We start from the raw sequence: 283487 nt of genomic DNA on the forward strand, positions 1-283487 counted from the left end.
AGCTAGCACTCTTAATTTGCTTGTAGAAATGTGTCAGAAAATAAATTTGCATATATATTACAAAAGCTTCAAGATATAAGTAGCTTGGGCAGAATTCAAACCAGTTTGGCTGCAAAATTGAATTTCTTACTAATTGATTCCATCACTTGTTTTTATTTTTTAATACATGAGAGATTGGATTTGTGTTTCTCAATGGCCAACAAATTTATCAAAGAGCCATTTTTAGACCTTTTGTGGTGGTGCTTTGGCCACTGAGGCTTCCAAAGACATCTCATATGTTATCATTGTTATTACAGTAGTTTATAGTGATATGTGTTTTCTGTTAAGGAGATTCCTGTGTCGTTTTGACAGAAACTATCAGTATCTCTCCCCTCGTTGACTTCATCTCTCACTCTCTTTCCATGTTTTCTTAACATACTCTCCACCACATACTGTAATGTTCAGCTGATGATAAATGACCATGTTGCTGGAAGCCAAAATGAGCTCTGGCCATGACCACACGAATGCCACACTTTCAATACCTCTCCAAAAAGATTCATTACAGTAATTAAAGTTCTGTTTTCTCACATTCTTCCACAGAAGTGACTTCTTGCAATCAGTCCAGCCTCTCAGCAGAAGCAGAGCCGGCTGTAGTTCTGTTGGCATTAGGAGTGGGTGGCTCGACTGGTTTTCTATTTTTATCGAGGTGGACATCACCAGCTTGGATAATCAACTCCAACAGATTGCACTCTGCGAAACAAATTGCTTCATTTAAGCATGAAAATGATTGAGCAAAAGGATGACAAACAGAATGGAGTGCATTCATCAAAGCTGTTTACATGAGACACAAATCACGGCTGCTGGATCCACTTGAAAAATTGCTTTGTTATAGTTACAATTTATCATTGACATGTTGTATTTCCCGAAAAACAAATCTGTCAGATGGTAGTCAAGATAGATTCAATATGACAATTATCACAACTGAATGAAATTACAGAGAAATCTTACGTCTGTGCTGCACATTCAGAAGTATTTCACATCAATGCATAATCGCGCTCCACATTATCAGCAAAAATTTGAGGAAGAAAACTTTTAAGAGTCAGCCGGATTGTACCTGTACCTTGTACAGTTTTATATCAGTTTAATTTTATTTGTTCTGGATTTGCATCCAGACGAGTGACAAATTAAAGGAAGAACCTGTATAAATAAGTGGAGAAACACATGAATGCAGATGCATCAGTGCAGTGAGTGGGAGTTCACTGAATGGTTTCTTAAGTGTAAAAAATATGGGAATCGTTTGTTGCGGCTTCAGCAGAGCTCTTATGGACAATTCAGTGTACCTGTACATCACTGAGGCTAGGTGAGAAGTTTAACCAGTGGTGAATATAGTAGTGGCCAAAAGTAAAACAATTCAATTATTAAATCTGTTTCTGAGGAATCATTTTTGCTTCCCTTTCCTGTGCTCTCTGTCAGTGACTGCTGTCACGAGGGTCGAGCTGAGCTCCTTGCACGCTGTTTGTTATTCTAATAGCACATGAATGAGCAGAAAAACAAACTTGAATCAGTGATGTCTATCCAGTAAAGATCAGCAACAGAGTGCGGAGGTTAGAGGAGAGGATGGATAATGACACAGAGTGGTTAGCCAGTATAATGTAAAATACATTTTGCCCTGTCTATGCAGTGCAGCTTTAGGTAGTAATTAATTAGTCCAAGAGTATGTAAAGTTATTCTAACACATTGATATGTATTTGTAGCCTTTAAATTCTTGTCATGAAGGAGATACGTGTTGTTGTTGATCAGTCTACATGTCAAAAAGCTGAACTAAATACACAAAGGTTATTTAGTCAATGTACACTCTATTCTAGGCATGGTGATGACTCTTAATATTGTTGTCATCTTTGAAACATAGCCTTCTCAAACATGTACATTTTCCTCCTCACATTTTTTTTTAAATTTTACAGTTACCATATCAGCATTAGCCACAATAAACAATAATGAGAATGATTAATTTGGCCCTGATATTATTGGTGCATTTCTACTTAAATCCCACACATTTGCATTTTTCTGCAAAGATCTTCTGTGTAGTGCTCATCCTTTTCAGCAAACCAGCAACTGTGGATTATTGAAATGTGTTTACATTCAATAACAAAAGCAGAAGTGGTGACATGAGTGTACCGCCACAAATCTCAGGGGAATGATTTTAGGGTTGCTGGTTTGGTCAGCACTGCATAAGAATTTGATCCCATTTCCTACCAACAGTCAACAAGTGGCATTTCTAACTATGTGGATATTTTCCCAACTTTAACCACATTGATTTATGAATCACCAAACTATTTGTCTGAACATTGTCTAAACATAACTATGGATCTAACAAATTAGAATCTGCTGTTTTCAGTGAGCCTTTTTTGGAAGGATCATGCACTCCAGGTCCGTTTGGAAGGTACTTATATTGAGTCTATTTGAGGACTTGTTAAATTTAAAACACACTATACAAATATCAGAGGGCACAGTTCCACAGCCCTTACACCATAAAACAACAGTGACTGAGACAAATTCTTGAACATACAAACAAAAAGCCGAACAGATCACTGATCTATCCCCCAGCTTTAAAAACAGATTTAACACCATGACAATGTGACAATGTGATCGTTTTTCCCATTATGCCTTCAAAAAGTGTCATTAACCACACAGCACTCTCCTCTCACAGTATACAGTAACCATAACAATCGCTCTGGGGCAGCTCAAATCAGAGATGATGGTTTAATCAGAGGAGTTTAGCATGCTGCTCCCCGTTTGTCTTCGACCTGATCTTCACACTCCACAAATTATCTATCCACACTTGGAACACTTGAGAAGGGATTGTTAAAATGTGTAAGAGGTCTCAGTTTCTTCTACCTGCCTTTGTCCTTGAGTTTTTCCACAAGCTTTAACAGCAGCCCGCACAGGGAGACACCCCAAAGCCTGAATCCATCAGAATTTACATGGTAAGCTGAGGCAACTTTACAGACACTGATGAAAAGAGACTGAAGGACAAATGAGAACTTTTCTGCAGAGAATCTGATTTAAGGGCCAACTATCCAGATAACTCTGAACATTTTGACCAAAGATGAGACTTGCACTCCCAATACACATTACTGAGTGTGGTAATATCACACAAAGACTCTTAAGACCCTTCTGTCTAATGATTAGTACTTCCATTAGGTGTGTCTCAGTCATAAAAATCAACACAAAAAATGCACTTGGTCATTGCAACTTTACATGCCAAAGTGTGTAATACACTCATCAGTCCACTACACAATACCGTGTCAGTGTCACGTCCTGCCTCGCCAAGGTGTAAAAACTAAGGTGTCTTAGGTCACGGCCGGCACCAAAACCCACATGGTAAGACTAACTACATCGTTAGGGTTAGAAACAAATCCAGGTTTGGGTAAAAAAAAAAAAAAGAAAAAAAAAGTTAAAAAAATAATACTACATACATCAAGTTCCTGGATGTATTTCACATAAATATGTTATGTATTTACGTAACTAACTTTGATTACACAAAATAAATCCATGTCGACTTTGATGCTGGTCTGTGTTTGTTCCATCCAAACACCCTGAACCTAGCCTGGTGTTCCCAGACTCAAATCTGCTCTTTGCAGAGGATGAGCAAATGTTAACGTGAACAGGGTTTCCAGACCATAATCACAGCAAAGAAAACCAAAACTGTGAGAAATTGTCTGGTTACACAAAGTTGCCCCTGTCCTCCTTTTCATTCTTGGCACTTTGTCACATGACTTTCTTCTTTGACCCTCGTCATACGTGTGTGAACTTTTCACATCTAGACAAGGCAAAGTGTGACATTGACACGGTATCAAGTGGACTGATGGGTGTACAACATTTGGTTTGACACTGAGCAGATTTTTCTGTCTTCATCAAGAGCACCATATTAGCAGGGGTCCACTTGCTTGAAAACCAACACGATTCTGAAGCAGTGAACCTTCTTGTTTTATCAGAGCTTTCTTGAGAGTTTACTACCATCTTCTGCTCAAGCGAGATTTCATACAACATTGTCTGTTTTCACAACAAAAGCTTTAGAAATTGGCAGGGCGATCAAAGAATGAAGTCTGTGATTCTGAGAGTGGTGTGTATGCTAAAGAGATTTCCGCACAAGTCTCTTCATTTCCCTGGAAGCAACTATAAATCCTATTCAGCCAGGCCAGCCATATTTTTTGGATTTTCATCCAAACAAGAACTTGGAAAGAGCCCAGTTGGTACCCGCATCAGAATTTATTGGCTCACAGCTCGACGGTTTTAAGGTGCGAGATGATAATCTTCTCATCAAAATTAGATTCGTCGTTGCAGCCATTCCAGATGGCACTAAATGCATACAGTGCTAGTTTCTTACATTAATAAATGCATAGTATTTTTTCCACAGCCTGTTTTTCCTTTTGGGTTTCAAGTCTTTTGGGCTCAGTTCGGGAAAGGATTAGTTCATGAGATATTCATACTTTTTGGCACTCTGGTTTTAATAACTTTCTTGTTAAGTTTCAGCAACTATAGAGCAAAGCAGTAATACTATATGCCACTGTGTGATTAATGTGGTATTTAAAATGATGCTCATGGAAAAGAGTGATTAATGGAGCCTGTGGATAGACTGACTGATACAGCAATGTCTTGACATCTGCTGACCTGCTATGGATCTTCAAAAAAACTCACTTCTCATGAAAACAGCGTGTTTACATCAGAGTATTATGGGCCTCAGGTTGAAATGTACAGGCCTGACACAGCACAATTTGTTTTAGAAAATATTAGACACTCTGTGAGATTCTGCATCTCACAGACCCCAGTTGGCTTTGCTATAAATTGCTTTTTGTGAGACAAGCCCCAAGCTCCATTACCCTCGGTGGAAAACCATCTCATGGAAGGAGTTGTCACCTTGAGGGCCTATCTGTTCTCACGACTGACTGACTGACAGCGTTCTCTCTCTCTCTCCCTGTCTCCCTGCCTCTCTGTGTTTGTCTCTATTCCTTTATCTCCATTTTTTATCTGTCCAACCCCCAGCTCTCCTGTCTGTTTGGATCAAACTGCTCCTGCAAGCATTTCTGATTTTCAATCAATTTCAGAAACAGCACTTCTTATTGTTGTCTGCCTGTCTGTCAGTCTTCAGAGCACCGACTGCTAGAGGGAGTGGAAGCTGAATCCAACAGGGACACGCCAACTGATAGGATTCACCATTTACATATAAGTCTGAATAACACCGCATGACTGCTGCAGTCCTTCCTCCCCCTCAGTACTATTTTAAGTATACTGTATATCCAACTTGGTGGTAAGCTTGACAAATCAACTACACGAAGTAAGTAATAACAGACTGTTCATAGTTTATATAGGTTCATCTTAGTGTGTCTTCAGCACAATATCCTTGATTGTATGTGATATGAAGTTGCAGCGGTGTCCAGCTCTGTGTGCTCAGTGATCAAATATCTCCTGCACTGTGATTCGAGGCCATGTGAGCAGCACAGTGGGGCTTGATGCATTAGCTAGGCCTATTCGCTCTGACCACTTATATTGGACAGCCTGCTGTAATCACTTAGGCAGCAATGTCAAACCATTGTTTTTGAAACAACAAAGCCCTGATGAGATCCAAAAAACATTGGTAATTTAAAAGGAAAAGCAATTTGTGATGAGCACGTTAATAGGTTGTTCATGCCTGTATTGATGATTACGGCTTTCTCAAATTAACTGTATATACTTTCAACAATGGTTATACTACCAAGGATGAGGATGACGAATACTCTTGTGCGCTGTGTCCTCACAATGACAATGCTAACATGCAGTTGTTAAGCAGCTATAATGTGTTCACGATGCTCAGCTTCTTGGGTGCTTTCACACTTACCTTGTTTGGTCCGGACCTGCGGATGGAGTGGAGGAGAGATTTAATAATAATTTGATCAGATGAAGAAATCAAAACAGCTTGAAAAACACCTAAAAATTTGTAAACTTATGAGTGTTGGTCATGATAATCATAATATTATGACAATTCAATGAATCGTTTCGTTCATTTTTCTTTGTTCAGACGCATGCTCGTCTACAAACCAATCAATGTCAAGTACAGATATGTCATGCAAACTTCTTAACTGAACTTGTTTTTTTTTTTATTATTGCTGTGTGAAACCAAAACAAACCAGATCAAATGTGTAGAATGTAACACAACTATGAATCTTAGTTTGGACCTTGGTCCAGACCTTTAGGTGTGAAGACACTAGCCGCCAATTTTCACCTTTTTCGGACATTTTAAAAACTGAACATCTCACTGATTAATCGAGAAATGAATCAATAATGAACATAATTATTGTTTGCAGCCCATCTGTGCTCATGTGGCCAGGCCAGTTTTTACATGTTGTTCTTAGGTAATGTCAGAGTAGTTAGCTATTAGTCAGTCAGATTCTGTGTCACATTAATAAAGCCCCAGAGAAGTAAACAAATATGTTTTCCACTCTCATTAGGACCGTTTCCGCACTGGTAGAGCACGAGGAAGCTGCTGGGTAATGACGTGTAGATCACGGGTAATAAATTAGACACAAGCTAACAAACCATGACATTTCATGGACAGAATATTATGACTTAAGGGTGACGCATATCGCAGTCTCATCAGAGTACTCGAGCAAAAGCACCTTATATGCTGAGAGTAATGAATAATATTTAGTAATAAGGGCTGAGGGTAATAAATGAATAATCACTAGTAAACATAAATGCTGTCTGTGGTTGGAAAAAGCAACATAAAATAGAACAAATGATATTTTGTGGTTCATTAGTTTCTGATCAAAGCCAATTAAAGCATTATAAATTCAGTGGGAAATTTGCTGAAATAATGTGATGCCACATTCAGTGCACTCGTTAAGTTGGTGCACAGTAGCTAAAGATATTCAGTTTTTATTAGAGGCTTATAACTAGAGGAAAGGGATTATGAACTGAATCCTTTGTAATTAGGTCCACTGGGTGAATGTCTTAGAAACAGGAAACTTCAGAGGACGCAAAAGTCAAGGTGATTGGCCATAGAGGTAAGGTGAGGAAGAAAACATGTTTACATGATGGAGAGATGTGTCTGCATTTCACATGTTGCACAAACTGTATTTCTGTCTTTGTTACAGTAATTCCACAGAGTATTACAGGCTTATCTTTTATAGAATCTTGTATTGGGGAGGAAAATCAGTCATCCACGTCCACCTTTGCTCTAACTGTCAGCTATCTCCCCTAGTGTCTACCATGAATGAGACATCGTCCTCGCTGTGTGCAGTCTCCGTCTACTTGAACCTTTGTGCCTCCTCGAAGGTTCTGCTTCTGGTACCTGGCTTTGGCTTGAATATCCTCATCCTGGTCTCCCTTGTGTCCTGTCTGCTCAGCCAGCGAAGCAAGATACGAAGCAATGTGGCAGTGTTCATCCTCGGGAGCACCAGCTGCAACCTTGTCAACCTTAGCCTGTGGCCAATGACCATTCACTGGAGGCAGCATGGCCGCTGGATGCTGGGCTCACACTTGTGCGAATTCATGGTGACCGCCAAACACCTGACAAGCTCCGCTTCCTTCCACTACGTGTCCTTCATTACCTTCTCCATTTACCTGACGGTGGTGTGGAGCTGCGGGCACCTGGTAGACAGCAGGGTGTTCCTGGCCCTGCAGCTTCTCTTCCCTCTGCTTCCTGTGGGGCTGAAGGAGCTGACCCTGGGGCTCTTGGAGAGCCATGTGGATCACCTGGATCCTGTCAACCTCACTTGCTTCTCCTTCATTAACGATAAAAGCCTGAGGATCCTCTTGCTGGTGAAGACGGTTGTGTTTTTGCCGTTAAGCCTGTACTTCTACATTCACGTTCTACACACCATCGTCCAGAGTGCAAAGCTGATACACAGGAGCCAGAAAGTCAACGTTCAGCTGGCAAAGGTCTTCAGCCTGATATCTCTCATTACCTTCACAGCACATGTGCCTGGTAAGTAAATGTTACTTTACTGGTTTTAAGCATTCCATGGACTCACTAGTTAAACATAAAGGACAGATATACATTTTTTTAAGTCTGTCTTACAGTAAAGCGACACTCACATGGCCTTATGTATGTTAAAATAACTATTAGTCGCTGTAACTCTTCCTCATATTTCCCTTCCTAATGTGATTTCAAACTGATAGGGGACAAATTCACATTCCTTTTAGATTAGTTTGAGGCTCCAGCTGTCAGTTTTATTAGAACAGGTATGTTTGAAAGTTAAAATCGTTATCATTTCCTCTTTGTGTTAGAATCCCCCACATCAGCACACCAAAGAAGTAGAGTCCCAGAAAGTATAAGTAAGGAGTAGCTTTGGAATATTCAATTTTACAAACTCTTCTCTTCTGAAGCCTCCTATTATCTTCAGTAAACCTTTGAATGTATCTTTGCGGAGATTAAGAACTGTATATTTTGTCCTCCATCGCTTACACTAAAATCACTTTAGTGTTATTTTGTTTTAAGATCGATTTGAATCAATATTTTCTAATTTGCTTTAAATTTATTAACCTATTACATATTTAATGATCATGCTGTGAAGTTACATTTGCAGAATACATTTATATGTACTTAGCAGGTACTTTTTACAGTGCATACAAATACTGTACTATATACATTGCAGTGCCCATTTTGTAGCAACACAATTCTACAAAAAGACAGATTTATAGACAGCGTAGCTTGTTAAACTGAACGGTCTTGGAGGGAGTAACTAAACTGTATGTCTAGTAATGAACGTCAGAGCTTTGTGTGCAGAGTGTAGTGTCATTTCAAAACTATGTTCTCAGAAACAAGCTTGTTATTTAGAGCTGTGGACTCAAAACTGCAGAGCTGAGTTAAGAGTGTTATTTCCTCTGCCAGGACTTTTTTAACACTCACACAAGGTCAGTCTTATTATTTGCCAAATTGAATTACTTAAGAATGTCTGAAAGCATTTCTCATTCAAAGTGTGAATTCATTGAAATACTAGGCTACATGTTAGTTCCTGCCTCCTTTTGCTGGCTGGGTAAAGCTATTTTTGTAATCATTAAGGCTCTGGCTAAATAAGAAAGTTGATCCAGGCCTTTACAGTGTATGCATTTGAACATTAAAATGTGGTTCATTTAAAGACATTACAATAATAACTAACTGTTCTTAAACCATTCTTTATGTACTAAAGGTGGTGCGTTTGCACTGATGGAGCACCTCTCTGTGTGTCAGGAGATGGCCAGAGATTTTCTGCTGGACCTGCCTTTAATCTCCAGCCCCATAATCCTGCTGTGTATGAATAAAGAGCTGAGGAACCAGTGTCAGTTACTGCTACAGCGCTACCCCACCAACCACAAAAAAAAATCCATGGGCAAGACAGACAAGCATGACAAGAACCTGACTACCGAAGAAATCGACACAATTGATCTTTAAATCATAAGGTTCTGGTTTATACGCTTATAGAGTCAAACATTTCATGATATGCTTAGAATGTGTGTTTACTGTATATGTGCAACCTCAAAGAAGTTTTAGACATATATATTTTAGACAGGGATACAGACATGGACTGGAGCTGATTAAGAAACGATTGAGGTTTTATGCTTTCCATTAACTTTAAATTTGTCATTGAAGTGGATAAATGTTAAGCAGAAAATGACAAACGGCAAATTAATATATCAAAGAGCAAGTAAACACACGGTTTTGTTTTGGGCTGCCATTTTGTGTGTGTGCACGCCTTTGCGTGTTTGCTTTGGGGTGAAGGTAGGTCAGACTGTAAATTCATGGACTTCAAAGTCTCAGTGAAAATAAAAATTCTTCCCACGTGTCTGGGATCAATAGAGTTGTACTGTATCATATTCCGCAGTGCAACCTTATTTTTTTATTCATGATTCACATTCACTGTGTTTATAACTGAGCTGCTGCTTATGCTCCACTAGTGGTTATGCAGTGACCCCTCGTGGTGAAGCCGTAGACTGCATATACTTCAACACAAGATTCATGATTACGCTGTAGATATTAGGTGAAACAATTCATCAAATCCACTTTGTTCTCATATTATTGACTATATCATCATCAATTTATTATTCATTGTATAATTCTTTTCTCTGGTATCTATAGTGGATTTGACTTAAAAACTATATTTTCAGCCTGTGAACAGAATGGACCCTAATGCTTTGAAGCTATAGAACTTGTGAATATAATATAGAAATTGCAGCTCAAACTAATACCACAACAGCAGTAAATGGGGCTTTAAACAATTCAAAAAAATAGCCTGTGTGCTGGATAAAATTGAGATTCCTACAGTAAACCCATTCTTGTGCTGCTCAGAGTCAGTTGGTGGTGCTGTCTGCCTACATTTGAAACTGATGATTACAGTAAATCATGAATGACTGAATAATATTCATTAATCTTCATGATAGATTCAGTGAGAGGGATGCAGCACTGGATAATGAATCTGCATATTTATGAGCTTCTTCACTCATGACTTAGATAATCCAGGCACATATAAGTTACGTATTTCGCTGCAGCCAGTTTGCCTTCATTTCCAGGAAGCTTCTCTAGGTCACCCACAGCATGGAGCTCCCACCGCCAGACCTTTAACCCCGGTAATTTCCCGTGGGTCTCGGCAGCACGGAGAACCATATAGAAAATGGTAATTACTGGTGTCTCAGACTACCCACATATTATATTAACTAGATGAACCACAATTAACACATTACTGAAATAGTCTTGTGCTTTGCACAGTGGATAGCTGGTGCTGTGCAGTATGGGAGCGTTTGTTAATACAAAAAGTGATGGCCTGTATCAATATATACACATATAGAAAATATATATTTAACTGGATGTAAATGTTTTGCAATAGAGGGCCAATTAAAAAAAAACACATTTAATAACAGCACTTGGGTGATGCCTTCTAATTGCTCTGATTTTTTTCTGACCTTAATGGCACCATCATCACATGAACACATTCCTATGGTGTTGTTTTTCCTTCTATTAACATACCAATCAGTATTTAAGTCAGTCGTTAATTGATCTTCAAGTTATTGCATAATTCAGTGAACCACTATCATTAAGTCTGTGGGGTTTTTTTTACCTCACATTCGTAAAAGCAAAGCTACTTCATGTAAAGTGTCTTACTTGGAAGGAAATACATTTCAGTCACTTCACTGTTTCATGTGGAGTAATTTCACGCTCTTATTTTGTATGTTGTGCCAACTAACATAACACTACATTTATTCTAATACAAAGACCATTTTTATGCAATTATATGAAATTTCTCGCCTGTAAAGCATTATATAAGATCTTTCCTTGAATCAAAGAATCATTTCAGTCTGCAGCAAGTATCTTCAGTTGCCTAGCAACTCCAGCCCTGGTGCGGACTAATGCTGTCTGGTGTGTGGAGGTAAATGGGGGGGGGGGGGCAATCTGATTTCAAAATAGGTTGAATGTAGGCGGGGGTCAAACTTTGCTGTTGCTCCTGGACAGTTTTACCAATCACTGCTGGATCCTTGTTGGAAAAAACAGAAGGAATTTAGCTCACAAGGGAAAGTTTGCCGCAATTAAAATAAGATTAAGAGACAAGAGTCCAAGGGCAGCAAATCAGATAGTATCTAGTGATGGGAAAGTAACATTTAGCTGCTGACCATGTAGGCTAAAGCTTACAAGTTCTCCCAAATGGTGAAATTAACCGTGCTTGCCACCTGAGCTGCCAAGTCCCCAGGCAAGCTGTGGCTCTGTTCAAAGCATGGAAATTTGCTTTGTGGATTGCTGCCATGTCCTCACTCAATGGTATGTATAATTGCAGCGGTGGCTCTTACACTCGCATGTGAAATGCAAATGCCTATAGCAATTGTTCTTCTTCTCCCAGGTTTCCTGCTTCTTGTCCGTTACGCTTCACTAAAACAGTTCCACATTGCCTTCAGCAAATCAGCTTCTCTTTTGCACCGCTCCTTCTATTTCTCTGTTCATTAAAGTTTCATGCCAGATTTTTACTTTGATAACATATGCATATTGTATGCCATGCTGCTGGATGCAGGTAGCATCACGGGCTGAAAAAGTCTGAAAGATGTCCACATCCTTTATACCGAGGCTTTGTGTATGCATCTGCTGTTTCTTTCATATCTTTACAGATGTGTCACTACAACTTATGAAACACTTTGACAGCAAGGAGAGGCATTTTATCTTGCAAAAATCTATCCATCCATCCAGCCGATCACACCACTGTGAAAGAGCTGTCACACGTTATTGGATATGCTTTTTGAATTTCCATAGGTTGTCATGCCTTCTATCCTATCCACCGGTGACAGGCTGCATTTCCAATGCACATGCAATCTGTGATATGCCATCTCTGAGTTTTGATGAGGAGAATATAAAGTATGAGGAATTCTACATTCAGACAGATGCAAAATGCAATTTCCACACTTGCTGGCCGTATGGTCAGCATTTCTGTATTGATTTCTAATCACAGACTTCACTGAATCTTTAGTTAAAATTAACTGGTTGCATCTCCAAGATCATTTTGAGGATGATAGTGCAGGAGAGTATTTTATTGTATGGTCACCCATGACGACACAAAGTTATATACTTATAAACAAATCAAATACATTACAAGAAGTTAAAACAGAACAAAACAAATGTATATACGTGTCGTCTCAGTGGACATCAAGCTGTTTGAATGAATTGCAGTTGTGCAGAGCTGTAGCTTCCCAGTGTAAAGGAGAGATAGAGCAGTATAGAAACTATTCATACTGTAGCACCCCACATGTTTAACAATTAGATGAAATGTATTGGTGTTTACGTTGAGGCCTGTCAAGGGCTACGTGATTTGATGTTGTCAAACTAAATGGAAAAGTCCCTGCGTCTATCTTTCATTTTCTCTTCACTCAATTTCACCTTTTTAAAATATTTTTTATAAAGCTTTCTGATGCATTTGCGCTACTCTCCTCCTGCCCTGAAAAATCACTTTGTCACATAGCGACGCATCATTTCACATGCTAAATTTTTAAAAACTGGAACTGGAAATCCTTTCTCAGCATGCAGTAGCCATTAGGGAGAAAATTATTCATACGATTCCCCTGCATTATTTATCACTTAATGAAGAGAAATATGTGCCCCTCACACTCTCACCATTGTTACCCGCCAATACTGTATCTCTCAGGATTTCAGGTTTGTCTTTACAGGATCCCACTGTGCCTGGATAATGTAGAGAGGAAAAAAACACTTTTTGATCGCATAGTAAGATGTAAAGTGCCCTCATTCCTCTGTCACCTTTCCAGGTTGCATAATCTGCATTGTTACTTTTTACCTCACATGTGTTTTGTTGTGGGATTGTGGAGAAGGTTCGCTGGTCTTTGGGGCAGACACGCATGAATAACTAATACCGAGCCAAAACCTACCCTCACCATCTTTCCTCTCCAGCTCTGTGTACCGCACCATCTCTCACTGATGCACTGCAGACGATCAGTTTAAAGAGTTGAGATACAATATAAAGCACAGAGTGTAATTTGGGAAGACAGAAAAATATCTTGGAGCACCATCAAATGCATTTATTCTGGAGACAATTGTAGCCGCTGAAAATAACTGCAAAAGCATCAAGCAGATATGCGTGTGTCAAATACAAACTGTCATAGGGTATTACAGTCAAGGTTGGCTTGACTGTGTATTGGGTTATGGAGGTTTTGTTATTGTGCTGTGCAGGGGGAGCAGATGGAGACTTTGCAGGTGGGAGATTCGGGCTTCTGTTCTCAGTAGAAGCAGGGAGAGGAGGAGCTGGATGTCTGCTGCCTATATCCCGGCCTCTCTGGGGTTCCTAATATCACAGCATTGAGGGTGATAAATGGACCTGCAAAGGTGATGCTAACCAAGTTCACGGTTCAGTAATTTGGTCACTCGCTTTTTCTTCTCTTGAGAACATTTAAAAAGACTAGATAGTGAAGGGATCCTTATCAAACCTGGACTCTACACATTATAGTGTGTAGTGTTTGTTTACACACTGTACATGACATTAGTACCTGTGTTAAAAGCATCTACATTCAATTTATGGATGCAATTTATGTGCTCTATGTGTTTATAATACATGTGTGTTTACAACACAGTACAGTAAATGCAATCAAGTTTGACTACTTGTGTGCTTAATGCATACATGTTTGCAAATTGATGTAAATACCAAAGACATTGTAAATGTACAGACGCTGACCTTTTACCACACATAAACAGTAGCTACTGATGCTGCTGGTGCTCTATACCCTGCAGCTTTTATGGGTCACAAAGAACACTTAAATCTGTATACACATGTAGAAACGGTAATGCTTTTGGCAACAGTGTGTGGTTAAACAAACAAAATGAAGAGGAATTATTTGAACTTGAATCACTTGAAAGTTTAATTCTGTCAGGTTATTTCTATATATGTTTTGCCTTGTGTGATTGTGAGTGCTGGACTTTTCTTTTGAGCTGGCCTCTTTCCTCTTTACAGCGCTATCCTGTAGACCTTACCTTTGTTTACGCATCTGCACTTGTGGTTCTTCCACACTTTGATAAATAATTGACATGCTCTTCTCCTTTGATATGTACTTTAATGCTTTTTTCACCAAACTTGTAAAAGTCTGCTCTCATAGTGCTCCTTTTCTGCTGAGTTCAGAGTGCACCTCAGCACAGTCACTGATTTCATGGTGACAGCCTCTTTAATTCAATATTTATACAGAGTTCAATCCATTTTATTTAGTTTCCCAAAGAAAATAAATAAATACAAAAACATAAATTGTGTGCCTGATGTGACAAGAGTATTGTTAATATACAGAAGACAATGCTGCCTTTCTCTTCCTCCTTCTGAACTTAGAACATTCTATTATTTTTAGTACAAAGGCTTTTAATGTGCTTGTTTTGTCGGATGTTGTTGAACTACATACTGCACATCTATAGCTCATAACATTTAGTGGATTGTTGACAAAAGTTGCTGCCTGCTCACCGGAGCCTCATTTATTGTATGCTGCAGGCAAGAAGCATTTCAAAGTGAGAGGTTGTCTTTGAGAAAAAAAAAACTGTTTCTCTGGCGAGTGCTGTATTTTTAATAGAATTGCTTGACATACACACTGCATATACTCACAACAATTTCAAAATGGTGAGTGCAGCTTCTGAAATGTTTAGATCTTCTCATTTTAACATCACATGAAGGTTTGAAAGTCTGGGGAAGAAGAATGTATATTTGTATTTATTTAATTTCTCACTTCAGAATTAGTCAGCATTACACTCAAGATTGATCTACGGTATATACACAAGCATTAGTATGTTTGCACAGGTTAGTTGTGCTCATAATTATTAGTATTTTTTTTTAACTGAGCAGGTTGTTTAAAAGACTGACATAAAAAAAAATTAAACGTGTGAGAGACCAATAAAGATAAATCACATTTATTGCTTTCTTTTCCACCTTGCTTACGCTCATCTAGTGGCAGCACTGACAGGAGGAAACCTGCTAATTAGTTCCTTCAGTAAAGGGGCGGGACAGCAAGAGGCCCCAGCTGTCATCACTACCGATAATAAAGGCGGGAAACACCGCATGGAGCTCAGGGGACATATGACTGAGCTTTACAGATATTTCTTGCTACAGGGCGATGAGGACTGCTGTACATTTAAATCAGGACAGCAGTGAATGCTGCCTATTAGCTCCTGTTATCTTGTGTTTAATCAGGATTGCAATGAATAAAAGAAATCCACTTCATACACTCAAGAAAATCCCCACAAGAAACACCAATTCTCATGAATACTCTGGGGAGGAAGATGGGGGGGGGGGGGACGACTGTTCTCCACTGCCATCTTTTTCTGCTTATTACAACTCAATGAAGACAATTTGACACAAAAGTGATTATGCATCCAGGCTAGGAAATTTGAAATTGGAGCACCGACAGGACACAGATTCATAAACAGCCAGTGAAAAGTGATATTCTGTTGAAATGCAAATTCGTTGAAGGTTTTGTTCCAGACGCATGCAGGGTGAAATTGGCCTTTAAACACATTGGCATACTAATGTCTTGAGGTGCCTCCACCTTTGGAGCCCTTTCAGAATAAGCATAGCATTATAATTGGCTCGTAGTTCACAGTGACAATGCATACATTTGCATCAGATAGAATTAGTCGTTTCCATGCTCTAAGGTGTATCTGAGCGTGTGTGTCTAATGTGTGCACGTGTGTCTGCGTGTGCAGGTATGGAGACAGAATAGAGGCTTGATTCATCCTTTATGCAAGTTTGCTTTGAGGGTGGAGGTATGATGGCACTGCTAACCTTGGAAGGTTCAGCAGGTCTGTTAGTTTGCTTTGTCCCGCGGTTGTTTGATTTGCTCCGCATCCAGGTTTGTTCCCCTTATCTCTCTGTTCCTTTGAATTTTGTTTTATATATCTATACTGTATATACACACACAAATAATATTGACACAGAAGCATCTCTAGTGAAGGACAGACACTCCTTGTGGTAGTTTAGTTTTTCAGTGGGTTCCAATTTTTTTTGCCTTGTAGCGCCATAAAACAAACAGTAAAATGATCATCACAAGAGCAAAACCAGAGATTTTAGATAGTAAAAAAACCATTTGGTGAGCATAAATATTATTATTATTAATTGGAGAAGTGGGGCAGGTCAATTCAGTACAGTTAATCCTGATTTTACTTAAATCATTGTATTTACTTCAATGAAAAACATTGTACCTGCTTTTTTAAATGCAATCTAATAAAATCAGTTTTCCTCTATAAATAAATAAATAAATAAATATTATTATTATTACTATTGAATTGTTTTCCCACCATAGGAGAACAGCAGCCAGTGAGCTTCAGTACTGATGCAGTGAGTTACTTATTCTATAATATTTAGCCTGAAAAAGTAGATTTTAATCAATCAAGTGTCATACAGTACAGGGTGTGTTGTGGGGTACGGGCTGCAGATGCATATTTGTCTCAGTGAGTCAGCTCTACGATTGGCATTCAGTTGAACTCCCTGCAGGATTTCAAGCAATAAATATGGAAATCCGAGCATGAGAGCCAAGCTCTTGTCTAGCTGCTTTTTGCCTATTGCACAGTTTAGTCAAGTATCACTTCAGCATAAACAGACTAATAGCAAACAGTGAGATTGGAGTTTTCACAACTCGCAACTATTTACTTCAACACGATCACTTTGAAAACCGTTTAGACATAAAAAAAAAACACACAAAAAAACATTTCCAATTCACACAATCCCAGTTACCTCCACTACTTTGTTTTTAATAATTATACATGGCGGATTTTGTAATTGCTTCAGTTAAATCATGTGTTCACAATAGATTTTGCATGTTAGATTTAGCTTTTTTTTAAAGACTTGTATAAGAAACAGATCAGCAGAGCCCTCAGCGCTTGGCACAAAAATATCCCTAAATCCCCTCTCCCACCCTGGGCAGTGACACATGCTGTGACTAAACCTTTTCCATGATAATGCCGTTAAGATTATTGTACAGAAAAGCGTGTCCTAATAAATACAGTGTGGTAGTAAACATTAGACCAGTGGAAAGTGTGGCTGATGAAAACATTAGTATTAAGAGCATGCTTCAACAGCTTGATTAAAACTCTTTATTTCCTCCACTATTGGAGTCCCAGGGAGATCTCCTGATTTCTGAGACTACCTGGGAAAGTGCCTGATGTGGGATGCTGTAATCAGCCTCTACCTGAGACCCAATCACCACAAGAGGAGAGTGTCTCAAAATACCATACATGTGTTCTGAAACCACAAAAGGCAGTTCAGCCAAGCTGAAAATGGATGTTTACGAGGAGAAATGATGAAAGGGTATGCACATTTTACAGAGGGATTAACGTGAATTGACTGCGGACACGAACTGTGAGTAAAGCTATGAAAGTATTACAACACTGTCAAGATTCCCTGGAAGTCGGAGGACTGAGAAACTCTGTGCAATTTGAAAGAGGGGAGAGCAGCCACCTCTGCATGAGATTTTAGTCGTTAAGCCAGTGTTTATTCTGTTTCTTTTTTTGACCTTGCTATCTTTTAGATAATTTGTGGTTTTGTCACCTTGCGAGCAGCTGCTGCACCAACATGTTTTGAATAATGCGCTCATCCTGGTGGATCCCCAGTATTTCGACAAAATGTGGGACTCTGTGTGTCTGACTGCGTGTGTACACTGGGCTGTTTGATGAGGCAAAATAAATAGGAAAACAATGAACTAAATGGGGAAGTTACAAATTACAAGGTTATTATTGCATGACATTTTCAGGCCTAAGCAGGAGATCGTCGTCCCGGCTCCCCCCGTCTATTGCTCATTGTTTTCACTGTGATTACAGTCTGGAAATCCTGTGAAGGCTCCATGAAGGTTTACTCAGCCAGTCTGAAGGGCTGACCAGTGGGGGTGGCTTTGTGCAATGATTTTGATGTTGAGTGTTAGTTTCTGAATTTCATTCCATCAATGGCAGCAGTGGTAGAAATAGAGGAAGCGGTTGTTACAATCCTAGCAAAGAAGAAATTGAAGCCGGACCAAGATGTCCAAAATGAAACAAAACAAACAAAAAAAATTCCACATGATGTTGCATGTGCTCACATTGGAGGATGGTCCCTGTTGTTTACAGCTTGGTGAGTTTCGGCAAAAAACACATGGTGCTCAATACGGATTGGTTAAAGGCTGCTCCAATAGTTTCAAAATTAACATCAGATGGCCATGTCCCACTGGTGATTCTTTCCAGTTGTGGAAATCGAGGCATTCTATCTATTCACCAGGTGAATTTGGTTCTAGTAATGCTGGGCTAGAAGATTGTGTGTTAAAGTGGAAATCTTACATTTTATTAGTTGTCCTTATATACAGCGAGCATCTTTTCACGGTGAGCTTAGGATGTGATATTTCCTCAGTTGTACAGGTTCAAATTCTTGCCATGGTTACGTCGGCCCGACCATCACTTCCAAGTCTTACTATTCCATCTGCAAGCCAAAGGGTAAAGTGCATGAAAGGTGCTGAGAAAGCTTTGACAGAGATTACTGTGCAGGTCTCTGGAGTGATGCTACATTAAGAGAAATAAACAGGCTGCAAATTACTCAAACTAAAGCAGGAAATATTTGATAGTGCCCATATGAGAACTGGGTAATGCTCTGTGCCGGACATCTGTTACACATAGTACTGACAGAAGCACTTAATTTATCCAAGCGTAAACAACAGAAGATCTTGATTAATCTATAAAAGGTTCTGTTAAAATACATCATGTCAACTTTAAACTGTCAACATGAGTTAAATTTCTCTTGGGGGTAGATTCAATGCTTTATTTTAATTTTTTAATTTTAGTGCAATTCTTTTATCCTCAGAGAAAACATACACTACATAAATTGGTATTATTTTTTTTTTCATCAGTGTGTGTAATTCTGTCGTTTTGGTAGATTTGTTTTTATAACTATCTGATATTCATCAATTTTGGATTTTATGGTGTGGAATAGAGCATGTTGGTGTGTAATCTTTGTTGTTCTCTCGTAGCAGATAAGTTATTATAATAATTCAATCTGGAATCACTGCATCCAGGTGCTATTGAGTGAAAATATGTGTGCAGCAGGTATTGTTTGTGAACAGACATCTGGTATATGAGTGTGCTGGCAAAGAGCAGGCTACAGACATACTAACTGGTCCAAATGTCAAACTTGACTGTGTTACCTGAATCAATCAAATATCAAAGACATGTTTAATTTCATTTATAGACATTCATAGCATGTAAATAGGAAAGCATGCCGTAGGTCTATGTTCACAGTCTCTCTCACATTACATACTGTAGGTGAACTGCCAATTAGACACCTTGTTCTTTAGCGCAGGGTTAAATTGTCGTATGTTCTTACACAGGAAAACATTAGTCAAAGATTTCTCTTCCTGACATTTTGCCCTACAGACTCTTAAGTGGGCTGTTTGCGTGAGACTCAGCTGGTTTTTGTGTATGACTGTCATCAGATCGTTTTGGTTACACATCTGTGATCAAAGAATTGATCTTTGTTGATAAAATGAGGCCGTCTGACTGGGACTGTACGCGCCTAAAGAAGTACTTGAATGGGGATCCATTTTATTTATAGACTGCTGGCTGCAAGTGACAACATGTCAACATAACATTCATCATAAAGCGCTCCGGTTCAGTCACCATCCCTTGTTTTACTGTTAGAACTAATGTTGTATATGTGTCTTTTCTCAGTGCTTTTATCCATGCACAAGGCCTCCTCTCATCTTTGGCAACCAAATATATTAGTGTTTTTGAGAAACCATTAGTCCAAGTCCTATGAGGGCACCTGACCACACAACAGCACGAACCATGGACTTTATCACTAGCAATTTGAAGCTGTATTATCTTTCTCATTATGTGGCCACCTGTCAAACATATTAATCATTTCACACAAGACATTGATTTTTATGATTTCAGTAAATTACCAGCTTTTGAGAAAAATAAATTCCACAGAAGTGAAACAACAGGAACTAACATCCACTTTTTACCGATTTAATAAACTGATTTTTTTTCAAATTCTTTGTTGTTGTTGTGCGTGAAAATTGATAGTCAGGCCGGCATGTCATTATTAACAATTCAAATAAATGTCAGGAGTGTGGAGCGCGGACACCGGCACGGAGAGACACAGTTGCAGATAAATAAAAAAGGTTTATTCAAAGCCACAGGCGTCACAAGACCCAGGCACAAGGCCGAGTCTACAACAATATACTCTATTGCTAAATTAACACGTTAAACTTTGCGTAAAGTCCCTCCAGGCCTATGAATACCACACATTGACACAAGCATAGTTTCAACCCTATCAGTGATTATATGACCAAAATAGACAAACAAAGGAGGTAAAAAAAGGATGAAAAAAGGTAGAAAATAACTATCGAAAAGGTAAACTGGATTGTGTTTTTTTAAACTGAGATTAGTCAGCCATATAATGTTGGGTTAATCTCAAATTTGATTTTGATGTCATTTAAAAAAGTTCACTTTTAACAGGATATCAGTAGTAACTCGTGCTGCCTATCTAACTTGCCTCAGAGATTAAAAAAAAAAAAAAAAAAAAAGGAAGGCTGCTTTCCAACCAATCAGTTCCTTAAAAGAACATCATAGGACTCCTGCAGGATTCTGACGTCGATAAAGTCACTGCGTTCATGTTAAAGTGAAAAGACGCCGAGAGCACTGTGCATTGTCAAATATAGCAATGGAATCACTTTGTCTTCCATGATAATTCACCGGGGATATAATAAATGTCAGATGATCAGGCCCACTCTTTCTATGAAACATGCTTCTAGCAAAAAGGGGATATTTGACCACAGCCTGTTATAGTTGTACTTTCGTTTTTCAGTTTCCTCATTAGGCATTGATTAACTGCTGCTGTTGTCCAGTTATTCCATTATTGTGCAATTTCAGGCAAGGTTGATAAAGATGCTCCTATAGGCCCATGCCTAATGATGAGCAGGAATTATGGATGTGAATGCATCTGAATTTATTGACACCGATGCCATTATAAGTTCTGCTTATCGGTCAGATTCTTTATCAATTCTATTATTGATTCGGGATTCCTGGTTTCCTGTGTGGCTCGACGCTGTTTTGCTGCTGTTTTATTATCCCTGAGTGTGAAGACAATGTGGAATGTCCATTACAAGTAATACAAGTTGTCATCTTCCTTTGTGAAATGAAGCCACACCTTCCTCTTTACCACCACTCCTCTTTGTTGCAGGTTTTCAGAAACACAGAGGCAGAATGTTGCACTAGTTTTTGCTACTGTCAGAAAAAAACATGTCAGCATTGATAAAAGGAATTCATAACCTCAGAGGCATATAATTGCAATGGATTACGCAATGTGCCACTGGTTCACAACTAAAACTGGTTCTCAATTCCCATCCTTAACAGGAACACATGCAATAATAACCTGCAGAATGATAACTGACTGCAAAGTGTTTTGGTTGCATAGATGAAGACGGTTCTGTCGATTAGAAATGTCACAGTTAGTTTGATCATGTGTCCATGTTAAATTATTTTCATTTTTACTCAATGTCTTCAATAGTGTTTTCCCTTCTAGGTACAAATTAGTCAGGCTCTCTTTGAGTTATCTGGCTTCATTAAGCCCAGCAGTGCAAACCCAAAGCTGGTTAACAGCTATCTATGTTAATCACTTCCATCACCAACAAATCAGGACTGAATGAAATACGAGAAACTATTGATCTTCCTCAGGAAATGATGTTGTTCATGCAGATAAAGAAATTATGTGATTAAGCTGGGTTAGAGATGAATACATTGTAATATAGTATTATGATAGCAATATTGCGGCAGAAGCAGATGATTAAAGCAGAACAATTAAAAATAGACTAAACGTGTGTAAATAAAAAGGCTTAAAACTGCAATAACAGTTATATCACATTTAGATATTATCTATAGAAGTATCCATAACTTCCTCTAATCTGATAGTCAGAAGCATTAAAGACTTCTGTTCTGTCTGATAATATATCACTAACTACAAGATGAAGCTGGTTCAGAGAAAACTTTAAACGAAGAGGTGACTCGAGGGACATTAATACTATTATTGGATATCAAAGTGTTACTCAGGTATTTCTTTCTATATATTTTTTTTTTATTGTATCTTTTTTTCAGAGTCTTTAGAAGACACTATCAGTGTAGCACAAATTGTAATTCATTGTTTTACTAGAAGAACAACAAATGTATTCTAATTCCTTTACTGTGCTGCTAAAAAGATCCTTTATTGATAAACAGTCGTGGTCATCAGAATGCCAGTTGCCCTCTTCTCTGTTCTGCTGACTCTCCCGTCCTGTTGGCCTGTCTTGTTTATTTGTCGTTTCCTTCCCGCATCTCCTGCTTGACATATTTTTCTAAAACCTGACTGTACAGTATTTGACAGATATGAGCTTTCTTGTTCCATGTATGGTTTGTCTCAGAGCTCTGCTTTGCCACCGAATTCTGTAGTCTGTATTTACCGTTATGTTTCATGATGTGTTAAAACTGATACAGACCGTTTTAAATCATCATTTTATTTTATATTACAACATCTGGCCAGAAACAACTGTTGGAAATGGATTTGATTTAGAATTTTTATACTTCCAACTCTGGCCATGCCTGTTTTGTGCACACGTTTTAAATCATGGGGTTTCACTTTAAGAGATGTTCCACGTCAGTCCACCAAAAAACTAAATCATTTTCAAATAGTCAGAATTGCACACTAAGACGCAGTTTGCAAGTGTTCTTCCAAAGCAGTTCCTCCTATTTGAAATGTTCTACTCTCGCATGGCTGTTGTGTCTTATGATATCAACTCTGACCCAACTCAGTGTTTCCAAGCTGGTTTGAAATAGATTTGAGACTTTGTTAGAGGAATGCTGTGGGACAGTGAATAGAGACATGCCTGCATTGTGACTCTCCCACTGACTCCTAAGGCATAAATATTATTCCCGCGCATGCTTTTGAAGTAACCCATCCAGTTGCCTTAGGCACAACATTCATCTGTGCGCTAGCTGAATCTCTCCATGAGAAGAAAATTGTCCTTGTGACTATGAATGACTCGGCTGCAAACACCTGTAAAACTCAACATGCCCCACATGTTGCGTTTACACCACTTGTAAGATTTTCTTTTTAACATTTTACTCTTTTTTTTTATGCTGTAATTTTTTTTTATCTGGCATGTTCATCAAAGTGTGTCATGGTGGGGCGTCTTGCTCAAACACAACATGTCTTACGGATGCATTGCACTCTGGTCTGTCTGTGTGGGTATCTCTGCCTCTTTTATGTTTTTCCTCATTGTTAGTGTTGAATGTCAGTAAGAAAAGAATGGCAGCCATAGCATCAATCACCTGCTGTTCTATGATTAAAAGGTCTCTGCACACAAGAGTGCCATTAACAGTATGGATGTTGCGTTCTGTTTCAAACAGCAAAGTTGATTTCAGTGATTACCACCTTTAACTTAAAAAATGTAGCGGTTGCTTTAATTACTAACCCTGCCACTATTTACACCTGCACTGCTCACTTATTAAAGGTATATTTTTAATTGTGTGTTTTCATGGCCTAAAGTAATTATATTATTTTAAATAGCTTTACTTCCTTCTAATGCTGCAACTAATTTAAAAGGCTGCTACTTAGATTCCATAGCAAAAGTAATGTTAGCGTTATTTATAGGATATTTAAGAACAATTAGTCTTTACCAAATTGTTGAACAACTTCAGTAAACAGATAAGAAAAAACAAACATATAACAATACACATAACAGAACAAACACAAGGACAAAGGAGGAACAACACAGAGGATACGGTATTGATCTCAATTGGATTTAAAGGCCAATGAGAAGAGGTGGTTTTTCAACCAAGATTTCAAAATGTCAATAGAGGGAGCAGACTTAGGTGGAGGGATAATCATGATGCTACGACAGGACTGAAATAATGTAGTATTACGTTCTACAATTTGTTAGTGTAGTCCCTCATGATAATGCATTATATTAAGTAGATATATGTTCACAAATACTTGAGAGCTGGTTGTTTGAAAATCATATAAATGTTTTTTTTTACTATATGCCATCTATTTGGCATCTATTGCATGCTTGTCTGCTCCAGAAGATGCATTATGTATCATGCTCTTTACTTGTGTATATATTTCTATTTTTTTACCACACATTTTTTGGTCTTTTCCATATCCGAATCAAGGGTCAAAATGCCAGAGGGCCCTCCATTTGTAAAAGTATGTGAAGGCATTGTTTAAACTAGAATTAGGTGGATTGGAGAGGTCTAACTGACCTTTTCACACATTGTCACCCACCAAATTAAAGGATAAAACCATTTACTCATCTTGAATAGACACTACATAATGATTTATTCTACATGCTGAGACTGTTCCAATAACATATGAAGGTGGTAATGTAATGATTTCAACAACATGTTTGGAAATCAACCATCAGGCTGATGTGTAATCTATTCATCACACATAATTGTATTTGTGTATACATTTTAGTAAAGTAGATGATGATTTACTGGTCATTTACTTGTCATTGTTTGGAAACAATTATATAATGACTTTTCTGGAGGAGCTTTGCCAAGGCTAAAAAAAAAAAATAGCTCTGATGTTGTCATAATGGTGTATAGTGGTATGATTTAGAACAGAAAGCCTGCATTGCAAAGAGCAGAGGCTGTAATAATAAAGATGTGGGCATTTACAATGATTAGAGAGTCCAACAAAAACAGTAGCATTATAGGTCAATGCAGGATCCAGTGTGTTTTTTTTAAGCTTACTGATGACCATGACCATTCTTTCTCTAATCTGCCTCTCACACGAAGCCCAACTTCATGCAGAGGCCCTGATGGTGATGAAAATGCCTCTGGATTAAGACTCATTTCTACTTCTCTCACCTTTTGTAACCTTATCCTCTGATTGACTCAGGGAAAGCAAATACATGTTGTGAAGCTGTAATACCCAGTTCATTTATCATGTGTGAAATGCTGATAAATATATTGTTTAATCCTTATTAGGCTTCTAAATAGCCTATTCAGGATCTAGGAACTTGCTTCTTCTTTAATGAATGTTCTCCTCTTGCCTGCTCTTTACAGTTTATCATTGCAATCTGTATTTAGCTAAAAGTGTCATTTGTTGGCAACACTACAACAATTAAAGAACATGTACAGGGCCAACTTGCCCAGGAGGAATGATGCCACATATGATTATGTTTTTGTGAGGCCCACAAAAAGAGTGGTCCATCAGTAAAACAAAAAAAAAAAGGTTGTTTTTGATGAGCTGTCAAGGCAGAGCAGAAGGGCAGAGGGTAGTTGGGAGGCACAACTCGTCTTCTCCTTTTCATGTATGATGCGTGTGCCCTTGGTTACCTAGTAACTCTCCTCTCCATCTCCATCCGGCGCTCCCGAATATTCACTCGGGATCACGCCGCGCGCCCCCGCGAAGCTCGTGTTGAGCCCAAGAGTCAAGGCAAAAGCATCCGAACGCGCCGTCCAGGACCGGGAGGAGAGCTTCCCGCTGAACAAATCAAAAATAACAATGTGGGAGAAATCGGTGCAAATGACAGCGGAGTGAGGATAATGAGAGCCGTTACCGTTATCGCTTCACAGGAAGGTCATTCCCGAAAAGCAGACAAGCAGTGCGCAGACTATACGGATATTTGGAGTACATACAGACCCGACTGCAAGTGAAGACCCCGAAACAGTGAAACACTGTCCCGGCTTTTTATTTTCAGAAAGGCATGGGGGGATTTACATCTCGACAAGGCAGGTGAGTCATGTCATGGTACTTGATGAGCTGCTGGGGGGGAATCTTAAGGCTGTCTGCGTTGTGAGTGATTTGGGAAGATGAAGGCAAATGAGCACATCGGGCTACTTGGATTAAAATGACTTGATTTACGCCTTTGTTTTTTTCAGAAAAAGATAAAGAGTGCTATTTTGTCACGCAACATCGACGCAGCGCTGTAACCTGGCACGGAGCACGTATACTTCTAAAACGCATTTTGATTTTTTTTTTTTTTTTTTTGTGATTTTTTTTTATTCTGACTTGAACGGACTACCCCGAGTCTTATCAGAGATGTTGATAACTGTGTGTATCTGTATCATGTTACAAAACCGCTGTGAACGAAAATGAAATGCTTGTGATAAATGTCCGGAGCACTTGTTACTTGGCCATAAAGACATCTTGTGCGCGTGATGGAGCAATGACGCGCAAGCTCTCTGTAATTGCTCTCCCTGGTACAACAAAAAATTAAAAAGGCTGATGACTTGCTTGTGTGCGTTAGGGAAATACAACGCTCCAAGTTAAAGGATTCACCGAATCAATTTGCCCAGGGTGAAATCAGATCTTCGATTTTTTTTTTTTGCATGCAAGTGAGATCTCCCACCAGTTTGTAGCAAGCTATACCTCCATCTGTTACGAGGAGGAGCAGGATAATCTGCCACAGGCATACGTGGGGATCCCCATTTTCCTATTCCTTTTTAAGTTTTCCTCATGAATTTATTTCCTGGGAAGTTTTATGTGTGAACGATTGCTCGCCCAATTTAAATTCCCAATGAAAATACAAGGTTCAGTGTGAGTTTGCCTGCATATTTAACGCTATTTGTTGTCATTTAGAGTGACACAGTCAACTCAGAAGAACATCTTTTATTACTGTGGTGCATGGAGCTGTTATTTTCTGCCCATTCATCACTGAAATCCATTCGTTTTATAAATCTACCTCTTTTCATTTCATGATACTGATATTCTTATATAAATATAATTTTTTGTTGCCTCACTTTTCAACCCTACATTCCTATTAAAGGTAAAAAACCACATGCTCAATTTGCTTGTTAAGACGAGAGCATAGTTTAAAGCCCTATAAAGATCCTTTCAGCCTCATATGTCTACTTTCTTACAATTTGAGATTCCAGGACACACGGCGCATGCTTGGAAATAAATGGTGTCATTGTAGTCAATGGTAGAAAGAATAATTAACTGAGAGTTGAATTCCAAAGAGGGAAGAGGGAGTGAAAATGTCAAGCAAGAGTTGTCATGGTGATTAGTTGGGAAAAAAAGCAATGTGTCCCTGAAACTTAAGCATTTAGGAACTGATCCAGCCGTATATTTGGCATGCATACCACACACTATTGATGAAAGAAGGCCTTAATGGGTAATGATAACACAGACACGCGGAACTCCTTTAAAAAAAACAACAACAACAAAAAAACACTATGAAATTTGATTAGAACTCTTAGGATTTTGTTTTGAATTGCAAGAAAATTGTGTTCACTTATATTGTATGTGGCTCCTCAGTATTATGTGAAGGATTATGCATGCTGCTGCTGCTGCTGCTGCCGCCACCGCTGCTGCTGCTGCTGCTGCTTGTGAATTCTCTCTCTGGGCCTTCAGTGTTTGTATTCTAGTCCAGCAAAGGGCTATTTTTCAAGTTCCCTGCTGTTTTAATATCCATTCTTCACCCCTTTTCTGAATTTTTCTGGGATGCACTTGAGCTGCGTAACAATCATGGCGGTTTAATTTGCAACAAAAACCGAGCTTTGGGTTTCAGCTGTTGGGGAGTAATTACAGAGAACTCTGCCTGCCGAACGTGTTCAATTTGCTAGACTGATGACACTCGAAGGGTTGGGCCATCAAGAAGTGGTCAACATGTGATCAGTGATGGGCGCAAGCACCAACACACTCTTAAAGTGCACACACAGAGTTCAAAGTGCAGCAGTGAGTCTGTTGTTTACCCTGTGAGTCAGGACTGCTCAAGAAAAGCTCCACGAGACTCTCTGTCCGCTGCAAAGGTCAGCGAGGCTTCGTCCTGGCCCAACGTGAATACACCTGAGTACGTCTTGGCCTGACTTAACATGGCTGAGCCACTCATTGGTCTCTGGCCCGGGAGGCCTCTTGTTATTTAGCCTTCGGTTTCTCTTTCAGCGTGCTCTCGTTATTGCTCTCACACCCAGACACGTAGACAGAGGTATGCGAGCGCGCCTGCTCTGCTGTGTATACACAGAGGTGTGTCGTTGCACATATGAAGAAGGCTGTGGAAGGTTATTTGTGTTTTCTAATATTCTTCATTGTGTTTGACATGTTGTCCTGAAGCTGCGGGAGCATGGGCTGAATAATTTCCCAAATGGATACCTCTGACCTTCTAAAAATATGTCCTATCGCTGCCTATCCCGCAGCCCAGGAGAAGCCTGTCATTGTTGCAGCACTTTTCACAACTTTGCAACATCATAGGCACCAAAAAAAAAAAAAAAAAAGGGAATTGGGAAGTTTTTAAAATTGTTTTTAAAGCATATTGGTTTTTACCGCAGTACCACGCAAACAAGACAATTGGCTTGGTTTGGCTGACAGTTTTAAAATGTCTACCCAAGAATAAAGTTTACAGACTTGTGTTAAACTGTCGCTTTTCTTTTTTTGGTACAAGAGAAGAGATTAATTTTGAGAGAGTTCTGTCTGTTTCTACCACTTACATGATTCAGAGTCCTGCAGGTTTTTAATTGCCCTACGCAATGGCTGTAGTGCAGAGAGCTCTGACAACAAGTAAGACAAAATGCAGCAAAATCTTTTAAACCCAAATCAAACTGTGACACATGACGTGTCAACAGAGCTCTTTCATTGCCCTTCACAGTGTACAGTGACTAAAGAAGGAGGATCAACTTGTCTTCTCATATTTGCTCTGGAGGATGCGCTTTCATCATCATTAAATCACACCTTGTGTGACAGAATTGCTGAAAAATACCCCGATTGTTATTTTTTTATATAACCCGAAACGAGCTGTAATTCTCCAGATACACTTGTGTCACATTCATTTTAATAATGAATAAGACATATTTGTTAAATCTGTAGAAAGATGAAAGAGTCTTTGTTTGACTAACAAATTGCTTTTGGCCTGAGGCACAAAGATACGCCTCAAGTCTAGTGCACATAACATATTTAACAGAGATATTACATTGTTCATGGCCCAAAAACATCTCCCCTGACTAACAGGTTTCCCTGCCAAAGACCAATGTCTGCTTAGTAAACAAGATTCTTTTGGACATCGCCATTCTAACTACAAAGCAGATGTCACGCAGTATGTCTCCACTCACTGTCTGCCAGAAGTTATCTACTTATTAATTATTTATTAATTAGACAATTTACACTCAGGCACACACTGAGGACGAAGCTGGCTGAGTTAAAATCAGGGACATAACCAAACATGTGGCACATGTGGAGCTATTTTTTGGATTGTTTTTCTTTTTTTAATGGAGACTTTTTAAAAATGCATCACATGGAGAGAGATGGCGAAAGGAGGGGGTCGGAGATAGTCATGATAGGGGGAGAGTCTCTCAGATGCAAAGCTGTACTTTGGACTTACATAAGCTTAGTCTGGGATAAAGCACAGTTCATTTCATTCATGTGCAACATGCAAACCACATAAAGGACCTTTTTTTGCTGTGGCATAGCGGAATCAATCCACTGAAGCAGTGTGTGCATGTTTATTTCACATTCCAGTGACTTTACTTTGAGAAACCGTTGCACTTATTTGCAGACTGTGACTGTGATTTACATATTTGCATTATCATTTGCCTTCCCACTTGCATATACAGTATATGACATGAGAAACAACTACATCTCAGATTTATGTATGGATTGCTGTGGCTTCGTCTGAGTTGTGCACTTTCTGTCCTTTAAAGTTCCACGTATGATTGTTGCCAGCTCATTTAAATTTTAAAATATCTGACAACTGTCCAAAGTCTGAAATGAACAAAGAAGCAGTCATTCTCTCCTCACTTTGTGGCTCACGGTGGTGAAGCCCTGCCTGTTTGTTTTCCAAAAGTTCACTTTAATCCTTATGATTTAAATTGCTTCTTTTTTTTTCTCTCCACTTAATCCACCCCTGAAAATATAGAGACAAGTGACGGGAAGTCAACACTTTTTAATCCCGGGGATGAACGTTACTGTCCAGGTAAAGTTGATGTGGCAGAGTGTGCCTTTCCCCTGTCAATTCCCTGGCTTCTTGTCCAACTAAGCAATCGCTAAGCCCCTTTCTCTCCTCATTTTCATAACATGGAATGAGTATTGTGTGGGTCTGGCAGGACACAGAAACGAGGGGCCGTCTAATTCATGGGGTAAATTAGTGGAGATAAGGCCTGAGTCAGTACCTCCAGCCTACCATAGATCCCCTGGGGCAGGCTCTTAAGGAGCTTAGTAAAAGCCTGTCGTATGAAGACATGACATGGAGCTGGTTAAATGGGCTACGTTGGAGTGTCTTCCATCAACCTAATATTCATATATGGGTCAGTGTCGTTCAAACTCTAATCCCATTCAATTTATTCATTCTTGGTTATTAATTCTGTGTTTTAGGAAAATAGAGCACGTTGTTTAAGAAAGGTGGAAGAGACTGTATTAGTGAGGCTCTAATGCAGTTGTGCACCAACACGACATAACACTTAGGCCCACTCATAAGACCATGTTGTGTAAGACTATGAGTCTGTGCCACCAAATCAATAATGAATGCCAGTTTACCCGTAGTAAAAGAACAAGGAAGAACTCCTCCAGAGTCACTGGGTCACATTCACTGGGGAAACAATTAAAGGCTTCTTTGTGCTTCACAGTGCCACAGCTTCTTCTTTTTTTTTCCTTTTCTTTCAGCTGCGCGCATTTCCCTTAATTTTTCTCGAGGGTCCAGCAGCATGTTTGTTCTGCTGTTGAGAAATTACAGACACTGGCCGCAAAGTCTTTTCCAGCCAGAATTACAAAAGGCCATGTCAGGTCCTCATGATATATGTGGGGCCATGTGAAGTGGAAAGCACAGTGACGGATAGGACACCAGTCTTGCGGGTGTGTGTTAACCTCATAATGCTGACAGATTACAGATTTAAATATTTTAAATCTCACAGAGCACATGCTGCTAGTGATGAAGAGAGTGGAAATGACTGCAGTAATGCAAGAGATTAATAGAGATCCTTCCGCTCTCTCCCACACACACATACAGAAACACACAAACTTCCACTGCTACTGGCCGGGTATCGCACACTCACAGACCTCTGCTCCACAAGTAGGCCCTTGTCTTGAATTACAGTTGCTTTATATCCTTTCGTATAGTATTCCATCTTTCCTTTATCTTCTTTTCTCTTTGTCCTCACCTGTTTCAAACACACATCTGTTACCCTGCTAAACAATTATTTAAGATTTGTATCAGGTTTTAGATTTAACTTGATCAGTTTTGACATTGAGAGCAGCATCAGCAGGATTCTACCCCACCTTTTTTTCTTTCTTTCTTTTTTCTTTCTCAAGGCGAGTTGTGAATGATATAGATGCATTTATCTATATCATTTTTAAAGTGTGTTTTCAGGCAGACTGGGCACCGCACTTTTCATCTGGATTTCTGGCAGTACTCGGAGAGAGCATCAGGAATAGATGTGAGTTGTTCAAAGGTCTAGCTGACTAAATTGTTGCCTATTTGGATTTTATTTTTCATTATACTATTTGGGCCACTGGAGAGTCAGACCAGTTGAATATACTGTGTGGGCTTTTGGTTTGTCCCTGTGTAGATTGCATTGTGGTTTGCAGTCAAAATTTTAGAAATACTGCAATCATATATCCCCATGAGGAATTTTGGTCAAGCCCTAACAGGCAATAAAAATTATTTCTGTTTTGTTTTGCATTATCTTTATTTATATTTATATAAAATCTATTTATTTGAATATTGTTTCAAACCTTCTCTCTAATAGTTGGTATTTAATTGTTAAAAAAGAGGAGAAATGCTCATATATCGTTCTGTTTAGAAACATTTAAAAAAAAAAGACTAGAATAGGTCTTAAAAGCTTGAATGTAATTTATGTTTAATTGTAGAATATGAGCTCCTCCTTAGGTCATTAAAACTCCCAAAATCCCCAAAACAATCCTGAGCACATGCCCTCGCTGTCTTCAGGTGTACAGCTGTGTCTCTGCCTGTACTCATATGCTCACACTTCCTCCCACATTTTACATCCGAATCAGGTACTGAATTGCCTCTAGGTATGAATGTGAGTGAGTGGCTGTCTGTGTGTTAGCCCTTTGATGGGTGTCCACTGTGTCCTGATCAAGTCGTAGTGCTCAGTAACCTTTGTAAGAGCAAAGGAATAAAGCAGTATAGGAATATGTAACCAAATCTAATCAGCTGCTCTTGCTAGTGCAGTGCTTTACAGTGTGAAAGCTTTTTAAATTTTGCCTTAATGACATTGTAAACCCTCCACCTTAATAGGATAGTACCTACTTTGGGACTGTTTTATTTTGGTGCTTACACATAGACCTGCTCCTGACTGTTGTCTATTTATATCTCTTGCCAGCTTGGCAATGCTTCCTGATAGCCTTTGAGGACAGAGAAATTCCTCCATCAAGCTCAGGGCCCATCTGTGCCACATTCCTCCGAAAAGGACCCATCCTCCACAATTATAGCTTTCTTCCAATGATACCATCATCATGCCATCACTCTGTGTAAGAACAGGCTCCAGGAAATTGACTTGATATTAATTTGACAAAATTATCACGAAAGGAAATTAGACTGGGGAATTTTCTCTGGCATTGATTGTGTTTTAAAGGCAAGATGCACATTTTTCACTTTGGCTGTGGAATTTGAATAATACAGCATTTAGCTTGATTTATTATTTGTAATATTCTGACAGTAAATGAATAAAAAAATAATGTCTGAATAGAGAAAAAAAAATGAAGAAAGAAAATCGTTTACTTGACCTAATATGTTCTCTTTGATTTGCTGCAACTCATTACAATGATAGGGATCCACATTCACCTGAAAATCTAGGTCATTACCGAAATAGCTGTGACTTACTCTCCCAAGATGGCAGCGCTGATGAATCGATGGCTGTGGGTCACTATGACAATAGTGTGAGAGAATAAGTGAAGTTGAGGGGAGCAACTTTAGATTTTGATGGTTTTGTGCTTTTTAATCAAGAGAAAAGTTTTGTTTCTGGGGAGTTTTTGTGATGTGGGCGAACACATGGGACGAGAAGGATCCTCTAGGCACTTTTTCTGATCCTTTAAGTAGCACAGATTTGAGGGTTTTGCTAAAATGTCCCAAATTATGTCGTCCAAAAGCTCATAATCGCATATTATTTGCAGAATGCTATAACTCTGTGGGATGCTATTTGAACCTTGACTATACAGTGTTTTCATTAACTAAATGTGCTTGTGTGACATCGAAATGCAGCCTCATGGCTCCCTTGTCTGGTGAAAACCTGGAAAGTCACTTGTGTCATTACAACAGGAAGGTAGATTTGGGACAAGAGACTCAACACTTGTAGTTTGTCTCGTAGTTTCTTCACTCACAGGCCCTTCTGTGAAATGCAGGCCGGTTTAAGTACAGGTGTTGAATGACATAATAATGGTGGGCAGTTCAGTCCTGAAGCTGAAGAGTGAAATGATACTGTTGGATAGAAATGGTTCTGTGAGAGTAGCAGGAATGGAGAGGGGATCAGATAGGATAAGAGCAAGGACAGAAGGAAGAGGTGAGATTGAAAAGAAACAAGAGGAAAATGGCTAGGGTGGAGAAAGGTAAGCCTGGATAAGCCTTTTGACAAGTGAGCTCTGGGCTGGAGAAAGCCAGTGAAACAAAAAAAACAAAAAAAGAATTCTGCCAAATTAGTTTTATTCATGCAGCGAACAACTACAGATTTACTATCTTATTTTTGTATACCAGCACACAAACAAGCAGAATACAAATGCATGTGAATTGTATCGTCCTGCACTCGTCCTGCTTTTATGTGAAGAATTTTGATTGAGGCAGATCTCCACGCCACGTTGGAAATTACTAAATGATTCAACGCTTTCTGACACCCCAGAATTTACTGCCATTCTCATCTCTTATTCTCTTTAATCACGTCCTCTTTGAATCCAAACCTGCCTCACAAATTTCATGCATTTAAAATTCCACAGAAGCCCCAACTCCAAAGCAAACAGTGACAATAAGCATTTATTGTCAAAGCTTTTTGGTAGCCTTGGCACCCAGTAATATGTTAACTAATGGGATATCGAATGGAGTCATTTGCCATTTCGGCTGAAGAATAACAATTCACCAAACAGGATATTGAATTCACATCCTTTGAGCCTCTTCTTGATTTGTATGACCAAGCTATCTCCTTAGTCTACTTGTGAAATAAATTATTTAAATGAAGAAGTTTTACGTTATTCATAGCGTGAAAAGGCATCACAACTCGACAATAGTACATTTCAGTCGGACTGGCAAATTTCTACACGTCATTTTACATGATTGGATGTTTATAAAAAATAAAAATAAAAAAATAAAAATGGGGAAAGTCAGGAGCCAGCTGACACACACTCACATGTACACACTGACTCCTCAGGGTTGATTCTAATGATACCCATGTGATTTATCCAGCAGATCAATGATCAGTGTGTTATAAAATAAAAGGGGAGGAATCCAGAACTGACCTAATAAACTATATATTTGCCTTTGTTTCCCACTGTGCTATTTGAAAGAACCACGAATGAGGAATACCTTATCACAAATGATAAAGAAATGTGACATATTTCCTGGGGGATAATTGTGCTTTGTGTGTCTGTGGCCCACTTCTCCTTCATATTGATGCTTTGCTGCACACAAACGACAAACAGCTGCATCACATGTGAAGGTCTTTCTAGTCAAATGTATTAGCAAAGGTCCGGAGAGGAGAACTTGAGAGCACGACCATCCTCACTGAGGAAACTCTTTATTTTGTTAATTTTTTCAGCACAGTGTGAAAGGACTTGTCGAATTGGGTTAAATAAGGATCCTCAGTTTCCCTTTTAATCTGAAACTTGCACCCCATCCCCACACACAAAAAAAATACTGCTAAAGATAATTAAAAAAAAAAAAAAAAAAAAAGTAACCAAAACAGTAGAGTGTGAATGGAGGATATTTATGTAATCTGGGGGCACCAGGGCTGACTCAAACCCGACTCAGAGCTGCTGTTGCAGAGAGAGGCCCAAGGACAGTAGCAAATGTTCTAAATCCCTCGTAGACACAGAAAGTTAAGACAAGCAGTGTTGCAATAAAACAAAGCCCAACCCATTTATCTGAGCATCCCACACAACCCCTGGCCCAGATTTACAGCCCCGGGCATCCGGAGCTACCAAATCTTCTGGCAGCCACTGCCTCAGATATTGATAGGAAGAGCGAGAATCCCACCAAGGAATTCTGAGCTAGAGGAGCCAACTTCTCCAAAACATGAGCTGTCCCTTACTGGTGTGGAAACACACACCATAAGAGTATGATATAAAACCTTAAGTGCTATAATCACATTGTAAATTGGGATGAATTGTTTCTCATTGATTTCTGCGCTTTCTCTGAACTTGTCTAGCAAGTATCTCGTGCAATGTGGCATTAAGAGTTCATGGATTGTTTGACAAGGCCAGGTCCTTGATGAGCATTTGTAACCTCCGGAGACACAACACAACCCGCTGTTCCATTAAGTGCAAAATGCCTGTTTGAAAACAAATAAAAACAGGCCCTCTCTCATCATTAGATCTAAAGCGCTTAATCCCGCACAGAGGCAGCCCTCCTCTTCCACTGAACACACTTTTGTTTTTTTATCCATCACATATGGATTTCCTCCTGGAGAATGGCTGCATTGCCATTGCTGATGGTAACCTCTGGAAGTAGAGGGCAATCTTCGGCTTCACGCTGCTGCTGGAGTGAAGATACAGATATTTTTTTCAATAATTTAAAAGTAACACAGTACACACACACATTTGTGAAAAAAAATGTCCAGCCCTGAGATATATTGGTTGTAATAACGAATGCTGTTGTTCATGAAATCATAAAGCAAGCTTTAAATAAAAAGATGGATTTTATTCCTTGCCGAGTGAAAATTTCGTCTTGATTTATCACCATTTTTTTCCACTGCCAACTCATAAAACATAAAAAGGACAACACAAATCACTCATATACACAAAAAAACAGAGTGAGACGCACACAGTATTTGTGCTAGTTGCTGTTCACCACGGGGGTAAATATTGGTAATAGGTGACGTGCCATTTTGGCTCTAAGGGCTTTGCTTGTAGTATGCATGAACATTTGCGGAAAGGCCTTGTAGTCACATGAATTTTTACAGCAGGCATGCAGGCACTTTGATTGTTGGGTTTGCTCCTCGCAGAAGCGCCGAGGCCCTTCAGCTAGAGAACAACAATGGCCTCGTTGTTCTGTCTCCTCTACATTCATGCCTGGCATAAAGGAACATAAAACTCTCCTTCCTCTGCGAGCCCCTGCTAGCTGCACTCATATCAGCACAGAGAAATAGTTTTCAAAGTGTCACCGTTTAGGGCATGGTTTGGATGTCAGCAGTGAAATGAATAAATAATGTGCCCTCAAGTCTGATTTGATGTAGCGCGGTCTGATTTGATGTGACTTTTCACTCAGGCTAGCTGACATCCAGATGTTAGCTAACTCTCTCTTTCTATTTTTTTTTTTTTTTTTTTTTTTTTTTTTGTATCCTTCAGGTTGCTAATGAAACACGGAACAGCAGGGATGTTTCTAGTTGCTCTGACAAAAACATTATAAGAAGAAGCCTGAAATGAGGCAGATAGTGCGAGACAGATTATTTCATAGGAGAAAAATTAATTTGGAAATTGTAAGTGGAGACGCACGATCACAGTCTCACAATCGCTAGTATGAGTGCGCATAGAGTATCTACAGTATGTGTAGTCATTGCTCCGGGCGTCTTTGGTGCAAAGTAGGCACAGAATAGGAAGAGATATTCAGTAGTGGCTTGTGTGCAGTTTTTGAGGAAGTGCAGACAACCCGAGGCCAAATTTGCCTGCAGTGTTTGGACGTGGCCTACTTCTAAGCGTGCAGTCATTAATGTGGTCTTCGACTCTGCTTAAAGTACACAAATGGGATTTTAATTCATACCCAGAGTTCCATATGCAAAATGTCTGTTCTGTGTCTTTCCGTTCCATTAAATTTAGTGCTGCAGTATACTGTAGTATACTGTTTATCTGCATGATGTGGAGGAAAACGGCATGGATTTCAGCAGCATCCTGCATGTGTGGCTCCTTGCTACCCAACCTTGAGTACCCTCGGTAAGCTGCAGTGTCTGAGGACGCATGTGTTTGAGACCGTAGTGGCCCGCTCTTGTCTCACGGACTTGTGTAGCGGCTGTGTGTGTTTGAATAATGTCCTGCAGGAGACACTCTAAGTGCAACGTCTAGGACTCAGGCGTCAGCAGTAATATCAGGGCAACCTCTCCTCTCCTCTCCTCTGTGTGCAATGGCATGGGGATATTACAGCATTAGAACGCATGAATTATAGCCATATTGTTAGCTCAATGTCAGGGGACACAGACGTGTTCGTGGTACCACCATGGGCATCAGTCAAGAGCTGGAAAAAGAGCGATGGGGATTATGAAATGTGTTTTAAGTATATCCCTGTGCGCACTGTTTTGGACTCTGGTGATAAATTTAAGCCAATTTCACCGAATAATGCTGATATTGAATTAGGATGCAACATTTGTCACAAACTGTTGTGAGCTTAAAGCGGCTCTCCTATTTGATCTGAAGGCCGTGCTGTCGTGGTGTCAGGTACGGCCGAGTGCTCCGTATCATAGTAAATGGATCTGTGGGTGTTTTTGAAGACGTTGGATGCCGGGGGGTGGAGGTTGTGCTGGTGGGGGGATGGTGGGTGGGGTGTGGGGGGGTGGGGACCAACCAGTACTATAACAAAGGATGCATTACCTAATAGATCTGGCAGAAATACAGAGTTCAGGGTGGTCCTGATAAAGCTGGGTTACAGTACTTTAATCAATCACTGAGAACACGAGCCAATTTAGGAAGAAGCCTGACATTCAAGATAGGCTTTCAGACAGGATTAGAAATAGTGAATGGAGAGTAAACGTATCTGCCAGGGTGAGCCGGAAGGACTGTTGTCAGGGGACAGCGTTGCCTCCTCCATGTGTGATATTGAGGCATGTCTCTGGCTCCCCTCCCTTCCTCCCTCCCGTCTTCAACCAACCTCGCCCCTCTCCCTGTTTGAAAAGTAACAATCTGTCTTCCCGGCAGTGCTCCTCAGATACACTTATTTTTGCTTTGTTTTGTCCCGGTCTATGCAGATGAGTATTAGTAACAAAACAGCCATGGTCGTCTCTGTTGTTTAGTCTCTGCCTTCAAGAAAGGGCACTGTCATTAAATATGTCCCTCTCTGGACTGGCTAATAATATCTTGACTATCAATGTGAACATGTAATGAGCAGAGTAAGACAGCTGCTTGTCTAAATAGACAACTGGGAGACAAACAGGTGAAAAAAAACAAAAAAACAAAAAACACGCCAGCATGTCTTAGTGTGTCTCTTTTGCCTAAAGCCACACCACGTCCACTCTATTTATCACCGAAATGAGCAATGTGATCATGATTGAATTAGAAGTATTTCAGAATTTGAGGATAAGCTTTAAAGTTTTGAAATGAAATCAACTTTATGGGGAAATACAGCCCTTACTGTAGCCCCAGCTCCAGACCTGCAGCCTGCACGGGATCAATGGGGGAAAGCAGCCAGGGACTGTGATGGTGTTGGATAAGGGGATGGTTCAACTGTGTTGACTGATATCACCTCGCTAATCCCTCTACATCTCCTCTAAATCCACCTGGCTGTAGCTCTGAATGAGCCTGTAATGTGATGAATTAATATGTAAACGCTCCAGCCATATTTACATTTCTAAATACAGATTATTTGTTATTGGACTCAAGTGGAAGCTGTCAGGAATTATATATTTTTTGGAGGTTTTAATTTACATTCATCTGTATTCTGCATTCCCCTGCAAACCTGGCTTTCTCTGAAATATCACAGATTGTATGTTAAATATTCCTTCTGAATAAAGCACTATTCATTTCTTAAACACCTCTTATTAATGGCCATGCAGTGCAGTATGTGTTTGTTTGGTCTTTGTTTACATTGAAGATGAAGGTCACCTCCTCATTAGTGCAGCAGCATCTTTTTTGATGTTGCGATATACATAGTAATCAAGTGTGGCGCACATTGCTGTTTACTGCTGACCTTTAGTTAAAAGCACATCACTGTTGGGTTGTTTCGAAACTTAATTATGCTCCCATAAAACTCCTGGCATCATGTACAGTGGACAGACCTCATTTAATCTGCAGTCTTTAGGCCACAGTAACCCTGTGCTCCCTCTGTGCTCCCCCATGATGCCCACACCATCACATCCATGGATCCATTTGGTCTTTTTTATATGTATGAGTAAAGATGCTGTGGGTTTTTCTGTGTCAAGCGCTCGTGTGCGTGCTTTCAGCTTTGTATTCAGAAATCCTGCTTGTCACACAAGAATACACTTTGGCACCTCTCACTTCTCTGGAACTACCAGGCATTTGCATGTCAATAACATCATTCTACCACTGTGCCTTTGGCATTTGTGAACGCTCAGCGAGGAAGCCAAGTATTCGAGGTCTTTGAAAGAAAACATCAGAATAATGTGTTGTGTGTTACTGCGTTCATTATTTTCTCAAAATTCATCTCTGCTTAATTGATCGGCGATCACAATTAAGACCTCTTCGACGTATGATTCAGGACTGTTTTAAAAGACCATCTAACATTGAAGCACATGTCTCAAGGGAAGAGGTGAAGCTACTGATAAACTGCCCTATGTGATGCAATGTTACTGAAAAGACGCATGATGATGATGATACTTTTAGATCAGAGCGGTTTAATTAATTTGTGCTCTGCCAGTAAGTCAAGAGCCTAACACCATTTTTTTTTCCTGAATGTGGAATAGCTCTCAGTTTGCACATTACTGCTGCAAATGCTCAGGCACCTAATGCATTATTAGCTCATTAATTTTACAGGCAGCATCTGGGTCATGTCGTTGCTTTGTATATGTATGTTTCTGTGAGCCCTTTCACACTGAATGATAAAGCTGATCTTTCAATTTTCACTGAGGACTGCAGCCTACTTACCTTAAATTAAAGCTCTATTTAGCTTATTAGGCCACTGAAAGGTTCATTTTCTCAGCATGTTTGCAGTACACTGTACGTTGGATGCGCGCACACCCACATGCACAAAGCTATTACGTTTCACAGTGGAGCCCCAAAAGGCTTCAATTTAATGTAAAAAAATAAATAAATGTAACATTCTTCTTGGACAAGTTTATCTGAATTTTTAATATCTGTCTGCAGAAAACATAATTCAAAATGCAGTGGATGAAAGTGGTGAATTACATGCACTCAGTGCAAGGCTCCACTGCTTTTTTTTTAATTGTGCACAGCTAAGTGTTTTCCTCAGGATGATCAGATCTTCAAAGGCCTGGCATTATATGGTTTATGAAGATTCTGTTTGTTTTTTTTGTCTCTTTAATGAGGGGCGGTGGGTGGCAGAGACATCTGAAAGAATTTGTTTTTTTCTATTCCTACCAGGAAATGTCCACCAAATTGTAGACTTTACTGCATTGTAAATTACCCATGTCATCCCATTTTTAGATGTGTATTGTATGGAGTTTATTGCAAATCACCTTATCATGAGAACGGTTCTTCCTCTTCACCCAGCAGAGCTCTTTTGTTCTTTTTAAATCACTGCTCATCAATGTAAGTTCCTCTAAATGTGTCTGTATTTGATACTGTTCTCTGCAAATGTTTTTCTCGGGCCAACAAATGCATTGTTGCTTTAACTCGGAGTAGAAGAGTCAATACTAGCCATAGGAGCCGATCCATTTAATATTTTATAATGTAGTGCCAATGAACTTGGAAACCTGATTGTGAGAGATCAACTCCCTGTTGTAATTACCAGCCAGACCTCAATTAACTCAAAGCAAACCCTCACTTCAGCTCTATATGTTTTTTAAGTGTTAATAGCTGCCTTAAGAAAAATTCTACCACGCTCCCATCCCATCCACTGAGCCCCCCTGCTGAGCCACTTGGATCAATGTTCAAAGCACTGCGTATGGTTAGATGCATCACCTAAAATGACACTACACAGCTTAAATAGGAACTAACCCATTTATCTCATTGATACCCTCATTAATATCTATAACTAGAATCAATCACTGTAAATCTACGAGTGTTCTCTTCTCAGGCGGGAACAGTCGGGGAGCTCCATGACGAGCAGCATTTACACGTAAGAGTGCAGCAGGAGTCACACTCAGCAGCTCACATTTGAAGTGATTGTCATAAACTTTGATTTGCTTTATACACGTAGTGCCATGCAGGTGCTGTTCAGGTTCCTTGCACTTGCCTGAATTTTATAGGGACTAGAATCCCAGAAGGCTAAAAATCCATCCTCCTTTCCACTGTAAGCCAGAAATTGATGTTTGTGCTGCCATGTTATACGTGCTGTCCTCACAGTGGAGGAGATGAGAGGAGCTGCTTGAAATATCTGCTGAATTCTCCTTGGTATGCTCGAGTGTTTCCTCTTCAACAATTCAATCATGTTTCACATGTGCTCACCAAGTCCAATCAAATGAGTTTCCACTTCAGCGATGTAGGATGAGTTGACGAACAACTAAGAAAGACAACATTCAGAAACTTATATTGGTAATGCTTACGCACAATATCGGATTCACGGACTCTTGTGTGATAATATGCCTGATGAAATGAATGCTTTCAGAGAATATTTATGCAGACATGATGCTGAATGTAAAACATTTGGTCTTCTTTTCCTTCACTTTTTTTCTTCTGGCTTCTTATGCTAGTAGCTATGTGGGGATATACTGAAGCACACTGGTGCCTTAAGCTGAAATCTAAAGTCTGCATGTGAACCTACAGTGATAGTGTTACCATGTCAACGTTTAGCAGGTGTGTTTTACCATGTTTATCTTCTTATCTTAGCTTGCTAGCATCCTGGGATTTGCTAATTATCAATAAAAACAAAGTACAGCTGAGGATGATGTCATTAGTTTGGTGGTATTTTGTAATAAACCAACGTATTCCAGCCATTAGGATTTATTTTCTTGCCACCAATGATGACTTTGCCGAATTTAATGACCATCCATATGATAGTTAACAAGACATTTCATTGCGAGAATATTTTTTTTTTTATCCTTGTAGAGGCCCTACAGGAAAAGCCTGTGGATCACTGAAGTCAGTAAGATTCATGCAATTGGGAAATATTAAAGGCTGTACAACATTTCGTGCCAACCCATCCACTACTTGTTGAGATATTTTCAATTGGACCAAAGTGGTGGACCGAGCGAAAGATTAATGCTGCCATTCAAGGCTAATAATTCCCCAAAATTCATAACAGAACCTCAGTGCTATAATAACATAGTCATTCAATGCAAATGCATAATGGACCTTTTAAAATGTATGAAATAGGACTGCGCAATTAATTGTATTAAAGCTGCAACCTCGATTCTTACCCCTATGCAATCTCACTCATAAATGCTAAAGATTCTGCTACGTTTTCATTCGGGACATCAGCTGCATCAAAAGAAGTGCTCCTAGTCTCTCCCTCAACCAATAACAACGCAGCATTAAACCATGTGATACAGAGCAGCAGAAAACGTCAATGACGAAAATAAACCCAGGGGAAAAAAAGGAAAAGACTAAAACAAGAGCTTTTCCAAAGTTAATGTCTTGTATCAGGCACCATGACATGTTTTTGAGTTTAGTAAATAAGTGCACTATATTGAAATCTCAATTATACCCCCCAAAAATATGATTCTCATTTGATCCAGAACTGTGCAGCCCTAGCATATTATAAACAGAATGACGATTTTAAATAGCCTTGTTTATGGTCAGTGATTTACTCATTTCCGATAACTTTAAAGGGCCCTCATCTCCTGCTCATTGGTTACAAACTTTTTGGAGCTGTGTTGGCATGGTGAGAGAAATTACACACAAAACACTTTGTCAAGAGAACAGATCCCACCCTGCAAACGACATCTGTGGGAGCTTGGATAATGAGTATGCCGTGTGTAAAGCCTTAATGTGTTTACATATGGCTAGATTAGAGATGGACCCAATACTTGCCCCTGCGGTTTCTCAAAGAATCCCTGTGGGCTACTTGAGTGATTAGCTACTTTGAGTTTTTCCAGTAGGAGTATCTAGTGGAACTCTGCAGTGGATCAATAGGAGTTAGGATGATGAACTGTTGGGGAAATTTCTTTATTTATATTTTTTTTTTTTAAATGTAAGCTAAGTCTGTTTCCATCTAATTGAGTCAGTTAGCTTTGATTAATATCCCTGTAGCCCCGCATATTGTTTCCTATATCATATTGCTGCCGAAACTGTATCTGACATTCAGAGGCAGGCACACACTCAGGAGAAAGAGAGACAATACAGATGTACGTTTGGGCCCACTGCCTGGACTTGCAGCTTTAGGACTTCTAGATCAGATCTGTCCCTATCATTTTAGTCACGAAGACCAAACAGTTGTTTCAAGCAGCATCAGCAGTTAACAGAATAGCCATTATTTATTTGCTGTGCAGCCACAGAATTCATCTCAACATGTGCTCACCTGGAATCCGTCTTTATTTGGCCTGCCAAGCTCACCTCTCTGTGTTTCCTTGGCCGTTTGGCTGGTAATGATACTCATGGCAGCCTTTATCCAGCAGCCAGGAGAAAGGGGTGGAGACATATGGCTTAGCAGGCGGCCGCAGCAGCAGCAGCACCAGCAGCAGCGTCGTCATTCCTCCCCATCTCCCTTTTTCCCTTCTTTAAAAATATGTCAGCATCACCGCGGTGATTAGCAGTCAGAATGTGCCGCGTCTTTGTCCTTGATTTAATGCCAAATCTCCTAAGTAATAATGACTGCACAGCCTCTCTGTCTGACGAAGAAAGCAAAGGAGAGGAAGAGTGGGCCCTCATTCCTCACTGTTATAGCAGCAATGGTTCCCAGCAGGAGCCTTATGAAGCTGCAGTTTGGTTTTGACATTTTGTGAATGTTGTTTCTGAAACATGCCAATCTCCTTGATTTAATATGGCGTGCTGTTGTTCGTCAGACCCAGGAGCTTATATAAAGAGTGTGCCTGAGAGCCAACACATGCATTATGCAGACACATTCATTACTGATTTTTCTGTATTGACATCCATGTTTGCGTCTTTGAACTAAATGTAATCTGACAATTTACAGATCTATTTTCTACATCATTGAAACGCAGAGGCCAGAGAGCCGTCCTATCATACGCAGAGCTCATCTCAAAGTGAAGCCTTTGCACAGATGTAGCTTTCTGGAGTTCAAATGGAAGGTGAAGACGTTAAATTAAGTTTTTGCCATTGCCCCTCACATTTTAATGAGTTCAGCTGAGGTAACCGCCAGGTTACATCGGTCCGTCTGGTTCCCGTCATGTTGCATGTCTCTTATCATTTCTGTAAGGTTACATTCTGCCTCTGCTACCATGTAACAGCACCAGATGCATTTATAATCAGTGATTACGCTCGCTCAGGTCAGGATGGCTCACTTCATCTGAAGTCAGATGTTCCAGACGACTAATGCAGCTTTGAGAATACCTTTGTTGCAGAGTAGTTACTATAATAACAGAGTGTGGAGAGTCTGATGCTCCATCTACTCCGAACTCTTATTGGTTCCTTTTTTATCAGAGTCCATTCAGCCTCTCTCTAAGGGATGTCGGGGCGTAGGAGTACATTTGGCTCTGCGCTCAGACTGTTATTGCGACGCAGAGATCTCTCTGCTGTAGGAGAACAAAGGTTCTTCTACAGTAGAAGCGCGTGGCTGTGAACTCGGACCAAAAGAAAGAGGAATGTAGTGTATGTATTTTCTTCTGCATGTGGGATCTGTAAGGGGACAGCTCACGTGTTGTACCAGTGGGGTCATTTTGAATAATGATGAATAGGGATTGTACAAGCAGGATTTAACATGTCCCATTAATCAGGGGCCTGGAGAATTGGGGAGGAGGGTGTTTAACAGCATGTACTTGGTGGATTGCTGTCTTGCATTAAGGGCTAATAACCTGACTTAGAGTCAGCACAGTTCCCCCCTACACTTCTCCCCTCCTACATCCCTCCCTCCCCCCCTCTCCATCACCTCAGTTGTATTTATTACGGGCTGCAAGGCCACGGTGATGAGACGATCAATATTTCTGGGATGATGAGGGAGAACTCGCGCATTCTCTCTCTCTCTCTCTGTTCCTCCCTTGGCAGTGCTTCAGCAGGTAGAGAGATCAAAGCAGAGAGGACCTCTGAGATGCTGTTGGAGAAGAGACTGATGAAGTCCTCTGTGCTGTGTGTCCTCTAAACACACACACTCCATCACACTGTCCTATGTCCTTGCTATGTCCTGATTAAAAAGTTTGACCTGCTGTATTTTATCTTGGGTAGAATTAGTGTTATCACACTTATCCTGCTGCTGTGTGTGCAGATCTAAACAGAAATTGCTGCAGTTCAAATTGACATGGAAAATTGTGTTTCTGTATCTAAAGGATGCCCTTTTGAAAAGCTCCCTTTGACACACATCTTTGTCTGATAGGGGCATCAATATGAGAAAGTCTTTACCTGAACAACTCATTAGGGGTCACAAATGTGATATATTTAATCCAGTTTTTGAAGAAGAACCTTACATGTAGGCCTGGCCATAGGTGCCTTTCATTAGAGTTTAATGGTACTTTTACACTCAGTTTTACTGCAACATATCCTACCTTTATGAAGGTTATAATATGTGGCTAACACGGTTTTAGAAACTGTTTTAGAGTGGTGATGAATAAACTTTATGGTCATTGTACAAGCTATTGGTTGTGGTTGAATTATATTGTGTGAGAAGGGTTTCCAATATTTAGTCTTTGACATGCTGTAAAGGGGGTGGACAGCTTTGTAATTTATATAAATAGGATGGACAAAATAATAAAAACACGTCTGATTATAACAATGAAATTCAGCAGCACAAAACATTACAACCATGAAGTTGAATAGACAGGTCTCTTAAATAGTTTCAAGAAAATTTAACATAACATTTGTGATAGTAGTGCAGTATTTAGTGCAGGTCTGTTAAGCTGAGTATTGTGTTTTTGTAGTTCCTTTAGTTGAGCTTTATTTTTATTATATTCCACCAAGGTTCGAGTGTGTCACATCAGCTGTGAATGCTGCGGCACAGTACTTGGTATTGCTGAGTGTTATGTTCATGTCTTGTATCGAAATAAACAGGAACGAAAGGCTTTTAACAATGTAGTTCATTCTGCCTTTTAACAAGGAGATATGGTAATAAAGTCTTCTAGGTTTTCTGCCTCTGCTACAGGGATCCTACTGAGCAGGGAAGGGACTTTGTCAGTATGACTTTTCTAGCATTGTCAAGCCTTCGCCAGCTCTTGGCCCCCAGCAATGCATGCCTTTTAGTCCCCAGATTGGATATGGATGGCTTTTCATGTATTATCACTTAGCAGGTGCTCGCTGTGCGGGAGTCGCTGAGCAGAACAGTCCGCCACACACACACGTTTCATATTTCAGTGAAGATGGGCTCATCCGCTGTATTTACAAAATATGTATGTCTGTGTGTATGTGTTTGATCTGAAGCGAGTACTTCCATGTACTGTACAACTAAGAACGCGCACTCCACCAGCAGACTATCTGCTGATCCGCAGCTGCAGCAGATGCGAATAGCAGCCTTGCGATAACAGCACTGCCAGGAACGACAGGATTGCTTTCTCTCAGTGGTTAGGGGCCTTCCAACGGCCGCTGATACATGATAAATCATTTACACAGTCATTTTGGAATGCAATATCCTCTTCTAAATGCTGGCTTTTCTTCTCCATTGTTATTAGAGCGAACTCTGCAGTAGGCATACAAGGCTGAGGGGGACCCTAAGCCACAGAAATTGAAAATTGATCAGGCTGTGAGGGAAGGTGTTGTCGATGGCACCGCAGGTTCACCCTGGGACTGTTTATTAGCATTTACAGCGCCGACACTGGAGGCACCTGGACCGCCTGTAGCTACATCCTCCTCCGCCCCTTCTTCTGCTCATCCCAAACCACAATCTCTTATAAGAGCAAACAAGAGGGGATGCAATTTAATTTCTACCTTGTTCAGACTACACCAAAGGGAATTGTAGGGAAAATGCTGCATGACATTAAACAGGACATGAAATTTTCATCATGTTATTATGTTCCTGTGGATGACTCCTACTGCTGGGTTTTAGTACTGTCGTTCCTCTAAATATTGCTATTCCTCAACTGTTAACATAAATGTCAGCCTTTAAAGCAGAGAATAATTGCCCACTGAGAGTTGTCCTATTAGTATAGGTACATCTTGACAAGTTGCCCAATAGTTAATTGCAATATCCAAATCAAAGGAAGGCCCCTGATTTATGTGGATTAATGATAGCACTAAGAGCTCTGTCATGTTTATGTGAGCTGTTTTATGTCATGACAGAAGAGGACTCGGAGTCAATAAAAATGACAGACTAAAAATGGGAGCAAACTGGTGGCTTGTCAAGGAACTGTCATTAATTTTCCCATCTTCTTCCTTTGCAGCACCGGCTAAAGGATCTGACGTGTGGAGTGAGGACAGTGAATAAGGACCTTGCTGCAGAGAGAAAGTGCACAACTGCGACTGTTTCTCATCGTCTGTAAGCCGGTGGGCTCCACTATCACAGCTGATGACTGTCCCTCAGGTGGCTGGACTACAAGGCTGAGCGGGAAGCCTGTGTGTTTGCTGAGGGGGGGAGAAGGCCGCCCCGGCTTGTATGTTGGTCACTTGTACTTGTACTCGCTCACAAGGACCATGTGGCTTTCTCCAAGGAGAAATCGTTTCCCCTCGCAAAACTGGCACCGTGCCCACATTTGCACCTATTTCAGCGTGTCCTTGTGGGTATTAAGTTTTTGTTGGTGCTTCGCGGCCGTGAGAGGTCAGAACTACCACCCCACTGTGAACACACAGTACGGGAAGCTCCGCGGGGTGAGGGTGCCTCTGCCGAGTGAGATTCTGGGGCCGGTCGACCAGTATCTAGGAGTCCCTTACGCTGCCTCCCCTTTGGGAGAAAAACGCTTCATGCCCCCGGAGCCTCCTTCCTCCTGGTCAGGGATCAAGAACGCCACCCACTTTGCTCCCGTCTGCCCCCAAAATATCCACAATGCTGTGCCAGAGATCATGATGCCAATATGGTTCACCTTCAACCTGGATATAGTTACCACATACATACAGGATCAACACGAGGATTGTCTTTACCTAAACATCTATGTTCCAACAGAGGATGGTGAGTGTGTCGAGTACGCGGGACGAAGCCAAAACTCTCCTCCTCCTCTCTCCTGTCTCTGCTTCCCACTCCTTCTGTCCTTTTCTCTAAAAGTCTGTGCCACCTTTGCTTTCCTTTTGCGCGGAGCATGACCTGTTGTCTGGCGCATGCTGTGTCCGTATCCATCATCTCAGCCTTCCATCTTGACTAGATCTTTCATTTAGTCTTTTCATCAACTCTCCCCTTCCATGCCACTGTTAGAGGTTCCTCTTTTGATGACTAAATGACTGCTTAATACGACTTCATTAAAAAAAAAAAAAAAAAAAAATCGAATCATACAAGAAACAAATTGGAAATACTTGGTGCACCTTCCTACCCTCACTGTCATGACTGTTCTGGGGATATTAGGAATTAGTAGCCTGCCTCATAAGTGAATGATCTTCTGTAGGGTTGGTGAAATATTCTGTCTGGTACATGAGAGGCCTGTGGCATCAGCCTGACCTATGTAAGACCCTTTACTCTCCTGCCTTCATCCAGTTTGTCTTTGCACAAAGTGAAAAGTAGGTACAGGTTTTTGTGTGGAAGGCAAACACAGATTTGGCTCTTCAAAGACTGACAGTCCTAAAAGTTTTGGGATTTCTGGATCTATACTCTTTTAAATGGCCCCCCATTATTCACCACTTGAAGGAGACCCACACAGAAAAATGGGCTTGAAATGTTAAGTGCTCTGAGAACCAAATGGGCAAATAACACCTTCACTTATTACATTAAAATGTGAACAGCACAATTTGAGAAAAACTAGCCCCTCTGCCTTCTGTGTGGCTGTAATGGGTCTTAAATAGAAGTGCATGTGAATATGGGCTTCTTGTGTCCCAGGGTGCAGCAAATTCATTCCACCATTTTGGAATATTTCTGCAGCAACATCCCCAGTTACTTTTCCAACAGGTCCTCTGTTGTTCTTGCTGTTGATGAAGACTGGGAGGGTTGGGGAGTGTGTGTGGGGGGGCGGTGGGGGGTAAGATGGGGGTCTGACTCAGTCTGAGTTGTTGCATGTCACATGCGATCTTTTCCAGAGCTCTCTGTTATTTTGTAGTTTTTCCATTCATTTTACAGTCAAAAGAATATCCAAGGAATGTGCCAGGAAACCCAACAAGAAAATGTGTAGAAAAGGAGGTATGTAAAAAAAAAAAAAAGAAAAAAGAAAAGCAAAAAACACGGAGCGAAAGGGAGGAATTGAAAGAGTGAAAGAGAGGAATGATGGGTGCCGCCAATATCACCACCTATCAACTCCCAAATCAAAGTGCTAATTGGGATGAACGTGGGACTTGTGACTCAGATCGACCTTGACATGAGTGTGAGAGATGACTGAGTAGTTGTGCTGTGTTGTGTGTGTGTGTGTGTGTGTGTGTGTGTGTGTGTGTGTGTGTGTGTGTGTGTGTGTGTGTGTGTGTGTGTGTGTGTGTGTGTGTGTGTGTGTGTGTGTGTGTGTGTGTGTGTGTGTGTGTGCACATGATGAAGTGTTGTTTAACTGTGAAAGCCTGAGTCAAGGAGTGAATTGCAGGTCCCTAAATAAAGAATGAAGCTTTGTCAAGCAATGGATTGTGATGTCTTATTATAACTTGTATTTTATTTATCTTTTATCAACATTGTATGATTTATTCATGTTTAAAGTGTATTTTTTTTAAGTTATCATACAACTGTTGATTAAATCAGAGGCATGAGTGCAATACTTTGAATTCTAGAACATGGTATGCAAAGAACTTCAGTCATGTTTCAGACTGCTTTGACAGCACTTAAGACACCAGCTTATTGAAACAATTTGTCAAACACGACACCTGAAAGTGCCGGAGCCTCAGCCATTGATTTAATTTACAAAAAAAAAAAAAAAAAGTAGATGGCCACCTCTCTCTTTTAATTGTTCAAATAGGGGGTGGCGGGGTATTTTATTGTCATGACAGCTTTCATCTGTCCATGTGGCAAATGCTCACACACAGCCACAGAGAAGCACAGCCCAATTTCATTAGCAACAGCTAAAGTAACACTGCTGCTAACAAAAGAGGGCTAATTTTCTAAGCTTGCCTGAAGGCACTCTGGGTCTTTCCGAGTCACCTTAAGACTGTGATCCTGAGCATATCTTGCTCCACAGCAAAGATTCAGTTTCAGCTGGGAGACTTTTGCTGTTGATTTCCATGGAGGCAGGAGGCAGCTATTTGGCCTCACTCTGCGCGCTCGTACATTCTGCTTTGGTAAACCAATTTTGTTCGAGACAGACTGGCCCTTCAGGCGCTTCTGCTTCTGAATTAGTCCCAGTTGTGGAATATACACAGAAATATCTATTTAATATTCCCCTTCCATTTGGAATTTTTCAATTATCTTCTCCATGTTTGGTAATGAGAAAATGGTTTATCATACGTTTTATATGTTAGTTTTCTGACATGTTACTGTGCAGAGAGGTGACTGTTGCAGAGCTTCTGTCACCATCAACAGAAAGTTTATAATTTTTAGGCTCACTAGAAATTCTTTGACTTTCACCTTTTTTTTAAACTGCTTCTACTAATCCTGGCTTATGTTGACTTAGCTATGCAGATGTTGCATAATTTATCCTTCTTAGGTAATGTAGAAAGCAGCATCTAAGGTTGGTTTTGATTTAATGTTTCCAAAAAGGAAGTTAAAGTCTTGTTTGACAAATTAAGAGTGAAGAGTTTAACAGATCATCAGATGACATTTTAATTAATGTCATTTAATTTCACTGGTTAGATCAGTTTTTTGGTTGTTTTTTTTAATTATATATACACTGTTTTTTCTATGTGTGTGTGTGTGTGTGTGTGTGTGTGTGTGTGTGTGTGTGTGTGTGTGTGTGTGTGTGTGTGTGTGTGTGTGTGTGTGTGTGTGTGTGTGTGTGTGTGTACATATCTACACACACACACACACACACACACACACTCGCAGAGTGTATGTTTCCAAATCTTTTAATCCAAACCTGTATATTACAGTAGAGTCATACACACTGTGCATATTCTGTACTAATAACATCTCCACTACCAATTTTACAATCTGTTACAATGTTTGATTTTTATAAAAAAAAAAAAAAAAAAAAAAAGTGTTAGTATTTGATTCTTGATGGAATGGTTGTGTGACTGTTGCCAAGCAGCAGTATGCAGTTGTGACAGGAGCTGAATAATGGCCCTCTTATCATGCGTGAAGCACCTGATGCTGATCAAGTGAGAAAGATGTATCACCCTGGAACTGATCATAAGAGATATAAGCATTCGATGACTTGTCCAGGGTTGTGTACATCTATGGCAAAAAAAATTAAGTTAGCAGAGTGGTAGTGAACATGTACTTTTTCAGGAATTAATTCTCACCTAACAATTGAGAAAATCTATACTATAGATTCTGTGCTATTAGCATCCTGCGGCTATTGTGCAAGGAAACCATTTGATGCGCTGATATCAAAGATGTGGCTCATTTTGCTCCATTAACCAGAAGGAAAGCCCTTAAACCACTCAGTGGTGCCCTGACAAAAGATCAAAGACCTCCTTATTTTTTAGAAAATGATAGACGCTCAATACAAAATTTTTGTAGATGTTCATTTATTTTCAGTATCAGTATGGCTGGTTGCTTTTGAGAGCAAGGTTTATTTTGACACAGCTTATTCAGCTGAGCGTTTGTCTTTGTTCATAAGCGATTTGATGTTTACTCTGACCAAAATTTTGAGAAAGACACATTTTTTGCTGGACTAGCGCAGCACCGCACATCCAAGATGTCCGAGCAGGTAGTGGTTAAGGTCATGTGGAGGTGATCTAATGTGCAGCGTCAGCACCGTAGCCCGCTGCTCTCTCTTGCTTTCTCTCTCTGAAGTGGCCTTATAGCAGGTACACAGAGCTCAGAGCATTGACAGAGATGAGACACTGGAGCCTTGGTTATATCACTCTGTCATTTTCTCTGGTCTGAGTCAGAGTGAATGGAGTGAAGAGAGGGGTAATGATGTGCAGGGACACAGCTAAGCACTATTCAGCCTCAGTGTTAGATTAGCTCGAGATGGGTCAATTTTGCAAGGACAAACCCTGATTAGGTCAGTCTTTGTCTTTAAAACAGGTTTGTTTTTAAAAAAAAAAAAAATCTGTAAAATGTTATCCGTTCAAAGAGATCCTCACAGAGGCAGAGTTTTGGTGATAATATGCACCCACCATGCTGCCTGTTTGTATAATATGCACATTATTTTGTATGGGGTTTTACAGCATGTCTGTTTCACTGCTTGTGAACCTGCTTATAAAACCCGTCCTTCACACTGGTCTCTGCTCCTGAGAGACACTCTGAGATCAACCTTCCTGACTCATAAATTCACCCCTTATCATGAGTCTATTTGAGATAAGTGCAGAAAAATCTGTTGTACATTTTGGCTTGATTTGGACCACTCAACTATCATTCCTATGCAGCTCTCACAGGCAGCAGGCTGCCATGTGTTACGCAGCTCGTTGCCAGTACTGAAGAGTCCGATCAGTTGCCAAACCTGTAGATTAACTGCCCCAGCAGAAACAAGGGACATTTTTTTTTTTTCCTCTTACCAGATGACCTCCAGATGCTGGAGAGAGCTGTGAAAACTGAGGAAGAGCCCCAATCCTGGTTAGACTGCGTCAGGGCCATGGCAGACAGTAACACACCATGGTAATCCTGTTGGTTGGCCGACTCAGCCCCTGCCTCGAGGAAGGAGGGGCTACTCCTCTAGTGCTGCCGAGGAAATCTGTACGCCAAACAGACAGAGCAAAAACTTTCCAAGAAAGCAAGAACAAATATTGGCTCATGTGATTTGAAAACAGAGCAGATGCCTCCTCTTCTCTCTTTATTTTACACAAGATTACCACTGTGATCTACAATTATCGAATAATGACCCCAGTGAGTGGAGGCTATAGCCGGCCAGCAGAGCCGATCACACTAACTTGACATGCAAGATGTGACCTAAGCAGGAAGTTCCTATTCAGAGACCTCCTGCTGCTGTGTTTTCCAGCTTCCACATTCAATCCAAGGCTCGATATCTTTGTTCTCTTCTTTGTTTATCCCAAATTAAAAAGGAATTGACGACAGCCTGTGAAGTCCTAAAGCCCATTTAAAGATGAAAACACACTTAGTTAGCTCTCGTTTCTCTTGTTAAAAAAGACATGGTGTCCTCAGCCCCTTAATTTTGCCCTTAGGTGAAATGAATTATTTAAACACATGTTTACGGCTGCACCATAATATGTTCAATGTCATACACATTGTCTTACAAATTTGGAATGCCAAATGTGGTATCTTGAAAAATGTAACAGTACTTTGACACGCATCATGAATTTGTAATAATACACCTGTCAGTGCTTTTGGCAAGGAGAAAGAGGTTGAAGGTGCCCTGCAGACTTTTCTTGTAAGCAAGCATTTCTCACCAAAACGTTTTGCTTGTATCCTCAAGGACCCAGAAACATGTTGAGTGTATTTTTTCCTCATACAACATTAACAAATCAGATTTTTTAATATTTCAAGTTATGTATTGTGTACATCTGCTTTTGCTTGCTTGCAGACTTCGGCTTCGCTGATTTTATTGGTGCTGTGCCACTTGTCTTTGTGTGTCATTACCACAAGTTGTCAGTTGAACAGTGGTACACCAACAGCAGGATGTGAATTTCAATGCCCATGTGCTCATGTGCATCCATGTGTAACCTGTTGCACGAACAGAATACAAACAATTTGTGGACCCTCTCTTAAAAACATTACTCCATAGCGCCACTAGTGGCAAAACAAATTTCACAGGGTACCTTCAACCTCCTCAGTGCTAAAATATTAAAATTCTTGATTATACAAGGGGCGTTGAAAAGGTTCCAGGAGTGTCCCTGTTGCGCTTGAATAGAGCTCAGCACAGTAATGCGTATGGAGTAGGGGGAGGAAATAACTTTTGTAAGTATTCCAAGTTTGGTCGCTGGATCAACATCCGCACTTGTGTTACATGTGTTTTGAGTGACATTCACATTTCAAGAGGGGCAGAACGTCACTGTCCAAAACCAAAAAGGCACGTCAAGTCTGGAGTGCAACCAGGTGGGTTTTCTTTGAGAGTCGTGGGGCTGTGGACCGTGATTCGTCCCCCAGTGTCAGACTGTCAGCGCCGAGTTCTACTGACGTCCTGAGGCGTCTGAGGGAAAACAACATAAACTGCGGTGCGTTGGCACTTTGCTTCTCTGTCGTGACACGTAAAAGTTGGACAAGTTCGCCACCCGCAACAACGCAATCGTTGCTTCCCACTACCACTGGATTTGGCTCTCTGCGTCTTTTTTTGTTTCTCAAAACTTTGATACAAAATTTGATGTGTGTTCTCTGCTTAAGTTTAAGGTTCATGGTGAAATCGCGAATGTACATTGTCATTACAAATGTAGTTGTCAGAAAAACGCGCAACACAGATGTTGATGATGTTCAACCAACGTAACCTGGAATACTTAGTCATGAAGGATTTTTGCTTCCCTCTGCTCCATGAGCATTTTTGTGCTGCACTCCATTCATCTTGGAACCTTTTGATTGCACCTTTTATAAAGTTCTCATGGTTTAGCTGTTAAAGGCTACATGCCTGCATTATTCAGAGGCCTTGAGTCAGTCTGAAATCAGCAATGATGCATATTTAACTGCAACGCAGCACTTATTTAAATAACTGTTGTGTCTGGCAGAAGATTAAGAAGCTTAAAGCCTGGAGATTATTTTTGTAAGATTTTTGTGCAATGTAGTGTTTTTTGTTTAACGTGGGTAATAAATTCGCTATTAGGGATCAAGAATCGTGGTAAGAGACCCCAGTTTGTTAGGTTGCCTCCGCACTCAGAAGCCTGTGGTCTCTGTTAAACTTGTCTCTTTCCATTATCGAGCTGTAGACAGGCAGAAAGACAACTTGGCCAGCTTTTGTTTGTGTTTTTTTTTTTTTTTTTTATTTGGGAACAGCTGAAGCGCAGTGTGAGTTTTGGCTGTCCTTTACTGCAGGATTACAGCCTCCTTAACCTTTTAGCTGCATTCTCCATCATTCTCTCTTATGTGTCCCTCCCAAGCTGTTCCTTAACCTCTGCACTGGGAGACAGATTGAGAGAGATGGAGACACAGAGAGAGAGACAGAGAGTAGACAGACAGGAGGAGAGACAAATCCAGGCTCTCTGAAAGAGAAAAATGGCCACCTGAGGATTAGAGAATGAATATAACTGCTCTAAATTGTCAAGGCTGCAACATTTCACATTTCACTAAGTCCCTTTCCACATTCTGACCTTTCTGATATTTAACTCCAAGGCCCATCTATTGTCAGCGAACCTTTTTCCAGCAAAGGAAAGGCAGTTAACATTCAGCCCTTCCACGATGTATTGAGTGAATTGTGGATTCATCCGAGAAATCTCTGGAGTCTGAGAGCACTCTGTATGTATGTATGTGTGTGTGTGAGTGCGTGGGTGTATGTGTACATACTTGCGCATGCTTGGGTTTATTCATGTAAAACTCTACAGCCAAGGACTGGGTTCTCTTTTTCCTTGCAATTTCCTCCTGTAGAAAGGTTCAATTTCAAATTTTCTTTTTATAACAAGTAAGCCCATCAAATGTGGATTCTTTGAACCTGATTTCATAAATATGACAGGTTTCTATTTTACTTTACAAGGAACATGAATAATAGGTGTTATTCTCGATGCCGCCTGTTTTGAAGCCATGCAAATTTTGACTCCTGAATGCCGGCTACACAAAGAAACTCATCAATTCATTGTAGTTTCATTTTAATGTCACACTCCTCCACTGTGGCATCACTTCAAAAGATTCAAGGTCAAATATAGTCTTATTTGCTGAGTCATTGCAGATATCACATGTTTTCAGTTCCCATTATAGATCCAGCATTTGACACACACAGGCTCACAGACAACACAATTCAAAGTGACAGAGCTTCCCTGTCGACACCTGCCATTCAACCTATGCCTGTCTAAAGCACTATCACTCAATAACCTCATTGTTTTACAATGTCAATAGCAGCGTGAATGCTAGAATAATTGTAATTGCTAACAGGCCTTAAAGAAAGGTGTTGAGACTGGTGAAACTCTTTTGTTTGTGTGCTGACATGACATCTGATAACTTAATAATTAATTCCTGCAAGTTGCTCCTGATTGATCTGCTGCAGCTTGGAAGTTTGTTCTGCTGCTATGTCTGCCAAATGTGAAGACTAAGGCCATTTTTATATTGACATTAGCACTGTGTGAAGTAACCCATTCACTTGAGTGAGATCACTGTGTTGGGGGCCACCACAGAGGACTCCAGAATTATAGCTTGTGTTGTCTGTCATTCAAGTTAAACCTGGCTAAACATAATGTGGCATTGTAGCTACAGAAAACAACCTGCGCTATACTGTCCCCATCTAAACTGCAAGAAAACTAAAGATTTGTACCACAGCGTGTATTGTAATTTATGGTTCCTTTCAAAAAAGATTTTATTCAATTGATATTAAAAACACTATCATTCAGAAACCAGTATCGACGTCAAGGTATTGGTACTGGTATACATTTTATATATATATACTTCTGGCAGTACCAGAAACAGCAAAGCCCCACACACACACACACACACAAAAAAAATGTTTTAGTTATTCAATTACCAGTGTCCACATGATAAATATATATGTATATATTTTAAAAAAAAACAATGATAACAACATTTTTGTCTGATAAGGTTCTCACTCATCCAAAATATTGCTCAATCCTAGTTTTATCCAAAGGCAACTGGACTTCTTTTAGTTTGTTCAATTTCAATTGAAGATGCCTTTGAGATAAGAGGCAAAACATCTTAAGAAACTAAAACAAGTCGAGTTGCTTTCAATAAAACTTAAATTATTTAGCCATAACACCAAAGGAACTAAATTATTCATTACGCAATGTAATACAAAACTGATGAACAGACTGAGGTCACTGTACTGACCGTGGAATCAACAAAGTTCCAAAGGCTTCTCCACTTCAGAGAATAAACATACTCAGTAAATGTCATGACACTCTGATTTTTACATTATGCATTAGTGTATTGTATCTAGCAATTAACAATGGATAAGGGTTTTCAAACAGGCCAACATATTCATTCAAATACAACTTGTTTAACTGGTATACTATATGCCAGAGGTCTATATAGGCGTTTGTGACTTGTTCTATAGTGTCCATCTCTGTCACCACCTAACTGACTGGATCTCCCAAATTAATGATAGAAATAATTCCCCTAATAAGAGTTTTGGCAACAGAAAATATTGGACGTTGACATTCAAAGAGTCTTTGAGCGCAGCAAGTGACTTCCAGTTCCGAGTTTGGCCAAAATTATTCTAACGAACAGCCCTGTTTGGTTATTGCGATCATCCCTACTGATCATCAATCGACAGACAATTTCTTTGTCTTCAGGCCATTTTCTTACAGAATAGGATGATATTTTGCTAAAGTGGAAAGAGAGGAAGGATTTTGTAATGACTAACAGGGATAGAAAAAAAAATTGTAGCAGAAATGGCAGTTGTTTCAGGCAGGGATCAGATCCGGACCTGGTGTTACCCAAACTTACTGTGTTATGGGTCTGGCTGCACTCCATTGCACTTTGTTGCATCCTATTGGGCGTAGATCTCAAGTTAATTTTGAAACTATTAGAGCAGTTTAACCACTCGTCATCGGTTCATTTTAGGCATTGCTCTTGGTCCAGCGTCAATTCCTCGATATTTACTGATGTTGTTTCAGCTGTTCATATCGGTTTATCTAGTTCTACCACCCCCGCCATTGTTGGGTCTACATTTCAGAACAAATGCTCGAGATCAATGTAATCACACTTAGTCAACCCCACTGGTCACTCATTGGTCCGACCTTCAAAGTGGCTGAGTGAACTTTCATGCTTATAAAACATTATTTCAAGATGACACATCATTTCAGTATGTCTATCAGCCTGTTATATTTTGTTATTAATTGGTGTTCATACTGCCCAAGAGATCACACTGGAAGAAGAGTAAGGGCACCAAAAGCATTAGGATTTATTTTACTGAGCAAGTTAAAGAGAAAACTTTGACCTGATCAATAATAGGTTTGGGTGTTGCCCAATAAAAAAATATAAAAATGATGGAGTAGAGAATGGATGGATCAAATGACTAACCAGCATTACTCTCTTTATAGGCCCTGCTGATGAAAAAAAAAAAAAAAGTAAACAATGATATCTTACCAGTTGTAGATAGTACAATGTCAAGATTGGGCTTGTGCACTATATTTGTACATGGCAGCCATCCCAGGGGGTAGATTTGTGTACTACGATAACACACAATCACAACATATCACCTATTGTCTGGGGCAAAGAGACAAGTAGAAGTAACTGCTCACATCACTGAATATACATGATACATGAAATCTTGTGATTTATTCAGATCACAGGACCTCTGGGGAAGTTACAATCCTGCTCATTCTTTCGTTTTTAGTTTGAAACCTTTTCTTTCAACTGTTTCCTGCATCCTGATTTATGCGTCATTTAAGCTTGTCAGTTCCGTTAATATCATGTTATTTGTCTTTTTATGGTGTCTTTAACTGGATGTGAGTCTCAAATTGTCAGGTGCATATTCCAAAGGGAATAGAAAGTTACTAAAGTATTGTTTAAATGCAGAGTAATCTTTCTAAAGACCACTTTAAGGAATCCAAATCACATGCTTAGCTGTTCATTTGTGCAACCACCCTTGAAGCGTATAGTGTTGTTACCCAAAACTACGTATAGAGTTGGATTGGTTTCCCCTGAATAATTATTTCTGAAAATGTCAGTGGTGTATGACTCTGCTCTAAATATGCTACAATGACAGTGGAGTTGTGTTTACTTTCTGCAAGGTGTTATTTTTTTCACTCAATGTTTTTAAATCTGTATTTCATTAAAAAAAAAAATGCCTGTGTTTCTGTTATTTTATATGCTTTGTGTACACAAATTAAATTTTGTTATGGGAATGTATTTAAAAGAACATTGTTATTATTTAAGTGGTTTCAATTTCAATTACTGCTCTTGTTGAAATGCGTCTTTTCCAATCTCTATCTCTATGTTGCCAAACATGCTATTTTGAATTTCCCTGTGCCTCTCTATGTCTCTCCCCGCTTCAATAACAGGGGCCCATGCAAAAAAACAGGGCGAGGATTTAGCGGATAACGACGGTGATGAAGATGAAGGTATTTTCCATGGTGAACAAAGATGGTGCATGATTTCCTTCTAAAAAATCTCACTGTTTTCCGATCATTTATGGATTTTTTTTTTTTATTATTATTATTTTTATTTTTTTCTAATTGCAAATGCAATCATCCAGCACCCCTGTCACATTATAAACTGTAGAGCATTGCTGTAAAATAGAGTGCATGTGAGTGAATGTGAAGGCTCTTGTTCCAAGGCATCTAAGTTCAGTTGATGAAAAGAGTGTTTGACTTTAGAGTCAGACAGGCTCTAGTGGCTGGCTGGATAACCCAGAACAGGCGGAGTCATTTTAATATCTCGTAGTGACACAAGGGCAGAAGCAGTGGTTGGAGCCCCTTTTTAAGGTGTGGCCAGCAGCTGTATTGGTGACGATAATAGCAGAGGGAAAGTGAAGCAGCAGTGTAATATCAGACCGTTCACTAGGTCTGACAGCAGATTTAGATGAGGAGCGGCAGTTCAGGAGTGCTGCTGGAGAGGATTAGAGGCGAGAGGTGTAGAAAATGGGGAGTTGCTGCTCAGCAATCGTATTGTTCACTTTCCATATTTATCTTGGGATATTCCTGGCTCAGGGTGGATCTCTGCCGAGATTAGAATGAGAGACGATTCTTGTGCTGCAACAGAAACGGCTTAAGTCTCTGAATCTAAATTAAACCCTTGATATAGCCCCACCCTCATCTTCTAACACCACTTTAGGGCAGGTGATGCAAGCCTGATGTTGTTATCAAGGCAAAGCCCTTGGTTTATGCTCCATTTGTTTATGATGGACATTACTGTATGTGTACATTGATGAACAATATTTAACTGTATGTCTGGAGCAAAGCTGTTTGGGACCACAGTACATGTTTAGGGCATAAGGACTTTCTATTTGGCAGGCCAACTGAACTGTTCACTTATTTGTTTTGAATGTGTGCACAGTGAGTGCTGGCATTGCTGTGGGTCCCGCATTGGGTTTGAAACCCAGCTGGGTTGTCTCCAGATGTTTAAGGGTTTGTAGGGAAGCTCCTTCGTCTTTGCCAGTGGGCGCCTCACTGAATAAGAAGCCTCACGCTGGCCTTGATCACAGAACAGGAAGCGTTGCCATGGCACCACTTTGACACACAGGTGTTTCCTCATTCAAGCCCAGGGCGAGCTGTTACAACTGAAGCCAAATTGCCTTCAGTCTTTGACTTGACTGTGTGTATGCATGCGTGCGTGTGCGGGTTTGTGTTCCTTCAAGCAAGCCCACATGCGTCAGTAATGTCGCCCTAAGTCCGTTTAAAATTGCTGACAAGTGCCGATCCCTTTGTCTGGCAAGTCTTTGCATGCGTACACAGTGGCTTGGTCTCCAAGCTGTTGTGCTAGACTAGCCTCACTGAAAATATGACAAGTCTATTCTTTACTGAGCGCAACTAATGCTATTTACAGAGCATCACCGTAGAAGCACAATACGGTCCCAGCAGAATCTCTGCTGCTGCACTGTAACTAATGCATGTGTGACAGAGTTAGCCATCAATCCCTGAACATGATTCAGAAGATTTTCATTGTTCTGGTGAATGTGTTGAACTGTCATATCAAACCAGTATTCAGGGACACCCCTTTGTTTCTCTGTAATTCCCCACACAGAGAACTGTTACCTCTGTAAAAAAAAAAAAAAAAAAAAAAAGACTTTCCTCACCACAAATCACAAAGTCCTTGTAAGCTGTCTCACATACCACTGCTCTCACGAGCAGCTGTACTATTATTGCAGGTAACAGCAATCTCCGTGTTGCATTACCAATGAAAATCAAACATTTGTATTCAAGTTAAAGGACACGAAGAATCTGAACACCCGCAGAACTCCCCCTCTCTCTCTGTCTCACTTCTTGGCCGATGCACCTCTTATCCACATATTCTCATTCAGTTGAGAAAGCTACTGTCTTGTCTGGTCTCCCTGTGTAACCCACTCCATCTCTCCGTCTGTTCATCCCAGCGTTACCATGCTGTCTCAGTTGGCAGTCTGTCTATCCCAGGCTAATTTGCTCTCCCCCTCTATTATATCTGAACTGCCCCTCCTCCCTGTTATAACCCTCCAGACATGTTCTTAAATTCTAATTGAAATAAATGTTGGAACAATAGTGTTGCCAGAGAAATGTTACATATGTATAGCAATCATAATAAACAAGTTTAGATTTAAAAAAAAAAAAAAAAAAAAAAAAAAAAGGCTGTGGAACAGTCAATAAAAAATATTCAACTGAGACGAAGAGATAACCAAAAGGAAATATGTAGCAAGGAATATAATGCCTCTTTATTCTGTATATTTCCTTGTGTCCGCTGGCTGTCCCTGTGGCTCTCCCTCTTAGCCCTTCTGTCTGTTTGTCTGCCCCTTTGTGTCCGCCCATCTGTCTGCGCAACAGTCAACCCCCTGGCACCTCAAAGTGCATTCAAATTCTACACGTCGCTCCCTCCAGCAGCACGAGCATGCATGTGGGCCAAGTTGCTGTGATTTACACCAGCCCACAATCAAGACTCAATTTTACAGAGGCTGTTATTGCACTGTAAAAGGGAGTGCAAGCTTTCAATCACCTACCTGCTGTTGTTAGATAAAGGTGGGCATGTAAATAGAGGAAGTGAGGCTGTGTAGGAGCTAAATCTCCCAGGTGGAACATGGCAGTGGTGTCGAGGTACTGTGCCCAGTGATAGGCGGGGAGAGGCAGCCGTCCCCACTCCACCTCTAGAGTGTCTCGCACCACTGCTGCCTCAGCCCTCTCCCACTGATGAAAAGTAGATCTGTGTTGGTCTGTCATTTGGCACATTGAAACTAATCAATAAGAATGCTTCCACCACATATACTTGCTTCCAAGCTCCACAAGCAGGCCCTGGAAAAGACAACAGACAGACATACCCCCACCCCCAGACACCCTCTCCATGGTTGCTGTGCCAGGGAGCAGAGCTGAGCTCCACCTGCCTGGGTATTACCATTAATTCCATTGCACAGGCCTGACTGGATCCCCATCCAGCAAAGCCCTCAGCTCAGCTCAGGCAGCCTGGAGAGTGCTAAATCGACAGTGGGGGCAATTCACACACCGTTTTCTCCATTCTGCCGCTATCCTATTCTCTCTGATGTGGCGGGACGAGGAATTGTGCCCCTTGAAGCCCATTTTATGCAGAGATCTTTGGAATGCTGCAGCTCAGCTTCTTTTTCAAGATAAGCATTGCTGCTAATGGCTAATCCACAAGGGCATCATTTGAGCTATTTCATAGGGAGGGAGAGCAAGACTGTTATTGTTATCTCTGCTCTTTTTCTTCCTTGTCCTTTACTCTTGAGTGCCACTAAATAATTGGGAAGGCAAAAACATGTAAAAACACACTGCTTTTAAAAAAATAAATCTGGGGAATGGAGTGGATTCGGGCTTTGAATTAGTTCACTGAGGCACTTTGACTCGTCCCTTATGCAACGGCACAGCACGTCCGAGGGGTTTGTGCGCTGTAGTGTGTTTGTTGGTGTGCTGTCGTCAACCCCTCAGTGAGTTTGTACAGTATAATGCCAGCCTCTGTGGCTCGCACCATTGACAGCGGGCTTCCTTGAAAGACTAAAGGTTTACTCCTCTTTCACTCGGGGAGTAAACAGCTGTCTCTGGGTCTTAAAGATGACAGCACCTCCACTGCTTCCTCCTCTCATCCAGATCCAGGCCAGCTGTAGGGGGCTTTGGCTAATAGCTGTGCAGGCTTCTGACAGTGTCGCTCCTTTCATTTTACTCAGCCTTTGTCTATCCCCATCTCTCTTTTCTCTATCTCCATACATACACACACTGCTTGTGCCCTGCTGCCAACATCATATTTAACACACAAACAGAGCAGCCAGGGTGCAAGAAGTCACCTTCGCACGAAGGTCATTCCTCCCATTACATTTACTGTAGCCATGCCAAGATTTATAGTAGAGGCCCATACATCTCCTTTTTATATACCTTTTTATATATCTTTATACCTACGTGTATTAGACCTACCTCAGTTATCAAAATATCTGCTGTTGAGACTACTGTGTAGTCTAACATAGTCCAGCTATAAGGTGCTCTTTTTCCTGCCCATGCCTTCACTCCTGATGATTTTCAGGCTCCGAAAATAGCGACAGCTATGCAACAGCTATTTTTTGTTTTTTGTGTGGTCCTCCTCCCACTGTTTTTTGTGAGTCCAAAATATAAAATTTGTTAGTGTGTGTTCCTTCACTTCAGCCCATACTACCCTCCAAGGCTTAGTCACACAGTGCTAGTTCATTTGATTCTGTATGAATGGAATATCAAGCAGACATTCAGTGACATTCAGAGTACTGTCAGTGACTTGTACAATAACACAAGCTGCGTTATAATTTGCTGTAATTACACTGCCTGTTTTGTGAGGAGCTCCCCAGATAAACTATATGCAGCTCTTAAATGTGACCATGGCCAGTAATGGACTTGTCATCAATGAACCGTGAAGCTGGGCCTGACAAGAGCTCTACAGTAGGGTACATGTCATGTCCTGCCACATCAGGACATTGTCACCCGTTTCCCCCCTACCTCAGACCTCGTTGATAGCCGCTGACAGCCACCATGTTTCACCAAGTGTTGACACAGTGAATGCCACCGACACTTATCTCCACTCGCCTTTGTCCTGTCCCACTCCGCAGTGTCAAGGCCGGTTCTGGGGCGCTTAACGTCAGATATATGACTGACTGCTCTCAATGGAGTGAGAGGCAAAGGACAAAAAGGTGGAGGTACAGGTGGGGAGGGAAAATAAGATACCGGGGGAAAGGACGGAGTGCTCCGAGCCCTCCTGGTGGGATTCACTTGCAGCAGCAACACTTAGAGGCTCAGGTTAGGCCTGAGTTATGCCTCCCACTGACACTCCAATCAGTCCAAAGCCACTGTGAGGCACCTCTGAAAGGTTGTGCCGCTCAGTCCCTTCTCAAATTCATGCACTGTGATGTATTTGTAGGTGTGACTGTCCTCACTGGCCAAACAGAAAACCTTTGATTTATTTATTCAATGGGCCGTTTTCAGTCGATTTGTTTCTCCTATGATACGATTATTTGCTGTTTGTATGACGTGTGCTGGGAGTGTATGTTGCTGTAGAGTACATGCTGCATGATCTCACTTGTTTGGTTGAAAGAAACATGTTAGAAAACTGATATGTTCTTGTACATGAATTATTGTTCTGTTCAGCTTGCACATCAGCTGTCATCTACATTTCCATCATTCACTGTTTTTTGTTCATCTGCAAACGTTTATTTTTATTTATATTTTCGAGCTCATTGTGGATGGAGTTTTATTGCAAATCTACCAGTATGTGCATTAATCAGCATATCTCTGTTTCTTTTCTACCACAGCTCTAGTGCTGAGTCTTGACGCTATGAATATGTGTGCTGATGTAATGATGTGTTTGCCTCGGAGAAGTAGTGAATCAGGAAGTAAGCTTTTTGAGGTAGCCACTTAGTCACCTGTTTCACCAGATTAGGCCGTGCACAGTGACCAACAAAGCTCTGACCTGATTGGTTAAGACGAGCTGCCCCTCTCTTTACCTCCGAGTCATACAGTGATCTGGCCCAGATGCAGATGTCTCCAAAAAGGGTTATTATGTTTTCCACTGTAACCCAAAATCCAATTGGGATCTGTTGCATGTATATCTTCCTCCAGTGACGAATCAGTGTCATTGAGAACTGTATATCACATCTATGTGACACTTCCCACATCAGATCAACTCAATAAATAGATTAGAACAAGTGGAGCTTCAATGTTTTGTATCGCTCTACCAAAGGGATTTAACTGTTGTCATGGAGACATGATGTGATTCAACAAAAGAGGTGACTGATAACATTGACATGACTAATCTCTTTTTCTTATTTCTGCCCCCTGTTCCTTCTTCCTCTCTGCCATTCTCTTTGTATCTGTGGCCCATTTGTTTGAGTAGCTTGTGTAGGATATCGTTTTGCTGCCCCCTCCCTCAATCCCCCCTTCCCTTTCTGACTGTACTTTTCATGCTTTGTCACCCCATGCATCCCCTCCTCCTCTTGTCTAAGATAAGTGTGTGCATAGAGAAGTGTCAGCTATAAATCACATTCCACTGTGTAGCCTTCTCAGATACCAGCAAGATAAAGGAAGCCATAAATAAGACCACATCATATCCAAGTTATTGCTTTGCTTTTAAACGTAACAGGGCCATGAATAACCAAGGGAATGATGAAAAAAAACAACTGTGAATCAAGGCCAAGCTGTGCTATAGGGGTTACAGAAATAAAAACTGTCTTTACAAAATGCATTTAAGTAGTTGTCTTGTATGTTGAGCATTCTAATGTGATGGGGTGCACAGAGGAGTGCCTGCAGATCGATGCAGATTGGGCCGTGCAGGATGTGGTCTGCGATTAGCTGTTCTTGAGGATTTCGAATTTTGGTTCTCCGTCGCCATAGCAACCAGAATACAATACCACCCTTTGAAAATCTGAGCCCATTGCTTTCTTTCATTTTCCTGCTCTCTTTAGTTTTTCTCTTTTTCTGTCTTTTTCTCTCCTTTTTTTTTTTTTTTCTTTCTGTCTTCCCTCCAGTCTGTCTTTGTGTTTCTCTCTCTTCCTCTCTGTCTTCCTCGCTCGTTGCCCTCCTACCCCTTCTCATTCTCACCACTCAGGGCTTAAGGGGGAGGGGGGGGGGGAGAGAAAAGAGAGGCAGGGAGTTTGGAAAGAGATGGAGAGAAGGCGGGAGAGAAACAGGGAGAGACAGGGGAGAGTCTGTGAGTGAAAGCGATACAAAGTGAGGGAGGGGAAGGCGAGAAGCTACACAGAACAGGGGGGGGGGGGAGTGAAAATGAGAGAGAGTTTCTTGTCTTGTCTCCCAGCTCCAGCTAGCCAGTCAGTAATTCAGTCTATTCCTCAGACAGAGGCTTTCTTCTTCCCTCTACCTCTGGATGTGCTTTATCTGGCTGGAGTGTCGCTCCAGCTGGGGATCAAATCCTGCTTGGGGAATAAAATAAACAACATTTTACCAAAACCGAAGCAGAAATGCGCCTGTCTGCAACTCCAAGCAAGACCGTGCAAATACACGGCCGCAGCCTGATAGGCCTGCGCAAAGCGGAGGTGCAAGGTAGCATTGTGTAATTAGCCACTGCATTTTCCCTATCACTGTCAAGTCAGATTAGCCTTCTCCCTGCTTAGGAGATGTGTCAGACTACCTCTCTCTTTAGTCTCCCTAATGGCTTCCTGCGTGTCTATATTAGGAAGTGGGTCTGCCTCCTGGAAGGCAATGCAACACCAAGTGCAGCCCTAGTAGTATGGTTAATATGACATAAATGATTAGCCACATTTTCCAGAGCTGAACTCGCCGATTACTATAATAGAGTTGAACTCAACATAAAGCGTGGACATTCATTTGTTTCTCATCCAGCAGATATGATAGAATATTGCTTCCATTTCCATTAGTAGGTCGGCAGACTGTTTGATTACAGCTGGTATCTGGGAGGCGATCGTCAGCTTGTCTGTTTGTGGCCACCATGTGCTGTAACTGCTGTATCTGAATCTGAGCTGACCCTTGGATCGGAGTGGGTGGACGACAATGTGAATGTGTTAATGATGGCCGCTCTTGCAGACATACGAGACACCGGGGCCAAGCCTGTGATGGTCTACATCCACGGAGGATCCTACATGGAGGGGACGGGCAACATGATCGATGGCAGCGTCCTGGCCAGCTACGGAAATGTCATCGTTATCACTCTCAACTACCGCGTTGGAGTCCTCGGTAAGCATCTTTTCCCTCTCTCTTTTTTTTTTTTTTCTCCCTTCACCTCCTTGTTCAAGGACATTTTTCTGGGGCATCTTTGTAGGGCACGTAGGTGTAATGAGCGCTGCTGATTGCCACATACACTCCAAATAAGGTCAAGGGAGAAACACAGGACTGTAAATACATGGACTGGTTCCTGCGCTTCTTGTTGATGTGGTGCTCATGTATAAAAATCACAGTAATTGAGTGTGCCAAATGTGGGTTTGTTGTTGTGACTGGGGTTTAGAATAAATTAAGAAATTATTGTAATGAGGTTGGAAAAAAATGATGAGATGGGCGTGATGCTGGAGCGATAGAGGAGAGGAGAGTCTGTTCGAGAGAACGAGAGGTTTTCTCTCTGAGTTGTGGTTGGTTGCAGATTGACTCACAGCTGAATCCTCTTTCAGACACTTGTGTGTGTGTGTGTGTGTGTGTGAGAGAGAGAGAAAGAGAGAGAGAGAGAGAGAGAGAGAGAGAGAGAAGAGAGAAAGGGAGTGTAGAGGCAGAGAAAGAGAGAGAGGGCAAAAGAGAGTGACAGAGAGCTCCATGGAAACAGCTGCAGAAACACAAAATGGAGTTTGTTAGCGCTCTACCCCAGCTTTGTACCTTTTCCATCCATCTCTCTGACACAGTTGATTTCCCTCCTCACTTATTTTTTTTACATTCAGAGTGGTTGTGGACTGACTACAAACACTTTGAATATGAAATTTAATTTTCATGTTGTTGTTGCTTTTGTTGGGAATATTGCCTGAGATTTGATTCTGCTTGTTGGCAGCTACTAACATAAAATATATCGGTGGTGTTATTCTATGTTTCATATTGTCAACAAATACCATGAAAAGACAAAAATCAAACAAGTCTGTCTCTCTCGGCTTTCAGACTTCCCTGCCCTATCTGGGGCACTCAGCCAGAAGACAGTTGCTTACAATTGTAAATGTTTTACAACAAAGCTTGAATTTTTTGTTTTTAACAACTGGACTAGTTTTAGCAAGCATTGCACAAAGTGAGATTAGCAATGCATTTGCAGAGAATTGTTTTGTGTAACTTAGTGGACACTGGTCACTAGTGCCAAGTATTGTATTTGCATGATACGGAATCACAGTAAAACCAAAGACTGCATGTAAAAATGGGTGTAGCTTCTGGGTCTGAAAAGTAAAGCCAATGCAGAATGTGCCACCAGGGGCTGCCTCCAAAAATGCTCTGGCTCCAATAGACTCCCATTCAAAAAGCATCAACTTCTCCAATGAAATACAAAGTTAGTAAAAAAAAATTTGCACTACTTATTATGATGTCATTTGTTAAATGCACTCCTACTGATCAGTGTTCTGTCGATCCCTCTACAAATAATTCCATAATTAATTAAATAATAGGCATCAAAGAGAGCTGTGTTTGGGGGCATACCTTGTTTAATTGACATGCCTGAATTGCAGTCAGTTTTCCAGTTTCCATAAAATGTAGCGTCACAGTAGCAAGAGTAAAGAAGAGTCATAAAGTCGACAAACTAACTCAGCAGTTTCAGAAGAACAGCAAACTGAGCAATGTACATTTCGTGTACTAGTATTTACAGCAGCTGAATGATGCACAATATATTGACTCAAAATAAACTACAGTTCCCATGTTCACTGTAATAAAAACACGTAACCCAGTGGATCAGTCTGGCTCATTTATATGTATTAAATAGTTTTTGGAAAACCATGGAGGTGTGTGGCACGGAGAAATAAGCTGTAACAGGAACTCTTGGGGTCGGGGCCCGGGGCTGCCTAAGGGGCTGCTCGATTAATTTGAACAGTCGCTGGATAATTAACAACAGAGCACAACTATACAACCTGTGACAAGTTGTCATTCTGAGACATGATTTAGTTTAAAGGTTTGGAACCACTGAGTGACATCAGGCTTTGGTTGCACAGGCAGTACTTGTTAGATTAACTAAGTTTTGGTTTTGGTGTGTTCATGACATTTGTTTGTGCAATACAGAAGAAAAAGATATAGAAGACCGGCAGCCTTATCCTTAAAAGAGCAGTCTGCCTCACCGTGCTGCTCAGAGAACTCCACATGTCAAGAGCAGGAGGGTGACAGAGGACTAGTGCTGCTTTATCCTCCAGCACATTGAGATGATTGCTGAGGTTGAATCACAGAGGCACAACTACATTCATCCTGAGACTCTCTTTTTGATGGAGATGAGAGCGCAACGGCCTATCGATTTTGTCATCAGAACTGCTTGCCTTGAATATGCTGTGTTTCCCTCTGTCATTTTTGTGGAGTATCATTTTGAGCGTTGTAATCAGCCTTCTTGGTGGTAAGGTAGTCGGAGGACTTGGCTGAGCATGCCACCTCATGCTCTTGGTGCCGGTTTAAAGCCGAGCACGTAAGCCTAATACAGATTCATGATCATATTTCTTTTATGGCACTTCAATTATGAGTCAGATGTTTCTTCTCCCACCGCCACATTTCACTAAATGTCATTCTACATGCATGCACACACACCCTCAAAACACCACATGTGCATAGGCACGTTCACACACAGACTCGTATCACATCAAGAAGCACACTCTGAGCAGTGAGACAAAGCAAAAACAAACCACACACACACACACATACAGATGTGGTTCGCACATGTGAAAAAAATACACCCCTAAAATAAAAAAAAAAAAAAACATACACACAAATGCAGTTCACAGAGCAGTGGTGAGCTCCCCAGCAGCCATTCTGAGCAATGAGCAGAGAAGAAATGATGCATGTAGTTGAGCGATAATGTCCATCGCTGCAGCATGGTCTGATAATCTCCCCATGGTACGGCTTTAAACTGTTATTACAGACACACTCATATACACCAAATAAAACCCAGGCCAGAGAGAAGTCAGACCATGATGGGCCAATTAACACTAAGCTGTCTGAAGATATTCAGTCATAAAGTATGACTCGCACCACTATATGAGGAATCGTAATTACATGTTTTCATGTTATTTTTGTTTGCAGTTGTTGATTGAATGTGGGTGTCGCTAACAGTTTCAGCATTAATCTAGCCTAAACAGAATTAAATGGAGTAGATTAACTGCTTGTATTGGACACACTGTACATTTGCCTGTGCTCTCAGCCGAAAGCCTCACAGCCTCATATCAGATCATCTAACAGCCAGATGTAAAAAACTGCCAGTTTTTACTTCCCTTCATTTACATAATACAAAAACAATCTGTAGTTTAGATTCGAAGGCAGGACGAAGCAGTTGCATGTAGGAATACAGAGTAAATAAATAAATAGATAAATATTTATGAAAAAATGAAAACCCTTTTAATTAGGCTGCTTAAAAGGATGAGGGAATAATGGAGGCAGAGAGAATTAGACAAGATAATGAGTTTAAAGTGAAAGCAGACGAAGCAACTCAAACTACGCTTTCTGACACTAATATAGCTCTCCCACCATCCCTGGGCAATCTGAATATTGCATTAATAATGCAGTAAACACCTTTGAAAAACACACAACAATCTGAATATTTAACTCATTTCATAGAAACAATAGACCTAAACTATTAGGCAACAACAGCCCTCACACTATCACATCTGCTGAAAGGTTTTAATGCGGAGACTGGAAAATATTTTCAACCAGCAAATTTCAACAAATTGGAGAGCACCAGCCTCTCGGTAAATATCACTGATGAATGTTTTATTTGTCTTTGTCATTCATTTCATTTTCGTTGCACCGTTTTTTTGGTTTTTTTTTTTGCTGTTACACTGTTTCCAGCTTTTGCAGGGCTTTTTCAACGTTTCACTCAAATGAAGCAAAGTTATTGAGTGATGGTTCAATGTGTTATTAAATATAGATTTAGAGTTTGTTTGGTGTTCTCCAGAATACAGGTCACAGCGGATTAAATCAATATTTCAGTGTGGTTTTATAAGATACACAAAATGTGAATACACTTACATAGAGAAAAAGAGGAACTTGGAGTCAGGTGAAACGCAGCAGAAAGAAGATGAACATGGAACAGAGTTACAGATTCTATTCTGAGTCTCTGATGTGTTGAATCGTTCCCACTTCTGCTCCAATTAAAGAGGAGTCTACTAACTTTCTAGGGCCGTTCTATCATCCCCCTGCAGCTCTTAGGCCTACGCTGCTGTAATGGTAATTATTGCTTCAAAGGGTGGGCCACAATTTTCCTGAGGCCCCATTTGGAGACTTTCATATTTCAACCTTTCACTGTTAAGATGAATGAGAATTCATTTCAGATTTAATCTTTAATTACTTATTGACCCACCACAGTTTGGTTATCAGCAGATGAGATATTGAGTATGGAGTTTTACACTGTCCTGTTAGGGCTTGTCATTCTCCTCTCGGGTCAGTGACCTGTGGACTGGGTCTGTTTACCAAAGGTAAACAGTGTTTGGATTTCTGCTCATTGATCTACGTGTGTGTGTGTGTGTGTGTGTGTGTGTGTGTGTGTGTGTGTGTGTGTGTGTGTGTGTGTGTGTGTGTGTGTGTGTGTGTGTGTGTGTGTGTGTGTGTGTGTGTGTGTGTGTGTGTGTGTGTGTGTGTGTGTGTGTGTGTGTGTGACAGAGAGAAGAACACATTGTGTCTGTTAAAGTGCGTGGCTTGTGTGCCCACATGCATGTGGGTGTTGCAGTGGGTGTGTGGTCCCGTGCACGAGGTGTGCGTGCACATTCCTAGTTGCTGCTCCTTTCTAATGATGTGTAATGAGTCCCAGTCAGAGGGGAGTATCTTGTATCACTGCTCTTTACAAATATAATTACTCACTGGCTCTCCAGAGCATGTCAATTTCCCAGTCCATTGGGGGGAGAGGGGAGGGGGGGAACTTAATTACTAGTTTCCAAATGCATTAAAAATTAACAAAGGCCGCCGCTCTTGCCAAAACCCAAGGTGAGACTCTTCCTCTCCGCCAAGTGCTCTAAAAAGGAGAATGGTCAAGTACAGAGTGTACTTATGGAGAGTTTTCACCTCTGACTTGGTTTATTTGTGACCTTTGATGTCTATCTTCCATATCGCTCTGATCACAGCCACTTTGTGGTGCGACCGTTGCAGCTGCGGACTGTCACCTCGGTCTACTCCAGTTATTCCAGCCTCCAAAAGAATAGTTTTAGATCCAATCAAAATAACCTTAACTCTACTATAGGAGTAGATATGAAAGCAGCACTCTCAGTGTTGAAGCAGCAGCGCCGGTGATTTAGCATTGATTTGTTGAATCGTCAGAGTTATTCTGTGTGTGGCAAGGGACTTTGCCTTTCTATGTTAGCTCCCTAAACTAAAGATGGTGACTGCTGGTGATGCAGCCGGGGATTTGGGGAGCTCGGGATATTTGAGACCGTGTGTGAACTATAGAGCAAAATAGTGTAGAGTTTGTGTAGTTGTTTTTTTCACTACAGAGTAACTGCTGCGCTCCACTGAGAGTTGAAAAGCACCCAGTGCACTCATGACCTCCTGACCCAAACACTGTACTCTGCTGGATGTTGGTTGAGTAGCGATACAATAGCATGTATTCTTGGCACTTCTTGTCTGTGCTATAAAAGCACTGGCCCTTTTTACACCTTTAGGAAAGTACTCAGTGCAGCTTTGATGGCTTACATTATTATATATTATACTATTACATTATTATCATTGATGCCTTTACACGTAAGCTGCATTTCAATGTTTTAGCAGGCTGCAGAACTTTTCTTATTATTTTATATACTGTTGGGTGGTTTAATATAATGAATAGCAATGCATTACATTGTATTTGTTCCTTCTAGGTTTTAAAAATCTTAATCTGTAAAGGAATTAATAACTAGAACTGTAAAATGAATGTAGTGAAAGTATGATGCAGCGTAAAAAAAAAAAAAGTTCAATCAAAATGCAATGACCAAAATAGAAAGAGCAGCAAAATACTGCTCTCAGTATGTTACTTGAGTAAATGTACTTACTTACCACCACTGATGATGGCTAATTTTAGTGTAACTTCTGCCATTTTCAGAAGAGACAGATCCCCAGAGTGCCAATTTTCACTGGCGTACAGTAGATTTAAAAACTATGTATGCATGTTGTGGAGGCTGAGACTGCATCTCAAACTAATCCCCCTTGAATGGTTCTTGGATGACTTTACACTAAGTGCCCAGACATATAAAGTGATTAAGTGCAAATGGGGTCCAAGTTATTTGGGTGTATTCCTCCTTGGTGGGAAATAATCTGCATCTGCTTCCACAATTTTACTGTATCCTGCTTTTCTAGAAAATGTGGATCTGGTATTTTTTTTTTAAAAATTTTTACTACCAGTTCATGTGAGGGATATAATCTGTCTGGGTGCATCTCGTGTTATATCGGATGTCTGGGATCACAAAAATCACTGTGAGAGTTATTACGGAATAAAATTCAACATGACAACCTCCCGTGTGGCGAGGGTGAATGGACTTAAAATAAACCCTTCCCATTACACGAGCCTCCCTCAGTACACGTTCCCAGTCTCAGTCATTTTGGTTAGCATCTGATATATGAGCTCAGCACAGAGAAGAAGAATTCTCAAACAGTAGGTGGAAGAAAAAGCAAAGGCAAAGTGAGTTCTCTTTGTCTTTTATTATCAGGACTGGAGCTGAGATGGATATTTACTTGTTTTCATAGCCATTTGGATGAATTCATCCAAATTAAGCAGAGAACAAAAACATTTATTCATCCTATTAATGTCAGGGAGTGAGGGATTGAAGTAATGGTTTTCATGCTCCAGTCTGCAGCAGCTTGTTGATGCTGCTCTCCTACAAATCATTGCCAGGAAATTAACTCTTAAGCCGCTCTTGCTCGACACATCGCTGCAAACGTCTGGCTCTGCAAGACGGGGCCAAGATGGGGCCTATTGTTTCTTGCTGCTTGGCTTTTCACCATCCCAGAGAAGATGTTTCCTCTCGAGCTTAAAACTCTTGAAAAGTATTGACTGAAAGTGAATGAGGATCATGCTGAGTAGCACTGAGCCCACAGAAATAATTGATGTCAAACAACATTATCACAGCAGGACACAGAATCGTATTCCTGTAGGATGTTTTTTGGAATATAGCACGACAAAGTATTTAAAGGTTATTAACTTTTCATAAATTTGTTTTTAATTGTGCTCTTTCTCAAAAAAGCTCAATTCATTACAGTCGAAATATAAGATCTCAGTTGAAGCACAGCACTGGGCTTTAATTGGCACACATCACATACAGGGGGGTGTCGTTTTGAATGCGATGGATGTTCCTGATTGAAAGAATGTAGTCATTGTTTGAAGAATTAATCGAGACTAATTCTTTTCACCAATCTGGTATCACCCCAAAGAGTTTAATATATCTGTCAGTCCACCACATACCTCGCCTGTGCAGGAAAAGTAAAGTGCCTTAGGTGTAGCCGCCAAAAAACACATTGTTTGAGAGAAATCCATGTCGCTTTCTCACAGATGAACACCCTGCTCTCCTGGGTGAAAGTCCTGCATTTCATCCATCCAACCACTCCTGACCTGCCACCCTACTCAGACCGTATCACTCTTTATACTATGTCACATGATCTCTGTCACATGACCAGCATCTTTGACTCTGGTCATACTTGCATATACTTTTCATTTGAGTCCAACCAATATACCAGCTGGCTGATTTTATTGGCTGATACCGGCTAGTCACAGATATATCGGTATTGGCGTGTACGCTGGCCGTAGTATGCTGAACTTTTTTTTTTATACACAACATTTTGAAGAAAAATATGCTCCAGGGAAATTAGAAATTCTTCTGTTTGTTTTGTTTTTTAAATATTTTATTATTATTAATTTCCCAGTGAAGTTAACGTTTCAGTGCACTGATGCGAGTGTGGACAATAAACTGTAACATATCTTGCCTACTATTATATGTCTTTGTCACAAGTGTCAAAAGTGTTTATGGGATCAAAAGAATATTGCTCAATGTATTGATATCTACATTTCTTTACTCCCTAATATTGGTATCAGCATCGGCCACAAGAATCCAGGCCAAACGCAACACTGACACGATATTCTCTAGAGGCTGACAGGTATGTTACACACTTTGCTGTGATACCGGGGTGGTTTTTGAACACTAATGGGGAAGTCCAAAATCTGGAACCTGCAGCTGAGTTTTCTCACGCTACTGCCTTCATGCAGTATTTTGTTTCTATAAAATCAGACAGACGGACATGAAACATACCAACATACAAATGCAAATACAAATACATACAAATAACATACAAACATTAATAAAGTGAAATCAAATTTAAAAAATAAAAATAAAAAACAACATCAATAGTTTGAAGCCAAACAGAACCTTTTTCACAGCAGACATATCTGCTTGTCATGCAGGAGAATCACAGGAGTAATCAATGACATTAAAAATGATCCTCCCCATTTAGGTGAGATACTTTGACCTTGTTCAGACTGCCAGTCCAAATAAAAAATTTTTTTTTACATTTCCAGACAACAAAAACCACATGAAATGCATATTGGATCCAAACCATATTTGGAGGTAGTTTGAAATGTGATTCCAATTGGATTTCTACAATGTGTCTCAGTTGAATTTCCTGCATCACTCACACACAATGATGATGTCATTTTCAGAGTGACAGAGTGAGCAGAATCTATGCTACCACTAGCAGAGTGCTATCAGAGAGTGGATATTTTGGCGCTATGGAAGACAATGAGAACAACAGTCTGTGAAAAGATACCGAAATAAATCGTCTGCGTTGGAAAGCCACATAACCAGCGTAGCTACATATATGTCGTTACCCCAGCAACCCATGCGGATAGGTTGGTGATGCCTGGACACACTGAATCTGATGCGGACAGTCTGTCCTAAAGATCTGAAACAAATCGGATTTGCCTGCAGTCTTAACAAAGCCTTTAAATATTTTCTGTTGTTGCTAGTTCACATTGAAAACAACTAATTGGCAAAACAGAGGATGGCTCATATGTCAAGCAGCCACAGGAAATGCACTGTATTTGTCGGAGAGGTCAGCACAGACAGCAGTCGTTTATCAAAAGTGCTTTTTACAAAACAAAACACTGTCATTTGCAGCAGCTTTGATAGGGGATCAATTTTAAATACGGCAGGTGACATGAACATTGTGGGTCTATTTTTCCCCAAAACAATTACCATCTGATCATTTTGGCTTCACAACTGTAGAGAAATCATTTGTTTTCATTTGTTTTCATCGGCTACATCTGCTAAAGCAAAAACCACAGTTACTAAATTATGATTTGAAAAAGGGACACAGCAAGACAGCAGAATTAAAATGGCCTATCAGGTCATTTCTTTTGTTTTTTTCTCCTTTGATCACAGTAGCAGGTATGAGGGGTGATTTTATGGAATTTGACTCACTTCCAGCTTTGACAGACACAGTGCTTAATTGATGATTCCATGTTGCATTTATTTCAGCTTTGAGATTTTACAAATGTCAATTTGAACTCCAACCAGCTGAGGTATATTTAAGAGCCATCCATCCATTATCAATACACGCTTTATCCTGAACAGGGTCACGGGTGGGCTGGAGCCTATCCCAGCTCACTTTGGGTACACCCTGGACAGGCCGCCAGTCCATCAAAGGGCCAACACATAGAGACAGACGGAAACAAAGACCATTCACGCTCTCGTTCACACCTGCTGATAATTTGTAGAACCACCAATTAACTTGAGGAGCATGTTTTGGGTTTTTGCACAGGGAGAACATGCAAACTCTGCACAGAAAGGCCCAGGCCCGGATTTGAACCAAGAACCTTTTCACTGTGAGGCGACAATGCTAACCACTGCAACACTGTGCCACCCCATATATTAATTTTATATTTAAGAGCTGCTGTTTGAAATGCCTTGTTTTACAGTGCTGTTTCTGTAAGTCGAACCACTTGCTCAGAATCATCACAGCAGCGTTGTTCGAAGATGTTTGAAACTGAATTAACAAATTCCCCATTACTGTTGGGAGTTGAACTCAGATTGCTAATGTACTGTTGATAAGAGTTTTGTCCTTCCGCCTCATCCTAGAACAAATGGAAACAGGAACAGAACTCATTATATTTCATAAGCATGACATTTCGGAAAACTGTGACATTAAGAAATCAATTTCTGTGTTACAGTGCTGCTTTTCAGTACGTAAAACAAGCCTTGCTGTACTGTAGCGCTGTCCAGAGATAGAAAAATATGTCGAGATGATCACAGTGCTTTTATCAAAACAGTAAATATGCATTACAAAGACATCAAAGAGCAAACCAGACAATTGCTTTCATCTGGTCCAAGGGTCCTCTGCAGCGTCTCATGTAAAAATGGAAAGCTTCACCCAAAGATGGCATTATGAAGTGCACAGATGGAACAGCAGTTCACTGAGGGAAAATGTCAACCTTGTGTCAGTGTTTGTGGTTGAGCTGTTTTATTGCTGGAGATTTGACCTTTACTGCTAGTGATGGAGAACGTGCTTCTTGTGAAGCTTTCATTTGCATCCTAAACATTAGTAAACATTATTCCAATTCAGTCTATTATGGCGCACCAAAATTGTAGTTTTTCAGGCAGAGATTTGAGAGGCTCCTCAAAGATAGAGGACTTATATTTGCCGAGCTGCTATCTCACTTGCGCCAACATGGCATGGTAGGGCAACAAGAGATGGCATTTCCATTTCCACCGCAGCACAGTCTGACCTGACACTGATTCGGGGCTATTGCTCCAATTTCCAGGTATGTTGTTCGCTGCCAAAACATTTAGCATAGTTTTGAGTGGTCCTTAAATTTATTATATCTGAGTGTGAGACTCAAATAAAGTACCCAGTAGGCACTTTATACCACATTCCATGCACAGTGGTAGTTGCTGCCAGTGCAGTGATTAAGCGATTCTTTCACCTTTGGTTTTTGTGGCAGAGGCCATTAACTCTGGCAAACAGACGTTTCCCAGTTTTGTGTGAATTGTCTGGAAATTTCTGTGTAAATAAGTGGATCAGAGGGTAGTTCTAAGTAATGCACAATCATTTGCATTTCCAAACTCAAGTGAAGTGAGGGATACAAAGTACCAGAGAAGAAACAATGCAGTATGTGTAATGGGAACTGCAAATTACTGCTATGTTTCTCCGCTGAGATATTGACACAGGGACCAAAAATCAATTAAATGAAAACAGTATAAACAGTATCTCTGTATGAAGTCTTTGAACAAATATCATTCTGTCAAAAGATGATACCAGCGAGATATATTGTATACCCGAAGGTGAATATTTGTATTTCTGAGACTTTTATAACTTTAGTCTATTCCCAACTTGTATTGGGCTTCTTGTTTATGGTGCCTGAAAGATCTATCTGTGGTGATTCATTGCTTGAATGCTTTGTTTCGCTTTATGCTCCGCTCTAGGAGGGAGTATGGGGGCTCCTAATGGCAGCACAGCTTTTCTTCTTAGTGCATTTGTCCTTCAGGGATTTTTAACTTCACAACCAAAATGCACACGGGCGCTTCTTCTTCCTCAGGGCAAAACACATACAGGTAACTGCCTTATCGAACAGAAGCCAAAATGTAAACCTTCTAGATGAGCCCAGTGCACTGTGTTTGATAATTCAGAGAAGGGAAAATAAAATTGTGTGAAGCTAAAACTCCCTCCTTTTCAGTTGTTTACTCCCTCTTCAGCGGCATTGTGAAGGAAGGATTATTGCGTAGGTACAGTAAGAGGGGAGACGGGGGGGAGGGGGATTAAGATGTGTCCATCATCAGGTGTGTGTCCTGAGAATGATGTGTGTAAAAAGATATGTATTGGCCAGGCAGGTAGAGGTACTTGCTTCTTGTCTTGTAGAGGCATTAATCATAGCAGCGGCCAAGCCTAACCGCCAAGGTCAGCAGTCCTCGCGTGTGTGGGAAACACTCTCCACAGCTGCCACCACAAAGCGCTGCTGCTGCTGCTGCTGCTGCTGCTGCAGAGGGGCTAACAGAGGTGGTAGTCTGAAGAGGCTGAGGAGCAGGATGCTCAAGTGACAAGGTAAAAGTAGGAGGAGAGAAGCAGGGGAGGGGAGCATACGGTCAAATTAGCAACTACCCTGGAGGCGTGGTAGGTAAAGTGTGGCACTTGAGGTGGTGGTGAAGGAGATTGCTAAGCAAAGGTAGGTGGACATTTTGGGATAATGGATTAACGTGGGCAGCACAGTTGTTGGGGAGCAGGGAGGGGGGTGATTCAACAGTGTGTGTTGCACTGGTTTTTGTGGGTGGAACTGCACCAATCAGAGGGAGGAAGGTTGAGAGGGACAGCGTGTGAACAAGGTCTGGTCACAATGCTTTTAATCACACCCTTCGAGTAGGAGTTTTGTGTTATTAGAAAAGGACAGAGGTGAGAATTCCACCCGTTCAGGGAGAATCATGACTGCTTGGAGCTTTGAGGAAGATGCCAGGTGATAAAAGAGCTGTTAATTTAGCAGAATGCAGAGCCAGATATCCGGTGTAGTGCTTATACTTAAAACAAAGTATCCACAGAAGGATGATAGTAAGCAAATAGGTGGCAATATATCCATGACAGGTTATATTACGCTGGGCAAGTACTATCTTCCTCCTATGAGAGCTCATTTTATAGGGTCATATGTGGTTTCGAATGTGTCGTAAGCTCAAGGAGCTCTATCAAGCGTGTGGGAGGGTATTCCCACTCAGCCGCTATGAAGAAAATACAGTCGTTTTCTACCGTGGTGTGAAACAGAGGTGCAATATATCCTTACATTCTGTTGTCAAAGGAGCCGTGGCTGCGGTCCAACCTAGTCCAACTTCATCTTCTTCACTATTTAAGAGCCTTGATTGGTATAAAATTTATCCATGTGGGATTTTCTACCACATCCTCTGCCCGTCCATTCTTTTCAACCCCATGAAGGAAGAGATACTCCAGAGGGAAATGTAGAGAATTAGAACACACTGGAAGGGCTTTGTTGTAGTAAACCAGCATACAAGGAACTCTGTGGGCCTTACCTTCGCCTGAATGCCTTTTTCTTATGTAACTATTGCAGTCACTTTAGGCAGGAAAGGGAGGGTGTAATCTTTTACTCTCTGCCTGTCAGTTGGCATTACACAAGACTGAACCTGATTAGTTTTCTCTTTCATGGAGATGGAAACTCTGAATTGTGCTCGTCTTTGTAACTTGTGATGTCAAAACTGGTTGTTAATCCATGTGAAAATTACCCAAATGAGCATTTTAATTACCTAAAAGACACTACTGGTTGGACAAAGCCGCACTAAACTGTTAAGGTGAGGGACAGATTGTCCTCATGACTGATACATTATGGCGAAGGTGTGGTTACCTACAGAAGACTGAAACTACATGTTTATGTGAGGGGAGAAAATCCACCAGGATTAAAAGAGGTTAACATTGATTGTTGGGAGGACACTGGGTGTGAACAAGATGTGGTCTCTGATAATAGAGTCACATCTGGTTAGGCTTGTGGCCCAACCATCCACTGTAACCGGCGAATAAATGTTGTTGAAATATAATGAAAGTTAATGCTAGTGAGAGAGAGGTTGTTCACACAATGTTAATAGGTGAATTCAGTACCACTTTCCTCATTACTAACCCTTTGGTCAAACTTGATAACCCATGTTATCCCAGCCTGATGTGATAATGCTCCAAAGAGCTTCTTGTCATGTCAGGAATGTTTGAGTTTCTCAGTCTTCAAGTGCCACCATAAGTGTTCGGTTGGATTGAGGTCTGTGACTGGGAAAGAAAGTCTATGACAGTCGGTGCATCTTCAAGTAGTTCTTGCAAAGCTTTGAGATGTGTTTAGGCTCGTTATCCTGCTGCAGCATGAAACCTTCTCCCCGAAGAAGCAAACCAGAGGGTGGAGCGTGTCTCTGATGAGTGGAGTGCTGCTTCTTCTTAGTCAGGGTGGAGTTGATTCGGTGCAGGTGTCCAACTCAAGAGTAGCAAAACACCCCCAGACTTGAGTATTGCCACCACAGTGTTTCACTGTTGATTTGATGCAGTGTGACATCATTCCCTCTCCTGTTCTTCCCCTCACATGCTCTGTTACTGCCAGAAGTCTCAAAGGACGCTTCGTCAGTAAAAAAGGACTTTTTTCCAGTCATGCACTGTAAAATGTCTCAGTCCACCCCGAGCGCTCGACCTTGTTTCTTATCCTGCACAGTGGTTTAGTCTTGTCTTCTGAGACCATGGCTGCAAAGTTGATGCCACTTGAACAAACCTCCGATGAGTCGATCAAATCCACCACAGTGTCACCTGAACTCTTCTTCAGTGGAAGGACGCAACTCACAGAACTCTGACCTTTTGTACAAATCAACAAAGTCTATGCTACACATTTTTATTGCATTTGACCTACAAATAGATAGAATATATATTTCTTCTTCATTTTACATGTCAGAAGTTTTAGCGTTTTTAAATGGTTAAAAGTCCTCAAACTTTCTGAATATCTATGTTTACATGTAAATGAAAGATTTTCCATGTACTCAGTCAAATCAGTCAGAAACAAACAATTAATCCATCTTTCCCTGCCAGCAAGATTTCCGCCCATCAGCATATGTTGTTTTACAGAACAGCCTGAGATCACATCTTAAAGGGTGGCTGGTGGCTGACCTTTTTGTAAAAACTAAAAGAGATTTCGAGAATCAAAAAGGCAGACAGAAAATGGACTTGTATTTGATTGCTTTGAATAAGTGGTAATGTTGAGTTACTTTGAAATATTTGAAGTTTTGTCTATAAAATAATGACAAACTGCTAATATCAAAAGATGTAAAACCATTTTCAGCCCTAACACAAAATCCCTGAGCACGGCGACATACCTGAATCTCATCCTGACTCACTGACCTCCTTTTGCTGCTTCATGACCAAAATTTACAATTTCACATCAGCATATTGCTGAGGATTGACCTACGTTGATTCTAATGTAAGAAAACAACAACAACAAAACAACGTTATGCATCAACACCATCATAAAGGGGAAACATTTTATTACAGCATGACAAAGCAGCTTACAGAGGAAGAGAAGCAGTGCAGATGGTTGATATCCAACAATTAATTTGAAAATTATGCATTTACTGACATAACCAAAAACAAAATTTGAAGGGGAACAAATTGAAACGGTATCCTAACATGCAAAGGGTATTGGGTTAAAATAAAGAAGCATGTTGCATGCAGTAATTGTGAATATGTGTGTGTGTGTGTGTGTGTGTGTGTGTGTGTGTGTGTGTGTGTGTGTGTGTGTGTGTGTGTGTGTGTGTGTGTGTGTGTGTGTGTGTGTGTGTGTGTGTGTGTGTGTGTGTGTTCCAGAGCGTGCAGGGCAAGTAAAGACATTTACTTTAATAAAATATATATTTCCCCCCTTTTGTTCCAAAATGACACAAGGCACAAGCTGCACAGTTCCACTTGTTTAGTCTTTATGAATTAATTTGATTAGTTATGTTTATCAGAGGATTAAAAATGTTTTTCAAGGGTTTGGGTTTCCAGCAAAGGAGCCTAAAAGGTAATCACAACATATACAAACATCAGGTTTTATATCACAGTATAGCACCATACCAGGTTATGTAACGATAAACACTGAACCAGATGTTCAATTTTGAATGCAAGTACAATTATTGAAATTAGCAAGTTACAGAGGTATAATTCAATTTAATTGGATTTGAACAAGTCAGTTTACGTATTGAGAGTTCAGTTAATTCACATAAGAGAACACATCTGTGCATAATTTCTCATTTCTGGTGGAAAAAGACAGACGGAGATACAAATAATTTCATTCAGACCTGGTGCCTGTTGGCTTTTTCTTTTTACAGTGTCCATTCTGTCCTGATTTTTGAAAAACTGTGCACAAGGTACCTAATCAACAGCAGGGCTTAATTGAGATTAGTTTATAGAAGAAAAGGAGGCTTTGTTCCTCACAGGCACAGGAAGTTGAAGGGATTCTTGTAAATATCATGGTGTGAGCGTCAGGTGCTGCAGAAAGAATGCCAGTTTTCTCATGAATAACAGCAGTGAAATGTGTTGATAAATCCTGAATGTCTTGTCGAAGTTGCGTGGCTTCAGGTGTTGGCTGACATTCTCTCCGTGGAGCTGCCTGTCAAATCGATGCTGGGCTTCTGGAGCACCGCCTCTTCTCTCCCTCCATGATATTTTTCAGTTGCATACTCGCTGCACTCTAAATATCCTGCTTCTCCTCTGCAATGTAATGCTGAAAATCCACAACCTCACTAGCATACTGTACCAAGACTCATCCCCTCATATTCCAGCGTCTCATCTGTTTCTGTTTTGTTTACACAGATACGGGCCTTGCTGTGTTTCCCCATATCAAACTGTATTAGTTTTTGTCATCGCTAACCCGACGTAGCAGCCTAATAAAAGCATCAGTGAAGTGTGCAGCACATGGCAGCCGCTCTGGGAATGGTTGCTGCGCAATGGCAGCTCTCGTCTGGTTCTGGAAAATTATGGGTCCTGCTACCATATATTGGCCAGGAGCCCATGTGAGTTGTGACCCCATGCCACTTGTCCTTTACACTCGCTGGCTGCATGCTGGCAAGTTGACCTTTATCATTAACCCTGCTGCGTGCCTGTCATTTGAAGTCTTTATTATTCACGCTTCCCTTTGGGTATATTGTGTACGAGGGAGCATTAAAGGGGGATGCAGAGCTAGTTAGCACATTTACACACGGCCATTATAGCACCTAGTTTTTGCTGAGGAAAATGGACAAAACCTGTTTTAGAAAATATGAAAATGTTGCAGCTACATGTTACATATACACATATCCCTATTTATCACTGTACACACCAACATGCATTGGCTTGAGCACAAAATTATTTTAAAGTGCAAACAACTGTACTATAAACCACATTTTTCATATCACGGATTAGTCTCTTCTCTTCCCATACTTTCTTCTGTCAAACATTTGTTAAATTATTTCGACTTTAGAGCCCAGCCAGACGACTGTGGCTGAGGCACTGTTGATATTCTTTGGACACTCGTCTTTATCCGCCGCAGTGTTAATCAGCTGCCATTCTAATTAAACTCACTTGGCACTTGAAATGCTTTAAAACATGTTCAAACACTTCTGAACGACAACTGTTTGATTAGACACATTTCTGCCTCTGCTCTGTTCGCAGGTGATAAGAGCAGCGTCTGCAAAAGGAGTCAGCAGGGATGTATTTTTAAAGTGCAGATTGTCTGTGTGTAATCAGACCAAGTCAATCGGCGTTGTACACCTTCCCTATGATATTACTCAGAAATGTTTTTTTTTTAACCCAGATCCCACATCCATTACGTCTTTATCACAACTATTTTCATTATCATCCGGCTCTGCCACTTGCCTTCACTCAACCTCATTCTGCTGCGTGCCAAGTCAGCAGTCTCCCACAAAAAGTAATCCACTGCCTTTACTGATGGGCTCTGATACGACTCTCATCGTTCTCAGCACCGCTGCTGCTGCTGCTGCGGCGATGGCTGCAGAACGCGGCAAACAGGCAGTTGACACACCACTTCTGCTCTGTCAACTTTGCCATTTGAATGTAACACTATCAAGATAATTCGCATCAAATTACCTGATTACATTATACATTCAATTACAGTGTTTTTGATGCAGCTGTCACCAAGGTATTTCCATTTACAGGCGAAGTCAAAATATCAACTTTGTACTTGGAGCCAAAATCTACAGCTTAGTTCTGCATACTGTTTGCATGTGCACTTGTTTGTACTCCTGTCAAAGCCCTAACAGCCCTGCATACAATATTACATAAAAGTTAGCCAGAGGACAAATGACAAAATGCTTTTGCCTCGCAGTATTTTCCATCATTAAAAACAGAACGGAGGAATGCTATTTGGATTACAAATGGGAAAATTGCAAATGCATGTTATTTTTTATTCCTCTCCTTCTCCCCCTGTCGGAATCAATTGAACAAACCGACATGATATTTGATGGCGTGTGAGCTCCAATTATTAGAACAATATTATGGCTAGGCTAAGTCAGGGGCACTCCAGTGGAATTCCAATAGTGTTTGGGAGCTGTTTGTATTGGTGCTAGTCCTTCAGGGGCTGCAGAAGGGCATACAGCTCAATAACTCAATTCTTAACAATTAGCCCCTGACATGTCCACCAGAAAACAGATAGACAGAACTCTAGTGGATAACATTTTCCAAAGTATATTGAGATTATTGTTTCAAAGGGCCCTGAACGGCGTCACAAAACAAAAGTTGTGGCTAAGTTTTCAAAACATACTTGCCGGCTGATAAGATCGGAGTTGATAAGTACATAATTCTTCATCTCTCAGCTGTTTAGGTGGCTTTTATTTTGTCACCATCAGCATGGATCTCATCACAACACTGCCCGCCTCTCGCTATACTGTAGGAAAAAATAAGACTGCCTGCTCTCCTGGGTCACTGATTATCAACAGCACACTTTACTTGGCACAGTCCTTATCACTCTCAATTATAAATGTATTATACTGTAATCTAAGGGGCTTGTGGATCTGGGATCAGATCTCATCTAGCTGGCCGCGTGCACACCGCTCCCCTCCCCTCCTCTGAGCGCACCTCCTCAGCTGTGGACCCAACAGAGTAACCTTGGACCGGGGCCGACCTTGCTGCATCACCGCGGTCTGGTGTTATTAGATTGTCCAGGAAGGAGCATGGTTGAAAAAGCACACACAGTCCATCTCGCCCCGACTTGGTCTTTGGTGCACTTTCAAGGGGATAGGGAGAGCAAATAGAGTTGTCCGCGGGTGTTTGACTTTTTGTGTGTGTGAGTGCAAATGTGTGTTGGATGTTTGCACGTGTGCGAGCACCTTGTGTTTGTTCATCCACATGAAACATGAAATGCGGACAGGCATTGGAGGTGGCATTTGGAGTCATCTGCTCAGGGGAGAGCTGCCATGCCTGAGGGGATCCTCCTCTCTCCTTTGGGTCCTGATGGGCCATGCGGTGCGGTCTGATTGCAAAGAGGTCCTGGCTTTGCGAGGAAAGCCCCAGAGACCAGCTAGAACAATTAGAAATATGTGTTTCTGGGTCAGTGGAGCACAGTTACAAGTCTGGTAATACAATTCTATTCCCTGACAGTGGAGGCAGAGGAAGTGGCTTTACTGTGGCTTCGGTCTGATTTGTGATGTGATGTCTCAGTGCTCTGAACACGGTGCGTGCTGCTGTGTTTGAACTGGTTTACACTCGCAACAATACCATAGATTTCCAGACTTCAACTTTATACTGTATATTCTAATCTTGCTCTTCCCAAAGTCAGTAGTCCTTAAATCAACAGCAAGCTGTGCTGCAAATACAGCAGTGACAATACAAATGCGTCAGCAGCAACCCAGCTACAAGTCAGCTAAGCCCAAAGTAAACATGGCCATCATTTCACATATGCTCACTACAGCATGTTCAGTACCAATGTAAGTAATATATCCTGGAAAATAGGCCTCAGTATTCCATAAATATTTGATGCAATAAAAAATACAGCATCTACAGACCACAATACACAAGAACACGTGGGTAATTTAATTCATTGTTCCTGTAACACTGCTGTGAGCCTAATGCTGTCATTGGAGGTAAATTGCCACGGGCTATATACTTCTCTCTCAGGCAGCATATCTAGTGCTTAATATAGCGGTAAACAAGTTAACAATGCTTGACAGGAATTGAAATGGTTATGGATTCTTGAGTGTCAGAAATTCAATGACACAGATCATATTAGTTGAACTGTTAAAAGTGTCAGACCATGTAAGTTGAATTCGGATTTTGAGTCGCGTGTCACTGTCGCTCCTGACTCACGTGGGATCCGTGTCATTTTTTTGACTGGAAACGTCGAGCTCACCCGAACCGATCATCCCCACTGACAGCAACAATATATGGAAGATGTTTTTGCTTTACATTTTATTTGATGAAATATGAAAGGCCATAGGCAGGATGACTCAAGCTGCTCCTATGATCAGTGGATCCAGCTGTTATGTATGAGTGAGAATGTGTCACAATATGAATTATCATAAGTGGTATAAGGGCTGCATTAAAACAGATTATCTCCTGACTCAATAATTTTGCAGGGTTGTATCATACCAGTCTAACCTGATCATCCACCCCCATCATTTTAGACTTGAATTGTGTATCAATTATCTCCCCAGCTCTTTGCAGGCTGGGTTCTGAGTGCAGCCCTCTATGATTCGGTATCCTCATCCTGGCATCTAAACTCATGCACCACGTAAGGTAACATTTTCATGCAGGATTATAAAATGCTGACTGCATGCTTTTACACCCTGCATCTGCAATTTAATGTAAACTCCCATTTACATGTACTAACAATGCCGCTGTGGTAAAAATGATCATTGTAATACCAGCAATTGGTTGAAAGTAAATAGTTTGAGGGAGAAAAAATGTGAAACACTTTTGAGGGAGAGGATGGTCCCATCTTTTTAAGAGAGAAAGTTAACACATTTTTCTTTGCAAACAAGTCAGGGTCCAGTGCCATTAGCTGGTGGCACCACTGATCCAATGCCCATTTCCCCCCCATGTTGTAAAAGGCTAAATTAGCCTCCTCTGGAGCCAATTTAGTAGAATTAAGGAGCTTAGAAAGGTCATACTTACATTTCATTTGAACTTAATAGACTTTGCAGTAAGAGTGCTTTTCTGTATTTGTCTACATCACCAGCAGACACTTTCAAATTTAATAACACCAAATATTCAGTCATTATTCCTGATCCCTCATCACCCGGAGGCTTTACAGGTGGCCGGGGCAAAAACCTCAGGTGTCCAATATCTTTATGGCATTCTCCCAAATTAGTCCTGCAATCCACAGCATGTTTGGCCACTGAGCTACCTCGTTAAGTTAAATAATGAATGAATTGCATGGGTAATTATGAAAACTGCTCACAAGCGGGACTAATGCTTCTGCTGGTTTAATTAGAACAGGAGCCTGCCACTCAAGGTTGTTCCCCACGCCAATACAGAGGACAGAATCACGGATTCTTCAGGCTGGGGGAGATAAGGCTCAGCTCTGGAACTCAGTATGCTACAGACCTGCCACCATTGCAAAACGCTGCTACAGGTAGAAAGGCTGCAGGATTTTCAGCTGCAGACAGTGAGCCATAACACACAGCCTGTTCCAGCCATTCCAGGCGAGAGATGAGAAGAGCTGTTAACCACCTGTTTCCCAACATGGGAGCCATTGCAGTGTAGTTTACCTGTCAAAGACAAGAGAACGGTATTGTCATCAGCATATGTCTTGATAGCACCGCATAGAGCACTAACAGATATTATAGAGCATTATCCCTAGCCAGTTAGTGGGCACAAGTGAAGGGAAATATGTGTGGTTGTAGAGTGGGAGACGATTTGATCAACACAATTGGCTTCATTTTTGTTCTGCACCTGCTAGCTGTTTGCTGCTGATGCTGTCGTAGAGCCAGAGGGCTGCTGCAGCACTGACTGAAACAAGATGTCCTGCTAATAAGATTCAGCATCCTTTCTTCCATTAAAACACGTCTGTTTCTTTCCCATTATTGGCGTTGTCGTCGGGTCAGTAATGTACCCTCGCAACCTCGAGGCAAACTGGCCCCCCAAAGGATACGAAGTCGAAAACAAAGTGTGTCAGCTGGGAGATAAGAGAGCGGGAGCTCCAAGCAGGCAGCGATGCCCATTCAGGCTGAGGCCAGACTGAGGAGAGGTGACATTGGCCTCGACTACCCAGAAACACCACAAAGCAATCTGTATAATGAGTGGTTTCCCCTCAGACTGAGATGGCTTGTCATTCCATTCATACATCGTGGCTCGATACATCCTTCCCAGCTCTGCTCGGCGCTCTCCAGCCTGAGGGCAGAGGAGAAGACCGTGGGGATGACATAAACACAGAAAGATGTGAAGTGTTCATCAGGGGCAAAGGAAATATGTACTGTATATTAGATTAAATGAATTGCCACATATACTTTGTTACTTTGATAATATTGCACTCAGTTACTTCAAGAAGAATATTGCAATTATAGGCAAACCATGTTAACTAAAATATGAGAATTTGGCATTTGAATACTCGTATAACGTTTTTTTTTTATGCTAATACAATTCCCCCAGCATTTGGAAGAAATTGGTTGCACTCATTTATGTCCTTGGTGTATAACAAATGTCTTAGCTCATGTTGTTGTTTACATGTGTCTGTTTTGAGAATTATGAGCATGTGCCCTAGATAAGCCCACAGGCTTATGCAGCCACAGTTCCAACATATGAACTCATAAACGTCTGCGATCAAATAAAGCAAAAGAAACTCAATTAAGGAAAGAGATCTGGTGGGGATTGCATCAAATTAGGTGACTGACAAGCTCAGTAATCTGGAGCATAGAGCATTTTTCATCTAATAATACTCCGAGATGTCCTTGGAAAGTGGAGTATGTGACGATGGTCAGCTGATAGAGAGCGGAGGAGAGCTGAGCTGCCGTGGCTGGGGTCATGTATGAGCACAGTGACAATTTCTTCCGACAACGTGCCGTCCTATTTTTGCTTCGTCAGCACGCTCTTTAAAGCAGTTGTATTTAATCAAATTACCTGCAGGAGCTGCTCCTTCTTTTATTCATTTATTGAGGGGCTGGAGGAGGTGGTGGTCGGGTTGTATAAAGGAGCACTGAGGAGCTCCTTTGGGATGAGTGTGTTGGGCTCTCTGAAACATGAACCGGAGAAGGCTGAGCTAACAGGAGCTGACAGTGGCAACCGCCCTAGCGCTCGGCTGTGAGAGGACCAGTCGGCTTTTTCACTCGAGCCTCATTAGAGAAACAGTGAGAAGATTCATCTGAGGCTCGCAGACAGGAGCTGGGTCTGGTGCTGCTGCCTCTCACAGAAAAATGGATCAGGTTTGACTGTAGACGTCAAGAGTTTGAGGCTCAGAAGCTGTTATGTTAAGCGATGGCGGGGATAGTGACCTCTTATCCAATCACATCTCCTCGTAACAGAGAAGGATGCTGAATTAGCGCTGTCGATGAACCACGTATGATTTATTTGTGGTTTAATCATATAGCTCTAAGCTTAAGAAGTCTAATCTAATTGTCCATCAAGGTTGATTTTGTCAATGAAGATAAAAGACAGTTAACAAAGTGTGGTGACGACACAGGCAGCAAAATTAACAAGACTGGAGGCTGCTCTGCCTCCATCCCACCTTTTCCTCGCCGCTTTTGCTCTGTGCTTTGGCCTTCGGGCTCTCAGGTGTACAGTGCGTCTGGCCAGCCTATAGGGCACGTGGAACAAAGCCAGTGTGACATTTTATCTGATGGTAGCTCCTGTGGGGCCTGAGCCATGCTGCCGAACTGTCAGGCAGATTTCAGCACGATGAGAAGGGGGGAAGAAAGCCAAACAAACAGAGCCCTGGCACAATCTCCCATCGCCGAGCAGCGCAGACGAGCACAGAGAGACGTCCCTGGGGATCGCAGGAGGCTGAGATGAAACGGAAAGCAAGATCTAACCTTTTTGTTGTTGATGGGACCTAGTTCTCTAGTGCTGCTAGATTAAAAAGAAGAACTGCAAAGAGAAATGAAAAAGGAATCAGCTGAATTCAGCTGTTCGAACAGGAAACAGGACTTCTGTATCAATTGAAAGACAGAAAATAAAGCAAAAATTGGCATCTTTTGTGGGACATACAAAGTGTCTTTTGTATGTTTCATGTCCTTTGTGTTACATACAACAACACATGGCAACCTTGCTTTCTGTATTGTAGAAGTATCATGGTAATCATACACATTATTTCAAAAGCTTTTCATCCATTTTTCATCTCTCACTGTTCTTGGGGTGAGAGAACAGGTATGTTTCATCAACAAAGGAATATGTGAAGCCACACAGCAACCTCAGAAGGTAGAAATAAATTAATTCTTCTTACGGTCAAACCTCATGGTTTCAGATTCTATGATATAGAAACAGTGGTAATATCGACATTTCAAATGTGTTTGGTGTTTGTGAGTTAATAAACCACATAACCATGCATTCACTTTCACCCACTCTGATTGCTTTCCTTAGCCCTGCATATCTTCTTTTGATTATATAATGAAAAACTAAGCTCTTGATGGCAGTTCACAGTGCTGCTACTCTGACACACATTTGTTTCTTAAATGTGCTTTGTTGTGTTTCCCCGGCATGAGATTTTGAGTAACCTTTTTGGACAAATTAGACATGTGGCACAATGAAGCTCCCACCCCACCATCTGTAGGGTTTGGTATTAACCTCCCGATGCGTTCACGGGCAGATGAAGAGATACCCACTACTGATGTCAAGCTCGAACTGGAGCTGAAGCCCCAGGAGTCTCTGATCAAATCCCTTAACTTAGCGCTCCACTCCAGCCTCAAATGGCCCAGCCCGGCCACAGATCATACCAAAGTGATCCTCTTTCACCATTCTCCTGGTGTGAGGAGGAGGATCGCAGCAGAGAGAAGCAGAGATCAGATGAAGAAGAAAGAGGGAAGAAGCAGAAAGCAAGAAGGTGTAGAAGAAGTAAGATGGTGATTGATAGGTACTTAAACATGGAGGGCTTGGAGGCAAGTCCACAGCATGGTGAAGTCCTCCAGTGTTAAAGTTCACCCAAGACGGGCAGGAGTTTGAAATCAGGCCTACCTCCTCCGGTTAGCTGCATCAGACCTTTGAAAACAGGGCTTAACACGTTTTTTTTTTATAAGTGACGACGGACACTTTCCGATCAACCCCGGCTCCATTAGTTAGTAGTGTAAGGCTTTTAAGAGCAAGGCTATAAACAGCTTGTGAGGAGGTAAGACCTTTAATACCTGAACTCAGTTTGTCAGAACTGCTGCTCACTATGATGGCTGCTCCAGATCATGTACCTTTTTTCCACATCAGAGACTAAATGCATGCTATTACCACGGGCCCAAGCGGCTGCTCACACCGCCACCGTTTCGGCACTTTATGAAATTGATATTGTGGGAAAACACGCGGGCAGTGCCCAGTCTTTAGTTCATAAACACACCCAAACTCTTTGCCAGCCTCCACTGGCTAGTGTGCTGGCCGTAGACCTAGTCAGTGCATTTGGCTGATAATATGAATGGTAATGAGTGACTGACTGTTGGGATTGAAAGCAGAAGAACTGTCATAATTGAGCTAGATTAATTAAAGGAGATCCTCTGTATCCTTACAGATCAGTGCATCTTGTTAGAAGTCTGTGGGCTGAGGCGCTGCTGGAGAGGGGGTGTTTTTAACCAAAGTGTATGTGTTTGTGCACGTGTAACCTGCAGCTTGTGGGTTAGGTAGGTTGTTGTGCGAGGAACTAATTGAAATGAGAGGCGATGTGCGAGTCTCAGCCAACATGGCCGGTCCATTTGTCAGGGTGACATCACTGCACTCACACCCCATCCATCTCCGTGCGGCGCCACAGAACCATGCTCCTCGTGGTGATTAATATCCATACCTCCCTCACTGCACTGCATACACCCCTCCCCCGAAACCACCACCACCGCACTCGCATGCAGCCGTTGCTCCACACGTGCACGTGCATTCCCACAAACAAACAAACAAATAATCGCGCACACTCTGTTGGAAGTCGTCCTCTTCACTTTTTCCACAGTGGCTGCGCACTCACCCACACTCCCTGCCATGGCACTCCTATTTACTCTCTCATATACACATGACTGGAGCCCAAAGCCCAACCAGTTACACACATAAACCTTCTAATTGTTCCAAACTGTCCTTGTGCTTTGGTAGGTTCAGGTGTAGAATTTTTTTTTTTTCTTACTTCTTACTGATTGTAAGGGAATCCTGGTTCAAATTCAACGCATATTTTTGAACTTACACTTTCATGTAGGAAAGAAAACAATTATGTTTTGAAAGAAAAACCCTCCTCTAATGGATTTATTTAGATTTACGCTGCTGTTATGAACTACTTGGTGATCCTTGTCAGTAAAAAGCTTAATATAAGGGGACTGTTTACATGTATACCAGAGTTTTATCTGCTAGCTTATTCTGGAGCATTATGTCTGCAGTCATGTATGATACAGCTTTAAAGATTTCGTCAGGTGAGATGAACCCTCGACAATAAAATACGTTTTAATCCATCATTACATTTTGCCATATCACTAGCTTTAAGGATAAAGCTGGTGATATTCTATATTTCTGCTATATTCAGCAATGGTACTTCCTGACTTTCTGTCGCTTCCCAAGCCTGTTAGTTCTTACTGAAGATGCGGGTCCCAAACGTTTGAGACTACATCAACAATCTGTAATTTTGCCAAGAGTTTGTGGACACTTTTAAAAACACACAAAGTTCTCACGAGAAATGAAAAAGAATGGTTTTAGATCGTGCTCTATTTCCAGGTCGGCGATCAAATTCAAATTAAACCAAAATTGTGGCATTGACCAGGTTAACTCTTGTACAAAGAGTCAGATTTCAGTGATTTGTATTTCTTTTTTATTTAAAATAGGCACACATGCAGGGTCATCTGAACTTCATTTGGGCCTCAGTGGATGAATGGTGAATTTAATATTCTACTGTTCAGTTAGACATAACAAATATGCCAACATATTTTGAAATGTATTTTCATTTTTCATTCAGACATTTTGGGCCTCACTTTTATGTTTTTTTTTTATATTGTGAAACAGCTGGACACTGTGGCTTTCAGCAAACGTTACTCAAACAAGAGTAAAACATGTATTTGTTTGGAACTACTTTCTGTCTTGGATTTGTTGCACGAGCAAGTTTTCATGGCTGTAGGACAAGTTATATCGAATTCTAAATAAACCACAATTAAAGTTCATTATAATGAGGGAATATGTCATCCAAAACAGTTGTTCCTTTATGCTGTTTTGGGCAGCAGTGGAGGTTAATGGTAAATATAGGAACGTGCTCTATCAGGCTTTGGCTCCACTGGTAATACCTCAGTCTTTTCATTTGTCGACAACATGAAACCACGTGGAAAATCACCAGTCCTATTCTTTCCAGTTTTGAATGGCCTGGCATATTTAACCACTGTACATTAGATTGATTTGGGAATAACCAGCGATGCAGATGAAAGCAGAGCAGTTCCAAATGTTTCATTCAGTGTTTGATAGGCAGAATCAAAAATCATGTTTCTAAACAAATCAGTGCTTCTTGTAGACTTGGAGTCAGTTCCAAATCAGAACACAGCCCCACTGGCAGCGGCGCCACGTTCTGTAGCCAAAAATGTTGTACCCATCTGACGACAAATAAAAAATCTCTCATACAGTACACACCACTGTGCTAAACCTCAGGAAAACAGATGTTCATTTAAATTGCTGCAGTAGATTTACAACTGTAGTTGGCAGAGTTTTACAAATGAACAAATATAAGCAGACAGGATTTAGAGTATCAGGAATAAAAGCTGTGGCCTGGGTTTTTTTCACAAGTTCTCCTGTGGTAGGGTCAACCAAAACCAAGCTCGTTATGGGCAGCAATCAGAGCTACTCCAACCTGAGGAGGCAAGGAGTCGAGCTTTGAAGATGCTCTAAATGATGACCTTTCTCTCCTCTGCGATGTGCTTTGATAAGTCAGGCTCTGATCTCCTCCGTGGTATCATAGTGCATCACTGCTCCCTGCCCCGTCCTCCTGGAGCTTGGTTGTGCTGAACTTTCTCACCACGCCCTCGAATTACATCACCCGGGCTTGCTGTCATGTTTCACACCAGGTCTTTGAACTTGTTCAGCCACAGGCCAAAAAGTGAGACAGAGCACCCTGAAGATGTGTTCTTTTCAACAAAGGATTGTGATTATACTTTAAGATGGCTTCTTTTTTTTTTAAATATCAGACTTTAGCAAAGGCAAATTATTGTTCATTACATATCTCCCTATGATGTATGTTCCTCCAAGTGGAACCAAAGTGCTGCTTAACCTCGTAGTTGCGACTCTGAAACACCAGTCTCTCCCTCTCCCCCTGCGAGTATGCAGGCCCGCCTCCGCACCAGCTGTGAGATGCAAAGCTCCCCCTTCATGTAAAAGCTTTTCGCTGTCTTTGAGAATCCTCTGTCCATGCTTTTACGTGAGAAGGAAAGATGCTGAGATACTGCGAGGAGAGAAGGTGATAGGCAGTGGGGGACAAAATTACTGAGAGAGAGGCACAGACAGACACCTAAAGCAGAGGAAGACAGGCAACATGACAGAGATCCTGCAAATGGAGAGATGGTGGAGGGAGGTGGGGAGGGGAGGGGAGGGGAGGGGAGGGTGAGAAAGCAAAAGGAGAGCAACAAAACTGAAAGCCGGCAGCCGCTACAGTCGATGTGTGATTGATTGAGTGACGTTCAGATGCCAGGGGTCATACATATGCAAACTGCTCATTTGTAGTAGCTGCCAGGGCTGCTGTTCACCAGAGCCCTTGAACAGTGTTGTCTGACCACCGGGACATATCGCACAATCAGATTTAGCAGCCCCCGAAGTCACATGCAGGACAACCAGCAGCTGCCACGTGCACCACCAGCTCTGACTTACGGTATCTGTTTTTCATCCCTGCCTGCCACAACAGGCCCTTGTCTGTCTGTGAGAGATCTGGGTTTTAGGGGCTCAGATATGTGTCAGATGAGCTTTGGTGTTTGTGCGGCACAGATTTTCCCTCTTGACATTTTGTTGTTTTTTTTCATTGCTTTGTTGCACACAAACCCCATTTTCCATGTGAGTGACTCTGTGTACAGCAGCACAGCGTGCACAGTGCTCTATCTTCAGCATCGTTCGACCACAACATCATAGCAGTGTTCATTTGAGGCGCAGACACTGCATCTATCTGCGACATTGTGCACAGCTGAGACTAATGCTAAGCCAAAGCGTTTAGGTGTCTGGCAGTCATCGGTCTGCTCAACATTTTTAGCAAAGACCTGCCGTTTCATGAGTGTGTTATCATGCAGTTTGAACTCGCCCTGTGTCGAGGGGCAGGCCCCTGAAACATCAGATGACTTTGCTGCCATTTGAGGCGGTCTGATATTTTCTTTAATTATTGATTCGTGATGAGGCCAGCAGGAATCGGGGGCTCATACATAAATTCTTTTTAACCATTTTCTAGTGCGATTCTGCTGTGATGTTATATTCATTAACATGGAACTAGTAATTTGTAGGGGGGACAATCAGACAGTATGTTGTTTTTTTTCTTCTCCCTCCAAAGTCTTTATTTTCTCTTCCACCGGAAACAAGGATGTGGTGTTGGGTAAATGGCTCTCTGTGTTCAGGCTGCCATGAAGAGGCTTTCTTGTGCTTGCTCGCACTTCTCTCTTTCTCTCTCCCTCCCTGCCTTTCTGTTTCTCTCTATCTCCCTTGACCCTCCTGCTCTCAGATCAGACCGCTCTCCAGCCATGCTATTGGGGCAGCGAGCTGTAAACAGGAGCTGTACGATGATCCAAGTGGCAGGCACCTTCATTCAGGCCCACGCCCCATTCCCTTTAAACAGCCTTCGTTTTTTATTTTAAAAAAAAATTGAGACTTGTCAGCCCACTGAAATCCGCGCCCATAAAAAAAAAGAAAAGGATGAGAAATCTTTTGGGAATGGCTGTGTGTGGAGGATGGACCGCTGGGTATGCCCCTTGCTCATCGTGAGCCCGACACACAGGCCCTTTATGTGGCTGTGTGGAGGGTGGCCCCTTCCATCCTCTGCTTCTCATCCACACCCCAGAGGCTCCCATTCAGCCCGGGCCTGGCTGGGGGGAAGTTGGAGCTCTTTTGTGGTGGGGGATTCTTAGTGGGGGCTGTCAAGGCTGTGACTGTGTGGGCCTTTATTTCGCCAGAAAAGAGAAGGAGGAGAAGAGATAGAGGGAGAGGGCAAGAGGGAGACCGGGGCGGGAGGGGTGGTACCAAAGGAGAGATTGGACACAGACGGCCTTGTTAATCGGCACCCCCAAAGAGGGAGAGGACTAGAGGGAGAAAGAAACAGGGAAAAGGCGAAGTAAACGCAAGAATGAATTCAACAGAAAGCCAAAAAACATCCCCTCTATTACGTCACCGCTGTTATTCCCATCCTCCTCCTCCTTCTTCTCCTTTCCTCCACTCTTCCCTATCTGTTCCCTCCATCTGTCCCTATGTGAGCTCACTCTTCAGCTCAATAACAAGCTTTTGCCCTCCCCCTCACCCCTCCTCACTCCCTTCTTACCCTCCGCCATTAGTTTACACACATTCCATTATCTGGGAGACCAGGCAAGGAGAGATGTCTGGGGTCAGAGCGATCATTATCGTCACGTCTTTCCGTTACACCGTGAGTTATAGCCCGCCGTATAGGAAACAGACATTTAAATCATAATCAATAGAGCAATATCAATGCAGAGAAGCATGGCTAAAGGAAATCGCTGCCTCGGCTCAGGAGGAAACAGACACTCAGTTTAGACCGAGATAGTGGCACATACATATTGATTAAATATGATCAAGCCGCAAAATGGATTATGTGGCATCACGCTCAGCGCATGTTCTGTTTGTTTGTTTGTTGTTGTTGTTTTTTCGGAAAAACAAACAGTTTCTCTGATATTCAGGTGATGCAACGGCTGTGGCTGGTGTGTGAAAATGTGTGGAAATTGAAGAGTGGGTTTGAATGGCGATCACCTGGTCTCCGACTATCCGTGTGTGCTGCTCGCATATTGCTTCCGGCACAGTGGCTGAACCGCGAACTTAGCGGGGAGGGGACGCTGTCATGCTCTGTACATTCACTGAACCCTCTGGTCATGTTAAGGTGACAAGGGAAGCAGTGTTCCTTGCAAGGGACGCTGCGCGACTTACACGCAATGTTTTGCCCTGCAAGGACGATGCAAGGAGACAGGTGCGACCTGACCCGGATGTGACCAAAACACGGTTGCCGCTGCCAGGACTGAATCTGCATCTCCGTGCTGCCACAAGGAGAACATGTCAGTGCTACGCTGCAGCAGAGCACCGCATCACTGTCACGGAAGGAACAGTTTTAAGACATGATATGAAAACGCATCATGTAATCAGTCAGTACAAATTACAGCTTTAACACGCAGCGAAAGAGAACAGAATCACTGTTATTAACTCATACAGTTTGTTTGTGGTGAATAAGAAATGTGATGTCTAATCCAGCTGACAGGTTCCATATTTGGAAATCTTTGTTTCAACCATTGACACAATTTGAAAAGTTATTCTTTGACATGACCTTTTGCAAGTGATAGTTATATAACCCGTTTTTATCAACAGATCTTTTTAAGTGCATTTTGGATTTGGCAGACATGATTTGAGATGTTTGACTTAAATAAAGATCACTCACATGATTTATTTTCTCCAGTGTAGTTCAGCTCCGGGGCTGTTTTCTCTTTTTTGATGTGTTTCTAGTTCCTTTGTAAAAGCAAAGACTTCTCGCTGAACGTCTTGAGCTTGATATACAAAATCATTTCTTTGTTTTTTTTTAAGAGAAAAAAGAAACATCAGGTAAACCACAAATGACGTTTGTATCCAACCTGTACGTATGACACGTGGGCTCTGCCTCAGTTATTAAGACTGAAATTAAAATAGCTCTCATTTAATCTATCATTTGTTACTGAACTCACAACAGGATTAATAATGTCACAGAGAAAATTAAATTAGTACAAATTAATTTGTAGGAACTTTACTTTTAAAGTAGCAGATCAACTAGAACTATTTACAGTTTAATGATTACTTTATTTATGTTGAATTAGCTTGACTGGGCCACTGTAATTGTGTATACTGTTTGTGCCAAAGTTAATTGGTCAGATCATTTAAAAGGGAATTTGCATATTGATTTGAATTCAGGCAGCCGACCAAGATGGATATTATGTGATTATAGTTTATAATTAAATGCTCATTGTAAAGCACAGAGTGTGTATTAAAGATATCAGCTGAATGTCAGGTTGAGGAGTGCAGTCAAGCACATAACCAGCCTGACCAAACAGTTCAGCAGCACCGAGCTGCAGCCCAGAATCCACAAGGTCCTGTGTAGGTGTGAGCTGTGAAGAGATAGTACACTGCACATCATGGTTCATGTGCAGCCAACACCCACGCAGCGCTGATCAGGCAAGGATCATCTAATGAATCTGGAAATCTATAACCCAGTCCCTGGAGAGTGAGGAGAAATTTCTCAAATCAGAGTAAAACAATATGATACACTACGTGGGAATATTTAAGTAATCAGAATGTGTCTGTAAATATTTTCCTGGACTTTAATCTAAAAAGGTAGCCTGGACGTCCGGAGGTGATGCTCAGGTGATCACCTCCTATAGGTGACATAAAGAAAACAAAACAAAACCCTCCAGAGCACGAGCGTGAAGACAAAAGGCTGCTATAAATGTAAAAAAATAAAAAATAGGCATGCATAAAAACAATTACTTTGCTATCTTAATTGCTTTCCAAAGAAAATACATTCTGTCACCTTTCCAATTAAAACATAACCAGAAGCTATATTAGATGTATTTTTAAATGGTGCCTGCAGCATGTCTTGTTGTCTAAGATATTGGATTCCACCTGGGCATTTTAATGACCAGTTTCATTTATAGATGCTGGGGAATCAGCCTAGATAAACAAAAAGACTATAGTATTGAGCAGTACTTTATTATGCCAGCTGAGGATGCCGCGCTTATTATTTACATTTTGTCATTTAGTAATGCTTCATATTACATTTCCAAATGGATCATGTTTACGGTATCTTTTCAATTAGGCTAACAGTTGTACAGAATTCCTTTTACATGACAGTCCCCTGACATTTCTTAACCCATCTGACATCCACTTGGTGAAGTGTGAACCATTTTGCAAATGAGGGTTATTCTGGGAGAGTGACGCCTCTTCTGTCTCCCCATACACCCTGGAGAGGATTGTAAAAGCTGTTGTCCTTTAGTTATGACGGAAAGCAAGGAGGAGCCACGAGAGGGAAAGAAAAGGAGACACTCTTCAATTGGGAGTCCTCCATTCTCCTCTCTGTGTCTGTCTCTGTTCCTCTGCCTGTCTCTTTCCCTCTCTCGCTGCATGTGCCCTGCTGCTCTGTCATCCTCAGGGATGCATCTGAAGAAGACCATCTGTTGATCCATTTGTCTCCTGCTTTGCTTCCTGTGCCACTGCCTCTCTCCTATCAATGATCAGGCCTGGCCTTTCCCCCTGCCCACTGCCAACAGGCCCTTGGGGTAAGGAGGGCCTGCTGGAGGGGGGTGGGGCAAGGAGGTTGTGTCTCCGGATTCGATTCGCACAAACAGAGATAATGAGTGTACCATAAACAGCTTCTGACCCCACAGCAAGCTGCTCTCTGAAGTGAGCCTTGTTGTGCTGATCTGAGTCAAAACACAGATTTGATCTTTTTTTAATATTATTTTTGCATCGCTGATATCCAAACTGTTCCTTTCACCCCTAGGACTCGAAAACATAGAGTTCATCATTACATGGGGGCAGACACCATGAAATAGAAGTTAGGAACAATGCTGAGATGCTGAAGGACCATCACTGGAGGCTTGTAAACATTCGCCACCACCAACACATTTATCGCTTGTGAAATGTTTGGCGGTGTTGCCGCTGCAGAGAGTGGGGTGCTGGTTTCCACACATGTCTCCTAGCTGTCACCTCGCGTGCATGTTCAGGGGTTTGATGGACACTGAGTCCACTGTGTGGACTTCCGGGATTGGTTGCCTTTGATCTTCTCCCGTGACTCTCGATTACCCATCATTCAGCAGAGCTTAGGCCCTGGAGAGGAGCTGGAAAAGGGTGGTGTGTTAACATGAGCTCTGATGTACCCAAGAGAGACTCACTGTCCAACTCAGACCTCATATGGCAGATTACACAGACATGGAGGAAAAATGTACACGAATACTGCCACTTCTCAATGTTTAGATGGAAAGTTTGTGGCGCTGGAGAGTGCGAGAGAGAATCGAAATATGTCAGAGGAAGATGGTGACTTTGATATGACATATAATGAGGTTGCAGTCCATACTGAGGATTTTACAACATCGAAACAATTGTAAATCTTATTATCACGTCTTTTTGTCTCTCTGCCTTCCTAAAGTTTTCATAGATTTGCACGGTTTTCATCAGGACTGCTCAATATATCCGATGATGGGTGTTCAGCCAGGGAGACTTGCCATTGATTTCCCGTAAGGTGCAGATGACATGTGGTCACACGCACTCCTATTTTACCAACAGCCATGTCATCTAATAAGTCATGATTTCAACGCTGCTGTCACTTGGTGTGAAGCTGTTTGTGACAATATCAGTGTTGGGTTAGTAATTTTTGACTAGCTGCTTTTTTATTTATTTTTCATCTTATTAAATGTGATTCATTAGACTGGCCTCCTCTGGCTGAGTTGTTAAGTTTCTTATCTTTATGCGTTGCAGGTTTCCTCAGCACCGGCGACCAGGCTGCTAAAGGAAACTACGGGCTCCTGGACCAGATCCAGGCTTTAAGGTGGATCAGCGAGAACATCGGCTTCTTCGGAGGAGATTCCAACCGCATCACTGTGTTTGGTTCTGGAATCGGAGCTTCCTGCGTCAGCCTGCTCACTCTCTCCCATCACTCTGAAGGTACAGTAACACACAATGGGGCGGGGTGGGGGGGGGGGTGATACAGCTGTGCAGCTCACGCCTGCTGCTGTGTAGACTGCTTGATATCAGAAACTGCCGATGCAGGTAGCGGGTATCGAATAATGTATTCCATGGTACTGTACAGCATAACGAATGTTTTCAGCAGGTGTTTGCATATAAATGACTATGATTTTCAGTCCCTCCACAAATTGAAACTCCACGGCACATTTTGAGCCACATGTGGGTCTTGACATACTTTGCTGATTTGCTTAGTATCCCTCTCCTTATCCGGAATAAACATGTAGTTGTAATGTGTCTCTGTAAGCAAGATAAAAGGGGACAGTGTACCAGAGACAGCTTTTTAGTGGAAACTACATTTACACTAAATGACACACACACGCTCGCACTGTCCTCTTTCTAAGCAATGTTGTTTATCTCCTGGCTACCTTAATGCTACTTCATGATGATATACCGCCTTTGCTGGTCATGTTTGTAATACTAAACGCAGCATGCATGCTTGACTTGGACATGAAATAAACATCCCTCAGACTCATGCTCCTCTAATGCATCACTGAATTAAGATGGAGCCTCACTACGCACAGGTAAGTTCCTGCAGGAAGCGCTTCGGTTCATACGAATGAACTGTTTCTCTGCGCTCCATCCATGAATGTCAACCCCCAGCTCCACCCCCACGCAGCCAAGTTGTCACTGCATCATACTTAACCTGGAAGTTAGTCACACATTCATCCATCCACATAAAAGCTGGCTGTTCTCTTGCATTTATTGACAGCTTTGTTTTGTATGTGACAGGCTATCAGGATACTGAGGTGTTTTTTTTTTGTTTGTTTTCACATTGCACCACATTATGCGGTGGTGATATTCCAAATGAGAGATCTTTAAGTTTTGCCACGCTCACATCACTCGCTTGTCGATGTGTTAACATGACACAAACATGCTGCTCCGGACACACATGGCTGCGAATGCAGCACAGGGCTTTTACTGTACATTATATGGAAGTACATTAAAGAAATCACTCAGCACATACAGGCCTGGTTTTAGGCAGTGTAGTGGTCATAAAGCCATTAAGTGGTTCCCCCCCCTCCTCCAGTCACCACACACACCAACCCACACCCGTACACACACTATTTTGTTTTCTTGTCACTAGGCAGAGTAAAATCACTGTACTTGGACTTTTGATCAGCAGACCAACATGCATCTGAACGAGGTCATTTGCGCTGCTCCGCTTTGGGCCCCATTACAGTGCCGAGGGTTTGTGATGTGTTTTTGCGTTCTCCAATTTGCATCAAAGTGTTACTAATTGCCTTGATTTCCTCCGATGAATGATGACTGCTTTTGGATTGAATTTTTACCATAAATGCCTTTTTTATTCATACTCCATAATGCTACGCTCCATGTAGCATGTTATTATACTGCCAATGAAACCATCTCCTCTGCCTCCCAGTAAATTGGATATTACCGGGTCTGTTTTTTTCCCCTGAATGGAAGTGTATGCCCCACTGATGGGATATGAAAAAAAAAAAGAGCCTGTAAAACTTGAGGGATCCTAGGAAATTGAAACAGGAAGCCTTCTATCACGCCAGGACTCTTGCTGTGAATGTTACCAATGGCAATCAGATTTCACACAGACTCTCTGAGAGCACAGATTGTTGTAATTATATAAAGTTTAGGACTGGAGTGGGCTGCTGGATGTGACAGGAAATCCAAGTGAAAAAATGTCTTTTTGCACCTGTTTTCACAGCCTCCAGTGTATGCCACCCCTCCTCCTCCTCCTCCTCTCCTATAGTCTTAACTGTTGAAGCAAAAACTGGTAGTATGTGCTTGTTGCCAGGACAACGCAGTAAACAAGAAATTAATCAAAGTGCCTGGATGTGCATGGTGGTGAAAATTGAAGTCAAAATCTATAATCAAATGAATTGTACACTGTCATGAGCAGACCTGGTTTCAGGTGGCCACTAGTAATGGATTTGTGTAATGATTTTCTATCTGTGTTAGCAAACTGTTGCATCAATAGTGTCTTATATTGAGTTTCCTACTTTGCACTCTGAATGGAAATTAAGTCAGGAAACAAGATTGTAAACAGTATGTCATGGCTCCACCTCACTTTTTATTCCAACTTGCTTACAAATGAAACTTCATTCTCTAGCCGTAGAAATACAGGGAGTCGTGTCATATTGAATGTTGTGTAGTTGAATATGTGGAGTACGGTAGGATATGATAACATAGGATGAGATTAAAACGTGTCCATGCACTTGTGTAGACACAAACATTCTCCTTCACCTTCTGCTCAGATACAGGTTAACTAGACCCAAGCAAAAAAAAGCAAGAAAAGTAAATCAACGATGACACACTGTTCTGGAGCTCCCTGGTGTGTCTGTGTACTTAATGACAGTATTCCCACTCTTACTGTACACAGTCTGTCATCACTGCCTGCAGTGCATAGACTTTCCATCTAACAGAGGCTCCTTTTATGCCTGTTGGTGGCAGAGTGACAACTTATTTCAGATGCTCCATGCTCCTCCTGAAGCTTATTTAATAAGCTGAATCCTCCTATATCATCCGAGCCCTCCGGCCTTTCTCTTTGATTGCCTGCTCCTCCGGCCTGGCCTTGGTGGCGTCTCCATGTGGGCGTGCCGAGGACTCCAGTCACAGGGTACATCCATCACAGAGCCTCCCCCTTCTGGCCTGTGTGGAGGCTGGCCTGGACATCCTCTCATGAGGGCTAGATTTTTTAGACGGTCCGTGCCCTGCCTCCTCCATCTAATCTCCTCCTTACTGCACCCATCTGTCTCCCTGCCTTCACAGGCAGTAAAAGCATGCAAGGGACGCACGCTTTTTCTCCATGTGCCAGTGTGTGTCTCTCTCCCTTTCTCCCTCTCTGGGTTTCTGCTCCCTAGTCTGCAGCATGTGTGGTGCATTGCTATTAATAAGATGGCTGCCTTGTCTGCTATGTGGCAAGCAATCTAGCTGCACATCTGAGACTTTAGAAGCAGAATGGTCATTAAAAGCGCCATCTTTCTCAGCAGGAGAGTGTTTTTGACCAGCTTATTAAATGTAGCTCAACAGTTGTGTTCCCACTGAGGGAAATCTCCATCCCCATCTTCTTTTTTTTCTCCAGCTTCAAAAGGAAAACGGCTAAAGAAGTTCAGAAGCAAGGACATTAGCCAGTCCCATGTATTATCTCTCTGGCATCGCACAGGCGCTAATTGAACATGCAGATTTGGCTTTTTCCCTATCTCCTAATAATCATTCAAAAGTGAGATGGCTTCTCTGTACATGAACAGAATACACAGTAGCCAATGACTCAGATGTGTATTTGTACATATGTCTTGAGTGTTTTGTATCAAAGAGTCGATACATCTGTTTCTCTATTCAAAACCTACAGGAAACATACTGTACATCTACACACAGGTGGCTGCATCTGCATCAGTGCGTGTATCTCAGCTCCACACATGTGCACACAGGCGTGTCTATTCACAGAGCACGCATGAGGGAAGGGCTAGTTGTGGAGGCACTGAAGGTCGTTTGGCTTCTCTTTTTTTTTCTCTCTCTCTTCCTGTAAGCAATCAGGATAAAAGCTCCACTTCTAAGGAAGTGCTCCCCTTTTAATGGAATGTCTTGGACATTAAAGACAGCAAGTGTGGAGGATCCTTCATGCCAATGTCAGCTTTCATTTTTATTAAGACTTCTGGGTTATTGAGGACCATAAATGTGCATGTTAAATGCACGGTTTTATTACAGCAGTGCAATGAGTACCAAGATTTTTTTTAATGCAAGACACCCCCTAGCAAACACTGAAACCCCCTGAACCATAAGTAGTAAGATGGCAGTGGGACAGGGACTCAGTTTTAAAGAAAGGGTACATTTTTGAATCCATTTAGTGGGAACGATAGCACAGAGGGTGATTAAGTTTTCCTTAAATCAAATCTTAAATCTGCACTTTATTTTTGGCTACCTTTCATTATGAACTACTTTCTGTTGATTTTCAGACGCAAATTCATGATTCATGCAGTCTCAGAAAGGATGTGACTGGAAGTCATGGGAATTGATATATTACTTCCTTCTGCTGATTGGGTGAGATACTAAGGTTTCTATTAGAGTGACTTGAGTGTGATGTAAGGATTGCAATCGCTGCCGTGTCCTTTATGATAAAGTATTGTGAAGTATGTACACACAGTGAATCATCTGAAGTAAAATTGGCTGACAAAGAAAAGAATAACCTAAATTAAAATGTCACACACATCTCAGTAAATGTGACTATATCCTCAAAAGTGAAATTGTTATAACTGTTATACATATAGCTTCAATGTTAAATCAACATCATTATCATTATCACTTTGCAGTAGTCTGACTTTTTTGACATGTGATGGTCAGGTAATGACTAAAGACATGTTTCATCAAGTTTTTTTATTTGATTTTTGTGTTCAGCCCATCAAACCTCAGTGTTAATTTCAAAGAGATTTTGCTTTAGTAAATATTTACGTTAATGTTGTGATTCAGATATTGTATATTTCTACAATCATATGTGTAGTGCTGCCAGAATGCACAAGAATGATGCTCTGCTACTTTTGTCTCAAGGTGAGGAAATAAGATTTCCACAGTTGTCTTCATCCAGTTGAAATTTACTTACATTTTTTAAGTAAGATCCAATCATCTCTAAAGTGTATGCCGTGCAAGAGAGCCAATAAAAACAAATGGAATGGTCAGAGTTGTCATACTGACATTTAAGGTGCACTGATTGATTCACGATGCCAACTCAAAGCCTAGTTTTGATCCGCTACCGTTTGCCCTGTTAAAATTAATGCATTACGCAGTAACACAAACTAAACACTTTTTGTTCAAATTAAAAGCCCTCCAGTGTTTAAGCAGACACTAACCCTTCATTACTTAACAAGGCTTTTGTGGTGAAACATTTGCAGGATTGTGTTGACTGAAATCAGACAATCGTACTTTTGATGAGTAATCCAGAATTTCTTTTGAAAATAGCAGAATTGTATTTTGGAGTTCACTAACTAGTTTACATTATTGACTATTGTATGCAAACTTACCATTAAAGTGGGAATAGAAACGAGCCACATCTTTTGTCGTTTGTAGCGTTGTCATAGGTGTCTTCCTGTATTTCAACAAATAGGACTACAACCTATTGTAACATGTTCAATGTAAAAAATTATGAAGACAGTTTTACTGTAAATTGGAATATATTTCCATATACAGTAGCTTTAATGCATATTAGTGTTGTGCGTTACTTATTGTGTTTTAATCCCTATGTGTTTACAGTGGTGTTATAAAGATGCTAGCAAACTTGGATGGGTGTATAATTTTGAAAAATAGAAGTGCAAATGTGCTGTTTCTGGCATCTATTTAACTCATGGACCTATAGGTAAAGGAAATAAGACTGACAGCAATGTTTATTGGAACCCAAATCAAACTGCTTCTGTCAATATCGCTGCTGTCATGGGATTCAAAGCATGCGTTGCCATGAGCACCTAACCTCTGCTCCGACAATCATTTACCATGTACATGCAGGCTTGTAGTTGTCCTTAGAGTAAAGAACACAAACAGTATTGCTGGGAATTGCAAGGATGTGCTCAGCCTTGAAAACATGTGCGCTCATTCAGTGCTGTATCACGAGATAACACACATTATCTAAGGCTAATATAAATGCTGCTTGAAATTACCCTATCTCAGAGAGTGAAGAAGGAGGCCAAGAGGCCAAATGAAGAGTGTGTGCGTGTACATTACATCACTTCTTTAACTGTAATGTTACATCTGTCTGTGACCTTTGAAAATAACACATGTTGGTTTCCTTTCTGAAACGAGACCCATGGGAGGTTCTCCTTGTGGAATGGCCTACAGGCCTGCACTCCATAATGTCCCAGCACCGAACTCTTCCCATTCAGATCTGAAGGTGCAATCCATCCCCACTCAGCGTCAACTTCATTTCTGTGAGTTCAGGCATCCATCGCCTGTCAGGTTTAAGCACCAAATAAAGGCCCCTTACAAGAGCTGAAATATGAATCGGAGTCACCGGGAAAGATAGCTGCATAACCACATCCCTGGGATGTTATTCATACACTATGCAGCTGCCATTGTTGTGCAAATGCCTCGTGCTTGACAAAAACCAGAGACGATTGTCGAAATTAAATAGACCCTATTTCTAAGGTGTCAAAGGCATACAGCAACTCGACACTGTAAAGTTACCTGGGTGTTTGGGGCAACAGAATGCCTCTATCTCCAGGTTTGATTTGGCTGTTTGCTGAAGGGTGTCTGTGCATCTCAGGGTGTGAAAAAGGCCTATACGAGATGAGAGAATGGGGACGCGCCTTGTCAGGTGCCGTATTCTTCCGCCTCGATTGACAAGAGCGATAATTAAACCAGGGGGATGCCATCTCTGCGGAGCAAGAATGCTTGTATTTATTTACGCTGACTATTCAGCTTTGTTGTCTGCCATATAGTGTGGCCTTCATTGTGTGGAAAAAGCAAACTGCTTTTAACAAGTGGCCTATCTACCATTTTTTTTGTCATTCTTTGAACGACAGCGTCTTTGACTTTGTTTAGCTGAGCAAAATTGCTTTATTTTTACGAAACAAAGATGGAGGATTACCCACCGACTAAAAGGTATTAGTCTCTTTTGTACTTGAAAGAAATTGGAATTGGCCTAATTCAGGCAGAAAATAAGGTTTTTTTTTTCTCTTCACTACTCAGCGTTGCAAAGAAAAAATTAAGCCAAAGTTATATTGAGCAGGGTGGAGGACGGGGGGGAGGCCCTGCAGAGTGATGGGGTGTTATTAGGTTAAAGATGAAGCCTCTGAGGTCAGGTAGCCAGTTTGTGGTTAACACTCTAAAAAATAATATCCATTTGAACTGTCCATCAAAGTGAGGCAGCTTTACCTATCCCAAGCCAGAGGAGAGGAGAGGAATGAAGAATTGACAAATGGTCCTAAACGGTGAAGGCAGTTTATTCAAGTACTCCGGGCATCAGTCTGTCTCTGCTTGCAGCAGGTAGTAGAGCCTATAAAGCATGGAGTTATAGGTGTTAAAGAGACGAGCAGCAGGTCAGAGAAAGAAGCAGGGGATAATTGAGTACTTTAGTAAATCCATGCCTCCATCAACCGAGGTAATAGCTCAGAGCATTGCATATACCTGTAGCCCCAGATCCACAACTGTACGGATGGGCATGGGCAGCTTGAGTGACATGTGGCACACACTGGGCTGTCAGCAATATTCTCCAAGACAATACAATGAGACCCATCTGGTGATGTATAGCTGAGATTGCTTTTGGAATCTAATCGCAGCTGATGAACGAGGCGACTGCAGAATATGTCATCTGTTGATGACCTGCAATCCCCACTGGAGACGCTGGCAAGTCATAAGTTCAGGTAGACACCATCTATGAATCAGTCTTGATAAATCATTGTCAAAGGCGCATTCATACACTTCCTAATGGACAGTGACAGTGGTGGTGAGGACTGCAGGTCCTGGCTGTGCCTCGGCCTGCTTTGATCCTGTTAGGCTTTAGATCAATTAAACCAATAGCTGCATCATATTGCTCCCAGACTGTCTCGTCTGTTTCCTGTCTTGATTGGTCTAATGACTTGATGGAGGTTTCTGTCTGTGTCTGTCTGTCTGTCCTTCCTTCTGTGTGTCTGTCCATTTTCTTGTTACACTCGTCTCGACTCCAGCACCTTAATCTCTGAGGCATTTTCTTCAGCTCCTATTTCCCTGTTTCTCACAGCAGTTTCTTTCTTTTTCTCGGTGCCCACCCTCCCCCACGTCTCTCTTTCGTCTTCTCACCATGTCTCCCTCTCTCTGCCTCAGTCTTTCTCTGGCACCAGTGTAAAGCATCCATTATAGAGCGATGCATGGGTGTCTGTGTGAGTGGGAGAGAGGGACTTGGCACTCCTCCTGCCCCACCTGCAGAGGAAGCACTGACAGCTGAGCACTGGGGGCTCATAGCACCCACCCTCCCTCCCCCGTCCCTCCTCCTCCGCCCATCTCCACATCTCCACTGACCTCCCTCCTCCTCTCACACCTTCTCTATCTCTCTCTTTCTCTCTCACCCTCCCTCTATTCCCTGTTGTTCAACACACACTGGCCCAATTTCTGCCACCACTCAATAGTTTCCCCTCACGCTATTCTCGCATATCATTATGTCCATCCATGTTCGCTCTCTTTTTGTCTTTTTTTTTTGTTGCATTCTTCACTGCTTTTTTAGATCTCTCTCCCTCTCTCTCTTTTTTTTACCCATGATTCTGTGAGTTTACCCATTAGGCATTCCACACCAGGCAATGAGGCTGGCTAGATGTGCTGTTAAATAGACTGTTGTTTCCGTGTTTGTCTGCCAGATGAACAACAACGATGTAATTAGCTGAACTTTCCCCTTTAGTGATGACCACGAGCACTCTGTGTTTGCTTGTTGTTGCTGACAGCTCACCTCTGCGGCTAGCTAGGTCAGTCCTTTCGGTGTCAGTACATCTGTTTATCTCAGCGGAGAAAAAAAAAAAAAAAAAAAAGCACCCAATGTCTCTGCGTGAATAACAGATGGATAGTGTGGAGTTGCTTTGAAGGCACGCCATGCTTGAGAGCACCATCACATTCCTAGTCAATTTGAGTTTGCATAACATGTGATTTATACACATCTTTCGCAGCGAGGAGGCAACATTACCAGGTGTTTCAAACTGTTTCCAGTGATGTTTTTGCAACTTTTACATTGTTCGGAAATAGGAAATGTATGAGTGTGTTCTCGCTCAATGCTCCTGTAACTACTTCATCTACACAAAGAGGAAAAGTACTTGCTCACTGCATGATTATAGGCATCCATATATATATATACACATCGTTCTGTTTACATAGAGCCTGCTACAGTCTGTGCTTACAGACAGGATGACTTAGAGGGAAAATTGTTTTTTCAATGTGTGATAAGAAGTGTCACATAGGAAAAACATCAGTCCAATTACTCTGCAATAGGAGCCAGCCCGAGGGATTTCCTTGCTGAGAGCCTATCCTAGTGTGATACAGAGAATGGCGTTCATGTTTACCGTCTGGATCCCCATTGCTGACATAATGTGCTGTAACTGTACAACTTAAATGTCCACTGTGGGTGCACATGTGAGTCCACAGCTTGTGATCTGCCGTCGCAAGCCTGCCCACCAAGTCCTTCAATTCTGGGCAGTGCAAATGCATTAGCCTTAGCTGTGAAATTTGCATAGTCTGAGCACAATGCAATCCCCAATGAGAGGAACTTCAGCAAACATGCTGACAAGCAGAAACCTCTACTATAAAGGGCCAACATTGTGCAACCTGACAAAAAGACTAAATCTTTAGCTCTCGAGCCCGCAAGGCTCTAATAGATTTTTAGCTTAGAGAGGTAACATAAGCTATAGATCCTTTTCAGTGGTAAAAGAGAGTGACTCACTAAATCGAATGCAACTGTTAGAGAACAGTATTGCCAATGTGCTATTTCACAACTTGAAGACAATACCTTTCTTCTGGATGGGAAATTCTGTTTTAACTTACAGTGTCCAGATTTAGTTTATATTTGAACTGAGAACTAATGTTGCAGACTTTAGAAAGAAAAACATTCAAGAATCAAAATTCAGGAGAAAAAAAAAAAAAAAGCATCTTCATGTTATAATGAGCAGCTGCCGTTGATGTTTTCTTAATGCTTTTAACAAACTAGCTTGTGCAACATATCCAAACACACCTGACCTCTCACACCTCAACAACAAAGCAATCATACTGCACATATTGCACTAATCACCTCCTCAATCCACACTCCAAATTACTCCCGTTTTACCACAGATACACAATTTAAAAATGGAGGAGTGTCCGCTTTGATAGGGTTTTTTAGACCCTCTGCCATACCAGCCCTAAATACAATAAGAATCATTCCCAGCACAGACAAGTATTGATATGTTCAAGTGCATGTATAAATCCCCACAATGTCTACATTATGCTGGGCTCTCAGCTCATGTATGTTTGGTTTTTTTTCCCTGTGAGAAATTAATATGAACAGGTTGTTAATACAAGTTTATCATTATCTCACTATCTTCTGCCCACAAAGAAATGATACAAAAACAGCCAACATTCACAGCATTTCCTAATCTAATCTACAAGTTGATGGAAATCAATGTTCACACCTACAGTAAGGACAGCTGGCTAATTACTGCAAAATCAAAAAGTGTAGACTTTCAGAATCTTGACACCTCCTGCCCAAGCTTTGATGCAGTCCCACGTTCAGAGCAGCCCTTCATTTACAGCATCCTGCAGATCTGACAGCTCAAGTGACAGCTCAAAAAAGAGAGAAAAAGAATAAGTAAATCTTAACCCGTACATCAAGCATAATGCTGCATCAATTTTTTTTTTGAAAAATAGGCATCACTGCTGAAACATTTCTCCTTGTTTATGTAAAGGCTGTTTGGAGAGCATGCATCCTCTGCAGAATTTAAAATGTTGACAAACCCATATGGCATGTCACTAATCTTGATCGATGCCCACCACCGTGAACGCCACTCACACTGTAGAGGATAATGACATGTAACAAAGCAACATTTCACCAAAATCATCAGCGTGATCTGTCTATTATCCATTATGAAGTGCATCATAGGTTCTGCCATTTTCCAGTCAGAAAAAAACAATGCAAATGAGTGTTTACTTTCCAAACACAGAGCAGCACAGAATGCTCACAAAAATGTCTGAGCGAGCCCTATGTGCTATTCTTAGGGTTCCCCTTACAGCCACTATCTAATTGGAACCGTGGTTGTCCTATTGGTGAAGCTATCCTCCATACAGACTTTTTTTTATTAGGATTGTGACTGACTGAGATTCCCTGTCTGGGTATCAGTGCCTGCTCTCCAGCATGTCCCGGGACTCCTGCTCATCGGTGAGGGCTTCATTAGCCGAGGATGGGAGGTGGCAGCGGAGAGGGAACAGCTGTTTAGCTAACCACTTGCATTGTTAGCCAGCCTTCTCCGTCTGCCATAACTGCCTAAATCCGTCCCCTAGCTGCTAATAGAATGCTCATTAGGAGACGAGAGGGAGACTGTGTGTGAAACAGCGCCACTGTACTACAGCCCTACCAGCTTCTGCTGCTCCTCCTATCCCTCTGGTCTCTATTAAAGAGCTGTACGGAATAAACCTTTCCTCTGATCAACTGTCTCTCCAACCCACTTTGCCCTCTGAACCTGACCCAAAGGGAAAGACAAGGGGGTGTATGGGTACCTGAGTTTTCCCTGGAGATGGGCACCAGCAACTGATAACAAAACATGCTCCTCACTTGCAGAGATACAGAAAGATACACGATTACACAATCCCAGGGGATAGACAGATGATACCTTCTGCTGAGAGAAGGGTTCGTTTGGTGTGTGTGTGTGTGTGTGTGTGTGTGTGTGTGTGTGTGTGTGTGTGTGTGTGTGTGTGTGTGTGTGTGTGTGTGTGTGTGTGTGTGTGTGTGTGTGTGTGTGTGTGTGTGTGTATATGTGTTGTTGTTTTTTTTGTTTTCCAGATTCCCCCCAAGCGGTGCGATGTTAAATTATTCAAACACTGTAGATTGTATTGCTGTAATTTGTCAGGAACCCAAAAGCACAAGTCTATTTCTCTGTGTCAGAACTGATGAAGCTGGCAAGGAGGATGGAAAGCTGCGACATCAGAGATGGCACTGTGAATATCTGATGGTATTCATTGGAACAGCTACAGATCAGAGCCAAAAACACTGCACCCCCGTCACAGCCAAAACACATCCCCGGATGAAAAAGGGTGGCTCGTGTTTGATTAAAATTCAAACAGGAAAACATGTTTCCATGGAAGTACTTCAGCGAATTAGCACAGGCCAGTCGCTAACATTTTCCATGCAGGAATGCAGACGAACAAAGTGTAGAGCTTTCTGGTGAGACTGACAACAATCAACGTTTTTTTAAACTGATATGGACTCAGCTATTTAAACCAAATGACGGCAACTATTGACTCCCCTGTCACGGAAATGTAGTCGTAATTCCCACCTGTGAGTAAAGATAGTATTTTAGACCACCATGATAATAAGACAATGTTTGTTGATCGAATAAAACAAGGCACGCAGATTCATAAATCCTAAATCTTTTAAATTAAGGTTGGACATGTAATTATATGATTTGGATTGATTTTAATTTTCATATAATTTTGTACCTTTATTTGTCAGGTGTGAATTTGATAGATTTGCCAAATGCAAACATAATGTTAAATGTTTTAGACCAAGTTGTTTAAATCAAATGCCGTAAACATGCAAAACGAACACTGTTTGGACAAAAAACAAAAATCCCAACTCCAGCTCCACTTTATAGCTTTCAACAGTCAGCAGATGGTGTTTGCTCAGTTGTCATGGAGAAAGATCAGTGGCTGTTCTGATTTCATCCACGAATAAAGATCCTGCGGTTCAGTTAAAAGTCTCAGAAAGAAAATAGAAAGTGGGCCCTGAATCATTTATAAAGAAAACTAAACATATTTAGGACAATATAGTATCAGACAGAGTCATATAATGAGTATACTTTGTCTAATCAAACAGCTCAATACACTTTTTTATTGAACTTGAACCGAATGTTGCAAACATGTCTTTCTTAGGTCTTTGTTATATTAACAACAGGCCTTTTTCACAGTAGCCACATTTAGCCAGTAGGAAAAACACGGATGTTCATTAACAATGGTTCCATTTTGTTTCAGTACCAAAAAAACATGTGACAGTGAGCTGGCATGTACAATACTAGGACCCTGAAACACAAGCACAGATGCAGAGAAATGGAATTCAGCCATCATTCATTTATTTTTTTATAGCTGTAGTTTTCCTACTGAGATGAGTCAAATGTCATCCATGAAGAAGCCTAGTGGAATAACCAGTCAACACAAATCCAGAACCTTTTGCTGTGCCCACCTACTCAATTAAGTCATATATACCTATAGTAAAACCCAACGACAACAGATAAGAAAGGAGATAATACGCAATCCACAGCAATCATAATTTATGTATTTTACAGTTTAAATTGCATTAACATGTACACTAAATAATCATAGTCAGTAAATCACTGTGTATAGACATGTATAAATGCATATATTGCTCACACACTTTCCATATATAAAGTAACCTATTACTAGATCAGTATTTATTCCAGCTCTCTTTGCACTCTTGGTATTTGTCTATACAATCTATGTTTATCTATCCTCACTTGCATGTTGTCTCTGTTTTTTGCAATTTGTCTACAAGTTTGTATCAATCTTGTAAAAAAATTAGTTTGAACTGTGCATGTGTTGTTTGATCAGAGCAACAAAAAAACTGCCATGATTTGATTTGATCGGATTTTTATTTTATGCAAATTTGAAAACAAGATTTTATAAATATATTAAAAAAAATTGTGCAGTGCAAGGGGAGGCAAAAAAAAACCAGTGGGCTTATTTGAAGCCTCCACCAGACAATATTAAAAGTTCACAAGGTTATAGAAAACACTAAATTTACTTACCTAAATGATATAGCTACATAAAAAATAATGTAGCACATTTTTATTTTATATATATATATAATAAAACTGAACTGAAACGTAGATGTGTAATCTGTGTGTTACAGCCCCGACCTGTGTGTCATTTCTTTATATGGTGATGGAAGCTGACAATGACACATTCTATAGTAATGGCAATGGGTTTACCGATGCCACTGTGACTGTGTGCTGGAAAAGAATGTCTGTGGGTGCGATATGTGTCAAGTATTGTGACGTTAGTTGGTGTCGAATATGTGTTAGCTTGACATTGAGAAAGTGGAGCATGCCAGCATGGGGCCTAACTGATAGACAAGCACACTCAAGTCTCACTCGCATGCCCATACACACACATAACTCATCTCCACGGACTTACATCAATACTGGCCAAACATGTACGTACGTGCACAAACACTGGGATACACACTCTGTGAGCACACAGGTCTTACACACACAGCTCTGGCGTTGGCAGGTCCAAACCCGTGGGATTGACTATAGTTAAAGGTTGTCCTGCGTAAATATCCCCTTACTCCCCCCTGAATGCTCAGCTCACCTCTGCTACGCACACATGCAGACGTACTCACACAAATACAGACACACACAGTCCATGTGTACATCTAAGTCCACATACTCTGCCTCTCCACGGGATTTCATGTGGCTACAGCTGTGTGCCTACTGGCACTGGCAGCAAGAGGCACAACAGAGAGGAGAATATAGGTGAGGATATTGAAACAGAGAGATTGCAGTGAAAGGCATGTTACCATGAAAAAGAGGACAGGAACATGAGAAAGGAAACTGTGCACCCTCTCACATGACCGTAATATATTTTTCTTTCCTTTTCTTTTTTTTTTTTTTCTTTTCTCTCCTCCGCTGCCTACAGACTGGCTTCAATGTAAAAGACTGACAATCTGAGGTGTGACCGCTGAGGTGGAAAGGCAACTATTGAATGCCTTTCTTACCTCAGTGAGACAGTCGCACGGCTCCACGAGGCAGCACGAAAAGTTCACCACAATGCAGACGTATGTACACGCACCAAGGAGCTTCACAACATAAGCAAACAGAATGATGCCAGTGAGCACAGGCAGCAAATAAATAGTGAATGATGCTGCCAGGGCGGGGACTCACCATGGCTCAGCTCACAGCTCTTTGCCCTTGTGCCGGGACCTCGGCCTGTCACTCTGTGTTTTACTCCCTGCACCACCACTCCAGTGTAAGCAGCCAACACAATTTTGGGCATCGAGGTGGTGAAGGAACTGTCCACCACTACCCATTTGGCCTTTTCAGAGCTTGACAGAAAAGACCGGAGGTAAAAATACACTGCTTTCTGTCCTGCCAAAATTGAAAACGGCTGGAGTGCTGCTGTGCAAGGGGAATGTATATAGTCCTTGTTATTAGGCCAGCCGGTCTGAAATGAGGTTGACACTGTGCCAGACATTGAGATGTTTTCTGTCACTCGGTTTTTTTGTTTCATCTGAAAGTCAATATGATACATTAATGGTCCAAATGGAGGCAGTGCAATGGATATTAATTAGTTGTCCATTACAGTTTGTGACACTATCAATCTGTTATCAGCTGGCTTCACCAATGACTGAAATTAACTGTCACTTTTCAATATCAGGCAAGTCATCTCCATGGTTTATTGCCTTCATTACAATGTTCAGTTCTTAAATGGTATCCTCATGAGATCGGAGAGTATCCGAGATGATGGTACACGTTGACAGAAAAAAATGTATGTCACGCCATGTTTATCTTTGCAAAGTTGGTAAATATCAAGGTAAATGTCTGTATCAAACACTTTACAATCAAACACCTTACAAGCACCATGAATGTGCGGTGGACCTGAAGAAAAAATGGGAGTGCGGCCATATCATGATCTGCTGTAGTTCATGTATATTTGATAGGGCCTGCCAGATGTGTGGATGTGTGTATCAGCAAGCAATCTCTCTCACTGAGCCCACAGAAATTAGATTTCATCTCAGGCCCAAAATCTAATACACAGGCTCATATTTACTCACAGTTGCAGAGCATCATAAGCCAATATGACCCTATAGAGGGGTGGCAGAGCCGCACAAAATGCAGTTAAATGAAAATGCTTTGAGCAAACTGTTCCGAAGGCCATCAATGCTTCTTAACCGCGGACTGGCTCCAAATGTAGTTGTTTCGCCACTGTCATGGTCTAAACTCTCATCAAATTTTTTTTTTTAAATGACAATAACCCATTGACAAATGAAGTAACGCAGTTATTTAAAGTTTCTCCCCTTGTCTTAGCTTCAATCGAAATCAAATAGTTCTGTCATTGGCCTGATAAATCTACAGTAGGAAGAAAAGACTTGTCTTTAGATCCAGCCATGAATCTGACATATCTCTCTAACTCATACGCCATAGAAATATCTCGGTGTTGAGAAATTAAATTCTACCAAATCACACTCGAAAATTGTTTCAGAGCCTTCGTATTAAGCTTGAGAACGGCACATATTCCCGATGAAATGCTTGTATGAGTCACCCTGCGTCTTCCTCACAATGAATGCAAAGTCACAGTTAGCATGCGGAGTGCCATTTTCCTATGCAGAGAGCCTCTGCCTGCCTTGAATACTCTCCAGGGACAATAGCACACACTGAGTCTTAGCACTTTTTTTCACTTCTTTTTTCCCCCTGCTCTCTTAAACTGCCATGACCTCCCGCTCCTTTTTCTTCCTTCTTTCTCTCTTCGTCTGTGACACAATAAGAATAGACGTTGGCAGCTTACTTCATCCATATGTCTGTCTGTTTGTCTTGCTGAGATGTATTTTCCAGTTTTTAGGGAAGATAAATGTGTAGTCAGCACGCTTTTGTTCCGAGGAGACAAAAATGAAGGATCTCAGCTCTCAACACTGCGGTCAACATGTTTTTAATCTCTATTACTGAACTCAACGTCTCAGCAACTGCGTATTTCCCAATCAAAATAAAAACACTTGAATGGATTGATCTGGACTAGTTTTGCAGCAGATCGATGCGCAGTGGCTGAGAGCTGAGTTCAGATAGGCTGCACAAATAGATCTTAATTGTTGGGATTTCCAGTTGACTTGATTTGTTCGAGTAGATATTCAGAGAGCCGGTGCAGCCAATGGAACTTTTCCAAGCCATTTTTACAGCAGAACATGTCATAACCCAATTGTCTCAACGTTCACTTACAGTAAGTGGACGCGGTGGCTAAAGAGTCTGCCACCGTAATTGACTCAATGGGAGTTTACAGTATGAAGCATGAGGCTTGGAGGGCAGACATAGTGCTCTCTAGGGATGGGCTGTTGTGACAGTGTTGCAATCTCTGCACTGTGTTTCTCTCAGCACATACAGGCTGAATAACCTCACAAACACAGCTGCCTTCCTCAGCAGGTAATTCCACAGTCAGGTGCTGGGATCACGTTCGAAGTGCTGTCCCATCCCAGACCGCAGTTTTTGCTCTCAATCTTTAATATGTGCCAGGGAATGAGGTCGAGGTGTGAGAGACGCATATCCCTCCTATTTTTGTCCGCTGTTTGCATCCGTCTTGAATTAAACAAAGCTTGTGTTGCTTCTGGCTGCAGGGCAACTGGCACAATGGGCAGAGCGGGCACCAGTGGTGTCAGACCCTGGGAGAGAGGAACACACAGAGTGACATAGGCACAGCTAGGAGAATATGTTGACACTGTCGGAGCCAGCGCCCGGCCTGCATGGTACAGCAGATAATCAGCTCGGACGCCGCTGCCGCTGGTGTGACCACTGACCCTAAAAGGTATCGGTAATAGCACTATAATTTCGAGAGGGGAGCAGGAATTACAGCACATCCAGGGGAGTGTTTTTTTTTCTCTACTTCTGGTTCATTAATGGTGGTTGAGATTAAAAGAGTTGTTGATGTTCTTGGTCAGAAAAAAAAAAGGTTGCTGCCGACTAGGTGCTCTGTGTGTGGTGCCTAATGAGCTTCCCGTAATCTATTGTGTGTGTGTGTGTGTGTGTGTGTGTGTGTGTGTGTGTGTGTGTGTGTGTGTGTGTGTGTGTGTGTGTGTGTGTGTGTGTGTGTGTGTGTGTGTGTGTGTGTGTGCGTGCGTGCGTGCTAGTGTTCATGTGGGTGTGTTGTATGGTATACATACATTAAGCATTGCCTGTAGGTATTTTCTGTGTGAGCGAGAGAGGATTGGACTTCCCCGGAGAAACAGATGATATTTAGAGGATGCACATGTACAGCCAGGCCAACATGTTGGAGCTCCGGGTGTGTGAACACCATGCACATTGTTTGCCTTTGTATGTGAGCTACAATCAGATCTGGGACGTACCCAGACTCAAAGGCTTGTAAGCAAGTGATCTGCTGTTTTGGAAGTCTTTGAAAAGGGCCAGAGTAAGCACTAAGCTTCCACCCACCTCCTGCTTTTAGCCGGGATGTGCGTATCCATCTCAGTTGCACCTCCTGTACCCTACATCTCACAGCTAATTTGTTTCTGTAAGACTTAGACACTTAGATCAGGGTCTCTCTTTCTTTCTTTCTCCATCTCTGTCAATCTGTCTTTACGTCTTTGCCTCCCCCCAAGGGAGCGTACACCCTTTGTGATAATTTGTCTGTCACAAATGCAACTGCGCCCTCTCTGTGGCTTTCCTTGGCCCAAAAAAATTAGTTTCAGCCATCCCATCTGGCTGTCATAGCCAAGATGTTGCCAAGAATAGAAGCTTCCCATCCTTTCACATTTCATGGCTGAATTGTCATATTTGTGTGTGACTTATATCTTTGACCCTCCCATGCTAGACTTATTTTACATCTGATTTCTTACTTATGGAGCTTTGCTCCCTTGAAGTCAGTGCACTCTTTGTCTCTGTCTGTCACTGCATATGTAAAAATGAACCAAGCTTTGGGGCTGCTGTACAATGCAGATGGGGTGTAAAATATGGTGCATATATTTAGAAACAACAGGAGTCAGATGTTTTGCGCTGTTACTACACAGCAGCCATTTGCACGGATCTCCTGTGAAAACCGGTTTCTGTGGGAGCTAAAAGCACTAATCATTTCCTCTCAGCACATTGATCTGAAATCTATTTGTGGATGCAGTAGGAGAAGGGAGAGGAAATCAGAAAACATTTTTAACAACTTGTCTCATCTAATGAGATTAGCAGAGCTGCTTACAGTCATGACATGGAGATACACACAGATAACCCTGTAATAACTCATTATTCTTCGCATTTCCACATCGACGCCTAGTCAAGACTCGCTGACAGTGTGTGTTGTTGTGTGTACACAGCTATCAGGCCAATCTAAGGACTGCAGCAGTCTGGAGTGAGCTCGGTGAATACCGCCTGAAATGCCACAGCACAAAGTGAGCTAGCACTAGAAGGACACAAGAGATAGCATTCTGTGCTTTTCAGAGGCTGCAGCATTAGTGACACATGCATGACTGCAAATGGAAAAATTCACCATGCAGCCTCTCTGTTTCTCTTGGTATGGCAGGGTGGCTGCAAGGAGACAGGAGGAAGAAAATAAATGCAGTGTGTATGCACACATACATGTGTAGTCATGAAAATGCAGAGATAAAAGGAAACAGCTCAAGGAAGAGGCTTTTTCTTGGTTTAACTGCACATGGGATCCATAATAGTATAACATTGTTGAGTAATCTGCTCCTTATTTTGTACAAACTTTTTTACCTTGAACAAACATTTTTCTTTGATAAAAATGTCTAATCATATTCGGCATAAAAAAAGCAAGCCTGCATGCACCCTGTGATTGTTTCATCCATCAAATGCATTTCTACATGCTTTTCTGGCTTCTGTCAACCACAGCAAAGTACTTAAAAGCTGCCCTAACCTTCATTTAAGTGTCATAAAAGATGTTATTCAGGCAGCAGAGAGTGAGTGGGTTACATGTGTATTTATGCTTATGCTTTGTGTCTGTGGGCACCATAACTGGATCACAGGATGCTCAAGTAAATGGCAGCATTATCCAGCTGAGAATGTCAGATCCAATTTGTCCTATCGGACAGTATAACACAGAAGCAGCAAAAAGTTTCGACAAACACAAAGAACTATTTGAAATATCAGCTTAATCTGCTGTACCGCGAATGACAACACACTAATCTGAAATGTCCCGATGTCGTAAACCCTACCCACGTCAAGTCGAGGCTGAATTCAATTCTGAGAATTAGTCCACAAATACTGTTTGACTCAGGTGTGGTGTGCATGCCTGTGATTAGCAGCCAGATTGATGAGTTCAAGGAGGAGCGGTGGCCCTGTTGTGCTGTGCGTGCAGACAGAGGGAGGTCAGCGTGTGTGATGATGAGGCCTGGAGTGTGCGGTATTGACCAGTGGATGTCACGTCGTGATTAGTTGGAGATATCACACTCGCTGGGCTCAGATGCACATCGATCCTTAAACCTGGGTACAGCCTGTCAATGGGGTCATTTTTATCCTCCTCTCCTCTCCTCTCCTCTCCTCTCCTCTCCTCTCCTCTCCTCTCCTCTTCTCTTCTCCTCTTCTCTTCTCTTCTCTTCTCTTCTCTTCTCTTCTCTTCTCTTCTCTTCTCTTCTCTTCTCTTCTCTTCTCTTCTCTTCTCTTCTCTTCTCTTCTCTTCTCTCCTCTCCTCTCCTCTCCTCTCCTCTGCATCCTCCACTTTTGCCTCATGCTATTTCCCATGTCCTCCTCTCTTCCCTAATACCTTCATCCTTTCCCTGCCTTCCTCTCTTCCCTCCCTCTCTCTTTTCCCTTTTCTCCCCCCTCTGTTCTGCTTTCCCATTCCCTTCTTCCTCCATCCATCCACCCTCTTGGATCAAACTCTTTATCTGGCCTAAGCCACAGCCTGCAGGCAAGCAGGCAGTCTCTACAGAGGCTAGAGCAGAAGACCAACAGCTTCAAACAACATTATATAGGGCTGGCATGAAGCATGTCTCACACTGATAGATGAAAACACTGGCCCCTCAGACACTGTCTCTTTATGGACATGATGAAACATGAGCAGGGCAGCCCTTCTGTTTTAAAGCCCACTGCTCTTCACTTAAATATTGCTACAACACCTCATGGGATGCTTGAGGAGAGGCTAACGTTTTAGGCAACAGTGCACTTTGGACTTACAATCAATGCAAAACAAAAGAGTCCATTTCCAGGAGGAAGATGCATTTTCTTTGGCATCAGTCCTGTTGGATCATCTGTTATGAAACCAGTCCAGAGAAAATCTGGAAACATATAAAGCTAGGTAACAGGAATAGTTGTAACCATGACAGAGAAAGGAAACAAAACATCCATGTAATCAGTTGTTGGTAGTAATGCCAATTTGGATGATTGTATGTCATTTTTCATATGCAAAGGTGGAATATGTAGAAATTACTGTAAGGTGTGTCTTGTAATACCACTTTGTATGTTAGGGGTCAATAGTGAGTCACTGTAGCATCCAGGAAGCCTGCCTTTCGTCCAGCTAGCCGATTTTTGACTGGTTGCAGTTAGGTGGTAGTTGGCTTTTTTTGTAACTGATGATTGTAAATTTAGGTTGTATGGACCATAGGCTGCATACAAAAATGTGTATTCTGTGTGTAAAAAAAAAAAAAAAAGCCAATGTGGAAGTGCCTTAAATTGCAATACCACCAAGGGGCTGGCTCCAAAAAGCTTCTCGCTCCAACACTCCCTTTTAATTTCTCCCATGAAATACAAAGTTATTATGGTGTCATTCCTGCTCCCCTCTCGAAATTATAGTGCTCTCTCTATTAGAAAGACTCCCCCTATTACCGATGCCTTTTATGGTCAGTGGTCGCACCAGCAGCAGCAGTATCCGAGCTGATTGACTGTTATACCATGCGTGAACGTGCCAGACTGGGCACCAACTCCTTCTGATCAGATTGCTGGTGGCATTAATTAGTTAGATATTAGAATGGATGGATGTTTTTAGCAAGACTATAGTATCAAAAAAGAAAAAACAGCCAAAGCAAAACCGTATATCTAAACATGCTTTGGAATGTGTATTGCCACAGTTTGTGTCATTCGTAGCTACAGTAAAGATCCGTTTTGAGTTTTCCAAACAAGGTCTGTACGACTGGTTTGTTTGCTACAAAAATTTGCCTCAGTTTGATGGGCAACTCGATGACAAGCTAACTGAGATATCATATGCAACCTTCCTCTCATTTTGAAACTCAGCGCAGACAGGACGCCTCTTGAGGTGCAGCATGATATCACGGGATAGGACAGACTGGTGCTACCTGGTTAGCATGCTAACATCAGTAGAGATCTGTACAATAAATAAACATCTTTGCCAGGACGTCAACACCGCTTGATCTTCATATTCTGGGGATAATTTTTGGTAATTTTTGAATGTTTTGAAATAAAAATCTTACAGATTGTCCCTTTCAGCAAAAAGGTACTACAAATAACAGTCTTACTTTAGGAATGCTCACACATGCTCACTGTCCGGATACTCTTGTGCGTTACCTTACAGTATGTCCTTGTAGGTATGTAAATAAGGGAATCCAGGAAGTATATTCAATGACCTCTGCTGCTGTCTCAGAGGTCTGTAGCTTTGCCTTCTCTTGATTCCATCAGCACTGTTTTAAAGTTAAGGATTTCAATATTGGGCCCAAATATTAATGGAGCACAAAAACGATGTAGGTGTTTTTTCAGGACTGCCAGACCAATGTGAAATTACCCATGGACTAATGCATGATCAGACCAGTGGCACTTGTGTTTAAGTGGATGCAGCCTGTTGGCTGTAGCCATGGAGACAGCAGCTTTAACCCTGTATTATGAGACTGCAAGTGGCCAAGGATATACAATTAGGAAAATGTTATACGTATCCATCTCTCAGCTGGCTTTAAATATATCACAGGATTAAAGGACTTCATATATCCTCACAATTTAGAAAAACAGAAATACTGTGGCATCCTGGAAGGACATGAGAGCTTTAAAGAAAACAGCACTTAAAAAGAAAGGAATGAGCCTGCGTGAAATGTAGTAAGAGAGGTAGAGCAACATTTATTGAGTGTGTCCAACTGAGTGCTAGCCTAGTTTGACTGTAGACGGCGAGAAATGTTTGCAACAGAGGGGGCTCTGCATAGTCCACGGCTCTGTGGAGATTTGCTTACAGTGAAGAGATGGTGGAGGTAAGATGGCTCAGAGGATTCAAGCTCCACTGAACGCAGGCTTATGTCTAATAATCAGCAGGGAGGTACTCAGCATGGTCCCTCAGAAAAAGAGACGGGGAGAACGTGACCGAGAGACAGAAAAACAGAGCAGAGGAAAGATTGAAGCCGAAAAAAAGAGATCTAATAGAAGTTGTGAGCGAGAAAAAACAGCGAGAGAGAGGAATACATGTCCCAGTGGCCGCGTTATTTCTCTCTTGTGATGGGTTTTATGTGTATGAGAAGAATTTTGATCAGATTTTGCTGCTTTACATATTTTCACCCCTATTAGCTGTTAAAGTCATGTGGAATATTGTTCGGAAAATGAATCACTGACCTATGAAAGGGGCGATCCAAACTTTCAAGGTTATCTGATAGACTTCACATTAACGCCAGTGCTATCTTTGTTATTTTTTCAGATGACATTGTTAAGGTTGTAGTGGTTCCAGTCGCATATATCTCAGGGCCAGACTGATAAAACTCACCGCTGATGCTTGAGTGAATTTTGCCAGCTGTTCCAGAGTACAATACAGTCATTTATTGTGCTAACCGGCATTATCGCCAACAGAACATCCTTGTCCATTAACACAAACTCTCACACAAGCCCGGAGTTGCCACCTAATATATCAGCAGTGATCCAAAGCGGAGCCACATCATGTTTGTCTCTCCACAGCGATGCAGAGCATTTTATCCATACTGCTACTGTCAAAACAAGGCCCAAACTTGTGTGTTGCTGGAGCCTGTGTGTGTGTGTGTGTGTGTGTGTGTGTGTGTGTGTGTGTGTGTGTGTGTGTGTGTGTGTGTGTGTGTGTGTGTGTGTGTGTGTGCGTGTGCGTGTGCGTGCGTGTGCATGTGTGTGTAACTGTCTAACCAATGCGGTGGTCGTCATAGCCCCAAGGTCAAGCTTTTTTTCCTTCCCCTCTATCATCTGTGAATTATCTCCACAAGCACACTCCACCAATCCTGGGCCTGAACCGCATGCCCATTTAACGGGTGTCTAGTGAGGGGGCAACGCGGTCGAGGTCAGCAAACCGCAGCGCTGAGGAGGCTGCAGAGCGACGCGACAGCATTTTAGCAGGCGCCCAATGAGTGATTACCTTGGAGCTCCAGTCATAATTCAGCGTGACCTCAATCTGCCAACAACGCTATGGTTTGATGGATCTGCTCACAGTTTTGGTGTCGAGTTCTGGCATGTCAAACACACGCAGATAATGATAGGGCTATCTGTTGCTCCTACAAAATAAAACATGCTAGATATGAATGTGACACGCATGTTGATGAAGCTGGATCTCACGTTTAATTCATCCAGATATTGAGTGAGGAATTGTTTCCCTCCTTAGATGTCAGAGTAGATACCGAAGACAAAACAATGTCACAAATGGTTAACCCCCATCATGATGATGCCTGTTGTCTGTCGGTGTATTCATCATCTCGGTGTCCTATCAATCAAAGTCAGCACAAATACACGCGCTTGCACAAACTCACACACGCGCGTGCACTCCTATCCACAGACATATACACCTCCCAGTGTGGATAATTAGTGGATTCCCTCAGTGGGTGATGAAGCCCGTGCTTCTCTTCTCTCTCTCTGACCTTCCCTAGTGAGCTTCCTACCACAGTGGGGCTCATCACATACAGCCCTAATACATATTTATCGGTTCGATGACAGCTCCTGCGCGCTGGATTTATATGTTTCTCGACAAACAATAGTAAAGCCTCCGTCGCTCTCCCTCCCTTTCATCAACTGGAGCGGGAGATAAATCCAGCAGTGTCAACCTGGCTGCAGCTTCTTTTGCAGCTGGCCATCTTTTGGTTTTGGGTGCAGGTACACGTCGGACCAAGCCAAGTTACATTCAAGCGGCTATCCTCAATTACGGCAAATGGGTTTGATATGCGTATGTCTGTCAATCGCCCTGGAAATCACAGAACTTCTCTGCTGGCAACCGTTTTCCTACAGCAACTTCTGATCAAAGACATTCAGAAAGTGGCTGTGGCATGGCTGGCGGCATTGGGATTCAGGACAGACTCCCTGCACCATGACTGGCTCTGTTTGCACGGCGCAATCTGAGTTGAGATGTGAAGAGAGGCAATACCACTAAAGAGTGAGAGGAGGGGAAGGGAGGGGAGAGGAGGAAGAGAAGGGAGGGATGTCAGGATTAAGCCCCAGCCCCCTCCCCTCTGCCTCCAAGCGGCCATCTTTCATCTTGCGACGGCTCCTCTAATGCTTTCAAGTGGGTGAAACCCTCGACATCTGCTTCCGCTCCCTGAGACACGGCGCAGGCCACCGTCCTGCTGAGATACACAACCACAGGACAGCTCAAAGGGCAGCGTCAGGGCGAGGCCACTGAAAGCTGAAGGTCTCATCCATGTAGAAAGAAACACATGATGCAGAAACACAGACATCAGATCTGATTTCTTGCTCTGGGGTGAAATCAAATACTTACATAACAATCCAACATTCAGACCCAAAAATCATTGTTTTTCAATGTTCACGCAACATGTGGCTTATACTAGTAAAACAGACTCACTACAGAAACATTTCACAGTTCACTCACCCAGACACATTAATTCTACTTACTACTTGCAAACAAATAAATGTAAATAGCTCTGTAAATAAACACTTTGTCTTTGCCAAGAAGAAATAAGCCCCCCGCCGCCTCTGATTAAGACTACCAGTGATATATCTGGCACTTAGGTCTGCTGTTTACCTCATAAACACAAAGATCTCAACACGCAGCCACCCACACAGACGCTGAAATGTCACCATGCATGCCTGCACGTTTCCCTGCTAGTCTTTGTGCTTTCAATGTCAGATCGTCTAATGACGTTTTTTTTTGTTTTTTTATGCGTGACATTTCAGGAGCATTTCATCCGCCGTGGCTTTCAGTATCACAAGTTCAGTGGAATTCCTTGATTCAGGCAGCGATAGTGCCACGAGCCATACAGCAGCGTGGTCAAGTGCTGAGAGCTGTGCCTCTCATTTTCTCTGAGATCAGTGAAATATCACTTTTTGAAAAACCGTATCAGGTGGACGGGTGAGCGGCGCTGTCAAGACAGGGGTTGCAAGGCTTTTGGCATTGATGTGAAGGGAGGCCTACCCAAGAGACGGGATGTCATGTCACCTTCACTCTGAGGTCTATAAGGAGGAATTTTTCATCGGGGATGAAACTCAATTACTTCTAAGGAAATTATGTTTGTTATTTCGGATCTGTTCCTTGTGGTGAAAAGTCATTTTAGATTTCCTTCTTACTGCACTGCAACTAAAATGTAATTGAATTTGCAAGAGCACCCCATGAGACTGTAGATTTGTTTGCCTTGGGTTTCCGAACCCCCTCCGCCCCCTTCAAAGCCCACACACACACACACACACACACACACACCAAACTCCTACTGTATGTAGACTGACATAATACATGATCTGTTGCCTCTCTATTCAACATGTGTCTATTTCAGTGATACACAAGCAGGAGAGCATGCTTTTCTCTTCAGCTTGGTCTTCTTTTATTGTGTGCCACCATGTTGTATTGTGTTGCCAGGTGAAAATGTGCAGCTCAGTACCTTTTGCAAATGTAGGGAGTAGGAGTCTAATTTTATTTTTAGCAATCCACCCACAACCTTCTGTAGAATTTAGTGATCTTTCAGGTAAAAAAAAAAAAAAAAAAGACAAGACTTTTAACTTACGTAAGGCATAACTGATGCAGGGGTACTGTGTGTGTGTAATGACTGCAAAAAGGAGCATCTGTGTCTATAATTGCAGTGTTTGAGGTTCAGCCAATTTAAGCTACCTTGAAAAGTACATTATCACCGGGAGGAAATGAGCAACATGGTTCATATACTCAACACTTAAACCAACCTGTGGTTTGTTCTATACAAGTGAGGGATTTAATATGTTTTATGGTATCGGCTGTTTTGCCTATTAAACTATAATGTCAGCGTCTACTCCTGACAAACACACTGATATGATTACTAAGAGAGCATGTGGAGATGGATGTAAGAAGAGAAGATGACAGACAGAGTGCTGATTTTGTCCTCTGTCTGTTAGAGCAGACCATCTGCACCTTCATTATCACAGCAATGATTCCATTATTGTTCTGTGTGGCAACAAGGACTTGTTCTGTCTGGCCTTTGTTATTCTTATCAACTGTGTAGCTGACAGCCCCCTTTTGATCATGACAGCAACAAAATTAACAACTATCATGTAATATAGTGCATAACTGAGTTTTCCTGCCTCACAGCGACACATCATCCTATCTCTTCTTCTTGTGTCCTTGTGCAGGTCTGTTCCACAGGGCCATCATTCAGAGTGGGTCAGCCCTCTCCAGCTGGGCAGTGAACTACCAGCCGGTCAAGTACACACGTCTCCTGGCGGAGAAGGTGGGCTGCAATGTCCTGGACACGTCGGACATGGTGGACTGTCTGAGGAAGAAGAGCTCCAGGGAGCTGGTGGAGCAGGACATACAGCCCGCCAGGTACCACGTAGCCTTTGGACCCGTAATTGACGGTGACGTTATCCCTGATGACCCTGAGATCCTAATGGAGCAGGGCGAGTTCCTGAACTACGATATCATGCTGGGGGTCAACCAGGGGGAGGGGCTGCGGTTTGTGGAGAACGTGGTGGATTCAGAGGACGGCGTATCGGGAAACGACTTTGATTTTTCTGTGTCTGATTTCGTGGACAGTCTGTACGGCTACCCGGAGGGCAAGGACACACTGAGGGAGACCATAAAGTTCATGTACACAGACTGGGCAGACAGGGACAACCCGGAGACCAGGCGAAAGACGCTGGTGGCTCTGTTTACCGACCACCAGTGGGTTGAGCCATCGGTGGTGACGGCTGATCTCCACGCTCGCTACGGCTCACCCACTTACTTCTACGCCTTCTACCACCACTGCCAGAGCCTGATGAAGCCCGCCTGGTCAGACGCCGCCCACGGGGACGAGGTGCCCTATGTTTTTGGAATTCCTATGATTGGTCCCACTGACCTTTTCCCCTGTAACTTCTCCAAGAACGATGTCATGCTCAGTGCTGTGGTCATGACCTACTGGACCAACTTTGCCAAGACTGGGTAAGTAAAATATTTTGTATTTTGTTTTTAATCAGTTTAGATTTATTATTTTTAGGTTTTGGGCTGCTGGTTGGACAAAAGAGGTCAAAATAGAAACTTGGACTGCAGGATGTAATAGACAATTTTCACAATTTTCTTGTGTTTCATTCACCAAATAATTAATCTAGTAATCATGAAAATAGATTATGTAATCATGAAATAAATCATTAGTTGCAGCCATTGTATACTGACTGTAAATTGTTCATTAAGAAGGAAAGTGAATTCAAGTTTGAGATTAGTGTGTAAGATGAAGACCAGTGACCATTTGTCTCTTACAAAGGAAAAATAACAAACCATCTCCTTCACATTTGTTAAAGGTAGTAAATACGCAGAAGTAGTAACTTAAACTTGAACTGGAGGTGTGACTTCCTACAGTTAATATTTGAATTGTTTCATCTGATAGAGGAGTAGTGATGGATGTACACAAAGGGTTATCGTTATTTTCTTTTGCTATTATCTCAGAGTATTTCAGCCTGTCTACGACACAGTCCAAAGGAAGTAAACTCACCAACAACACAGTGCCATAATAGTAAGGAACACTCAACATTAGATGGCTATATGTTGGGAAATTATTTGAACAGTGGGAAAACTGAAAATGCCAAACATGAAATAAATTCATATTCAATCCATTTTCAGATAAGATTTATTTTGTGGTTCTAACAGCAGAAACACAACGTATTCCCTCAGACTACTACTGTGTGTTTGTATTACAGCAGTACTTGCAAATTAGTAAAACCAATGATCACACAATTACAGACTTGCTAATTTATTAATAGAAAGTCAGAGAAATCCTATCTCAGTCCTATTAAAAGCACTTCTGTGCTGTAGAAAAGGAGCTGCAGGAAAAAGGAAGCTCTACAGTATGGGACAGAAAAGGCATTTTTCAACAGAGACATTTTTTTTCACAGCTGTTTTTTTGCCTGGACTTCTTTGGTCCCAGTCTGAAAACCTGAGACATATTGAATCTGAGGAAGATTAAATGTTCCTCCAGAATGTGTGCTGTCCTATTCGTGCTCAGCTGAGTGTTTGGGTTGAGTATGTGTGCACGGCCGCCTGCCTTTCTGTATACTTATGTGTGTATGTGTGTTATTTTTGTGTTTGGCTAGAAATACTATCTGTGCTCTATTATACCGGGGCCCAAAAGACAGAAAGACTTATCAGGGAGCCATATCAAACTCTTGCCCTCGGCGGTATTGATTCCCTCAGCTTGGACCCAGTCGATCACTCGTGCTCAGGGTGACTGGCGCTCCCCATCCTGCTCAATTTCACCCCCACCTGTCTCAAAGCCTGGCCATTTTGTATGACTACTAGTAATCATTTCTAGTGAAACAACTTAATTTTAATTTGACAATCCCTGTTACCAGCGATGTATTGATCCCATCCTGAATGGGATGCCAGCTAAAATCCTGTTCTGTTTTTTTATGTCTCTATATCATCTGCTGTCCAGTCAGGTGGCATTTACATTCCAGTCGTCTGGCTGCGGGATCCTTGAACTGCTAATGGCAGACGAGTGCAGATGGACTGATGTCGGCTGTTTTGGCTCCTCAAGGAAAGCACTGAGGTCCATCAGCGATGCTCGGACTTAACATCTGTCTCGTCTGCCTGGCAGACATCTTGTGTCAACACATGCAAAGCTGCAGTTCGGAGATACAGATGGAAATTATTACTTGTCCTTTCAAGAAAATGATCTGCTGTCCTAAGAAGAGATATTGTGTTCAATCTTAATGAGAAAAGTTTGATTCCTCAAGGTAGCAATGCGTACTGCTTACTGAATCACTCTGAACTTGGATCTTGCGATGTCATCAAAATTAATTTGGATGACAGATGACAGCCTGTCATACCTTTAACCGCTCAGATTCAGCACAGTATCATGGGCAGTGAGCCTGCTGTGACTCTAACCTGGCCTTCACCGAAGGGAAGCAGCAGAAGTAGAAACAGCAAATTGCATTTTACTGCTGACCCCGTGTCAGTTGCTTGTAGATTTCCATGTCACTGATTGATAGAGATCAGAAGCAGAGCAGCAGGAGGATAAACTGGTTCGAGATCCACGCTCGCCCTGCTACGGGTTGTATCCATCCTATGGTGCGTGGCCTTGGCGTAACTCCAGACAAGAGGATTACAGGCAAACCACAATTAGGCACTCAGATGGTAAAGAGCCTGGGATTAGATGCCAGCATAATAATAATAAAAAAAACTCCGCAGGCTGCTCTAAAGGGTAATTTTACTCCAGCCGATGTAAAAGAATCTACCATCAGCTGTTTGGGAGAGGAGGGTGGGAGGGGTTGAGGATGCGAGACATTTCCCACAGCTTCTGAAGTTCATTCTCCTCATTTAGATCATACAGGGGGATATACTGTAGATCTCTCCTCCAACACCACCCAACCCAATCTGGCTCTGGAGGACATACTTTTAATTAAGACCCAGTTGGATTGCTTTCGCCTTCGTGGCCTGTCCAACAGCCATCTTGCCTGTATCTGCAAAGCAGCTCTCACTCCCCTTTCCAGATGTTCGTAATGAGCTGACCCAGATTGCACTTCCTGCCCCGGTCTCTAAATCGGCTGTAGAAACATGTGTGACATGATGTTGACACTTGGGCTGCATGTCAACAGTGTGTATCATAGCAGCATTCCCCCCAAAGCTCTTCCTGTCCCTGGCTCTTTTGTGTTAACCCCCCCCACCCCCCCAGCCCCCACTGCCCCCCTCCCCATCAGTGTCAGTGAAGCATAAAAGCATACAGAGAACGCACACTGTCAAATCTTCTTAGTGTGTATGCGTGCACATGTATGTGAGTGTGACTGCGAGTGGTGCATTTACACTATGAGCCTGTTCTTTCCTGAGAGTTGGGAATGTTTCAGAAGCCGGGGATTTACTCTGCTCCGAGTTATTTTTCTGGCTGTAACATTTGTTTTACTACTGACAGGCAAAAATTGGCCTGCACTTTATTGTCACAACAACTTCTTCTGAACTGTTTCTCTAAAAAACCTTTTGCCACGAGTTCCCCAACTTCTGCGCCTTCTCAAAACGCAAATGCAAGCACAGCAACGCGGCTGTACACAAAAACACTGGCAGAACACTTCAGAAAAGACAGAATGATGAAAAGCTCAGAGGAGATCAAACATTATATATCATTAGTGCTATAAATATGTTGGTCCATCTTCTTACTTGTTTTTTTTGTTTTTTTGCTGCCTGGTGCTTATTTCCCTTGTTCTATGTGTGAGCTGTGCCACATGCTGTGCAGGGTCTGCTAGGTAGTTAAAGAGCAGAGCGCTGTCATGTGTCGAATTATTTTTCTCATTCTCCTCCATCCCTCTCTCTCTCTCTCTCTCTCATTATTCCATACCAAAAAAAAAAAAATCTACTCACGTATTATGTTCACAGCACGAGCTAAAATATGCACTATTAATTGCTTTTGTGACAATGGCTGCCGACCAATCAAATGTAGACAGAAGTAACAGTGCGTCTACGTAGTTTAACAGCCATCGCTGTGATTTACAACTCTTTTTCTTTTGTTTTCCTCCTGCTTGTCAATCGAACACCCCTCCTCTGTAGGATTAACAACACATATATATCAGCTGTTTCTCCTGTCTGACCTCATTCACGCACAGCTTCAGAGTTTGTTTTTTTTCCTCTTTTTTTTTTTTACCCCAGCTGTCCAGTTGTTACATCACTCATCCCCGATCTCTTTCCTTGTCCTTTCTCCGGATTATCCTCTTTGGTTTCCTTCGTTAGGGCCAACTCTCAACCTGCAGCAGGAGTCTGTGAATGCTTGGCATTGTGAAACAGCACAGCCCCCCAGTAGCCACCTACCTACTCCATTAAGTAGGCACTCACTTGATGGGAGATTTGTAGCCAATATCCTGATTTGCATTAGAGAAGGTAAGGAAGTGGTGTGGCTTGTTAAGGGGCCTGGATGCCATTGATCGGTGTCCATGCTGTGTGCTGAATGTAATGAGAAGAGGGCAGCAGGCGAGGAGGAGAAGAAGAGGAAGTAGATTTGCATGTATACGTCTATAAGTGAGTGGTTGTCAGATTTAAATTGGAATGAATATAACTAAAAATTATTCATGTTTAGCACTAAAATTGATCAATTTTGAAGTAGTAGAAAGCTGATAATTTATCAAAATAGGGAGAAAGTGAATGCAGGGAAAGTGATGGAGGAGGCTAAGGTGTGTTGTTGGCTGCCACTCATCCAATCAAACAAATCAATAGCATCCATAATAAGGAGAGCTGTGTCCTCCAACACGTCTACACACCCCAAAGTCACAGCGCCTCAGCCCTGCATCACTTAGCCTGCTGAACTGAAGGCTGCCATTAAATATGAACCACGCATCACTCAGCCCTGTGCCCCAGCATGCAACCACATGAAGGGTAAAAGAGCACCGCCTAATAATTTGCCTCCTCAGTGCTGAAGTTGCCCCCTCTCGCTGCACCAAAACAAAATCTACACCCAGATTTTGTTTGAGTGTATTTTATAAAAAATAAATTAAAAAAAACTGAAAGCGGAGGAAGGTAACCTTCTGTTGGAGTGGAAATTACAGTTCCTTTAACTTTGTGTTACCTGGTAAGTAGACAAACAACTGCAGGGGATGAATTTGTTACACAATAGTAACAACAATAACAACAACAAAAAACACGCAGTCTTCAACTTTGCATATTTTTGAAGCTTAGCAAAATGAGCATCAGTGCCGCTGAATTAATACATGTTCCTTGTTTTATATTGAGAAGCTATACTCAGCTCGATTCAGAGACCCTGAGTGCAGTGAAAATAGATTCTTGTCTTCTGCCTTAGGGCACCTAAACGTGTCTTTTCAGATTTGGTGATGGCTAGGTCTATGATCATTCAAGCGCTTCAAATTACATCAGGATGAAAAGGGGAAGGAGGTACATGGGAAATGAAAAAAAGAAAGAAAATGATATTCATTCTTTCCCCTTATCTACCTTTTACATCAGTGCTTGCAGATAGGGCACAGAATAGGTAATGAGCTCGGGTCCCCTTCTGACACATGGGTAGGTAGCGCCAGGAGTCGTGCCTGTCATCCAGGTGGCACAGCGTTTTATAGAGGAGCTCTTTAACACTTACACAAGGCTTCTTTTTTTTTTTTTCAGATAGAGTTGTTGTCGGTATACACCTCGTGTACAGCTTTGTGAAATGTGTCATGTCTTGAGTGCTGCACTTGTGTGGTCCGAGAGGTCATTATACCATGATGTGTCGCAAATACAGTACAAACACACACACACGCACGCACACAAATTCCCAGTCAATCATACATCCAAACACATGCGAGCACTTAAACACGCATGGCAGGCCGAGGATAGCAGGGGTTAGCGGGTCATCAAAGTGTATGTGTGTGTGTTGGGTGAGGGGGGGGCTGGAGGAGGGAAGGGTGAAGACGATGGTTTATAGTACCACAGCTATATGATCACATCAGAGGAAATCTGAAAGGCCGTTAAAACCCCTGCTTTTATGGATGTAATAATCCCTCTCCTCTGCCTGGGAGTCCAGCCACAGCTTCAATGACCATCCAGATTAGGTGGGAGGTCTGACAGGAGGCAGGCTATCAGCTAATGCAGGGGAGCTCTGAGAGCCCAACAGCACCACAAACATCACATGACGCCAGGGCCCGTTCATGCAAGTCACAGAGCTGAACACACGCAACGAGCTCGGGAAGTGTTTGGACAGCAACAGACTTTTCCGAGTTTCATCACCCAGCTGTTATAATGTTTGAAATGATACGACTACCGTGAGGTTCAAGTGCAAAGTGTCAGCTTTAATCTGAGGTTACTCTGCCACATCAAATGAGTAGGCACTTGTTTAATGTTTAATAAGTGTTTTCTTTTTTTTCTTTTTTTTATCTCGTATGAAAATTCTTTACAGAGCGGTAACTCAGAAGTCTTTGGCCAGTCTTGATCAGCAAGCTGTTGATAGCTTTCTCCTCCTTGCCTGTTTAATTTTATTATTAGTATTCAACTGTGACAAGTCTGAACTGGCTTCTTAGTCATTACATTGTTTCATATACAAAGACAGAAGAACATTTCTCTGTTCACACACATGGAGCTCTCACTGACAGATTATTGTGTGTAGTTACATCAGAATTCCTTAAACGTTTCTTTAATTATTTATTATCTACAAGCCGTGAACACAGTAGCTTGTGAGGCCTAGAATTTACCGTGTGAATGTATGTGTGACTGTATACTTTGCTGTTGTTTAGTACTGTTGCACATATATATTTTTTATGTTATTTTGTCCTCATATGCATACAAAGGGACAACAAATTAACACCTCCCTGAAATATTCCCAGCGAAAAGTATTTGCCAGCTGTTCCACTCATGCAGCATTCATTATGAAAATGTTATACTGGAGTGTAGACTATAGGAGAGAAGTCATAAAGGTGAGCTAATGTTAATTTCTGCACAGAATTTAAACAGGTTGCAGAAAACTTCAAAGATGATTACAGCTCCATTTTACCAGAGATGGAGCACACAGCGCTCTGGAAACATTATAAAGTGGATCTGACTAAATTGCATCACACAGCAATGCCCAGTAAGCCCTGGTACAAATAGAGCAGGGTAACCCAGTAGCCCTCACCACACCGAGAAGCAGAGCCCGAGCGCCGATCGCTCGTTCTGTCTCGACTGCTTAGGGCAGGACTTCAAAGCCAAAAAAGCAGTCCAAAGTTGAGCTGCAGTGGTAGAAAATTGTTCAAAGGAATGTAGCCTGTTTACTATTGACTTTGCAACAATTACCCAAGCATATGTGTGTGTAATTAGATAAGGCAGCCAGTTGTTCTCTAATGCGGCAAATCAAATTAACTAAAGATGCCACATTGATTTCTTTGTGTTCCTTAAATTATTCATCTTCACTTGCACTGAACCAGCCAGCCAGCCACCGAAGAGCTTTTCTAACTCCTCTGCACCACCGCTCCCTTGCTCCCTGCGCACACTGATTGTTTTCTGAGATCTCTCCAAGTACCTTTTTGCAATATTTTTGCCATCACAATCCAGCAAATTGACCCTCCTGGAAAGAGAGCATTTGCAGTGTCATGGAAATAGAGAATTCCCATTAACAGCTCTGACCTCCATCAATGCCGTCATGTGTATGTATATGTGTGAGAGGCAGAGGGGGGAGAACATTTGCTTGCATGTATGTGTGTGATGGCACAGTGAAAATTCATATGCATGCAGGCTGCAGACAACCACGTCTCCGGCTGCTCCATTGACATCCTGTTCTCTGGCATGTTGCGTGCAGGGAGATCAATATGACCTTACCTCCACCACCCGCTCCTTTGAAACTTAATTACTGATATTCAGCTACAAAGTCATCATAGTCTGGCTGTCAATATTCATTGGGGATCATTACGGGCCTAATAAAAGAGGTTATTTACGGGCTGCTCTGCTGACACCGGCCCAGGTCCAGGGATTCAGCTCCAGCCATCTCAATTTGCTTTACCTCTCCCTCTCCCTGTCTCTCTCTGTCTCTCTCACCTCTCCCAGAAGCACTGACCTGAAAAAAGAAAAATTGACAGCAGGGAAACGAACAGGAGAGAGGATGTAGGGTGAATTCTACTGCAAGGGCTTTTAATTCTTTTAGCCATGTTTGCAGGTTGTTGTTTGTTTAGCTTGTACCAAAAAAAAAATACAAAGAGAAAACACTAAATTTGAACTTTGCTTGCCTCTGACATTGCAATCAGACCCACAAAGGAATATTCCATGATATTTAGAGGAAAGTCGTGCAGATCCTCGCGCAGTTCTAACATCAATGCACCAACATCAGTTATTGTGTTTTCAAGGCAACAAGGCTATTCTTCAGGTTTTTCTGCACAGACATCATCACAACGTCATTTCATCAGCACCAAAAGCAATACCAATGGGCTGCACAACTCCCACTCCTCACATTGTACAGCAACAAAAGAGTTGTGTGATTGTTGGCGATTGCTATATGTTAATCCCCCTCAATAAATCAATAGCTTCACTGTAATTGAAATGGTTGGTCGATTGAGGCAAAGTGTTGAAAAGTGAAAAGTGGTACAGTGAACTCTGTAGATGAAAAGAGGAACTGCATCTAGAAAAATCTCTTTTTTTTCTCACACTCTCACATCCCTTTTGTCTCTCACTTTCAGTCACACACACACAACTTTATATCCACACAAACACACACACACGCGGTTCCACAGTTCCGTTAGTGTCTTGATTAATATGGTCCACTTTACATCGGTACACTGGATGCCAATGCACACTGTGCTGCCTTCCCTGAGCAATTAGCACAGGGGCTCCACCAGCGTTGGATTATCAACAACAAGATGCCTCCTGACGCGAGCCCTAAAGCCTGCTGACTTATTCATATGTGTTTACTTTAAAAGACTCTGCCCTGGTTTTTGTGGGTGGGCTGCCTCAGAACTGAAAGAAGAACAACATCTGGGTAGAGAGAAGAGGGATGACACAGACAGGCACATTATACCCACAAAGAGGTGGCTGAAGGGGGAGAGGGATTAGGTGCTGCTGCATGAAGGCTTCTGAGAATAAAGGAAAAAAGGAAGTCTATGTGAGTTGATCCAGTTGCATCTGGATCAATTATTAACTGCAGGGGATGGTTTGTTGGTTAGTTGATGTGCGTTTGTGCTATTGTTATTGTGGATTTGTCAAGCAAGATCAATAAAGTCTCCTCTAGCTGAATCTCATTCACACCAAAATAAAAGCCGTGACTCATACTGTTTTGTTTTTGTTTTAATTATTGCTATGTGCTTCCCGTCTCCGCATGAGTGTCGAAGCATGAATAATGAAATGTACTGTCAGAACAGTATTTAACTCGTCTGTCTCTGTCTGTGACTTTAGGGATCCCAACAAACCGGTTCCCCAGGACACCAAGTTCATCCACACCAAGGCCAATCGCTTCGAGGAGGTGGCCTGGTCCAAGTACAACCCCCAAGACCAGCTGTACCTGCATATCGGCCTGAAGCCACGTGTGCGCGACCACTACCGTGCCACCAAAGTGGCCTTCTGGAAACACCTAGTGCCCCACCTGTACAACCTCCACGACATGTTCCACTACACCTCTACCACCACCAAAGTGCCCCCGCCAGAGACCACGCAGAACACTTTGTCCACCAAGAGGCCCAACGGGAAAAACTGGCCGTTCAACACCAAGCGGCCGCCCATGTCCCCGGCCTACAACAGTGAGGACAAAGACTCTTGGAGCGACGACGAGGAGACAGGGCCACTGGTCGTGGAGAACCCGCGGGACTACTCCACGGAGCTCAGTGTCACCATCGCTGTGGGAGCCTCGCTGCTGTTCCTCAATGTCCTGGCTTTTGCGGCCCTCTACTACCGCAAGGACAAGCGGCGGCAGGACTCCGGCCACGGGCAGCCCAGCCCGCAGCGCCAAACCACCTCCAACGACATTGGCCACCACGCGCCCGAGGAGGAGATCATGTCGCTGCAGATGAACCAGACGCACCATGAGTGTGAGGCGGGGAACAGCAATGAGGGGGCTCTGCGATTGGCCTCGTTGCCCGACTACACACTCACTCTGCGGCGCTCTCCGGACGACATCCCCCTCATGACCCCCAACACCATCACCATGATCCCCAATTCCCTGGTGGGCATGCCCAACCTGCACCCTTACAACACCTTCACAACTGGCTTCAACTCCACCGGCCTGCCACACTCCCACTCAACCACCCGCGTATAGCTTTAAGGAGGCCAGGGGCAGCCAGCGCAGGCGAGGGAGGAGGAGGAGGCGGCGGCGGTGCGGTAGAGGAGGAGCAGGAGGATGAACGAATGGAGGAGAGGATTGTGTTTTATAAATATCACAGGGAGGGGGAGGGCCGCGAGGGGGAGGGGTGGGGAAGGGCAGGAGTCGGATTAAAACGTGAGGAGATTTAACTAGACTTTTACTACGAGGAGAGTTGCTGAGAGCTCTCTATGGATGTCAAGTTGTGCAGAGCTGCCAAAATCAAACTGCTTCCCTTCTCCTGATCAGGGGAGGGGGTCTTTCTGCAGTGTTTTTTTCTAAAAATAATCATTTTAAAAGCCTTTTTAAAGCAGACTGAGGAGATATCAACACTTTTTTTCTTGAATTCATAACAAAACAAAGAGAAGTGCTTTTTATTTCCCATCCCTTCCTCCTGTGGGAGACACATCTAGAACAATGGCCTCTACGTCAATATTTGCAAAATGTTTTTAATTGCTTCTTTGTTTTGTTTTACGTTTCAATGCCTTACGAAGCTTGTTCTTTTTTGTCATTATTTCTATTCCCTGAGACTATTCCATATGGAGCGTGTTACAAGCAGATGAGACTCAAAGATGAGAGACTGAATCGAGGATGGCAATCTAAAGGATATGCAGATGTAGAGATTTTAAATCCATTTTGGGCAAATCATTTTTATTTTTCTGTTGCGTACCAACACAACAGCCACACAAATGGTGTTATCTTTATTTTCTTTCTTTTTTGGCACGTATAGAAATGGTTTGTCGGGGACAGCTCTTGCCGGGAGATGAGAAGGCAGAGATAAATACTATGTTACTGTGATTGTTTTGTTAAGAAAAAAAGTGCATCTTTTACAGCCAATTTATCTGTTAAGCTATCTGATATTATCTCCACAAAGTGTGCACGTACACATGCTGCTTAGAGCACCTGTGTGTCTGTGTGCATGTGAAAATGATTCTCATCCCCTGCGTGCCAGCGTGGTCAAGAGGTTGAGATAAAGGAAGAGACACGTTGTTGGAACTTGCAAATGCAAGAGTGGTGAGTGAGTGAGTGTGTGTGTGTGTGTGTGTGTGAGAGAGAGAGAGAGAGTGTGTGTGTGTGTGTGTGTGTGTGTGTGTGTGTGTGTGTGTGTCCGTGCACCTGTTTTTTTGTTTGTAGGTTATATACTGTGGTTTTGAGGGAGGGGGGGGGGGGGGGAGCACTTTCTCATGTTGTTGATTTTGGTTCATCACCAGTAGTGTTTCTGCTGCGTCTCTGGGTGTCTGTCTTTGCAAAATAGCACTTTTGTTATTTTTAAAGTTATATATGTCTAATTTTGCTTAAAGATTACAAAAATAAATCTATTATTTTATGTGTAAGAGAAAAAAAATAGCTAAAGATTCAACTGAACTAACTGACGATTCCATTGACTTTGTAAGAGTTCCTCTTCAAAAGCAGACAGTGGCCTGTTTGCACTGAATAAACCTACATCAGTGCACACTTGTATTTCTTTGAATATATATATATAAATATGGGCATACATACATATATGTATAGGGCTTCTATGGAGATATCAGTCCCACCTAAAAAACAATTAAAACACTGTTCAGACTGAAAATCACCAACACAAATAATTTATATGTATTGTTGTTGTCATTTGAAAACATACCAAGCCAAGACCACTCGAGGTGTCTTTGTTAGAGCTCTATATGTATATTTATGTATAAAATATTTAATATTTATTTATGTATACCAGATGCATACATGCTGATTGTGCCATGTGCCAAATTAAAACTGTAAAAAAATGAAGAATATAAAGTTTCACTAAACTTTTTTTTTTCCTCTCTTGATCAAAGTTCTTCTCCTCCCTTTTATGACTTTTTATTATTTCCATTTTGAATGAGTTAAAAAAGAAATATTCTTGCAGCAAGTGCACCGCTCTCCCCCAGGACTTCCTCTCTACCCCCCTCCCCCCCACCCCACCCACCCACCCACTCCTCCTCCTCCTCCTTCTCTCCTTTTCTCTCGCTGAAACCTCTCAGAAAAGCAGGCTAACAGCTTGGGGCCTATCTGCGTGCATAACTCCAGATTTTACTTTAATTCATGCAAAGTAGTGCTGCAGCAAAGGGAGATTGTGAAAAGATTGCCTTGATGTACTCACATCGCATCCTATTATATGTTATTCTTTGGGAGAAAACTGGAGTTATTGATTCTCCAAGTAAAACTGACAATTTTCATTAAGCATCTTGGCGTATACCACAAATTGTCTCATGCGTTGCAGTGAAGTGCAGTAACGCGACCCGACCAGTGATCCTAGATCTGCATGGCAATTTTTACATACTTCATGCACATAGACCTCAACATATTTATGGAGTATACCATTACAGCTTCCCCTGGTATTTGATGATTGGAGACGCAGCAGAGCGAGAAGCACACTTTGGTCAGCTCATCACCAACCCTGCCAGTAGCAAAAAGAGAGAAGAGGTTATTTGAAGAAAAAAAAACTGCTTGGAGACTGATCTATATGCGTCATCTTGTTTTTGCCTCATCCTGCCTTATGTGGAGCTCACCTCCTAATCAGCCACTGACTTCAAATGAGGCGCAGCTGTTAAGAAAGAAACAGGCAGTTAGTTTCTACCTGGAGCATGGTCATACATACAGAAACATTATGTCTCTGTGTATGTGCTTCCATAAGAAGGAACCAGTGGAAATGGTCAAACTCCTTACATCAGCAATAATAGAATGAAAATGACAGAATCATGATTCTGTAAACCTTATTGGAATAAGTCGTTGAAGGATCGTTTCACCATAATTACTTTAAAACACTTTCAACTTTCTTTTGGCATCTAACAGTGCAGGAAGTTTGGGTTTTATTTGTCACTGTTTTCAGGAAGTGAGACTTCTGCTGGTGTGTGTGTGTGTGTGTGTGTGTGTGTGTGTGTGTGTGTGTGTGTGTGTGTGTGTGTGTGTGTGTGTGTGTGTGTGTGTGTGTGTGTGTGTGTGTGTGTGTGTGTGTGCAAAGATATTTAAATAAAAAAATGAAACATCTGTTTGTAGAAAAACGACTTGCTCTTGAATGCACTGGTTTAACTGTTCAATCATTTATTGGGGACTCTTTCTTTGGCAGAAGTTCTCAATATGGTCTGTGGATTATTTTGTGTAACAGGCAAAAAAATGCCCGATTTTTGTAACTGCTATTATCAATATTTTTACAGTTACTATGGATCGAACCCACAGATAGTAATCACCCAATTACACTGCTCCCTTTAGCAGAGCTTTTTCAACACTCAGCAACCTGACTGATTTGGTTCTCTGTCACCGCTCTGACATTATTTCTCATTTAAAAGGACAGTGAATATTGGACAGGTGGCCAGAAACACCACTCTAAACAAATGCTAATGTTGCGCCGTCCCTGCTGGATGTACAGTATAAATGAGCAGCTGTTTGCTAACAGGTTTACAACAATCGTTGTGTGGCTAAGGATTCTGTGTTGAATAACATTTTAAATGCTGTTAGCAGCAAAAGTCCAATCACCATTCCACTCTTTAATGATTAATGATTAAATATGAGCAAAGACTACTTACTGGTGAATGTCTCAAGATGTGGATGAAAGCTCCTGCAAATTTTACAGGAAATGTATTTTGTGGCGAAATATTATTTTTTTGTCAAAATAAAAAAAAAATTGTGATTTGGGTGAACTGACCCTTTAACACGGGCTATGAATCAAAGTGGACTGTTCCCTCGTCTGATTTGTGTGCAGTGGTTGGAGGTCAGTTTCCATTGGCTCCACACACACACACACACACATAAAGTGGCACTGGGCTAAAATTGAGTGGTGGAGTTGAGAGCGAACTATCAAAGGGAAGAAATGTCATGGGAGGGCAAGTTGTTTTTTGCCATGTAATTTTTCCATATGCTGTTAAAGCAGAGCAGATGTCGCTGAGTATTGGCAAGGGTAGACCTGGTGGCCTCGGGGACACAGTTTGGGTTACAAACATGGCCCTGTGAAGATCATCATTAAGTACCGGACCAAAGGGGAAGACCATGGAAACTGCAGTGCTGCGGTACAACGAGAGGAAACGGGGTCAAACTCCTTTTCTGCAATCAGGCACCTGAAGGCTCGATTATATTAGTCCGAACTTCCGATGACAAGAATCACCAGCAGAGGAAAAATGGGACAGTTGTGAGCTAGACACTTTCCCGTAGTCGAGATTTGTTTGCAGTTCAGCGAGTGTGTTTCGAAAGTGACATCATTCAAGGGTTGGCTGGAATACCCCGATGGGGTTTGTGACTGCCTCGACAGCACCGGAGACAAACCCAGCCTCGGAAATGGATGTGCCAAATTACACAGTGCCACCCGCTGGGAGAGAGAGCTGCGGATGTGTTTGTTCATGTGTGTGTGTGTGTGTGTGTGTGTGTGTGTGTGTGTGTGTGTGTGTGTGTGTGTGTGTGTGTGTGTGTGTGTGTGTGTGTGTGTGTGTGTGTGTGTGTGTGTGTGTGTGTGTGTGTGTGTGTGTGTGTGTGTGTGTGTGTGTGTGTGAAGATATTGAGAATTGTATCTCTACCATGGTGAGCTTGTTGTTACCTATATTTCCTCTCTGTCTTTCCCCCACATTCATCTCTTGCTTCCTGTCTCATTCATCTTTGCTCTCTTCTTGCTCTTTTGTGCATACATGTGTTGTTGTTTTTTTACCTCCCTCACACAAAAAAGAATCTGAGCAGCTCTACCTCTGTCTCACACTGACATGACTTGCCCATTTTCTCTTTATTCTTCTTCATAAGTGCCATAATCTGGTCTGCTCACTCATTTCCAGTCATTTAAGGTGTAATTTTCTTTAGTTACTGCGTTTCTTTGCTGACGACAAAGCTAATGAAAATTACTTATTGAGAAAGACACTGAACCAAACATCTTTTACTTTAGATTTAAATAGCCTGTTTTTCTCCAAAACATCAATAATCTATTATTTCCATGTAAAAAAAATGAATGTTTTTCGTTTGGACCCTCTCAGCATACACAAATCACTGGCGTATTTTTTCAGGTTTTCCTAACGAGGAGCTTTTTTTTTGGTTACATCAAACACAGATACTGTACCCCATTTTTCACAAAAAAACCCAACTAAGACTGTAATCAACAGAACCAATGGTCTTTGAGCCCAAACACGTCAGGATAAATCTGTGTTATCTCAGTGTCATTGTACAGATTACTTTAACAATGCCCTGTTACTTCTGTGTTCATGTCCATAGAATGTATTTACAATCACGGAAACTGGCGTTATCAAAATAAAATATCTATTCTTTCTGTATCTTATTGTGCTTCTCATGAATATAAAACATGCCATCCGTTTTCAGCAGGCCTGGAGCCAAGAGGTTTGGCTGATAATGGTGTTCTGTATGTTTTTCATCCTACAAAATGCTTAGAGAGAGAGAGCGTTGCAATCCAAAAAGAGCATCACTGTAATTTGAGTGCTCTGTTCCTCCAACAATCACGCAGCTTTCGCATTAAAGGATAAGGCTGGCATATTTTATCTATTTTATTATTGTCAACAAATCCCACAAGCAGACCCAAACCAAACAATAAATTTATCCTGCTAACAAGTACTGTGTGCACAGCCACAGCCGGATGAAGTGTATGCCTGTGTGCCACTGCACTTTCCGTCATCCAAAAACTCTTAAAAACCCAGAGAAACGGGGCCTGACTAGTGCACTGGGTGACATATTCTTCAATTATAATAAACACAGACAGTTAAGTTTTTTCCCTCATAGCTCATCAAACTAGCAAAGCAAGGAGCCACATCCCCCAGCATGCTCAGTGCCGCCTGCTCGACATGGTGCTAGCGTTCAGACAAAATGCTGCTGCAGAGTTGTCGAGATAAGCCGGAATATCGCCGAATTGTAGTGCTGTTTTCTGCGGGGGGGGGGGGGGGGTTAGTTTTTAGACAGTGATGGAGTTCACATACATAAGCTACAAGCTGTGGCTACGCAGACAGCACTTGTTAGCGGGATAAATGCATTGATGTTTTTGGTCTTTTAATGGGATTAGTTGGTAAAAAAAATATAATGAAATAACACCAGCGTGTTCTTTTAAATGCAGCTATGGGTGCAATAAACTGTGGCAGGGAGGCAAGAACAGAGCAAGCTCAAGTGTAATGTTCCACTCACCAGTAAAAAGGGCTGGTTTGTTTTTTTATGGAGGTCCAGTAAACAACAGTAGTAGCCTATAGTTCATTTTGCACAAGCATTCCCACCTGCCCCTGAGCCTAAAGCTGCCTGTCGACTACATAATGATCTGCCCTCTGGAAGATAGATGGCCTGGAGATACCACTGAGGCTGCTGAGACTACAGCCGGCACGCTCCCAGTGTGTGAGGGAAGGAACAACAGCAGGCAACAAGCACATTTTAAGCCTCAACAGAGTATCTATCCTGTATCATGTCTAGAAAACCCTGTTACCACGAGAGGCTGCTTGACGGCCAATTTTTCCCCACTAGTTGGTCCAATTCTGATGGGAGAAGAAGTTTCACTCACAACTTCAAGAGTGTTTCATTTCTGCTCTAACCGCACTCATCATTCACAACATTATCTTGCAGATTCGGAGCCGTTTTACGAACTCGTTGCTTGCCAGCTGAGACCGGGCCCGTCACTATCTCCCAGTTGCATCAGCAGGAGTTCACCATCAGATGGCAGTCCACTAATGCCTTTTTCAGATGTGGGTTACTGGTGATGGGGGAAAGTTGCATCAGTGGACTTTTGGTGTCAGCACTCGCCAGCCTGTGCAGCTCCGGTACAGACTACAGAGGACTCCCAGAGGACTTTCCGAAAGTATGTTATCACTTAGATCACATTACAATGGCTTTCAGTGGCACCAATTTGATATTAACTGTTAATCCAGGCTACCAGGCTTTTCACACATCTTTCAGATCAAATACACTATGAGTTTGACTTCAATATCTGAGCTTTCTCCAAAAAAATCTGCTCCATTTTTTTTCTGTGAAATACTGGAAACATCCTTTGAAGTTAAGCCTATTTTTGCCCCGAGAGGCAGAGAACTTCATTTGCCAGTGAAAGCCTAACTGTTTTTTCTGGCAAATTCATGTTTCCATGGTAATTTCCTTCGTTCTTTACCTAAATAGACCCAGATATACTTAATACTTAATCATGTAGTTTAATCGATGTCCCACCTTTGCAAACATTTGAAACATTTGCAAAATGTATTTGAATAGACACAGTAATTTTGCTGATGGGAATCTAATCCTATCATGTCTCAAAAAGTAGGTCCATTTGCCTCCAGTGTTTATACATAATACAAACTGTAAACCAATGCATTTTCACGCAGATTCAACGTTTCTGTTTTACTGTTAGATGTGAGCTGATAGATTTGAAGGAAATATCTCTTCTACAAAAAGGTTTCACACCACTGAAATACATAGAAAACAGCAGAAAAAGAGTCAAGAGCTCTAAAGTCTTCTCTTTGATCGTAAAGGTTGAACACATTTGTTTATATCTACCCTTCTGCATTGAAAACATTATCACGGCTGTAAGGTAAGGTAAGGTCCTCAGCTGTCCTTGTTCTGCTAAAACTAAAGAAATACGATCTGAAAGTGAAAAAAAGATCTGAAATAGAAACAATAAGATTTGAAACTGGAAGAAAAAAATAAGCTCTGAATCTGAAAACATAAAATCTGCAACTATCTGCATAAAATTTATAAGAAAATGACAAATGAAAAAGAATTCCAGAATTTAATCAAAATTATATTGAAACTGAAAAAAACATTTTCTATACTTTTGTTTTTGTTTGAATACGTTGTTGTATTTTTCAGTTTTCAAAATAAAAACTATAATTTTCAGTTTCTAATTTTAATTTTCAACTTAAATTTTGTTTTCCAAATAAACAAAATGCTTGGCCCTGATTTGGCTCCATATAAACATACCTTTAGACTTCCTCCTGCAACTGATAGCTTACTAGCTTGCTACTTTACAATTAAGTGCAGTTTTTGTACCATCATGCAGCACATGGCAATCGCTAGAACTATGTTCACTGTCAATTCCATGAAATGCCACCGCATCTTCTCACAGAAGTGTTTTAATGTACATAAATTGAGCTTAAATTGGATATTATTTAAAATACAGATGCTTTCCATTATCTAAGAATGGAATCGTGATAATGTTTGTGATCTTATTTTGTTTGCTTGAGTTTCCGTGAGGAATACAAGTAAAATGTCTGTCTGAGTTGAAAGAGGAAGGGTAAAGTGGCGTCAAGAAATCCCCAGTCTGCAGTGACGTAATGGTTCATTTGAAGTCCAGAAGGCTGGAAGAGTCACATTATTTGGAAATGAACTCCTTTGTAAGGAATTTCACTGGTTTCCTGTCCAATACAATGAGACAGGAGCCAAACAGCAAAACAGGAACAGACGTGGTTATAGGTGGAGATTTGGATTTACGTGACAGCAATCACAAAAATCCAAAGACGCCATTAAAATGTTTCCATTTAAGCGATGAGCTTAGAATAAAAGAGCAGTGATTTTTTTTTTCTCCCCTAAATAAGTAATTGCATCGTAGATCTATTTCAACGTAAAAGCCAAGCAGCACTTAAACATATTGTCTACATCAGTAATTTTGTAAACGATGCAGGAAAATCTCTTCAGTGTGGTCAGTTATGATCGGTTATGATATGTTCACAAAATATTCATTCTTTGACATAAACTCTTCAATTTGTGAAAAAGATGTTGCCTGCAGACATGCCAGTGACTCTGTCTGGCTGTGCTTAGAACAGCAATGTTGGGGGCGAAGGGCTAAGCATCACAATCCTATCATGCTGACATGTGGCCTCATATACAACCTTTGTACGGAGCAGGTGCTCTTTACCTTATCGAGTGTTAGCATGCTAACATTTGTTAATTCCCAGTGATGACTCAACCATGATGACCCTGTTTGTGCTCAAGGCCACGTCTTGTTTAATGGCAAATGCCACATTTAGGCTACTGCTTCATTTTTCAGTTGATAAAAAAATATATATATATATCTCAGGCTTGGTTTTTTTTGCAAAGGCTTAGGGTTTACATCTTTTCTCTTCGGAAGTACAACAAAATACCTCATTTGCCCAGCGGTGCCCAAACCTTTGCACGTATTATTTGACAGCAGACCACCAAGTCCTTTTATGGCTAATGCTCCTCTTTCTGTTTTTTGTGAGCTCCGCAAGAATAACAAAGCAGTGATCTGAATCCTTGATCCGGGCTCAGGGACGGGCCTCTGTTATGTAAGACCCAGTCAGAATCTGACAATTACTTGTGTGTGTGTGTGTGTGTGTGTGTGTGTGTGTGTGTGTGTGTGTGTGTGTGTGTGTGTGTGTGTGTGTGTGTGTGTGTGTGTGTGTGTGTGTGTGTGTGTGTGTGTGTGTGTGTGTGTGTGTGTGTGGTTGTGTTGTGTTGTGTTGTGTTGGCGGGTTGGCGGGGTGCGTGTGTTGGGCGGTTGAGCAAGCTAATTCCTCGGGAGAGCGTTGTTCGCCTGGACCGTTTGGGGAAGTCTCAGAGGAGAGGGGTTGCTCCGCTCTCTCGTCAGGCAGATGACAGAGGACTGCGTGCTCTGCATGCTGCACTCATCTCGGCCATGATAGCCTCATTGCACAGGCCATATCTCTGCTTCATTTACTCATTGTCTGATAATAACAAGTGTCTCCTTTCTGCTATACTCAATTACATCTTCATTAGTTTCTTAACTAGCTTAAAACAAGCCAGCATTGTGTGTGGAGATTTTAAGTCTATGTGACATTTATTACCAAGATATCTAAGTGTATAGGTGAGGGCCATAACAGAGATTCAGTGTAATATTTATTATGTCTTCATCTCTCAGGGACCATTCACTGTCTCATCATAACATCAATTCATTTTAATTTACCAGCTAATGAAGTCAGTTCATTCATCATTTAGTCTGTCTGTTATCTAAACAGCGACTGGCTGACATATTGACCTCTTACCTCTTTTGTATGCTGCCAATCAAACACCCATCTCATAGTAATGAGCGGATAAACAATGGGGAGGTGTTCCCAAGAGACAAAATGATATATTACATCTGATCCGATAAGAGCTATCTAATAAAAATCAAGCAATATAATTAGCTGCTGGTGACTTTGTATGTACAGTGAAATGGCAATGTGGATTAGTGTGGCAGCAGTGTAACAGCAGAAAGTATCAGACCAGATACTGCAGCACAGGTCTGAAACATACTGTGCCATGACAAGCACAAAGTTTCTATGAATTCCTTTTAGTTTCATCTGAACTACCCATTATGTTTCCTGCATTGCTGCAGTTCCTCAACTTCAGTCCGAAAACAGGATGTGCCCTGCGTTTGTGAGGGAAGTTCCATCATGATGAAGCCAACTTTGTTTGTTACTATCCTGAACAGCTGTGGCCTCAATCAGTCATTCTCGCCTTTCTCTAAATGGAACAGACAACACAGTAGGAGCAGGTTACTTCACACGGCCCCTGTGTATTTCCCTATTGTTTGAACACTCTCATTTTCTCATTCGGTCTGTTTCTGTTCCCATTATTCTCCTTAGCTTTACAGTAATGACAAATTTGAAGCTTGTTTCCTCTCAGCATTGTACCCGTCCCTGCCTCTGTCCCCAGACCAGGGTCAGCTCCTATCTGGTCAGCAGGGTTAAATAGTTGGCCGGAGTTCAGAGCTGAGCTGAACTTTCTGAACAAAGTGTATTTTAATGAGACATAAACAGACGGGAACAGTTTCTTAAATGTCTGGCCGTCCTGCTTTTTGGCTCCGCCACTGACACGCTGTCAAAAAAAATAGGTCCCCCCCATGCAGTCAATCCATTATATATCACCAGGGGTGGTGGTCATATCAGCTAGCTGTCCTGGATTTCTAAGGAGAAAGCAATGGCAATCCAATAATCTGCTGGACCCTGGCATCTGTGTTTCCTACAGGATAAAACTTTTACCTGGCTTTATCACCCTGGAATCAGAGTCCCTGTGTAGTTACAGTAAAGCCCAATCCCATTCCCCATCCCACGGCCCTACCCCTAGTTTAGGAGGACCCTCTACTCTGTAGTGGCCCTTTAGTATGGAGCTAGAAGGTGTAGGGATTAAAATCTCAGACTAAAGAAATGGGACACCAGTCGTTGCTTCAACAGTATCCCAAATTCACCTAAATTGTTTTATGACTAAGTTTGTAAGTCTCAGGAATTTGATCATTACATTTATTGAAACATACAGTATGATGACAAAATAAGGTATATCAAAAAATCCGCTATTAACACTCACAAACAAGACTTCATTCAATCTTTTTGACCCAGAAATAACTTTCTTATCCCAAAACTGCCCAAGCAGATTACAAAAATATTTTTGAAAGAAATTGATATATTTACTTCACGGACCATTTTTCATGTTATGTTGCTTCAGTTTGTCTTCTACTCCTCCATTTGGAGTCTGCATCTTAAAACACTCTGTTCAGAGGGCTAATTGGAGGGCTAGATGACCACTAGCCCTCAATCCCGAAAAGAAATGGGACACCTTACTTCGGCACGCACAAAACGGAGGGGTAGGGTCAAAGGGGGGAACTGGGATTGGGCCTAAATTGTTGTTTGGTTGTAGTTCCTCATTCAACCTCATTCCAACCTCAGATGTATCACTTCTTCTACAGTGTAAAGATGATTTTACATACATCAGATGGATTACACCGTTGATGTCGCTCAATATAAAAATGACTATTGACAAGTGAAAAAAATCACACCTTCCAAACACAAACCGCGTGTGTTTCTGTAAACTGTGTTGCTTTGACAACTGGGAGGAGACACCTGTCCGTGGATGTCACTCACTGCAGCGATACTCCAGTGAAATGACAGCAGAATGTGAACACAACCATCACTGAGGAGTCTCTTGCATGTGACTGAAAGCAGAGCAGTTTCTTTTAAATCAGTTCAAAGCTTGGGTTTGTGTTAGGTTAAAGCAGAGTCAAAGCTCTCCGACAAAGAATTACAGCACAAACTCTAAATGAGCGTTGTTTCTCAGCACTGCTGACGCACATCCTTTGTAGGCCACCTTCACATGGTGTCTTGGCTAAATTTGTGGTTTTCCTGAGTCTCTGGCAGAAGTGAAACTCAAAGTATAATCAGAACAGACATACAGGAAGCATGGGAACAAACAAAGAATAATGGGTGAGGGGCTATGGAGACATGAGGTGTGACACGTGCAACAGTCAATTTAGGGGATTGTGAAGGTGTGGGCACATTGAATGTAATTTGTTGTCAGTACTGTCAGGACTATCTTTTTTAAAAGTGACAACCTCTCAACATTGTGTGTGTGTGTGTGTGTGTGTGTGTGTGTGTGTGTGTGTGTGTGTGTGTGTGTGTGTGTGTGTGTGTGTGTGTGTGTGTGTGTGTGTGTGTGTGTGTGTGTGTGTGTGTGTGGAATCAGATGTGGCCACCAAGGCCAGCAGTGTTTCTGCACTGAAGGAGGAAACTAAATTAAATTTTGTTGTATATATCAAGAAAAAAAGGAAACTGTTAGAAATTGAATCAAAATGTAGCTTTATTATAAATGTATTTATCTGTACAGGAATGCATATAAATTTTTTTTTTTAAAAACAATATCAACAGGAACTGTACACTGGAGATGTCAGCAAATCACACATCAGATCTGAAACCCTTGGACTTGAAATGAATTTAAAGCTAAAGTGCTATTTATAATTTTGAACTCGATAGAGCTCAGGCTTCTTTAATGGCGATTAGAATTCAGCATAGCACCTATGGAAATTTTAAATGTGGCATAAACATGCTTTCTATACTCTAGGCAATGTTTTCTCATACGATGGGGCAGATGGAAGCTTTGTCTGGTTTGAGGAATATGTCACACATCTTGGATGTGTTGCTGCAGGGTCGCCGTGTTGCTGGCTAGACACCGCAGCATCGCCAGGGGTCTGAGGGTGTTCTAGCATTTCGGAAATGGACTGCCCTTTTAATTTCTGATGTTAACCTTTTCCCCTGGAGCTGCAAAGGGAGTGTTTGCTCCATCAGATCTGCTCTGGTGTAGATCTCCCTTTTCTGCTTGGTGGTAGCCAGCCACGTCGCCCGTGGCCTGTTTCTCCTCCCCCCAACTTCGTGGCTCGGTTTCTCTCTCTGTTCACATCTCTGCAAAAGACAGAGGAAGAGAAAACTACAAAAGCTCAGGAGCCAGAATAATAAAAAGCACACAAGCAAAGACACACACATCCAAACATGCACTGACTAATAAGTGAGCCTTGAAAAGATACAGGGGGAGTTACGATTAATTTGTAACATTAATTATCTCCGTGTCAAGACCACCGATAGCAGTGGATGTATGTTTTGTTCTTGGAGGCTTGTGTGCGTGTGCACGGCGATGCATGTGTTCACGGGCCTCTGAAACACCACTGCTTTAGTGCTGATAGCAGGATCATGATGCCCATGTAGTCAAGTATGCTATTATCACTAAAGGGCATGTAGATAGTCCACCTGAGCCCCCAGACATGGCATTTACACATAAAAGGTGCTCAGAGATAAACAGTAGGGCAGGGGGGGTAGAAACAACTTGGCTACTAGTACGCACTCTGGTTTTCAATGCATAACGAAACATGCACCATGTCAGCGCCTCTGTCTCCATAACCCACAACAGCCTGCTGGCTTGGCAGCTTAAGTGCAACAGGAATAAAGAAAAGATTGACTGATAGGGGGGGTGTAATTTTCTCAAATACGCACCAGCAAGTTCCCGGTCCAACATGTCGATAAAACTCTCAAGTTCCCTTGTGTCTCCCAGCTTGGCTGCAGAAGGAGGACAGAGGGAAAAGGAATTTGAAAAACTAAAGACAGAAAAAAAAACTGCAATGGAACATTTTTGTAGAGAATTGCAGCTCAGTCGAGTGGTATTTCCTTTGGACCAGACGCTGAAAACGAATCTAAGTCCCAGAATTAGATATGAATTAAACTGCTTTTGGACTGGCAAAAACATTTTCAGAGTCGTTTCTACAAACTGAGATAAAAGCTGATCTTAAGAGCTGCGAAAGCTTGAAACCTTGCTGGATCGCAACAGGATCTCTGCTGTAAATAACTTAAGTTATTATTTGTAGAGACAAACAGTGTGAATGGCACCTTCTATTCATTGTTTAGTTTTAAAATAAAATAAATAAAATGTAATGGATGCCTGTGCATCTGAATGCAGCAAAATACAACAGCACTCAGAGCAGCATCTGAGCCGGTCTTAGCACTACATAACAGAACAAATAGTCCCTGCAGGAGACTTTGAAAGAGGGGTGCTGAGACGTCACAGCCGCAGCCACAGCGGCAAAGAGCTTTGTTGTGTAAAAACAAAAGAGCTCCCAGCTTAATGTAGAGGGTTTGTGTGTGGCTGTGATAGTGATCAGAGCAAAAGTGATAGTGATCAGTGTAAGAACGAGGGCTATCTGGATGAAGATAGGCTGATAGAAGTACCTTTGGGTGCCAGCATTATGCCCGCCGTGTGAAGCTCCTCCTCGCTGGTATTCAAACTGTTTCCCATGGAGGCTCCACTGCCTGGAGGAGGAGGGGGGCGCAGAGGTAGGGAGAGGAGATAGGGCAGCCCGTGCAAATGATCAGTGACAACGACAACAGTTTCAGCACAATTCCGGAGTTGTACATAATGATAATAGCATGCAATACAATGAAAGGAAATGCCTGTTCACTGCTAGTGATTCCCATGTGTCAGTATTTGAAAGCATCTTGAAACGTTATGGAGGCAAAAATAATGACACATGGGAGCAGAAAAAAAACACACTTTCTTCTTTTATCTCATAAGCGTCGACAAATGCACAACAATAGCAAGTAAAAAAAAAAAAAAAAGACAAAAGATGGGCAATCCATAATTGCAGTTCATTCCAGTACACAGCTATAGTCATGAGCAAAACAGCCACTTTAATGGAAGTGTGCAGGGATGTGTCCTCCTGTACCACTAATTTCATGCAAATTAAAAGTGTCAAGCTGCAGTTGTTTGGGCTGATAAAGGGGTTCAATTGGCGCCCATGGGGAGTCCATACAATGTCACTCACCAGCAAATAATGCACGAAATAATATCTTGCTTTCCCCTCCCTTTGCACATTAAACTAACGTTATGTTAATCTCAGTGACATTGTTCTAAAGTGAAGATTTCTATATTTTTAACTCACTGTAATCTGAGTCCTCGACTCCATTGTCGTCCCCCAGCCCTGTGCGACTTTTGGCTTCGTGCAAGATGTGCTGGTAAACGTGAGGTTTGCTTTGAGAAGGGGCCTTAAGCTCCTCTACCACATCTTGGAACTCTTGCAGCAACTCACCCAGCTCCGACTCCAAGTCTGTGGAAAATATGACAGTATAGTTGGAGAGAAATCGCAAACTCCACTGAAAAAAATCTTAGGTTCATGTCAGTTTATTTCAGAAACAAAACAAAGCAGTGAGAATATTCTTTAAATACAACAAAATCTAAAATATTACACTTCAAAGATCCTGAATGTAAGAATATATCTGAATATATACTCTAGGTGATAAACTGACATTAAATGTGAACTAAGAGCCAAAACTGGCTGCTACAGTTTATGTCAGTGGGCTGTATCAGATAACTGGGTGTGTAAAAAAGTAAAGTTAACAGCCCGTATGGCATATAAAACACCAGACAGCCAGTAAAACACCTGATCTGCAAACTATGAAAGAAAAATATTACACTATAAATCAACATTCTGGGCTTTGGTCTGCTATAAAACAACCTTTTAGACTATTTGTTGAATAAATTCACCTTTACAAAACAATAGTTGCAGTAACATCGTAGCTCACTTTATCCACCATTTTACAAGGCTCACATGAATATAACCACGTTTTAACAATCCCTTATGGGAAGAATTAGACAGGCAGCAAGAAGAAGAAAAAAGAAGGCATTAATATTAAAAGGATTTAGTTATTTCTGTAAAATGTTAAGAAATATAGTCAAGTCTGTGAAAAATGTGTAAGATATTGACAGATACATATATGCGATATAAAAAAAAATATATTAAAAAAAAAAGCAAAATATGGTCTACAAAATAAGAGCCTAGGGCAAACTTAAAATTAAGACATAACAAGCTATTTGATTTACAAAACTGCTTACTCAAACTTGAAAGCGTTAATTTATATCAGTGTAATGTCATCGAATGATTAGTCAAGGCTTGAGTATGAGAAGGGTGAAATACAGTCTCACTGAAATAATTATACACGTGTTATCTGCCGCCTAGAATCACCATCACTGTAATCATTTAAAATTAATGGCTCAAGTAGTAGTTGGACTCACCCGTAGTAACGTCTGAGGCCATGCTGCAACGCTGGAATAAAACACCAGAAGGCTGTCGTGCGTCTGGGTTCAAGGTGGTTTCCAGCTGACGGGTAGGACAGCAGTTTTATTCTAAAAACCCTCCACGACAGCTCAGTCAGGGGGGACCCGGCCGGCCAATCATGTCGCAGAAAAACCTCAGAGGTCTACTGTAAATGGAACAAAAAAGTGGGCGGAAAGTAGAGAGGAAAATATTTACGCATTTGACAGACTTAAATAAGTTCTTACGGAACTCGAGTGGCGGTAAATTTCCCCGCATGCTTTCACATTAAACAGAAAATGTAAGTGGACTTTAACAGGCAATGTACTCGAGTGGTTAAAGAGATTTCAGGTCGTATCGTCCTAAAATTAATACTTTTCCTGGATAGTTTCACAACGCTAAAAAAAAAAAAAAAAAAATTAATTAGGCGAATTTAAACCTAAGTTTCGTCAAGAACACATACTTGAATAAACGACACTTTAGAAATAAGTCTCCTTTGTACTTTTATTATTCCGCTTTAAGGGGTGCAGTACTCTGCTCTGTCTACAGAGGCCCTCCAACTCCAACAGAGCAGCTGTCCGAATGGGCTGGTTTATGGAGCTTGAAATGAAATGCAGTGGTAGAAAAACTAAAATCCTTGAAAGTAATAGGCCTCCGTGGCCAGTTATCCTCAGTTCAAAAGCTTACTTAAGAACAAGTACAGTTATATAATCAGGAAATATATTTAAAGTATCAAAAGTACTCAATATGCAGAATGCCCCATTTATTCACATTAGAGACAAATGATACATCATTGTGTGCATTGGGTTGTTTTCATGTTACTAATCAGTGAGGGACTAATCTTTATTTCTTGATATAATTTTGGGTTGTTTCAGCTACAAAATGCATCAAATTTATACATGATAAAACATAAACATGCAAAGTAAAGTTGGCCAATTAATGTAGTACAGTAAAAAAAAAAAAAAAGTACAATATTACTGAAATACCTGAAATGTACTTTTCTTAAGCAGTCAGTCTTTTCCACTGATATTGACAGTCTATATCTATACATGTCATTATATGAACAGGAGCAACATTAATCATTATAAAAGTTATCAGTCATGTTATTTGTAAAGATTTGGACATAGGATTATTTCTTAAAAATTCCAGAAATTTGCCCTGATGGACAGAACTAAGAAAAAATGATTCAGACTGTTAAAACATTATAAAGTAGTTAAAAACACAGAGGGCAGGTGAGCTAGAAAAAAAAGAAGTGTAAGCACATTTGGCACATTAATCCTGTCCTGTATGGTTTGAAGCGACATACTTTCACAAGCCTCATGCTTACACATTGTGTTATGCTTTAGGAACACAACTTCCTACAAAAACATGAATTCCACTCATGCAGGCAAACCTGTTGTTCCTGTGACTTCTCATATGTCATTCTGACACACAAGGTAAGTGTTGTAGGAGGGGCATGTAATGAATTATGCCTTCAGCTGTGCAGGTTTAGATTGCTGCCTCTGTCCTGAGCGTTCACTCGCTGCCGGGGGAACGTGGGCAACATGAGTGAGGGCGATGGGCCATGGGACTCCTGATAATATGAACTGGGCTGGATTACTGCAGGTCAGTGAGTCAAAAGAGATCATCCAGTGCGGTGGTGTCTAATTACTGTCTCAGTGTTTCTGATTGCGTGCAAGGGTAAATCTGGAATATTATTCTTTAGTGTACAATTTCAACAAAAATAAATGTGCTAAAGGTGCGCTAGAGCATTTGGAAGGACACTGAAGAGCTGTTCGCTTTAATGAAAAATGATGCGCCTTCACAACCTCTTAGAGATTAAAGGTGTAACTGATTTAACTATATCGATTACAAAAATATTTGTCAATATATGCAGATTTTGTAGGACTGAATACATTGCATTGTTATTTGCTTTTTGTTTTTTGTGTGCGTTCTGTATGAGAGTAATTGGTTGGAGATAAGTGAGAGGCATCGCACAGTTGCCTGCTTTTAGAAGAGCTCACTGAGGCATGAAGTTTAAACTTTATCACCACCTGGGAAAACTTTTCTGGAACCTCTGTCAGGTTTAAGTGCAATAATAAACAAATCACAAATACTGGTGGATTTTAAAAACAAAAGATTACACCTCACGGTTCCTTTTTTCCTTGTCTCCGTCAGAATCTGCTGCTTGTGGTCCATATCAGGCCGATCATATGTGGATCTGTCCGGTTTTCTGTCCCAGAGGAACTGGAGCCTGGTGCTCTGATTGGATCACTTAGTAAACACTTTCCACCTCCGTACCAGCTCCTGACCCAGGAGTATCTGTGGATGGATAAAAACACCGGGAATGTCTACACCAGTGAGCAAAAGATGGATCGCGAGGCCCTCTGCCCCAAGGAGACAAAAGCCGAGGAATGCATTATTCTACACAATGCTGTCGTGGGGCCCTCAGGAGACCTTATACAGTTTCCTGTGATCATAGAGGACATCAATGACAATGCACCACATTTTGAAAGTAGTGAAATACACCTGAGACTGTCTGAGGACGTGACTGTGGGGACCAGTTTCTTGTTGGATGACCACGCTGAGGACAGGGATACTGGTCATAACGGAGAGCTGCAGTACCACCTCAAAGGCTATAAAGGGGTTTTCAGTGTAAAAGTCAAAGAAGACAAGCTGTTAATCACGCTGGTTGTACAAAGTGCTCTGGATAGGGAGACTCAGGATCTGTATCAGATGCAGCTGGTGGCCACTGATCGTGGCGCAGACCCTTTAAGTGCAACGGCAACTTTGATAGTCACAGTGACAGACGTCAATGACAACTGTCCGAGCTTCAGCTCTGACAGCCCTCGCAGGGTCACCATCCCGGGAGACTCCCCGAAGAACACGGTGGTCACTCAGGTCAGAGCCACAGACCCAGACACAGGCCCGAACGCTGCCATCATTTACTCCCTCAGTCCCAAAGTCTCCGAGCGGGCCAAGAAGCTGTTTAGCCTTGACAGCCTCACTGGGTACATCAAGCTAACGCAAGACCTCCAGAGTGACAACTCCGAGGAGCTGGTGTTGAAAGTGTTAGCTAGTGGCCATCATTGCCCCCCAGCAGACACTCAGGTAACTGTATCCGTGCTCCCCAAGATGAACCAAGAGCTGACGATCAAGATTGGGTTCATAGCAGAGCATCAAAACCAGACTCTGGTGTTACCAGAGAACCACCCCCCCAGCGTCTTAGCTGTTTTAGAGCTCGAGGGTGACAGCAGCTTTAAAGGCTTATGTCTTGCCATTGAAGGTGAAGTGCCTTTCTCTTTGAGCCCGCAGAATGGCAAGTATCTGCTTTCCACATCAAAGCCCTTAGACTACGAGATGAAAAGTGAACATCATATTCCTGTGGTAGTGCAAGGGACATCAGCTGAAGGATCTGTGGTCGTCCCTTCCAGGCATGTGATAAGGCTGCTGGTGGCAGATGTCAATGATAACTCGCCACATTTCCTCCATGCTCACTACCAGCTGGAGGTGGAGGAAAACAACCAGCCAGGAATGTCCCTGCTACAAGTCTCAGCTTCAGACGCAGACAGTGGAAACAATGGCAGGGTGGCCTACAGGCTGGATAAATACCCGTCTGACATCTTTAACATTGACTCTGCGACAGGACAACTGTCTGTGTCAGCTCCTCTGGATAGGGAACAGCAGGGTGTACACAAACTCACTGTGTTTGCACGAGATAGTGGCTCTCCTCCGTTGGAGTCCATGGTCACAGTGGTCATTCGTGTTCTGGACTTGAATGACAATGCGCCTGTTTTTCTAACCCCTCACTTCATCTTTTTCATCCCTGAGAATGTACCAACATTCGCCCAAGTAGGGAGGATAGAGGTGAAAGACAGAGATGAAGGGGAGAACGGGAACATAGAATTGCATGTTGTAAAAAGCAGTGGACCTTTTGTTGTGGGTAACACCCAGGGGACACTGCGCACCACCACCAACTTGGACCGCGAGACACAGGACCGCTATGAACTCTACCTGTTGGCCAGCGATCATGGGCACCCGCTCGCTTTGACTTCCACTGCCAGAGTGACTATCTTTGTGGAGGACATCAATGACAACCAGCCAAAAGTGATCCTTCCCAGCAGCAACTCCTCCTGCCTCACTGTCTCTCCCGACACCCTAGCAGGCACTATGGTAACAAAGATCTATGCCATCGACGATGACTCGGGTCTTAATTCAGAGATTACATACTCTGTTGTAGCGCCAGAGCCAGTGCAAAACAGCAGCCCCTTCCAGGTAGATTCAAGGTCAGGGAACATCACCTTAAGTCAGCAGCTTCTACACAAAGACCTGGGAATGCATCACCTGTTCATTGTGGTCAGAGATGGAGGGAAACCAGCTCCACTTTACACCACTGTCTGGGTTAATCTGTTGGTCAACGAGAGCGTGGAGCCGTGCCACTTGGACAGGGCACCCACCTGGACAGGAATACCTGACTTGGTTCAAACCCCTTCAAAGGCCCCCATCTGTGAGGCCGACACTACCAGATCTGCACAAGTGACATTGTTAATCGGCCTGGGTATGATGCTGGCCTCCACATGTTTGCTGGCAGTGACAGCTGTTTTATACCTGAAGCAGAGGAGAATAAGTCTACAACAGAACAAGAGGCGATACGGCGAGGAGAATGAGATTCCACTCAGGCTCAAAGACAAATATTACTCCGATGAATAACAGAATAAAGCAAGCAATGTTTAATCTCACTCACAGTTTCAAGGATGAAAACGACCTGCGAATCAAATATATTCCGAATATTTGTCAACGGCATCTTGCATTTTAATAAGTCAGTGACTGAGTCTGATACACAGAGCATTTAAAATTTGCCAACAGCAAAATGGAAAAATCTGTGGAAATAAAGTTGATCCATTATGTGATAAAGATCCCTTTGCGCTTCCATGAGAGCATATAAAAGGTGATCTGATAAGTGAAGTATTTCAGGCAGAGACTCGTTCCCTGTGAATTCTTCAGATAATATAACACCAGAGATGTATAACTTGACACCAGTGGTGTACACAGCACAGCCAGCAAAATATAGAGCACATCACAGCAAGTCAGTGGTAAGATATCAGCACTGCAGTCATTATGTTTAAGGATTATTGCCCATGACCCCTGCAGGTAGGAAGATTGAGGTAATGGTCTGCTAAGTTGATTGGCCCTTTCTCAGATTTCTGACTCTGACTGATGGGGAGTCTAAAGTATTTAGACACACAAAAAGGGTTTAATGTTCCTCCGGTGGGGACGTGATGAAAGTCTCTACTGAAGTAACTCTGATGAGCTCAGGAGGCAGAGAGCGGCTGTGGACAGGTGAGAGGCGGCAGAGGGGAAGGCACACCGGCATCTCAAGTCACCGCCTCAAACGTGTCACCTGATAGCACTGCTTCTCACCCACGGCGCTGGATCGCACCCAAAAGGCAGAACACCCCACTGTACATCACGCAACAATTCAACAGACTTGTTTTGATCGCAGATTTTTGGAGCGGAATCACACCGCCTTCAAATAAATCTTTACAAAAGGCAGCTGCTCTCATATTTCACTGATACATTTGTATGCTAGGGGGCAATTGAGTTAACAAAACAGGTTAAGTGATGCATTAAGAATGAATGTGTCATGGTAAAATGTGTCTACAAATCTATGAACTCAAAGAGGGCAGGCTTAAATCTTTTACAAGTGAAAACTTTTTTTTAATCTTTACAGTATCATCAACTATTAAGCATTCTTTTTAGGAGGCACCTGAGGAAGAGGAAAGAAGCAGCCTGTAAAACACAATGTACAACAACCTGGTTAGTGGAGGACAAGACTTGTATAACATGAGCGGCATCTCTCAGGATTTCTGAGCTGGCAGTTCAAAAATAAATAATCGAATAGAGCTGTACTGTGAGACGAGCTACAATAACTGAAAAGAGGTAAAGAGCCCCATAACATAATTACAAGTTGAAGTCGCATCTTTAGATGAAGAATTACAGATTTCATTGGATTAAAACATGCAAATTAATATAAAAGCAGACTTTAAAAAAATAAACCAAAAAAGATCTGTGACTTGATGGAGAAATTGCATGCAAACAAATTGGGATTTTTTTTAGCATCACTTTTATACAGGTGTCTTCACAAAACTGACTTTTCTTCCAAAAAAAAATTTGCATTGTGGGAAACAAAACCTAAACCTGCAGCTCTGTACTGTATACAAATCTGTGGCAGGAGAAAGTCTGCCATCTACTGGGAACAGACGAGGCCTGATCTGCCTCTTTACTTCTGGTATTTGGCCAGAGGGAGGAGATGAATCAGAGGACAGTCTCTCACTCTGTCACAATCAGGTCGCCTGAGATCAGTGATGTCTCCCTGCTGCATGCTGCTCTGCTTCACTCACAGCACATTTCATTTGAATCAAATTCACTTTTCTTTACTTCTCACCCTGAACATTTGATTGTAGGTTAAAGGGGTTGCATGAGTTCGCATTGACATACAAAGGGAGCTGGCATCCACCCAAATACCCAGTGGAATATTTATAAGATGCACATCAGGGCTTTCATGATAACACATTACTTAACAATGGAGAGCAATTTAAATACCACTGATGTTTCTCTCATCAAAAAAGAGCTGTAGAGATGCAGAGATATGCCTTTTATTGTCTCTCAATTATCCAGCTGCACTTCATCATAAGTTCAACACAAATGTTGATGCCACAAGTTTGCTTTTAAGGGAACATTAGAGCCATTGAGAGAAATGATAAAGCACATATCAGTTTTGACAGTTGTCGATGTCAGATCTTTCATGTTCAGAGCTATATCTCAAACACTGTAGTCTATCAGATAGTATCTCACAATATCCTACGTCTGAAGACCTGACTGCTGTCCACAGGCCTAAACTGATGAGATATTGTAATCTCAGACAAACACTGTTCACTGCATCTCATCAGCATTCTTTCTGCATCATTCATTTCTCATTTGGGTGGCAAGGGAAATGTTGCCACTTGGGCTTTTAAAACCAAAGGCCTTGGGGATCCTCTGATTATTAAGGCCTAAATTTTGGATGACTAACTCACAGCACAAGAAGTAAAGTTCAGTTTTGCATGTGAAAAATGTCCCTGTTGTGGTATTTGCATAAGAAGTTGCCTCTCTGTATGCCAATAAGCGTCAACAATGAACTTAGTAAATGTCTGCAAGTTTAAGAACCCCGACCCCCTCATTATTCTCCGCCTTGAGGTTCATTGAAAAGCGACATTGTTTCTTTAAGATTGCACTTGCAGTCATCAGCGGGTCTGTCCATTGTTGGGGGAACAGAACGCGAGTTGAGATTGATATACGGGGGCCGAGTACAAGTTCCGCATATCATCAGCGGACCAGCTGCGGTGCAGGCGGCTTTAACCAACAAGTCCTGAACGCATCCTTCCAGACATGGGTAAGAAACTCCAGCTGCCATACTTTTATTGGCTTTTAGCATATTTTTTAGTTTCAAATGTCCTTTTTATTGTATGTGATTTGCCGCTGATATAAGTGGGACTGTGAGAGCGCATCAGAAAGTTTTTTTTTTTGTGTGCCAGTTTAGAGGTCGGCTACTCACCGGCTTATTCTCCACTGATATATTATGAGATTTATTTCATGCTTGAGGTGGCAGGGCTACTTTCAGAGGAGCCTTGTCGCATTTAGTTTCGGTTGCAATCTTTCTCAATTTTTTCGAGGCGAACTTGGCCTTTTTATTTATTTTTTTGACCATGGACGAGTTTTACCGGGTTCGTGTTTTCCTTTGGGTCACAATCAGGAGACAGTGGGCCGCAGAGGTTCGCACTGCGTCAGCTGGTTGTTCATGCTGCTGATGTCTTAATTAGTTAATTGTTACACGGTGCACCTGAAAGGGATAGACATGGTTAGATAGGGTTTAAACACCAGGGTTATGTGCATAATCTCATAGCTGCTTGTCTATTTTGTAGCCTATTTGTGGTTACCACACTTCTTTGTGCACACATTTAGAATATTGTCCTAATTTAATTTATTCAGTAATGTCACAATACAATAATCTTGTCTTGTGTTCTCTTAAATCATCCTTTTAAAACTTCCTCTTCCTTACTTTAGAAAAGTTACAACAGTGATCCCAGTTTGCATGTCTCAGCCGCACAGAAGGCCAACAAAGCCATGTAGACATGTCCAATTAAAGAGCTATCTATTTGCCCCTCCTGCCATCTGTGTTTACTGTAATGGTACCAACCAGTCTGTCCGCTTCCATTGTGCGTGTCTGTGTGGATGCCTGCATGCATGCAAGCGTGTAATGGCACCCATGCACACAGTTGCATTGTGGTTTTTTGTTTTGTTTTTTTATAGATTTGCCTCTCCATCCTCTTCCAGCACTGGCAGCTCGCCACTATCACTTTCTTGTTCCTGTGTCTACTCAGAAGGAAGTCTAAGAGTGTGTGCATGTGTGTGTCAAGCCAAGAGGTGCCTCTGGCCTTTTGTTTGCTTGACATTGGTGGCCCTTGTACCCCCATGATGCTGTGGGACAAAGACTGTTGTCTCTCCAGTCACAAAAGCAGCCTCTCTTTCTGTTTCACTTTGTCTCTCCTCTTCGTCCTCCCTCTTTTCTCACACTCTCCATGCTGGCTGGTGAATGGAGTCAGGGTGTGAGATGGGGTCAGAGCAGAACCATCCCAATGCCTTTGGCTCTTGGCATCCATTCAAACAGCACATGACCATTAGGGAGTATGCACAGCTTTTACCAAGTGAACTTTAAGTGTTTACAACTGCAGCTCGATCTAAAGTGACGAAGCAGTATACGCAGTTTTTCTTTAAAAGGTCAGTTCAGTTGGCTGTCCTTTTTTTTTTAAATCTTATTTACCCTTCGTGTTATCTAGCCATGAAGATATTTTCAATTGTATGTGCTTAGGTTCTGAGATAACTATCTCTGGAGATGTCTGCCTCCAACACACTTCAGTAGAAATTTGATTGGTGTTTACACCATAAAAACATGAGTCAGTCCATGTTACTCTGGCACATTTCTTTGGGATCTACTTTCTACCAGAGAAAAATATGACCATGAAACTAGGAAATTATCGAGCATCGGATTAAAACAATCTTGAGGGAGAAGTTGCTGTTGAATATCTTGAGTAAAACACAACTTTTGGTTACTTCTTGGTTGGACATTTTTACATAATTTTTTTTTTTTTTTTAAATCAATAATTAATTTATTCTTGAATTGCAATTAATTTCCACTCTGTATTTGGGTGGAGGGAAAAATCTCATCGTGGCACATCCAAAGCCAGACAACTAAAACCAAGACAACCTCTGCTTGGCCTTGATTGGAGTTATGTGACAATACATTTTGTTGAACTAATCCTTTTACAAGTTGTCACTTAAGTCCATATTAACTAAGTGGATCGAGCATAAACAGAAATTTCTTCCTTACAAGAAACCACCTATTACTCTACATAATTTGTACATTTGAATAGAATAGTTTTTCTTTCTGCTGTGCACTGCAACTGTTGATAATGTGCCCTGACTCTGATGATGCTGCGTCTTCACTAATAGGTTGCTATGACTGCTGTATGCGCTGTTTGGGTGGGGTCCCATATTGCTCCCTCGTCGCCACGCTGCTGTGCTTCTCGGGCATTGCCCTCTTCTGCGGTTGTGGGCACCAGGCACTCACAGAGACAGAGAGACTCATCGAGACGTACTTTGCCCGTAACCTTCAGGACTACATCACCCTCGCCTACATGTAAGTCGTAAAACTCTGTTTCCATCGTTAGAGCGGGATTTCTCGGGATGTAGTCTCTATTTTGAAGGTTTGTGTTCTGCATTACCCTGCTCTTGACCGTTTCCTTTTTCCTTGTCCTCTCCCTGTCAGCATTCAGTATTTCCAGTATGTCATCTATGGTTTGGCCTCCTTTTTCTTCCTCTACTGCATCGTGCTGTTGGCTGAGGGCTTCTACACCACAAGCGCTGCCAAGCAAACCTTTGGAGAGTTCAGGAGCACCATGTGCGGCCGCTGCCTCAGCTCCTCGGTGAGAGGGCCCAGAGTGGGACAAGTAAAGGGGATTTGAGAGATTGCATGGGATTAATGCACATATCACTCCCTGGTGGGTGCTGAGCTGAAAATCTCAAAGCTCCTAAAATCCTTTGGGAACATGCAAAGATAAGCATACAGTGTGTGGTTGAGTGGTTGGGGAAAGACTGAGTGGTTGGAAGAAGAGGAGCAGAAAAGAAGAGTGAGATAAGAAGTAAAGCTAATCAGAAAATGTTTTAATGTGGCTATAAAGTGACTCAGTGCTTTTTTTTAGATCACTTAATGTTTATTATAATGATGCACCCTAATGTTTATTCTGCTTCCTGTGTGTAGTTTATAGTGATGACATATGTACTCGCTGTACTGTGGCTGTTGGTGTTCGCCTTCTCGGCCTTGCCCGTCTACTTCTTCTACAACATGGATGCCACCTGCCACACCATTGATGTTCTGACTGAGACGCCAGCAAGTATCAACCAGCTCTGTGTTGATGCAAGACAATACGGTAACAAAGAACTCCGTTTGTGACAATCAATGTTACTGACTTGCTGATGAGTCTGGTGATATTTTTAATGTATCTTAATGCCAATAAATCCCTTGAGCAGACCAATATTACTGATGAATTGTTACTTACTAAAGGCATGTGTAACTAGAGCGTGATATGGCTTATTCATCCATGCCATCGACATCCATTAGGGTCAAAGTTATTAAGTAGACTAGGGGTCTGCAGTAAGCTGCACCTAGGTACAGGTGCTAAATGCTAACCTCGGCATGCTGTGCTCCCAATGGCAGGCGACTTGCTGATGATTGGCGGGCAAACATTGACCATATTTCCATCTTTCTTTAGTGTATTGGGATGGTAATGATTGGCACTAAACACAAAGTACAGCTGAGGCTATTTCGCACATATTAAGTAAATAATAAATGAATTATAATAATAATTGATAGATTTAAAGATTTTACCTGATCGCAGCACTCAAGGAAAAGTCAGAAGACCAAATTACATCTTGAATAAATTATTAATGTTTGCATCAAGTTTCATGGCATTTCCAGACATTGCACTAAAATCTCCAAATATGAACTTTCCTTCTTGCCCTGTGCACTATGGATCTCTGCACCAGAATTTGTAGCAAACCAGCCAATAGCAATTGAGATATATCACCTTAGACTAAAAGTACTAGCAGACGAACTCTGCCATCCCTGGAGCCTTCGTGTGGATAAAAACACATTTCCCACACAATGAGCCACACTGTCCCGCTGGGTGACTTGTTCCTCCATGAACATGGGCAGTGCATTTTCTGAGTCCATCACACACTGTCTTGAGGGTGTAAACACTCCTTAGCACATCAAATGTGTGTTAATCTGCAGCTGAAAACAGCCTCCAACACATGCACTCCTGTTTGGGTCAAGTTTGATAAAAACCTTGATAAGAAAAGAAGCCTTTGAATACAAAAATTAAAATAAGATGTGATATAAGAGATTTTAAGGGTTTATGTCTTAAGTGGGAACCAATGGGCTTTGAGCTGAGAGCCGGCGACAACGTAGGGAAGTCAGAAAGCACTCAAAAAATGAACTGACGCACTGTTGATTTTGGCCTTCTCATGAGATATAGAGACGGTACAACAATAAATACTAAAGCCATCTTTATCTCTGTAATTAAGGTTTGAATTAAGTATATGAATTTGGTTCTTAACAGGGCTCTTGCCATGGAATGCCGTACCAGGGAAAGCTTGTGGTATGACCCTGTCCACCGTTTGCAAGACCAGAGAGGTAAGAACCATGAAATGATGTAAGCGCCACTGTCGTGTTCTCTTACTTGCTGGAAATACAACTTGTCATCATCACTAATGCAAATTTCCTTCTATCAGTACCAGATGACCTATGACCTCTACATTGCTGCCTTTGCCGGAGCGGGCATCACTCTCTTGGCTCTGGTGAGTTGATTGTGCTTAGACTGGAGCCAGTTTGACTTCATGTCTACAGTCCACAACAATAGTGTTCATGTGACTCGGTGACGCTCAAAGTGTGGGTGGCGAGGCATCCCAGGCCTCCATGACTTATGACTCTTGTACTATTGCTCTCTGTTCCTCTTTCTCAGCTGACACAAACATCATAATAATGCTGTAATGTCTGGTAGTATTCCAGGCATGCAGGCAAATGGTGCACCCATTATACTTGCATGCTCCATTACAGAAGCTGTTATATGGATATCAAATTAAAGTCATTAGCACAATCATGTTTTGTTCTTGTTTGTAGAGTTCCAGGATGTTGTGGATTTTGTTTTCACTCTCTTCTGATTCTTCCTGTTTCTGCTTCTCTTTTCATAGCTGACCTATACTGTGTCAACCACCTATAACTTTGCAGTTCTGCGGTATCTGGGAAGAAAGGGCATAGGTGCACGGTGTTAGACAACCGGCTTCCCGTCTACTCTTTCTACTACTTTACCACCAACAAGGGGATCTGAAGGGATGGCGACTGTTCTCTCCTTCCACGTCATCTGCACTGACCCACCTGTGGTCATGGACTTTAGAAAAAAAAAATCTTGTTTATATTTTTTACTTGTTATAAGGATGTTATTGTTTTGTTTTTCCTTTTTGCCTTTGGTTGTAATGGCTCCTTTGACCTACAGGAAGTCGTATTTCAGTATTTTCACTGCTACATATTCAATATTACAACATGTTTGTAAATTATTGCTCATGTCACATGCTAAGGTTAGTGTCCTTTCTCCCTCCCACTGTCCTCAAGACACAAATAATGCACCACTAATAAATTAACATGCGTAAGAAATGACCACCAATTTGCACCAGGTAGAATGCAGCTGTTGCGGGGGGAATAGGGATTTGAAGTTACCACGGCTATCATGCCTCACATCTGGTTGCCATAGTTGCAGACAAACATGCAGTTGCAGTTGCTGTCTCACGCTGACCTCAGGACTTTTCTCACGGGCTGGAGAAAAAGCCTCAACAATGGAGTCATGCCCAGCCAATAAGGAGCCAGTTCTAGGGGCCACCTGCGCCATGAGTCTCTCCCAAGGGTTATATTACATGTCAAGGGAGAGGGCCCTCTGGACAAAGAGAGGGTTAGACCTTTCTAAAGCCTCAATGACGCTCTTCTGGGACAGCAGACACACACACACACACACACACACACACACACACACACACACAACCCATCCGCATGCTGCTGCGTGACCCCTGCCTCGCCCCGAATAATGGAAGTGATAGATTCAGAGTGAGGTGACTGAAGGAACTCTAGATTATTTTTGAATTGTTTTTTTTTACAGACAAAGGGACATTCTTCTTTAGGTCTAGCGAGGTCTGAAATTGTTTCTCATAACTTGTGAGATGGCAAAAGCACTAGGTGCTTGCTTATTAAGTAACCTCATAATATTAGACCAAAATCAAATTGTTGCGGTGCGATAGCCCGCCTTGCTATTAATGCTTGACTGAAGTACCTTTATCGAAAAGGACAGATTTGTTTTGTCTCTAATTCTTTAGGAATTTTGTTGTAGTTATTGTATAACACATTGTTTACTTATCGTAGCTGAATCTACTAATACTTTTTACTGTGGGTTATACTAACAACATAAGAAGTAGATTATTGCACGCGGGGGAAGCTTGAGCGGTGGATTTGTCAGGTAGCAGCTGGCTGATTATCTTTTTTTTGTGTGCGTGTGTGTGTGTTTGGTGATATTTGATAATAAAAAGAACGCTTTGAAGTGTTTGTGCCGAGTGCCTTTTGAAAACATTTTGTGTGTGAAAGTGCAGTGTCTGGCGTCGCGTCGGTGTTAAACTGGTGCTCCACGCCTGGCTCTCCGCCACATCTAGGGGCCAAGGTGTTGTGTAAGGTGTTTTGTATTCTCTCCTCTCGTGTCCACAGGTGCACTGTTCCCTTCACTTGGCCGTGTACCAGGTGTACCTGAGGATGCTGAGGCGCAGGGCGAGAGAGGAGAGGAGAGGCTATGACCTGTACAGGAGGCTGCAGAGGGACAGAGGAGGGACACCGTGTTCTCCATACCCTGCAAACGCATTTGATATCTCCTGACAGCAATTCCAGTAATGCCGCAGGAGCTTTTGATGACGACTATTATATTTGAGTTTAGCATCAAAATGATCCCCCTTTGTAAAGTGTTCCAGTTCAGTGATTATTACTTGGTAGGATTTTGTTTAATTGAATCCCTTTGTATTTTAATGGTTTCATTAAAAGATAGGCTATTGTACGTTTACTCCTAGGTTGGAAAACTGTACAAATGCAGTTGGAAATGTTTGCTTTTCTAAACTGAGTAACGGCTCAATATTGTATATTTTAATACAGCGTGCTGCATGTGACCAGTGTCTACAGATTATGTACTTCATGGATTTTGTTTTTTTCCTTAAATCAGATATTACCCAAATATGTACTTTGAAAGGACGTGATTTTTTTTCTGACCAGGTCTCTTTTCAGAGTATGTAGTGCATGCTTAATCTCCTCTTTTAATTAATGGAGAATGAAAATGCAGCACATGTCTGATATTCTTTTTTTTTTTCATGAAGAAGAGCAGCGTTCGATGCCTCTCGGGTTCTCCTACGTACTTGGTCATTCAACGATTCTCAAGGTCTTGTGCAATGAAACTGAAGCAAAACACATGTTGGAGTGAAATTTCGACACCGGTATTTTCCTCATGATTTTGGTGAGAGATCTAAACACTTCCTTTTAACACCGCTGCTTATTCCTGCAAATACAGGTGTCCTCCTCCCCGCCCCCCGAAGTGAAGTAACGAGAGATGAGGCGGAAAGCTAGCTAGCAGTACACCAATGCATTTCAGTGAAATGTGAGCTTTTGTTTTCAAAGTTTAAAGACGCACACATTGGTGGATTTTCAAAGTATCGGCACAAAAACCACAGACAAGATGGTGTCTCCATTTGGTACACTGCATGTTTTATTTGTAGCCAAGCAGTGGAGCGCATGAACCACAGTCTTATCCTTGGTAGTGCAAAAAGAGGAGCAAGGGAAGTCATCCATTATACCAACACAGCCAAGATGAACGGTCTCATTTCCACACAGCTTTAATCACACTCAATGGGTTGAGCACTGACAGTGAAACAGACGTTGAGTGTCATTTCGTACATTATTAGAAAATGAATGCCCTTTGCAATTTACATAAGCCATTACTATGGACAGCCCACAGAAATTAGTTATTACATTCATAAATATTACAGCAACAATTAAAAAATACTGACATTAGGCAGGGTTGCAGTGATAGAAGAGACAGTATCATGAGTGCAACATAGTGCAGGTTATGCTACCAGTTTATAAATATCAGAGTTTAGGTAAACACTGTGGTAGGCTACATATTCTGAGCAGGAAAACAACTGAAATGGTTATTGTAAAGATCATCAAGACATTAACACTGAAAAACTAACAGCCCTCATTTTTTGCTTTTGAGTTTATGTCGGCTACCAGCTTGATTTTCCTAAAATGCCCGATTCAGTTCACAGTTTGTAAAGTTCCTCTCGTAGTTTGTGAGGACCGGCAGTCAAACACACTTTATACACTCTGAACAGCAATCGTGTGTGAACAAGCTGAGCCTACAGAGAACCATGTAACAAGTGAATGTGACAGTACCTGATTGGATTTGGTTCACTTTCACAGTGACGCTCTTGTAAAGTTCACCATCAATGTGCATGCACGCTGAAAAAGGATCGCATTTCTGACTCGGAAGGCAAAACGCTGTGATCTCAGGCTGATATACGACACAAAACCAGCAACACCACAGACAAAGGGATGAGAACACGGGGCCGTGATGACAACCGTAGTGACATCGTGCGATCAAGGACCGCTTGGTTGAGAAGACGTGACAGGGAATGCTCTTCTGGAAATCGAAATAGTGACGACAATGAAATTAGACATCAGTTTGAAGAATCCGCCATGTCTAAACACACATGGACAACAGAGGCCTGTGGCCAGCAGCGGTAAAACCACAGGGGCAAACGTCAAATGTACCTGTAGCAAGTAAAGCAGGATGTAAAACCCATTACATAAAAGTAGCATACCGACCAGCTGAAAACAAGGAAACGTTATGAAGTTGTCAGAATACTCACATCGTACGTTTCACTCAATACCATATGAATGGATAGGGGAAGTGGTGCACACTCCACACATTGGACGTAATAGCATTATCCTTGTGCTCAGGCTATTTCACATTCAGACTAGACCTATAATGACCAGATTGACAGGATAAAGTGTGTGTCATAAAGCAGTGAAGTACAGGGGAGCCTCACGACAAGGCAAAGCTGAAGGACTGGAATGTTAACGCCTACATATACGCAATCAACAAGGCAGACACAGGATTACCACGATGCCATTAATGATTAGAACCGCCTCCACTCATCAGGAAAAGAGACTTTAATCTGTCCCTGATCGAACACTGAAGCCAGACAAAAAAAAAAAAAAAAAAAAAAAAAAATGTAAAAAAAAAAAAAAGTGCTTCGTAGAGAAATAAACGCTTTAAAAGAGAGGTAAAAGCAGTACTACTTCTGAATTTTGAGGAAAACTGACCGTACCGTGTCTGGTATAATAGTACCATGCATAAATTATACAGGAAATAAAAATGATAATGGCCGATTCCCTGACACGTGCAGCTACAATGCAGTGCCGTGGTAAAAACATATAATAAAATAGGTAAGAGTGCCAAAATAGCTCGTACCCAGCGCTCACAGTCAGAGCTGCAAGATTAAAGCTCACCATTCCCTTCCAGTCGAAGACAAACAAGGTTGTCTTTCTTTTGAGAGCAGCAGTCATTTAAATTCCCAGTACCTGCAGTCAGATTATCTTAGTGATGTCAAGTTCTTAAGATCAGTATTTGCCTGGTTTGGGAACAGTCATTCACAGGCACAGTCTGTGCCAAGAAAAAAAAAAAACAACAACAACATTAGTTCTCAAATAACTGCTAACATGTCTGATAAAAAAAAAAAGCGAATGTAATGTTGTATTCACTCATCAATCAACTCGGATAGAAAGTTACAGTTGCAACTGTATGTTACTGTGCGAACTTTAGCGTGTGCTCTTCAAGACGGGACTGGCATATTCTCTCCCTCCACTGTATTCATTTGACATTTTATTCTTTTTGATTAATGTAAATGCTATAAACGCAGTGTTTGATACAACCCCTGCATTGGCAGACACAAAGTTGAAGCTGGGGAAAAAAAAAAACATTTTGTGCGATACCACTGAAAGCAGGTCGAGCACAGGAGATGAGTGTGCTTGTACCTCGGAAGGAGCAATAATTCAACAATCTGGACACCAGCTGAATCCTTGACACCACCTTCCTCAGAGCAGCTGGATCTTATCCACACTATCTTTAGGAGATACTGCACTCAGTACCTTGTACCTACAGTACACATACCATAAACGATATCCGACTGGCTTTTAAAACGACCACAGGCGAGTTTCAGCCAGAGAGATTAAGACGAGGTGGATTCACACCTGCAGAATCAGCAGCAAGACGCACGAGAGGTTTTGCGGTTGCCATGGAGATCAATGGTACTGCTCAAGAGTGCGTGGTCAATCTGGTCCTCGGCAGCCAGGACCTCCCTGACAGCTGCCTCGAATGCAGCTGTGACATTAGTGTCATCTTTAGCACTGGTCTCAAAGTAAGGACAGCAGCCATTCTCTTCACACCAAGCCCGTGCTTCGTCCTCCCCCACCTCCCTCTGCTCCATGTCTACCTTATTACCGAGCACCACGAAGGGGAACCGCTCGGGGTCTTTAACATCGGAGTAGTACATGAACTCCTTCTTCCAGCAGCCGAGGTTTTGGAAGCTCTGCAGGTCGTTCACGGCGAAAGTGAGCAGGCAGCAGTCTGCTCCCCGGTAGAAGGGTGTGCGTAGAGACTTGAAGCGTTCCTGACCTGCCGTGTCCCAGATCTGAAGAGTGACCAGACGCCCGTCCACCTCCAGGTCCCGGTTAAGGAATTCCACGCCGATGGTGTGAAAGGACTGGGAGTCGAAACGGTCCGTGACATAGCGGTTCATCAAGGAGGACTTGCCCACTCCGCCGTCTCCCAGCAGGATCACCTTCAGCAGCAGGCTCTTCCCACTCATCCTGCTTCCTCCCACCCAGTAAGGCCTGCTCACAGGGTTACAGGCCTCCGCAGCAGGTGGCAGACCGGGGTCACCTTAACCTAGAAAGAGGAAGAACCACGGTAAATAAATACTCGACAGACAACGAAGAGAGAAACGTAAATCATGATCCGGAAAAAGGAAACGAAAGCTACAGACTTCTCAAAAAAAAAAAAATGTTCAACGCCCAAACCAGGCTGTGACGTAAATCGCGATTCGGTCTAGACAACTGCAGGAAAATACTGCAGCAACATCAGCATTCAACCTGAAATAAACCTGTTTCTGAGGATTGCAAGCCATACCGTATAAGAGATGTGCAATGGTTGACTATTTTCAGGGACAGAATGACCGGGGTGAAGGACCGAGATGACTATGAAAGGTCTGTTTACCACATGGCACAGTGATACTGACCCATGACTGTCAACATAATGTGCACTGTGCCTCGTTAAAGCCAACAGGTGCCAGTCATTAAAGGCATAAACATTGGTCCTAAAACAGCATTTTCCTTAAATTAGGTGCACACGTTTGGTGGAAGATTTGGGGGGGGGGGGGTCTCTTTCCCAAGAACATTTTATGTGTTTCAGGTTGTTGTTGTTTTTGTGGCATTATTTTAACAATAGCGTAAAACTTTCCCCAAAAAAATTCAGAAAAACTAGAGATGATTAAAATAATCCCAAAAAGCTTAAAGACAAAACTTGCTAAAGAAGTGCACTGGGCAACATCTACCACATTAGATCTGGGAAAAGTCATTTCGTTTGTTTTGATGCTCTCCACGATGATTTTACAATCGGCTTGGTGCGCAAACATGGATCAGCTTGTTGTCAAGTGTGGCTGATGGGGGGAGAAACAAAAACAAACTCTTAAGTAAACTCTTTTGTTGTCAAACTATCCCCCCCCCCCCCCCCAAAAAAAAAAGTGTTTTCAAAGCAGAAGTTGACTGGGAACCGGAGCGGGCAGCAGACAGCCGTCCGCGCTGCAGATGATAAAGCGGCTGCACCGCGTCGCGGTTTAAGCAAGCTAGCCCGGCTGGTCTGACGGCTTGTTGACATCCCGGCCCGGTCAGGCTAACCGTTAGCTTCAGTCTGTCGTCGGAAAGCGTTGGAATGAACGAGGACGAAATGTCCCAGCGACGTGACGTGTCTTCGGCTGAATGCGTGTGATAGATATATATATATATATATAAATGTGTGTTTTTCGCTCACCCTGTTCCCGGTGTTGAGCGTCGCGTGGTCTGCCCCGCTCCCCGACATCTGACAGAGCGTCGGTGTCGTGACGCGCCCGCCCCGCCGAAAAGGGGCGCACGTGCGCACCGGCCCGGACGGAGCGGGGGTCCTAAAGCCCGTCGATTTAACTGCTTCCTCCCCCCCCCCCCAAAAAAAAAATGACGACACAACCGTAAGGTGTTGAAATATAGAGAAAGCTTAAGGGGTGTCGAACATACGGCCCGCGGGCCAGATCCGGCCCGCCAGGGGGTCCAGCTCGGCCCGCCGGATGACTTTGTTAAGTGTGAAAATTACAGAAAGACATAAATTGCATTTCTATGAGAAAATGGAGGTTTATGAGTACAAACGTGTTTTTTGGGGTTTTTTTTTTTAATCGATCCAGTATTTGCTTTAAAAACAGCGTAAATGGGCTGATGTCTGAGTTTTTGGTCTTTATGTTTCTAGTTTATTGTAGAAAGACCTTAAAATAGGGTTTATCATCCAAAAACCTTCACCAATGATTTAAACAAAGAGAAATATTGTCGGCGTTATTATGCTATGATTTTACTGGTCTGACCCACTTGAGATCAAAGTGGGCAGTATGTGGCCCCTTAACTAAAATGAGTTTGACACCCCTGCTTAAGACCAAGAGTGAAAATTCGTCAATTTTGCATTCGTTTTGAATTTAATAGGCCGTGTTTCATTACAAATCAGGGAAAAGCTGGATCTCTGAAAAGTGTACATGGATTTTAACATTATATAGCGTAGTATTTGGCCTGTTCCCCTTATGCTTCTACAGAAACATTTGAGCGTCGGTTAGGTTAGGTTAGGTAGTTACTTTATTAATCCCCGAGGGGAAATTTTATCGCTACAGCAGCATACAGGAAGCGATAGATAATAATAGAATAATAGAAAGCAATAAAATAGCAGTATAAATATTAAATATAAAATGCACAGTATATACAGTACAGTATATATCTATATATATTATATACAAACAACCAAGAACACAGACAACAGTGTTATTGTTGTGTGATGGATTTTGCCAGAGGTGGGTTATTGAAAAGTCTTATTGCGGCTGGCAGGAATGATCTCCTGTATCTGTCCTTGTGACATTTGTCCCAACGTGATCTGACAATGCTCCAAAGAGCCTTTAGTGATGTCATGAAAGCTTGGCCTTCTCAGTCTTCAGGTGCCCTTATAAGTGCTCAGTGGGGTTGACTTCAGGTGATTGTGGAGGAAGGTCCATGACATTCAGCACTCCATGGTTTTCTTTGGTCTTCAAACAGTGTTTGCAAAGTTTTGAGGTGTGTTTGAACTCATTTTGTAGCTGAAGTATGACTTATTCAGTGCTGAAAACCAGAGTGGAGCATGCATGACTGAAGACTCGAATGCTACTTCTCTTTAGTAAGGGTGGAGTCGATTCAGTGCAGGTGTCCAACTCCAGAGTAGCAATCAAAGCTGTAGTGAAAAAATTTCCCCTCAGGGATTAATAAAGTAACTACCTAACCTAACCTAACCTAACCTAACCCAAAAACCTTCAGTCTAATTAGATTTGACCCTGAGAAAGCCACTTTTTCCTTAAAATCATAATCTGCTACTTTCACTTAGTTCTGATGTCACTATCACAATGCTATTTAGCAAGCAAGCTGGTAACCTGCGATACATGCATATTTATAAAAGGTGAACAATGGCTGCAAATTGACATGAACAAGTCTTTGATAAGTAGATCAAATCAATCTGAATATGATTTTTGCACAAATCAAGGAGATGTCTACCCCATGTAAAGAAATCCAGAATTCATGAATACGCAAACGTTCATTTTCATCTCACACTTTTGAAAAAGTTCTAAGTTGGACCATGACTGGCTTTTAAATGAGTTGCAAAGTCACACATTCATATTGTCTGCGCATGTTTTAAACATGAGACCCAGACACAAGATGTTTCTCTCTTCAGGGGAAGAAATTGAAAACAGCCTTGTGTCAAACTCTGAATCTGCAGTCAACCTCAAACATCCAAAATAAGTAATAACAAGCAAAACAATTTTTGTTTGAGTGGATTAGGACTTTCAGTAAGAATTACACCAACGTTTAAAACAAGTCAAAATCAGTGAAGTAACTCTATCTTGCTCCTTGACAGGTAACAGTAACAGGACAGTTAGAAAGCACAGGCGAACAATACAACTCAAGAGTAAGAAACTAAACACAGCGAGGCTAAAATCGTATCTTCTGAAGGGAGAGTATAAAACTATCATTGTGCATAGCCTATTAGAACAACTTTAATTTATCTGGATACGATTATTACTTGCATTATTTAATCAAAACCAGGTCAGAAAATCAAATGAAGGGATGAATGAAAGAAAACCTTTTATTAGTCTGTTGTTAATTGCATATTACTTTAGTAAGCATGTCAGCATCTTTTGCTTAAATTACATTCACCATATTGTCATCTAATTAAATGATTTTTTTTTTAAATAAATTGTGGCAAAAATAAATATCATTGTTGAATTTGCCCAAACCGAACATTTATCAGCACACTATGCCGCTGTTGTTACTGTTGATATTTAGATGAGACATTCCCACTCCTCAGCTGCAGGTGGCGCAAAGCTCAGGTTGGTTTGCAACCCGATGTAGAAGAAGAAGAAGAAGTGCAGAAACGTAGAAGAAGAACTCAGCTGTTTTCATTCCTCGTACCCGCTGGCTGCCCAGACAGCGTCCCGTTACCACCGCTCATGAAAGCCTACTTTTGCGGCGAGTTGCTACACATAAATATTTGTTGATAGAGTAAAGAAAACGGCGCCTTCATGCTGCAGAAACAATGGTAGGAAACAGTGTTAACGTTTTCTATATCGCTGCATTCTCTGAACATACTGACACGTATGATTACATGTTTGTAATGATTGTCGTGTGATTGTTTGCTGAGTAATAAACGCTGTTTAACTGCTGAGAGAAACAACTGTATTCAAAAGTACTGCAGACACATAAGAAAGTTAGCAACGCATTTCTGTGCTCTTTTTTTATTTCTTTCTTTCTTTTGAACCCCGTAGATGGTAGGTAGGAGCAGGCTGCTGCCCTGCGTGTGTCTGGGGCTCTTTGTTGTCCTGTGCTGGGTCTGGGTCTCCTTCGCCTCCTTTCCTGATGACCAGCTTCACCTGGAAGCCTTGGACGCAGTGGACCGAGGAGCCTTTCAGCCCCAGAGTGCTCTGTCAGACATGGAGTTTGCCTCCATCGCCTCATACAAAGGACCAGGGAACAGTGACCGCCGCAATAACAAGGAGCTGCCCATCATCCTGTGGTGGAGCGGGGGCTTGTTCCCACATTTTCCCGGGGACACTGAACGCATTGACTGCGCCACGTCCTCCTGCCTGGTCACCAGCAACCGCAAGGTACCAGAGATGCTCTTGGCGTAGGCAAAAGGAAGATGCATGCCGCACGTTAATAATAATTACCATCTCAAGTTGTCCTCTTGCTAATCTTTTGAGTTTGATCTTGAAAGGTCCAGCTGTACAAACGGACAGCATCCATCATCTTTTACGGGACAGACTTCAGGGCGTACGAGGCACCGCTTCCACGGCTCCGCCACCAGACCTGGGCGCTGTTCCATGAGGAGTCACCCATGAATAACTACCTCCTCTCTCACGGACCGGGGATCCAGCTGTTTAATTATTCCGCCACGTTTCGCAGAGAGTCCGACTACCCTCTGACCCTTCAGTGGCTGCCCTCTCTGGAGTACCTGCTGGAGCCCGTAGCCGTGTCCCTGGAGGAGAAGAATCGCCTGAGGAGAGAGGGCCTGGCTCCTGTCCTGTACATGCAGTCTCACTGTGATGTCCCCTCAGACAGAGACAGATATGTCCGGGAACTCATGAAGTACATTGAGGTATAGTGCAGAAAGGTTCTGCTGTATATCAACTACACTATCACGCTAGTAAAGGAGATTTTCCAATTACAAGAAGGTCTGGAATAGCAGCAATTGTTTTGTAGATTTTAATATTAATCTAATAATATTACATATATCAATTATATTCTTGGTGTGGGATTTCAGGGTTTTTATTTGTTATATTTTTAATAGGAGTGGTAATAATCTGTAATTTGGTAGTGTATTGTTAATTTTTTGTTGTTGTTTTGTTTTGAAATAGATCACATTTAATGGTCTTGTTTGTGGTTGTTCTTTGTGCCACTCTTTACAATAAATATTCGCTGCACTGAAAATCTCGAAATCAGAGTTTTCCCCATTTCTACTTAAACATTAATAAGTAGGTCAAAATCTTTGATCTTTATGAATGCAACTGCAAATAATTTGTAAATGAAGCCCTCAGTGTGATATTTGTGAGTTTCCATCCGGGCAAAGTCTTGTCCGAGTTTTACGTCGACCGTTAAATGTGGCTCTCGTGAATAATCACTTCCCAGATGTGTCCTAACTGTGTCCCTGTCTTTCTCCTCTCGCTCACATTGTTCGTCTCTCTGCAGGTGGACTCTTATGGGAAATGCTTGAACAACAAACCTCTGCCCGAACATCTCGAGGACACGGCCACTGCCACAGGCGAGGAACCCAAATTCATGAATTTTGTTGCACGCTACAAGTTCCACCTGGCACTAGAGAACGGCCTGTGTCCAGATTACATGACGGAGAAGCTGTGGCGGCCGCTCCATCAGGGCTGCGTGCCGGTCTACCGTGGCTCGTCTGTGGTGGCGGACTGGATGCCCAATGACCGTTCAGTAATCATCATAGATAACTTCCCCTCACCAAAAGCTCTTGCTGACTTTCTCAAACGTCTGGATGAGAACGACGAAGAATACGCAAAATATCTAGAGTACAAGAACCACAGGCACATTACGAACGCTGATTTACTGGAAGCACTGGAGATCCGCGAGTGGGGGGTTAATGACATGAGTAAACCCAACTACTTAAATGGGTTTGAATGTTATGTGTGTGACCAGGAGAATGCACGAATAGCAGCAGAGCGAGCATATAGGAAAACCCCAAAGAAGTTTCAACCTCCTCATCCTAAAATGGCCACCAAATCTCACATGGGATGCCCACTGCCGAGCCCGGGGTACGGAGATGTCCGAGATCTACCTGCAGACGACGGGTGAGTTTATTTGAAATCATTCATTGTGCCGGATGTGAAAGCAGTCCTATTTTCTGCATTTTAAAGGTAATAACAACAGAAATCAGCCTGTTTTAATAGTCTAATTAAAATATCCTTTGCGATGAGCCTAATCCGTTTGTATATCTGTCCACAGATGGTTGCAAATATGGCCCCAGGATTACTGGCAGAGCCTCGACCAAGCGGAGGGGCTGGAGTCGCTGATAAGACATAACGAGTCAGACCCTTCGCTTCTGTGGAAGCACATTCAAAACATGGCAGTGAGCAGAGCCAGAGGAAAACACTGACACAGGCCCTGAAACAGGCAGAGGATGGAGCACATCCAGGATTACCGGGGTGTCCCATAATATGCATCCCCTTTGTTTAAATGAGGGAACGAAGCAGACACTTTGCATATTTTTGCACCGGAGCCAAAGTCCCTTTACCCCTGTGAGTAGTTTAGTTTTACTACCCAATTTGATAATCCATTCAGCTGAAATGATACATTTATGTTCAGTAATGGGAAAATAACATTTTAGAGTGGTATATGCTAATATTCTCAACTTGTTTTATTACCATAACTGAGGTGCCATTAATGCCTTTACTCCACCTTGCATTGTTAGCGTTAATACAGTACGGTGCCGTTGTTCTCACGGGATGCAGACTTTCATTGGACTGGGGCAGAGCCAAAGACTTGTCCTCTGTATCGAGGGAGCTCTGCCTAACTGTGTGTGAAGACCATCAAGACAGAAGCCGATGAACTGCATTAACTCCTTTTCAGTTAACTCACCAGGTAGCTGATGGTTATTAGCTAAAGTCACATTTATGTACACCGCTATTTAAAGTGACTGCAAAGAAAATATTGTTTTGCCGAGGAGTAGAGCGAGGCAAATGTGGTCGTTCTCAGGAACAGCTCAGCTCTGAATTTTTGTGGTAGATATGTTAGAATATTGCCCTGAATATTTTCTGTTACATTATGCTAAAATCCTCTTTGTGCAATCATTTTGAAATCATGCTTTTCTAAAACATTTAACTGCTTGAGACACCATGGCAATCTTGTGTTAACTTGCACACTACTTTTGTATGACATGTTTATACCAGGTTTATATAAATCATTTTATTTTGTTAACAAACCATCATGAACACAGTATTTTGTATGAAGAGCAAAAGAAGTTAACATTTTCTTGTTGCTAAATTATAATATTCAACCCCACTTGCCAAGAGTAGTCTGTTTGCACTTATGCACGCAGCACATCATGTTGGACAAACATATCCTTCATAGTAAACTGAGGCAGATACAGCTTTCACCACCAAGAAAAAAAACAAAAAAAACACAAGCTTGTATAACATGTGTGAGACACTACAAATGTAACCTAATATAAGCATCAACAACAAGTAATCATATTCACTGTAACAGTCTCTTTGATCACCTTCAACTTTATGATTCCTAAATTCAAACCAAACAGTCTAAAGTCTGTGAACGGCGCAGTTCTCACTTTATATGCAAATGAACATGAAGGAAAGGCGACGAGGATAAGAGGCTGCTGAAGAGCTTCGATAATCAGTTGACTGCGGCGTAGCAGCTCTCACAGTGGACTTTCCCACCGTGTATGAACATACTGAAGAGAAGGTCTCCCATGGGCTTACTACACACACCACACTGAAAACAAAAAAAAAATGACAGCAATGTTATTCGAAAATGTAATAATGTAGAAAATAATGATCAGGGCAGTACTTCTATTATTGAAATTCCGTTATACTAATAAAAAAAAATTAAAAAAATTCAAATCAATAACAATGTTAAAAGAAAAACTGCTATAGCTTTGGTTAAAATGGTTAAAACTTTCATGTGTGGACTGGAAATGTGCAAAAGCCAAACATCATTTATTGTATTTTAAGTTATAATAAATGTTTAATGAATCATTTGACAGTTTGAGAGCCATGCTTAAAAGACGGCCTTGCTGCGAGTTCGATAAGACAGTCAACACCAGGTACAAACAGGTGGTGCGGTTCAGCGTAAAATCTGCCTTCATCCAATGGCAACAAACGGGTAGCACCCACAAAGCTCACCAATTAACACGTTACCAGGCAACCACTTAAGAGACCAGGAAGTCAGTGCATTTCGCTTAAAAATAGTCCACACAAAGAAACAAAGCTTGAAGCTTTTTAATGAAGCTATAGAACTGTTGGTACTGTTGAATAATGAAGGCTATCCGTTTCCCCCTATTTGCAGTCTTTATGCTAAGCTTAGGTTTATGTCATATTTACCATAAAGATGTGAGTGTGATATTAATCCGCTCATGCAACTCTTGAATAACTGAATACAAATATTCAAAAAAATGTCACTATTTTTTTTTTTTTTAAGGTGAAAACAAATGATATTTGCTATAAATCAAATCAAAATATTTTAGTCATCCGTCAACTGTATTTCCAGGAGGACAGTATTTGAACGGACAGATAAATTACCTTGAAGCAGGCAGGGTGGCAGTTGATATTGAGGTGCTCGATGGTGATCTTGGCGTCGTTGCCCACCTGCTCTCCGCAGTACATACAGGTGGATGACAGCGGGTCTCTGGGGAGACATGGCAACGAGACAAGTTAGGCTGACCACTGACTCAGGAACAGCTCTTGAAGCAACTGCTGCTCTGTCTGGTGAAATACGTGAGGAATTTAATAAGTGTAAATAATCCTTTGATGTCCCCGCTTAGCCTCCTAATGAGCAGGCTTGGTGGAATTTCTGCCCTGCTGCTCACACATATCTAGTTTTGTTAAAAGCTGGAAATAACAAGGCAGGGGGAGAAAAGGCGCTGGCTTATAGCTGGTTTAAAACAAGGTTTAGGCAATTGCGTCGCTGCTGCAGGGGTAACTGAGAGGCTGAAATAATCCGAACCGTTGGGAACAAAAGCAACTAGAAAATGCATCCTTTTACGAAGAAAGGATACATTTGCTCTGAGCTGAACATATGCATTTAAAAGAGTAAAACAAAGTTGAAGTGGCAGGATACATATACTGAAAGTAGCTGTGGTGGGAGTTAAAATGGTAGTGATGAAAAAAGCTGAAGGGTAAGTAGTGAATTATGTTAGAAAGTGAAGTTCAAGCATTGCTTGCACAGAAACTGCTAAAAGGAGTTGAAGTGTCACTCCAAATGTAAAGTGGAAGTGTCAACTAAAATAAAAGTCCTGAAAAATATTCAGGTTCATAAACTGAAAGACCAGTTGAGATGTTTTTCAGCTACAGGAACATCTACAGGAACAGTGGAAGTTGGTGAACTTCTAAGTTTGAAAAAGTTTTTAAGTGTCAGTTGAAGTGAAAGTCATGAAAAATATTCAGAAAGGAGAAGATAGCGGTCAAAGTGTTTATCTGCAGTTGTAAAATCTGAAAGCAGCGACAGTAACATCTGCAGGAACAGTGGACGTTGTTAAACATTTAAAACGTCAGTGAAAGCTAAAACGTCAGCGAAAGCATTAAAAGGAGTGGAAAGAAAGATGAATGTAGTTGAAATGTCAGTTGGTATGATATTTGTGATATGAAAATGTCAGTTGATTCATTTCAAGAGCTAGGCATGAAAGCTGTTGAAGTGTTGAGAGAGAAAAAAAAAAAGGATCTCCGGTTCAAACCGAGTTGGTTTGGAGATGGTGTTGTTACCTGGAGTAAGTGGAGGGGCTGCTGTAAGAGTAATTGATGGAGCTGGAGGTCAAATAATCGGACCCACTATGGAAACAAGAGCAATATGTAAAATCACCATGACAGCATCATTGAAAAGTTTATATCAATATTATTATTTAATTGTGGAAATAATTTATCGATCCTACCCATCGACTGAGTCTCTGGCGTTATGCATGGACAGCTCAGTGGCATTGACGTACTCCTTCACATACACAAACCCCCTGAAGCAGAGGCAGATGAAGCAAGTCAGTCGGTAAGTCAATATGCACAGTTAAAAATAAATATTAGCTGTCACTTTAATTGAAATTGGTAGCTTGTGAAATCGCTCACTTTTTGGTGTCCGGTTCTGGTGTCTGGACACGCTGCTCTTCTTCCATCACCGTCCTGGAATAGGTTTCAGATCTGGGGACAGAGTGCAGCAGCCTTAGTCTCATCTTTTACCCACTGACTGATGCTGGTAGTGTGATGGGTTATACAGAAGGACTCTGCATCTGTCAAATGTAACTCGGGAGATAATTACTATCTGCCGTTGCTTGTTAATGGAAGGCCGTTTAACACACTGTGATTTGACAAAAGGACATCTCTAATACACATCATTAATCTGACATCTGGAGAATGATAATTAGAGGGAAGGAAATGAGGCCAAATTGAAAGACAATAGGGGAGCGGGTGTTGTCATTTGACTCCACTAACAGAGTTGAATCAGGACCGATGCATCATGCAGGTGTTTAGAGCCACAGTTGAGTATTAAGTGGATATAGCTACGTTCCCACGGGGTTTGGCCTAAAGCTCTCATCGGCAAACTAAGACGGCTGTGTTACGGAGAGACAAACGCAGATCTGCTACTTAGGTGATAGTGTGCAAAAAAAACACAAGCTAAATATTAGATGCTTAATTTATGCATTTATTCCTCTCATTAAGTAACGGGTGCAATTATTTTCCATGCAGTAGCACATCCTTGCTTAAAACAGTCATAAAAGACAAAACGGTCCAGTCAAGAGGAGTTTCTTCACAAAAGTAAGAAAATCAACAGACCAGAGAGTAGAAAAAAAAAATACACAGCAGAGAAAGTATTATGCTGTGTGATGTTAACAAGATCATAAACTTACCGATCCATGGCCGGCTCTGGCTCGCCCTGTATGTCCCTGGAAAGTATAGAAAACTGTATTAGACTTTAATTATAGGCTGCTGCAGTCAACAAGTCAGATAGGTGTCGGCAAAAAAAGAGTTCTGCAATTTTTTATAAGTGTATGAAGGAGATCTTTCTGACTTACAGCTCCACTGGGGTCAAGATTTTACTGACCAGGTTAGGACTGTTTTCTATTGTAGCACCACTGCATTGCCTCATCAAGAGCCCTCTTCCCATGTATTGAAATTGTAAAGATCGCCGACACACCTCTCATGCTCTTACTGTAAATATTTCTAATCTACCTAGCTTTTGATCAGACAATGGGGGGAATTTTAGGAATTTTAAAAGTTGTTCCCAACCTGATTGTGGTGATGGTTGTTACTGTGCGTGTATCCTCGGGGCTGCAAAACAGAGGACATTCCTGCATTATAATAAGTCTGGCAGCAGACGTAGAGAAGTGACAGTAAAAAATAACAAGTACGGAAAGTTGATTATTCTCAGACTGAGCCGTGAGGAAGTTTCAGTGTGTGTTTCACCGGCTTTCAATTAAATGGTTGACAGCCGCTGAATTTTAAGGAGCTCTAGTCACATCCTCGTAAAATAGTAAAAAATAAATGCTTTAATGTGCATTTCATGAGCTCAGCCATAGTTGAGCTACCTGTCGTCCTCCTCCTGCTCCTCCTCATGCTCCTCCTCCTGCTCCTCCTCCTGCTCCTCCTCCTCTTCCTCCTCCTCCTCCTCCTCCTCTTCTTCTTCTGTAGTATTGGTGATATTATAGACAGTGGGTGATGTCCATCTGTCCCACGGGGAGTCATTCTCAGTGGACCTTGAGCACAAACAAAGACATGACATAGTAGCATGAGAGGATGACAAATTCATATGCTATACATTGTAAAAAAAAAAAATAAAAAAAATTAAAAAAGAAGAAAAGAAAAGGCTGGAAGGGGATCTGTTTACCACAATTGTGAGGGGAAGTTGTAACAAATATATATCTGACCTATTTTCCTTAGCACCAGTGCACAATGTCTTCTGGCTCAGTGAGTAGATACTGCAAGAGCCTTGTTACTTCATAACAGTGAAAGGGAAGGAGGGTATGGGAATAAAAGGAGCCAATATGCACCCAGAGCTTTTAATAAAAAGATGACTTACTTTCTCTCAAACATGACCAGCGTCTGTGGGTCTTCAGCTCGGCCTCCCGCTTCTGGTTCAGCTTCTCGGCTGAGCGGGGACATACATTGAAAGGCTTTTAGCATGTAATGGACATGGATGGCTGTGGATGAATGAAGCATGGCAGTGTTCAGTGTGGAAGTGTAAGAGTAAATCAAAGTGTGTCATCACCTGTCCTCTTTGTTAGTCTGCTGAGGTGTGGTGGTTTCCCATCTGCGTGCCCATGGCCGCCGAGTGCTGAGATTGAAATTGGAGAGAGAGCAGAAAGTTGTGACAGATCAAACATATCAGACAACGGTCTGTTGGAGGGATCGATTGCTGCTGGTTCACATTTTTCTATCTCCCATGTACAGATTACACAGTTATGCACTACACTCAGGTTAATACCTTGTGGTGTCCGTGTTGATCGGGATTACGTCGTCTGCAAGGGACTCCAGTGCGTTACTGCTCATGCTGTCAAACACAAAAATAAAACAAAAGAAACATGAGATAGAAATAAAAACTGCCGGTTCATTTAATTTAAAGCTGAAGTTAATTGTTTTCAATGAGAAGAATTGAATCAATCAGCAGTTGATATTCTCCATTAGTTAGTTTATGTGTGAAATGTCAGGAAAGACAGACAAAATGACCATACTATTATCCCAGAGCCCAAGTTGATGTCTTCACATGTCTTTATTTGTTCAATTTCTCAAAAACTCCAAAGATTTTTAATATACAAAGATAATATAAGTTGGATCCATCTTTGCTTGAAAAATTACTCAGCTAGTTTGTATTTTTTGGCTTATTGACTAATAGATTATTTTCAGCTCTGATCTACACTTGAAAAACAATCAACAGATTAATCAATACTGAAAATATCACAGACACTCAATCATGGATAAAGTGTTGGATACGCAATAAGTAACTTACTTTATTTCTGGACTTGTGTCTTTATTCTCCGGAGAAGTTGGTAATTCACTGGAAAAACAAAAAAATGAATCAACATGAGCATATCAAAAAGATTAACTGTAGACACACCGCAGGAAGTAAGCACAATAGCAGCTGATTATGAATAATAATTATTGCATTAACTAACAAAGTGAAGCACCAATGAGGACAGTATGTAGTAACAGGATACCATCAGTGCTACAAAAGAGACGTTACAATATATGGAAGGGAGAATTTGCATTATCATTCATGTGCCTGTTGATGGAAGTATGGGAGAGGGGCTGGAGCAGGACAGAGGAGCTGCAATAGAGAAAAGTGTCTCATAATCAGAAACTACTACATTATGCATGCTGAGATGCTATCTGGCTGGCTGGAAAACAGTCACAGCTCCAAACCAATATGATTACCTGTTAGGGGATGTGGTCCCTATCGGATATGGATCAAACGGATCAGCCGAGCTGAAAAACAATTTCACACTGATTTCACTCTCAATTGTCAGCATGGCCCATCTTGTGTCGGTAGAATTCAGATCACATTGACTCATAATGGAAAGATTTAATGCAGTTTGAATGGTAAACAGAGACACAAAGGAACCTGGGACCGAACTCAATCAAAATCAGAATCTGGATGTCTTTTGACAAATGGAAAGACGATTCTACTGCTGAATAGCAAAATCAGTGGACTTTGGTTTTACTTCACCTAAAATAAACTCTAAATCCAATCTATACCAATTACACTAATCCAACCATTATTATCATCATCAAGTCAGATCCTTTAACAACAAGAACATATTTTCTAAAGAGAATTATACCAAACACATTAAACTTAAATTACCTACTTCAGTGGAGGGAGATTATTTTTCTCTTAGTGTCAGAGTGGCAAACTATTTTTCAAACACTTACACTACAAGCTTATATGCAACATGGCAGCAAATAAACTACCTTGATTCAGTGACTGTGGTTGTCGCACGTGAGCTCCAGGGATCAGCATTGTCCTCTTTGCTACACGAGGGCAAGACAGAAAAGTAAGAAAGGTGGGACAGACGAACGGCATGATGGGAAGAAAAAAGAGGGCAAGTAAAGGTTAGTGTGGTTGTTCTCATACACTATTTATAATGGCAGTCCATTAGAAAAGCTCAAAATCCACTGAACTATATAACGAGCATGAAAACCATCTGAATACAGTGCAGAGTTTTTCTTTGTATACGTGTGTGCGTTGACACACTTTTTGCCAGTAATGATCACAGTTTTGGTCGTTACGGTGACTGTCTCTGGGGACGGCAGGCAGCACAGTTGCGGGCACAGTTAGTATAAATCATTACAAGGCATATCTGAACACCATGCATTTCTTCGAAGGAATAGCTTTGCATAGATAGATAATTGTTTAAGAGCAGCCTGTCACCTCCCCCTACCTTTGTGTTTCTTTGGTTGTCTCATCTGTCTGCTTCTCCTCCTCTCGCTGCATGCTGAGGCTGGTGGAGACAAAACAAAGTTGCAATACTAATCAGTATAGAACATTCTCCTGTATTCCCAGTCGTGCTGCACATAAAACGTGGCTTTCTGTTTCAAAGTATCGTTCGGTCGCTTCAGGAATCTGAGACTTTGCTACTATCGGACACGGAGCAGGGGTTAAAGTAGATAGCAGGAGGTAGAGGAGCCCTGATTTATGCATCACACTTGAGGTGGATGGGGTTTATTAAAAATCCTACAACTCGTGGAGCTGGGATGCTCGTCCCCTTGTTGTAATACAAAATGAACGGTACAAAAGGAGGGCAAGATGGGGAGCAGAGGCCGTCACATGCCTGTCTCGTTCTCATCTGCGTGCCTCGGTGTTGATTACAATGACATCATTGGCCAGGAGATCCAGGGTGCTGCTGGTCTTGGCTGGGTTTGTCTCACTAAAGACATCAAACACATAAGTCACCTGCAGTGCAGAGTTTGTGCGCAAGCCCCTTTTGAAACTCTATATCCAACCCTAGCAAGGTAACTTCGGGTGATAGTTTGGCTTGCTCCTGAAAAGGAAACTATTGATTTTCACGTAGCTCTGTATACGGGGCTCCTATACCTGTCTAGTCCGCCAAGCAGATCCTGACTCCAGCGTCCTGGGCTGGGGGGAACAGGCTCTGCCGGCTGCTCTGGACTGCAGAGGTGGACGGAGGAAAAGGAGGAAGAGAAGTTGATGAACAAAAGGGGGATTTGGGATTCAGAGGAGATTTCAAAGCAAGAACAGGCCAGATGAGGTAGAGTTGAGGGGGATCATAAGAAGAGCAACACTGCCACCTTGTGGATAACATTCAAAGAATTTCCAATGTGAGAACTGCTTAATTGCACAATCAGTAAGAATGTATTTTTAACAAACCCATCACTGAAACCCAGGAGATCATCTGTCATTGGTTCACCGTTGCTGAGGGCTGGAGCTGGTTCAACACTGCAAAATAAAGAGTGTATTAAAATATAATTATATATCACAAACGCAATGGCAGTTAGCCCTTATCTGTTTCCTTGCCAACCCTGCAATGACATGAATGAGGAAGTTGTTGGGTTTTATACCTGTTCTCTGTGGTGCGACTGTCCACTGAGGCTCCTTTTTCCTTGGCCAGAGCTAGCTCATCATCCTTGAAGCTGGACAGAAAGTAAACTCTTATTATCAGATGGCATATTGTCGAGGCTGTGAGCACTAACATGTTACTGCCAGGGATAAAAAAACTAAAAACTAAAAAATGGCACATTGATTTCTGCTACTTTCATCTTTTTCTGGAAATACCTGGGTGAACTTGCGCCGAAAGAAATAAGAGTGTCGGCCAAGGCGGTGAGCGTTTCAACACCGGAGCTGTGAAAATAGACGGACAACAAACATTTGACATTCCAGGTCAGTTTTCAATCACGCATGTGAAAGAATGAAAGCGAACATACCGCATTCATACACAAAGAACTTCACCTCAAAGCACATTTAGAGTGCTCCTTAAAAATAATGTTGATGTTTGAGTTCATCATCGTAGAGATGATATAGTTATACGTTATACTGCTGCGGTCGTGAAAGTAGTCTTCAGATCTTATACTAAAAGTAAAAATCTTATTAATTCAATCGTATTAACTCAATATAATAAGATATAATATAATATAATAATTGTATTAACTCAATATAAACATCTTCCATTAAATGGCATTAAAAAAAAATTGATTTGAGAGAATTACAAATTTAGGACTGATGCATTAATGTGTAAGTAGCATTCTACTACTGTCATTGGTAAAAGTGCAGCTTATTTAAGTTATTTTTTTTTAATGTTTGGTAGTTTCATCTGTAATAATACACAATATAAGATGTTATAAAGTTTATCTTTGTATATAAAATATAAATATGTTAAAATGTGACAGCTTTTTGAAGCATTCTGGTGAGTGGAAATCTGACCTTGGATTTGGAGACGGTTTTGGCTCTGGCTCTGGTTCTGGGTCAGATTGAGGCTCTGCTGCAGGTTCAGGTTCAATCTTCACTGTGAGCTCTGTTACAGCAGACACTGGGGCAGGTGACATTGGAGCAGGTGTCACAGGGGCAGGAGATGCTGGAGGGGGAGACACTGTGGAATGAGGTACTTGAACTGGTGATTGTGGGACGGTTGAAGTCACATCAGGAGACATGGGGGCAGGGGTTTCTGGGACGGTTGAAGTCACATCAGGAGACATGGGGGCAGGGGTTTCTGGGACGGTTGAAGTCACATCAGGAGACATGGGGGCAGGTGATTCTGGGACGGTTGAAGTCAGGTCAAGAGACGCAGGAGCAGGTGATACTGGGACAGCTGGGGAAGGGGATGCTGGAGTAGGTGATATTGGGCCTTGTGTTGGTGAAGAAAGTTCAACCAGAGAGGTGTTAGCCTGCCCAGAAAAGTTTGAATCCTCAAGCTCTGGCTCTGTAGAGACAGCTTGAATGCACTCAGTGATTAGTTCAGGCAGAGGAGTGGCCACCTTGGTGCAGCCTGGTTTCATGCCTTCAAATGGATCTTTTTCCATAACAGACTTTGGAAGGGGGTCTTCTTTTACAGGATCTGGGGTGGTCTCCTCCACCTTTGGAGCCACCGGCTTATTAACAGCCTGAACACTGGTGTTGATTCTGTAGACCACACAGATAATGAATGAAACTGAAGGAACAGAAGTCGCCTGTTGCACAGGATATAGAAACAGGGCCCAGGACTTACGTTTTCCATGGCTTGGGCTCAGGCGCGGAGGCAACAGATGTGACGGGAACAGCGGGGGATGGTGGCGCAGCGCTGGCAGGTGCTGGAGTCACAGCGCTCTCACCATCGTCAGTAATCTCCACCCTGTGTGTTCACAGTTAAGCACATATGCACACGCATATAAATGGCTGTGTGGAGTTGGTTGTAGGGACACGTAAAATAGTTCACAGATGTTGTCTGTTTCTTTCGGCTCCAGGGCCAGAGATAGTCGAAGAAGCGTTTACCTTTTAGCCACAAATGATGGACTGCTGTTGACCAGTGATGCGTCAGGCTCATTGTCTTTAGACCTGTGGTTTTCCAACACATCATTTTCCTAAATACCTCCATAAATGCTCAATATTCAAAAGCATATGATGATGAAACCAATTTCTCAAAGTCTGGGAAGTTTTAAAAATATCCAACTCTTTTTTTTTTAAGAATAACAGAAACAAGTTTAATCCTACAATACGCAGTAGTAGACTGACGTAAGACATACGTACTCATATATCTTGGCAGCAGAAAGCACATAAGACCGCTGCCTGACTGCAGATCTCTTCAGAACATTGCTGGCTGCTTCAGTCCTGCAAAATAAATCATTATGATGTTAATGTAATCTCTTTGCTGGGCGTGTGACTTCAGATTGTGAGGAAAGTCTTACCGTTTCTCCTGCTCCTCCAGGCTAAGATGGCCCTCCTGGTTCTCTGAAGCGGGCCTCACAGTGTGGGGGGCTCTAAGGAACAGAAGCACACATATACACCTCATGAAAATACATCCTCACTCAGCTGCTCGCAGTTAATTGTGAATCTGATTTGTGCGTGCTCACATTTTCTTGTAGCTCTCTGAAGGTTTTTTGGTGAATTGTGTTGTTTTGCTGGAATAAAAACAAAAAACAGATCGTATTCATGTGGAAGTGCATTTATTGTTATGCTGTTATGTCTGATTATCCAAGTAAAACAAACTCTGACCTAAAGCCATTAGATGTTGAGGATGAAGCAGGATTGTCTAGTTTAGTAAAAACGCCTCTGAAAGAAAAAGAAAAAACAAACGTTTTTAGTTTTTTTCTTTCTGTAATTTATGGTTCCATGTAGTGACATTTTGAGTGCTTTCACATCTATATGTCTGCTTTTGAAAAAGGTTTCTGCTCTCAAATCGACTAAATCGTTGCTTTTTAGATGTTTATTGTACAGCTCGAGCCCAGACGGGGGTTTTCAAAATGTTCTTACCTGATCAAGAATCCTGATGTTGGTGCTCTGAGTTCAAAAGAGAGACTCATTATCAGCACAATTATTTTTCAAAGTGCTTGGTAGACAAGCCTGTGACATTAGAAACATGTCTTTACCTTTCAGCGTCAGTAATTATGGGTGGCGGAGTGGATTTTGTTGGTGAAGAAACTGGACTGATCTCATTAGGGGCTCCATTCAAACGTCTGGCTCGAACTTCTGCCAGCCTGTAAAAGATGCACAGGGACTTGGTTTTTGTCTGTTCACGTGACTGAGTTAAAGCACAACATGGACAGAAATCTATTCAAACACAGTGGTTTACCATGGTTTCTCCTCCTGGGTTTCAGCCTCATGTTCAGTCCGTTGCTGCAGCCAGCTGGCGTCTCCCTTCAGCTTGGTCCGGACTTTGGTGGTCCGCAATACAGATGCTCTGTCTCCCTCTGAGACACAAACATGTGCACATCACATAACCACGCAGCATCTGCATTACACTGTGGGCTGCATCATAATGACATCTTAATCATTGCGTGGTTGATAACATGCAAGATACACCTTTGGGCCGAAACACACCAAATAATCAACCACTTGTATTTTTCATTAAAGCAGGGCAAGGAGATAAGCGAGTCATGAGCCTGGCAGAGAGACAATGATAATCTCAGTTTGCATCAGAGGAAACACGTCATCTCACATTCAGATCAGATGAGTCAGTCTGCTTACCTTTCGACATGGTTGTTTTTGACGGTTCTCTCTTATTTGTTGTGCTTTCTTTACAGGCCACCTGAAAGATATATTGGTGACAGAAATCTTGTTAAGAAGAAATATTTATAACAAAAACATATTTGAACTCAGTCTCAAAATGGTTCTTCCCACGCTACGCCCCCTCCCAATGAGGAACGTGTGATGTGTCAAGCATTCCTGTCTCATCCTTTAAACACGCAGATCATCCTGTTCTACCACTTTCCAAAAAACACTGCTATTGCTTAAATATGAATGAAAAGACCCACACTTATCTCACACTTTGTGTTTGGATACATATATTGGCAGATGATGATTTACGTTGATAAAAAAAAACCAACTCATTCCCAAATTAGTCAACCCCTGAGGTATTTACAGTAAAGAGATGAATTGCTCAGACGCAAACCCACTTCCACATCGAAGTAAAGAAGAAAAGGAACATACTGATGAAACTGAGGAGTGTTCGCTTATCTGAAAGTAGGCACAGACTACAGCTTATGCAAAATTGCAGCGTGCTGCCAAATTCAGAATGCAAATATAACCTCTAAAACTCCTGGGGTTGTTAATTCTCTGCTTCCAGAGCAAGTCGGCACAATGTCTCTTGAGGACATTGTTGTGAATACTGGTGACAATAAAAACACACTGAGGGCACAGAAAGAACATTTATCCTAGAGTTAGTATACAAGTTCACGCAAGATAATGATTAATGAAGGGAAATAACATTTAAGGCAAGCACTGAGCTTGACAGTCAACTTTACTGACAAGCAATCGCCCTGAAATATGAGAGGGAAAACGCAGATAATCATCTGTTGACAGTTTATACAACATGACTAATCACGTTTACATTCGAAATACTGGAACTTTCAAGATAACTAGTTACGTAGGGAATAACTAAAACACCTGAATGGACAGAGCACCTACCTGCTATCACTTTATATCCAGCAGAGCAACGTCCAGGCGGTAAGTAGAGAATCTGTGAAAGTGTCCCACCGAGAGCGACTGGTGTGAACAGAGAGAAAGTCCTTTTCTGTCTGGCAGGTGTCTCAGCGCATGTGCTTTGGTGAACAGGTATGGGCGTGAGCACTAACAAACCCAGCTAGTCAAGGAAGGCAGATTAGGGGTGGAGCAGTACGTGTTTGTTTATCCATTTGTGTGTGTGTGTACGTGTGTGCGTAACAGAGGTTGCTAAGAACTCCTTTTTTTTTTTTTGTTACTACATTTGTGCTTTGTTCAAGGGAGTCAGCAAGTACATACCTGTCGCACAGGTGGCTGGCAATCAATTCTGAGAACGAGCGAGGCGAAGTGGGAGAGAGCGATGACAAGGTGCCCAGCATGGCATACATAAATGAAGAGACTCGCAGCAACATCTCCTGTGGGAACGCTCATCTCACGCTCACTGGGTAGGAAAACCCAGCAAGCACACACATCATCATAAGATCAAGAACACCACGCAGAACTGAACCCAGATACTAAACAGAAACAGTGGTGCACACTTGAATAAAACATAAAAGCCTCCTGTATCTTAACCTTTTGACAACATTTAGAATTATAATGTTATGTCTGACATGAAGATTTGGAGTACTTTCATGTGTTTTCTTACTCCAGAAAATTGCATTTACGCAAAGCATTGCCTTGAAGATCCAATTTCTTCCATAAACAGTCTGGGAAAGGTCAATTATGACTAACTTTGTACTTTATTCATGTTAGGAAAACAGATGAAAGCCTCTTGTAAACAAAAGGTTTGTTCAATTTGAGTGACTGTCAATGTTTGTATAACATACCTACAGTTGTCAGGTAATTCTTTTCAATGAATGTAACAAGACTTTCTGAGCTATTGGCCACAGTTAACACTCTTTGAAAATATTACACAGAGATAAACTTACCACTGTCTGTAAAAAAAAATAATCTGACACATGCTGAGCACTGCACATTTTTAGAGGCTTTTCAAATCAGAGAAATGGTGTGAATGGATTTCGCAATTGGTCAAATCTGAGAACCAAAGTTTCAGTCTGATGAGCACGCAGGCGAGTACGCAGGCGAGTGTAAACACTTAAGTCTATTATCTACCTGAATCCCTCTCCCTCTATCCCTTCAATGAGAAACCAGTCTAACGGCCTTGCCCTCTGGCTCTGACTCTCACAGTGAATCATTAGGGTGCTACTGGTGCAGAATTAAAATGAGAATGCAAAGTGTCTGAACTTAACCCCCACCTTGTTATTACCACACCAAGACACTGAATGACAACAATGCTACACCGAGAAAAGGAAAAACCACTGAATGTAATTAACCGATACATTTAACATGAATACTGTGGAAATGAGGCACTCCAGTATCTACCATTTTTATCAGTCACAACTTTTTATATCTTCATTATCATCAAAATGGCAGACAGAATGTGGAACTATAAAGATTTTGTGTTTCCATTGCCCATCCCATCATTGTTTTCAATGGCAGTCTTTGAATAGCATTCTCACAACTTCCCTAACTCACATGCCATCCTAATGACTTACAGTATCTAATACCACAGTGGAGCGATACTGCAGTATCAGACTCGTGATACAAAATGGTTGTTTGGGAACATTAAAAATGTCCCATATATGTAAATCTATGGTCAAATGTTTAGGGACATTAAACATTAGCCCATACATGAGAAGTATGCCACTGCTCACACGCCCATATGTACACTGAAACAGTTCTTGGTGGCTTTTAATTATTTCTGCTGTCAGAATAGCCATGAAGAGCCCAAGACAGAGTTCCTGGCTTAGCTGTGATGGACAATAGTTACAAAAACCACTCTACTGGACGAAGAAAACACATTAAGTTTGAAAGATACTCATTTGATTTGTCCATCACAGATAGACGAAGTCATATATTTGCTTGGGGGAGAAAAAAATATAATCACAAGTAAGGGACCTTTTCATGGGCAATTTGGACAGTCTGAACAATTATAGCACTCAAAACAAGTTTTACTGCACATATTGGTATGCGAGGATTGTTTCAGGACAGACTTGAAGATGAATGGACTACAGGCAGTAATATGCTGCTCTATGCAGCAGCCTCTGTTCTTCTGAGTAGGTTTTCCACATCATTTTTAAAACCTGGCTGCAGGGATTTCCCCTCATTCAGCCACAAGAGCATTAGCGAGGTCAACCACAGATGTTTGGTGATAAGACCTGGTTCACAATCAGCATTTTAATCTGTCCCGACGGTGTTTGATGGGGTTGAGGTCAGAGCTCTGAGAAGGCCGTTTTAAGTTCTTTTTTAACGAAATTCTGGAAACCATTTCTTAATTAACCTCGCTTTGTGCACGAGGGCATCGTCATGTTATGTCAGTAAAGGGTCGTCCACTGCCAATTGTTGGAACAAATGTGGAAACACTATTGTCTCAAGTATCGCTAGAGATTTCACTTAATTAGAACTCAGGGGCAAAAAGCAACAAAACCAAAAGTACACATCACTGGTTACATATATTTGACCATGGTTTATTTTAAGAGGCATTTTCACACGTTTCATTTAGTTGAATGTATTAAGGCATGCAGACATCTTGACAGCAGCATTTCAACATGTACACAGCACTTGGGGGAAACACAAAAAAGAAAATGTTTTGTATTGAATGAAATGTCAATTGATGTTGTAATAAATGGTACATTTGCTGTTCAGTGAGTGTAAAATCAGACTACAATGGGTGGACCAATACCAAGACCGTTTGCTGCCATCTGCTGGTGGAAATAGTACATAAAAACTGAAAAGGCACACAAATGCTCCACATGGTGAGGTTTGAATAAAGAATCACTTCCGTAACTTTGAATTATCCAGTCAGTGTAACCTGATCATCTTACTCACATCAAGAGTGTGACACCCATAGCCTTACATGTCTCAGCTAGTCTCTATCTCCATTCTACCATCAAGCCCCGTGTCTGAGATGAGAGTAGCTCTGCACCGTGCGCGCAATCCCCTCCTTCAGACTGACTACCGGTTTGTAGCCCAGGTCCTCTTTGGCTCGCTCACAGCTGTAGTAGTGGTGGGTTCCAGCCAGAGCCACTCTCATGGGTGTAAAGGTTGGTTTAAAAGACACTAGAGGACGCAGGATCAAGGAGAGCAGCCAGAGGAGCAGGGCCAGTACGTACACTAGAGTGTAGGGGAGGTGGTAGCGAGGAGCAGCGTATCCCAGACCCACCAACACTTCGGACATGAAGTCCCAAAACCGAACAGGCTCATCATTGGTGATGTGATATGGCTGTGAGAGAAGTGAAATTCAGTAGTGCAAATCAAGCACCTAAAAAAAAGTTTGACCCTTAAAAAGAAGACTCAAAAGGACTCTATTTGGATATTATTCTCACTTACTTTTCCACATATGGGCGAGTCTAATCTCAGGCGCTCAGCAGCCAGGATGTGTCCATGAACTACATTCTCCACAAAGGTGAAATCTACCAGATTTTCCCCATCACTGAAGAAAACAACGACAAAATTGAAATGAAGAAATCTACCAATAAGCAACACAAACAATCTATACAAAAAAAAAAAAAGATGAATGAAGAAAATTTTCCTGGCCACGTGTTGTCTTGTTTACCAAAAATAAATTCTTTACTTTCCTTGATTCAACCTATTAGTGTTATATCTTCTTTATCTTGTAATTTTTTTTAAATTTATTTATGTATTTATTTAAAAGAGACATTTATTGCCCATGATGTTTGGCTTTGAACTAAATCCATGATGTTTATGTTAATAGATGCCCACAGAAGTTAAGTGCCTCAAGATAAACAGTTGGTGCCACTAATTTTCCACTCAAGAAGAAACACACACAACAAGATGATGTCATTAAAAGCCAAACCTTAAACTGTGAAAAACGATGTGGAAATAGTGATCAATTTCTGTTAGTTTCATCCAGCTGTTTTTGTACAGATGAATGAAAATGATTCGAATGATCCCGGTCAGGCAATTGTGAGAGGCTTAGTTGTAACACATACTTAGTGTCAAAAATATGCGCCTTGAGCCCAAGCGGATTATTTTCCAGACTCCGAGCTCCTCCAAAGATGAAGAACGCAGCATCCAACCCACAACAGTATTCCCTATGATAAGTCTTAAACTGTATGTTGAAAAATCTGTGGACTGTCCCTTCAAAAAGCACTGATTAATGTTAAATTCTGTCTCTTCAACAATCACTAAATACAGTAGCAGTATATCACAGAGATAGTTGCTAAAGTGATTGTCGTGCGGTCTTCCTATCATTTTGTTGTCTCACATGAAAGCATTTGGTTTGGTATAACTGATGCAGTCAATGAAAAGGCTGCCACTGCAACTCACCCGATGATGAACTTCATCTTGGCCCTGCGAGCCATGTCCACCAGGATGGGAACCAGCTGTGGGTCCCGAGGACCGAAGATGCCGTGAGGCCGAATAGCTACTGTGAGGAAACCCTTCTGTTTGTCACACGCCTGGAGGACCAACTAAAACACAAACACACAATATTGTAAAATGTGCACACAGCTTACTAGTGAATGTTGCAAAAGAGGGCTGCCATTTGCCATCTTCTCTTTCGAACTTGCGTCTGATTAAGAAAGGCATGGGGAAATATAAGAAGTCCAGAAAGGATGTACCCTGCTGAAAATGTTGTTGTATCTACTGAAAATAAAGACAACTGTATCAAAAGGGTACTGACACTAATCACATCATGTATGAAGTGAATTCTGGAAATTAATCAACCGCTGATTGAGTTAATTATTCAGTCCCTTATTCAGATGATGAGGAGCTGAAACTTGTGCTAGCTGCAGCTGATGCTGATACATATTGAGTCAAACACAGACAAACGCCCACCCAAAATAATAACGATTTAGACCTCCATTTCACATTGACTTTGGTCTGAGGAAGGACATGCATGTCATAGTGGATAAAAGATGGAAACTCCATGTACAACATGAACATTACCTTAAAAAAACCAAAACTCTCCTACCTTCTCCTGCTCAATTTTGGTCTCCGTGTAGTAGTCGATGGGCTTCTTGGCGTACGGGAGATCCTCTCTCCCATTCTTAATGTCTGTCCCCTCAAACACCACGCTGGCACTGCTCGTCACCACCAGTTTCTGGAAAATATGTATCGCTTGATGTCTTCTTCCGTTCTTCATCAGTAAAGCTTTAAATACACTGCCTCACCTGAACTCCAGCCTCCATGCAGGCCCGGATAACAGTCTGTGTGCCCTGAACGTTAACCCGCTCAAACAGTGCGCGGTCATCGCTGGCGGGGGCCGGGGAGGCACAGTGGAAAACCAGGGACACATCGTTCAGAGCTGCCAGCAGAGCCTGGAGCAGAACAAAAACAGACACCCCACAGCTCTTGACGTTTGCTTCAGAAGAATCACTTTGGTCTAGGGCAGGGGTGTCAAACATACGGCTCGCGGGCCGGATCCGGCCCGCCAGGGGGTCCAGCTCAGCCCGCCGGATGACTTTGCTAAGTGTGAAAATTACAGAAAAACATAAATTACATTTCTATGAGAATATGGAGGTTTATGAGTACAAACGTTTTGTTATTTTTTTTTTTTTTTAATCAATCCAGTAATTGCTTCAAAAACAGCGTAAATGCGACGTCTGCTCCGGAGGAAGAAGCGCTCGGTGCCACGTCAAACGCGTCACAAAGCAAGTTTTTCTGAGTTTTTGGTCTTTATGTTTCTAGTTTATTGTAGAAAGACCTTAAAACAGGGTTTATCATCCAAAAACCTTCACCAATGATTTAAACAAAGAGAAATATTGTCGTTATGTACGCGTTATTATGCTATGATTTTACTGGTCTGGCCCACTTGAGATCAAAGTGGGCAGTATGTGGCCCCTTAACTAAAATGAGTTTGACACCCCTGGTCTAGGGAGTAGGTTTATTTTTCTCAAGTCTTTGTGCTAATTAGCAAACTGCAATCTAACTGCAAGTATGCCAGTCTAAACCTTTTAAAAAAAAAGGTCTGATAATTAAACATTTAAGATGTTTTGCAATGCAAGATCTGTATGTTACTGACTTATTTACTTTATGTTGCCCCGTAATCTACCAGGTGGAGACTTTCTTGTGATGTTTTGTAATGTCAAGTTCCATTTTGTTGATGCAAGTTTTACATGAATTAAAGGTCAGAAGTATGACCTCTGAGTAGATCTGCAACACTAGTGGATTCATTGATTAGTTGATTGAAAGAAAATGAATGGCCAATAACTGGTAATCAATTAATCGTATCGAGACATTTTAAATAAGCCCTCAAATGTCAGCTTCTCAAATGTGGATATTTTCTAGTTACGCTGCTTTAGTCCTCAATGACAATGAACTGAATATATTTTGGTTGTGGACTGTTGGTTAGAATAAACCAAGATATTTTAGGCTGCACCTCTGGCTTTGAGAAACACTAGTTGACATTCTTCACCATTTTCTGACAATTTAAAAGACCAAACAAGCTTATCGATTGATCAACTTGGCCTAATCGACAAACTGATGATAATTATAATAATAAGGTTATTTGCATAATTAAAAAAAAGGTGTGATAGGACTCACTTGCTTGTCGCAGAGGTCTCCCTGGCGGAAGGTGACACCTGGCAGCTCGTAGCTCTGACGGATGTCAAACACAGAAACAGAGTAGCCCCGATCCAGCAGCTTCTCCACCAAGTGTCTGCCCAGGAAACCAGACCCCCCGATGACTGCACACCGTTTATTACTCTGCATAACAAACAGAACACGATTATTGATGCATTTGACGTCATAAAAGGTTGAAGTAGATTTTCGCTATTAACAATGTTTTACTCACCGGTCGAACACGTGTAGCCATAATAAATGAAGAGTGTCCAACAGGTCAACCAATCAGGACTTGTCACAGGCAGTGAGGTAAAAACTTTTCTTTAAAGGAAGAATAGTGCGTGACGTCTTCCTAATTGTATTCCGAAAAGGACATTCATGTGAAGGCTTTTAGCATTAAACAGCAAACTACACAACTTTAGGTCTCATTTACCTGCCAGCAGCGTATCTGACTTCATCACGTACGAACCGTGAACTATTTCTGAATCAGCTGAGAGAGAACTGCTCTGTGATTGGTCAAGTCGGCACTCAGCGCGAAGGTGACGTTTCTGAAGAGCCAATAGTGTTCACCATACGTCAAAGAACGCCACAATTTGGACCAATCGGAGACTCTCAAGCTGATTTGATCCGCCTCCTTGCTCAAAGACCACGCCCCCTGCTATATATCTTACCAACAGCATAAAACCAGGATGAAACTTTATCTCTTATCTCCACTTTTGTGGACGTTTTTCTCTTTCCCTGGTGTTTTTTTTCTTGTTCTAAAATAAACAAAGAAACATACTTAACCAGCTCGTTTCAGATTAAAGGTAAAAACAAGACCGCACTAAGTAGAAACGTGTAAGAAAATTAAACTACAATGAGAAAAGGGATAATAGCATTAATAGCATCACAGTGGAAAAAACAGCAGTTGTAAATCAGAAACAACCAGTTATATACTAGAGTTTAGGCATTTGAGAGCATATTTGAGATTTCAACATCTATTTGTACCATGTTCTTCTGTGGTGCGCACCTTAAATAAATAGCTTTAATTCTCCAAGCCATGTTGTTCTCTATTATATTTCTATCATCTTATTATCACCATCCATTTCTTTATTATGCGCTATATTATGATCAGAAGAGGTTCTCTTAATATATGTATCATGGGTTATAAAAACCTGACACTAGAGGGTCTATTGAGACAACGTCAGAGTACCACGAGCAAATGCACAATTTATATTATACAATATATTATCCATATAAATATGACATCAGACTTCCCCATTTCTCCACAATATATTCCAGGTTATATCCGAGGTTTTACTTCAGTCTATAGCTCGGTATTTCTGATCTTGTAACGACCCCATGATTTCCAGCAACCAATCAGCTCTTTGCCCGACTGGTGCGTTTGATTTGATGCCCCACTTGTGCCTGCCTGCAACCTTCTACAACTTTTTTTTTTTTTTTTGGTCTGCTGGCGACGAAGGTAACCAAATCAAGCATCCACCTCCGTGACAGCAGCTGGTGTGCATGCTCTCAGCGAGAAACGGTGATTTTCGGCAACATTTTGTCAGGTATTTCTGCGAAATAAACAAGAAGCTTTGATTCACAACATACTGATCCGACATTCAGTGTAACTGAACAGTGAACGCGAGCGATTGATGTAAAGCAGAAACCGTTTTCTGATCTCCTCCTCCCGAAGTGATAGGGAGGCTTCATTGCTCAGACGAGAACAGTGATTGCCTCGTAGATCTGCTTTCTTTTTGTCAGTCAAATACACAGCAACTGATGGTGAGTGAATATGCCTTATAATCTTATCATAACCATCCATGTTAATGTGCTGCATTTGAGCTGCAGATTATTATTCTTGTAAACAGCTGCATTGTTTATTATAGGTCTGGGGAAATACCCATAATCCTGTAATAGAGATTGTGTTTTTTTTTCTTCCTCCTCTGTCCCCCCCCACCAGGCAACCAGTGCCAAGAGGCCATCCCTGCAGGGTCCAGTGCCCCCTCCTCGCAAGAAGACAACCCCAAAGCCAGAGCTGACTGAGGAGCAGAAGCAGGAGATCAGGGAGGCCTTCGAGCTGTTCGACACCGATGGCTCTGGGTACATCGATGTAAAGGAGCTCAAGGTAAAACGGCTCAAACACTGACTATCTCATTGAAATCGTCTCTCGATATGTTGTGTTTCACCGTCTACCTTTTTAACCCTGTGCCAGGTTGCAATGAGAGCTCTGGGATTTGAACCGAAGAAAGAGGAAATCAAGAAGATGATTGGTGAAGTGGATAAAGATGGCACAGGAAGGATCTCCTTCGCTGACTTCCTCTCCATCATGACACAGAAAATGGTAGATGTGTATGATTTAATATTGTGTCCCAATACTTGTAAATCAAGCAGTGTTAAATTTGTGTTTAGTTTTTAAAGGGCGTCACTAGTTTTGCCATTCTGATGGAAGAATCCAGACCTAAAGCTAGTTGATTTATTACGCAATGGGTTACATCTTAACCCTGTACCTTCTCAATGAGTATACTGGTTGTGTTTCTTTTTCAGTTGTAAAACTACTCCTCATCTTTTATGATTTTAGGCTGAGAAGGACTCCAAAGAGGAGATCCTGAAAGCTTTCCGCCTGTTTGACGACGACGAGACGGGCAAGATCTCGTTCAAGAATCTGAAGAGAGTAGCCAAAGAGCTCGGAGAGAACCTGACAGATGAAGAGCTGCAGGTGAGGCACAACATTATGTAATCAAACAGTATTCAGATAAATAACACCTCCACCTGCTAATAATGAAAAAAAATAAAAGCCGGTTACTGCAACTTACTTACAGCATTACTGCTATCTTAAAATAATGTCAGCACATCGTTTTCTCGTGCTTTCTCCATCCCGCGGTTCTTCTTTTCTCCTGTTACATTGTGTGTTTTGTTTTAAAGGAAATGATAGATGAAGCGGACAGAGATGGAGACGGAGAAGTGAACCAGCAGGAGTTCCTGCGCATCATGAAGAAAACCTGCCTGTACTGAAGCAATTGCATGATGTTAAGGTCAGGTGATGCAGTGTCGAGGGGAACAGTGAGGGTTGTTCATGTAAGGCTGCACATACATTTTTCTCCAAAAAAAACCTGCTACTGTGTGGTGCCATACATTTGTACTTATAACGAGTCAATCAAAACTTTTAACAGCCACATCCATCGAAAGGAACCTGACTTAAACAAGAAGTCAAGGTGAAATGCCAAATTCTCATGATAATTTACATCGCATCTTGTCAAAACAATAAGAGAGTGCTCTCTTGTTTGGAATGCTGCATACTTTTATGAAGAGTATATATTGATATTAATGATACCGTGTAGGTTAACCGTTAAGAAATCTCAGTGCCTGCATCAACACAGTGACAAACCCAGTACATTCCAATGCTTTGCTCCAGTTTGTGCATTATGTCAGATACGTCTGTGGATTGTTTTTGTGTTATGCTGGTAATGCCAGTGTTTCTTTTTATACCGCTTTTCCTGAGAAATTTGTAACGTGAGAAGTTGGTTGACTGCTGCCGACCGGGGAGTGCCGTCTCATCTCCACGCTGCTGCCTGTGGATCGGTGCCTGTGCCTCTTTTGAAGGGGCGATCATCACGATCAGGGAAGCTGCCCGACCCCTCTGACCTGCACACCTTCCCCACGGCTCCTTCCGTCTTTAAACTATGATTGTTGATGTATTTTTCTTGTAGCATCAAGTATTTATCCTTCTGTTGTGCATATTTTCTCCTCTGTATTCTTGAATGTTTTGTATAATATATGGTGAATTAATAAGTAGATGAACAGCATATTAGTGTTTGAGGTACAAATTAAATATATCGAAGCAGCTTGTCCTGTCTTTTATTCTTCATTTTTATAAGCGTTTCTCGTCACCTGTGTTTGAACAGCTTGACTGTTTTTATTTCAGATTTCTGGAACTCATATCAAGCTTGGATTTATTACACTGCCACTAATGAAACACAATGTTTGCCTTTGAAATGCAAACAATTTACAGGAAGATGGTCCTACCTTATCACGGTTTATGGACTCGGCTGTCCAACCTTACTTTTTCAAGCAAGTACATATTAAAGTGTGGTGTATTAAATGTGCAAAGTCCTGCTGTGTTCAACAGGAAGATTTACAGCCAGCAGCACAGGAAAAAAATTATAAGCTTTCAAAAATCATCTCAAAATAATTAGTCATGACAAACTTTGGTTGTTGATTCTATTCCTGTGTGCAGCCTGTCTTATCTTTTGCTGCAGGTCCACACCGTCACCTACAACCTTCAGGTGGTTTCTATATTAAGAGTGTCACAGTGCAGGCAGCTAGGGATCAGGTAGTTTTAAATTACCAAAAGAATGGGAAGGAGAATGAAGACAAGAGTCATACGGCACTCTTGGAGCAGAGCAGTTCTTCACGCACATCCCGACAGAAGTCAGGATGGTCAAGTAGCAGACACCACCACAGTAATGTCCACAGTGCAATAAAGTACCAGAGCCAAAGTCTCTTGACGGGTAGAGGGTCCAGATTAGAGGTTGTCCTTTTGGGACACATCAATAACTCAGTGCAAGGGCCACTTCATAGGGACAAAACCCTCTACAGCCAGAGCAGGACTGAAGAAAAGGTCCAACTGTGTAAAATGTGAAGACATAAAATAAAATTTTCAGTTTTGTCTCTTACTGTTCTTATAAAGACTTTGTTGGTGCAGTTTTCATAATAGGCGAGTCGGGACCTATTATGAAGCAGAGACTAGGACGGACTTGTGTCAATCACAGCACTTTCAACAGACCCAGAAATCAACGTATTTTCATGCCCTTTGTTTATCACACTGAATAAACAAAACGGATTCTTCTGTCCAGCAGCAATAGTGAAAAAGAAACGTGTGTGTGTGTGTGTGTGTGGGAGGGGGAGTGGGGTGTTCAGGAACAGCTGCAGCTTTCTCAGAGCCTTAATTAGAAAATTTGTCATGCCGTTGGCCCCGCCCCTTCCTGTATGGAGCCAAGATGGTGACCATTTAGGGTGGAAAGTGTCCAGTTTCACACTTCTTTTTGGGGTGTTGTGAGTGCATAATCCTGGTACTTGACAGTGTGAACGCACTTATGCACTCAAAATAGTGAGTGTTAGGGCACAAGTACGCCATTTGGAACACAGCAATAAGGTAAGTTTGAACTAATCTTAAAAAGGAAAAAAAAAAAGTTGTTTCACACTTAACTTCTGATCTGCTTCAAAGTTGTCTTTTTCTCTTCCTTTGCAGCTCGATACGATACAGCAAACACATTCACAGACGTGTTTCATTCTGATGGCTGACTTCAACTGGCTCCTCCTTGTGTGTGCCAACATTACAGCATTTGCTCAGCCTCATGAGGCCTGCAGGTCAGTCCTCAAGCAACCCATCCTGTCTGACAGTGATGTGTCAAAAGCTAGTTGTTTGTAATTGGGATTGCATTTGCTTATTCATATTAAAGTCTGAGACACTATTAATGCATCTGTGCAGAACTATATTCTGCTTGTCAATATTTTCCTCATTCCTCAGTCACGGAAAACACATCGCAAACGTCTTTCACCCACACTCACCTCACCGAATTTCTAAAAATGCTTCCATCCTGGAACAAATAAAAATTTTGAAATGCAAACAGTTCCTTGGTATGAAAAGTGAAAACATGAAACACTAAATTTATATGATTTAAGGTAAGTATTTTTTGGTTTTGTTGACAAGTTGCCAATGAAAACTACATACCATGAATTATTGACTAAAAATGTATTAATATCTCAAAAATTGTTTATGGTAAAAAGAAACTCCAACATCTACAGTGTTTTCTCTGGCAATCATAATAACAAATAACTCAAATTAAAAGGCATATATATTAGGAAAAATAGTTTTAGGTTACATATTTGTTCACATACAGATATCCACACATAAAGATGTCAAAGGTCTGTTTCGGTAAAAAAGTAATTTTAACTTTATTTGTTGCTATTCGAATGAGAAAATTATAGCAAAATTTGATAAATCAAACATTTTTCTTCCTGAAGAAGCTGATTTCCAGTGAGAATCAAATGCTCTGAATAAGATTTGGTGTGAATTTACCCACACACACACACCAAACATTACACAGTCAAAGTCAGCAACATGAATTTGCTGTTTAGGCTCAGTTTTATCATCTACACTAACTTTAATGACATATAAACACAGAAATACATGAAAAACTTAACAAAATGGATTCAATATTAAAAGTCACAGCTGCTCAGTAATGTAAGACTAGTTGATTCACGATTTGAGAATGTTTCCGTTTGTACGTAAAGTTAGCGGCTCAGCTTTGACCGAGTTTCGTCTTTGCAGCAAAGTCTGCACTGAGTTTACGCATGACTTCCGCATGATTTTGTCCCGCCAGCTCCTGCCGCACATTCCCGTAATTTTCTTTGACAAAGTTGGCAAAAGGTGTGGGAGCACGCGGCTTTGAGGGCGTCACTAAGACAAACTGACCTGTGCAGAGGGCACACACAAACCTCTGCGTGTCCAGGGACTTGGAATGACGCCCGACCCTGTGAACAATAAAGATAAAAGAAAGATTTCTCAGCAGAGATGATGTCATGAATATGCAAATGTAAAGAACAAATATGAAATCAGTGGGACGTACATGTTCTGGCAGCGGGTGCACTTGTATTGGAACTTGTACTTGATGTCATAGCTGTGGCAGCGTGTGACCATGGGCAGCTCGGGATGCACCAGCGTGGATTTGCGAGCGTACAGCTTCCAGAAATTCCCGTGCCCGTCCCTGACGCCGTTGATCAGCCATGTTGCAGCGTGACACATCTCATGGATCAGTGTATCCCTGAGACGATCTGGGAGAGATGGACCATACGTGGACAATTTGACCATGCATGACATGTGACATTACATACTCATGGACAACACAGCAGAAGCAGATTATGACTTTAGGCTATTTGGTTTACTCAAGCATTACCTGCACAGTCACAGACTTTCTCTGACAGTTCGATGCGAGCATATCGGTTCCCTCCACCTCTTTCCTGCCCTGTAATACAGTGGCCAGCTGTTTTACGCATCTTCTTATTCCAGGTTACTGACATATTAATGGGGAGCTACAAAAGTAATATCAGAAAAGGAAAAAGGAAACACAGTATATGTTAACGAAGCAAATCAACAGTGTGGTGTACAGTCGCATTTACAACTATTTTAATGTATTTCTGAGCCTCAACCAATTCAATGTAAAATAAAGTGTACACACCTGCTTAAATTTGAGTAAGTTTACATCAGTACTGAAAGAACTGTGTTGGAAGACATGACAGGTCAGATTCAGCCAAATACATCAAAGCTAGTTGGACGGCGCATCATCAGTCATATTTCTACACGTCATCCGTCATATTTCTACACATCATCCGTCATATACCTGCACGTCATCTGTCATGTTTCTACACGTGGCCAAAACCACCAGAGGATTTACCAGGGTGAAGAGGGAGAATGTCCTGGACAACCACCTGATTTCAATCTGAGGTACAGTCCCACTAAATCTGTCAAACCTGGTGGTGGTTCTACAATGGCTAAGGCATATATAGCTGCCATTACATTTCAGGCAGTCAATGAGTGCAAAGGATATTCCACAAAATTTGAAATATCATGTCTTCATGTTTATCTGTCCAATTATTTCTGTCACTATAAACAAGCTCTTAAAGGGGTTATGTCTCTTTCTATACTGATGTAAACCCATCTAAATGAAATCTTGACACTAATGTAATATCCATTATTGTATTTCAAACTGAATGTGCTGAAACACAGGTCATGAAGAACAGAACATGTTTGACTGAGCTTTCTAAGTATTTGAATATACTTTAGATGTGTGAGGAAAAAAAAAAACCAGTAAATGAAATGAGGAATTACGTTCATCACCTTGCTGTCAAATACAGTGGTATTGTACAGTTGGTAAAGTTTGCTTGTAAGGTCTTCCTTGTTCCGCTTGAATTTGTCCTGATAGGTGGAGCCAGGGTTTGTGAGCGACTGCAAGAAGCAGCCTGGGGTCTTACACAATGCTACCCTGGAAGAACATGAACAGGGACAAATAAAGTCAAATATCTGTGTATGAGCGAGGGACAGACGGACAGCTGCTCAGGGTATATTATACAGTACATTCATGTCTCTACATGAAAAGTGGTCAGCGCATGTACCTGCTGATGGGACCACGTCTGGGTTCTGTCTGACTGACTACAGGCTTCAAGATGGAGGATTTCCCTGGTATCTTCACGTGTAATGGTGTTTCCATTGATGCCATTGATGGTTTGGAGCGTGGCGTTGTGAATCCCTTCACAGGAGGAACTGACACTGTAGGCTCTTTAATGCATTCTACATCAGAGGACAAATTAAAATTGAAATAAAACAAAAAAGAGAGAGAGAAATATCAGCCTCACAACTGGAATGAAAATAAAAGCTATAAACTGTTGGATAACGACAGTCATAATCAAGGAGGCTAGTGTACCTTTGGTGCTCTGAGGTGGTAATGAAGTGTCTTTAAAAATGCTTTTCTTCTTCAGTCTCTCCAGCAGTGATATAAACTCCTCCTCAGAACTCTCCGACTCCTTCAGCCTCGAAGGGGCTGAAAGAGTGCGTTTGGGAGACGCCATCGATGCTGCCGTTTTCCGGTGGAGAAAAGGAAACGGAGAAGGAACGGGAGGAAAGGGAAATGATGGTGAACGGTCCTCTTTGTCACTCAGAGGAGAGTTATTCTTGGTAGCCTTCAGCGGGGGCTTGGGCTTTGAGTGACGAGTCCTCCAAGTGCTCTTGACCAAAATATCATCTTCATCATCCTCACTGTCACTAACAAACACCGGTGAGTTAAACTGAGCGAGTGGTCTCCTCGGTGGGTGCTGGGCTGCTGGAGTATTGCTCTTCTGAGGAACTGCAAAACAGATGAACAAAATCACTGCAATACAAATATGCAGTCAAAACTATCAGTGTTTGTACAGTTGCACATTTTCTGTTATTCAGCCCAAGTCTCAGCTGTGAGTCGGCTTGTGTCAATATTGAAAGAATTGTGAGGGACATAACCATTTTAACACATTGTAGCCCAACTACAAAGGTTCAAAAGTAATTGGACACTTCGCTACTAAACATTTTTTTGGGCAGCTGTGTGGTGTTATCCTGCTGACAGCAACAACAGGATAAGTGTAGAGGTATACGAAGACATTCTGTGTGCCGACCTTCAGACAAATGCATCAAAGGTAAATTGGATAATATTTTAACATTCTGAAAGACAAAAATCTAAACATACGCAACCAAAAACCTTTCAAGGTGAGGAGGTGTAATATCCTTCACTGGACGAGTCAACCACCTGAGATGAGTCTGACTAAGTTGCAGTCTACCTTATGAAAACCATACTAACGGGTAGAGAGATCCCACAAATGAGCAAGAGCTAAAGCTCGTTGCAGAGAAGGCCCGGGTGAGAAACACCAGGGAAGATACATTGCATGTTGATTTTGGTAAGTGGGTCTGTCATTGACCACAAATGGTTTCCTAAATATCTCCAAGATAGTGAATATGATGATTTTGTTTGACTCTAAGTGTTTCTGTCAAGTTATTTTTTTAACCCTTAAACTTTTGTCTCTGTGTTAAACCAGCTGAATCTCAAACACAGCTCGTACCTACGACCTACCTACATGTAGCATCCATTTCAAATTAAAAGCACTGAAGCACAGAGCCTGCGCAAACACTTACCGACTTACCTCGAAAAGTAGATTTTTTCTTAATAAAGTCATCATCTGATGAGCTGTCATCCACGATAAACTTCTGGAGGCTGTGGGAAAAAAAACAACACACGTGAAAACAGGGATTTATGAAAGATAAACTACCAACAGTGTCAATGACTGAAAGAAAAACAAATGCAGAACACTCACCTATTGTCACTCCCACTTTCTGATATTTTCTTTGGTTTGGTTTTAGGAGTTTTCACTTGTTGTAGAACTGCAATAAGCAGAAAGACAAACATTTTTTATCATCTGGTAATGACAAAATTTACCCCCCAGAAGAAAGTGCCCAACACTCACATGTCTCAAAAATGACATCATCGTCGTCATCGGAGGTCACAAGAACATTTGAACTGAAAAGGATAAAAGTGCTTTACAACTAACACCACCACCAGGGCACAGATTATGCTTCACAAAAAACACGTTTTGTTCTTCCAGACCTGTCTTTCTTTGCACTGCATTGCTTCTGTGAAGCAGCTTTTGCTTGGGGTGTAGACTTTTCCAGAAGAACTGATGAATCAAAGGGTAAAATGAAAAACAAAACACCCCATATATGTAACCACAGTCATATCCTTAAGATATAACTAACTTAACCGAGTTAAAAACCACTCACACAGGTCAAAGTCGTCATCACTGGACTCGCTCATTGCCTTGTTTCTCCACTCACTGGCCGACGGATGACCACCTGTGCCAGTATGACGAGTCTTCCCAATTATACTCATCAACTAGAAACAACGAGAACAGCATTTGTTTATAACTTTTTTCTTTTTTTCCACGTGTGTCCCCAGTCAGACGTTATATATCTCGGTTAGCGCAGTTTTGCCAGTTATGGAGAAATGTCCTCGGTTCTGTGTTATGGTTAATGAATTGTACCTTTTTTTCTGCTCCGTCCAGTCCTCCCTCATCCATCCACCCCATCTTTTTAGCCACTTTTTCAAATAATTTGCAGGCGTCATTGTCCACACTGTCCTCACTGTCCTCCATTCTGGCAACACGCACACATCAGCACGAGATATTTAACATCTAGTCCAGCCTGTGAGGTAACGGCCAAAAAAATACTATAAATTAAGGCTAGCTAATAGTTTTAAAAAAAAAACAAAAAACATTAACTTTCGTTTAAAAAAAAAAAATCATATTTATAGCAAATACAAAATAAATCTCTCGAGGCGTAAAGCGCTACAGCCACTGTAGCTGGAAGACGTTAGCGTTACCGTTAGCAACACCAATAAAAACTAAACGGTGTGTTTTCTATCGGTAGATACGACATAAATCCCCGTTTAAAACAAATTGCAGTGCTAAAATATATTTTAATAAACATACGTTTACCAAATGCGCTTCTGTTCGTAAAAAACAAAAAAAGGGGGAAGAGCGGCGGACAGGATTTAGTGACGAGAAATTCAAATCTCGTGCTACTTCTCACCGGAAGTTGTCACGGAGATGTTTAGACCAATTGGAGTGAGTCTCAAATGCCACACGGTCGCTGTGTCCACGCCCCCGACCAAACACATGGGACCGTGGATGTATTAAAGAGAATACTTGATATAAATATTGACCTGAATACCTCCATTTAATGCCACCCTACACTTCTATAGATATATTGTTTATCAAACTAACGGCATAAGGTTAGGAAATTGCTAAACAAACTACAGCAAGGTGAAATAAAATAATGCAATGTACTGTTCTGTTAGGCGTTTGGCATGTGAACTTTTACATTGAATTTCTGTGCTTAGCGAACTTTAAATGCAGGTCTCTTGTAAATTTTGGGATTGCAATATTTTTTTTTTATTAAATACAAATGTGCATACAACCCTTGTGCCTTGCTCTCCAAGGCGAGTAAATTGACCTAGCACCTTACTATGATTGAGATATACATAAAGGAAATGCAACTTGTTTCATTGGTCCGGTGAACTCGAATGCACCCAGAAAGGCAACATCTACTGGTATAACAATCAGTTTGTGATTTACAACATTTACAACTGCTGCCACATGTTAATAGACATTCTAGTTATCCAAATAAAGAAACAAAAGCTAAAGACTTTTAACATTTCACTGTTTCTATTAATAACGGAGTACAAAAACACAAGAGTTTTTGCCATCTCTTTATTCTTTTATCACATAGTCTTGTGGCATCATTGACAGCATACAGTTAACGGACAATACAAAACAAAAACTTTTTAGAAAATACTTACCTAGCCCGTTCCTGGTTTGTGTGATTAAAAAACAATATCAATTTATGACAGCTCTGACATCTAAACTAAATTTAGGCTCTTTCCAATGACTTACACAACGATCCTTTGTCCAGCTTTGTCCAATCATTTGTACAAGCTTAGGTGTGACATCAAAATGGACGATAGATAATGAACAATATGCCTTGATTAACAAAATCAATAAACGTTGGCATCTAGTGGTGGGGAAGAAGTCTTCATTTAGACCATAGTCTAAGAACTTCCACATCTACTTATTGCAGTCATTTAAGAACAGCTTAAGAGGAACTAAAGAGCAGTTGCAATTTATGTTTTACAATTACATTTTAAAGCTGATGAAACGCAAGTCAGAGTAACAATTTCCATTGGTGCAACATTGTCATTTTAAAACACACAACACTCTTAATCCATTTAGAAATAGATCAACAAGTAATGACGGCTGGGCATTCGTTCCACAAGCTGCAGTTAGTCCTGTATGCACACTGACAGGAGAAAAAGAGAGAGAGAGAGAGAGAGAGAGAGAGAGAGAGAGAGAGAGAGAGAGAGAGAGAGAGAGAGAGAGAGAGAGAGAGAAAAAAAAAAAAGATCCACTGATCAACCACTGATCAAAGTACTGGAGGGTAGCAGGGCATTCACAATCCTCTCATGCTCACCAAATACGTATACTGTGTTTAAGGACAAGAGTCTCAGACGAGGGGCCTGAAAGTCTCAGGCTCAATCTGGCTCAGGAGATGCAGATGTGCGATGCAATGGCAAATGCAATTGGGGACAAATGTGAACATGTGTAGGCTCCTTGCAAGTAAGAGTCTCATTAATAGTAAATGAGAGAGATGGCGAGAATCACTCAAGGAGAGGGAACTGGAGTGGAGACGGACCATTCAAACTAAGGTGTCGATAATGGTCAAAAACGGTTGGGATTTAGGAGAGAAGAAATCAACGTGCTTCCAGTTCAGGCGTTCTCACTGGTCTCTACCGTCTGGATTTTGACCAGTGGTTCTGGCTTTTTGCCATTGCTGTGGTGCTCCCACATCTGCAGATAGAGCCTCTCCAAGTCGATTGTGTACTGTTTGGTGTTGAAAAGAGGGCTGCAGATTCGCTGCTTCCAAACACGCGCTCTGACCATCTTCAGGCTGCAGGGGGAAAAAAGTAATCCAACTTTCAAGTTGACACACAAAGGAAAACATTCATTGTTTTCAAGTTGGTCAAATACATTTGGACTTACTATTCCATGTCAGAGCCCATTTTGACTGCTATGTCCTCGTAATCCTGGCGACTTTGGGCTATTAGCTCCGGGCAGCCCAGACAGTTGAGTTGAGAGGCAGCCACACGCGAGGCAAGGGTCTCACCTACATAGAGAGTTTAAGAAGCCTCACTTTCAATTTTGCCACTTGACTACGTAAAATTGTTGTATTTTCTATGCAGTACAGCAGCAATTAGTAACTGAAGGTTTCATCCTCACCTGGCATGGTGACCATGGGTGTTCCAGCCCAGAGGACATCCATGCCTGTGGTGTGACCATTGCACAGGGGAGTGTCTAGGCACACATCAGCCAGCTGGCCCCTTCTCACATGCTCCTCCTTGGGGGCCACAGGAGAGAAAATGATGCGCGAGCCAGGCAGACCCATGTTCTGAGCGTACTGCTGGATGTTGGGCTCGCCAACAGCGGGGAAGCGAAGGAGCCACAACACACTGTTGGGCACTCGCTTCAGGATCTGCAGAACAAGAGATTTGGAATTGATTTTTAATGCAAACTCAGGTGTTCAAGTAATTATCTTAAGTGCAGAGCAACAAGCAAAGCCGTTGTACGTTTGTCTGACTTACATTGGCCCACATCTGAAGAGTAGGCGGGTCAATCTTGTAGAGCTGGTTAAAGTTGCAATAGACGATGGAGTCCTCTGGGAGACCATACTGGGAGCGGGTTGTCACAACGATCGTGCGTGGCATCTCCTCCCCAGTAGCCGCTTTGTTATTAATCTAAAATGGGGAACAGAGCAATGCTGCCGTTGTCTCCAAGTGTGACAGGTTTTGACTGTTTGATCCAACTGGTAATAAAATGCTACTGTGAAAGCCAAGGCAGATGCCTCCATTTACAGTGATAACTTTCTAAGCTTCCTCACCTTTAGGACACAGTGTCAGAGACTACAACCTAATCTGCAGTAAAGATCTAGGAAAAGCAGCAAGCTAAATTCTTTGTTTCTGCCTTCGTAGACTCTTTGAAACGACATCTCTCCTAATGTTTGCATGTATACTAACAACTGTGCCCAAATTAGACATACCTGTGTGGTGGCCAGGCCATTGCTGACAGTGAAGCCATTGATTGTGACCTGGATCTGGCCTTGGTTGATCATGTTGATGATTGCCTCTGCTGCAGTGTTCATGGGAATTACAGGCATGGACAGAGCTCCATTTGTGTCTCCGGCAGATTCCAGGTTGTTGTCACACTTCATCTGCTCAGAAAACAGTTTCAGCTTAAATACAGCTCAACATCAAATCATTCACCTCTGTGACATTATTAACAGAAGGGGCTGTATGCACACATTGGCAATTTGACCATAACTGAATCAGCAGATATTTTGTAAGATGTACTCATTAACATAACCTGAGACCAGCTATGACAAAGGGATTCATTGTCTCCCTCTTCAATGTCAGGGTAACTTAAAAGTCAACAAATTAACATAAACAGTCATACAATACCTGCTGTATCTTTAAATGCCTACTGTAGAGCTCAACTCACAGACTGAACTCACTGAGATAATCAAGGTTCAGGAAATATTCTTTACTCACTTTTATAACTTTGACATCCGGCAGACTGTCCAGAAAAGCCTTCAGATCAATTCCATTAAGAACAATGCGGTTGTCAAAGATGTGTCCATTCGACTTGAAATCGATCACTGCCTTTTTCTGTGGGTCAAAACAAAAATAAATGTTACCACACTTTGGTCATGTTTAATGTTATGTTTTCTCTTTTTTTTTTTTTTTAAAGGAGACACTAAGCTCATCGAAACACTTGGCAGCAGTGTGAGGACGGACAAACCTTGAGGTGAGGGAACATGTTGGCATGGTCTCCAATGAAGAAAGTATGGGGCATGTAGGCGAGTTTCTCAGAGTACTGCTCAGCTACTTCTATCGGTGAGGTCTCCTTGTCAGAGATGATGTAGTCCATGAAAGGAGCTCCACTGGTTCCCGGGTAACCCAGCCACATAGCCTGTCGAACACGTAGAAATATTTAGACGGCAAGGACCCTAATGATGCAGTTTGCACAGTCGATATGTATCCGGAGGATACAACTATCTGTCAGAAATCCCATTAGAGCTAACCTGAATGGGGGCAGGGCGGAGGGCAAACAGCTCATTTCGGGCTCCCTTGGTGTATCCGTTCATGTTGACCAGAATGTGGATTCCATCCTGGTGAATACGATCAGCTGCCTTGCCATTGCAGGGAATCTGGAGGCGAAAAATAACAATTTAACAAAATGATTTTGTCAAATGGCTAGTTTTTAGTGTTGGCTTCATACAAGACATCACATTTGTTGAAATAACCAGTGAGGGAAAAATTAACAATTTTATAGACAACCTAAGTATACAAATACTGACAAAGAAGGGTCTTAACAGTTACCTGTGAGAGGTCTGTGAAATGATGAGCTTCTGCTACCACTTTCACACGGAAGTTGGTACTATCATCAGGGCTCAGAGCGTAGCAGAACACCTTTGGGGAAAAAAGTGTAAGAAAAGATTTAAGTCAACACTGTAATAATACACTATACCATTTACTTGGCAGTCACGTGTGTAATTCTGAGACTTCAAGTCACAGTAAGGATCCCTTACCTCAAACTTCTCAGGATTGTGCATTCCAGGAATGGATTGCATCAGGTGGGAAGTCGGGTGGTTGCCAAAGTCTGAGCTGACATAGCCAACACGCAGACGTCCACCGCTGGACTTCAGATCCTTTGGATGCTCATAAGCGGGTTTGTGCAGTGCATTAATCTGTGGAGTTAGTAGGGGCGTAAGAATACAACTACACCAGGCAAGCAAAGGTAACTCGAGCTAAAAATGGACAAACACTAAATCATTAAAAACATTCCCCCAGGCTAACCTCAAATCATCATAACTTTATAGCTTTACGCTCACACCCTGCAAGCAAACCTGTCACCACCATCGCTTCTGCCTCTTTTCTACAGTTTAATTAATCCCGTGTCTGGCCCATCCCTTACCTTCCCCATATCCCTGCAGACAGGCATTGCCATCACCAGCCACCTTCCATCCCCCCAAAATATAAATTAAAGGTTACTTGCTTTGATCAGTGCGTGTACCTTGTCCAGGCAAAGGTTTCCGTGGCGTTCAGCAATGGCCTTGCGGAAGTTGTGAGAGAGTGGATACAGCATGCTGTGGTGTGGGTGCACTGAGGGCAAGCGGTTCTTATCCAGCTGGTCGGCTACAATGCTCACAAGCTTTTTCATCCGCTCATCATAATCTGTCCAGTCACACACAATCTGGAAAAGTGAAGAGAAAATATAGTTCTAATTTCTGTGCTAAATATACCGATAACAATCGAAAAAAAAAATATGAGCAAATAAAACCTGTAGGCAATGAGCCAAGTTGCAGTAAGCATCAGGGAAGTCCGGCTTGAGTTTCAAGGCTGTGCGATAAGATGCAATGGCCTCTGGGATGTTTCCAGAGTCCTAATAAAAACATTAAAATACAAGATTAAAAGTTGCAAAAACCATAAAGGTGGTAACGTCAAACTATTTGCATGCACTATTAAGCTCACTCACGTATATAATTTGAACTACCATGAAAGCTTTTGTTATTATAGTCATTAGCTAATTCCAACTCTTTATAGATACAAAATTTTTGTATCTATAAAATGTATAAGATCGTTCAGCAACCTGGAGGATGGTAAAGCCCTACAGTGATGTGACACAATAGTGGAATACTAATGTAAACAAAAAAACAAAAATGATCCCCACCTTGTGGATAGAGGCCAAATTGCTGTGAGCGTCAGCAAATGCAGGGTTGATCTGGATGGCACGGGTGTAGCATTGCAGCGCTCCCTGTACATCTTGCATTTCCTTCAGTGTATTGCCCATGTTCGAGTAGGCATCAGCAAATGTGGGGCTGATTCTAAAAATTAAACAGACAAACTGTTTAAGCGACCCGACAAGGTTACATCTTTTTTTTTTTTTTAATAATTATTATTATTTTTTTTTAAGTAGTTTCAGTTCCTTTATGATCATTTACTTCAAAAAAAAGATGGAAAATGGAAACAAAATAAATAAACCAGCAGTTTACCAATTGGTATCATTTCTGAGCAGAGCCATATCACACATTGTGTCCGTAATTACTCCCCATGTACTATATAGTGAACTATATTTACTGTCCACTATTTTATTTAAGTGTACAAACTCAGAGTGTGTAAATTTATCGATTATATCGTGCCTTTAAAAATTTCAAAGTGAACTGAACAGTGCAGTACGTGACATGGGCCCAACTTTTTACTTACTTACTTAAAATTTTAAAAAAATAATAATAATAATAAAAAAAAAAGACAACACATTAAACTGCTGTCAGATTAATGGAAAGAAGTACATGTCTAAAATGAACCAAAGTTAGCAGAAGCCTTTAGCATCTAATTACAAACCTGATGGCCTCCTTGTAGTGCATGAGGGCTTCCTGGAGTTTCCCCTGCTGCTGCAGGACACTGGCCAGGTTAGAATGAGCTGCTGCAAACTCAGGGAACACCTAATGAAAAAAAAAAGTGTTACTAAGCAAAACAGCCAGAGGTTACCTTTCTCACATTTAAAGCAAAAATGATGGCTTTGTTATTAAACACACCAATTCATAGCAGAAAATACCCTGAACAGAAATGGCTGACTCTTAACTCACCTCTAAGGCTTTTCTATAGAGCTGAACAGCCTCCTCGATGTTGCCCTGCTCACGCTTGATATTGGCCAAGTTGTTGAGGGAGTCAGCATGAGTTGGACACAAACGCAAAGCTGTGTTGTAGCATTCTTCTGCTTCAGACACCTGAAAAAGACAACAGCAATTCAAAGTGAAATTCAGTAAGTGTTTACTGACTGAAATAAACCAGAAAGAAATAATAAACATTCTGAGACACAAAAAAACACCTTACATTGCCTTTCTCCTTGAGGGCATTTGCCAAATTACAGTAGGCATCAGGAAAGTGGGGCTGCAATTCAATAGCACGGCGGTAGGTGTCAATAGCCAGGTCAATGAGGCCTTGTTCGTAGTAGACACAGGCCAGGTTTCCATGGACAACTGCATGGTTGGGGCTAAGACTCAGAGCTCTCAGGTATCCAGCCACAGCTCTGGAAGCATAAGAGAAGGTATAGACACAGGTTAGGCTCAAGATCAGTCTTATGCTGATTTCCAAAACTTAACTCCTTGGAAGTCATTATGGGCATTCAAAGTGTAACAGCAAAATTTGTAAACACCTTTAATACGGTTACAAATTTGCTACGTCACTGTTTCAGCAGTTGCAGTACAACCCTGACCATAGTTCTGTAGAACAAACCTGCCCTGCAATGGCATGTGAAAACACAGCAACAAGATCAACAGACAAGGCGGTACCGTAACTGACAATGTACTTGACTCATTCTTAATACCAGATGGGGGTGTGATAGGGTGGTGAATATAAAGAGAAAAGTTTGAACATGAATGTATAAAAGAATCAAGTCTACACAGACATGATTTTGACTCACCTGTCAAAGATGCGGGCTTCCTTCAAAACGTTGCCTAAATTGATGTATGCGTCAAGGAAATTAGGGTCCAGAGTCACTGCCTGAAAATTTAAACCAAGCTTTTAACATGGAAGAACACAAAAATTAACCAAACTAAGTAGTAGAATAAAAAAATAATTTTTTTTAAAAAAAGGACTGACCTTTTCAAAATGGTGTATGGCAAGCCAGATCTCTCCTTGGGCATTGAACACACAGCCCAAGTTGCTCCAAGCCACTGCAAAGTTGGGCTGAGTCTCAATGGCTTTCAGGTAGCAAGCCTTCAGTGGGTTTACAGTGAAAAAAAACAGAGGAAAGGAGGAGAGGTAGAATGGGAGAAGTATAGTATGTAGAAGGGTTGAGGAGGGGGGGGTGTAAAATAAAAACAAAGAAGATTGAGAATAAAAGTAAGAAAAAACAAAAAGAGCAGAGAAAGCAAAATTAGTGACTATTCTCCATGATGGCAAAAAGTGAGTCTACAGCATGGGCTCGCGTGCGCACGAGTCTGCCGCGCAAAGCTGCCTGGCTTTTTCCTACGCTGCGCGGATCCAACCGGCACCCACACGTAGGCCCTCATCCTGCAGTTATGACCATGTTCTCACCAAATGTAGTGGTTTCCTGGTAATATCTATATTAATCAGTTAAAACCCAAATTATATAATATAAAGATCTTTCAAAAAAAGAGTCACTAACAGCTGCATGAACGCTGTCTATTTAAATGTTGGATGGTCTCTCACAACCTGGGATGCTGGACGCTTCGTGCAGGTGATGGTCCCTGTAATGCAGGCGCCACAAACGCCAGCGCGCTGTGTGGGTCAACTGCCACCACCACAACGGCCCATATAATGCTGCTTGCGTGACCTTGCTCCTGGCAAAGGTTATTGCTTCGCTGCTGCGCTTGCTGAATGGCTGAGTGAAACAGCTGCAGACCAACAACCCCTGGCAGAACACCTGCAACACCAGACTGGCACACACTCGGCACCAACAACTCATCTCAGAATTAAGAGGGGGGGAGGGGGCTGTTAGGATTGACGGATCAACCAGTGGCAGAATGTAATTGGGCAATTTGGAAACAACCAATCAAAATTAAACTGCCATTTGTCGTTGAATGTTATTGAACTAGCTGAAAAGAATTTCTTGTAAATGACAAAAGCCAATTGTGTCTGAGATTTGGGGGCACTTGGGAGCAAGGCTGGTCATGAATGGGGAGAGGTCCGCAACCAACCGGCCAAAGGGAATGAGGGGTTGGGGAGTCGCACGCTTGCGCGTTCCGCCTTTTTGGTTGTGTGGAGGGTATCGCTGCGCAGCCCCTGCGCTACTGCAGACTCACAGCGCATTATCTGCATCATCATCAGATCGCTGCAAGTCCAAATAAAGAAGGGAAAAACAAAACAAAGCAGGAAAAATAACCAACATGTAAGAGTTAGAGGGTTCTTACTTGTTTTTCACGATTATTGCTTCCAAATCCAAGTTTCTTTTTACTTAATATAAAGTTGGGTAATTAGTATAGCATATTTTCAGACATTCTTACGGTAATCTGTTTTGTTAAAACTTATTCTCTTTTGCTCCTCAAAGGGAGCCACAAGACAGAGGAGCTCAAGCATGAAGTGAGGTGGTTTTTCTTTTGTTGGCAGTTACAAACCCGTTACCATATTTTTGGACTTTGTCAGAGTGATGGTCGCAGCTGGCTGGAAGAAGAGGAGGACTGAGGCTGCCCTAGTGTTCCTTTCCGCCAGGCACCTACGCAGGAATAGTGTCACCCACCTGAAACCTTCTAAATAACAATTTCAGTTGTGGAAAAACCAAAAGAGACAAAATCAGAAAACAAGATCGTTAGTAAAAGTTTTCAAACAATACATTTGTCTTTTTTTTTTATTTTATTTTATTTTTTTATATGGAAATAAAACACGTTCTTCCAAATCACAATTAAAATAAAAACTATAATACTACTGATAGTTTTCACTCATGCAATGAATGTTTCATTTCAAAGAAAACAAAAAGGAATGTTTTCAGGGTAACTGGGAGGGAAGAAAGGCTTTGATATGTTCAGTTTATCAGTGAAATATAGTCAGGCTTCCAGTTGTCCTTCAATTCAGTTTTCATATTAAACTACAGGAGGGCAGTTACTGGCTTGATCTTGCCCAAATGAACTGATCCCATGACTTTGGGAAAAATATAACATATTTGAAGGAAAAGGGAAGAAGTATGAATCATTTCTTTTTCAAAATTCTTTTAGCAAAGTTTCTCAAACTTTGATTTCTTTATCCTTGCCTGCTTTCTTGAATCCTGGCCAATGGGTAGGGAGAGAAGTCTGTGGTTTATCATTTGTATCTACAGGCCTCCACAGATCTGAAATAAAGAGGTCATCGCTTTTGCTGCGCGCTTCTGTCTTTCTAACCCAGCATCTGACGCAGGTGGTGGAGTACAGATAATGAGCTGTCTGCCTGACGCCACTTGGACCATTTTGAGGCACTTAAGCTTGAGCTTTCCTAAACCCACAGTTACACAGACTATTCAAAAGCAGTGGCTATCAAGAGAGATAACCAGCTGGATAGAATCTGAATTATCCATTATTACCCATAGTCACATAAACTGATGCGTGTGTGCATGAGAAGCACTCTCGAAGAGTGCTTTAGCACTGACTGGATGAATCTGAAGGGTCAGGAAGACAGCTCTGAGCGCGCACACTCCACCAATCCTCAGCAAGCGCGCGGAGGGTGGAGCGACAGAGCAGGGGAGCTTGTGACTCCCTGATGCTCCTCCCCACTCCTTTACCCCCCTCTAGCACGAAATAAGATGGCCTGTAACCAGCGGAACAACTCCATATCTCCAGATCTCCAGATTTGACCCAACCCAGGCAGCCCCCTGTAACATGGACTCAAGTTTTAACTGATAAATTCAAGTGTAACATGTGGGGAAAATCCCACACTGGCAGCCACTGCAACTGACAGCAAAATGTAATGAAAAGCTTGTCTTTGGGCAATTGGTAAACAATAAAGGAGTATAGCGGTTAGGTTAGAAACCATCTTATCTTTTGCACTTCAAAGGTTGACTAGCTTCTCATCAGTTCATGTTTTCTTCAAAGACCGAGCCAGCATTTTCCCTCCAAAGTCAACTATATGAACATGCATGGGCCGAGGTTTGATCCGCGGTGTGAATTTAAAAACTCCAGCCTTTCTTCCTGAAAGGGGAGGGGCTGACCTCTGATAAAAGGTCGGTGTAAAGCAAAGGACATAAAGTGATACAGGGTAGTGGCAAATGTAATGTGTATATACAAAAAAAAACTAAATGCATAGAGCTGTCTAAAAAGTAATGAACAAAAAGTATGTATTTTCTGAAGAATTTAAAAAACAAAATACAGGAAACCTGATTGGCTTATACGAGTGTTGACTCATTCTAGTCCAATACTTGCAAAAGGGTTTTGCCAAGTTGTGATAAGCTTACTGTAACTGAGAAATGAGGAGATTTTCTGTCCTCCACTTGGCCGAAAGGTTTGAATGTAAGGGACTCAATGTATTTTAAAAATGTCAAAGGGGGGAAAAGGAAAAGCATCTATCGCCTTAGTGAATGACACTTAAAAACAAAAATTTATGGACAAGGAAAAAAACAAAAAAAACATAAACAACACCTCTATGTAAACGCCAGCCTGCTGTAACATACCTTAGCCTCTTCCAAACGCCCAAGGGCTTTAAGCAAATTGCCCAAGTCACTACGCACACAATAAAGATCCTGTTTAGAGAGAGAGAGAGAGAGAGAGAGAGAGAGAGAGAGAGAGAAAATATATAGATATTTTACAACTGCAATTAGCTGCTGATCAGTGTATATTTGACCATATTAGCAGAGTTTTAACATATGCCATTTTACTTACAGGGTTATACTGTAAAGCAGACACGTAAGCCTGAACCGCTCCTTCCATGTCTCCTGCTGCCACCAGTGCTGCTGCCAGGTTGATGTACCCATCGATAAAATCTGGCTTCAGTCGTAGAGCATGCCGATAATGCTCGATGGCCTCCTGCAGCTGCCCACGCTCCTTGTAAACATTCCCCAGGTTGGAGTAGGCCTCAGCCAGCATCGGGTTCTGTTTGATGGCCAATGTACTGAAGTGAGCAGACCTGTAAGGCCAAAATGGGAACAATATAGTTAGACTCTGGAAGGGAGGGGATGGCTCAGATGGACTGATGTGTTGTGTAGAGACAACAGCAGGGTGCAAGGAAGAAACTTGTTTTAAGGTGTATGGTTAAATATAGAAACAGCACACAAAGATAAAGATTCTAAAAATGTTTAACACACACACACACACACACACACACACACACACACCAAAGACTTCCAAACCAAGTAAGTCCATTGGTTAAATATCTGTAATGCAAACTAAATATCACGTTGGCAGAAGACTCCAACTGAACCTGTTAAAGCTACACAGAATATGCTCCATGTCTGGATTTGATTTTCACACAAGTTTTTTTACATGTCAATTGTAGATTAGTTGGTAAATAATACAATTGGGCCCATTTCAGAAATTAAAAACTGTAAACAAGACCATGCGGCTTAAACCTGTCACTTGCAAGACCCAAAACCTTTCCCATGGCACCTGCAAAGCAAGACTACACCACCACCAGAACAGTGTTAGAATCACCAGCAGGAAACCACATTAAACCAAGCAACAGGAAATCCAGAACACAGCTCTGACCAGATGTGTGCACTCAAAGCCAGAAGACCCATTATTCTCTGCTACTTCCACATCACATGCTCCATGTGCATCGAGCCCCCCCACCCCACACCTCACCTGTCAAGTCTTCGGCACTGGAAGTGGATTGAGGACAGGAGCAATAGCACGCCTGTGTTATCAGGCTCCTGCCTCCACAGTTGCATGCAGTGGCGCTCAGCTGCTTCAAAATCCCCTGACTGATATTCCCGGTGCGCCAACTCAGCCAACCCTTGGAAGGAAAGCATACGTTTTGTTGGTTCTGGAGCACCAACACAACCCAAGGAGGGGGAAACAACATGTTAGAGGTGATGGAAGAAATTAAATCTGACAAATGAAAACAGAAAATAAAGAGACGATGCAAATAATGACAATTTGAACTCAACAAAAAACAAGACAATGGGCAAAAATCAAGGGATCACTGGGATCAAGTGGAGAAATGTTTGGAAATTACAGGAGTTGCAGTGAATTCTTGAATATAGTTCATAATGTTTTTTGTCAACAAGATTTACTGAGATTCTATTTTACTTAAGTCAAAAAAGGGATTCCAATAAAGATGGGAAAAACTTAAACAGCGTAATATATTGACACAATTGTGTATGGCTATATCATTATATAAAATTATTATTTTATAAATCAAATTTAGGGTTTTCTTTGGGGATACAATTTGCACAATTGCAATAACACTGTGCCATGACTTGCGTATTGTGACGATATTGTATCGTGGGGCCTCTGACTATTGTCACCCCTACTTACCAACCATAAAGTAGCAAAACACCAATGCAACATTTGGGAGAAATGATGAAAAAAAAAACAAAAAAAACGGGAGGTGGCAGAAATGCACAAGTTCTGGCAAAACTCTGGATTTGACATTTTAAAATGGGAAGCAAGAGCTTGACGGTCAACTGTCAAGCCACATTTCAAAACCACACACTGTTAATGCAGCCAATATCGGGAGTTATAAATAAAGAGCTGTAGTATCGCCACCATTCAAATTCCCGTCATTAAAAAAAAAAAAATGTAAATGTTGAGGTGAGTCTCTGGGTGTGGCAGACAACGTGAAGCCACAAGCACATCGTACATGGGGTTACACCTGCACGGCAGGTTGGGAGGAGGCGCGCTGGTTTTGGGGGACGTCGCGTACAGGGACGCCAAATGAGCCTCCACAAAGATCGCAGGAGATCAGGTTCATCCATCCGTGACGATTACGTCATCGTGCTTGGGAGCGAGCGAGCGAGCGACAGATTGAATTACTCGAACCGCCAATATAATATGATATAATATAATGCACGGATTTAAACAAGTCAAGTGAAAACCCGCAATTCACAGATCACCTTCGGGGTGAATTTGTCAGGGGACCAAAAAGCAGACATTAACCATCTGCGCCACATTGTGATGTCTGCAGGGCCACTTTCACCAGAGATGCTGCAGGAGGCCTCGCTGTGTCTGTGCCCACGACGCGTGGCTGCTTCAAATCAGAATTATTATTCAAAAAAACAAATTTAAAAAAAAAAACAAAAAACAAACAAAAAAAAGGGGGGGATATGATATTTTTTTGATCGAGGAAACTATTTTTTTCTGGAATCGCGGAACAAATTAAATCGACATCTTGCTCGTCGCAACATGTTTTGCTAACTCAGCTAGCGTCACAACGGCTTCAGACCAACGTGTCCAAAGATGAATTGTTTACACGCAACTGTTCCGCAGATTATAGTCACGTTAACACACTTGTTCATCACATTGTAGACTATTTTAAAAAAATAAATAAAAAGAAAAAAAGCATGCGGTGTTGTTGTTTTTTCCTTCCTGATATTAATAAAGAGTCACTCGCTAGATGCTAGCTCGGTCGTGCTAGGTGTGCCCGCTGAACGTGAACTACGTGAACAAAAGCAGCTAACCTGTGCTGTCAGCCACGTTTCCCACTGAGCTCGCCATCTCCTCGGTCTTCGTGTCTGGCGCGGTGGTCGTCAATGTGTCTCCTTGGCAGGTCACCGTTTCAGAGGAGAAAAAAAAAAGAAACCGTGCAGCGTGCGAGTCGTCTTTGTCGTCGGCGGCCAGCAAACACGTTGCCTGGCGAGCTAACGTCCGCTAACCTAATCTACGACCCCCGCTACGTCGGACAGCGATAAATTAATACAAAACAACTACTAATAGTATCTAGCAGGCTTGTATTTAATCAACTAACCCCCGTTATAACGCCTGTTTCCCCCACTAACTCACGATGCTGCTGATTTAAGAGCCGGGTCGTCTTTCTCTTCACAACAAAAGCAGCTCTGGAACATAAAATGGCGAAATGGGTGGAACTCGGTTTTTTTTTTTTTTTTTTTTTTTTTGCCAGAAAGTAGATCCGGTATCGCCATTACGAGGAAATCTGTGTCAGCCCGGAATAAATGTCACATTTGGTGGAAAAAAATAATAATTCATTGAATGTGTGCTTGAGGCACCTTCCCCCCACTCCCTGGCCATGCGTTACTAATTTAATAAATTAATAATAAACCGATTACGAGCGATACTGCGCGGAAGAACACATGGCGCAGGGACACAGAGTGGGAAAAAACAACCAGCAGAAGCGCTTCAAAAATTCACGAAATGATTTTTTTTTTTTTTTGCTGACTGCAGCATTGGTTCACATACATTTGCCTGCCATGCAAAAGTCTGCAGTCTGTAAGGTAACAGATGAAAAATAATATGTTGGGGGAAGGTAAGGCTATATGTAGCTCACGAACTCGTCATGGCATATGTCATCTCTAAACACAGGAACACACGTAACTGCACACATGAAAGCACACATTTACACCATATTTGACCTTACATTTTTGACAGGAGCAGGGCCACATAGGATGCAGAAATGTAGCCTGACTTTATAGTAAAAATCCGGGAACTAAAAAGACAACAAACATTGCAAGACGAGCAATATTAAGTCAAACGTTTTAATAAATAGAACAAGGGCATTGCTTTGGAGACCACGTTACGCAATGCAGTTTGATTGTTTTTGGTGTAACAAATACTATTCCTGTGGTGGTGACAGAGGATTTTAATCTTTATTTTTTTTATTTTTTTCCAAATGTTCTTTAATTTAGGCTGATTCAATAAGTCAATATTGACAAAAGTACATATCTAACCTTTGAACCCTACTTTTGAACAACAATTTTGTTCATCTGTTATCAAAATGTTTGTATGAGATCTGTAGAATAGCTTATGATAGATAGTCAGACAATTCAGCTCTGCAAGTGCTGTAACGGTTTTGGTGCAAATGCAGGATTCATGATCACCAACAGAGGGCAATCTTGTAAACCCAATTTAAAGAAATATTTCTGGAGCCTTGCAAAGTGGCTTTGAACATAAATTTGAGTCAGATGTAGTTATTTCTGCAAATTCTGCAAACCTTATTTTCCTATCTGTAGTTTACAATGGGATCCTATGGCTTTTTTTTTTTGTTACTACAAACTTTAAGCAATCAATGTCAAAGCTTGATAGCAAGCCTTAGAATAAAAATAATTTGAAATCAAAATTCTTATGCATAGTATCTCTCATTGAACTTCACTTTCGAGGATGTGGCCCATTCAGTGAGATTAATTAACGTGCCATTCTGCCTCGAAGATGTTGAAAAGGGGGCTGCTGCGTGCTGCACCCCAGTTTTTCCCAGCGCCCCGCTATGGGAAAGCAGCTGACATCATTGCCCATGTTGGTTTTGCTCTGTGTGCTCAAAGCATGCATAGGGTGCTGGGTTTGTGTACTCTTGCACACGTTCCCCTCCTTTGCTCTCACTCTTCACACTGCTTAGCAGTCACTTGTGCACAGGATGATGTCATGGGCACCGTGTGTCTATGGCAATTGCATCTAACATGCTTTATGTTTGTGCAATTCGGGTGAACCCATCTTCTCCTGCCCGAAGGGTCAGTGACAGTTTTGTTCAACAAACCCTGCTTTCACACAAGCTATTTTAGGAAGCACTTGAGAGCAAAAGGTTTATTCATTCACAGGTCACTTTAGAGTAGCCGCTATTAAAATCTCAGCAAAGCCTGGAGTTATTTGGTATTTGTTGTGCAGTGTAATTTCTGGGTCAGGATATTCTGCTATGAGTGGCATACATTATTTCAGCCCATTTATTTCAGGATAAGATTTGCTGCAAGCTGATGACCCACATTATTTGCAAAGCTTAGGAATGATTTCTTAGATACTTCAATGGGGTTGCGTTGGGATACAGAGGGAGTTGTTTGTTCCTTACTTTAACATGTTGGCTGCATTCAGGGACACATAGCTAAAATGCTGTTCATGTCTTTGCAGTGCATGAGCGCAGACAAACATATTTTACTGTAATAGGCGAATGTTCTCCTACTCTCAGAACCCAGCTACAGTTTCAGGCTGTCTGATTGATGAGTCCTCTTGATTTTATGGCAGTGTTATTGTTGTTTTCCAGAGGTCTTCAGCTTTGATGCTCTAGCCTAGCAGGGATGCTAAAATAGGAGTATTCTTTCTTTTTTTCTGGATAGCATTAGACCCAAGCATCTGTTTAAATTGCCAAGTAGTAGACGTTCATGAATACGTTGAATTTCACTTATGATGCTGACATGACAGGAACAGATTGATGATGATAACTGAACCAACTGCACCTCATAGAATTGCATCCATGCAATAAATGTCCTGCAATAATTTATAACCAATCGTCCAGCTGCTAGATTTTCCTGTGATCACAACTTGCAGGTGAAGAAAAAGCCAGAAGACGACACTCCTGAATTTGTAAGCTGTCTTCACACATAATGCAGTAATGGCTACACTTTTACCACTGCTTCAAAACAGCAAAGGAGAATAAAGTCCAGATTAAATCAACGGCAAAGTAGACCATGATTTCTGCATGAGTCTAATACTTTATCGCTTTGCCAGATGGCCTGCGGCAACAGACATATTTATCACTATTAGCTTCCTCTGTAAGACAGAAAGAAAAAAGAAAGAGAACAAAGGCATTTCTTCAAGAGCAACTTTGCTGTTGTTGCACAAGACGGTATACCGGCTGTGACTGACACAGTAACACAGTGAGATAAAGTTCAATCACTTTACTTTAAAGCGGCTCATTGTGTTTCAAGGTTTTACAGTGCCTGTTTTGTCAGAGTTGAGTTTTCAAATGATTGAAATGTGCTGACAATAAGTGTACTTTGTGGATAACACTTAAAAAAGACGAGAAGGCAGATATTGGACTTCTAGATGCCAGCCAGGTTAATCATCAGGTACTGGCAGTTTGATTCATGCTTCTGGCCTTTATTTAAGACATTTTCAGGTGCACTCTGATGTTTTATAGCCACACATTTTGTGGTTGGAAGTTGTCTGAACAAAACAAGTACGCACAAAAATGCACTGCTGTCAATTTTGTTCTATTTTTTATTGTTTCAAGTCACGTTTAATTCTCAACTCTTGTGTGGTTTTAGGTCAACACAAGTGGAAAACTACAAATAGATTTAGTTTGAGATTACTTTCACTCTAATCTCTCCCAGTTTAGTGGATTTGAAGTTGGTTAAGTGCAAAAAGAAAAGAAAAATCAAATCGCTGATCATCTTCATAGAAAACAACACTAAGATGTACTTTTATTTAGATGGTAGCTTTAACTCAATCTGTTTCTGTGTCCATCTCCTTGTCGGAGAGCAGGAACAGGACAGGTTGGGGCTAGTGTTTGCAGTGAAGGTGTCAGGACCTGCCTGGTGCCTCCTTTAAATCTCTGCATTCATCACCTGTTGTCCCTCTGACTCCCTGACCCCTCTCATTTTCCCCCGCCTGCTCCTCTTCCCCTGCTTTTCTTCTTCCTGCTCTGTCTGTGAGGAGGAGAGTGACAGTGTGAAGGACCCGGTGACTCTTCTCATGACAGCAGCTGTCAGTGTCTCCTATCAATAACACCGGCCGACTGACACCCTCCTCAACTCTGATCCTTGCTTTTATTCGCCCTCTGGGAATCTCTACCCCTAACAACAGCACCCACCTCTGGCCTAACGTGCTTGTATAGATCCTCATTTCTCTCCCCCTGTGTGAGGAGAGAGAGTGAATGCTAGTCGAACACAAAACTTGTTCTCTAACAATTTTCTACGAATGTCACTGGATATACTTCATGCTGCAGCATGTTTTAATGGAGAAGATGTGACTTCTCCCAGGGTTTAGACTAAAGCTCCCATGAAAATGTCTCTTCAGTTGGAATACTCCACTGATCCCGGCTTTGCCAGATCTAATTTAGATCGACCTGAGGGGGCACTGAGTGGCGTGCAATCCCAGAGACGGGATGTCTGGGGTGGGGAAGGATTAGAGGTGACTCCCCCTGGCTAGCTGGGTTGCTGGACTATCCAAAGAGGCTCTCCCGTGTGTGTGTGTGTGTGTGTGTGTGTGTGTGTGTGTGTGTGTGTGTGTGTGTGTGTGTGTGTGTGTGTGTGTGTGTGTGTGTGTGTGTGTGTATATGCTGTTGTGTTGTACAGTTGGTTGTCTGATGTTGTTATTGCTTCTACCATTTATGATCCAGTGTGCAGCGTTAGATCAGACAGTTGGAGACAATCCCCTGCATCTTTAGATCACTTGTCTTTTATTACTTTTACTGTTTTATACACTTTCACTCATAAATATAATTTGTGAGCCACTTATCTACATTTCTTTAGTTTGTTTTGCAGCGTTACTGACTCCTCTTTTAGATCCACTGTTTATTTTATACCCTTTAAACGTTTTATTGTTTCTTTTAATTTAAAATTAGGCTGGCAAACGACCAATCAGGCATCTCCACCACATAAAGCTGCAAACATACTCTCTTCTACTTCTTGACTTCTCTCCTCTTTTCCACTGAAAACAGAGCACTTGTTGTGGCCTATCCCTTTGTTTGTATAAGATCAAATAAAGGTGGAAACCTAGATCCTAAAAATGATGGAGGTTAACCTTATAATTACCCACTGCACATGCATGATAAACATAGTGATACAAGTTGGAGGACAAACCGAAATTAATCCACCAAATAAAACAACAATCTGGCTATATGGTGGGTCCTCTTTCTTTAGATTAACGGTGCTAGACATTCACCTGGCAGTTACTGCCTCTTTTGTTTCTTTCTCGGTTCCTCAACATCGTTCAAATGGCTTTCCTCGCCCGTGACAGTTACAGCATAATTGACTTGTGGCCAGCCTTGAGCAAATAGGACTTGTGTTGTGTCCCATTCTCACGCAGAAGTCATTCACTTTGTGAAACCTTTTATCCAGAAAAATGGATCATCCATCACTGACCCCACTCCCTTCTCCTCCCACCGGTTGTGTAATAGGCCGTACCTTGTGAGGCAGCCATGGTGGGGGGAACACTTTGTCCGGAAAGAGGGTCACCACCAGAGAGTAGAAATCAGCCTCGCAGGGCACAATACACCACTGTTCACCCTAAAACCAAAGGTCTCCAATCACTGACTTTACATAAGCGGCTTATGAGGAAGCCCATGTGTTTGAACTGTGCTTATTGCACCTGTTTGCATTATACGTTGACAGTTTACACGTCATGCCCAACTTATTATGGTCTTCCTCTGTGTGTGAGAACTTTTCCCTCTCTGTCTTATTGATGCTGTTCCAGGTTATGTAACTGCACACTATGCCACAATAAAGGATTAGACCAACTTTGAGAAGATAAGCTTCGTAATAATAATAAGCAGTAGTAGCTCAGAGTCGGTTTTCTGTGAGGTGTTTCATATCACCTTCATCATCACCAGTCACAGCTTCCAGTCATAGTTGTAGGGAAAGCAGTTTAGTCTGGAGGCGTCTTCATGTTTGGATCTGTATATTTTCTCTGATTCAGGAGTTCCTCTCATACAGTGATTGTACAATTATTTGTCCGCACAGTTGTTGCAGGACCTCCAATTCTTGCCAGGCTGTATTTTTTTCCCACCGTGTGCTTTTCGTCTCAAGATATCCTGTTTATATGACACACACAATTGTAGAAACATTGCAGAAGCCAGGACTCATTTCAAGATACAATACACACTTGATTTGAATGTGTTGGAAGGATCCATTTTTGACAGGGTTTTGTAAATATTGTCACTGTAACCTAACATTGCTCAGGGTTGGGTCTTTCCAAAGGCCATCTTGGATCTTAAAGAGATCACAGGTGGGTTTTTTTTAGCTGTAGTAAAGGTAATTGTTCTACTTTATGCATGTGCCAGAGTAGATGTGCAATCATGTGTACATTTCCCAGTGTGTCTGTATCTGAGGTCGGAAAAGGGTTGGACCACAGCGGCTGTGGAAGGAACAGGGAAGGAGCCTGGAGGAAAAGGCGTAACTGCAGCCTGTCGACCGCTGCTTCCACTACCCTTGGAACAGGGTGTAATAAAACATATGTAGCAGACAATCTCACACTTGTGCACACCACACACACACACATGCTTGCACATAAACAGGGAGACCATAATGACAAAGTACAGAGCTGACCATTGTGGTAGACGCACTGACCTCTTGTGAAATGTCATGTCACAGCAAAAATGACAAGTAGGGTTTTAAACTGAATCTACAGAGTGATGGCCGGGTTTTTAACTGTAGATAAGAAACTAAGCGGAGGGGATAATTAAAGTAAAACTAGACATCTGTGTGGGACTGGGCTTCTGTGGTTCAAACAAATAAACACTCAATTTTGGCATGGAAAATTTGCACTGATCACACCCTGTTCTGCAGCCAGTTATTATTAAATAAATCAAATCATATATTACACAACAAACCAAAGTCCTTTGAAAGCATGTAGTAGTCATCCACAACAGCAAGTTATTTGCTTATATTTTCTTATTAACAGCATGTGAGTAAACTTTAAAAAAAAAAATCTGTAATATTCCTGTACTAGTCCTAGATTTAAAGAGTAATGTTACTCAGCAGGGAGACAGCTCTCGCTGTTAAGCTTAAAGACCACCAAGAGAGAAGAGGGTACTGTATGTATCAAATAGCACTGTATGTTTAAGGTCAACAAAGTTAATTGTCAAGCTTTTATCACCGTAATATCCACTGAATGGAGGTAGTTTAGCACAAAGTCAAAGATATTTATTTTTGATTTATCAGCAAGCTGTTCAGATTCAGAGGATTACATCCTATCCTTTTCCTGTGTTATCTCACACAAAACAATTGCAGGAATCACGGGAACTTGTGTCTTGCTGACTGTATGAATGAAAAGTGAAAACACTGAGGAAGTGGCTCTGAGGTCATGGACTCTCTTATTTTGCACTGTATGGTAAAATTCCCCCCCGTAACATTACAGGTGTTGTACTAAAATGTCTCCTCCCTCTGTAGTATTCAGTGATTTTTAACCTTTCCCTATAACTTTGAGTCCATCCCAGGAGACAGCCCCTGGAAGGAGGGTCCAACCAGGGGAAAACGGGGGAGTTAAAGGTCAGGGGTTGCTGATGGAGAAACAAGAGTCTTTAAGGGAATGGATAGGGTGGTGACCTTTGACACCACAGCCACCAAGTTGCAGACGCCAAGTTTTTAACCACCATTCAAGTTAAAATGACTTTGTACCCTGATGTTTTCTTGCGTCAGAGACATTTCATTATTAAACAAACATGGGCTGTGTTCGGATTAACCAATTGTACAGTGCATAGTGGACGAGTGGACAATCCGAATGAAGCAATGGACACTTTACAAAAGAACAAAGATGTGTGTATGAGTGTTTAATTAGATCAAGACAAGTATGCAATCAATAAGTTTACAAGCGAGCTCGATAACTCAGCAGCTTTTCCTTTTTTAATTTGTATTTTCTTCAAGGTAAAAATATATAATAACCTCAAAATCTTTAATAATAATATTAGAGCCCATCAGGGTGTTGGCACAGGAGGAGAATTTTAATGGGAGCTAAGATTTTGGCTAATGCCGCAGGCTCACATCCTATTTACCTATTTGAATCCAAAATGTGAGATGCAGGCAGCAGTGCACAGGCTAATATACATGGGTCTGCCCTCATGTTGTTGTTGGATCCTACGGGGTGTTGGGAGAGGCTGAAGGCCCAGATTTAAAAGAGAGCGGAAAAGCCCCAAGGGAGGAAGTGCATGTACATTAAGTAATAGTTATTGGCTCAGATTTAAGCACTTACTCAACCACAAGTGAGCATGTTTGTTCCAGATAAGGACCATTATTTTTCTACTGGAAATTAGAGAAAAACACAACCATATTAAGTCTGAAGGATGTTGGCTATTCCAGAAACTCAAAATGAGAACATATCAACAACATCATGGAAAGGGCTGGTAATAAATTTCAACCCAAAATGCTTAGTCACTTTGAAGTGTGGCAATTTTCAGGCCAAAACAAAACAGAGAAACACTGAGCTTAAGGACAATGGAGGCCATGGCTGCTGTCACGTTTGCTACTGTCTGGTTGACTGACTCTGGATGTAAAAATTAACAGAGTGATCAGGCCACTGGGACTGGGGAGCTGAGAACTATTTACTAATTCAGAACCCTAACAGTGTGAGATGGGCACATGGGGCATATAGATGAAGAGATAAGGTGCTGGAGTAAAGATTGAAGGGGACAGACCGGTTGTAATGGTGGCCTTTCTGAGCAGCCATTAAGAAAAAAGTAAGGCTTATAATTTCAAATATTTTCATAGCTATGTCTGACTGTTATTATTCACTTGTTTGACTATTAATAATCAGTTTGGTCAGTTGTAAAAAAAATTTTTTTATGGGCCTCATTAATTTTGTTAAAGTAGGGAGAAAAAAAATGATGTAGTGACGTAACCAGAATTTCAGACATGCAGGCTTTACGTATGTGCAGTGTGTGCAGGCCCGTTTTTTGACATGGCCTTAGTTTGGAGAAAACCCCTTTTTGCGCTAAACAATGCCGAAACCAACAAGCTGATAATTTGCATTTCTTGGTGAAGACAAGCCCGGTGCACCTGGGGATATGGGAGAGGAACACGGACTACAGGATGAATGGTTATGTATAAGTGATAGATGTGTAGGTCGGACATTGCTATTTGTCTGATTTCTACCCTCTCACAAAACAAACAAAGCAATACGTGAGTAGTCTTTTATATGCTGAGATTAAAAATGTCTAACAGATGGTCACACCACCATTGGTCATGTTGATTTATTCAAAATCTACTCTGACAGAGCAACACACTGCTCTGCACAGTAGATTTGATCGCTGCTGTCAGCTGTAATAAGCACCCTCAGCTTATTTGCTATTTTTAAGGGAGCACTATGTTATTACATCCTCTGGAGTATAGTGGCTGCACAATCTGCACCCTTCTATGATTTTACACCCATATCAAGCACCTGGTGGGAAATTGGCTAAGAATTAACGTTGAAACTCAAACATATCATCTCAGTTCCTCACGTAAGCCTCTCCTCTATACAGCTTACTTTGGTCAGTAAAAATCAGACAAGGCTGGGGGGATGCCCTCCATGTTTGTCTATATTTGAGATCTGTGAGCAAACAGTATGTGATCACTGAATAGGAATACAAAGGATTCATTTCAACATGTTAAACCAGCTTTAGATTTTAGGGCTCACCAAACAGCACTTCAAAGGAATTTCCATGTCAGTCATTGTTCAAAGGGCCTACATATGAAAGAGCCGCTCTATGCCCAGATCTGTACCCCTGGACCCTAAGAGCTCTGATGTGCCACATAGTGGCACCCTTCTCTATTTTGATGCCCACATTGTCACTGTGTCCTATGGAAGTAATCAGGCATGCTCTGTTTGTGCTTGATCACAGCACCAGTGAGAGTCGAGCATTACGACTGCCATGTCTCGTATGCGACTCCTCTGTGGGTCACTGGAGATGACTGAGGTCAGCCTGAAATACACAGAATTCACTGTGGGGTCTCCTGTGCAACAAGAACTAAAACAATGAGGACGCCAAGGCGAAGCTGAGAGGGATGTTTTACATGGACAGATTTGCTGTAAGGGTCTGTGACGTGTTGTGACTGCAGTTCTGATAAATGCTATTTACCAACAAGTGTTAGTGAGGGTAAAAGTACAGTGAACGAACATAGTCAAATTCATTAAATACATGAAAAAAAAAACAGTTTTCAGCATTGACCATAAACTAATGAATGAATAAAACATTCTGTGTCTGGCATGCCAGTGAGAAGAATCTAGCTGTTTCTAACATTTTGGCCTCCCTCCTCTCTTCTCCCCCCCCCCCCACACACACACACACACACACACACACACACACACAGACACAGACACACACCCTCCTCCTCCATACCTTTTGCTCAGGTCACAGTTGGAAGACCATTAAGAATGCCCTCCAGTGCATCCCCCAGCAGAATGAGGGTGGCGTCAAACAAGAGTCCTGCCATTATTATTCACCTAAGAGTGTGTTTGTGTACGTTATTAAAGAGGGGATTATTGCATCTGTGTGCTGTGTGCACTCTGTAGAGCCCTTGAGCCAGTCAGAAATGAGTTATATCCATGTCCTATTTTGGTTAATGTATAATTAACTGGCTCCTCTCTGTTAAATTTCACAATATACAAACACAGCACCTCCTGTTAATACTTTACGCTCTCTTAGAACAACAGACAGGTGTGACCAGTAACAACAGGATGACAGGGTTCAACACCTCTGCTCCCCACTGACTTCCTCTCACACCCCAGCTCCAAACTCAACCACACCCACAACGAGCAGGGCTACAATCCCCAGTTACTCTGCCAAATTACAGTATAGTGCTCAAAACTGTGTGTGTGCTGTGTGTTTTAGTCTACTGGCTTCACCGGGCCCGTGAATACCTTCGCTGGGTTAATCAGTTTAACCATGGAAGTGCTCATCTACTCAAACAATTGTAGTTAACCCCAAACAGTTGCTGATAACCTTTAAGCCTAACCTGTGACCTTTGACCTTAACCTCAGGGCTCTTCAAACAAGACATTGGCCTCTAGGGATTCAACACACATGTTTTGATGGGTTTGTTTTTTTCTCTCTGTTTTGCTTTATCCGCCTCTGTGTGTCTCTCTCCTCTCTTATATGTTGTTGTTCTCTCTCTCTCTCTCTCTCTCTCACTGGTTTCTGTTTAGGGCCAACCCAAGATAATCCTATGAGTATGTTTTCTTCAGAGCCCATCCTGGATTTTCACAACACAGAGCCAGAGGCTGGTGTGGTGTACACATGAGGATTAAACAGGAATACATAGATCTGTTTTTATAACTTTCTGTGGGTTGGGCAATCCCTTCTATTGTGTACACAGTAGTAGTTTACAGCTAGAAACAGATTTTTCTCTCATACCTGTTTTTTTTTTTTTTTTGGGGGGGGGGGCAAGGCACCACATCAATTGACTGCAATACTTTTCTCCTTTTCCCCCAATAAAACCTTGGGTATAAACATTCAAAGGACTGCTGATGTTCTTTATTGTTCCTTTTTTCAATCAGTTGCATAAGAAGATTAAACTTTTTGTAAGCTATCTCTTCAAACACTTACAATTTTGCCTGCTTTTCTGTGGTTCTCAGCCCATTTGCTCTGTCTGAGGATGTAAATCTTTAAAAATAAGTTGCAAATGTAACACTAATTACTTCAGCTGGACACATAGTTTAGAGAAAAGAAACACAAGTTTTTAGTCTATTTTTTGGTGACTATATCAGAGGAATAAGCTATAGTGTGATAACATAGGCCTCTATATTCCACTATTGGACAACGGTCTAGTTTTGGTATTCAGAATAACTGTAAAAAAAACAACAACAACACTTTACTATAAATACAAACACAATTATTTATGTTGTCCTCACCCTTGAGCCATCTGCATCTTCAGGTTGTGACCATTTACATTTATAATCTACTGCAGTCAGAAGTGTGTGAGTGATAAATAGGGGTGTGTTTTGTTCTAGGTTTTGTGTGTTTTGGTGTGTAATGCTTTGGTTGTCAAGGATAGACACCATTATGGTGACACCCTGATTAGACCTTTGATTGAACATGTCTATCTGAACTACTTTCCCATTTTCTAAAGCAGGAAAGTCAAGTACAGTGTGCACAAACATGTGGATATGAGTGAGCCATAACAATGTGAGTTATATAACTAAGCAAATTCTCAGTGAAGATGTCATGTATTTTATTCTTGGTAAGTCCTTTAGATCCCCTTCTACAGGTTGAGTGGTTAATGTAGGCTCAAAGAGAATGATAGGAGGTAATAATACTAATTGGTGGTAATCACGGTGCTTCTAAAGTGCTATATCTGTGGTGAGTAAACAGAGGCCTGGTTCTTTTCAATGAGCTCAGCCAGAGTGCTCTCTCTTTCTCACAGCACAGCCTAGCAACAGTCTGTCCTTCCATTTTACTGGGTTTTGACCAAATAACTCAGCTGGCCATCGCAACCCTGCATTGGTCACTCATCCCTTTGTTCCCTCTCTTTTCTCCCCCTGCCAAACATGCCAGATCTCCATGTGTCGGGGAGAGAGGAAGGAAGGGAGAGAGCCTTTGCACGTGATTTCCACAGAGTCGAATGAACCCCATGCTGTCTTCCCATTCATCTGACCCACATTAAGTCATTTCTCTTTTCTTCTGTTCCTCCACATTTGTGACTTTGAGATCATCTTGTTATTTTGAAAGTGACATTAACTTCCTATTGAAAGTAACGATGGCAGTTTTTTGTCATGCTTAAAATAATCATATGAGACGAGGCCTTCTGAGACAACTTTATACTCTCAGATATACAGTTGTACTTGAAGGAATAATTAGACATCTTGACAAGTATACATTGAACAAATTTTTGCTGAGAATTTAATGGAAAGGTTGACACCACTAAACCTTGTGTATTCTGAATAGCTACTTTACTGTCTTCCAACAGTGGATAAATGTTTGGAAGTCTGGAAACAGGGGAAACAGCAAACCTCCTTCCAAAGGTAACAAAGTCTGCCTCCAATCACCTTTAAATCTCACTAATACGGTACATCTCATTTGTTCATTTTGTGCAGTAAATACGCCTGCGCTATTTCCTAGTCGGTTTCCCATCTTCATGCTAAACTCAATGAACCAACTGTTATATTCTCAAATTGAATGCAAAGATATTGTCTATTCATCCACTTTCTTCCACTGGTGTCTCCTACCAGTTGGACGTGTCAGGAACATCTCCAGAAGAAGGCACCCAGAATCACCCTGATCAGGATGCCTGGATGACCTCAACTGGCTCTTTTCAACACAAAGGAGCAGTGGCCCTATAAGCTCCCTCTGAATGTCTGAACTCCTCAACATGTCTCTTAGGGAGGCCAGCCACCCTAAACAAACCCATTTCTGCAAAGTACAAGCAGCCAGGAAAATATCAGAGTGATATCAGTCTTCTCAACTGACAAGAAAGCACGTGAATTTCCGAAAACACAATTTACATGCCACTCATCAATTCCTCCGTCCATTATGACGTGTGCCCCAAATGTCCAGTCGCACACAACAGCTCCAGCCTCCAAAGGTTCCCCCACAACACAAGAAACTGGGTCTTGGCTCAGGGGTCCTGGGGCCCAAGGGTGCCTTGTTTTACCAACAGCCCCAGTGCTGCAGGAGAAGGCAGAATTCATTGTTATGCAACAATTTAGTGAGGATGAATAGGCTTCAGCACAGGCCTGGAAAATGCCAGTGGAAATGATGGGAAGAAAGTAGCAGCTAGGTTAATCCCTGAGGGAGTCCCCTCGGAACCTGGCCCTCGTAGCTTCTCCATGTTTTCTTTTCAGCCTTAACTGTGTTGGTTGAATGTCTATCGGAGACGGCGTAGGAGCAGAAAGTAGGAGGCTGAGTTCTGTAGGTTCAACAGCAGAGCAGGCTGGTTAATCCCTGCAGCCCCAACACAAGGGCTAGCCAAAACTCTGGGGGTCCCCCGCATTTACCGACTTTGCTAACCTCTCAACTGCTAATCTTCTCTTAACTTCCTCCTCTCCTCTCTTCTCTCACCTCCTCTCCCCTCCTCTCCTCTCCTCTCCTCTCCTCTCCTCTCCTCTCCTCTCCTCTCCTCTCCTCTCCTCTCCTCTCCTCTCCTCTCCTCTCCTCTCCTCTCCTCTCCTCTCCTCTCCTCTCCTCTCCTCTTCTCTCCTCTCTCACCTCCTCCCCTCCTCTCCTCTCCTCTCCTCTCTTCCAGCATGGCTGCCCTCAGGCACTGAGCCAACAGCCCCACTGTCTCTCTGTGGGTGACATCACTGGTTGGCACAGAGAAGCAGGGGGGAATAATTCAGTTTAGATGGTTGAAGTAGCTGTCTGTGTGTGTGTGTGTGTGTGTGTGTACGTGCATGGTGAGTGTGTGTGTGTGTGTGGTGATGTAGGAAGGAATTTGCAAGGCTTTACTCAACATGAAGCACGTAGAAGTTACAATAAATACTCAAATGGAAACAATGCAGTTTATCTGAATGTTTTTATGCAAAACAGAAAATAATAAAATTGCATTATGCAGTTCACACTTAATGATGTGAGTTCAAACAACAAAATTAAATTAATTTGGTCCTTTCATTTAACAAAATCTTGAGTGTTGTGCCAAAATTAAAATATTAATTAAAGCCAGAGCGTCATGTGTGGTTGGGTTTGGAGTTAACGGTAATGGTGGGGGATGAGGAGCAGGAGGCCCTGCTTTAATAACTCACTATGGACTCCATACATGACCACCCCAGCAAAGCCCATCCATCCTCCACTCTCCGTGCTATATACACAGCCTACTTAGGGAGAAGCCTTTGTTTGAACGACGTGCTTTGTCAACCTCTATTTAGTAGCTTCTTTACGACAGACTCAGCCCTTTGAATATTAACTGTGTGATCACTCTTGCCACACAAGCAGCCGCTCGGGACCCCTATCACTGCAGCCCAGCTCCCCTGCGCTCTGCTCCAGGGCTTTTTGCCCAACCACAGCTTGTTGTATAGACTTTTGTGGTCTCTCATCAACCAGTTAGGGAAAATTTAGTTTCCATTCCTTCGCTGACATTCCTTCGTTTGATTCATTTTACATATGAGAAGACTCTAAACCAGGGATCAATTATAAGCGTCTTACATCTCACAAAAAAAGAAACAGAGATAGGGAAAAAAAAAGAAGGGGAAGAAAAGGACTGATTTGTCTATGTCGCTGTCACTGTGCCATTGTAAACTTCTAGTGGAGTGCGACTGTAGTTCTTACTAGTGTAATGACCGTAGCAGCTGGAGCAGGAAGGCAACGGAGGGCGGGAGAGTCTGCCCCAGTGTTTTTGCAGGCCAATAATCCCCTTTATTGAGTCTCAGGAAATCTTAATTGGAGTCGGAAGTGGCTCTAGTGGCCAGATGTGCAAAGACTAACAGAGTCGACCACACCCCCAAGGACAACTGACCACAAGCACCTCAGTCTCCCTTCCACCCTGCTGAGTTTAATTTAAACACACACGTACAAAATATGCAAGGCCAACTGACCACAAGCACATCCACAAGCCTTCTCTCTGTCCATCCTGAGGAATTTAACTTTATCACAACACAACAGATACACACGAGTACACATGCACCTAATTCTAAAAATGCTGTGACAGCAGACAGCTTGGTAAACAGAGCAAAGCATCAGCTGTGCCCGGTCTATGAAAACAAAGTGAGGCGCAGCGTTTTTCTACTCTCTCAGTCGACTAAATGAGGAGAGTTAGTCGCAAAAGCACACATTGGAAATTCTTTAACATTCAACGTACAGGAAGCTTAAAAAAAATACAAAATGAAGAGATAAAAAACAGAGTTGACCACACCCCCCAGACAGCTTGGTAAACAGAGCAAAGCATCAGCTGTGCCCGGTCTATGAAAACAAAGTGAGGCGCAGCGTTTTTCTACTCTCTCAGTCGACTAAATGCAGAGTTAGTCGCAAAAGCACACATTGGAAATTCTTTAACATTCAACGTAAAGGAAGCTTAAAAAAAAAATACAAAATGAAGAGATAAAAAACAAAAAGATGGTTAAATATGAAAATTTCCAAAAGTGAAAGCTTCCACAGATTGCTCTTTAGTGTTTTCTTTTCTCCTCTAGTTTGACTCCCAGGCCTCTCTTCTTTCTGTCTCCATAATGTTTGTATCATCGTCTAATGGCCTGTCTGTGAACCCTTATAGTTACCATGTGCAGCAGCCCTATGTGGGATACTCAGTTCTCATGTATGAGGCAGTCATGCATGAGTTAATTTCAGTGCATATGTGTGTTTGTATGAGAGAATGTGTCTGTGTTGACCGTGTCTTGCTGTCTCTTCTTATCAGGCGGCCTGATCAAAGCCAGAGATCCTTGTCAGGCCGTTGTGGATAGCTGCACGTGATTTGAGTGCAGCTTGGAAACCAAGACAGATCTGAGGAAGCTGGGTTTCATTAAGAGTACCTCCACCAGACCTACTGTCCCAGTCAGGAATCAGACCCAGGTGCGTGTGTGTATGCCTGTGCACTTTTCTCACACACACATACACACACTCCGTTTATGCATGTGTTTAATACTCCCGCAGAGCCGCAGTCACAGTGACCTATTTACTCCATCATGAAAATGGCCAAGACCCAGGAGGCAGAGCAGACTCAGATGCAGAATAACACAAAGGCCCCATACAGTGATATCAATAGTTTCACATGGAATAGTTTTACAGCCACTTTTACGCGCTATAAAAATGGGGCATCTGGGCAAAAAATCTATTGTATTGATTTCCTTACATCCGGATTCATTTCTGCAGTGTGAAAAAACAATTGCACCAGAGGTCACTATAGAATTTGATCACCATAACAAAAGTAAAACACATTTTTTTGTGGAGGCACCCATTGTGATTTAGGGTTACGTACAATACATTATGTTTATACGTAAGGGGAGGAGGCAGCGACTGGCCTTCACCTTTGCGTAACATTTCAGGGACTTCAAAGAGAGATTAAGAAGGAGAGATGGTGAAGGGCTAACACTTGCTGCATGGCTTTAACTACCCTGCTAAACTAAGGGCTGAGCTGCAGGGTAGTTGGCACTGGATCTCATGTGTTGAGCTTGACATTGTTTAGAAAGAAAAAAAAGTGGCAGGTTTTGGTAAGACATCAGAGAAATGTCACACTTATGATCAAACAAGTTTGGGACATTATTCTGATCAAGGAAAACACTTATTTCTCATGCAATGCAGTTTAACTTGAATGCATAAATTCCCCCTCGCACTGCATGGCTCACACACACAACTGTTACACATGAGCACCCTCATGCACATTCATTCACTAAAGAATGGGTCAAGTGAAGCACAGGCTCTGAAGCTCACTGTTATGCAAAGGAGACCAACTGGGAGTGGGCCTGTGCACATCACACACTGTTTTGTCTCCTTGCAATTTAACTATCTTGGTGAAACATGTGAGGGATGCCAAGTTAACTCCTTACTATTCATTAATCACTGTCACAATGTCTGTGTTGCATGAATGCTGGCATAATATGTGGGATTGTGCAGGGTAGTTCGGGCCCTTTTTGGACTATAAAGCTGCCGTCTCTCAACAGTGGCATTTCCTTGTATTCTGAGAAGGGCACTGTACTCTGAGAAGTGAGTGACTGAATAGAAAGTGAAGTTTCCTGAGAGAGGTTTATTCTGGCAAGGCACACTATAACATGCCCTGCGGCTCAGGCACAACAATAGCTAGATCTCTGGGGTCATAACCTCCTAATTACTGCAACCACAGAAGTGATGATGACTGCCTGTCAGCGTGGCCTGTGAGAGGGGCTACCTGAGCCGGACCCGGGAGCACCAGGTGACATGGGCCGGGAGTGCTCCAGCACCTGAGATGAAAGGTCGGTGTTATAGGTCTACATTGCGGCACCTGGGCCATTTCAGCACCCTAGTGGGACTTCTGGCCTCTTCGCTTTCACCTCTGCTTAGGTCTTGGTTCAGGGAGGAGATGCAGACATCATTTCCCATGTCTGATAGCCATCTGCTGCCTCTCTCAGGTTCTCAATAGCATACTCCTCTAAGCATGATCAAGGCCTTCTTCACCAATCACAGATCAGAGTCCTGCCCACTATGATGATTAGCCTGAAATAGAGACTTAGTTGTCTGCACAGCTCCTGACAGTATACAGGCTTTCATGTACAATCTTATCTGGACTTTGCAAACATTGTTGGAAAACCACTAGATGTAGGAGTTTCAAGTTTTGGGTTATTGATTTTGTTGAGGATTTTAACAGTTTGATTGAATCTTTTTCAACACGGTAAATATTCCAAGACTTCAGCCCCATCATAACATCTTTAAAATCTTGAAGTGGATTAAAGTTGAGCGAAAACATCGAGTGTCCTCCCACCTGAAAACCCTAAATCCGCCCATGGGAAAACTGGGAGGATACAATAAAGGCATATCAGCGTGGGGGCGCGCGCCTGCGCGCTCGCGTTGATCTGTGTGGAAGTTTCCCTGCAAGTTGAGGAAGACGAGAGATTGCAGCGAGTGGAGCGGCAGCAGTCACCGGGATAAAGAAGGGAAGCAAACACAAAGCGGCGACGTACATTTATGGAAGTTTTCTGTGAGAATAAACCTGTCGCTCTTGTTGGTGTTTACCTCACTGGAGGCGTGTGGCCGCAGCGGCAGGTAAGTAAAATAACCTGAATCAGACACGAAAACAATGTTTTGTCAACCTTAAATTAAGGTATCTTTTTTTTTTTTTAACTATAGTTTTAGCTCAAATTTACAGGGATGAACAATGAGAAACTGTTTAACTTTTAAAACCAAATGTCAACATAAACTTGAAAAAAATCTCATTTGAAGTTATTCTGCGTTTTATTTGTTAATGACTCGGTTTGCCTGTAAATTTCCCCTCACTGCAAAAACTCTTAAGCAACCAGATTTGTGAAATTATACTTTCGCTTGTTAAGATACAGATATCATTAAATGATGGAGGCCAAGATCACCGGCTGCGGTTTTTGCAGCGCGCTCATGCCGCACTCCGTGGAACAGCTTGGCAATCAAGCGCATCCCTGCAAAGCTCCCCTTAATGTCATGATTCATGTAGAGAAGGCGAGACAGGGCGAGAGGGTGTGTTTTGGCCCATTGCGAAGCCGTGTTGTGATTAAAGAGCTTTCCTTGAACCAGACGACACAAACCCCTGAGTCATTTCCAAACGAATTACTAAACCTGCTTCATACTTGCTGGTGCAAGTGTGTCCAACCCGCTTTCAGATGTTAACCTCTCATAGGAATATTTAAAATCGTGATCTGTGAAGCTGCAGACCCTTTATTTCTCGGCTTTGCGGTTAGATGTGCGTCTTCCCTCCCCTGTGGTGTCTCCATATTTTGTAATTAGAAGGGAAAAGGCATGGTGGAGGTGTGCCTGCATGCAGTGAGGTGAAACTGAACAGGATGGGACAAGCTGTTCAAACAGCCCAAAGAAGGAGCGAGCTCATCTTGTCCAACTAGTACCTTCCCAAAAACGCCTTGAACTTCCACTGAAAGTTGAACGAGAGGTTAGATGTTTAGCTCCAACTGCTTGTTAGATCAGTCAATGTGCTGAAGTCATGCTAATGAAAGGAGAAGTGAGGCCAGGTGTCAGAGCAGCCCCACTGAGGTCATCAGCCTCAGTTGAAGCTGACAGATTGCTGCTCCAAATATCCTGTCTCTGTCTGTGCTCAATCATGTCTGAAATGAGAATTTTGTTGTTGTTTTGTTTCCTAGACTGGAATTATCCATTGACCTTTAAATTAGAGCTCACTGGAATCTGGAGAAGACATCGCTGACTGACGGAGCAGAGCCAGTTCCCCCGCTGTCGCTTCTCCCTCCGATGACCAGGCAGCCTCTATGCACATCAACCTGACTGTGGCCATCAAGGAATCTCGTGCCTTTCATGGAACACAGCCTGCCCGTCCCGCCGCTCCCCCTGACGCTGTGGAAGTGACAGCCATGGAGTCACGTCTGGTGCTGGCCGCCCCTCCGCCGCAATCCATGGCACCTCCACCACCGCCCCCTCCTCCTCCCCCGCCACCTCCACCTGCATCCTTCTCCTCTTCGCCTTTCTCCCGGGCAGACAGCGCTTGCCGCAGCCGGCTGAGGAAGCTGAACTGGGAACGTATCCCCAAAGAGAAGGTAGAGGGGAGGAAGAGTGTGTGGAGCGGGGCGGCCCCGGGCGAGGACGAGTTCCCCATAGACCTCCATTCTCTGGATGAGCTGTTCAGTCAGAAGGACAATAAGCCACGGGACAGGAGCAGCACCCTGAGACGGCGGTCTGCGCTGCTGCCCTCCAAATCCCCCCAGGATAGCTCGGAAGAGGTCAGATCATTACAGGTCATGGCAGAGAAGCTTTTCTTTCTCTTTTCTTGCCCTTACATGTGTTCTTTGCTTCTTTGCAGATCTCCCTATTCGACTCCAAACGCAGTATGAACATAGGAATATTTCTACGCCAATTCAAAATGTAAGACTTTTATTACCTCATTTAGTTGAAATTACATTACATTACATTTCATTTAGCTGATGCTTTTGTCCAAAGCGACTTACAATAAGTGCATTTCAACCATGATGGTACAAATTCAGAACAACAAGAATCAAGAAAGTAAAATTTTCTTCAACAAAGCCAAACTACAAAGTATTGTAAGTAAGTGCCATTTTAAGCGCCACTAAAGTGCTACCTATTCAAGGTAAAGTCGAAAGAGGTGTGTTTTTAGTTTGCGGTGGAAAATGTACAGAGTTTCCGCTGTCCTGATGTCGTTGGGGAGCTCATTCCACCATTTAGGAGCCAGGACAGCAAACAGTCGTGATTTTGTAGAGTGTTTAGCTCGCAGCGAGGGAGCAACAAGCCGATTGGTGGATGCAGAGCGGAGTGAACGGGCTGGGGTGCAGGGTTGGACCATGTCCTGGATGTACACTGGACCCGATCTGTTCGCAGCACGGTACGCAAGTACCAATATTTTAAAACAGATGCGGGCTGCTACTGGTAACCAGTGAAAGGAGCAGAGGAGCGGAGCAGTGTGAGTGAATTTAGGGAGGTTAAAGACCAGTGAAATGATTAATCAGTGAGTTAAAGAACAGAAAGTTCAATGTAAACTGTTCTGATTATCAATGATTTGTTTCATATGTGATTACGCCAAACATTCACAGTTTACAGCTCATCAAAGGTGAAGATTTGATAGTTTATTTTTTTTAAATCAATGTAAATTGATTGTCTTTTGGTTTTGGGCTGTTGATGGGACAAAGACATTACATTGACTTCTGAGCATGATTTCACAATTTGTTTACATTTCATAGTCCAAATGATTAATTTAAAAAGTAATTGGGAGAAAATAATCAAAAGTTGCAGCCGTATTCCTAACGATCTGGCACACTTTAGGAGCGTCAGCCCTTTTTGTCTGCATTTACATTATCAGTCAAAACTGAAAGTAGTTTTATGAGCAGGAAACTCAAATGTGTCCCAACTGTGCCCAGGGGAACAGTACTTCACTTGAAGAGTGCAGCCATATGTCAGAGGTGGACGGGTGTCCCTGTCAGAAGTGTGAACTCTCAACAGCAGAGGGGACGGCTGGTGTCTGGGAGGGGAGAGGGTGTACTGCAGGGGAGGGTGCACCCTGAGCAGCTGGGCAGGGTCTTGGAGGAGGAGGGTGGTGAGTGGCCTGGTATGGCCTGAGGAGTCAGAGTTGACACCTGCTGATGCCCTTTAAGAGTGTCTAATCTTAAAGCTACCCCCTGCAGAGAGAGACCCCACCGGTGGCTTGCCATATTCATGCATCCCGAAAAGCCTCTTTTGGGTGGCTCAAACACAGCTGCATTTTTTTGTAATGAATAGGCCTGTTTTATAATCATTTAACCACATTTACATACCGAAACATTCGAGTTAAATGTCTTATGTTGAAAATCACACAGCATTTGTTTGTAGAACTACTGAGGTTGGAGAAAAGTGCTGAGTTGGGATATTGTCATGCCTCCATGAGCCTCTGAGCGGAGCGTTTCTTTTCTAAACTAGATTTGTCAAGACTTGTAAGGGAAGCCTTTATGTGAAAAGAGTCTCCTCTGTACACAAACATTTGTCTGGTTGGGAGATTATTGGCCCTCTGTTCTGGAGGGAGACACAGCTTTTATTCAAATGTGGGTGTAGTTTAAACAAAATCCAGATTTGCATTATTTGTGTCTGAGTAGTCTCTTCAATATCATTTCATGTTGTGTTATTCATAGGCTGTTTCAGTCTGCATGCTGTTTTCAATAGATTTTGTTGAAGCAATTAACAAAAAGTGTTTCCGTTTTGAAAGGGAGTTCTTCAGAATAGTTTATATTCTCAGGGTACTTTAAAATGTCCTCATAGGTGACCTTTTAACTGTTGGTGTCAAATGATAAGATATGAATGTAAATGCTAAGCGGTGAATGAGGAGAATTTGTTTGAGAAGCCCCCCTCCAAGACGTCTTCTGTGCATGTCTGTCTTTTATTTGCTCGGTGGATTTGCCACTTTATATCGCCAAGTGTGGCGTTGATCCCCTCTCCCTCCCCGAGACGGATAAGAACAGGATTTGCCTCATAATTGAGTGAAAACACGGGATGTTAATGGGCACAACATGGGTTGTCTGAGGGTGTCCTACTCTTTCTAAGGCTGAAACAACCATTGCTTATGAAATGATGTCATACTCAACATGTGTTTGTTGTTGTTTTTCCGCAGGCCTGCAAAGGAGATAGTGGAGGATATCAGGCAGGGTGCAGGAGACCGTTACGGAGCAGAGAAGCTCGCAGAGCTCTGCAAATTGCTGCCTGACAATGAGGAGGTAAAGGGCCTTTTCTGGCAAACAAACACAACAGTGACAAGCTCCTTCCTCTCCTCCCCCTCGTGCTTCTCTTACTCGTCATCTGGCTCTGGTTAGAATGATCAAAAGTTTGCCATTACACCATGTCATCTGATGTGGTCTGTTTCCAGAGAAGGACTACGCTGAAAGATATTGGAATTGACTCCTAACACCATGTTGGTTTTAGTATTCCTGACTTTTTTTATTTTATTGTAAAAGGCTGCTTTTCAGATTTCACTCAAAATCTCTTCTCTCGCAGGAGTCTCGCCTGAGGAGGTTTAGTGGGGAGCGTAGCTGGCTTGGGGAGCCCGATCTTTTCATGCTGCTGTTGGTGGAAGTCCCCAGGTACATAGCCAAAATTACCAATGACCAAATATCCCAACAGATTTTTTTGTGTTTAGCTTTAAAACTCCTCTCTTCCATACCTCACTTTGAGATGGCCTGTTTGTTTAACTGATGACTGATCTGGAGTGCCTTTTATTGTCTCCGTCATCACTCAAACATGTCCATTGATCATTCTGTCCCCCTCTTTCCTCCTTCACTAGTTTTCGGCTGCGTCTAGATGCCATGATCCTGCAACAAGAGTTTGACCCTGCTGTGACCTCTCTGTGTGTGGCAGCCAGATGCCTGAGGGAGGCGGCCAGAGGTAAAGTAACAGCGGGGAGTTGTGTATTCCACTGCTATAAAGATTGTGAACTGTGATGCACCTCTTTAAATGCTTGTATTCAATCTAATGTGGGGATGTTTAGAGTCAGAATGCCAATGAGATAAAGTATTTAGCATTCAAATAACTTACTGATTTAGCTGCTATCAGTCATATTTTTTGTTTAAGAGGTTTTTTAGTTTGAGTATCACTTCTTCAGAACAAAGTTGCTGATTCATTTCATGGCCTTGATGTTAGCTGCATACACATTCATACTCATTATTTCAACCTTGAGGCACAATACTGAATCTCTGTCTTTTACTCTCCCAGAACTGCTGAGCTGTCCGGAATTACACTCCATCCTCCGCTTGGTGCTGAAAGCTGGGAACTATATGAATGCTGTGAGTGCTTCTTTATTTATTTATTTTCCTCTTTTCTTCAGCCTGAGAAAGAAGAATCGGTTCTTTTTATCCGTGTACAATGCACCGGTCGCTCTAGTGGTCTGGGTGTGTGTTCACTGGATGTGCACCTGGGTTTTGAATCACTGTTTGTTTGAAGTTGTCACATGGTGTGTGTGTGTGTGTGTGTGTGTGTGTGTGTGTGTGTGTGTGTGTGTGTGTGTGTGTGTGTGTGTGTGTGTGTGTGTGTGTGTGTGTGTGTGTGTACATGTTATTCTGACCTTGGGTGTGACTTCTCAGGGAGGATATGCGGGGAACGCTGCTGGTTTTCGTATTTCATCCCTACTCAAGCTGGCTGACACCAAAGCCAACAAGCCGGCCATGAATTTGCTGCATTTCGTTGCTATGGTAAGATGAGAAAGAAATTATATGTTGGTTTTTTTTACATAGACAAACCTCATTAAGAGAAGTAAGGTCTGATAAGGCCAGTTCCTTTTTTCTTTTTTCTTTTTTAAATCAGAACAATGCTCTTTATGAAAAAGTTTGTGTGTTATATGTGAAAGTATTTTTGGAAAAGCTGGACCTCCAAAGTCAAAAGGGGCTCATATTGCTGACTAAAAACATTTGGGGAAATTACTATCAGCACAATTTTTGCAAGAATAACATAGTTTCAGACCACAAAGAAAAGAACAGTGGCCGAAGAAGACCCTCGAACCAGACGGCTCCACAGAGCGTATGATTTTGTCACCATTAGCAAACGATGTGATGCTTCTTGGGAAACAATAGCTGGATAATCATTTGTGTTTGTCTCCACAGGAAGCTGTGAAAAAGGACCAGAGTTTACTGTCATTTCCCAGCCAACTAGGCCACATTGGCTCCGCCTCCAGGTCAGTCTCTTCCCAAAATTCGGATCCTATCAGGTCCTTCATTGATTGAGTCTTGGAGGGATACACAAACCCTGCTTAATAATATCAACAGTCTGCTAAAACAAACATAAATCTGTTGCATTTCTGTATCAGACCAACGCACCCAGCAGTCAGCAATAGTCTAAGTGAAAGTGGGTTATGACAATATTGATACTCCAAGCCAGTATTTGAGCAGAGTTTTGCAGCAGTTAGTGAGTGGAAAGTTATTTTCTTTGATTCTCTATCAAAGCAAAGTGCTAACCTCATGAGAATTCCCAAACTGCACCCACATCACTGAAACCTTCCAGGAACCCAACTTACAAAAACAATTCCCTGACACTCTGGATCATGTGCATTCATTTATTCGCTATTTTTGATTATGTGAATTATTCAGATTACACAACTGGTTCTGTAAAGTTCTTATTATAAAAATGATTTTATATGTCCTTTCCTCCTCTGCAGGTTGTGTGAGGAGTCTGTGCTGGATGACTTATCCAAGTTAAAAAGTAGAGTGGTGAACCTGAAGGCAAATATACAAACTGAGGCGGAGATTCAGCAGCATACACAGCTTTTTCTGGAGGTATACAACATATTGTTTTAAATGTACTCAGTCTTCAACCTACAATTTAATCTCAAATTCACAACATAGCATGTTCTAATGAAAGGTAATAAACATGTTCAAGGATAGCTGCAGAGAAATAGTTTTAAAAGATATTTTTTTTCCATCTGTGTGCAGGTGGCTGAGGAGCGTCTGAAGGAGGCAGATGATGAGGTTGAGGGTATGAGGATGTCGAGTCAGGCTCTGGTGGAGTTCTTCTGTGAAGATGACAGCACTTTTAAACTAGAGGAGGCTTGCAAGGTCTTCAATTTGTTTTGCCACCGTTTCCAAAAAGCTGTCCAGGTACGACACTGATGACCAAAAATTGTATCGTTACAGAAATTAGACACATAAATTGAACTCTGCACTAAAGATTGCTAAAAGCGACCAGTTACCCTATCTCTTATCTTTTTTTTATAGGAAAATTCTGACCGGGAACTGAAGGAGCAGAAGCGTCTGGAACGTCAACGTGAGATTGGAGAAAAACGCCGCTCTCTGGCTGTGTGCACGGGGCTGGACCTTAGCCTGAGCCTGGCCAGAGAGCCTCAAAGCCAGGAAAACCAAGATGAACTAGAGAAACTTCTGGAGAAGAATTTGAGCTGCACCTGGAGTCGTCGTAGTCTGAGAAGCTCTGAATTCCGCAGATACACCCACCACCTCCACGGTGACATGCATCTCCACAACACATCTGTGCTCAAAACCTTCCCCGAGCTGGGGAGCAGCCCAACGTCAACCAGTTATCACTCAAACAGCTCCTCTGACCATGAAACCACTGCTGCACTTTGCAGCTCCCCAGAGACTGATGGCACATGTTCGCCCACTGACCAAGAACCTGTTCTGGGCAGAGGGAGCAGAGCTCAACACAGCCCAGCAGCAAACCTGAGCATGGAAGCAGTTCGAAGCTCACACATTGCAACATTTAGTCCCCCTCGACATGGAAGTGGCTTCACGGTGAAGCAACACAGGCCTGGGAGCATTTCCTACATGCTGCAAGGCCGACCGAAGGCAACGGGACTTGAAAAAGAAGCAGATTTTACTCATGTACACATGGTTTTGATGAACAGTTCCAGTACAAACTCTGCTGCTATGAATACAAGCACACCGGCTCAGTGTGTTAAAAGCCAGGCTTCTTCTTATGGACATAGGTTTGGCTTACCAGTCACAGACAGTAATTCTCCTCTTCAGAGTAAATCCGATGGCTCTTGTGTCAATGAGGCCGTACAGCAGTCTGTTCATACAAGTGGGGTACTTTCTCATAGAGACACGAAGGCTGGGCTGTTGAAGTACCCGAGATCTGACACCAAATCACGATCGTCTGTAAATGTTTCAGATGACGTCCAGTCGCAATTACAGACGAGAGATGTGCCTTGTATTAAAACGAGTGCTGCGATGCCTTTGCCTGATGCAGATTCACGAGAACAGACAGACACGGAGTTGGTGTCCGCACCTGTGGGGGAGAACTGGATGCCCTCCAGTCTACCAGAGTTCAGCCAGCCACAGCCAGAGGAGGTGTCTGACCTGCCAAGTGCTGAGAGGGAGATCGGGAGGTCCTACTCCCACGTGGGTGAAACACTGGAGTGCCACACTCTGGTGAAGGGCCTCCGATCCTATGATGCCTTGTCACCCCCAACCTCCCCACTCCCACGGCCCGCACCGAGCCTCTGCTCCAAGTGGAGGAAAGAGAGGGGGGTCGACCTTCAAGAGAGGACCACTCCGGGGTCTCCAACATTAAAGGAGGAGACTCGAGCCATGAAGATCCCTGTGCGCAGTGGGATAGGGGCCAAGAGGGGACTTGGGTCACGTGCAGGTCCTTCCAATAACACAGGCATTCCCAGGGTGCGCTCTAAAACTGAGCCTTCAAATGGAGCCCCAACCCAAACAAACCCACCCACCCCTACCCGGCTGTCTACTCCTCGCAGCACATCAATGCGCTCGTCTCCTGTAACTCGGCCAACTGTTGTGCAGGCAGAGGTTAAACGGAGTAACAGCACACGGGAGGGAGCTGGCAGTCAGGCACAGGCTCCAGGAAAGCCCATGCTGACCCGCAGGACTTCAGACAGATCCGTACCAGAGAAGGTCTCTGGCAGCACCCAGCCCGCCTTCATCAGAGGAGCTCCTCTCCGTGTGTCCAAACGATTCGCCCCGAACTCCGAGACTCGGGTTCCCTCCCAACCCAGCACCGCCCGCAGCCCATCCTCTGCCACAGCCAAGACCATCCGCACGGCTGTCATATCAGCTGCCCGAAACAAAACTGCCAAGACAACAAGCACAAGCACCTCGACTGCTAGCTCTAAAATCCCAACAGCTTCGCGGATACCTGGACCCAAAATGCCTCGAGCTGCTGCAGCTCAGCCTCTGTGGAAGTGATTGAAGTCAATAAGTGCCTGAACTGAGTAGTTTTCTGAAACTTCTCATGTCTTTATTGATTTCAGTGTAATACCGTATGGGTATATGTGAAGAGCATGAAGCATCTTCAGCTCAACTGTACTTCATCTCAAATCAAACTTTATAAAATGTATATGTAGGTCTGAGTGTTTAGATTCTACATGTGTAAGAGGAAACTGCACTGGGACCATCAGGAATACTTTATCTCCTGTGTTTGACCCATTAGCAGAATAGTGTATCCTCTACAATCTACCTCTTTTTACACCCATATGTGTCCTTTGCAGGCAATAGGACAGCAAAAGAAGACGCATCCTCCAGTAACTATTCATATGTAGAGCAGCTTAACACTTAATTCACGTTAGTAAAATGCTACCAATTTGAACACTACTCTGTGCCGACTCATTGCTTTGAAAGAATTGTAATTTGGAAAACTGTTTCAGTCTCTCTAGAATAGCAGTTTTTCCTTTTCTAATTTCAGTTTAGGAACTTGTCCAAATACAGTGAATACTGTGACCCCTCTGCGAAGTGATTATTGTGTCCTCAAACTTGGCAGTTTCACAGTCCCAACTGAACTTGGTACAATATTGATCTGTTCATCCTCTTGTTAAGAGGCTTCATCATTCTGATGCACTTTACAAACTGACAAAGAGGCTGTGAGGAGATGGTTACTGTAATTTTTGTCATTTTTTATTTTATATCAAAAGATTCTATAACTTTATTGAATAGCATTGGTTGTTATTCACTGTATTATGTGGATTTGTAAATAAGAGAAGATGAATAAAGACCGTGACGTGAATAGTGGTGTCATCAGTCTCTGAGAAACTTGCTCATCGGTCAGGTTAAAAGTTACCGATATGAGTTCCTTCAGGTCTGCATTCAGGCGAGCGCTCGCTTGGAGAGCTTTCACTTTCAGGTTCTCCATTTTTCCACACCAGTCACCCTCATTTTTCCCTCCTTGTCGTCTGAACTCCGTCTTTCTGCATCTCTTGACACAGTCACCCCCTATCCCATCAGTGGCTGTTGTCATGGAAATGCTACAGACGTCCCAGGGAATCTCCTGGCAGAATAGTGGGGTGCAAGGGTTGGGGTAGAGGGTGACTGTGGGTGTAGGGTCCCAGTGGGAATTCTCCCTTTTATAGGCTGCAGTGACGCCAGAACCTCTTGGGAAACGCATTAAACTGGTGCCTCTTTGTGTTGTTGAGTGTCCGGTTGTTGGTCAGCGCTGGCCTTTTAACCTGCCTCAGTGCATAGAGGTGACATCATCAACAGGTCTCCAGGGGTGCTGGACGGAGTAGTCTAAAGCAAACCCTCTTTAAGCTTGCTTCGTGTATTGATCTGAAACCACTGAGCGAGTGAGAATAATTACTTGTTTGAAGATGAATAAGTGATATATGAGTTTTAAGACTAAAGACAGGATGCGGCCCAAGAGACGGGGGGCAGGAGTGTTTATGGCCTTTTTGTGTGGCGGTATGTACTATGCACACACTATAACACACAGATATTTAATGGCAGGATGGAGCAAGTCAAAGTAGAGAGTTTGTCAACTTTAAATGAAGGACCAACCTACTGGATTTGAATTGAGTGATTGGATATAAAGTGTTACATTGGAAGTCAATCATTTATATTTCATATCAAAGGGTTTCTCACCATCCACCACTTCTGACTGACAGGTTACATGTTCAGGGGGTAAAATTCACGGAAAAATGAAATTTGAAATAAATGCTGTCGGTTGCAGGGGAAATATCATGCCAAACTCCATTCATAAATCTGACATTTTACACTAATATTAAAGTGCTGATTTCAATATCATGTATTGTACTTTTTACTGAATATTTGTTGAACAGTTGTGGATTACACATTTAAATGATCAATTCAAAACATATGAATATCTCAGGAAATATGAAGCATTGTTACAACTAACCAACAGTGTTCCAAGAAGTTCCCTAATGTCACACAATTAATGTTAACAGCTTTGCCGCAACCAACATCAAAACACTGTTTACATTAATGTGTCAATACTTCCAAAATAACACAAAACAATATCCTTCTGTGCGACTACTTTATTTTGTCAGTAGATTTTCCAGCTATAGGCTACTTCAGATTTTGGTGGAGGAAATTGAATCAAAATAATGCAAAATGGTCCCATTCATGATGCAATATTAAAATGTTAGCACTGATTAATTGACATGTATACGTAAGCAGCAGTTAAATGTGGTTGAACTCAAAATATTGTTGGGTAGTCTAATCTGTTACATTGCATATTTCATAAAATATCGATCTGGAAAGCATCAAGTTATTGTAGCTGTCAAATAGCGAAGCCTTTAGTAGTGCAGTAAAAATAAATAATAATAATAATAAAATCCCTTGGAAATTGAGGTTCTAATAAAAACGCTATTCGCTTTAACTTGTTCGTGCTTGACGTCAGATGGTTTATAATCACAGACTGACCAGGCTGTCGATGGTTTTCAACACAGCTCATAACGGAAAGTCTGAGAAAAACAGAAAAGACCAACACCGCCATCTACCGCCGCGCGCGCCGCACTGTGACGACTGTCAAAAAACAAACAAAAAACAAAACAAAACAAAACAACAAAAAAAAACACAACGAAACTACAACTCCCAGGTTGCATTGCTTTTCCGTAACGTCGAGTGTGACGTCATCAGCGGCTCCCCGGATGCGGCTGTGATTGACGATACCAGGCAGAAGGAGATCGAAAGCCAAGTGGCGGTAAGTCACACGATCCTGAGAAGTTCACTGCTCGAGCGAGTTATCACGTCTCAGGCAGGTGTCGGACTTGGGAGAGGTTGTTTTGTTTTTTTGTTTTGTTTTTCCCGCGAGTAACTTGGTTGTTATCCGACCAGAAAACGCACTTTTTTTTTTTTTTTTTTTTCTTCTTCTTCTTTTTTTTTTTTTAAACAAGTGTTTTGCAAAAATACATTTTCAGCTTGTTTGCTAACGAGCTAGCTCATTAGCTACCCAAGTCCGCTAGTTCCTTAGCTCGATGCTAGTCAGCGGCGGGGAACGCCTTGTGTCATCAGGGAACAACGAGAAACATTAACGCGACCCCCCCCACACACAAAAAAAACAAAACAAAAAAAAACGAGCTGCGGCGGCGTCTCGCTTTTGATTCGGGCGTTGTCCCTCGTTCAAAGGACGACTTTTTCCAGCGAGCGGCCGGACGCGTAGCACACCTGGTATGTCACGGTTAATGACGAGCTAAATGTCGGCGGCGGTTAGCTCGTCGGCTAAAATGGGTGAAAAGCTGTGTTGCGGTTTAAAGCTGCGGTCGTGGTGTCCCGGGCCGGCGGGGCCACCGGTCATTTACACTTTAATCACCGTGTTTCTTACATCACCGGCGAGGAAATGCTTTTACATTACAGGAAATGTTTGGAATCGGTAGTTACCCAGGTGTTTTTGTTTTGTTTGTTTTCTTTTTTTGTTTGTTTGTTTGTTTGTTTGTTTGTCGTCTTGTTGTCAGGTGCTGCAGCCCCAGTGGTCGTTGGCAGGATGCAGACCATTAAGTGTGTGGTGGTGGGTGACGGGGCAGTCGGCAAAACCTGCCTACTCATCTCCTACACCACCAACGCCTTCCCCGAAGAGTACATCCCCACGGTGTTCGACAACTACAGCGCTCAGATGAGCGTGGACGGCCGCACCGTCAGCCTCAACTTGTGGGACACGGCGGGCCAGGAGGAGTACGACCGCCTGCGCACCCTCTCCTACCCCCAGACCAACGTCTTCATCATATGTTTTTCCATCGGCAGCCCCTCATCCCACGCCAACGTCAGGCACAAGTGGCACCCCGAGGTGTCCCACCACTGCCCCAACGTGCCCATCCTGCTGGTGGGCACCAAGAGAGACCTGAGGGGTGACGCGGAAACGGTGAAGAAGCTAAAGGAGCAGGGCCTGGCTCCAACCACCCAGCAGCAGGGCAACGCCCTGGCCAAGCAGATCGGGGCTGTTAAATACATGGAGTGTTCTGCGCTGCTGCAGGACGGCGTCAGGGAGGTTTTCGCTGAAGCCGTGAGGGCGGTGTTGTATCCAGTTATGAAAAAGAGTCCCAAGAAGTGTGTGCTGTTGTAATAAATTGTTCCCAGATTTGGACTGTGGAGAGGGATGATGGAGAGCCACAGATGCAAAGGAAGGCTTGGGGAACAAAGGTTGCCGTCTGACTGTCCTCGTACCACCGCTGGCAGTTTTCAGCTGCTCTGTTACTCCTCTCTTCCTTATTCATCTCCTGGAGGATCTCACTGTTTTGCCATCATCACCAAAGTGACTATGCCTAAATGAGGGCAACAGACCTTATCTCCTCTATTTTTCTTACATTTTAACTTTTGATATTTACACATTTTCAATTTTACGTCTGTTCTAGATTTATAGCTTCTCTGCTTTGCCTTATAAAATGCTGATCATGGTTGCCACAAGCCATAATAACATCCAAACCAACCAACCAAGCTACCCTGTTTGACTGGAGAGAAGAGATCTGCCTTTGTTCAGGTGGAGAACGAATGACTACCTCATATTCTCACCTAGGTTGCATCTCATGAGTGTCAAGCAACGTTACCATCGAGATGCTTCGACTTGCCTATATAGATGTAATGAACAGCCGAGTAGAAGGTGAACACGTTTTAATTTCAAGCAGCTTAGGTCCACACGAGGTGTGATGACTCCTGGACAAATGCCAGTACCTCTTAACCAAATGCACAGATTAAAGGTTAAATTCTCTATTTGCAATTCCCCTTGTGCTCAGGCTGGCGTGTTAGAGCTGTCTGGCAGGCTTCCCTTCCAGCCTCCTACACTGCTCTCTCACTTCCCCGCATGGAAGAGCCAATAGGCCTTCGAAGATAAGACTGACCTATTAAAAGTAGCCTACCATTTCCCCTCTTCAGCAATAGAGGAGCAGGTGTCATCAGGCATTTGCCAAATGGACCCGCGGTGGTACAGGATTTCTGGAGCCGACTCAGCCAGGAAGTCAGATTGTAGCACAGCTCTCCTCTGTCCGTGTCTTAACTCTTGAGGCTCACACCGAGTGCCATTAAAAACATGCCTAAGAATTCCTTTTTGACAGGTTGGGGTCAAAGAGACTATTTTGTCTAATCATGGTGAATTTACTCTGTAAATGACTTTTTTTTTTTTTTTTTTCTTTTCCTAATGTTTTTAACCTACAAGTGCGGTTATGGCCAAAGTTGGAATATATTTTTTTGTAATAGCTTATGTTTATTTGATCAGTAAGATGTACATGTGCTGTAGTTAATACTCCGATTTGATAAACCAGAACTCCATAATGCCTCCCTTGTTAATTACATTATTGTCTTACATTTAAGGTCAGCAGACAATGACCACTGCATAATTGATTCAGTATAGCATGTAATACCAGAATATGTTTTAACTGGCTTACGCTAGGCTATATACTTCTTATCTTATACTGTCTTGGTTAGGTGAATATCATTTCATCTTGGAGTAAGCGGTGTCACAGCTGCCTTGTTAACTTGGAACAGCAATTTATCTTCAATATGGACGGAGCCTTTCATTTGGTCAGGTGCCTTATCTAAACCAAAGACCAACGCAGAGCTCCTTTGTCAAACCCAAAGGTTCTCATTATAGTGCTGCAAGTGCCACAAGACATTTAAAGCACAGGTCCAACCAACTCACAAAACAAAAGTTTTTATTTTTGTGATCTTTCAGAAGCTTTCTGCCTCAGTTCCTGCCAGTAAATACACTCTTCCTGCACCATTTCTTTGTTTTTGTTAGACACAGGTGCTAGACTGACATCTTGCGCGGCGAGTCTGCGCGCGTTCGTAAAGCGAAGCACTCGCGGCCCACAGCTCTTAACCGACTGTGGTTTACATCCCTGCATTGCATGGTGCAACGAGGGCAAAGCACAAGCACAACGTGCACATGCGGTTAGCGAGAGCTGCGTTGCAGGAACGTGCCTCATCACATTTGAAGGTTTTTATACATTTTAAGGAATACTTTTTGTAATGACTGGTTGCTCATTTGTGCCTACAGCTGCCAGCAATAATAGCAGCCCTTTCTACAACAGTTATTTTCATTTACGCTCTCGAGCGGGGTACATAAGTCAACCTGTGTAAAGTCTAGAATAACTAAAGCACAGTACGAGCGAGACGTGTGACAACAGTGGAGCGGTTTGAGATCTACCAAAAGATGTGTGAAAATGTCTCAGATCGGTGTGTGGAAGGTTGAACGTAAGTGCACAATGTGTAAAACTGTCATCTGTGGTGAGCTTGTTTTTTTTTCATTTCATTTCATTTTTTTTTTTTTTTTTGCCATGTCCCGATTGCACTCAGATAATGCTGTTCAAGTGGAACACACACCTGTAGGCTCTCTGTGTCTGTGTCCTGGAGCTGTATGCTACCGTGTGCGTGGTACTACGCTTTTACACTGGGAACTTGATTTGTAGAAATCTGTTTGTAATTGTTTTATAAATAACAAAAGCATATTTGTATAAATGAACTAACAGTGAGATGATTTTAAATTATGCCAAATAAAATGGTTAAAACCAGAAAGATTTTTTTTTTTTTTTTTTACATCCATTATTTTTTATTTCCCTTTTGATTTGTTTCTTTTCTGTTTTGACTTGACAAAAGGTCTCGGTATCGCACATAATCGGCACATTGCTGCACATCTGTAAGGAAATAATGTAAGAATAGAGTCATACTGAGGTGCAGAACTGAGTCACACATGTACTCGCAGCAATACATACTTTCAGCTCAGGAAACCACACTGTTCCTGTCGCATACACCCTGTTAATATAGTTCATGCTCTCTCATGTTGATGCTGTTTCAATTACCATGTCCGAACACTAGATGGACACAGCCCTCTAGCTCAGATCGGTATTATCCAGAATGGGTACTGTTCTTCAAAGCCGTCCCTCTCTCTTCTGTACATTTGGAGTTAATGGTCTATACCCTTCCGTTTTTCAGGGCCATCGTTCAGCTTAGCAGACACCAACAAGTTCAATCAGTTTCTGGGGCTCAAAAAACTCAGCGTGCTGCTTACTCTGAAAAATTCCTTTGACCTCTATGGGTGGTGACTCTGACAAATGAAAGATGTGTTGAACTCCACCGAAGGCTCAGTACAACATCACCGCAGCAACGTCCTTCCCTCTTTAAATGCTCTGCAGCGAAGACAATGCTGAATGTATGTTTGCAGCTTGTACGAGTTGTGTTTCTGCCTGCGTCCGTGCGGGGTGGATTGTTTCAGTGAACTCAAATATGAGCAAATATGAATTTGAAAACATAGCTTAAAGTCATAACTGAGTGTTGTAATGAATAAATAAGATGAGAAAGGATGAGCCGTTTTCCTTCTGCAATACACTTAACTAAGGCAGGCGGATTAAGGAGACGTGGGTCGGGTAAGGTGATCCATTTTTAGGTGAGTAGACTGCAAATAGTTTGTGTGTTTAGGCCTTCTGTACATATTTAAGTCAGAAAAAAGCTGCAAATTAAAATGTAAAACATGGGCCTTTGTTTTTGTATGTGAAGGAGTGAGATGGCATTATGATCATTTCACTGGACAAGTGAATTCTTTAAAGCTGGCTCTGACAATTTCTGAAACTGTTGTCATAGCAACAGGACCTTAAAACCAAAGCTGTAAAGGTGGAGGCTTATGAACAGTTACCTGGTTCCTGGCCAAAACTTTCTAAGTTGAACCACCAAACTTGGGTATAATTAACATACCGTATTCAAATATTCTTAAGGAAGGAATTGAATCTCATATTTCATTTTGTAAAAAGCAAGGCTGACTATTTTGGACCCCAAACTCATAAAACAAAGAAGAAAATCCTCCAGTTTATTTTTTTGCAAACCCAAACTGCATATTTATAATACATTGCACAATAAAACAAGTGTAATTTGGGATGCTCTGAGCAAAAAGACTAAATCCACAGACTAGCCAATAGAACAGAAAACATGGCATTTAGTCAGGACACTATGGCTGGTATTTGACATTTGAAGACCACATTTTATGAAGACTATTAGAAACTATTGTAGTTTACACATTTGTAAACCACAAGTACATTTCTCATATGGCCTCCTCAGGGATCTACTAAAATATAGCTAACGTTCACAAACATTACTTTTGGTCCAACATTTACTACTAATATATTCTATCTATTGTGTGTATATTTTGTGGAACAGTAATGGAGGTTTGGAAACATTACGGGGCACATAGTAAAGTGCAACAACGGCATTAACACTGCAGAAAAAATAGACCATGAGTCTGTTGCCCCAGTGCAGTCTAGGAGGGTTTTTTTTTTTTTTTTAGCTTTCTAAGGGTTTTAACTTTCTGCACATGTTGCCTGCACTGGTCATTATACCCCCAGCCAAGATGAACAGAGAGGGCCCAGTACTCCATATTTGCATGCGTCTGTTTTAATGACTACAAACAGAGTGAGAGTCCAGTTTACAGTCTGCTGTAAATTATGTAAGTGGAGATGTTTTTTTTTTTTTTTCCATGCTGCAGTGCGTAGTCACACAGCAAACCTCACATTTGAATGCAGGAGCAGGAGGTGAGATTCTCTCTGTGTACCGTCTCTGCCTGTTTGATAGAAATGTGCAGCTGAGGGTAAGCCGACCAACAGATACCCTTTCTGTGAATCATCAGCATGGAGTGAGTGGGAGTGATGGCCTCCGTCGGGGCCTTGATCTCAGCTGTGTCTACTGCTCTTCAATCTCCCTTGTTCCTTTCCTCCCTCTCGCTGTCCGTTTGATGATGTTCTGGGTAAAGCCAAAAAGGCCGGGCACTGCTATTCAGTCAAGGAACTCGGGAGATTCCTCTTCTTCTCACTGTCTAAAGATGAAAAAGCAAAAGGCCTTGATCTAGCAGACAGCCTGCAGCTAGAGTGAGACTGAGAAAGCTGCACTTCTGCATTCAAATCAAACTGTTCCAGCAGAAGGAGAGGGAAAATGAGATTGCGAAGGAAAACGGAGGGGAGCAAAGGCCGATGGCTGTGTTTGCAACAAAACAGGACTCGGAGCAGAGGAGAAAGAGTGTGATGCTGTGACAGTCTCGGAATAGCAGCAAATGGGCATAAATGATGATTGAGAATGGGGTCAAGCTGTTTCGAATGTAAATCAAAACAGAGGGTGGGCTGTAGGAGGAAAGATTGATGGAGAAATAAAGGAGCCATGTGACATGGACCTTGGTAACCTGCTGAGGTCACATGGGCTAATCAGTTGCGGTTTACAATAGAATATTTTGGAAATGCACTTATTACCGTTCCTGCAAAGAGAAGATTGATACCACTTTCATGTCTGTCTGTTAAGACTACAGCCAGCAGTTGGTTAGCTTAGGTGCACATGAACAATAGAGGGAAATAGCCAACTTGGCTCTGTCCAGAGGTAATACAATCTACACATCTGATTCTGACTAACATTGTATAGCTCAGACTTTTTATTGACTTCTTGGCAACAGCAAGGAAATAAGTACAGTGAGTCACTGTGTCCAGCCAAGAAATATGCTAAGTGGTCTTCAGATGGGGTTGCGTTTACCGTGTCAGGAGAGTAGTCCTTAAGAAGTCCTTAGTAGTTCCATATGTACGACCCCCCCCTCTTGTGGTATTCACGACGTTGGAAGTCAAAATCTTTAGCTGTCCCCGAGTTCACGAGTTGTGACATGTTTGCTGACGTTTACAGAAATGGCGGAAGCTACAGAAGTCAAATTTTTGTTGAATGTTAAGCTAATATATCGTGATTTTAGACATGTAGACTTTTGCTTCATACCTTAAAAATGCATTTGAGGAAAATGTTGATGTTCCAATGGCCTCATCTCCCTCTGTAATTTTGTCGTTGCATTTCTTGTAAAAGTTACCCGCCTGCTAGATTGTTTATTTTTTTGCCACTGGCTTCTAGACACCATCCGTGTAACCGTTGCTTTATATTGGCGTTCTCATGACTTTAACCACTTAATCGCCGTAGCTTACGGTGAGCACATCTTCCTATGTTGTAACCACAAGCTCACGAGTTCCATTTCAACACAGCATTAGTCCAACTGTTAAACAACGACTTGTCATATTTACTCTTACATTTTTATTCAGTTTAAACAAACAGGATGTAAAATGCTAATTAATGAACTTAAGAGGTAATAGCGGGTGGATTTTGTGACCTTTGGAAAGAGTCGGGCAAAGCTGTTTCCCCGTGTTTTCAGCATTTATGCTTAGCTGCTGGCTATAGCTTCATGTTTAGCACACAGACATGAAATTGCTGTTGATATTCTCATGTAACTGTCAGCAAGAGAGTGAAAAGGCATATTTTCCAAATATGTTGAACTATTTCATTAAACACGCAGTTGAAATTTTTTCATCAACGTTCCTCACAACTCTGGAGATTGAGCGGAACCAGCCCAAATGAAAGCCTGTAGGCGCTGAACTATTATGAGAGTGTAAAGAGAGGAGCGAACAGAGAGAAGAAAAGAACAGACAACCAGGTCTACTCAAGTATTAATTATGTTGGTTTGCAGCTCGGAGGTTGGAAACTGCTGCCTGTGAATCACAGCACTAACAGCCTGGGAAGAGAAAGTCCTCAAATGCCCTCCTCGGCATTCTTGCTGCTCAAACTGCTCTTCGGAGTGCTTCTGAGAAAACAAACCGAGTGAAACTGGGCTGATTAGATGTCCTGTGTTGCGTGGCTGCCCATTGTTGATGTGCAATCCCTCAAAATCCATGAGAGGCTGTTCACACGCTGTCATTCGCTGATGTCTATATCACCACTGCGGGAGAGGCCAGATTGCAGGAGGTGCCAGAGAAAGTCAACTCTGACACTAGTTAGAGTCACGCTCACACCACGAGTGATGAAGTGAGAAGAAAGGAAGAAAAAAAAAAAGGAAAGATTGTTATGGGACATGCTGTGTTTAGATCAAACGCAATCAATGTGCTGAGTCTGAGCTTTGTGGTTCTTCCTTTGGATTTGATGGGACAGACCACACAGAGAGCCTTTTGCCCTTCCTAATTACCTGCTATAACTTGCTTTATGCTGTCTGAGCTGTCATAACACTAAAATGATGAGACAGCGTGAAACCAAACACTGTTAAGTATAAACAAACCACATTCCTCTATTTTCACACTCATCCTCTTGATGCCTTCGTTCTGCTTTCTGGTGTGCATCAGTGTCAGCTATATCTCCAGGATCTGTCAGCAAGAGAGCGAAACCTTTTCACAAACTTGTCAATTCAGGCAATCAAGCAAAAGGTCACTTGGGAAAGAGACTGCTTGGTACTGAACCGGAACCAAATGCTGCAAACAGACACCGCTCCTGTCCGAAGTCCTGCTTCTGCTTCATTACAACATCATGTATTTCAGCCATTGAGAGAGAGAGATTTGGTGGGACGGTGGCCTCCGTATGTGTCGAGACAGAACATCTTGTGCTGTTCGGTTACTGCTCTCCTGCAGCTCTTTGAGGAGCAAATTTTTACCGTTCTGCTCACATTGAGGTAGATATTCCGACTTAATCAGGTGGAAAATGCTTTCTGGAGGAGAAGGGAGATATTTTTCTTCCTCTCTGGACATGGGTTCATCTATTTGTCACTGTGTTGTTATTGAGGATGACACTGTTACAGGACTCTCAGGTGCTGTAAGCTGTAAAGGAAAAAGTCCTTACAGTCCAAACGTTAATCCGATTGTCTTTAGTGCCATGTGAGCAAAAGGGGATTGGGATAACTTTGTGCATGTGAGCGTGTGTGTGTGTGTGTGTGTGTGTGTGTGTGTGTGTGTGTGTGTGTGTGTGTGTGTCTGTGTGTGTGTGTTTGTGTCTGAGATGTTTATGGATTACTGAAAGGTCAGCCTGTGTGAGCCTCTTCTGAACAGAGAACACATTATTGGCACAGAGACTGCCGGACTTGGCCCTCAACACATAAACATCAGTCTGCCCTCAGTGCAGTGAGGGAACATTGAATTCAACAAAAAGACAAAGGGAAATATGATCTGCTGATTTCAAAAGCTGTTTCCCCTCAAGGAGTAATGTCATTAGTCTCTACGTGCGGAGACTCAAGCTGTTAGTGCCTCAACTGTGACTGTCATTAAGCTGCAGTTAGGTAGCCAGTGAGAACTAAATCAGATAAGAAATACTACTTTCCCAGGGGTACAAAGTAAGCAAGGAGAAGTTATTTTCTCCCTCCTTTGTTCTGTGTCCTTCTGTCCTTATCTCTTTGTTTCTTTCTCTGCTGGAGCCGTGGAAAAATGTTTGCAGTCACTGCCGGCTCTACTCAATGTTTTTGTTTCTTGCCCTGATTTTTTTTTTTAAACTGAGAAGCCCAAAGGATTCAGACATGGGTGGGTGGATATTTGTATCCTCCTTATTAGAATCAGATTAATATTTTAAGAGTTTTGGGGATTATGGACTATAGATGGGCTACAGATAATACAAAAACATGGGCAACATTCATTCAACACTGATGTAATGTTGTCTCTTTTTTGTGCTTTAAATGTTTATGCATGCCTTTGAAGATAACAATAACATATACACACATCAGGAGCAGGAATCAATTAAAAATAACTTATAAAAAGATACTTTTAACATTTCATTTTTATTAACATAAGCGTCATTTGATTTGAGATGAGCTGAAGGTGTGTGCGTCGGGTTTTTCTGTGTGTATGTTTACACATCAAGCCATGGATAGTGTACGTTTGAGTGCTCCAATAGATGGTTTGCTTTTATAACATCTGACGTACTGAGAATGACAGCTTTTTCTGTGACCATGGAAACGGGAAATTAGCCCGTTCACAGGCTACGGTAATCTGCAAGCTGACACTCACATCCTGAAGAGCGTAACTGACAAGGAGAGAGGAGGAAGAGAGCGGAGAACAGGATACAGACAGAGGAAAACACAGTGATGAGAGACAACAGTTTTCATGTTGACATTTCGGTGTGCATATCCCACTTTTCCCCAGAAACAAAATGTATGGTTACCCTGGTTGCAACCCTTGGAAGAAATCATACATGACTGAATCTTCTTCCTCTCAGCTGAAGTCTATTTGATTTCTGGTTGTCTCAGTAAGAGAGAGATGTCTCCTCCAGATGTGGTTTCGGCTGCTTAGTGGTGTGCATTTAGGCTGATGGCTTGGGAGGCAAGCTGTGTGCAGTAATTGAAGCTGGCTCCCCCTGGGGCTCTGCACTAAGCGCTAATAAAGTCTACCTCCCCCCCCCACCAACGCCCAGTAGAGTATGTTTGACCCCCTGCCTGCCTTCTCTGTGTGGCCCCGTAATGAAGGTCAGTATGACTATATACAACTAATCACACACACTGTGTTCAATCAGCCTACTTAAACATGTACAGTCATGCAATATATCGGCAACAAGAGGCTTCTTCAAAACATGCGAACGCACAGTGCCACCATACTCGCTATAATTACAGGCAAGAATCATGCATGAAACATTTAATCGCGCACAGACACAAACATGCCCTTTTGCTCATGCGTCACTGCACACAGCTGTACATGTAGACATAAGGTCACCCACATGTTTCCCCTCACAGCACGTCTGCGAAACTCTCCGGGGTTATTTTTTTCCACAGTTTTAATTTCACAGCTGAAGACAGGAGACAACGTTGTCTACTTGGCACAAAGCACATTGGTAAATGAACAAGATTTGTACTGAATAAAACATCTAGTGAGGATCCCTGATGCCCACAGCGCTGAGCTGAATGTAAGTCTGAGCAGTAAAAAGAAGATCAAGAGGAGAATCTATTAAGACTGTCTAAGTCAATTTCATACCCTGTAAGATGTGGGCACTATGACCTCTGCTCTCATGCGCTTTAAAAAGTATTATTGATGTGTATGTACAGAATATTTTGAACTTTTGAAGTTTTATAGATATTGAGGTTAATTGTATTTTGGGCAATTTCACAACAATAGTGAGATGATAGAAAATATAGGAAGAGAGCAGAAATGCTCCCTATCCAATGTGGACCAGGAATATTGCCATGGCAATGTCAGCCACCAAAACCCCAAGACACAACAACTCCTTGTTTATGACGAACTTAAATAATGTAACACCACACAAAACACTAAATTTCTACCACTATAGCTAGAATTTAAAAAAAGATAAATGCCTCAAGTCTTCTATGTGTCCGATGTTCAGGGAAACCAGTAATAAAGAATCAGATTTAGAGCTGAAACCATACATTATGTATCACACTCTGCCTGGTCCTGGGTTTACAGGAGGCTTCTCCCTCTCTAAAGAGCACTGACATTTAGATGTAAGGTTTTCAAGGTGAACTCGAAGAGCACTGGAGAGCACAGGCCTCTGCCAGGGCTAATAGTCCACGCTTCTATGATCTGCCATCACAACCCCTGTATATGTCTGTATATATTTTGAAAACTATTTGAAAGATGTCAAAATATATGAGCGTAGCAGAAGCCTCACATCTCGAAGCTATTTCTCAATCTTAACATATATTAGTGAAAAAGAGAAAACATTTTATTATCATCTACATTATTTACAAAATACAAAGTGCTTTGAAAACGTGACTTGTTTCGGACTTGGAAAAAACAGTACGAATAATTTAGACACTGCTTATTTTTTACATATCTGCTGCTTTTGTTTCTACAGTGATGCTTAAGGTGGTTGTTATGCTTTGTTGTATGTTTAGTTGCAGCACAACATTCACTGTATTTTTATGACGGGTTCACAAATGCGCAACAAATTAAGTTAATTACGGCATAGACACCAGGGTTACTATTTGACCCTCCCCGGACACTTTTCTATTTCATTTTTTTTAGCATTGTCTGTGCTGGTGTAAGATATATGACACTCAAGTTAACTTAAAAGCAGGGGATAGAAGATCAGAATTAAACATGGCTCTTGTGAAGTGCAAATTTTACTCCTTTTTTTTTAACTCAATAAAACTGATGGAGTTTATGGCTGACAATTCACGCCTCCATTTGAGCAAGAGTACAGTTGGTTACGTTTCCATACCCACACTGTAGTTTAAGATAGAAAAGCCTTGTTTATAATGATCATATACAGTGGGTACGGAAAGTATTCAGACCCCTTTAAATTTTTCACTCTTTGTTTCATTGCAGCCATTTGCTAAAATCAAAAAAGTTCATTTTATTTCTCATTAATGTACACTCAGCACCCCATCTTGACAGAAAAAAACAGAAATGTAGAAATTTGTGCAAATTTATTAAAAAAGAAAAACTGAAATATCACATGGTCATAAGTATTCAGACCCTTTGCTGTGACACTCATATTTAACTCACATGCTGTCCATTTCTTCTGATCCTCCTTGAGATGGTTCTACTCCTTCATTGGAGTCCAGCTGTGTTTAATTAAACTGATTGGACTTGATTAGGAAAGGCACACACCTGTCTATATAAGACCTTACAGCTCACAGTGCATGTCAGAGCAAATGAGAATCATGAGGTCGAAGGAACTGTCCAAGGAGCTCAGAGACAGAATTGTGGCAAGGCACAGATCTGGCCAAGGTTACAAAATAATTTCTGCAGCACTCAAGGTTCCTAAGAGCACAGTGGCCTCCATAATCCTTAAATGGAAGAAGTTTGGGACGACCAGAACTCTTCCTAGACCTGGCCGTCCAGCCAAACTGAGCAATCGTGGGAGAAGAGCCTTGGTGAGAGAGGTAAAGAAGAACCCAAAGATCACTGTGGCTGAGCTCCAGAGATGCAGTAGGGAGATGGGAGAAAGTTCCACAAAGTCAACTATCACTGCAGCCCTCCACCAGTCGGGGCTTTATGGCAGAGTGGCCCGACGGAAGCCTCTCCTCAGTGCAAGACATATGAAAGCCCGCATAGAGTTTGCCAAAAAACACATGAAGGACTCCCAGACTATGAGAAATAAGATTCTCTGGTCTGATGAGACCAAGATTGAACTTGTTGGCGTTAATTCTAAGCGGTATGTGTGGAGAAAACCAGGTACTGCTCATCACCTGCCCAATACAATCCCAACAGTGAAACATAGTGGTGGCAGCATCATGCTATGGGGGTGTTTTTCAGCTGCAGGGACAGGACGACTGGTTGCAATTGAAGGAAAGATGAATGCGGCCAAGTACAGAGATATCCTGGAAGAAAACCTCTTCCAGAGTGCTCTGGACCTCAGACTGGGCCGAAGGTTCACCTTCCAACAAGACAATGACCCTAAGCACACAGCTAAAATAACAAAGGAGTGGCTTCGGAACAACTCTGTGACCATTCTTGACTGGCCCAGCCAGAGCCCTGACCTAAACCCAATTGAGCATCTCTGGAGAGACCTGAAAATGTCTGTCCACCAACGTTCACCATCCAACCTGACGGAACTGGAGAGGATCTGCAAGGAAGAATGGCAGAGGATCCCCAAATCCAGGTGTGAAAAGCTTGTTGCATCATTCCCAAGAAGACTCATGGCTGTACTAGCTCAAAAGGGTGCTTCTACTCAATACTGAGCAAAGGGTCTGAATACTTATGACCATGTGATATTTCAGTTTTTCTTATTTAATAAATTTGCACAAATTTCTACATTTCTGTTTTTTTCTGTCAAGATGGGGTGCTGAGTGTACATTAATGAGAAATAAAATGAACTTTTTTGATTTTAGCAAATGGCTGCAATGAAACAAAGAGTGAAAAATTTAAAGGAGTCTGAATACTTTCCATACCCACTGTATTTACAAGTACAATTCGAGTCATACTACAAATGTACTCGCTCTGGTTCTCCTCTATGAAACCACTGTGCCTGTGTACTCCATGACCACTGCTTGCTGTATTCAATTTGAGCGAGTATATTTAAATCACAGAGGGTTACTTGTGGCCATGAATATGCACTGTTACATGATGTCATCATATTTCTAGGATAGTGTATGTTTTGTCTCTACTGAACTTTCCTGCTGTCTACTGGATCTTAATATGTATGATGTTGTGGTCAAATGCCCTATGTTAACAAAAGTGAAAGGATAACTCGTGGAGCTGCACTGCAATTTGGAACTGCTCCAACATTTAATGGGTTCTTCCCTGACCGATGCTGCACCCTTCCACCAAGTTTCATTAAAATTGGGTCAGTGGCTTTCCTTTAATCCTGTTGACAAACAGATAAACCCCACCAGAAACATAACCTCCTATAAGATTATGAAACCACTCCTAAAAAAGGCAAATTTAGACTCCGCAACAATGAAAAATTATAGGCCAATATCAAACCTCCCATTTTTAAGTAAAATAATTGAAAAAGCGTTTTTTCAACAGCTGAACAACTTCTTGGCCGTAAATAACTGTTTTGATGTCTTCCAGTCAGGCTTTCGACAGCACCACAGTACTGAAACTGCTCTTGTTAAGGTTTTCAACAACATCCACTTAAACACAGACAGTGTCAGAATTTCAGTCTTAGTATTACTGGATCTCAGTGCTGCATTCGACATGGTCGAACCAAGACATACTGCTAGACAGACAAACAAATCTGGGTGGCACTCTCTGGCACAGCACTAAACTGGTTTGTATCCTACTTGAAGGACAGAGAATACTTTGTGTCTGTAGCTAATTACACATCAGAGCAGACTAAAATGACATGTGGTGTTCCCCAAGGTTCAATTCTGGGGCCTCTTCTGTTGAATATTTACATGCTTCCACTGGCTCAGATTATGGAAAGAAACAAAGTGTGTTATCATAATTATGCAGACGACACACAAATCTATATAACTATATCGCCACGGGACTATAATCCCATACAAGGGTTAGGTAAATGCATTGAACAAATCAACAACTGGATGTGCCAAAATTCTCTTCAATTAAACAAAGACAAAACAGAAGTAATTGTTTTTGGGGCCAAAGAAAAACAATTGAAAGTCAGCGCTCAGCTTCAATCACTGATGTTAAAAACCACAAACTGAGCCAGAAATCTATGTGTGGTCATGGATTCAGACCTCAATCTGAACAGCCATATTAAGACAATTACAAAATCAGCCAACTATAAGCTGAAGAATATATCAAGGATTAAAGGATTTATGTCTCAACAGGATTTGGAAAAACTTGTCCATGCATTCATCTTCAGTAGACTCGACTATTGTAACGGTGTGTTTACAGGTCTCTGTAAAAAGTCAATCAGACAGCTGCAGCTGATTCAGAACGCTGCAGCTCGAGTCGTCACTAAGACCAAGAAAGTGGATCACGTCACTCCAGTTCTGAGGTCTTTACACTGGGTTCCTGTCCAACAAAGAATTGATTTTAAAATCCTGCTGTTGGTTTATAAAGCACTGAATGGTTTAGGGCCAAAATACATTTCAAATCAAGATTGAAGACTTTTCTGTTTGCTGCTGCCTTTAATTGAACCAGATTCAAGGATGTTGATCAATTTCCTGCCTTTCTGCATTTTATTACTGTATTTTATTTCTTAAACTGCACTGCAACTTTTATTCTATTGTTTTGTTTTAGCTTGTTTAATGTTTTAATGACTGTTTTTAATGTTTCAATCAATGTGCTTAATTGTTTTAAAATGTCCTTTTCTTTTGCCTTATGTTTTGATACTTTTAATGGTTTTATGTGAAGCACTTTTAATTGCCTTGTTGTTGAAATGTGGTATACAAATAAACTTGCCTTGCCTTGCCTTGCCCATAGGCGGGGGTAGAAATCAAGTGAGTAATCTAGAAAAGGTGATCAAAAAGGTGAGTATTGAAAAAGCCGTATTCTTCGATGAGGAAGTGTACTGATGAGTAATGAGTAATATTGGGCATGACATTTTTTATCCAATTGGGCAAAACACACTTTTAACAGGTAGGAGAGACTTATCTTGCAGTTTATCATGTGATGAGGTGTGATGTAGTTCCTTGGAGGACATAGCTAAAAGGACAAACAAAGCATCTTGTTTAATTTTCACTTTAGCTAAACCACTGGGTTTCCAGAAAACAGTCTTGAAATTAGTTTGCACTCCCAGGGTCCTTATATGTTTGTATACGGTGTATAAATGCAGGCTATTACTCTGGGCTCTTGTATTTTTTTTTCATGAGTGTGTTTCAATCAACCCGCAGGACCCATCATGTCCCAGTCTCCATCAGGCTTCCTGTCTGACAGAGATGACTGTAATTATATGCTCAGTACTGATTCTCTCTAACACCAAAATAGATTTGTGATTCACCAGCCCACGCGGTGTCCACACATGCACAACAGACATGCACTCACAAACACACACTCAATGAGCAAGCCCACAAACAACTATGTGCACATCGCTCTAGTAATCAACTCTGATGGAACACAATTAATATCCAATTCCACCAGCCTTTGTTTTTCAGCTGTGGATTTAAAAAGAAATGAGGAGCTCTGTGGGGAACCGGCTCATGAAAAGTGATATTTAGTGTGGTGACATTGAGGTCAGGGATAAAGGACTAGAGAGCTCTGGTCTGAACTGTCTTTGTGAGGTAATGACTCTGCCTGGATTCAGGTAAATGAAAAATGGATGCAAGTTTGCACAGAATAATGTTGTGGTTTTCATTGGGACATGAGAGGTCTTTAGTATGCCGGGTGCCTCAGGTGTTGGGAGAAAGAGAAGATTCCAATCGTAAGCTTTGTGTCTGGCCCTTGATGACACACCAGTGGATAGCTAGCCAATTCATTCCCTTTGCTTGTCTTCAATCAATAACAGAAGCAGCAGGGGAGGGTATCTTGGCTTGTCTCTGTTTCCCCTTTAAATCAAACTTACCATGTAGGGAAGGAAGACAACCCCTTCATCATTTATCTTACTGGGAAGACAAGCCCAAGGAATGCCTCAAGGCAAACTGTGGGCTGTGCACTCTCCTGCCAGGCTGCCTCAGAGATAAAACCGTGTCTTTGCAGCCTGTGGTGGAGTTGTGTTTGCCAGTACATTTGGCCACTGGGGTTAGACATGAAGATGGACTGGTTTGAGGGTAAAGGACGACGACTTGGGAGAGGTTGAACAAGTCCTCATAGATGTCTCTCCTGATAAACCAGGAGGTTTGACCTCAAGGGTCCCCTGACAGAGCTGTCGGGGGGTGTAACTATTTTCAAATGATAGCACTGCAATGATTACTGAAGAGCATTAAAGTTGAAAATCCTTGAAAGTTTATAAGTAGTAGTCCTTTATTCTTAGCAGTGCTGCCAGCATGGCTTTACAGATTGCCATGACATGTTTATAGAGACATTCATGATCTGCTGAGGATGGACCATACTGTCTTCTCTGACTCAATTCAGTTAAAAAATAAGTTGCACTGTACCACAGATGTACTGAGGAGAGGTGTATCCCACATTACAAGCTGGCACCTCAATCATTATAATGAAAGATGCTCAGTGGTGCATAAGCCTCCACCAAATGAAAGGAAATGCAGCTCCATCCGCCACTAACTTCCCGTAGGAACCAATTCACAAAATCTCAAAGTTACAGAGCGTTACTGGAGTCAGGGACTTCAATTAGAAAATTAGTGATTGCATTTCAGTTACTGACACAACTCTGCAACATGTCACAGAGGAAAGCATTACTGCACAACACTGTTCATCTCAAGCAGTGAGACGTGCCAAGCAGTAAACGTTAACCAACTATAGTCTAAACTATAGATCGGCTACTGAGCATGTTAAACATTACACCTGCCTGATAGCATCATGTCAGCATGATGACATTTGCATTTAGCTCAGACTAACTCTGTGCCTGAGTACAACCCCATACAGATGCTATATATGGCTGTAGACACATATTCAAGCAGCTCATATGCATATTGATGCATATTCCAGAGCGAAGACTTAATGTAGCACAATATTTCAACACAAATGATGCAACTCAGACATTTACTCTTTGTGGCCTCTGGGTATTCATTTTTGGGTGTTTTTTTGGTGTTCAGTGTCTGAATGTGAAATATTCCAGGCATCACATAGAAAAGCACAGATACTCTCCACTATATTTCATCATACATTCAACAGGACTAACTTAACATGACTTTTGTCAAGTTTAAAAGCCCACACTTCAGCTGCCCTTCAATAAGCTGTGTCGCTGCCTTAACACACACTTTTTACTGTCCTCCTCCTTCCTCCCCCCTTCGCCAGAGAGATGGATGGCCACAGATGAGGATGGAGGAGGCTGTCTCAGACAGCGTAATGGAGAGTTTGAGTGAGCCATCACTCTTGTAATGAGATGTTGGGGCAGAAAGTCAGGTGAGTGGGAGTTGTGGACGGGTGGGGTGGGGTGGAGGTGTGGGTAGTAAGGTGGGATCAGCCCATCAGAGGTCAGCCTGGAGGTCAGGACAGAGAGCTGTGATGGGATGAGTCAGAGCATAAACACTATGGTGTGAGTGGGAAACAGAAATAGCTACTAACAGATCAAGGTCAGGTTATGTGAGTGTGTATCTGGTGTGTGTTTAACACAAAGGGGGTGGGGTCAGCAGTTGAGGCAGGGGCCCCTCCCAGGCATGCAGTTAAGGGTGAAAGCGGTTGGTGTTATTATGTGGATATGTCAGGGTTTTCATGACCTGCTGCGAGGGGAAGGGTAATGAGCGCAGCTCTAGTGTGGAGGTGTTTGTTTAGGGGGCACCAGGAAGAATCTAATTAATGCCATCCCAGAGGGCCTGCTGAGGCCTGACCTTCTGTTCAAACCCTCCACTGCCTCACCCTGCCTGGGCTTCCATCAGTGAGGCTTGAATTATTGATAAGCCAGAAAACAGGGACGGATTTAGGATTTTTCCATTCCATGTACATGTGTGTGTGTGTGTGTGTGTGTGTGTGTGTGTGTGTGTGTGTGTGTGTGTGTGTGTGTGTGTGTGTGTGTGTGTGTGTGTGTGTGTGTGTGTGTGTGTGTGTGTGTGTGTGTGTTGTGGTTTGTACATGTGTGGGCAACTGAGCTCACAGGAAGTTGAACAATCTATAAAGGGAGGGTTAGGTGAGACTATCTCCAAGGGCGGGCGTCTCTCAGGCCAGCAGGGAGAGCGCATCCTATATATCATGCATTCTTGAGGGACTGGGGTTAAAGGTGATGGGAAAGAAGGCAATAGGTGGAGGGAAAGCAACAAGAGTGTGATGAGTGTGGATGAAACATGCATCCTAAAACGAAGTGGGAAATGACAGAAAGAGACAAACAGAGAAAATGTATGGCAGACAGGAAAGGAGACATGATTTGTCCTAACGATAAGTCTGCATTCACACCAAATCTGCCATTGTGGCAAAACCTGCAGTCCTCCCATTCATTTGAATGGGGAGCTAAGGCTCCGGGAGTGGGGACTGCATGGGGTCCATTAAAAAAAGCTGAAGAGGTCATGAGGGAAAAAGTTGAACAAGAATACATTTTTGCAGATAAGCAACCCAACATAACACCAATCATGTAGCTGGCAATCACTTGAGCTGCACAATCCTGCCATGAAGAAGTACTAAGACGTTAATCGCCGTGCAGTCCCAGACGTTGTATCACATGATCTCACGTTTTCTCTTTAGTTATTTTATAGTGGTTGACAAACAGCTTTTAGGTGCATTACCGCCACCTTCCGGATTGGACAATATGACATTTCCATATTAGCCATGTAGTGACAAACATACTTCCACACAACCCTGCAGGAAGGTGCCACATTGCCTGATTTGGTTTGAATGCAGCACATCACACCCAGATGCAACGTGGAATGGCAAAGAAGCCGATGGAGGGAGTGTTGTGACTCCAAAATCAGGCTGATGCTTTTCCCAAATGCTCTGCTGTTATTTCGCTGCAGCTGGGTCTCACTCGGAGGAAACAGATGGCGGTAATAAAAGCTAGGAGCTCGGTGGACGCCTTTATCCCACTGGACTATCAGTGAGCAGGCACACTTCTTTCCAACCCCGACACATAAAGCACGCTGAGGATTGAATAGGGCATGAATGACTGGCGGGCAAGGTGACCAGCAGAGCAGGGATTCAATCTGGGGAAAACAGGCCACCTTTAAGGTTTTAAGGTTTAAGGTTTAAGAATGATTCACAAATGGACTCCAAGAGGGAGGCTGGGGTCTTATCAGCTGTGGAACCATTGAGAATAAGGGCTGGAAACATTGATCAGAGTGGGTTTTAAGTGGCAAACAAGTTAATAAATCAATACAAAGCAAACGATGAATCTTAGAGTGTAAAAGAATAGACATTTTGGGCCATACACCTATTGACTTTCTTGTTGAGAGTTACATGAACGAATCTCTCCTGCTTTGGTATGTAAATAAGTGAAGCCAGAGCCTCTAAGCTTAGTTTAGGATAAAGACAGTGGGAAAGTGGGTGAGCCTGTCTCAGGCATAAAGAAGCAAAGCAGCTCCTCAAAAACTTTGCTTATTAACATGGTATGTGACGGACTGGTTGTTGGCCTCCTGACAACCACACAGTGAGGTGTTTAGGAATTCATTGCATTTGGCCAATAAATAATCTGGCACATAAATACCCTTGCAATGCCAAAAGTTCATATTTTTACACCTCCGTTTTTGTACAAATTAAAGCAGCAACATGTAACATTAGCTGAGCAGTGGCACCAGGCGTCTGTGTTGACAAATGGTAATTGCAGGATTCTGGGGCATTAAATTTTGCTCATCAACGGGGGGATAAACCAATAGGGAAAGGTACTAATAGAATCTGGGGTTACATATTGACCGTAGATCCTTTTTTTTACTTCTAGAAAAGAATACACTGAAAAATATATGGACATGGAAAGACCGGTGCCATTGTAACATCAGCAAAGCCAAGCTCATCCCCTGCTGGGCTTCAGTTACCCATCACAGGCTGTCCACAGGCTGCTGAGGAAGGTTAACTGCATCACGTGTTGGCAGTGGAGGCGTGCAGGGCACGGACTGGAAGTGAAAGTCAGCTCACTTTCCCAATTACCATCAGTATACCATCCAAATGATTTTGAAGCTGGTATCTTAAGGTTACATGCTGGAGCTATAAACAAATGCGAGAGAAGTTTAGTGGTGTCGGTAGGTAAATTTCATTCGCTTCAGTCAGAGCCGAGCTCGCTGTTTCCCCATGTCTTAAGTCTTGTACCACTTGTACAGTGATAACTGTAGTTCTTCTTTAGTCTCTCAGCAGAAAACTTCAACTTCAACTTCTTTAATGTCAATCCACCATGTGGCATACAGACATACAGATGGATCGAAAAACTGTTTCTCACAGTCCCACTATGTGCAAACAAAAAGACAAAACAAGAAAGGCACAAACATGCAACAGCAACAAAAAAAATAAAACAGACAACGTAGTGCAAATATGGGTCCACAGTGCACAAAGTTCAGAGTCCATAGGGCAAGGGGGTGGAGAGGGGAGAGAGCGAGGAGAATGGTTGGGATAGCCGGCTTGTAGGGGCTGGCTGCCAGCCTAGCCCGGATGCCTCCTCACTTACCCCTTTTTTGCTTCCCTCCAGACCACCCACGACGCCTCCACTTCGGGAGGGTAGCAGCAGTTGAGGCTGTTGGATTGGGTGGATGGGCGAAGCAGTCCAAGGATCCGAAGCTTCTCTGCTCGTGTGGCCCTCGAGATGCAACAAGTCCCATTTCTGTCCAGCAGAAACCGACGACTGTATTGTTGTCCTGACAAACACGAAAATCGTTTACATGCACACAATGAAGATACACAGTTAGACACCGCAGTATCAGGAGATAGAGGGGCCGCTGCATCGCCGCCATGTTGGTTGCCCTGACAACCAAGCAGTATGTATTTCCCTCAATTCCTTTAATCAATTAATCCTAAACCTCAAGCATAATTTTGCACATCAAATTCATCATCTGCTCTCAAGCCGTCAGATGCAACAATAGTTCGACTGCAATAAATAACAGTCGTTGCCCGAGTTACCTTGAAATCACGCAGATTGCATGAAATCTCTCCAGACTCGAAACCTGAACACTTCTGCATAAATTTGAAAGACTAATTATCCTTTGGTGATTAGCCGCTGCTCTTGCTTTTATTCCCTTCTCTTTTAATCCCAACCAACCCTTACACCTACGCTCCTTCTTTGCGAAGTCATTAATGGCTAACCTCCCATGGGAGCTGAAGCTACCTGCGTCAAACAAAACAAATACTAGCTTGTTTCATGCATCAGTTGCCAGAGCTCTTGGGACTGGCAGAGTATGAAGTGGGGAGACGGCTGCTCCCGCTAATGTATTTTTAATCACTCGTGTACACTTTTGATTCTCCTGTCCAGACAGGAGACAGATGCAGTCAGTCCTTGTGTCACCTTCCTATTATCTAACATTATTAGAGGGTATTTTGGGATATTTTTTTTAGTCAGGCAATAAGCAGCGCTCACTTATTTTCCTATCTTTTCTACATTGTGTATAAACATGATATTGTAGAAGCAAGAGAAGAAGAGGAATACACGATGTTGCCAAAGTGCTGTTATATGTTTTGCTGGCTGTACCCTGAGAGTCATCTCGGGTGGTGTCAGGGTGAAGACAGGGAAGGAAAGTCGTCAGGTGTTCATCCACATGCCTTTCATCTACTGAATAAAGGAACATTAGGTTGACATGAAGGGAGAAACTCTGCCACCTCAGTGGGATCATGGCTCAATCAGATCCCATTAGTATTGCATGCCACAAGCTCCCTTCACACACAAACAAATCACAGCGGTGGCAGAATGCTGTCTTTCTCCAAATTCAATATACAGAACACCCGTGCTTACATATAGAAGCTATAACTCTGTCCGTAGCAATTTATTTTCTACCTCTGGCGACCTCTGACCTTTGTTTTGTTGGGCAAGGCAAATGCAATTTTGGTATACATTATATTCACATTCCTTGATATGTAAACGCTCACAAACAGGCTCTGATATCCTGTTTTTGACTATCTTTTTTACTCCCTGTGGAGCTTACAAGCAATAATGTTCTCTGATCTCCAATTCAAGGTTCAAGCTGCAGCTCATCATAAAAAAAAGAGATAGAGACCAAAAGGTGAGAGGAGCATAGCAGGGAGGCACATAAAAAAAAAAAATAATGTGATGACAGAGATAACAAAGATGTCAGAGCGGGTTTGAGCTTTTGCAGAGGCAGCAGCCAGCGAGCCAGATGTGACAGTCTGTATTTTGTCTAACACTGACAGAGCGAGAGTGATGGCTGCTTTGATCTGGCACAGGATCTGACATATTTTCACTTCCTATCTGAGCCCTCAACACGTTCCCACTGGCATGTAAAAGACCCGATCCTTCTGCCATTCCTAACCAAAGACAGAGCTGCGCTTGAAACAAAAGTCCTACAAAGCCACCTGTCATATGGGCTGAATGTGATGTGATTATAAATTGTTCCATTAACTTTCCTTTTCTCCAGGGTAGAAGCAGCGAGATTTCTCTGCTCAAGGCAAAGCTGCACGAGGCGAAATAGCTCCAGTCCATCTGTCCAAATTTATTGCAACAGTGTTTTGCTAACAACCCCACCTGCAGCTAAGTAAATGTTATCATTGCAGAAAACGGGCTGGTATGCGTGTTCGTATGGATTGGAGCCCGAGCGGAAATCTACAGTTAAACAGCGTAAAGCCCCCTCCCAGTCTGTGTAAACAGTGGATAGCTGCTTCACCCTCTGGTCTGATCTGCTTTCACCTTTTGTTTGTCTCCTGGTCGCCAGGCAGTATAAACTCCTTCAGTCTGAAACCAAAACAAGAATCAGGCCTCTTTTTACACGAAGGTCTGGTCACAGATTAAACTGTGACTTCATGACTGAATCTCTAATCCTCAGTCTATGATATGGAGTTAAGAAGGCTCGAACATGGGCTCAGGGATTTACCCTCAGCCACTCCACTGTGTATCCCCATAAAATAATGGGCATGTCTGTGCATACAATTTGATATTGCTGCGAATGACCTCATTCAAGATTTCCAGTCTACATTACAGTACACTGTATCTATCAGTGGTGAAAAGTAAAAGTGTAACTACTCCTATTATTGAGCTGGTATAATGTTAACCAGTTGGCTACTTGCATTTTATACTCCACCATATTTCAAATATTGTACTTTTTTGTTGCTAGTAACTTTGCAAAATAATGTTTTGCCCAGAACTTTGGTCCAGATTTATGCCCACAACAACTATTGCCACCTACTGCCATGAAATTTTATTAATGGTGTCAACAGGACAAATTTAGATGACTTTGGTGTTCCCTTCATTTCTATCTACTGCTATCATGAGGCCAACATTTACACTTTTTCACTGACATATTTCAACATCTGCCAGGCGAAGCGACACAATATTTTCTTCAAACTTTCAGGGTGTCCACAGAATGTCTCTTGACTTTGGTGATTGCTAGGATTTTTCATGTAGACTTCACATTTTGTGGGTTTTAAGACAAATATTTCAACAATTTCTGGATGGGTTTATTGTGATCAGGGTCTTTCTATACATTAAACTAAGATGGCAACATTTAAGTTACTAAACTTCAGCATGTTGGTGTGATGTATGAACATTTTGAATTTATCCCATGGGCAATCTCTAGATGAAGATCATGTGATATGACTGAGAGAACCAGAACAGCGGAGATTAGAGAGTTTTCTAAAATTCCGGAGGCTACAATGAATACTTTTACTTTCGACAAGGTTATTTTGCTGATAATCAGCATTTTGACTTCAGTTAGTGTTTGAAATCAGGTCATTGTGACATTGCTACGTTTCCTTTTTAAGTGAAAGATCTGAGAGCTTCTTCCCTCACTGGTAGCTGTGTTGTCATTAAATTTGTGTGTGGGTTGATATCACTGCGCCATTAATCTGATTAATCTGGTCTTCCGTTTTTTTCTACCAGGAACAGAAGGTACATTCAGCTCATGTACTGTAGATGCACTAAATCATAACAACATCATTTTCATTTTAACATCAGCCGAGAGACTCGCTTTATGACCAAATATCAAAAGTTTTGACACAAAAAGTCCCCTGGCTACGACAAACCACTTCTACTCATTTTCTATGTCTTTGGCTGGCAGACATACAACCTGTAGGTATAGGAAGTGCCTCTTTAACAGCAGCATCTGCAAATTGGGCTGCTGAGAAAGGCACAGCTGATCTCTCACCCTCAGGGGTTCGAACAAAAGAAAATGTCAGATAAATACTTCCCTGACTAATCGAAAGCCAAGGATTTGGCCTGGGTAGTGTTTATCCACCAGTCTGTTTGGATTACTGAACAGCACAGAGGATATTGTTCAGATATACATCCGTGTTGTGTAAAACAGAGCACAGAATAAGATGCTCAGCCCATGTCTGCCACACAGAGGAAGACAGGAACCAGATGTAATCCACCCACACTGTGAGGAAACAGTTTCATATCGCTGTCTGGGTTGCAGGTTAATAAACGTGAAGAAAGCATGTTGAGAGGCTATTTAGGGTGTCGTTTGTGCCAACGTGGCAACTGAATTTAAATGATGATGATCAACTACAAGAAGAAAAGGTGAATCTGACAGGGTGATTTTAATATTACCTTTGGTATTCACTGATTTCCTCCTGTCCACAGCGAGCATATGGGTAATGTTTCACCTGCACCCTGGTAATAACTAGAACCACAAGTACCCCACTTTTCTGTGAACTGCTGGCATTCCTGTATTTCAGATCCCATCTGAAGTGACAACCTCATATTTTAAAGTGGCTCTCTGGAGTTTTTTTCAACAGGAAACGCTGCTTCTCCTCTTACTTAAGTTTGAGCTTTATTTGAAAATGTAGTCAAAACATTTTTGGTAGTTATGAATGGACACATGTTTTAGGCCTATTTTGGGGACACAATATGATGACAGAAAAAAAATAAAGCCAGCAGAAGAGCAAGTCTGCAGAAAAAGCATCAAATGGCTTTTGTGTTGTCATTCTAAATGTGCACTACAGTCCGTAGTCTGTAATTTCATGGTTCAAATGCAGTTAAGTGTGATGAGTTAAATTACTGAGGGCAACCGTGAATGTGGTGTTCCCCACCTACACTTGAAATGGTAATCCTGTCCAAAAGGTAACAAGTTTACACAATATTTTTTTTTACATTCAAATGAAGAGTGGATAATTACAAGCAAATCATATGCCCACGTTCAATTGAATATTTCTGTAAACTCTTGCTAATGCAGCGGTGAAAGTGAGATGCACCTCTTACAGGTTATCTTAAAAGGGATATGAAACAGTAGGACTGAAATGAAATATATTATGAGATATCATATGATGGATCTGTTTTAAGGAAGGCATTATAGAAAAGTTATTATTTTTGCTTTCTCTGGGTCTTTACTTTTGAATTTACTTTTACTCACATGGGCTTCCCACATTACACCATGAAAATGTTCCAAAACCTCATGTTTTCCATTGGCAAAATACATGTTTCAAATGTACACAATCACATTGTGTACATGTGATCATGAGTTTTTGCACATGTGAAATTCACGTGGTTTTTCTGTCAGGGTTGACAGATGTTGTTTGTGCTGTTTGTGTTCACTTTTCTGTTGACAATCAGCTCTAATTACAGAATTGTATTTGGCTTGTTCAGTCCAAGTTATAAAGATCAAACAATGTATATACAGTACATGAATCACATCTGTTCTTCTGTGGCTCACTCAAGGGGTCAATAATCTTAAACGTCCACACAGAAAATAATGGGATTGTTCTTGCTGCATTTGATGTTTTTCAAAAATAATTTTCGGTAATTTGAATGAATAATAGATGTTCCTTTTCTTTCACCCTTACTGTGATCCTCTACTTCAGTTTCGTGTCAGAAACAAAGCACCGTCATGGATTCAAGAATAACCTGGTTCCGATATTGTTTTGACACCAGAAGAGGAAGTGCATTCTGCACTGCTCTGTGCACCTCCCTTTTATTTTCCCCAGTAGATATGCAGTCTGTCAGATGTGGAAGCTCACAGATTTTTTTCCTGTTTTGACTTTTCCTGTCTCCGTTCCTTCCTGTTGAGCAGTGCTCAACTGCAGTGTGTTTGTCTTAAATGTCTGCATCTGAGTTGTTACATTTGCAGGCCATGGCGGGTGTCACCAGGACAGAGAAAAGGGTGGGATTACTATTGATTTTCTCTGCTGTATGTGCAAAAAAGATGGAGGGAAAAAGTGAACAGAGAGAATATCCAGATGCGTTCATTGCAGCTCATTGGAGCAGAAGTTGTATCCTGAAGTTCATTGGTTTCTCTGAGGCTGCTGCACTGACCTCCAAACCCCATCCAACCAGGCAAGGCCTATTGTCCTTAATTCACTGTGTCCAACAAAGACTTTTGTCCATTGACTTCGTGCAGCCAACTTTATGTTTCACTGTAACTTGTAGACACTGAATATAGGATGCCAGAATGAGTTAGAAGTGTATCCACGATAA

General features: G+C 42.0%; 13 protein-coding genes across 22 annotated transcripts; 7 read left to right on the top strand and 6 right to left on the bottom strand.

The window, feature by feature from the left end:
• Positions 1-25840: 25840 nt before the first annotated feature.
• Positions 25841-139262, top strand: nlgn3a (neuroligin 3a). Of its 3 annotated transcripts, XM_069696995.1 has the most exons (8): positions 25841-26177; positions 47792-48513; positions 49606-49665; positions 59610-59669; positions 67254-67403; positions 101559-101744; positions 128624-129413; positions 138282-139262. In XM_069696995.1, the coding sequence occupies exons 2-8, from the start codon at positions 48042-48044 to the stop codon at positions 139135-139137; spliced, it is 2574 nt and encodes an 857-aa protein (XP_069553096.1). In that variant the 5' UTR covers positions 25841-26177; positions 47792-48041; the 3' UTR covers positions 139138-139262. The 3 variants fall into 3 exon arrangements, with proteins under 3 accessions (XP_069553096.1, XP_069553097.1, XP_069553098.1); XM_069696996.1 differs by lacking the exon at positions 49606-49665; XM_069696997.1 differs by lacking the exons at positions 49606-49665; positions 59610-59669 and having other exon boundaries at positions 25842-26177.
• A 12388-nt stretch (positions 139263-151650) lies between these two features.
• LOC138620066 (regulator of cell cycle RGCC) lies at positions 151651-155602 on the bottom strand. The gene is made up of 5 exons (XM_069696998.1): positions 155422-155602; positions 154292-154456; positions 153582-153662; positions 152853-152915; positions 151651-152267 (listed from the first exon to the last, which is right to left on the bottom strand). The coding sequence occupies exons 1-5, from the start codon at positions 155441-155443 to the stop codon at positions 152260-152262; spliced, it is 339 nt and encodes a 112-aa protein (XP_069553099.1). The 5' UTR covers positions 155444-155602; the 3' UTR covers positions 151651-152259.
• A 1395-nt stretch (positions 155603-156997) lies between these two features.
• On the top strand, positions 156998-160361 carry pcdh20l (protocadherin 20-like). Its single transcript, XM_069697119.1, has 2 exons — positions 156998-157045; positions 157598-160361. Exons 1-2 carry the CDS (start codon positions 156998-157000, stop codon positions 160127-160129), a joined length of 2580 nt encoding a protein of 859 aa, XP_069553220.1. The 3' UTR covers positions 160130-160361.
• A 2389-nt stretch (positions 160362-162750) lies between these two features.
• Positions 162751-169937, top strand: plp1a (proteolipid protein 1a). 2 transcript variants are annotated; one of them, XM_069697001.1, is made up of 7 exons: positions 162751-162851; positions 164969-165155; positions 165285-165441; positions 165777-165945; positions 167137-167210; positions 167309-167374; positions 169320-169937. In XM_069697001.1, the coding sequence occupies exons 1-7, from the start codon at positions 162848-162850 to the stop codon at positions 169482-169484; spliced, it is 822 nt and encodes a 273-aa protein (XP_069553102.1). In that variant the 5' UTR covers positions 162751-162847; the 3' UTR covers positions 169485-169937. The 2 variants fall into 2 exon arrangements, with proteins under 2 accessions (XP_069553102.1, XP_069553101.1); XM_069697000.1 differs by lacking the exon at positions 169320-169937 and adding an exon at positions 167768-169163.
• A 397-nt stretch (positions 169938-170334) lies between these two features.
• Positions 170335-174809, bottom strand: rab9b (RAB9B, member RAS oncogene family). The gene is made up of 2 exons (XM_069697006.1): positions 174742-174809; positions 170335-173601 (listed from the first exon to the last, which is right to left on the bottom strand). Exon 2 carries the CDS (start codon positions 173519-173521, stop codon positions 172913-172915), a length of 609 nt encoding a protein of 202 aa, XP_069553107.1. The 5' UTR covers positions 173522-173601; positions 174742-174809; the 3' UTR covers positions 170335-172912.
• fut11 (fucosyltransferase 11 (alpha (1,3) fucosyltransferase)) lies at positions 173699-181035 on the top strand. Of its 2 annotated transcripts, none has more exons than XM_069697005.1 (5): positions 173699-173918; positions 177788-178126; positions 178237-178617; positions 179208-179830; positions 179985-181035. In XM_069697005.1, the coding sequence occupies exons 2-5, from the start codon at positions 177788-177790 to the stop codon at positions 180133-180135; spliced, it is 1494 nt and encodes a 497-aa protein (XP_069553106.1). In that variant the 5' UTR covers positions 173699-173918; the 3' UTR covers positions 180136-181035. The 2 variants fall into 2 exon arrangements, with proteins under 2 accessions (XP_069553106.1, XP_069553105.1); XM_069697004.1 differs by lacking the exon at positions 173699-173918 and adding an exon at positions 177443-177561.
• Positions 181036-181124: 89 nt separating this feature from the next.
• znf185 (zinc finger protein 185 with LIM domain) lies at positions 181125-193915 on the bottom strand. Of its 2 annotated transcripts, XM_069697002.1 has the most exons (32): positions 193800-193915; positions 192861-192921; positions 192466-192583; positions 192263-192370; positions 192147-192173; positions 191889-191945; positions 191747-191794; positions 191582-191653; positions 191424-191504; positions 191169-191231; positions 190906-191028; positions 190125-190820; positions 189480-189545; positions 189266-189337; positions 189075-189143; positions 188781-188855; positions 188128-188187; positions 187658-187717; positions 187124-187174; positions 186972-187016; positions 186699-186746; positions 186177-186242; positions 185961-186026; positions 185772-185840; positions 185281-185448; positions 184982-185023; positions 184603-184638; positions 183824-183895; positions 183640-183714; positions 183473-183538; positions 182294-182399; positions 181125-181487 (listed from the first exon to the last, which is right to left on the bottom strand). In XM_069697002.1, exons 2-32 carry the CDS (start codon positions 192868-192870, stop codon positions 181389-181391), a joined length of 2814 nt encoding a protein of 937 aa, XP_069553103.1. In that variant the 5' UTR covers positions 192871-192921; positions 193800-193915; the 3' UTR covers positions 181125-181388. The 2 variants fall into 2 exon arrangements, with proteins under 2 accessions (XP_069553103.1, XP_069553104.1); XM_069697003.1 differs by lacking the exon at positions 188781-188855.
• A 2435-nt stretch (positions 193916-196350) lies between these two features.
• nsdhl (NAD(P) dependent steroid dehydrogenase-like) lies at positions 196351-200875 on the bottom strand. The gene is made up of 7 exons (XM_069696721.1): positions 200650-200875; positions 200400-200561; positions 199028-199174; positions 198829-198957; positions 198183-198325; positions 197223-197325; positions 196351-197115 (listed from the first exon to the last, which is right to left on the bottom strand). Exons 1-7 carry the CDS (start codon positions 200668-200670, stop codon positions 196783-196785), a joined length of 1038 nt encoding a protein of 345 aa, XP_069552822.1. The 5' UTR covers positions 200671-200875; the 3' UTR covers positions 196351-196782.
• Positions 200876-201888: 1013 nt separating this feature from the next.
• cetn2 (centrin, EF-hand protein, 2) lies at positions 201889-204244 on the top strand. The gene is made up of 5 exons (XM_069697007.1): positions 201889-202184; positions 202363-202527; positions 202615-202743; positions 202981-203118; positions 203325-204244. The coding sequence occupies exons 1-5, from the start codon at positions 202182-202184 to the stop codon at positions 203412-203414; spliced, it is 525 nt and encodes a 174-aa protein (XP_069553108.1). The 5' UTR covers positions 201889-202181; the 3' UTR covers positions 203415-204244.
• Positions 204245-206424: 2180 nt separating this feature from the next.
• Positions 206425-211230, bottom strand: gcna (germ cell nuclear acidic peptidase). The gene is made up of 12 exons (XM_069696722.1): positions 211020-211230; positions 210760-210871; positions 210587-210656; positions 210447-210499; positions 210297-210363; positions 210126-210196; positions 208883-209302; positions 208575-208749; positions 208300-208444; positions 207359-207494; positions 207032-207236; positions 206425-206936 (listed from the first exon to the last, which is right to left on the bottom strand). Exons 1-12 carry the CDS (start codon positions 211128-211130, stop codon positions 206705-206707), a joined length of 1797 nt encoding a protein of 598 aa, XP_069552823.1. The 5' UTR covers positions 211131-211230; the 3' UTR covers positions 206425-206704.
• Positions 211231-212231: 1001 nt separating this feature from the next.
• LOC138620073 (UDP-N-acetylglucosamine--peptide N-acetylglucosaminyltransferase 110 kDa subunit) lies at positions 212232-226074 on the bottom strand. 4 transcript variants are annotated; one of them, XM_069697011.1, is made up of 22 exons: positions 225687-226074; positions 223870-224020; positions 222952-223195; positions 222744-222812; positions 219248-219364; positions 219069-219148; positions 218480-218675; positions 218233-218373; positions 217988-218088; positions 217317-217470; positions 216927-217028; positions 216660-216839; positions 216175-216333; positions 215966-216055; positions 215668-215793; positions 215385-215555; positions 215135-215251; positions 214627-214797; positions 214172-214324; positions 213810-214062; positions 213573-213696; positions 212232-213480 (listed from the first exon to the last, which is right to left on the bottom strand). In XM_069697011.1, exons 1-22 carry the CDS (start codon positions 225721-225723, stop codon positions 213300-213302), a joined length of 3117 nt encoding a protein of 1038 aa, XP_069553112.1. In that variant the 5' UTR covers positions 225724-226074; the 3' UTR covers positions 212232-213299. The 4 variants fall into 4 exon arrangements, with proteins under 4 accessions (XP_069553112.1, XP_069553111.1, XP_069553110.1 ...); XM_069697010.1 differs by having other exon boundaries at positions 216642-216839; XM_069697009.1 differs by having other exon boundaries at positions 223870-224050.
• An 18034-nt stretch (positions 226075-244108) lies between these two features.
• On the top strand, positions 244109-254112 carry fhdc2 (FH2 domain containing 2). Its single transcript, XM_069697013.1, has 12 exons — positions 244109-244233; positions 245313-245903; positions 245984-246045; positions 248273-248375; positions 248653-248738; positions 248939-249039; positions 249367-249437; positions 249735-249842; positions 250251-250321; positions 250802-250919; positions 251076-251240; positions 251358-254112. Exons 2-12 carry the CDS (start codon positions 245436-245438, stop codon positions 253302-253304), a joined length of 3300 nt encoding a protein of 1099 aa, XP_069553114.1. The 5' UTR covers positions 244109-244233; positions 245313-245435; the 3' UTR covers positions 253305-254112.
• A 1909-nt stretch (positions 254113-256021) lies between these two features.
• Positions 256022-259363, top strand: rhogd (ras homolog gene family, member Gd). Of its 2 annotated transcripts, none has more exons than XM_069697015.1 (2): positions 256022-256050; positions 256802-259363. In XM_069697015.1, the coding sequence occupies exon 2, from the start codon at positions 256831-256833 to the stop codon at positions 257404-257406; it is 576 nt and encodes a 191-aa protein (XP_069553116.1). In that variant the 5' UTR covers positions 256022-256050; positions 256802-256830; the 3' UTR covers positions 257407-259363. The 2 variants fall into 2 exon arrangements, with proteins under 2 accessions (XP_069553116.1, XP_069553115.1); XM_069697014.1 differs by lacking the exon at positions 256022-256050 and adding an exon at positions 256074-256517.
• Positions 259364-283487: the final 24124 nt, after the last annotated feature.

Source organism: Brachyistius frenatus, unplaced genomic scaffold (genome assembly GCF_029030835.1).
Source record: "Brachyistius frenatus isolate BFR_SWC_R1_liver_20210118 unplaced genomic scaffold, ASM2903083v1 Contig_22, whole genome shotgun sequence".
In the NCBI taxonomy this organism is placed as follows: Eukaryota; Metazoa; Chordata; class Actinopteri; family Embiotocidae; genus Brachyistius; species Brachyistius frenatus.

Coding starts and splice junctions, on each gene's coding strand:
- nlgn3a (XM_069696995.1), top strand. CDS start 48,042: ATGTGGCTTTCTCCAAGGAGAAATCGTTTCCCCTCGCAAAACTGGCAC. Junction 48,514..49,605: donor CTATGTTCCAACAGAGGATG/GTGAGTGTGTCG, acceptor TTCATTTTACAG/TCAAAAGAATATCCAAGGAA. Junction 49,666..59,609: donor GAAAATGTGTAGAAAAGGAG/GTATGTAAAAAA, acceptor CTTCAATAACAG/GGGCCCATGCAAAAAAACAG.
- LOC138620066 (XM_069696998.1), bottom strand. CDS start 155,443: ATGGCCTCAGACGTTACTACGG. Junction 154,457..155,421: donor GGCCTCAGACGTTACTACGG/GTGAGTCCAACT, acceptor TATTTTCCACAG/ACTTGGAGTCGGAGCTGGGT. Junction 152,916..153,581: donor CATAATGCTGGCACCCAAAG/GTACTTCTATCA, acceptor CTCCTTCTGCAG/CCAAGCTGGGAGACACAAGG.
- pcdh20l (XM_069697119.1), top strand. CDS start 156,998: ATGGGCCATGGGACTCCTGATAATATGAACTGGGCTGGATTACTGCAG. Junction 157,046..157,597: donor ACTGGGCTGGATTACTGCAG/GTCAGTGAGTCA, acceptor TGTCTCCGTCAG/AATCTGCTGCTTGTGGTCCA.
- plp1a (XM_069697001.1), top strand. Junction 165,156..165,284: donor TACATCACCCTCGCCTACAT/GTAAGTCGTAAA, acceptor TCTCCCTGTCAG/CATTCAGTATTTCCAGTATG. Junction 165,946..167,136: donor TGTTGATGCAAGACAATACG/GTAACAAAGAAC, acceptor GGTTCTTAACAG/GGCTCTTGCCATGGAATGCC.
- rab9b (XM_069697006.1), bottom strand. CDS start 173,521: ATGAGTGGGAAGAGCCTGCTGCTGAAGGTGATCCTGCTGGGAGACGGC.
- fut11 (XM_069697004.1), top strand. Junction 178,618..179,207: donor AACTCATGAAGTACATTGAG/GTATAGTGCAGA, acceptor GTCTCTCTGCAG/GTGGACTCTTATGGGAAATG. Junction 179,831..179,984: donor GATCTACCTGCAGACGACGG/GTGAGTTTATTT, acceptor ATCTGTCCACAG/ATGGTTGCAAATATGGCCCC.
- znf185 (XM_069697002.1), bottom strand. Junction 191,654..191,746: donor TCAGAGAGCTACAAGAAAAT/GTGAGCACGCAC, acceptor TCTGTTCCTTAG/AGCCCCCCACACTGTGAGGC. Junction 186,747..186,971: donor TCCCATACTTCCATCAACAG/GCACATGAATGA, acceptor TTGTTTTTCCAG/TGAATTACCAACTTCTCCGG.
- nsdhl (XM_069696721.1), bottom strand. CDS start 200,670: ATGGCTACACGTGTTCGACCG. Junction 199,175..200,399: donor GAGACCTCTGCGACAAGCAA/GTGAGTCCTATC, acceptor GTTCTGCTCCAG/GCTCTGCTGGCAGCTCTGAA. Junction 197,326..198,182: donor AAGATGAAGTTCATCATCGG/GTGAGTTGCAGT, acceptor TGTTTTCTTCAG/TGATGGGGAAAATCTGGTAG.
- cetn2 (XM_069697007.1), top strand. Junction 202,744..202,980: donor CCATCATGACACAGAAAATG/GTAGATGTGTAT, acceptor TTATGATTTTAG/GCTGAGAAGGACTCCAAAGA. Junction 203,119..203,324: donor TGACAGATGAAGAGCTGCAG/GTGAGGCACAAC, acceptor TTTGTTTTAAAG/GAAATGATAGATGAAGCGGA.
- gcna (XM_069696722.1), bottom strand. CDS start 211,130: ATGGAGGACAGTGAGGACAGTGTGGACAATGACGCCTGCAAATTATTT. Junction 208,750..208,882: donor ACCACCTCAGAGCACCAAAG/GTACACTAGCCT, acceptor CCTCTGATGTAG/AATGCATTAAAGAGCCTACA. Junction 206,937..207,031: donor TGCACCCGCTGCCAGAACAT/GTACGTCCCACT, acceptor TATTGTTCACAG/GGTCGGGCGTCATTCCAAGT.
- LOC138620073 (XM_069697008.1), bottom strand. CDS start 225,723: ATGGCGAGCTCAGTGGGAAACGTGGCTGACAGCACAG. Junction 219,149..219,247: donor CCATACACCATTTTGAAAAG/GTCAGTCCTTTT, acceptor TTAAATTTTCAG/GCAGTGACTCTGGACCCTAA. Junction 218,676..219,068: donor GAAGCCCGCATCTTTGACAG/GTGAGTCAAAAT, acceptor TTATGCTTCCAG/AGCTGTGGCTGGATACCTGA.
- fhdc2 (XM_069697013.1), top strand. CDS start 245,436: ATGCACATCAACCTGACTGTGGCCATCAAGGAATCTCGTGCCTTTCAT. Junction 249,040..249,366: donor CCTGAGGGAGGCGGCCAGAG/GTAAAGTAACAG, acceptor TTACTCTCCCAG/AACTGCTGAGCTGTCCGGAA. Junction 250,920..251,075: donor ATACACAGCTTTTTCTGGAG/GTATACAACATA, acceptor ATCTGTGTGCAG/GTGGCTGAGGAGCGTCTGAA.
- rhogd (XM_069697015.1), top strand. CDS start 256,831: ATGCAGACCATTAAGTGTGTGGTGGTGGGTGACGGGGCAGTCGGCAAA.